Source organism: Aquila chrysaetos, chromosome 14, assembly GCF_900496995.4.
Source record: "Aquila chrysaetos chrysaetos chromosome 14, bAquChr1.4, whole genome shotgun sequence".
NCBI lineage: Eukaryota > Metazoa > Chordata > Aves > Accipitriformes > Accipitridae > Aquila > Aquila chrysaetos.
Window position 1 is genome coordinate 17,414,894 of NC_044017.1, and position 288,358 is coordinate 17,703,251.

The 288,358-nt window shown below is 40.4% G+C and overlaps 2 protein-coding genes and 1 long non-coding RNA gene across 10 annotated transcripts; 2 read left to right on the forward strand and 1 right to left on the reverse strand.

The window, feature by feature from the left end:
* Positions 1 to 2,184: 2,184 nt before the first annotated feature.
* COMMD6 (COMM domain containing 6) lies at positions 2,185 to 10,502 on the forward strand. Of its 4 annotated transcripts, XR_005933926.1 has the most exons (8): positions 2,185 to 2,295; positions 2,981 to 3,039; positions 3,629 to 3,694; positions 3,867 to 3,943; positions 5,244 to 5,412; positions 6,541 to 6,693; positions 7,712 to 7,857; positions 9,838 to 10,502. XR_005933926.1 is itself a non-coding variant. In XM_030036381.2 (7 exons), the coding sequence occupies exons 1-7, from the start codon at positions 2,247 to 2,249 to the stop codon at positions 7,760 to 7,762; spliced, it is 624 nt and encodes a 207-aa protein (XP_029892241.1). In that variant the 5' UTR covers positions 2,185 to 2,246; the 3' UTR covers positions 7,763 to 10,502. The 4 variants fall into 4 exon arrangements, 3 of the variants coding, with proteins under 3 accessions (XP_029892241.1, XP_029892242.1, XP_029892243.1); XM_030036381.2 differs by having other exon boundaries at positions 7,712 to 10,502; XM_030036382.2 differs by having other exon boundaries at positions 3,629 to 3,690; positions 3,863 to 3,943; positions 7,712 to 10,502.
* Positions 10,503 to 12,744: 2,242 nt separating this feature from the next.
* LOC115350600 lies at positions 12,745 to 20,810 on the reverse strand. Its single transcript, XR_003926521.1, has 3 exons — positions 20,725 to 20,810; positions 15,070 to 15,174; positions 12,745 to 14,184 (listed from the first exon to the last, which is right to left on the reverse strand). It is a non-coding gene; the product is annotated as an uncharacterized LOC115350600 (long non-coding RNA).
* On the forward strand, positions 20,105 to 132,653 carry TBC1D4 (TBC1 domain family member 4). 5 transcript variants are annotated; one of them, XM_030036377.2, is made up of 21 exons: positions 20,105 to 20,799; positions 85,070 to 85,672; positions 87,036 to 87,125; positions 90,772 to 90,876; positions 93,423 to 93,555; positions 95,426 to 95,517; positions 96,294 to 96,404; positions 97,038 to 97,157; positions 100,773 to 100,847; positions 101,846 to 102,072; positions 103,919 to 104,068; positions 112,901 to 113,061; positions 113,989 to 114,198; positions 116,116 to 116,118; positions 117,864 to 118,022; positions 119,637 to 119,795; positions 120,252 to 120,496; positions 123,406 to 123,565; positions 125,859 to 126,028; positions 128,581 to 128,757; positions 130,379 to 132,653. In XM_030036377.2, exons 1-21 carry the CDS (start codon positions 20,287 to 20,289, stop codon positions 130,595 to 130,597), a joined length of 3,882 nt encoding a protein of 1,293 aa, XP_029892237.1. In that variant the 5' UTR covers positions 20,105 to 20,286; the 3' UTR covers positions 130,598 to 132,653. The 5 variants fall into 5 exon arrangements, with proteins under 5 accessions (XP_029892237.1, XP_029892238.1, XP_029892239.1 ...); XM_041128648.1 differs by having other exon boundaries at positions 20,311 to 20,384; XM_030036378.2 differs by lacking the exon at positions 116,116 to 116,118 and having other exon boundaries at positions 20,106 to 20,799.
* Positions 132,654 to 288,358: the final 155,705 nt, after the last annotated feature.

A 288,358-nucleotide genomic window follows, 5' to 3' on the forward strand; every position in this document is an offset into this window, starting at 1 on the left:
TCCAGAAAGACCTGGGGCAGCGGGAAGGAGGTGGTCGAGCATGCACATATGTCTAGGGTGAGCAGAAAGGGCACAGGAAAGATAGAAACTGTGCCAGTTTACAGGGAAATCAGAGTCCCGTGAGAGAAGGAAGGAGAATAATATGAACAAACAGTGTTTCTAGGTACTGTAGAGACGGGAGTACCAAAGAGACAGGCGGCCAGAAAGGCAGGGTGTTGGGGACACCATACAGTTGAGGGCCCAGGCACTGGAGAAACCCAGGTAGCAGATACACTTTCTCCTGTCTGCCTGAAGAGCCTTGCTGAATAACTTGGTGTAGCTTTTTAGAGAGCGTTGATGGAAATCACACCCCATTCTGTAAATGTTAAGTTTACGAAATGGAGTAAACTACCTAATGATGTTTTTATTTTACCCCCCCGTAATCACTTAGCAGGACTACGGTGATGCTACATGCCTGTGCTTGAAGCTTCTGTATTGACCTATCAACAGTACTGTAGCGTATCTCTTCAGCAATCCAGTCTACTCATAGCTCATGAGATTGGTCTTCTAGTTTCTATACCAAGTGTCTCCTCATATTAAGTTCTTGGTCCTTATCTAGCTAAAAGATGGGCCTGTACTGTCAGATCACTGTCAGTCTGCATCTACCTTCCTCTGCCACTAAAAGCTTCAGAGAACACACTTAGAGAAGGCAGAATTTTCTAAAGGTACAGTTTAATTCTGTGGATGGGCAGACAAGCCGAGATCGTTCCATACATCACCACCTTCTGTTCCAAATTCAAAGAACTAAATGCATGTTTACATGTTGATGAAAAGAACCCTGAAATAACTCTAAAATTTCAGCAAATGATTCTGTAATTATCAAACCACCAAGATATTCAACTTCACATCTACCTCCCTATCTTGGAGGAAGAATCAAAAGTAACAGAACTAACATTAGTCATAGAGCTAAAGCCACTACTAAGAGACTTGATGAAATTATAATATAAAAGAATATGTGAAGTTCTCTAGATAGCGAAGTATGTAATAGTTAGCTAAGAACAAACAGATTAAGTCAAGACCTTGCTATCAGAGACAGATCTTACCAGTATGTACGTTGCTAGTGTTTTGATAATCGTGAGGTCATAAAAACACATACTACTCAGAAACATTCGCAGACTTAATTAGATACTTTAAAAGGGAGAGGCCAAGATCAGACAGGCCATAAATGTATAAAGCTCATAAACACACACCGTGTTCCCTAATAATTACCCCTTTCCTGAAATATATTCTGAATTCTTTCATAAACATTTACTGAAAATACGTAATTTTAAACTAGCCAGCACTATGACATGACAAGTTATGTATTACTGCTCTGTCACAGTCTTACAATAGATCTACTTAGATTGTAACATCATTAAAAAAAAAGCTAAAAGCAAATGTAAAACTGATTACTAGAGAAACCTAAGAATATTTTCTATTTTTAAAAGGTGAAACTGGTGAAGGATCAGTATCGTTTGAGGGCTCCAACCACACCCCAACCTTAATTCAGTTCAGTATGAAAAGCTTATTGAACATGGTTCTAGCCGTAGCTTTACAAAAACCGGCTATTTTCCCATAAAACCAAAGACAGCAGCTTATCTACGCGGACCCTTCATGAACTGCACAGTTCATTTGCAGGTGTACAGGCCGACTCCACAGTCCACCTGCACAAAGTACGGTCGCTCGGTGCATCCGTGCGAAGCTCTGTGCGCGGCAGGCACACCTGAGTGCGGCAACCCTGACGCCAGTTCACAAACCAAACTCGGTCAACCACTCGTTGCGCAAACCAGGTGTGACTTGAACGAGAGGCCTTTCCCCAAGCCTCCCCGCGGACTCCCACGCCAGCGCCATTTCCCAAGCCCCCCCCCGGGGCCTGCAGCGGGACGGAAAGCGCGGGCAAGCCCTCAGCCACCGCCCGCCAGTGGCCTTTTTCCACCCGACGACTGCAGACCCGATACTCTCCTAAAAAGCAGTCCCCGTTTTACTTGCGTCTATTTAAGAAACGATTTATTTCGAAAAAGACAAAAAACCCAAAACCCTCCCGGCGGGGCCCACAGCGCGGGCGGGCAGGCTCCGCCCTCCCCCCAGGGAAGAAAAGCGCATGCTCCCTGCCCGGCAGCCAATAAGGGCGCGGCCGCTGGCCCTGCCTCGCTCTGGTAACGCCCGAAGCCAATCAGGGCGGCGAGCCTTGTGTGGCGGAAGTCGGGCCTCGGCGCGTGCGCGGCGCCATGGCCGCCGGTTCTGCGGCGGTGCTGGCGCGGGCGCTGGAGGCGCTGGGTGAGGAGGAGGAGGAGGAGGAGGAGGAGGAGGGGGGGGGACGACGACGACGACGCCCCGGTGTGGGGACGGGGGGGGAGCTGAGGGGGAGCTGGGCGGGAGCTGGGCCCACCCGCGCCCGCAGGGTGGGGTGTGGAGGGGAGCGGGGCCGGCCGCCCCCCCCCCCCCCCGGAGCCACCTCACCCAGGCGCCGGGGTGAGCCGTTCCCGGTGGGACCGGGAGAAGGCTTGTGGTAGGCCAGCGGGGGTCTTCCCGGCTGTCCGCTGGCCGCCTGGGGTCTTCGCCGGGGGCAGGCGGCCTGGGTGTAGCAGCGTAGCCCTGGGGAGAGCAGCGGTCCTGTGCTGCCGGTGGCAGCCCTGGGCATGCCCGCCCGGCTTCCCGGTAAGCTGAGGGACTTAGTGCGGATACCGCTCCGCAGAGGTGGGGGAGTTACTCAGGGCTGTCGAACTGCAGTTGCACAGACTCGGTCTGGGGCTCTGAGGCCTTCTGGAGTCACTCCTGTTAGGCTTACTTGGGTGCTGAGCAGGTTATGTTAATGCCATTCAGGACAAACTCCCTTAAAGAAAGCTTTGCTTTTAAGGTAAATGTATGCCTCGTGACCTAGGAGCTCTTCAGAGAGGGATTAGATTTATTACCGTAACAGTTTAAGGATTTGCTTCTGGTCACTACTGCTTGTGTTTTTCAGATGTTGGTGGTGCAGCAGATAAGATTACTTTAATACCTCAAGACTTTTTTGCAGAACTGGTAAGTGGAGCAATAAATGGCATATGGAAGGGTTTCTGGCACCCTTTGATTCTAGGAAACCTTGTTTTTTTAAGCTCTGCTGGTTTTTATCTATTGCAAAGGGAATCTTATGTATCTGGTAGCTTAGATTCACGTGACTTATAAAATGGACCAGTCCTGCTAAGAGTAATGGGATTGCTTTAAATTTATGTTTTCATCACAGAAGATTTTTAAAAATGTGTTTTGCCTTGCATCTAAATGAAATATCAAGCTAGCTTGTCTAGAAAACATTCAGCTTGTTTACTGTAGTGTGCGCTTGAACAGAATAACTGTTCAATTACTATGAAAATGGTGTGTTAAGTAGGAATAGCTAGTGAGCTAGCAACTAAAAGTCTTGCCTGAGTTTATTTCCTTTTCTTGGATTTGTTGTAATTTTAAAATCAGCCATTTCAATGACTTTATTTTTCACTCTGCATTTAAAGCATCCTCCTGTTGTCCGTTTTTGCATTAACCAGTTTTCTTTTTTGTTTAATAATCTCCAAGTATTCAAGCTAGCTTTGTCTTGTATACTAAAATATGCATTAAGAATGTTTTCAAACTTTCTTTACAGTGTGAACAAATAATTCAACATCTGAACCATAAGATCCCAGGTGTGAATACAGCTGAACTGTGTGAGGTAAGTTTGGATACTGGCACTTACAAGCAGGTATATTAGCTGTATATGCTGTAAAGGATAGATTTCCCAAGTCAATTTTTGTGTGTGTGTATATATATATACACACACAAAGAGGTTTTTATTAATGCATAACTTACTATTATTTGTAATTGTTTGAACATTCTGTTTCCAGAGAATTCAAACATCTGGGATTGAGATTAATGTTGGTGACCTGGCAAAAATAGCTAACATTGTTTCCTTTCTATTTAGGTAAGCACAAAATAATTTACTTTCCCTCGTGTCTTTTTTCCCTCCACCACAACTTAACAGTGGTATTAAAAAGTAACATCAGATGTGTGTATAAAATGAACTGATTTGGGAAAAGGGCAAAAGTTTGTAACTCTCAGTACACAAAAAAGAACTTCTGGGCTTAGTTTATGTTCTTAAAAAATGTGTAGTTACTTAATATATTGTCTTACTTTTTGTAATAGAAAAACTAAAGAGAGGAAATTGTTCCAAGATCCTGTCTGCAAGCTTTAGAACTACTGGCAAAATAAAAGAGGAAGTTAAGCTCACCTCTAAAGCTAAGTCAGCTAGGCCTTTGCCTGGAAGAAACGTGGTCTAAAAAACTTCTTGTTTCTTAAAGATTAGAAACCAGCATTTGTGCCTGTTTGAAGGGCACACAGTTTTATAATGTTGAACTCTGCTGTGATAGAGATTTTAGGTAGTATTTTCAGCTGTTGTTTTGCTGTAAGTTTTTCTCTTTTCAGAAAGATAAAATTTTCAAGATCTTGCTTGTTCTTTTAATATCTAGTATCTGAACATTTTATGTAACATTAATATGACTGAAGAAAATATACCAGTAGAAATTTAACACACTAATTTTTCAGCTATGAAATATAAAACATTAAATTATATTAGACCATGCTACTTGGAGGACCAACTCTTTTTCTCTTTTATTAATGTCTCTTTAAGAGGAGTGGATCTGCATGAACAAACCTAGCGTGGGAATTTTTTTTTTTCACCTGTTCTGTAGAGGAAATCAAAGGGCAATTTTCCTCTAGACTTGCTGCCTTTTTAGCTGAGGGTTTATTGCATCATTTGACTCTGCTTAGTACCAATTATACCATTACCTAGAGTCCTTACTTGCCTTTTGGTGGTACTTAAATTACCTCTCCTAAATGTTTAAACTGCCTTGTTTCTAAAGTAATAATATTGTTTAACTGCCCTATGCACACATCTTTCACTGAATTATACCTTTTTTCAGTTGCAACAGCACTTGGAGGCTGTGATTATTTTTATTTTAATGTTGTGTGTTGTGCAAGCCCAGTGAAGCTTGCTCTCTGCATATTAAGACACACTAGAAGTCAGGTCGTGTTGCTTTTTGCATGTGGATACAAAAGATTAGTAAAACATTCTGGGGAAAAAAAATCACAGGCTGCCTAATTATTGTAAAGTGCATAGACACATAAAGCAAAAATTTAAAAATGCCTATTTGGGGTGTAGTGAAAAATTTTATTAAAATTGTGGAGAATGGAACTGATGCAGTGTTCTTTGGATATACCTATAGTACAGCAGCCAGAAGCAATCTCTCTACAGAGGAACTCGTCACCGCCTTGGGCAATACAGTCAGCGTGCTGCCAAAACATGCCGTTCAAGTTATTCGTCATGTATGGAATGAACAGGGCAAATCCATTAGTGTGTCAGAAGATGCAAGAAATACAGCCACAGTGGGGCAGGTAACTAAATGACAAAGTGCAGTTGAGCTAACTATTAACTTTTCATAAATGTCAGTGCTTCATTGTATGTTGTATTGTCAAGCACACAGTGTTATCTTGACTGATGAAAGCTTTCATATATATATATATATATATGTAAATATATGTGTGTGTGTGTGTTGCCAAATGTCCACCCAGATAAAGAAGCATATACAATAAAGGTTGTATAAATGCTGAACAGTTTTCTGATATTGTTTGGATGATGAAGTCACATTTCATACCTCTTTAAAAATTAGTGCTTCATAGTACTATTAGGCAAGGTGAGTGGCAGTCAGTGTGGCAGACAATTGTATTAGCTGTTTATGTAAATCTGTTTTAAATGTAATTTGAATTGTTCTATAGAGTTGATAACACTAGCACTTGATTGTTTTATTCATTGTCTCCCTTAAGTTTAAACTTTTTAAAAGATACATTCTGTCAGTTTCCAGCATTCCTTTTTTGTCCTTTTTGAAAAAATAACACAGTGTATTTGCATTTTAAGATCTTTTTTTTTTCTAACAAGAGTTTTAAAAGAGTACGGAATTAGGAAAAAAAAAATCTTTCTCTGAGGCTTGATAGTAAGCTTCTAAAGGTTCTCTTCACTTCTTTATTCAACAGTTCTGCCTATCATAAAAGGCTAAAAATGATAACTTACCTGTCTGAAACGTATTTATGGTGTACTTTGATTTATCTAAAATAGTTATGAAATGTCTTGTTTTTTTCCATTATTGCTATTATAAAATTTTTGTGCACGGAGGTTTTTCTCATGTTTCCACTTGATTTAGAAAATTAAAAAAAAAGTCAAAAGCATGAATGATATATAAGCCAGGTGAACTCTGTGGCTCAAGCTCCTCTTACTGGAACTTTAAATAGACTGTACTATTGACAGTACTTGAATAAGGAAGACAGATTAACATTGCCAATTTTTTCACTATTGAAGGACAGATGATTTTGTATTCGCAATAATATCTGAATGTGTATGTTTGTTTCCCATTTGGATATGAGCTCTAGATGTCCTATATTGTCTGTAAAATACCCATCCAATAGAATATCAATGGTAGGTTAGATCTCTTTCTTTAACACTGTTTCCAATGTTTTTCTTCTTTGTAGTTTGTAGACATTAAATGGAAACTGGGAGTTGCGATGAGCTCTGACACCTGCAGGTCTCTGAAGTATCCTTATGTTACAGTGACACTAAAGGTGGCAGACCCTTCTGGACAAATAACAGACAAGTCTTTTGAAATGACAGTCCCACAGTTCAAGGTCTGTAATCAGTGTTACTTGATTCAGTCTCTTAAAAATGGTGATGTTGTGAAGGAGCAACTGTATACCTTGATGAATATGTCTGTGTTGCTTACTTACTAATACAGTCATTCAAAGACGAAGCATGAAATAATTATTTAAAATACTGAAGCTAAATACTTACTTCATAGCATTCAGTTCTACATCACTTATCCAGAAATGTTAATTTAGCAGTAATTAATCTGTTCTCTTACAAATAAGCTAACAACTGAAGATGTAAAGACTTTTGGATCTGTCTTGTCAGCTGTCACTCTGCCTTATTAAAAACGCATGGAATGTTTTAAATCTATAGAACTGTTCCCCAGCCTCAAAATCTAAAACTTGGGTTAAGCAATGGAGGTCAGTCTGCGTTGTCACCATTGGCTCTTAATTGCTATGTTTTCATCTATGAACTTATGTAACTTTGTTTAATTTTGCATAGATGTGACACTTCTGTTGTCATTCCTGTTTAAAGGGCGAATAGATACATCACTTAGAATATCATACAAGCTTACAAAGAAATAAATCCTTGGAGTTGGATGGCAGGAATTTGAGAAGGATATTCTGAATCCTTAGGTGTGATATGTTGTATTAATTCTGGCTGAAACCTATTTAATAATTTGTTGTTCAAGTACTGTAAGAAATGGATGCTATACTTGAGAAGCCTGGGTTATTTCAGCTGGGAATAGAAACATTTGTGTGAGAAGGTTTTTTTTGTTGTTGTGGTGTGAGAGCTACTTTGTATTTTTCTTTCATAGCATCTTCTCCTATTAATAGGCAAACCCATGCAAATAAGGCATCAGCTGTGTAGATTTCATAGTGAGTGTGCTCAAATGCCAAACAGCCCACAAAAGGAAAAGCAGAAACTTTCAGTTCAAGCTGCAAATGTAGCTGGAGGAAAGAGGGCATGTGAGAAACATGGATTGTGATTTTTGTCTAACATGCTCAGTTTGAGCTTTTCTTCAAGCAACTGAAATTTATATTAATTCTTGCTTTTTAGAACTTCTTCAGACAGTTCAAGGAAATGGCAGCTGTTCTTGAAACAGTTTGAAGAGAACTCTTTTATTTACACTGACATTTTGGACAGACTTAGATCAAGTAAACTTTTCATTCTGCACAGGGAATAAAGTGCCATTGTTCAGCAAGGTATGTATCCCTGTCTTTTTGACAGGTATTTGTCAGCATCGTCCTTGCATTGCTGTGAAGATTCCTTTGCTTTTGAATACTTGAAGCAAATTCTGCAGTGCTTGTGAAAATGTGTTCAGCTTTATTCATCTTGATATGCAAAAGATCAGGGTGTGTACAGAGAAGCACCACTGTAGACTTTCTAATATCCAAGAGTAAGAAACTGTATGTAAGAAACTACACATTTAAGTCTGGAAAAACACCTGAAAACATTGACTGGGAAGATACTGAGAGAAGTGTAAATGCCATGGTAACACTTTTGTCTGTAAAATTGAGATGTGCTTGGACTCAACAATAATATTAAGTATAAGGAGTATATGAAGTTACACATAACAAGCATACAGTTATTCTTGAAGAATAGCAATGTCAAGTAGTTAGTTGCAGGTATTTGTGGACCTGGCTTCCAGTCTTCTTTTAATAACTGCAGAATGTACTTGTCCTAACAGCTTGTTTATTTCAAATACTTATTTCCCACCACCTAGGCTTATAAAAACTGAGTTAATGCATTAAGCTTTTGTGGAGACCCAAAATTTATTCTCTGAAATGAAGCCCAGAGGATAATTTTAAATAAAGGTAGAAAGGTGAATTTAATTCAAAAGCATTTTAATATATTTTTGCTTTTGCATTTAATCCAACTCTAATCTGTGGCACTCTGCTTGATGTTTTGATCAGCAGTCTGCTTTCTAATTAAATTAGAATATCGATGCAGTTGCCTCACTTCAAGCTCTGAACTAGAAAAGTCAAGAGGAAACTTGAAAATTGAGGCTGGAGTGTTAGCTGAGCACATCAGAGAAAGGACCACACTAAAAGTCAGCAAGATTTTTGTTGTATTGTGTGGCAGGAGTCCACTGGACTGTGTTGTGCACGCTTGCACTTAGAGAATGTCCTAACCAGCAAAATTTTGACTTTGATTCTGAAGAATGGGTGCATTTCCAAAGGGAAGTGATAAATCCAGTGTGCTTGCATGCTCTCTTTTTTGTTGTTGTTTTTTTTCTTGAGTTTTCCATAAACCAAACACAAACTGCAAATACAGTGGGATGTAATAAAAACAATACTGTTGCATTTCAAGATGTGCTGGTGGTGTAGTAGAGCAAGTAAATGTGAAGAGAGGTGATTCATACTGATAAGCAGACTGAAGTTTATGCTGCAACTTCAGAATAGTAGACACTGAGAAACAGTTTTGCTGGGACAGATCCTCATGTGATTTCAGGCCCCTTTAAGTGAGAACATCTACCTTTCTAACCCACTTACATTTTTTTAATTAACTTTCTTAGAAGCTGGCCGAAAGTCATTGATACAGGTTATGCCTGCCTTTTTGCATCATGAAAATAAACTGCAGCCCACTGTGCGGGCTGCATACTGCATTCCTTTTAATAAGGAGAGATACACGCCCCCTATTTGGGCATTATGCATGGTGGATAAGAACAGTGCTTGGAATTGCTTAGAAGCCCAAGAAAGTGAAACAGTGTTGGCTTTAACAAAAGATAGTAAAAATTTTGGGCTGTGGCCCTTGATCGGGGTGATACTTCCTTTGTGCTGCTGAAGTCTGAGGTGTTTGCTTTGTGGCTGGGGAGAGCAGATTGCTCTTTTCTGGGACCTTCTCAATGGAATGTCACAATGGTCTCAGCAACAGACTTCTCGTTTGCCTTTTCCCTTGTCTGTCTACAAGGGCTCAGGGCTGAACGTAGTGGAAAAAAACCCCTCTCTGTGTGTGGAAAAGTGATGTAAGCAGCTGATTTTTAATTTTTTTTTTTTAATTTGCAAAAGTTGGAGTGTAAGGCTGTTACAACTGGAAAAGACTGTCATGCTTTGGCCTAGTGAACTAATTGGTTTACATCAATGCTAGAGTTCCAGAAAAAGAATACTACTTTTTTTTTTAGTAAAGCTGGAGCCTTACAAATACTTCCCATTTGTTCTAATGCACTTAAGTTCTTCATATAGGTGGAAACATTTGTGCCTTCATTGGAACTGGATGGAAAAGAAGATTTAATTTTGTCTTAACTTCTAGAAACAGCAATTCAGTAAATGTTGGAAGGTATTGAGGAAATGTTCAGTTACCATTTTTGCTTGGTCTGTCACCAAGAGGAGAAAGTTGGCAGCCTTTGAAAAATCTAACTTATATTTTGTCAAGTCAAATATTCTAGAAATATTAACGAATATCTTTGAAATGTCCCTGAACTCCAGCACGTTGTAACTCTGGCTGGAAGATGCCTGGACATGTGTGCTATACCAGTTTACTGTCTGAGAATTTTTGGACATGTTCATGGACATCTAGGAGACATGATTAAAAGTTGGCTATGTACTCAAACTTCTGGGATTTGTCCTGATTGCTATCAATAGGAATTCCTATACTGAGTAATGGAAGAATTAAGTACTTTATTAAAAAAACCAAACTAAAAACCTAACAGTTTGCAGGGTAGCAATATTAACATGTTCAAACAAGCTGTTGAATTGTTTGTCTCTATGTGCAGAAATGAGATCTTTTCAAAGAGAATCGGGAGTCCTTGTGTGTTTCTAATTCTACTTGTTGATTGATATTAAATTGTATAACGAATATTTTTGTAAGTCCACAAACAGTCATTAAACATATAGGTAACAAAGATAAAGATGGTCTGTATTTTGTTTTAAGCTTATTGCATGAAAGTCTGTCTCATAAATACTAGAATGGGTGAAGTTCAGGACTAGACTATGACTAAACTTCTCGCCTTATTAAATTAGCATGAAGTTCAGACATATGCAGTCTTTCTCTGTGATGGGGTACCAAGGAGCTGAGGGATAACTGCAGGCTGCAAGGAATATTTGTATCAATTACTTACAGCTAGACAAAGTGTTGTATTGAACAAGTAAAAGACAGAGGATCTATGAGATTAATGAAATTTTGCAGGAAATTGAATTCAAGAAGTTTTCTTTCCTTAACTGTATTTAGGAGACAAGTAAACAATTTTTCTTTTCAACATTTGCCTGGAACAGAGCAAGAGGAAGGAAGGGGTGGGGGGAAAGGGTCTTGCGCAGTAAACAAACCCAAGGGAGGGAATGATGAAGGAACCTCCTGGCAATGATTGTCTGTTGTCTTCATCACATCACCTTTTGCAGGGGGTGTGTGTGTTAGTTTCAAACACACCAGCCCACTTGCAGAAAGCTGTTTTTTAGAAAAATGGAGAAAGACCCACAGAAGGAGTGCACAAGTGGCTGTAGTCATGTCTGTGCACTAGTTTTATATATTTAGCTTCTGCACACTTTGGTCTAGTTGTGGCAGAAGTAAAAGCATGTCTCTGTTCCTGCTTCCACAAAATTGTACTGCCTTTCTTTAACCACATTTTAAAGATATGTAACCTTGTTGTTCACTGTGAGCCAATCCCCCTCTATTTTTTACCTTCCCCTTTTCAAGCCTTTGCACTGTATTTGAACACCTGAAAATACATTAGCTTGGACCCATTAAAAACAAAGGTAGAGAGATGATAAATTGGGGGAGAGGAAGAATGTTGTTTATTCTTCCTGCTTGCCCTGTTCCCTATTGTATTTGAATGTTTTATTGTCCTCTTAACTGTGGATATAACGAGAGGGTAATTTCCCCTCCTTTGCAGAGGCATGCAGGGTTTTTCTGTTTAGCCCTTGCGGGTACTAGAATAACGCATAAAAGTGCCTGAGTCATTTAATCTACCTGCAGCAAAAAATGCTCCATCTCTCAAGAACCTTTGCAACAGGGGCAGGGACTTAAAATTCAGCAGCCTCTATCCTACCCAGTACCCTGTGGTTGATCATGGTAGTGCTCATTTCCCAGAGAGATTTTTAGTAAAATGTTATATGACTTCTGGTTGGGCTGCTAGCTTACTGGGCATTCACTCAATTAGGAAGTTGGATCTGTGCAGGTCAGTACATGACATAATGAGTGCTTTGACCGGGGTTGAGCTTGCATGGTATGCTGCTACAGTCCTCGCTTCCTGACGCTCGGTCACCTCATAAACAACTGCGTTTGCTTGTCACTGTGCACTTTTGGCCAAATGTTTCCTTTAGTTTTGCTTCTACCATGCAGCACTGTCCCTACATGCTTTACCCAGTTTCACTCTTGGTGCTTGAGTTGCTTGAGTGCATGAGGAAGCACGCATGTTAAAGGGATGATGCTCAGCACTCCTCATACCCAGTCCTGGATCCTTTGAAAGACTTCTGACTCTTGTTTCTGAGGCTTTTCTGAAGGAAGGTGGAGAAATGACCTGCCATTTGAACTGAGTTACTGGGACATGTCTGTTAATTATTTATGACTTTGTCATTGAGAAAGTAAGGAATCTGAGATTGCTGATCTTTTCCATGAAGGCTAATTTTAATGCTTTGGGGTTTCTTCTTCCTTGTACTGCATTTTCCTCTTATGGCTAATTACGGTCTGGCTGCCCTAACTTGAGTACCATTTCTGTTCAATATGCATAGGTGCCATAGTTTCCAAGTACTCTTTTAGTGTTGACATTACAAATATTATATTTATAAATTGGAAATTTCAGTGTCAGTTTTGTACTTCACATACTGAACTTTGGAACAGTAACCTTTAATATGCGCATTAAAAAAGAAGGAAAATTCTCTTATATCACAGAAATTTCTGTGCTATGTAGTATTTTAAGAGGAATTTGTCATAGCATCGGTCACCAGGTGGCACTGCTACATACAGTCTTGATACACTGTAATCCTCTGAGAGCACGTCTGACAATGGGATAAGGACTTCTGGTTTTCTCCAGTGCAGCTTATATCTGGAACTGTACACATCCATGTCGCCATAATTCTCATCCTACTTCTTACATTGTAGGGAAATACTCTAACATCTGGGTTAATTGTTAAAAAGATGAGCGTAAAGATTTCCAGTGACATAACCAACATTCAGCATTTTAATGATAACAGAATATATACCATACATTGTATATTTGCAGTAGCTTAAAACAGTAATTTAATTATACTAACATTTCTGCATTATTACTTGCTCTTTAAATAGTATCATGTTACATTTCTATTGGGGCCTATTCTTTTTTTACATTATTTTTCCTGTTTATACATCTCTCAAATAGATTTTTCTAGATCTGTATCTTGTTCATAGAATAAGCATTTGCATTTCTCTATCCAAGGTTTTCATGCAGTTTAACCACTCTAAAATCCTTCTGTTGCCCCCCAAGTGGGGTTTGGTACCTGGTGTGCAATGAGCCAGTCTTACACACAGAGCCAAGATATTTGTTTATTTCATGTCTGCGCAGAGATGGGTGCCAGAGGGTGACTCCACAAAGCTGGCACACCCTGCATTTAAACAGGCAAGCAATTTATACAGTTTCAGGTTGATCCGCTTAGTTACTGAAGCCCTTCCCAAAATCATTATTGGTAGTCGCTACGTGCCACCATTTCTATTGGGCTAAGGTTTTCTCTGCTTCAAATTAAAAGTACGGTGTTCTTTTATTCTACAGCGCATGCTCAAGAAGTGTGGGGGGGTAAGTCTTTTAGGTCTTTGAGTTGGTGGTTGTGATCTCCCCCTGCCGCCTTTACTTTTCCCCTAGTTCATGCTTCTTTGGCAATCATCCGGCCTTTGGTGCCTTCTGGAGCAGGATGTTTCCTTTTTATCAGTCTTTAGTTCCTTCTTCAAAGGTATAGTTGCTGGTAAAGCCTGCATCGTTTATACAGAGTAACCAGGCCTACATAGTGAAACTATTGAGTAATGGTTCTCCTTAAAGGATAATGCATCATGTTTAACCCTAAATTGAGTAGTATCACCACGGTTAGGTGGTAATTCAAACATATGACTACACTTCTTCTGTATTTTGTTATGCAGCCCAGTGTTCAGTGTCTTTATGCCACACTTAGGAATATACTTCTCTGCCACTGACAGTGGCCCTGTTGCTTAATTCCCCTGTGAATTACCTCTGAATCTGAAAAATAATGTTCCGATGTTCTTGGTACTACTGAAACTGCAAAGAATTTTTCTGTTCCCCATTAGTGGGGCCAGAATGTCATCACTGCTGTGTCTTAGGTAGGTTACAGGTGTTTTTTAAAAAAAAAATTCATCTGAAAGCTTGGCCGAATTAAAGCAAGGCAGGCTTCTTTCCCAGTGATGCTTCTGAACTGGCAAGTACTGGATGCTGCAACCATGCAGGAAGCTTGAGAGGGGTGTTAAAAGTTTACATTTAAAATGAGTAGAGGAATGTAAGTGCATGTCTTGCATGAATCACCGGTGTGCTGTGCGATGCTGCTTCTCACAGTTGGGAATGGGGGACGAAAGATGCTCACCGGTCAACAGAGTCAAGACAACAGATGTCGATTTACCTAGGAGAGAGTTAGGAACGATGAGAAACAGAATTAAGGGGTTCCCATCTGGGTTGGTTGGTTTGGGTTTGGTTGGGGTTTTTTTTGGCAGCTACGCTGGCACCATTCTCAGAATTGTGTTGGGACTACGCGTGCCCTGTTGTTCCTGGTAAGCTGTACCTTCTCTTACCAGACATACAGTACTGAGTTGTGAAGTTGCAGTAACATTTTAATAGTGATACACTGTTGAAGTCTAAACTGTATTTGCATTTTCCTCTTGAACAGATACAATTTGTGACCTTTGAATTTGGAAGTACTCTTGCCTTCCGAAGCACCTCTCTTCTGTATCATTTCTGCACTCTACTACAGATCTGCTAACCTTTCTAGCCTGTGGTTCAAGCTTTGTAATAATATATTTGTGGAATAATATCAAGATTTTCCTTTTAGCTTTGTGATGACAAGAAATTCTGTCTTAGTTTCCACTGCTGGACAGTTGAAGGGGACCAGAATGCCTTCCAAACCACAAAATGAGGTAGAGGTAGTGGGCACTGTCAGGGAGAGAAGTAGACTCCAGCAGCTGTGGTACTCTTCTTCCTCTTTTTTTTTTCTCTTTTTTTGTATGTTACTGCAGTGGTTGGGGAATAGTAATCATCTCCTTTATATAAAAGCAGCAATAATTGGGAACGTGGAAGTTCTTGTTGCAGAAGTTCCTTTATCTCCTGCAATAACTAGCTTTGCAACTGGCTTGAGCGGCTAACAGCCACCAAACTCTATTATTTCAACAACAAGGGTTTTAGTAAGCTGATCTGATACCCTTTTTGGGGGGAGAAACCTTACAAAAAAACCCCCAAAACAAAAACCCCAACAAATTGCAAATGTTCCTGCCTGGAAGGATGCGATACTCACAGGTAAGCACACAGGACTCGAGATTAAAACTTCATTTTAAACAAAGAGCATTGTTGTTCTTCACTGGATTCAAAGTCTGCTGTGCCAGAAAGTTTCATGGGATGACTGTTACATAAAAAAAGACAAAAATAAGAATCTTTCCACAATCAAATACTTCTTTGAAGGGAAAGATAATAATTCAATGCATTGTCTCTCTTAATCAGTGCTACATTGAATAACGATACACTGAACACAGACATAAAATGTGGTGGCTCGCCTTAAGTTCTACAGATGTTTATGAAATTTCTAGCTAGGGATTATTCTGTTCTGAACTTTTCTCATTCCAGTTCCCCTAAATCTGTTTTGGAGTGGTTCTTATTGGCAGAGCAAATTATAATCTGTCATTATGATCAAAAAAGATTAGTGCCATTTGAGAAGAAAAACAAAAAACAAACCACCCAACCCCCATCAGATTAATTTTTTATCACTTTTATTGTGTACAAATTGCAGTGAGTGTCTCCTGCTATTGACATGTCTCTACAAGACTGATATGTATTACTCAAACCTTTGGCATTACCTTTTAAACTATAATAACCTCCATACATCCTGCAAAATACACAGTTTTCACTATTTCTAGCTATGGTTTTACAAACTTAATAGAGGAAGCACAACGGTTTGTCCAGCAGCTAAATTTTAAAGCCTTGGTAATATGTCCAGTCTACTGAACTTACTTTCTAATACTTCAATTATATTTCCAAAAGTTAATTCATTAGAGTCTTCAAATAAGACTGAGTAGTTTAATAAAGTTTTCTACAGTAAAAATGTGTACATCTGAGATCTTACTAAAAGGTGATCTGAGCATAAAATAAGATTTGACTAGTTAAAAATAATGCAAATACAGTAGTAGACCTTGAAATCCCAGAGACTTAAGTGACAGCATTCTTAGAAAAGCAATAGGATGAGAAGCAATTCCAGCTACAGGGCATATTACTGAAATAAAGTACTCTAGTCCAAGGTGATTGAAGTTACGCATAAATTAAAGGATTGTAAAGTGAAGTCTACAGCTCCTCTAATAACTTAATATTTTTTTCTCCAATTAAAATTGTGGCTAGAAAGCTTAAGGGGATGGATAATTACTAGCAATTAACAGTCTGATCATGTGAGATGTTGAGGTCTCTCCGCTCCTTAAGAAATTACTGAGAACTGTGGTTGCTTACCATTTTGCAGGTTTAAATCCTTTAACACTGAACATGAACTGATGATCCAGATATGATATATGAAACAGCTGCTGTGGTGTCATGTGCAGAAACAGTATACATCATCAAGATATTGTCTTAATGAACAAAACATGCTTCCTTTCATAAACAGAAGGAAAATATACTTACCCATTTTATTTGGAAAAATAATCTTTACATGTAGTACTCCATTGACCAAGCATATTGAATCCACAATGTTCAGAGGCATTTACTTACATTTAGTTAACTGTATCCGTGTTTGGTCACTCAATAATATACCTTGTTTTAAGAGATATTGCATCTAATGTCTATTTAGTCAACAGAAATCAATGGCAGGTTATCAACAATTCAGAAAAATCTGACTGGGTATGTGGTCAGTTTTATTTGACCAGCTGAGCATGTATTTGCAGCACATGCTGTGGCGATTATTGAGCACAGGACTTTATGTACTTTAGATCTTCCAATATAGTTTTCACTTTGAATTTTACAATTTGTTTCAAGAAGCTTGGCCAATAATAATAATACTAAAAAAAAGGAATTTAAAAAAAATTGTGGCTTCTCATCAGAGGCTTTGTCTGTTTTGTCTCTGCATGGGTGCTGCATTTACACTTCTTTCCATTTGGGATGACCTGGAGAGGAACTGCTCTTTAATGAAGAGCAGACATGTATTTTCAAAGCTCTGTGGATAAGGGCTATGGAAAGTTGCTTTCTTCTCTATCCCAAAGTTTCTGATTCCCATTAACTGAGCTATAAGGATTACATAGTTTAGGCTAATTCCTAACTATATTGTGCAAAGAATTAGAGGATGATGCTTTTGTTACCATTGTAGTTTTAAACACTAGGGGAGAAACCACATGAGGAGCATGTCAGAGGTCACAGGCGAAGGAATACTGTGCTCCATATGAGAGAAACTAGGAAGTTTCAACTTAAAGGTGCAGGAATACTTGCAGCTGAAAAGAAACGAGAAAAGGGGACCAACTTCAAGAAGAAAAATTATATAACTAAAGGACTGAGTTTCTAATGAAACACTATTAATGAGATGGGGTGATAAAAAGTGGTAGGCAGATTAAAGGATAAGAAAGAAATGATGAAGTAAGTGGATAAAGGTAATGGGCAGTTAAGAGGGATTACTATGAAGAACCAATTCAGAGAGACATAAAAGCTGAAGCGAGAAGAAAGCATGAAAACTTTGGATTAACATCTGAGAATTTTATTTTGAAGGTAGTTAAAATATTAGTGGTAGAGTTTATATAGATTAATTTCGTCTTATAAGGGATTTGTATAAAGAATTCAATAATAAAAATAAATTAGGTCAAAATAACCAGATCTCATACCATATGAAGCAAACCACCCAACTGAAGGAGAAACCAAACAGCTTTACATAACTGACACAATGGTGATAATTTAAGAATTTCAGATTCATTTTCCACATTTTGTTCCTCGCAGTTCTACCTGATAAAATAATTTGCAAAAATTGAAGTGTGTCCTTAGGAGCTGAAAACCCAGCTCTGTAGCATCTTCAAGGGAAGGCTTCTTGTTCCGTTTGAACAATGTGAGAACATCAATGGATCTGTGATTGCTTAAAAGAATTTCATCCTCTTTTTGCCTTTTTTTTTAATGTATTCACATGATTGTCTTCACGTTTCCAGATTATTATTAATTATTTGTATCGCCACAGCACCTAAAAGCCTAGGTGGTTGTCCGCAACCTTACAAACATAATACAAAGGGATCTAATAGTCTCGGAGATGGTGTTTGTAAGCAGCTGCAGCAATTCAGTATGTTGCAGCCTCCCCCTTAGGCTGCTTTGCTGAAGCCATTTCATGATTACCCCATCTAAAATCATTGCAGCAGAACGTATGAGGGGGTTTTGCTGCTGCTTTAGTGCAAGCCCAGTGTTCAGTTCACTTCCCTGGTAGTTTAAATCGGTCTTTGCGCTCAAGTGACTGAATTGCAGCTTCACGCTCTGGATCAATCATCTAACCAACCGTTCCCAAAAGAAGCGAGTAGTCTCGCTGCCCTCTTCACCCCCCCGAGCAGCTATTCCCGCTTCCTCTGTGCCAACAGCGGTATCTGTATGAGCGCTGTCACTTAAATTAGAGGCGGCTCACAGAACTGAACTGGCAGAAAACGAGCAGTTCACCGCAGTGTTAAACCAGTGCCAGCCAGCGCTGCTGCCAGGAAGCAAATGGGTCTTCTCCCAGGTGCGCTGTTAGAGGATCCCAGCGGCCCCCAAACTGTCATCCCGTAGTGCCGGAGCACAAAATCTCAAGTAACCTCAGATAAAGGGTTAATGCTAACTGTGCAGACTGAGAGACAAGAAATTTTTTAGGTTTGTGGTCTGAAGAATTTGGCCATTCTTATTCCAACTGCCCCAGTTGTAACAGCGCAGTTCAGGTGTTAAAGTGTGTGAAAATAGTCAGCTTGGGAAAGCAATTCCATTCTGGCTTTAACTTGTACCATTGTAGCAAATATTAAAGCTGGCATCCAGCCTACATTAAGACTTTTGGCGTTAGCTGCCCTGTTGTAAGGAGAGCTCATTTTAGGATGCTCTGGGAGGAGGTATATTTGAGGTCTTTCCAAGTCAGAACGTTAAAACTGAAAATTACAACTGATAAACCAAAATGCATAAACCAGATGATTAAACTGGTAAAAAGAAGAGCAAAATACCTTGCTCAGGAAATGAGCGTAGTTGCTTGTAACGCTATTAAGATCCTGCTAACGCGACAGTTTTTCTGTCAGTTCAGGCTGTCGTGGGTTGTGCACTGCTGTGCTACACGACCCTTCTCTGCCCAAATAATCTGGCACGCAGCCTCAAATTACACGGAGTAGGTCTTCAGCTCAAGCTACAGATTATTTTTTCTAGACAGGGTTAAAACGGCTGCCGTAATAGCATGTTACTGGGAGTTATCGCCGCTGTTGTTACAGGTGTAAACACAAGGTCGGTCACTAAAATTGACGATTACAAAACGGATATGGTTGCTGTGTGACTGGAAAAGCTTTGTCCAGCTACTTTCTCAGGTAGAGGAGACTAGTTACTAACATTTACAGTAGGTGGCGGATTTTTCGTTGACGAAAGAGATGTTATCGCGATAGCGAGGGGAGAAAAACCCCCACAACTAGAAGCTCAAGCAGGAAAAAGAAACCTAGGGGGGGGGGGGGGGGGAAGTAGTTTGACATCAGTCTTAATTATACTCTGACTTGACAGTGACTCGGCAGGGAGACGCTGCTGCAATCCCGCCGTGGAAGCACCTCCGCACGTCTGCGACAAGGCTGTTTTTCCCTGGGGGAGGCGGGGGGAAGCAGAGCGGCTGCGGTGCCCCGGGCCCCCACTGCCTCCGGGGAGGCTTCTCCCAGCGCCCCTCCGGCTCGCCGAAAGCAAAACCAACTCGGGAAAAGCTTGGGAGCTCTTGCAAACGGGGCGGGGGGGCAGCCCCCCCCCCCGCCTCCTTCCCTCCGCCGCTCGGGGACCTTCCTCTCCTTGCGGACCTCCTCCTCCTCCTCCTCCCTCCGCGGCCCGTCACGCTGCGGGGCCGCAGGGAGGGACCAGCACCCGCCCCGCCGGGGGGAACCGCGGGGCCGGCGGCACCCGGCGAAGCGGGAGGCGGCGCGCAGCCCACGTTGTGTTTTTGTTTGGAGCCCGGGGCGGCGCGGCGCCGTCCCGCCCCTCGGCCGGGGGCGGCCGGGCCGCGGAGCCCTCTCGGGGCGTAGCCTCGCCGCTCCTCCCCGGGGCGGGGAGGAGGAGGAGGAGGAGGAGGAGGGTGGTGGTGGTGGTGGTGGTGGTGGTGGTGGTGGAGGAGGGTGACGGAGGAGGAGGGTGACTCGGCCGCTTCCCCTCCCCGCGGGCCGACCCCGCGCGGGTAGGCGGGGAGGCGGCTCCGGGGACGTGCCCGGCGGGATGCGCGCTTAAGCGGCGGCCCCGGCCGAGCGCAGGCCCCGCCGGCTGCACCTGGCGCCGGGGGTAGCGGCCGCGGAGCGCCGCGCTCTCCGCCCGCCGACCCGCCATGGAGAAGCGAGGGGAGGGCGAGCCGCTCTCCCACCCGCTGGAGCCCGAGCCCGAGCCGCAGCCGGCGCCGCCGGGGGAGAAGCGCTTCAGGCTGTGGTACGTGGGCTCGTCGTGCCTGGACAGGCGGACCACGCTGCCCATGCTGCCCTGGCTGATGGCTGAGATCCGCCGCCGCGGGCAGCGCCAGGAGCCCGGCGGCGCCCTGGGCGGCGCGGTGCCGGCCCGCGAGGTGCTGCTGCTGCTGGGCTCGCCCACGCTGCGCTGCGTGCCCGCCGGCCCCGCCAGCCCCGGCCGCCCCGCCGGCCCCGGCCCCGGCCCCGCCGCCGGCCCCGGCCGCCCCGCCAGCCCCGCGCCCGCCGTCTTCATCTTCGAGCACAAGGCGCAGCACATCGCCCGCTTCATCCACAACAGCCACGACCTCACCTACTTCGCCTACCTGATCAAGGCGCAGCCCGACAACCCCGACTCCCCCATGGCCTGCCACGTCTTCCGGGCCACCGACCCCAACCAGGCGAGTGGCGGCGGGGGCGGAGGGAGGGGGCGCTGCCCGGGATCCCCCCGCTTTGCTTCTCTCCCCCCCCCCCCGCCCCTCGCCTGACGGGACCCCAGGCGCTGCCCTCCCCAACCGCGGAGGGGGTCCGTGTGCTCGGACGGGGCGGGGCGGCGCTTGCGGGCCGCTGCGGGACCGTAACCTCCCAGACACCCACCCGCGGAGCGGGGGGAGCCGGCCCGGGGCCGGCCGTGCCCGCCGGGCTGTCCCCGCCGCAGCCGTCCCGGGGCTGCACCTGCGCTGCACGGCGCCGAGCCGCTGGCGTCCGCGGGAAGGGGGCGCACGCAGTCCCGCGTGGCCGTGGGGGGCTGTGCCACCCCCTGCCCCGAGCGGAGGGCGCACCCGCCTCTGCGAAACCGGGGTGCGCGGGGAGACCGACCCCCTTTCTTTCTCCCCGGTCCCCCTTCCGTGGGGAGGCCTCGCATCCTGCAGCAGCTCAGCGGCGAGCGCGGGATTCGCTCGGGGAGCAAGGCGCAGGATTTAGCGTTAAGCCGTCCTTACGGTGGAGTAAGCGTTGGAAGGGAACCGAGTAGCGAGGACTGCGCTTTCAGGCGGACCCCCGGTGGCGCGGGAGCCCTCGTGGGTGAGCCGTGGGCCCCCTCGTGGGTGAGCCGTGGGCCCTGTTCTGCTCACGGGTCACCCTGAGGACACCTGGCCGTGCTCAGGCACACTCGGCGGTGCTACAGACAACCCTAGGTTTGGGTGGAGACGTTGTTGATAAAGTGCCAACTGGAAAAAAAGACCTAACAGACTGTATTTTCCTGACTCTCTAGCAGGCTTTGGCTCGCCTATCAAATGTGCAGCGGTCTTCTTTCTCCTCCCTGTTTAGAGTATGTGAGCGATGGCGGTTTGACAAGTAGGTTCGATCCTTGATTTAGCATGGTGACAGCAAGAAAAAGGCCTTTCAGTAACGATCCTTTGATTAAGTTACGACACCTTCCCCTCACTCAGACGTGTGTGGAGGAAAAACGTGTGCAATTAGAAATGCTGGATTTCACTGAAACCAGACTTACTAGATCTACTAAACAGTTGCTTGGGTTTCTTTGGTGTGTGTCTTTTTTTTTAAGTGAAGAGGGTAGGAAGTATTAAGAAAAGAATTGAAAGTTCTCGGTATGTTAATTTTTATTTGAGCCAACATACTGCCACAGTGTATAACATGGGAGGGATTTAGATTGCATACATAGCAGTGGCTTGAGCCGTCATCAAAGATAGGACAGGCGGTATCCCAAGTGGAGGTAACTATGCTTAACTTGTTGGCAACTGCTGCCACCATTGTGATCTGCCAGGAGAGAGCATGCAGAAAGAGTATGATATGGAGGAGATCGTGTCTGGCAAGGGAGGAGCTGAAATGTCCCTTTGGGAGTCTGACCATATGGACTGAAGGGAACCAAGGTTCCTGCTGTTGGCAGAATCAAATTTATTTCTGCAGTAGGTCTGCTCTCATACCATGGCGTTGTAAGACAACCTCATTCTGTAAGTGGATCTCTATTACTCTTGTGAACATGCAAAATACTATGTACATTTACATCTGGGAGGCTGTTTCTGACTAACCTTTTATCCATATATCTTGCCTTCTTTCCTCGTGGAGGAAAATGTGCGTGGAATTAAATCAAATTGGTACTATAGGTAAAGCCTTCCTATTGAAGGAAGTTATTACTGTGAACGTGTTCCCTTTTATAAACTTCTGTCTTGTTCTGGCAATGTAGTCTAAATTTTATCTGGCAAGACTTTTTTTAGCCTTGTTATCATTAATGAAGAGTAAGTCCCTTGCAGGAGAGTTACTCAGAACATGATTTCCAGACAAAGAACTACAGTAAGGGTAGTAGATGCACAGCCAGCGATGTGATTCACAAGTGTCTGACTAACAGGGTTTTTCAAGGTATCAAAAGGAAAAGAGAGTGGGATATTTTTTTCCCCGTCCGAGTTTTGTCATTGAGGGTTGGTTGGCTAAGTCTGTGCAGGTCTCTAGCTGTTGATCTGTGCTTAAGCCTAGTCCTGAGCGGATGAAATCAGGCTGCAGGTTGCTAGCTCTGAAAATCTTCTTTTGAAGCTCTTAATTGTTTGTTATAAAATAGGTGCTGTTCTTGCACGCTTTCAAGATTTTTTTTAGTACGTGCTTCTCTTTCATATTGGTTATGTGAGCTTCGTTGTGCATATTAGCTTAGAAAGTATTTTTCACAGCTGTTATTTTAAGATGACCTTATTTTCCATCTTGGGCCACAGCCGCTTCCAGCCAGCGTAAGCTGGCACGGCTACTGAGGGGAGTGATCCTGTCCCCTTCAAGCCTCGACCCCTCATTCCTTTCTCTTGGCTTTGTCCTCATGGCAGCACAACTGTTTGCAGCCACACAGCAAACAGGATCAGGGAATTGACTGGTGTTAAAACTTGCTTTTCCCCTACCTGTGCTGGATTGGTTCCAAACAGCTTCTCTTGTTTGCTTTACTATGCAACCCTAATACCGTTTATGTCAAGACAGGTAGGTTGGAGGTGCGAAGTAGCCGTGAACGGCCCAGGAGGGGCAGGGTCGGTAGCCTTTCCAGAAGTTATACTGGCTTCTGAGGAGCCGAAGAGGACTGCAAAGCCATGGTGTTATCTGTCTTGGCAGTGTTAAGTTCAGCAGCACGCTATGTCACTCTGGAATGAAGGAAGAGTGCAGGAGATGTCGTGTGGTCTTTGAGTTAGAAGACGGCTAGCTGTAATTTTCAATGGTGGATGTAAATCGTGAAAGTGAGAGGATAATGACTGACTTCCAAGAGACTAGTGCTAGCACGGTAATTCAAAAAACAATGTAGGTGAGAATGAAAATTTTGGCTTCAAGCCTGTTGCTTTGTCCACCAGCTGTATTGCAGTGTCTTGGATACACGTGCATTCACTGTGACGGTGAAAGGGGCTGTTACTCGCAGAAAAAAGCAATACTTTTTGCCAGTCCCTATAGATTTCTTTAGCAGATGACCAATAAAAAGCCAATGCAATACATGCTTTGATAACATCACGTGGGAAGATAACATCTTTTAATGTTATTTGCCATGACTGAATTAAAATGAGAGTGAGGCTGTATGAAACACCTTCGCATTTTATTTGAAAGCCTGCAAATTGTAGGCAGAGCTGAAAAGTGGGAGCCTAGTGGGTCAACTCCTGCTCTGGAGTAGTACTTTAGCACAGCGTCAAACCCAGAGCTCAGCTGTCGGTATGGGGGTGGATGCTAAGATGTTAGATGCTAAGATATTGGGGGGGGGGGTCTCTTGCTCTTTAATTACAAGGGGAGAGAAAACTTCTGGAGCTATCTGACTGGTGAGCATGGGAACGGAAGTTTTTTGACTTTTTTTTCCCCTCAGAATTATTACAGAGTTTGCTGCTCCTTATAACTTTTCAAAGCAGCAGCCAGCTGAAGTGGATGAATGTAGTTGTCTGTTTAGTGCTGGCTAGTAGCTTCTGAATAGCAGCCAGATATTTGTTAGTTTTGTATTGCTGTCATATGAGAATTATCTAGGATGCATGGAGTCTTGTCTGTAGACATCAGATGACAGCGTTATTTCATTTTATATTTGGCAGATTTTTGTCACAACCTCAGGAACAGATTTTTTTTTTAAACCAAAAGTTACAGTTTATAAATATAGGAGGCATACCCTTCTCCCAGCCACCAAGAAAAGCCATTTTGATTAGGGTTTTCAAGCTCAACTTGAAGACAATTTTACCATGAAATATTGATTTTGTTCTATAAACCAGATTTTAATTGTGTGAAATGAATCAATGCTGTTTGACAATTGCCTTGAGTTCCCTGTTCTCTGGGGGAGATGCTTATGGTCTGATCTCTTTCTGCACTTTTTTTTTCTGTAATTATTATGCTGGTCTAGACTGTGCATTTTCTTCTTGAAACATGAATAAGCCTGTTTTGGGGGAATTCTTTTTTAACCTGATCTGGCATCCTAAATCTAATTATACTATAATTGATTCTTACTAGTGAAGATAGTTGTCTCCTCCAGTTAAGCAAGAACTTACTTGATGCATTTTGTATTTCTTTTAGAGACCTTATAAGCAACGATCCAAATATATTGTTATGGGGTTTCAAAACCAATCCAAGCTGGCCATGAAAGAACAGCGTTCTGGTGCACAGACCTCAGCAGGGTTTAGCTGTTGTGTGTCTAATCTGTAGCTGCGGCGTTCTGCTACAACCACGTGTTAGGGGGACTAGGCTGTCTCAAGGCGAGGCAGAAATAATGGAGCATTTTGCTGACAAAGTAAAGCTGTGATAAGAACTGGAGAGGTAGAGGGCCAGAGACAAGAGCCGGAGGCAGCCTGCTTGTGACCCAGATCCCTGCTCTGTCATCACTGCATGGGCTAAAAGTCAAAAATGTTTGTCTATTCCAAGAGTGTGTTAATTGTTAGATAATGTATTTCAGTAAAGCAAGGCTGTAAGACAGTTTATTCGGGAAAACAAGGCATCAGTACAAAGTCTTTCATTTTAGCTATTCAAAGGAGGCTTTTATGCTGTAGTAACATCACGTTCTGTAAGGCTTCTTACTGAAGAATGTTAGAAGTTTAGAAATGTTTAAAGAGTAAAGTTCCTGAACTTTACATTCATATTTCTTTCGTGCTTTGATTTTTACGTGACATAGGAGCATGAGCTGAATGGCAGCAAGCCTTGGCATATTAAGTACGTATGTACAGCTTTGTTGCAATTCATATTAAAATATTGCACGGGTTGAGTGAATCTGATAAGCTGTGTTTTGAATAGGTGTAACAGCCATGATAAAAAAAGAGGGGCTCTGGGTTTTGAAGGATTCTGCAGGAAATGGGAGAGATGCACAGTTTGGTTGCTAGATAGACTTGAGTGCGCTTTGATTGCAGAGGAAAGAGGTAACACTGTTTTCCATGAGAAGGATAGGTTGTCCCAGTTTTATCAAGAAAACAAGTCTTGGAGAGACCAAAAGAAAATTTTCTCTAAGTTTGTGTGAGTCTGAATTTCATTCATGGGGTGAGAAACTGAAAAGCGATGGCTCAAAACAAAGCATGGATGCTAAAGGCTTGCAATGAATGCAGAATTGTTCGGTGAGCAGCCTCATTATCTCCAACCTACATGGGCTATACAGCCTCGGATGAAAAGTCTTGCACTCCCTTTTTCTGTTGTTTTTGTTTGTTTGTTTGTTTCGTTTGAACAGTGTCTGACTTAAGATTTGGGAAGTGGAACTGAAAGTTGAGAGCTTAAGGTTTCATTTTTGTTTTCCTTAATGATAGATTCAGCACTTTTTTCTGAAAATGAGAGCGCTTGTCATTTGAGGCTTGTAAAGCTATCTTTAAGTTCCAGTTTTGAACATCTTGTCCATAATAATTTTCTCCCCCATCCTAAACAGAAGAAATAGTAAAAACATTAAAATTGTTAACTGTTTCTAAATGGTGATATGTGGCCTTTTTATCCCTGATTAATATTTAAGAGAGGAAAGGGAATGGTTTTAAATACTCTTACCTGCTGTGTTTGTAGAAAGGATTCGTTCATTTTTCCTTTTGCAGTTCCTGAAAACCACCCCATTATTTGGGGAGTAGAAGCAATGTTATGGAGGATTGTATTTTCAGAAAGGCAAAATAAAATTTGGAATGAGAAATATATTAAATGATGTAAGCTCACTGAGAGTGGCTGTAGGTAATACAGTGACTAGATAATAAGGCTATTTTATTGGAAGAAAGGACCTTGTATGCATCTGTGCACACCTAATCAAGGCTCCTCTTCTAAGTATCTGTTTCTACATTTTTTTGGTCCTGTTTTTCAAATGTAGAGGCAGTTCCTTTTAAAAATAATTAAATAGAAAACTGACTTCCAAAAGGTTTGGCTAGCTTATGTATATCTTGGCAACAGGGAGAGTCTGATTTTTAGGGATGGTAAAAATCTTGGACCAAAATGCTTGAAGGTGGTGTTTATGAAAGTGAATGCTAAAAAGGATTCAATTTCTAAACCGTCATTGCAGAATAGTAGTGTGACTGGCTCCTGCCAATCTCTACTCTTTGCTAGAGTTTGGTATAGCATTTGATGTGCACAGTTCACCCTTCCTTGTATCTCTTCCATCCGTCTTCCCCATTTGCTTGGAACTCCCTGAGCATCTTGAGTTTCTCTGAGGTAAGGTGGTGAACACTGCGATGAAATTTCAGAGATGGCTATCTAGGCTGTAGGTCATGCAGAATTTTCAGCAGCGTTGGCACGGTCCCCTCATGGCACCAGCTGTCCTCTGCCACCTGGTTTTGTTTCCTTTGTGGATGCAGATACTATTTCAAGTTCAGAGACAAGGAAAAAAAAGAAGAGTTTATTTCCATGTGGCTTTTATCATTTGTCCCATATGTGAATGGTGGCGTCATCTACCTTCACGTTCTGCACTGTTCTGAGGCACCTTTAGAGACCACAAGGAGATGACTGGCTAAAAAGACAAGACCTACTGGAAGTCTTGTATAGGTCATTAAATAATGTGGTGTTTGAGGGCAGCTGGAAAGCAAACTTAAGGCAACAAAGTGAAGTGATCTAATTAATAAACAGGATCTGTGCTTTTCTGTTCTGTATAGACTGTAATATAATATCTATCACCTTGTGTTCTGCCACAAGTAGGTACCTCAAGACCACATGCAATAACATGGGTTCCAAAATAAAGTAGAGCATCCCTAATGCAAGATACTGTATGATCAGGGCAGGTACAGTTGTTTGTGACATGAAGAGGTCTTCAAAGTGTAAAAAGACAATATCAAATGTCAGAGGGTGGGCTGAAAGCACAAAGTGTGGAAGTGGTTACCCCAGGGATGCATGAACTATGTGACTTCCCGTTCTGTGATCTGTTTTGGGTACCAGAGAACACGGATCAGTTTTGGATATGCATGTTTTCATCTGTGACCATCTTTTGGTTTTTTTTCCCTTTCCAGGTGTATTAATTAGGTGACAACTGGTAGATTAGTGAGGTGGGCAAATAAACATGCTTGGCAGTCCTGTAGATCTGAAAGTACTCCAGTAATACAGTCTTCCTCTTGGCATTGGTCAGAGGTAAGCCTGTTTGGGCCGTAGAGGATTAGTTCTAGTAGTACATTTAGGACTGCAGGGAAAAGGCCATAAAAAAACGAGCGAGCAAAAACGTGCATTTGTCCCAAAGGGCTCATTTTGTATTTTTATAAAACTATGTTTCCTGAAAAATCCAGTTAATCTTCATTCTGAACACAGTTGTGCTTTACCAGCACAAACCCTGCCATAGTCTGAAGCTGCACTCCCTTGCCTCTGCCTCTCGCAGCAGCCGTACCGCTTGAAATGAACAGCACCGTGCCCTGCTGTTTGAAGTGAAGCCTGCTTAAAGCCATCCATCTCTTAAGTGAAATTGGCTGCTTGGTCCTCCCCTCCCTGCTGCCGGGAATTAGAACTTCCAATGAGAAGTTAATTACTCGATCCTCTTCTGGTGAGGATGGTGCTGTTGGGATTTCTGCTGCTCCCCAAGCAGACCCTCTCTGGGCTAAAAAGGAAAAACCATGGCAGCAGCGGGGCCTCAAGGTATCATTTCACATTCCTGAACTGAAATTTTGTATGTTGGTTTCAGCTGCAGTGCTTAAACGTGGCTTTTCTGTCCTTCCATGTGGTTTAAGTTACTTCAGTCAACTGAACAAAAACCTGCAATGTACTTCAAAGGCTGTCATACCATGAAGACTGTTCGGACAGGGTAGATGGCATATAGTAAGTATGTGTATAACATGTCTTAAATTTTATTTTTCTGTTTAGTGCTGTTTAGTGACATCTGAAAGATGTCATGAACTAATAAGCAGTTACCTAGATGCATTATAATTCCCTTCAGTTTGGATCATTTTTAAGAGAGCCAAAACATTTCAGTTGAACCACTGCAAAAAAGAAAAATATTTTTTTTCTAAATGGGCTCCCAATGCTATTTAGAAACTGCTTAGTGCTTTGGAGGAATTGTATCTACTAAACCACATTTCCTGACTTTATAAGTTACTTGTAATAGTGAGTTGTCTTTGTCTCTGCTCAAATCTGGTTGTTTTCTGATGGAATCCATAATTTCCTTTGTTATCATTTTATCTCTTCAGAATTAGGTAGGCTTTTACAAATTATCTTTTCTGGAAATTTGGAAGGGCAGTGTTGTAAGGTTTTTCTTGTTCTGCATCTCTGGAACCACTGAAGATAGGTAGGATTCTACAGTTCTGGGCACATGGCACTTTTCTGAAGGATTAAATTAATTTAAAATGCAAACACGAGAGACATCCTTGTTCAAAGCCTGTGTGAAAGACTTGTAGAAGTTATTATAAGATAAAAACAATACTGTAGAAGCGTGGCGCTTTCCCAACTCCACCATCCATGGCTCTGTGGTTTTCCCCCTCCCTTTACAGCTGACTTAAAAGTATATTTCCATCATGAAGTTCATTTTTGCATGTTGATAAAACTTAACAACCAGCTTGCTCTGTTAAAGTGACTGGGGTTATGTTTTATTTCATTGCGCTTCTTGGCAAGAATGTTTAGATCTGCACAGTGCTGTTTAGAGATCCTTGATGCATTGAAAAACATGTTGTGGGAAGTCAGAATATTATCCTCTGGGGCATAGCAAGGACTGCCTTCCAGACTGTTCACAATTTTGTTTTTCCTAGCAAGATTAGTAAATATTTATTTTTTAGGATGCTGATGTTAAATATATTTTGTGTACTCTGTGATGCCGATATGGGTTTCCTGTTATGTTCATTAAAAAAGAAAAAAAAAAAAGAAAAAAAGAAAAAAAGAGCAATGTCCCAAGAACTTTGGGAGTAGTCGGTGGTCTGTGGGTTCTTGAGTATTTCTGAACTAGAGTAAATACTCAGTAACAAAGCAATGAAAGACTGGGACACGCAATGCTAACTCATTGAAACGTATTTTTATATGCCTTCTCATAGTTTGTTTCTTGCTTTGGCTTTATTATTCCTAACAACTTGGTCTCAAGTTACGGTAGGATTTCTAAATAAAAATAGAAGTAGGGTAGTACATATTTAACAGAGCCGTATTTACCGGAGAGGAACCAGTTGCTTTCTTTAGGACTGCTCGGCTGGAAGGGTAGGAACAAAGCAGCACATAAACCCCAGCTAAACCCTGTGCTGAAAGCTGATGTGTGACCTTCAGGTCCATGTCCACGGTGGACTGCAGTACACATGCAAGGCTCTGCGATTTCTGCCTGCCCCAGCTCTGTCATAGCGTGCAAAATTATGGCTTCCGTAATCTAAGGTGAAAAAATTCATTCCTGCTAGTGTGCAGATTAGAAAGAGAAGGGATTGTGTGTACGGCCTGCTGCCATACTTGGCGATGGAAATAAATACCAAACTGCCCTCAGTGTCATGGTACTTTTGTGGCAATCTAAGCAGCTTAGGATACCCATTGCCAAAGAAGTTATTGTAACTATACTTTAAAAAACAAAACAAAACAAGAACATAATTTAAGATGCTGAAATGTTGGTCTAATGTGCAAATCCCATAGCATCTGATAGGAAAGCTTTCTGTGGAAAATACTGCTCTTCCTGTAACGTTTGGTTTAGGCTTGTGTACAAGACTTTGTTTTTTATGAAGAAATACTTTAAACAAGTATCCCTTTTGTAGAAAATACTTCTGGCCTGACTTTGTGGTCATACTCAATGAGAGTCCCTTAATTTTCTGTGCAGCAGGACTGCAAGCTTTAGCAGTACAAAACAGTTTGTACAGAGGATTCACTTTTTTGGTAAACCAACTACATTATAAATAGGGGCAAGATGTTGGCTGCTCTTCAGCAGGACTTTTTTGGGCGAACCTTGCCAAAAGAGAAAATCAAGTGGGCCTTTCAGTAGGAGCAGCACATCATACTTTTATCTGAATTATTCATGAAGAAACACACCCAGATTATCCATGGCATATGTGTGCACGTATTCAGATTTAGCTTTGAGGAAATTTGCTGACCTAAGCATGGGAGCAGAGTGGGAGCAAGGCAACATGATTAAAACCAGCTCAGAAGGAGTGGGTTTGCATCCTGGCACTGTGCCTTGGATTCCCTGTCTGCTTAGTGCTAGGGAGAACTAAAAATAATATCTGCAGTTTAGTGGGGTGGCGTGAAGTTTACAAAATTAATACGTTTCCTCCATAGTGACCTTCTCTCTGCAAAATCACTACAGAAGAAGGTGATTTAAAAAAATTACATGGAGGACATCAGTCGATCTGTATGAATGCTAGTTGTTTTTTTTCTTTGTTCAATGTGCAGGTTGTCCTTAAAATACACAGCATCACAGTTGCGAGTGTGAGACCAGCCCAGACTGCTAGATTAATGAGCTTGGTGTTTCTTTATGTAACCAAATACTTTGTTTCTGTACATTCACCCACTGTTCTGTGCTTCATCTGTTTTACTTAAAATGGTACACTTGCTAGTTATATGGGAATTTGAAAGGGAACTTCCTGTGTTTAATGAAAATTCTTGGTTACAACTTCAGCAGTCCTTATTAATGATACCATCAATAGTAAGCTGAACAGAAGCTTAGCCGTAGTGCTATTTAATTTCTTATCTGAGTCTAAATTTTTCCGATTTGCCAATTTATTTGATATGCTTCTGCTCTGAGTTCTCACATGACCACCATAAAAAGGTCAGATTTTGAGACGATGATTTACTTGGATTTCTGTAGCACAACAGAGTGGATGCTTCAGCTGAATTCTGTTACTTCTGGAAGTGTCAACCTCGGGCAAGCCAGGGATGTATATGTATATGCTGCTGTTTATTACCTATCAAGTAATAAATCTTCAAGAATCAGATTATAAACTGGAATATCATAAGCTTTCCTATTATGCTAAGCTTGAAGTTGAAGAAGAGTATCAGAATGAAACATGACAGTGCTAATTCATTGTTTGCCAACCCAGCCTATAATATTGGAGGATTTTTAGCTATTTAGTCCTGCTGTTATGCTTCGCAATTGTACTATTAGATTTTATACGCATAGTATACCACCACCTGAAAAATTCCTGCAGAGTTCCACTGGCTTTGATGCTCATTTTGCTGATTTTAGTTCTTTGGGAAGCTCAAAATACTCTGTGGAGTCCCACGGATTGTTGCCATCCTTGTAGAAACACAGCACCCTGCTCGTGCATGCCTACATAGCCATGTACATAAGAGTTAACACCTAATAAGATAAAACACACTGGTAAAATGCTCAACTCTGCTATGTATTTTAGCCTTTTACATAATGATTTGAAGTGTGCTCGCATCTATATCATGCTTTTGAGTGGGATTACTGATTTCAAGTAATAACAGGTAGGGTGTAAGGTTTAAACTTACGATCGCCTGAGTTTGTTTATAGAAGATGCAAGCTTTATTTTTGTGTGATACTCTTCTTTCCGTCAGTTATAAAGTATTTAAGTCTGTTACCTATGGCACGTGTAGAAAATACTTCCTTTCAACCCTGTGCTGGGCCAGTTTGTTGGAAATAAAAAGTAGGCTTCATGGTGTCCTGTTACAGAGGTCAATTATTTCACTTGAGCATGCTGCTGCCGCGTGGGCTCCCCAGCCATGTTACCGGCAGCACCGTGCATAAATTGTAATGGATCACTGCTCCTGGAAGGGCTGCTGTTATGTACCCACAAGAGCCCTGCATGAAACTATGCAGGGTCTGCTTCATGCTTTCATCCTGGGCTTAATTGCTTTGGGTTGGTTTCAGGGGACTATTCAGTCAACAGCTTAAGACTCTGTCCAGAGAGCCCTGCTCTTAAATAGGAACCAAGTCACGCAAGTTGTTCTGCCCAAATTGCACAGTGTTTTCCTACAGGATCGCCAGCTGCTAGAAGATAGTACTGCTTTACTGGTCTGTAGCACATTTTGGTTTTTATACTGCTTTAAGTATCATCCTACCATCAAATATAGCAGTCTTTTGCTATTACTACGTCATAAAAATAGTAGTCTTGAGGCTTCTTGTTTCTGCTAGTACTGTTCATATTAAAATGTCAAAATATCTTTCAGCTCAGTTGAATAAGCAGGTGGATAAGGATGTGACAGGTTTCGAATTCAGATTCAGTACGTGGTGCTACTGTCATTTGGACTCCTGCAGAGACCTAAGAAAACATAACAATTTTTATTGGCATGCAGATTTGCTGGCTTTGGTTGTTGTACGCGCTGGGAGCGTTCATCTAGGGCACCACATTTCTTAAAGGGATGTTTTCTCTAGCTGATGCCTAGAATGACCATGATAGGTTAGGCACCGTGATGTGAAGATTATGGGGAATCTTGTACAGAAATCAGAGCTGCCCACAAAACAGTAAAGAACACAGGTCACTACAAGATCCCTTTGTGCTTGTCAACAGATGCATTAGTTTCCAAATTTGCAGGCTTTTCCAATCTCTTTACCATTTATACAAGGCTACTGCTTATTATTTTCTCATGTCATGTCTCTTGCTCTTCTGTTTTTCTCAGATCCTTGAAATTGTCCCAATCTAGGATTATAATTTTTTTTTTGCAGGAGTTGTTAACTTTATTCCTGTTCATATTGCTAATTCCAAGTTTCACATTTTAGAAATACCACCAAGACTAGCTCCTCTCGCTTCTCTTCCCTCCCCAACCCCCCCCCCCCCCAACCTTTTTTTTTTTTTTTTTTTTTTAAATTACGTTCTGGTAACAGCTGTTTATTGAATTAAAAACTTGAACAGAAAATTTTATGTAAAAATAAGCATGCATGATGATAATTTCAATTTTAATAGAGCTATTCTAATGTATTTACTTGCTCAAAGTTCCTTTGCATTTAAAGTTTGTTTTCACCTTCACGCCCTTTTTCAAAACACATGACCTGGCACATGTTTATTTTTAAGTCAAGGCTGCATATGGCCGATGAGAAGTGAAAGTTAGCTTCCTTGGTGATCAAGGCAGTTGCGTCATGTTTCAGAAAGAAGGTACGAGTAACAAAAAGCCTCCAAACAAACCAAAAAACCCCAACCCCTACTGTGGAGGGAAAGGATGCTGTGCTGTATGGTAAAAGGCTGTAATATTAGCAAAGTAACTCCTGGAGCATGACATGAACAGCTGAGTCATTTATAGCTGGTACTGAGACAAATTGCTGCTGAAGGATGCTGCTTGTTGCATGGCTGCTGCTACAGCTGGTAGATTGCCAGCTTAAGAGCAAAGTAAACCTGAGTCCGGTAGGGACTGCTGTGAAAAAGTACACTCCAGATAAGCGTACTTTAATCTCTGGAACATTTAATTGGTTCAGCAGCATTTTCTAGTGCCTGAAGTTCTCAAATGTGCAAACATATTCGTGACATTGACGTAATTACCAATTTCTAATTTATTCTTCTCTACGAATCCGCTAGTCATAGTAGCAGAGGATGCTTTCTTTTTTACTGTTAATACAGTTATGGTTCATATATCAAATTATAAAGTTGATATCTGTCCTTGAAAGTCTCCTTACTATTACTTCTCTGCATCTTAATGTAGTACAAGTCTTCTGTTGTAGGTCACTATGCTGATCTTGTATCTATCTAATGAGGTTTGAATGTGTTTAATATGAGCCTCGGAGTATGGTTCCCATGCAACTGTATAAAATTAATCCTTTCAAAAATTTGTATTGTTTGTGGTCTTTGAACATCATCTCCATTGGAAGATTGTTTCGCCAGATTAGTTGTAGATAATTATTTTTTTAAAGCATAAATGTGGTAACTATCAAATATTTTCATATATAAGATACTGTTTGAAATTTGATCTGAAGACGAAGAGGGCTACTACTTTCCTTAATAATGCCTTTGCCTCCCAGCTCCCAAATGTTTTTTTTCCAAGCAAGCAGACTCAAAACTGAGCATCAAGAATAACTTGCAAGCCCCTGCCCCGGTGCACTGTGGCAGAGTGAGCAGGTACAGTTTTTAACAAGCCCTTGGTTCTTTCGGTGGTCTTGAAGCTGGCAAGTTCACGGGACTTGAAACAGTGTATAACAAAATTTCAGAGTGCCATTTCCAAGATGATACGGCAGCATAGGTTAAAGTTAGGGGGGAAAAGAGGGAGCAATTCCCTTTCTCCATGAGGGAATTGTAATGTTTCCGTGGGAGTGCTTGCAGTCTGCTGGAGAAACAATTAGTGGCAGCTTTTGGAGGAAAGGGAAGCTTCTAGTGTCCTGCATGATGATCAGGCTCCTGAGTAATTAACCAGTGACTCTGACAAATATACTCCTTCCATTTCTTTAATCACATTATTTCTGACACCAAACATGGTTAGTTGCCAGTTTGCTTACAGATGTGGCACTACAACTTTACAGAGTAAAAGCACAAATACAGGCCAGGCAGAGAACGGATTGAGAGCAGCCCTGAGGAGAAGGACTTGGGGGTGTTGGTTGACAAGAAGCTCGACATGACCCAGCAATATGCATTTGCAGCCCAGAAAGCCAACCGTATCCTGGGCTGCATCAAAAGCAGCGTGGCCAGCGGGTCGAGAGAGGTGGATCTCCCCATATACTCCGCTCTTGTGAGACCCCCACCTGGAGTACTGCATTCAGCTCTGGGGCCCCCAACATAAGAAGGACATGGACCTGTTGGAGTGAGTCCACAGGAGGGACACAAAGATGATCAGGGGGTTGGAGCACCTCTCCTACGAAGACAGGCTGAGAGAGTTGGGGTTGTTCAGCCTGGAGAAGAGAAGGCTCCGGGGAGACCTTGCATCAGCCTTCCAGTACCTAAAGTGGACCTACAAGAAAGCTGGAGAGGGACTTTTTACAAGGGCATGTAGCAATAGGACAAGGGGTAGTGGCTTTAAACTGAAGGAGGGTAGATTCAGATTAGACGTAAGGAAGAAGCTCTTCACTGTGAGGGTGGTGAGGCGCTGGAACAGGTTGCCCAGAGAAGCTGTGGCTGCCCCATCCCTGGCAGTGTTCAAGGCCAGGTTGGATGGGGCTTTGAGCAACCTGGTCTAGTGGAAGGTGTCCCTGCCCATGGCAGGGGGGTTGGAACTAGATGACCTTTAAAGGTCCCTTCCCACCCAAGCCATTCTATGATTCTATGAAATAACTAAATACCTTTTTGGGTCTTCTACTTCCCATAGCCATGTAACCTCTTGTCTTTTTTCCTTTTGGTGCTATTTTTCCTCTTGGGTCTATTTTTTTAATCCATCTTGGATGGTAATTGATCAGAAGGGTTTAACATCATGGTTATTCATTTGTTTTTCTGCTTTATGGAAATCTGTATATTTTGAAAATAGTGACGTGAAGGAAAAACCCCTGAAACACAGTAGTAATTAATTCAAGTAAATTACTTCTAGGCCCTCACAGATTCAAGTACCATAGAGAGCCAGACCCTTGCCCATGTCTTTTGACCAGGGAGCTCAGAGTGCTGCGATAGGTCTTCATCACTCATTTCATCCAGTTGCTACTTTCTGTCAACCTGGACAGTCTCAGTCTGTAGCAGCAGCATATATGACAGTATACGTTAGTGCATACCTCTTGCTCCAGCCCATGGAGTATAAACTAACAGATGGCATCAGCTAAGAAAAGAGAAGATACTAACTACATCAAAAAATCGCATATTTTAAAGGGTGCTCTTGCATGAAAATTTTTTTTAATAGCTCAAGTGCGGAAATTCCATTCATAAAAGTTTTTGGGTTTTTTTTGTTTGTTTGTTTGTTTTTTTGCCACTTTGGGGGCTTTTTTGTAGGTTGGAAATAAATTTATCTAATTAGACTAGATATAATCTTTTAGGGATGAGTAAACTTAAAGTACTGATTGTGTGGGGCAATCTGATTTTGACTTTATGTGCAGGCTTATTAGGACTATAAAAAAATCAGATATTTTCAGGAATAGATTGAGTCACTAACAATGTTTTATAGTCCAGATTAACAAAAATGCTTCTTTCAAGTCTTTGGGGAGCTCTAATGCTTGTGTTTTTCTCCAGCTTTTCTGTGAAGGATGATTTTGTCTCAGTAAAATTTCCCTGCAGGTTCTACCATTATTTTATTTTCTCAAACATAAGTGACTTTCACTTTTCTACTTCATATTCTGAATATCTAAAGTTTATATGCGAGAATTGCATCTTTCACTGTGCACCCCAAGAATTCCCCAACACAAGAATATAAAGCAGAAACATCCATGCCTCGCAAAAAACTATACGCGGGAACATCTAGATCTTGTAAAGCAGTTTGGATGTGATCACGCATAACTGAATTTTTCTAGCTGGTTCTGCAGTTTCACATAAAGGAATCTGCAGATATGGTACTGATGGCTGCTTTGAACATTGTGAGTCCTGTTCCAACAAATATCAAGCTCCTGTTTGTGGGACTGCTCCTCTTAAAATGTCCAGCTTTCTATATTTATGTAAATAAGTTCCTTTCCTATAAGCCTTTCCTTCTAGATCCCTTGCTGAGAACATGCAGCAGGGATCATATATATCTTTTCTAATAAAAGTACCTTACTTCAGGTTATTTCCCAGCTTGCAAACAACCTTTCTCCATGACCTTGCAGTCATGCTGCCTTCTTGTGAGCTGCAGTTCCTGGTTGATCTCAGGACACAATTGCCCAGTGTTACAGCTGGGCTGGCACGAAAATGCCAGTTGCTGCACAGAACTACATTATTCTGCTAGTATCTATATGCTGAAATACTTAGAAGTGATGATTCTTTCCAAGCTTATTTCTAAAGGTGCAGGCCTTTCAGGTGTTCTTGGACAAGTCTAGCTGACTTCAGGGAGTTGGCTCACATGTATGAATTTTCCAGAAATTGGCTGGAAGCCTAGAATTTGACTGGGAGCATTAATCTGAAGAGCACCGTAGTTAGGTCTTGTTTCCACGTGAAAGCTTTTTGTAAATTTTTATTTTTACCAAGACCTTTACAAATGTTCTTTTACTTATTTGTTAGCTGATTTGAAATGTGCTTTAATAGGAAAGTATCTAGGAGGTCACCTGTCCTCTTCCAGCAGGCATACTTCGCTTTACTATGGAGTATTAACTTTAAATAATTGCAGAATATTCTAAAAAGAAACTGTTACTTGTTTTGCCACAAATTCAGGTATTCAAGAACCTGCTATTGGATCTTTCTTCCAAATACTTTTTTTTTTTTTAGTAGATTGCAGTTTTATGTGACCTTCTGATAACTTTGGGGTCTGTTGGAAAAAGCAGGTTTATTACAGGTATGCCATAGATGTTAATGGTGAGGGCGTCACTCTTTCACAAAGTCCCTTTTGGTTGCAGGAGCCCCTGTAGCTGGGAGAAGGTACAAAAAGTCTGTAGAAAAAAACCTGGTGACAGTTTCTTGTGTACTTACTATTTTTACCAAATGTTGCAAATATTTTGTGTTATATATTGATGTCCTTATTAACTGCTTCAAAGGGTTTTCTGAGCTACTTGTTACTATAGGATCTGAATGTTTTACAAAAGCATTATTAAATTTATTTTCACATTTGTGGGTGAAGGGAAGAAGTGTCTTCATTTGGAAAAAAAAAAGAAACAAAATTTAGAATCCTAGGAAGGGATTTTTAACTGGATAGAAATAGAAAATACCTATTACTTGAATGCTCAATTTAGGGTGTTGAGGAACTGTCTTGTCAAAATAGTTGATATATTCAGACCTCATACCGGCTTTTGTTCCAACTGTAACTTCCCAGCCTTCCAGCTCATCAGAGTCCAGGACTTCAGTCGGTCACTGGGACACCTGAGAAGCACACAAAGCGTTGGACACTTTCAAGCACTTTGCCTAGCACCACAGGAGATCACCGTGGTAGAATAGTGACAATCTCCTTTGTTACACTTTATCTTCTGTAACTACAAAGACATCCTCCTTTTCTGACTTCTGTTCCTCGGGCCATGTATGACAAACACTCTTATAAATGGAGCAGGCGGACTGTCTTCTGCTGTAGTTCTGGTTCGTTCTCAAGTCACATCCTTTTTTGATGTGAACGAGCCACGGGTCTTGTGGAGAAAAAAGATTCAGTTTTTAACCACAAATATTGTCAAGAACCTCACTATATGCACTGCAAATCTCTGTCCCTTTTGAGCTAATTGGATAACTGATGGCAACAGAAGACTCATCCTCCAGTGCTAATGAAAAGAAAAAAACCCAAAAACCCACATTAATTTTTCCCAGACATTTACTGAGAGGAAACATTTTGTATGCTGGGGTGAGAATTATAGTGGGTACTAAATTCTGCATTCTGCTTCCAGCTCATCTTTGCCTAATCCTGTTCCTTTGCCATCGCAGCTCCTTCCCAGTTTGCAGGCTGCTGCCACCATGCTTGTTTGCACTCAGCGTGATTAACTTCTCAGGTCTTTTTCTGATCTCTGTGTTTTTGTCAGTCTTTTTGTATTGGCAGTCTGTGGTCTGACACAGGACCTCATTGATCTCTTTTGCTTGCTTTTGCCTCTTTCCTTCTGTCATGTGTTTGGCTGCAGTCCCTGTTACGCTTTCAGCTCCTCCTGCAGTTCTCTTTCTTCTCTCAATCCTCTCCGGTCCCCGTCTTTCCTTCTTTCCCCTCCCTAGCTTGTTATCCGAACTCAGTCTTTCCTTCCCGCTCCTGAATTTGTGGACTCGAGCATATTGGAAATTCACTGTGAGCTGTATTTGCAGGCAGAAGTTGCTGAAGGTTGGATGAAAGTACTTTCAGGGTCTGGTTAGCATCCAGGAATCTGACCGCTTACATATATTTATTACCGAACACCTGTTAGCCAACATTTTGCAGAGATTTATAGTTTGGATAGATTTTGGTGGAGACAAGAATTGCAAATCATACACAAAGACTAAACTGAAGAGTTTGCATGTCCAAATGCCTTGGAAGAATTGCTTGCGGTGGTGGGGGTTTTTTTTGGTTTGGGTTTTTTTTTTTTTTTTTAACAGGAGCCAAAACCCAAGGAAAAGTGTATTTGTTTCTTAGCAGTGGCTGGACTATTTTGAAGATGTCAGTGCAGAAAGCCTGGCAAAGTAGTCATCTAAAACCAGAGCCTTGTAGCATGAACTATTGGCTCACCTGAGCAGCCTTTCATTCCAGGAGACATATGTAATTTTTATTTCAAAACTGTTGGTTGGGGAAAAACAATCCAAGGTGATGCTCTTCCATAGAGGAATGGGCATTATTTTAAATTGTCGAATATGTCATCGAGTTTTTCTATACATATTTTCTGGGCTAGTGGTGTGAAGGGGTGTCTCTTTCTCTAAGATGTTTTCAGCTCAGAAGTGATGAGAATTTTACCAAAAATGTGGTAAAAAAAGGAACGAAGCTGAATGTGTTATGAATTAATTTAGTCTCAGACATGGGTATGTGGAAATGAGCAATTATGTATGTTAAAAACACATTCAGATTTAACATAGTGAATGTTTCCATTTTATGCTTGAGGTTATTAATAGAAGAGACAACATTTTGAAAGGGATTAGGAGAAATTAAAGCCCTACTAGTTCCTGTTATTACTTTGAACTTTAGACAAAGATTTCCACCTCTAACACCAAACTTGTGCTAATACTCATTAGTAAAGGGACCCATCTTTCCCTGGCTGGTGCTTACAAGTCTATATTATAGAATGATAAATCAGTATTTGAAATTCTGCTGATCAGTAAAATGAATTGAAAGCTTGATTCCTTCATAGAAGACCATCCGTCTCACGGATGCAGGTTAAATAGGGTCAGAATTTCAGCTCGTTCTAAAATACAAATGCTAAATGTGAGGTGGATTGTCAGAAAGAGTTGAAGACATGAGAAGATGGGTAACTTCCCTTTTTGGCATCTCACTGGAGCCCAGGTTTCTGATGCTGATTCTCTGAGAGAGAAGTACAGCGGCAGTTTACCCTAATCCAAGCCAAGACGAGATGTATTTTCTCAGATGTGGGAAAGAGGCATGTGCTCACACCTTATTGACTGTTGCTAGATAGGGCATGGTTACTCCCTGTGTGTGAAAACAAGGAAGGTGGGAAAATCTATTGCCCTGGGTTTTTTTTCCACTTAAAAGACAATTTTTTAATACTGAAAGCCATAGATGCCTCTTGTATTTTGAATATACAAAACATACAAATTATTCTCAAATGCAGTGGAGAGAGGGCGTTTTCCTTTGAACTCTCCAGCACATTGGACCTTCATGAGCTAACAGCTGCAGATTTGGTGGGCAGCTGGTTTTGCTCTGGGAGTGTTACTGCCCGACTTCTCAAACATTCAGCTTTCTGCAAGCAGTACAGTTCTGCTGCTGCTGAAATTTTTCTGTTCAGTAGCGTTGTTTCCATTCATGTTTTCAACAAGAATGTTGTGTTTTCTGATGTATTTTTTGATCACCAGAGCACTGCAGTTTCCCTCCAGATGGACTGACAGACCAGCAAGAGGAACTAGAGAGGAATCCCAGCCTTTGGGGGTAGGAGAGGCTCTAAAAATAGAGAGATTTCTTTTTGAGATCATCTTCAGGAAGGACAGAAGATGGAGATGCAGTTAGCTGATCCTTTGCCCACCGTCTCCTATTCTTACTTCTGAACGAACGCCAGGGGATGCATCTTCCTGGCCCAGCAGTATTAGGGTTATGAAGAAGTGAAACTCATCAGACCTGTTGGTCATCTCTTGTACCTTGAGAGCAGAGAGTAAAGACAGAATACTCAGGCTATATATTGTATTGCAGTCTGGAGAGCTGGTGAAACCTATGTGTGAGGTCCTGTGCTGAGCCTGCTTCTGAAACAAGAGGGCCCTAAAGAGATGCTTTTCAAGGTCAGAGTAAAACTAGAAGGTAATTGCACGGCTTAGCCATAAGCATCTCGAGCCAGGACTGTGATACAAGTTCCCCTGATGTTATGGAAAATGTAGATGAAAATCCAGTCGATTTCCATAATATTTCAAAACAGCAAAACTGGTAAATGCTAGGAAGTACTGGAGTTAATGAATCTCCTATGCAGTTCAGTAAAAGTAATTTCATTTTAAAGAGAAAGGGCTTCCAATAACATTAAAAGTAATTTCACAGCTTAAATTAATTCAGTCATACCTCTGTAGTAGAGAGTGCATTACCCTTTCTACTACCATCTGTGAAAACTGCTCTTAGCTACATTTGAATTTGAGACACGATGGTTAGACTGGTCTGTGCATAGTTGAAAGCAACTGATCTCATTTTTGAGAAGGTATTTCCTAATAAATACATCTGTTCATCAAATAGAGTTTCAGAAGGGAAATGACTACTCATTTACTGAATTTAAATATAGAGGGCAGCTTTTTATAGCCTAACTTTTAGTAATTGCTCTAAATATACAGCAGCTACTTTTTAGAATATGTTAACATGTATTAAGGGCAGATATAACTCTCTTTGAGAGGAAAAGTCTGTCAGCTCTTAAAAGATCTCCATTTATCTAAAACTGAATGTAGAATTCCCTGATATCCCTTTGAGACAGATATTGAATATTTTGAAACATTTTTTTATCATTTCTTCAGATCTCCTCACGTTTTCAATGATTGTAATACCTGGATTACTTGTAAAGACAGGGGTAATCTGTCTGCACATACTTCGGTTTCCCTTTGAAGTTTCCAGCTCTAATTATTGGTAATGGCTGCTCGGTCTCTTTTCATTCTCATCATAGAGTAGACAAACTGTAATGGTTTTTAATCGCTATCAGGTATTTCTGAATTTGAAACAGTTTGGAGAGGCTGAATTTGAGGCAGAAGCAAATGTGGTGCCCTGTATCCATTCAGTATTACAAATTTGTTTAATAGGTTTAAAATAAACAGATTTTATTTTTAAATATGAACTAAGATGCAAAGGTCAGAATTCTTTGCCTACTGTGGGCTGAGGCAAATGGGCCGAACACAGATAGCGGTCTGTTAAAATACATAACACTTTAAATGGACAATACTGTGGACCACATACTTTATTTTAGAAACAGCTGACTTGACTTGATGTCTGTTGTTAAGATGTCTTTTCTGTCAGGTGGAGTTTATCATGTGCCTTTACAGGTCCAGCTGAATTGCACTTGAAAATTATTTAAAAAATCTAACCTAACTAGATGCAAACATTAAAAATTCAGAAATAAGCTGAAATGTAACTCTTTCACAGAGAGAGCATCATGGAGTCTGACTTTTCTTTGACAAAATGCTGCAAAGAGTGAGCACTGTATAAAAAAAAAATAAAAAACCAAAACCAAAAAAAACCCCAAAACAAACCAAAAAACAAAACCCGCAACAAAATACAACCTTGATGGAGGACGGTCCTTCAGTCTTCCTAACTTTTGAAGAAAGTTGGAATTGTGCTGTGGAGCATCTCCCTTTATGTCAAGATGAAATGGCAGATTCAGTCCTGCATCCAACCAGCATCCAAAGCACCATATCCTCACCCTTTCAGCAAGAATCTTGCCATTGACTGGGAACAAAAATTGTCATCAGTCTCCTTTCTGGATTTTTATATATATGTATACATGCCCCAACCGTGGTATATAAAGAGAGGATACATTTCATTCATTAAGACTCTTTCACAATGTTTTCTGGTTGTTTTTTTTTTTTTTTTTTTTAAGGCTGTTAATGAGCCGATGAGGTTTAGAAATCTTTGGAACAGACTACGTGATGGGGGCATTTGAGTGTTCAACAGTTATTTAGGAGCACATTGTTTGAATTAGGATTGCAGCAGGAAGGAAGTTTCCATGGGAGATTGCCTCATGTACCCAGCAGAATACCAGTCTATTTTAGTTGCTCAGTGCAAGTTTTATATAGCTTTAATGTAAGTAAGTTGAGCAAAATTGCTCTGTTTTGCACAAATAAGCTGCACAAATTGCGCTATTCTAGTTTTCAAATCAAAGGTGGGTGACAGATTTATCATTACAAGGAGAAATCTATAGGGATTGTTTCTTGAAGTCAGAAAATAAACCAGGTTCATAGTTGGTACTTTTAATATGGGAGAGACCAGGGAAGTTTTTCAGCTCATGGTTCTGCTTTACTCTGTCCATGGCACAAGGTCTGGGTTCACACCACCTCCTACATCCTTTTTTTCTGCATCAGGCAGAGACCCCAGAGCAGGAGGAGAGAGATGCTGCACCCCAGAAGACACCTCGGTCTGAAGACCAAGCCTGCCTCGTTCAGAGGGCATCATGGAACGAACCCACCTCGCAGAGTTAACGCTGCCCGAACAGAGCCGTGTGTCATGTGTTACAGAAAACGGTCAGAATCTGTCTTTGGAAACCAGGCATACCAAAATAAATCCCTTTTGCTCAGAAATTGGAATTGCTTTCTTATCAGAAGATTGTTTCTTCTGCTTTCTGCCTGTTTTTGAAAGCAGATGTTTGGCAACTGACCACTCCCAGATTCCCAGCGTGTAAAGATCCAAGCTACATCCCAGATCTGTTGGTTAGCTGGAGCTCGTCCCCCAAGCACTGGTCCTGTCCTCTGAGCAATGAGTCAGAATATGAGAATTCCTGACGTGCATTTCCTTAGGCCGTCACTCATGTTACAATTGATTTTTAAAAAAAGTTACATATATTCTCACTTTACAGTGGTTCAAGGTCAACCGTGTAGCACCTTCTGGTTTAGGGTTCCTAATCTGAATACAGTACTTTAAGCCTTTATTGGAAACGCCAAAATACTTTTGTGGAACATAACCTCCAGGCACCATGGACAAGTATTGTGTTATGCAAGAGCTATTCCTAACGTATTAAGGATTAACATCTATGTAGAAAGTTAATCAGGAATAAACATCCTGTGCCAATAAAGTAAAAATCACTCTCCATTTAATAATCACTCCTGTTTTTAAGAGTTCCCAAATTAGATCTAAAGCTTGGGTTTTTTTAGCCAGACCATGGTCCGTGGAGTAGTCAGTCAGGAATATAATTTTTTTTTAAGAAATATTGTTTACTGTAACTGACCTTTTTTTCTTTGAATTTTCATCTTCATTATTAAATAAAAAAGGTAAATCTGTTCCTTCACTTTTCTGTTGTTGCAATTCTAGTTGTAAGTACAGGTAACTTCAGGCTGATGAAAGTATTGATTAATCTCAAAAATATTAAGTTAATTGAACTTGCAAATATTTATTAAAGGAAGCATAAATTTGCCTCAGATCTATTTGTTAAAAAACACTGTTACTGATGCTTATAGTTTTGAAGTCAATGCTTTAAAGTATGAGCTGTGCGCTCTTGGGTTTTTTTAGTGCATCTAGCATACTTTATTTTGGGTTAAACATTTATTTTAAGCTAAAGCATGGGTTTAGGTAGTAAGTTTCAGTACAGACACAGGTAACTCGCTATGATAATAGTTGTAGTACTAAACGTCTAAAAAAAAAAAAAAAACCATGAAATTACATATACAGAATAGTTTTGTTCTGCCAGCAACAAGTCAAAAAAGATAGCATTGCTGCTTGGACTGTGAAAATTTCAAAAACATTTTTTCAAAAATTAAAAACGATTAAATGGGGAAGAATTAGACTAAGAAAAAAAACCAGTATATTCCTAGGGGTGAATTGAGACACCCAGTTATTAGGGAGAAAAGAACCCAAAATCTAAGGAAGCACGACTGTAATAGACATTCTTTGACATCTGTAGCATGTGTATGGGCTGAGAAACAAAGTCATTGTTCATTTTGGAATATTAATTTGCATTTTGTCCTTCCCATGTATTTGGCTTCCGAATCTAAGTTTACATTTGACATAAAATCCCATAAAAGCACATAAACAAATAAGGAAATGATGAGCAGTAAGAATGCCAGTGATGCATTCTGAAGGGTTTTCTCTAAACTCAACTTGAAAGCATGATCATAAGATTTCCAGATACTTTTCAGTATTTTTGCAAGTGTCAAAGCTCAGAGATTCCACATGGTTTGTAACCAAAAGAAGAAGATCACATATAGTTGGGGAAAGCATGGTGCAAGACAACTTGAGTCTGCTGAACCTTTCTCTGGCTGTCCCCAACATCTGACAGTACAGCAGTCACAGGTGTGCTTGTTTCTGCAGTTTGCTCAAGCTGTCAGCATCTCTGCTTTATGATTAGCTATTACAAGTTCTGTCATAGTCAAAATAAGCTTCTGACTCTCAGAAGTGGAATAGGAGATTGTCATTTGTACTCCTGAGGTTCCTTGGAAGAGATTAATGTAACTCTGCTCCTTAGCATACATTAGAGGGGCTTTAGCGTTGGCCCGGAATGGTAGGACTTGCTTTCTCTCACGTGCAGCCTCTCTTAAGTGCCAGAAAGTTTTGATTGCCTTTGTGATTTTTTCATCCTCCTGGACACACAAGTCAGGCACTTCCAGGGCCACCTTTTCCCTCACCGTTTAGATGTAAAAGAACACAACAAAAACTAGTTTGCGAAGCAAATGGAAGTGGTAGGTACTTGGAAGCAGTGGCCCCGGGGGGCATTTTCCCTGTCCAGTACCAGCAGGAGAGAAAACCACAGCAAGCCTGTGTTACGTTGCTTACTGCCCCTACCTGCGTTTAAATCTTTTCCTGTCACAAGCCATATGCTGCTTCTCCTTTGGAGGAGTGTGAAGTATTGGTAAGGATGTTACAAGAAAAATACCTTTGGAGAGGCAGTACGTCTTCACCTGGGGACGGAGGATGCAAATACAGCATCGCCGGACGTGCTCCCCTTCAGGCTCTCTTCCAGTGCAAAGGCAGTCTGCAAGGCTTACCTTCCGTTTTGAAATTCCTGATATTTCTAGCGGTCTGCAGGCTGTTGGCCAGGGTGTCTCAGTTTGTGTAGACTTTAAGCTGTCGTATTTTAATTGAAGGGGAAGGATGTCAGTTGTTTGAGGCTTCCTCCAAAGGTTTTCAGAAATTAAACCTGCTTTAACAGTGATGTTAATTGCACCAATAAAACATTTGCATCTCAGCAAAAGCCTTAGCTAACTGTTTTGGATATGTTTCTTGGACTATTTCTCTCAGTTGCTTAACTAATTTTACTTCTTCAAGGGCTGTCAGAAAGGTTCCCAAACTGGCTGAAGATGTCACATCAGCTAGATACATTGGAAGGTGGCTTGAAATTTTTAAAACCAAAATCCTATAAAATGCAGATAAATGGTGAAGATGTTTCTGCTATAGTCATTCAGTTGAAGTTATTTATACTTCATCTGCTTTCATATTTAATTATGTTGCAACTTAAGTTCCAGTTGGAATACAGCTACAAGATGACATATGATGCTTTTAAGCAATACCATTGTGCTGTTCTTTCCTGGAAAAAAATTAGTATATCGGGTAAATTATGCCATAGTTGCAGGATTAATTTTGACGGTAAGCTTTAAAGCAATGTGGTTGGAAAAAAATTTAGCAGATGTGCATATTTGCTGAAGAATCTGGATTTGCAGATTATTACATGTGTTATGAATTGCAAATTAAGACTACTTGAAAGCTTCTCCACCTTCTGTGCCTACAACTGTGTTCTTAGTCTCCATGGTCTGAAAAGCTTTTCTCCTACTAGATCAGAAAATGCTAAAAGAGTAACTCAGCTTGGTTAGCTAGTTGTTTTGTAATGCGGTTCAATAGCCATAATTGAGTAACAGCGAACTACAAAAGCAAGTATTTTGCCAGTTACCATTAAAAAAAGGCAAGAAAACATTTATTTGAGAAATACAGAAAATAGTTAAGTTTTTCTGATGTCTGTTACAATGCTTTTATTTTAAAATAAATTTGCATGTTTCTTAGGGGGAGACTGAACTGTAGGGAGAAGAAGCACGTGCTGCAGAAGAGCTGGGCGAACAGCACCAGGAACTGCCAGAAACAACTTGGGAACAGCTAAAGAGGGGAAAACAGTTCAAGGGCTGTTCACATCTAAGTTTGGGTATCCAGTGACTGATTCACTGTGGCTCACCACAAGAAAGCTACAGACTAAGAGAAATCCAGGCCTTTATTTACAAGAGATGCTGACATTCCCTAACTTTAACCATAAGCTTGTAGGGTGCTTTATAATTTGCTGTATTTTACCACATTATTTCGCATGTTCTTTTATTTCTGTAGGACATATCCTGTACATATTTTTTAAAAAACTGCTAAATGGTTAAGCACCTTCCATCCAAGCTTATTTTTCTGAATGGGACATCATCTTAACAGGTCTGTAGTCTTTTCTTTGTATTGTAACTACAGCAGTGCTTTATCTCACCCTAAATTGAAAAGATCTTATCAGACAGGTCTTGAATAGCAGGTGCAAAAGCAAAATAAGCAAACAGTGTAATTTAAATTAACTAAGGGCTTCAACTCACAGTTGCTGAATATTTGAAAAGGCTGATTAGCATTTTCATTAGATAATGGAAACTTTGGCATAGGTTTTTCCTTGGGAGGCAATGACTGAGAAAATTAACACCTTTATCAGCTGCCCTGTTCCTCCTGCATGGTCAAAGCCCTTGTATGTTTTGCCATTAACCAGGCGTGTTCACATGTTTCTAATTGAGTTGTCAGTGCAGAGCAGGTGGCCCGTGGACATGTTCCGCCTCCCAGTTCAGCAAGGTTAGCTGTATTCAACCTGCAGGCTCTGCCCTCAAGAAGCAGCTAATCGAATTAGAAACAAGCATTTTAAGCAGTCACAGTATTTTTAGTTGTGTGTCCAAATCTGAAGTTTGTTTTCTAGAAAAGCAGGATAGATCAAAAGTTACTTTTGTTAAACGTTATTTTAAGGGAATGACATCTGCACTGTCTCTCATCTGAGAGAGCTCAGATGAGCTCTCTCATCAGAGCTGTTTGACTTTTTATCACATCAGTACAGAAAGTTAATTTTTTCAGTGTAAATTTCTTTTCCCCCAACTCTCCCAGTTACTTGTCCTCAATTTTAAGTCTTTCTACACGAAGCTTTAGATAGCAAGACTTCGATCATCCTCAATCTCCTGCTTAACAGTGTTAGAATTAGCCTAAGAAAACAATTATTTTTATTGGATTGTGGGCGTTTTTTGCTCTTGTAACCCATACATTTGTCATGGTTGATAAATTTCAGAAGTTGACACTAGTTTGGGGGTTTTCTTTATAGAAAATCATAGAATCATCCTTTGTTAATCCATACCTAGCAAACAAAAATATACTCGCTGTATTTTAAAATTAATCGTCTTTTCCAAGCTGGAGTTTTCTGTACACTGTATCTGTGAAATACTGAACAAGTATGTAGTAGCTCAGCCTTAAATGTTTCTCTAGGTCTGCTGTACCAAAATTGGGATACTATAGTGTCTATCCGATAGTAGCACAGATCAGTGGTCAAAAAGTTGAAAAACAAAGAACGAGACAAGAGGCTATCAATACAAGATTGTATACTGCTTAGTAGGAAAACTTTAAGCACCCATGTAAGAGCTGACAAGAGTTAGATTTTGTGAAGTAGACAGAAATTAAGTTTTCCTAATAAGTGTGGCTCAGCAACTTTTGCTGGTAAGTAAATAGAAATATTCTAGTTTGATCGGCAGATTTTTAGAAAGCATTGAGATTTGGTCATTGTAATTCATGAGGTTTTGTAGCACATTAGCTACATGTGTCAAACAAGGCTGTAGGAGTAGCAGCAAGATTTTTTTTTTTTAAGTAAATGAACACTAGGAGTACCTCTAGGAGGAAGTTCTTCAGACTTCTTCAAGTATAAGTAAATTCATATCTTACTGTTTAGAAGCACTTAGAAGCTCAAAAGACCAACTAAAGTAAAGGAGAGCTTGGTAATACACAAACATGGCATATAATATTCTAAGAATATAAGAAGACCAGTTAAGCAAACTTATCACCCTGGAAGAAAATTAAGGTCCATTAGCATCACTGAACAACCAAGGCACAATAGTTCTTACATCTTTACTGTACTAGCAAGACACAGATGGAAATGATAGTATAGAGTAAGACAAGAAGACCCATGAGATTATAGCGTAAAAAATAGTATTTAAAAGCATGCAAAGTATTATTCAGATTTAAATTCTTATTCTTAAACTAGAAAGTGGTAGTATATTTAATTTCATGATGACTTAAACCAGATTCTGGTTATTATGTTAAATTTATTCCTGCTTTAATTTAGGAGTGTAACAGTACATCTTACAGACAAACTTCAGGAGTTTCTGGCTAGTTTATAACCACCAAACATTGAAAGTAATTTCACTTATAAAAATGAATACTTATATTTTGTATAGCTTCTAGATCAATGAACTAAAACATCATATGTTTTCAAAATTAATCGTGGTGCCTAAAAAGATAAATAAAAATTCTCTATTTAAGAGGAAAATAGTAAAATAACTTCTTGAAGTACTACCTTAAGCAAACATCACTTGTAGTAAATATTTTATATAAGCCTTTGAATGTGGTATCAGGTGTTTTCTATGTAAAATCTTGGCCCCACCTCCTTAGTGCTCGGTTGCCAGCATTCTTGGGGGGAATTAGAGTATGTAGCATGAGTATACTTCTAGGAAAAGGAACTCATCTATGTTAACTTCTTACGTGTGTTTCAATGGAAATTCATGGTATCCTTCGGTATTTTAATAGACACAAAAGAACAGCTTTTGTAAAAGTAAGTTTTTTGTATTTGGTTTTTCTTTGTGTTGTAGTTAAGCATAGGGTTTATAAAGCTGTGAAAGATAATGAAGGTGTTCAAAGAAACTACTTGGTTTTAGTAACTGTTTTGATTGTGTAAGTGTCCTGTTTTAAGGTTTCTAATAGTTTATTAGAATGTCTCCAGAGCTGACTTTTATGATGCCTTGTTTCATTCTCTTGCCCTGCTCCCCCCAAAAAAGTTCTTTTATCATTGATAATGTGTCCGTGTCATATGTCTCCCTGTTATTCCTTCCATCTATATAGTGTTTTCTTTTATACAAACCGTTTTTTTCCTTGTAAGTAGCTAAATCCTGATTTTTCATTGTTGTTAATTGCAAAAACTCTTGTGTAGAATAAATCCACAAGTATTAGTGCTCTTGTGCTTAGGATTTATGTATAAATAGTTACTGTTGCAGTAAGGGACTGAAGCTACAAAAAGCGCCTGTCCTAAAGCCATGGAGATGATTTGTATCTGCTGCATTGGAGCTCCTGTTTTCCCATGCAAAGTCTGTACTCTAGCCATAGGTTTATCATTCCTTGTTTTTCTCTACTTGCTGTTGGTTTTCTACTTGCGCCTCTATGAGGCTTCTGTGGGGTTGCCTTGATAGTAAAACTGTTTAGGATAACGATGGCAGGATAGGCTCTTCAGAACAGCTCGCTATGTGGGTTGTACTTACAATGTATTCTGGAATAGTCCCTTTGAAGAGCAATTCTAAAATAGCTTATCCTTCAATAGGAAACTCTGACTGGAATAGCTCCATTGTTGGGACATCCATTATTTTTGGTTGGATTTTGTACTGAATAAACGCTTGGGTGAGGGTGAGCAAAGACCAAAGGAGGAGTGCAAAAGTCATAGCATATGTATCTTTATAGACTTACAGGTTGCTTAAATACGGAGGTTGCTAGGTGCTTGCGCAGGGTATAGTGTTTCTATATCTGGCAGACCTGCGGCAACAGTGCTGTGGAACTAGTGCTTCAGAGGTCTGTGAAGATCGGGGAGATAAGGGAAAGGAGGATTGCTTTGGGCAGTGGGGTCTATTCCCCAAATATTTGGGGCTAAGGTGGAGTCTAATTTTGCTGTTCTGTTAGTCATGGGAGAAGACAAAAGCTGAAGCTAGGTAAAAAGTTCCACTGAGACATAGGCTTTAGTGCACCAAGTTATGCATCAGGCTGTTACCTTCTTTTCTCCAAAGAGCAGCTACTTGGTACCTTCACTCATTATAGCTGGGGTTTCAAATTGAGGCATATGTGGGAGATAATGGTGAAAATCCTATGACTGTGCGTTGTATTTCACAAAACCCTACCTCTTTGAAATGACACCTCCATCAGTGATACAGGGTGCATTTGTTCACCAAAACAGCATTTCGGTGTTCAGATAGGAGCAGGGCTTAGATCTGCTACGAACCCGCTCCCATTAAACTCAGTGTGTTACGGTGGAGTCCTGTCAGTCTTGGAGAACAAGACTGCCAAAACAGTAAGCGTTAAACATACTGATACCGAGAAGCATATGAAGGCATCATTAGTTGTAACATTCTTGAAGGATAATGACATCGTGAACAGCGTGTGCCTTGATGGATGTTGTGGTGTTTTGTGTGAAGTATGGTTTTGAGTGGCAGATTTAATCTAATTACCGTGAAGCTGATAGCATTAACAGTTGTGGTCTCTCTTGCGCACAGCTGAACAGCTAGAGTCAGCGCTGCATTGCAGTGGGAGCTGTGCAAGCATAAAGACGCGATCTTGTCCTTGAAGAGCTTCCCAACTGAATTGACATACATCCTGCTAAAGGCATCTGCTCTGGGAAGTGGTTCTTGACTCCAGCACTGAACAGATGGGAGTCTTATGTTCGAGCTTGCCCAGCTAGCTCCCTCCAGAGGGTACTGGCTGTGTCCACACTGCCCGGCATCTGCTGGGGGTTTTATCCAGGTCTCTTGTGGAGTGGTCACCGGGCCTGGGAGGATCGCTGGGTGCTTTGCGTTGTTCAGAGTGCCTGAAACATGAGGTTGGAGCTGGCAGGTACAGGAGTGACATGATGGCATGGTATTGAAGTGGTTGTATCGTGTCCTGGGAGTTGGCTGAAGGGAGGGTTGGGGGTGACTGAGAGTGGAAAGCAGCATTTGAGGATTAGTGTTGGAGGTACAAGGGGTGAAAGGGTCAAATTTGATGCAGTTTCACTGTTTGCCCTTAATGTTAAGGGTGCCCTGCAGAAGGTAATACTTGGCTTAATGCTTCATGTTTGAGCACCAGTGAAAATACTTGGCCAGCTACTTATCCACAGTGAACAAGAGAAAGCTGCTAAATGACTTGATATGAAGAAGTAAACTGCTGAGGACTTTTTCTTAAAGGAAAGTAGATGTGAGGAAACCTTTTTGACTGACTGCTGTATTTCTCTAGAGGAACTTAAAGGCAGTTGTAGCCACTCAAACTGCTAGCATGGGAAGCAGATGATTGAATTAATCACAGAAAAGTTTCTGGATGCATGGGGAGAGCTTCAGGTGAAGTTAGTTGTTGGGAAGCTGGTCACATCTAACAGGTCTACTTCCCTATGTAAATGCAGTAGTCTTACTGATGAAGAGACAGTTTCCTTCTCGATGAAGAGGGAGCTCTTGCAGAGAACAAATGGGTGATGCTGGACCATCTTCCTCAGTCTGATGAATGTGGGAGTTTCAGCATCCGTTTTTATGGCTCATTTCCTTTCTGTTTACGCACGAAGTAAGACATTAAAAAATTGTTCATTTTATTGATGCAAAATAGAACATTTGTGAATCATTGTTATATTTAGCAGAATGCATCCTTTAAGTAAAATGAATTGGCTATTCCTAAAGAAAATTTATGTATCCATTTATAAAGTTATAACTTATTTCCAGCGTTATGCAGGAGTATGACAAAAGTTATGTGCTGTAATTTACTTGGATTATTCTTTGTGTCAAATAAGGAGTTTGCCAATGCTTCTCTTAATTCACGATTGAACGCTTATATGACACTTGGATTTCACTGCCTTTGTATTTAATTAATGAGAAAAACCTAGACTCTGAATTTCAGAGCCAGAAGTATTTCCCTAATAGTATCAGGAAATGTTTCCACAATAGGGTTGTCAAATTGCCTGCTGATTAAAAGCTTCATGATGAAAAAACCACGGTAATCCTTTCCGCCAGGATCTGTGAAATTTCACATTGCGGTTTAATATTGCTAATGAATTCACTTCTATGCCAGACTAAAAAGAATATGCTATATAAACTATAGAGTCACAACCTATGCTTGGGTATGATTATGGGATTTAGTTGCTGACAGTGCTGATGTTCTCCTATTCTGTATGGTTGCTGAGTGAGTATGTAGCAAAGCTTTTTTGTTGTTGTTTTAAGTATTGGAATCTGACTTGGAAAAAAGGTCACTGTCCAACAGTAGCAAACATAGGCATGCGCTGTGGTTCTGCCAGGCACTTGTCACCTGGGTTCTCTGATGCATGTTTCTCATAGCCTGCAAGAAGGAATGCATGTATCACTGATCATGAAATTACAGCAAATGCAAAATACTGATTTGAGATCTTCAGATCTTTAGAACTAAATTGTTCTCTAATAATTGTAGAACCCAGTTGGTACTTACAATGTTTTTAAGGGATTTTCTGCTGTGTTGTCTTGATACTATGACTTCGCTGGCTTATCAAAGCACGTAGGTAAGTGAGGCTCAGTGTGCTACAGAAGTAACAAGGTCAAGTATTGAAACCAAGCTGCGGCTTAAGAATCTGTTATGAAAATAGTGATGTAAACTGCACTTGGTTACGACCCTACTGGCCTGGATCAAGAACACGGAGTAGTAATGGGAATGGGGGGAAGAATCAGATAAAACTTGCATTATTTCTTACAACATTTACATCTATCTTTGTCTCCTTTGCTTTGTTATAGTTTATAAATTACATGTCTTGCCCTGCGGCTTATTCCTCCGCTTGATTGCACTAAACAGCAAAGGTGGTTCATGCCACTTCGGTGGTTAAGAGCGCACATAACGTTTGCACGAACACAAACTTCCTGGACACATGCTTCTGCTGTCCATAGTCTGGTACACCACAATTACAGCCACCAGCTTCCTAAGGAGTGTGTATTTTAACCTAAGCTGTATCTGTTTCATTGACCTCAATGATGAACTCCTTTCACTCTTCCAGCAATTTCCATTTAAAGAAATGTAAATAGAAGTATTTCATTCACAAGCTTAGGGTTTAAGAGGTCCAGCAGCGAAACTCATGATAAGGTGCTTGCACTACATGCACTAGAACAATGGTAGAGGAGGTAACGGGGACAGAAGGATTGTTATTGCAGGAAGAGTTGAAATAGTCTGCGGAAAAAAATCTGCATCAGTATGTTTAAAGGATGATCTTCACATTCTTCTATGTCATTTCTGCAGTCTTGAAGCTATGTTATAAAACTTTACCAAAAAAACAAGTCTTATTCCCTCCTTATAATCCTGTATCAATTCATTGTGTTTTTCAGTTGACTTGGCGAGGATTGTATCTCCAGTGAGGCAGATAGAGCTTTTTTTAATTTTATGTCTGTTACTTTGTAATGTTCAGAGTGCCTTAAGCAATGTGCCTATGAAATGGATGCCAAACTTCGACATGTTGCCCTTTTTTAAAGTTTAGCACTAAAAAGCACTAAAATCATGTGTAGTCATATACAAATAAATGCTTTAGATTTAACTTGGCTACTGTAACACATTTTACAGAATAGTAAAAACTGAAGGGTTTCAGCCCCCAATTACGCTGTTTCATTTATCAAAAATGATAAAACCTTAGTTGAAACGCATTCTGCACTTGTGCACCTCACACTCTGTATCCACTTTTGAGGAGCTGCCTATATTTAGTATTTCACTACTCAAGTGCTTGCACTTATCATTAATGCAATAAACAGTTACATAGTTATACATCACTTACTTAGAAAAACGTTAGTTCTTTCCTGCCTTCCCCCCTCTCCCACCTCGTTCCTGAGCACTGTCCTAAAGCAGAGCTCTCATCCTGTGTCCTCTCCTGCTGCAACATCCTCGTGCCACCACTCCTCTGAAGTCCTGTCCGCCCCGTCTGTCCGTGTCTGGAGCTGGATGTGCGAGGCCTGGGCTCACAAGACGCTTCCCATGTACGAAAGAGGCGCCTGAAGTGGCTGCTCGCAGGGGTGAGCTGTGCCTGGGTATGTGCTTGTGTAGCTGCTTTCAAAAAGCGAAGCTTTGAAGTGCTTCAAAGAACCCAGTGGTATGTGTACCTTTTGATAAAAAGGATGTTCGATACAAATAGGAGAATATACTGAAATAGTAAGATAAGCAAATTTTGTGGTCATGAACAATGATTCCTAGGGGAGAGCTGGTGGTGACCAAAGTGTACCTAAGCAAAACGTACTTTCACCCAGTTCATAATGGCTGAATAAACAAACAACCTTGATTAAAGAGAAAGTGGACCGAAACACAGTAGTGACTGGTGGTGTTACTGCCCTCTACTAGAAGAGACAAGTTATGGGTAAAGCTAAGGTCTTCGTGCTACTGGATTTTTCTAAACGTTGGGTCAAATTTGTCTGGGTTTAGTTTTATAGATTTTACTGCCAATACCTAACAAATAATGGGACTAGCCATATCTTTTAAGTGGATAACCTTCCTAAAAATGTTTTTACTTATTTTGAGGGTTTTTTTTTTTTCCCTCTGGAAAAATGAGGTTAGGGTTTTGGCAGAGGGGAGCTGTCTGTAACCGTAACAGAACTTAGTTCATCTCATGCCAAACACCAGCGCTTGAGGTCAATAATCTTCAACTCAAATATTGCTCTTGGGTACATTTATCATTCCCATTGTTCCATAACACAGCGGGAAAAAAAGTCTTTAACAATTCCTAGCAGAGAAATCTGCACACAGTGGGAGCTGAAACAGTTCTTGGACTTGTGTAACCAAACCCCAAAATGTTGGCAACGCACTGGACCTGGATGGGGATTTTTGTTGGTGAATGCTAGCAGTGCTTTCAGGCTGGTGTGCATGGTTCTTTCCACTCTGTGTGTGGTATTGAGTTACACTAGACATGCAAAATGTAATCCTTAAAGGATGTGTTTTTTCTCTTCCCCAGCCCAAAGGGAGTAACTTGTAGGGAACATAGGACTGGTAAATTCTAACAGTGTGAATTTGAAGTTCCCTACTGAATGACTGGCACTGGGTGATACATTTGAACTGTGTAGGCAGATCAGGCTTTTCTAGTGTTCAGTGGTGCTAGCCTCTGCTTTGGAGCATGTGTACGTTTTAAGGGAAAATAAGACGCAGGATATTTCCCTTCAGTTTCTTCCTAGTAAGAGTGATTAAAGCACAGAATATTTTCTTCCCTCCTGTACCCCTCTCCCCATTGTTTTAACCACAAAGCATGCTTAGAAACAGCAACATCTCTTCCTAAGACAAATAGTTTTAATTAAACTTCGGATGAAGATCCTGCTGACTTTCAAGGATGAAGAAGATCATTTGAGAAACTAATATTTCTGAGGAAAGCACAGGATGATGTCTCCCCTGCTCCCAGTTAAAGCAACCTAGTCCTTTACTTTTGGGAAGGTAAATTGAAGCTCTTTTAGGCTTAGGTATGTTGTTGTCTTGATGCTGTATGAAAAGTGGAAGATGATGAGACTTCCGTATCTTTAGGAAGATATGAAAGTGCACTTCCCTTATTTCCCCTGCTGTGCATCCTCTGTCTTCCCAGGCCTCCATGGAGGAGACCCGTCGGGTGGCAGCCGTATTGCTGGCTGTGCATAGGTGAATGCCTAGGATCCTCAGACCTAGTAAATTGGTTCAACACCGCCTTTGAGTACATTTCTGTTAAACCCAAGCTCTCGTCCATTAGACTGCGGCACTGGTGTGGAAAGCCTTCAGACCAGCCCCAAGACTGTTAGAGGTGCAGGTCAGAGCATGAGACGCATTCTAGCTCTTGTCCAGACCTGTCTGCTTTGCAGCAAAGTTGCAGGGGAAATTGCTCAAGTGCTGGCAGCTCCACAGTAGCTTTGCCATAGCTGTGCTTTACTCAGAGTAGTAATACAGCAGGCACAGAGCACCTCCCTCCCACCCTCAGCTAGGAGAAAGCGTGTCAGCACAGCCAGCCATGGGAGATGCCATACAGAGAGCGTGTAAGCACATTGTGGAGCTTTGCTTGGGTAGATTGATGTGGTTGCTTATCAGCTGCAAAGATGGCTGTTGCCTGATAACTGTGCAGTGAAGATGCATACCGTGACTTCTGACTGAACATTGAGACGCTTAAAATTTTTAAGTCTCCCTTCCATTAAGATTCTGAGCCTCTTTGGTAATACAGTTTGATCCAAAGGGGCAGGAGTCAGGGTAAGAGAGGGATGTCTTTATTAGGAATTGATCCATAATAAAACTTCTCACCCAGTACATCCATAAGCTTTCTAATGTGATCTCTTGTGTGTCTCAAGCATTTATTTCAAGTTAGTCGTTTATTACAGAAATTATGTCCCTTCTAGAGCGTTTGCATGCTTCCTTTCAGGTAGTGGGGTAATTTCAAAGGATTTTAAAAGGATCCAGTGGATGGTGACATATTGTTCTGACTTTATGGTTCCAAATACTAGAATTTGGGTAAGTTGTTACCCTGAGTCTTATGCTTGAGAATAAATGCTCCACCCACGCAAATAAACTTGCCTGGTCTCAGTCCATCTGAAAACACTTTTTATTCTGGGTGTATTCAGCTATTTTGCATTTTGTAATGGGAGCAACTGTGTTAAATACCTTTATCGGCATGTCTACTTAGTGCACAAGACCTCTTCTGTTTATGTTGATGGTTTTGGAGAGGCTGCCAGACTGAATCACTGATGTAGCAATAATATTTTATAATACTGCAAGATAGTTGTTCCCTTGACTCATTACCGTGTTCAAGAACAAAGTTTAGGTAGGGAGTTATGTGCTGCCAGGTAGTGTCTGCCTACATATCAGAAGCAGCAATGCTGTTCTAGCAGAGCTATCATTTGGGAAAAAATCATGACATCTTTTGGAATATTTCATGGCATGATAGTTGGCACTTGTGACTAAAATAAAGAGATTTTCTGTTGTAGGAGGTATGGTTGACTGCGTATATTCTTAGTCTGTTTTATTGGTCCTTTCAGGTAGGAGTTGTAAAGAGCAACTTCTGCCCACTTAGTGTCAGAATAGGCTCTCAGTAAAGAACAGGTCTTACTACTGCTTGCGCAGCTTTCCCCAAAGAACTGGAAAAATGCTAGCTGCTGCTCTTCTTCCTTCTGTCACTGGGAACAAAGTCTCTTACTAATTTTTGCAAGCTTCCTAAAAGTGTCTTTTGACTCCTGCCATAATATTTAATGAAACGCTGTCATGTGAAAGATCTAAATCTGTGTAAGATTTAACCCCAACAGCATTCTTCATATTTAAAGCTAAAGTTAGTTCTTCACTGTTATCCAACTGTTTCTCCTTTGCAACTGAGCTGTCTCCGTAGCTATAGTAATTTCTTCGATAATATCTTTCAGTTAATAGATGGGGGGCAGGAGAAAAAAAAGTGGTGGAGGAAAACAAAGTTAGTACAGGTGGTGTTACACTTGATGAAACACTTCGATAATGGCACTTATGGGCAAAGAATCAACTGTGATACCGTGTAGCTTGGTTTCGTGGGACTCTAACAATACCTTATTTCCCTGATGATGGCATTGGAAGGTGTTCAGGTTGCCTTCGCAATGCCATGCAAGATCCAGCAAACGGGTTCTTCCCTACGGGTTACTACCTCATTGTCATCATTTGCAGATGACCCTCTCTGACTTCATTTGCATCATTTCTCCCACACACACTTAATTTTTCTGTTGTCAGAAGTCAAATTGCCAAAGATGATCTCTCCTACAAGCTAACTAAAACTAAGCCCTTTGTATGATTTGAACCTAGACAGAGATTTTTTTTTTTTTTCTCCTCCAAGTTTAGATAAAAAAAACCAACTTTCCTTAATCCAGTAGTTCAGACAGAATCAGCTGGAAGAGAGGTTAAATGCAATTGGCAAAGGTTTATCTTTTGCAGAACTCGAGTCTCAGTATATGGGTTTCTCTTTTCAGATCTGGTACCCTTTGCTTTGTCTAAAATAAGAAAAAACCCCAAACCCACAACCCAGAAGTGCTGAAATAATAGAATTAAGATTCTTTGTATGTCTTCCTCAAGTGGGGGTACTATATTGGAGAAACTGACTTTGGAGTGCAAAAATGGCTTCTTTGTAGGCATAACTTCATCATCACTATTAATTGAACAGAAAAATTGACTCTCTTTCTACACAATCGTGGGATGGTAGAAGGGTAAAGGAGGATTTACTTGTACAACCGACAGCCTTGTAGACAGATTTTTATTTTTTTTTCTCCCAACTTGCAAGCTAATTACTTGTGTAGTAAGTAGACTGTATTGTTTTCTGAAAGTTCATATGCTTTCGTAGAAAACTGTCGATGCAAGGCAGAGGTTTGGTGAAGCTGGTCCACTAATTAGGATCTGTCATAAAGAACCTTTGGCAGACTCCTTAAATTTCTTTTTTCTTAATCAGTATTGTTGCCCAAAGTTAACCATTTGGACATAGCAGGACCACCTTCCACGCAAAAGGGAGCCTGTATCTCAGACTGATTTTAAAATATGTTTAGTTGCTTTCTGTGAGCAAGGGTCATCAAGAAAACATTGATTAATGTCTAAAACTTGAGCAAGGATTTTTCTGGAAGCTAGAGACTCCCTGCTATGAGGAAGGGGCTGGAAGGTCTTTCTGCAGCTCCCACAGCTGTCAAAGCGTGATAAATTTTCCAGTAAATGCACATGAGCTGATAGTGTAGCGACTTGCTAGAGCTTTGTGGTGGGAGTCCCTGAGGATCCCAGGCTTGCTGGACACAATTCAGCTCAAGCCTCCTTAGGATGTCTCCTGCTAACCATAAACTCTGATTGGAAAGGATCCAGAGCTGGTAGCAGGGAGACTGCTCCCTCTGAAATCAATGCCTCTTTTCAGGCTTACACATTTAGAAGGAAATTAGCTCTTAATGACCACATGAGGGTGTGGTAGAGGTGGTAGGGCAGAAAGTTGTTATGTTTACTGTGGTATAAATGTGTGATCTTCTTTCTGTTAGAGTGTACTTATTACTAGAGACTGAAGTGGAAGCCTTTGAAATGCATCTGTCAGGTAATGCTGAATGTGATAGGAGATGTCCTACCTTCCTGGATGTTTGTGCTTTGGACGATAACAAGTAGTACCACTGGTAAATAAGCAGCTCAGATGGCAGTTGCTCATTTAGCCATGCTAGAGGTTTAAAGAACCCTTTGGATAATAGTGCAATATAAAGGGAAGATGTGAAGGCTTTTTTTCTTTTTCTTTTTCTTTTTCTTTTTCTTTTTCTTTTTCTTTTTCTTTTTCTTTTTCTTTTTCTTTTTCTTTTTCTTTTTCTTTTTCTTTTTCTTTTTCTTTTTCTTTTTCCAAACTATTGTCTTCCCTGGAGAAGAATGTTAAATTCTGGATAGGAGAGGAGCCAAAATTGAAGTACTTAAGTTCACATAATTAAGTAGTTGGATATTAGGAAAGGCCCCTCTTGCCTTAATCCACTTTTTAAAATGGTGTAACTGAGGAGCTTTGGAAGGATTTGCTTTAGGAGGAATAAGTTTCTTAAAAGTAGGAATTAATTTTTGACTTACAAGGCAGCGAGAGAAAGGTAATAGGAAATAACTAGGAAGAGAGTGGTAAGTAAATAACCAAGATAAAGTAAAAAAAGCTTTAATCTGTTCAATATCATTTGAAATAACAGATTGGGTTCAGTAAACTTTGTTCTGGTGTGGTGCTCATTAAAAATTAGTCTTTCTAATAACTTCAGTGGAAGCCAGACTGGATTTATTTTTTTTTTATTGTTAGATGCTTAAATAAACTGGAAAATGGAAGGCAAGAGAAGAAGATAAGCTGTGTTTATTTGTCTTCAAAGGGACTCTTGCCTAGTTTGGGATGCTTAGATAGTAACCTTGGGGTTGGTGTATGGAGAGATGATAAAAAATTCAGCTCCATGTTAGTGGATTCTCACTCTGTTGCTGTTTCACAGTGTTGAGTTTGTCCACCCATAGGCACCTACACCTGGGCTTAACAGAGATGTTCAAATTGCCATTATAGTTGGTGATGGTCTAGTAAATTTGGTCTGTGGAGTCTGGAATGCTGGTGCCTGACCAGATGTCAGCGAGATGAAAGGCACTCTGTGATCCAACTGTGTTTCTGCTGTGGGAATACAAATTCTTCAGTCAGACTCACTTCAGGGGGGAAAAATGGAAAACTGGGGATGGGACAGGGCAGGATGGGATTCAGCTACAGGTTGAAGTTCCATCTCCTACATCAGATGGCTACTGTACTTCATTTACGTGTAGTCATAAAATTCCTCTCCATCTTCTATTCAGCACCCACTAAATTATTAATCCAGTCTGTTTACTCATAATAAATAGTCTTGTCTAAAGCATGAGAAAGTTGTGTTTTGATCAACAGTCACAGAAATACTGTATGCATGAATTGCTCTAGCTCATTTTGTCAAAAATAATCAGTGTAAGACCCAGGCTAAGTATATAAATATTACATGCTATCTAGGATTTGAAGATCCCTGACTAGCCAAACACAGTACTTCTACATCAGCATCTTATGTGCTATTTGGAGTCCATCTTTCTGTTGAAAACAAGTATGCCAAAAAGTCAACTCTACTGATTTTTTTAACATTGAACTTGATTGTAGCTTAAGTAGCTGTGGCATTGCCTTACAGGATAGCAAAATCCTTGCTGTCTCTGCCAGGCTTCAAGAATTGTTTCTATGCATGAGGGTTGTGTAACACTCGTTGGATTCAACCAATTAATCATTTCAGTCCTTGAAGATACACAACAGATATTCCAGGTTGGTAGTATAACACCCTTGAAAATACTCTGTGGAAGGAGGTGAGGGATAATTCTTATGTGTGTGGAAAATGTGAAGTCTTTACATCTAGAGGCTGTGGATGTGCAGCGAGACAAGCTAACGGAGCTGTGCTAGGCTCACTGCTGTCCTGCTGGGGATACGGCTCCATCTTGTTGCTGTTGCAAAGTCCAGCTGTTAAGTCTCTGATTTGGCTTTGGAGGTAGTATCTAAACTAGGGAAATGTTGTCCAATGATTTCAGTATTCTTGACTAGCGGATGGTGTTGAATGACATCCTACAAAGTGTAAATATGAACAGGTCAAGCTTGAATGCACTAAATTGGTATAACATTGGTGATAATTAATAATGTAGCCTTTGTGTGATCTTACCAGCTGTTTGAATCATTTGGCTTAATGCTTAATACATAGAGAGCTATGACTGCAGCCAATGAAATACTGCAGTGTGTGTGTGGCTAAGAGGGAGTAGGAAAGTGGTATTGAACTTGTGAAGCAAAGTGATCTTCACCGTGTCTGAAATTACTAACACTGTGTTAGTGTTCATGTCAAACTGTAATACAGTTTCTCATTCAGTAATGGGAAAAGTCCAGATTGCTGCAGAACAAACACTTCTGCCATTTCATGAGTTACAGACTTTCTCATTTTGATCCACTTCCTTCTGTTTAGAAGAGATAAGAAGGTATGGTAATCTGCTGGATAGCTCAGAAGATTCTGCTAGGCCTTCAGCATTTCCTGCAAAAGGAACGTGAAATTGTCTGGTGAGATGAAGCAGAAATAAGAGGGAAGGGAAAACACACAAATAAAATGCACAATAAGAATTTCTTTCACATAAAGCAATTTATCAAGTTCATTTTTTTAAAACAGTCTTTTAGTTTTCCCACTTATCCTATGTTCTCAGCTAGTTGCTGGGCAAGAAGCAGTGTGTTATGCCAGCCGCAGCTGATGTTTGCTGTGCACACACTGATGTATGTATTGGCCAGCTGAGCAGAACAGATGTCTTCAGTACATGCTTGACAGTTCTCTGCATGGGCATCTCTGCTTTACACAGCCACTTGCTCACTTTCTCTTCTCCACTCCCCCCTTGCCCTTCCCCAAAAAAGGTTGCTCTTAAGCTGGTGAGATAGCAGTCAAATTATGGGGAAGACATGAGCCCCAGATGCTTATGAAAATGGGGAAGACAAGAAGGAGCTGAAATTTCAGCAACCTTTTTTTTAGCCAGGAAACAAAGCTTGCACGGTGCCTGTAGATGGTCCTTGATGTTTCACACGGAACCTGTGATTATTCCTTCCAGCCCCATGACCTGGTCATGCAACCTTCCATTGTGAGAAGCCTGCCAGCACACTATGATCCCTTACGAAGGCAGGTGGGGCACCTCCAAATTAGCTGTGGAGATCCCAGTAAGGTCTTTCACTCTGTTTTCCAAATAAGTAGGTGTTTCCTTCCAAACATTCTTTCCTTTTGCTGTCTAGGAACTGGGGAGCTCTATTTTCCTCCAAGAGGATCAAATCTCTGAAGCGAGGAATGATGTTTAAGTGCTGCACGTTGGGTAGCTTCTAGCAAAAGAAGGTCACTGAATGTGTGTTCTCTTTATCTGTGCTTGAGGATGTCATTTCTCAGTGTTATCCTTCCATTCCTCATGATGCTGGGGATGGGACACAACTGCTCCAATGTGAGCAGCATTCTGTATATTCCTGGCTGTCTCCCAGAAAATGACTTCAGATGCTACCTGCTAGCAGTAACTGAGACAAACGCTTACCTCTTTGAGTGACAGGGCTTGTCTAAGACCAGAACGAAGTCAGGCAACATGGAATTCCAATCTGAGTTCTGTTTCTGAACACTAGTTTTATGCAAAAAGGAAAAAAATCAGCATTGTTATATTCTGTTATACTGCACTTTTATTTTAATAGTTTCATTCTGTGAAATGATAAATGATAATGCCTTGTAAACAGAAATCAGCCTTGCTTCCTGCCCTGGAATTTAGTAGGAACCTAAGGGTTTATGAAAAATAAACGTATCAAGTCCTGGTTGTTGCTGCAAGCACTTGTTTACCAGAACGTAAGCAGTAGGAACACTACTGTGAATGGTTAAGTTGGCTATGCTTTCAGCAAAAGTTAAGATGCACAGATGCAGCCTACTGTGTTGCCTGGTTTCTAAATCCTCAAAACAAGCTTTTGGGAACAACTGAATCTCTTCTCAACCATAGTTAGGCAAATAACTTCCTTCCTAACAGATGAAGCTTTAAGTTCCTCAAAAGCCTGTTATTAAACAGGAGCTATGGAGAATTTATTTTGGCTTTGCAAAAGCATTGGAGAAAGGCTTTGTCTTGGCTTTTTGCAAGATGAGATGAAATGAGCAGGCTTTCTTGGCATTCTGCTCTGTATTTATGAGCCCATTCCATGAAGTGTGACATATATAAACGGGCTGATGTCCTGTCTGTCATTTGTCAGCCACCACAGATCAGATTGCACTCTTCATGCTACTTATGTGCTATGTAATATAAATAGACTTTACTAGGGAATGAAGTATCTGAACTCACATTTTTTGAAGTATGAAGAAACAGACCTTGATGCCTAAAAGTAAACTTGGATATAAATTGAGTCTAACTTCAGAAAATTGGCACTTTTAATTTTTTTATGCGATTCTTACTGAATTTTTGATAGTGCTTGCCATTGCTTTTAAGTGTTTCCAGGCAGAATTCACCCTAAAGCACCTGTATGTCTTATCTCTCCAAGTTCACCTTCAAGTTGCATGGTTGCAATGTTTTCAATTGCTTGGTGCATAAAGACTCAGTACTGTACTTTTTTTTTTTTTTTTTTTAAAGTATTTGATGGTGGCTTTTCCCTGTTGCTGAAATTTGAGCATCTTCCAAACAATACCAGATTCCTTGAATGTGTAGGAAAATGATGCTAGTATGAGCAACTTCAGAAAGACTAACAGAGATACTAAGTGGAAGCTGCTGGTTCACCTTGTGTGAACTGTTGTAGGTTCACTAGAACCTGGCTGCTTTAAGAAATGTCAGCATGCAGTTGAATGTATGAATGACACAGGTGAAATGGAGGGAAGGCTTTATCTTCTGTCATCTTCCTCTTGGGAAAGATGGACTTTGTTATTTATGTTTTGGGAAGAGAGAGTTTCCCTTCCTCCTCTCTGGAGGAAGAGAGGGGAAAAATGTGCAGATTTAACTTATTCATTATAGGCTATAAGACATAATAAAGGTCTAATAAAGATTTGGCCTTTGTTTTGTTTTGGTTTTTGTTTTTTGTTTTTTTTTTTTTTTAAAGTCAGATGGAAGTAGAGAAGCTTTTAAACTTAGACTATAACAAACTCCAAAATACTTGCACTCTGTTTTTCTGTCACATTATAGCAAAGATTTTTTTGTTTGTTTAAATGATAAACTAGTGGGAGAGTCCAGCATTTGAACGAACTGGTTTCTGTTTGCTCCTCCCCTCCACTGCTACCAAGTAAAATTAAGAGCATTTCCTCTCTAGCTTCCTAGTCAAACATGTAGGGCAGAAGGACCAAAAAAAAAGTAATCTTTCCAAGGAACAATGAGCTACTTCAGCTGTCAGGGGTTAGGTGAGAAAAAATAACCAATTTAAAAGCAGAAAACAAACCAACGCACTTCCCCCCCAAAAAACCCCAACAAACCCTTTTGACCTTATAGCTAAGCTGCTGTTATTTAAACATTCTGATACAGAAAAAAATTTTACACAAGTGGTACTAATTCTCATGCAAAAATTTTCTTTTTCTACTGCACAGCCTTTGCAATTACTTTATAGAAATCTTACCACATACATCAGATCAGATGAACTTATGTAGGCATTTAAAACTCTGATCTTGCAGGTGGATTTGAGAGGAGGACCCTCTATCCTTTCATAGAGACCTGCTGACTAGACATGGTTGATCAGTCTATCTGGACTCCTCTGGACATGGCTTTGAAAGGAGAGAGATTAAAGCCTGCATCTTTACAGTAATGGAGAAACACTGCTGGGGCAGGGGAGAGTTTACTGCCAGAAAAAGCAGAGGTCTCAATTTTTCATCTCATTCTTGAGTGTCTCAGAAAATCAAGTTCTTCTTTTCCCCCCAAGCAGTTAGACTCCAACAAATTCAATATTGTAACCTTGACCTTTTTCTGGCAAACTTACTTGAGAGATCTGCCAAAGAAATGAAATTGCACTTATAAATATAATGAACACTGTAGTAAACAAATTCTTTTCTTTTTTTTTTCCCTTCAGAATAAAATGAAGAATACTTTAGTAGCTTCTCCTTTTAAAATACAAAGCACTTGCAGAGGGTCCTCACTGAACCTTGAGAATATAGCAAAACAGTAGGAATGAGGATGGGTATTGTAGCCTCTTGGCCCCACCCCTGTTCCTTTGCCAAGTGCTCTAAAGCCCACTGTGCGTGTTGCAAGGTTTATTTGCTGAACTTCTACATGTGGGTGTTTCTTGGCCCCTTCCTTCATGACTTCAGGACCTCATTTAAAATAAAAAAAAAAGCCTCGCTGTCTGGTTTCTGGCTGTCTAAATGGGAAACTTTTAGCCAAGACACTCAGCTGAATGTGGCTGTTGATGTAAGAATGTAGAGGTTAAGATGCAAAAATCTCAAGTTAGAATAAAAATAAACCGGTGGCGTGAACCTCGAGGCCTGGAACTGAAACGCTGCTCTAAGCAGCAGGTGTGGAGGCAGCATTAGTGGTTGCCAAGTGTTAATTTTCCGCATTGATGTTTGAAGTCTGCCCCCTCGGTGTGTCTGTCAGCTGGCTACCGGTAGCAAAGGCAAATGGTATGGCCTGTATTGGCTTTGCAGTTCAGTGACTTATTGCATTGGTCATCCATGCTATGCTGTATAACAGTCTGAAAAATCCAGGTGTGAAAACAGGTTGTGTCTGAAGAAAAAAAAGTTTATTTAGCAGCATGTGGATAGTAATGAAAATCGTAAGCGTCTCTGGTTTTTAGCTGTCTGTGCTAGGTTAACCTTGGCCAGCAGCCAGACACCCACCCAGCTGCTCACTCTCACCTCCACCCCAACCAAATGGAAGGGAAAATAGGATGGGAGATTGTAGATTGAGATTGTAGATTGTAGATTGAGGCAAAGACAGGGAGATTGCTTATCAGTTACCATCATGGGCAAAACAGACTTAACTTGGGGAAGTTTAATCTATTACCAATTAAAATACACTTGGGCGTGGAGAAACAAAGACAAAAAATAAAACACCTTCCCTCTACGCACCCCTTTTTTCCCAGGCTCAACTTCCCTCCTTCGTTCCCAGCTCCTCTCCCTCTCCCCCCCAGAGCAGCGCAGGCGGGTGGGGAATGGGGGTGGGGGTCCGTCCCTAACAGCTCCTCCCTGCCGCTCCTTCCTCCTCACGCTGTTCCCCTGCTCCGGCGTGGGTCCCCCCCGAGCTGCAGCTCCCCTCGGGAGAGCCCGATCCGCTGCGGTCTCTCCGTGGGCTGCAGGGGAATCTCTGCTCCACCGCGGAGCACCTCCTCCCCTCCTCCTCCTCTCCCTCGGTGCCTGCAGGGCTGTTTCTCACACGTTCTCCCTCTCTCTGCCCGTGTGACTTTTTTCGGCCCGTTTTTAAACCTGTTCTCCCCGGGGCACCCCGGCCTTGTCTGTGGGGCTGAGCGGTGCCCTGGGGTGGGCGGGTTGGAGCCGGCTGGAACCGGCCGGAACCGGCTGTGTCCGGCACGGGGCAGCCCCGGCCGCTCCTCGCAGGAGCTGCCCTGCTACCAAAACCTTGCCACCTACACCCAGTACACCATCCAATTTTTAGGTAGCTGAGAGGGGCTTGCAGGCTCCTAAACCTCAGTGTGGCTTTTTGGAGAGGGAAGAGTAGTTAGAAGTATCTACTTCGAAAGGTAATCTTGAAGTCTCAATTATTTTGATGTGTCCCTTTTCCCTGTATGCAGGATTTCTTTCAGCCCTATAGACTAATTTTGTAGGTCCTCTGATAACTCTAGTTAACTGCAGCTGGCACGAGGTTGCGATAGTGGAAAGTATTAAAGTTGAGGTAATTTAACTCTTCAGGGGAAAACATGAAGGGTTTGCATTCATTCTGCAATTTTAATTCAGAAAAGGGGGAAAAAAAACCTCAAACAAACCTCAACCAAGCATTGGATCCCTCATTTCTTCTCAGGCTGTCTCTTCCATCGTTATGTCTGTTTTGTTCTCCCTTGTCATCTCAGGCTATCAGAGTAAATGCAGGACATAAACACAGTAGATAATTTGATTAATTTTGTATTAATACGCTATGCAAGCAGCAAACGTCTAAAAACGTTTGGCTCCTCAGCTAGCGTTCTTTCAGACTTGTGGGTGTGCGGAGGCTTTACTGAGTGGCTGCTGATTAAATCCAAGCTGAGTACATAAACCTGAAATCGGCTGTTCCTGTGGTGCTTGTAATGGGACATGTTCACATCCTGTTGGAAGGGTAAGGCTGCCTTAGCACGGGGTGTTTTATCGTGAAAGCCTGTGAGTTTTGGTAGGTAGCGCTGGGTGGTGTTCGGATAAGCGGTGAAATAATATAAATACAGCTTTGTTCTTGATGTGATGAAGGGACCTGTTGTATTATAAAGAGCAGCTCCCCCCCCTCTTCAGTCTATTAGACGTTTTTAAATTATCTAGGGGCTTAACAGCTCTGAAGCTCCATTTTAGCCAGTTTATGAGCAGCAGCTGCTGGGTAGAGTCTCATAACTGCAGTTCTTAGGCTGTATTCAGGGAAAGCCTGCTCACAAAGCCTGTGAAAGCGCTGGGTAAAGCTAGGGTGGAAAAACTTGATGATTTTTGTAAATGAGTATGTGGAAATACATTCTTATCTTCTCTGGGTGTGAGCATCCCACCAAGCCTTGTAGAAACATAATGATGTCAGCAATCATATTTGTATGCAGCTATAACGATAAATAATTAGGAGTAAACATTTTTGGTGTGATATCTTGAGAAAATACTGGGGAGGTGGTGGTGGGGAAGCTCTTCAGCATCTCAACTGCCAGGTGCATCTCTTCCTTCCCAGCTGCATGTAGGAACCCTTCTAAGGACCAACTGTGTGTGTGTTGGGGGGGGGGGGGGGTGTCCCCTTCTTGTAGGAGTTTCATCTGTCCTCTTGTCACCACTTGAGTAATTCTTGTAAATTTGAAGCTTTCTAATGGTGCTGCATATAATGATGGGATAAGAAAGACTTAGCTGTTTTGTCCACTGCAGTTTTGATAGGTGCTTGGGAGTTTCGGGGTTGACAGCAAGTGTGAGTGTGCTTTTAGCAGCTGGAGTTGCTTGCTCTTTCATCTCTTCCCCAAACTAATCTCACGCCTTAAAATACCAGGCCTTGCTCTGAAGGCAAAACTCTGCTTGGTTTGCGAGGACCGCTACTGTATCAGTAACTATGTGCTTTTCCTGCTTACACCTATATTGCTGAGCTGTTAGCCGCGTGAACCATGATTTCAGCTTCCAAGTAGGTTCCTTCTGAGAACTGCAGAATCCAAAGTGCTGTATTCTTCCACATTTTAACATCATAAGTGATTTGTAAAAGCTTAACTAGCATATACTCTGTTCTTACCAGAATGTCAGGTCTCAGGATTTTACAGGTATTATAGCTGCAGGTCCTTTCTTTCCCCCCTGAAAAGCATAGTAAATAAAACCCCGAAAAAACAAACCTCAGAAGAACATGAATAAAAAGTAGTGGGTTATTGCTTCCTCCATCAAGTATCTTCTTCTGTTGGCCACAGCTTTTTTGATGCAAAGAATCTTCTAAGTTCTGAAGCAGAGCATCATAACTATAAAGCAAATAAAGGTGCTCTTTTAAATCCTTCTATAGTACATAAATATTCTTCCAACTATCTGTATGACTTTTTTGCAGATGAAACTGTAGGGTATTCCATAAACTGGCTAAAATTATGCAAGTATATTTTTTTCTTAGAAGAATAAATGACAGCTCTTTTACTGTAAATTTCTAGACTATGAAATAAGACATAATTTAAAGTTTGGGGGGGAACCCTAATTTCTGAGTGGCAGATGTGCGTCCCTCAGGTTTTGTTGAGGTGGGACTATTTGTGGAGCTTGTGCATCATGAACAGTTCTTAACTGCTTGGAAATCAGTTAGGTATATATTAACAATGCAGGACTCTTGGAAAACTTGCCTGCAAAGATGACTGCTTTGGTTTTTTCTGGTAAAATACTTATTGCAGTCAACGTATATTATAGCAGCATGACCTCAATTTGATCTTAACTTCCTGCCTATATTGATAGATACAGAAAAACTTCACAATGCGCAGTGCCACTATTCTATTCTTTGCCAGTATTTGAATCTTACAGTATTCAGATACTTGCCATTGGAAATAAGGTTCGTATGTCTTAAATTCTGTATTTCACCTTCATGTCACTTAAGAACACTCGGTATAATACCAGGATGTTGTTACATGACCTGTATCTGTTATTACCTAATGTGTCTCTTTGAAGTGCTGCCTTAAAATTAGCCTCCTACTTAGCTATTTATCCACTTAAACCGGTGACTGATTTCCAGAAGTGATGAGCACTCAGCTTTGGATAATATATATTTTTTTTTTTTTAAACTTGAAAGACTATCATTCTTTGGTTGTACCTAAAAATTTCAGACCTGTCAATGCAGCAACTTATAAGGGTCTTTGTTCTGTGTCCTCAAAATTAACTGAATTTGTAGGTAACAGGTTTTTTTCTTTTTGTTTTGGTTAGCTGTTATTTCAGTATGTCCTTAACATGGATTGATTTCTAACGGGTGCTTGAATTGCTTTCCTCTTGTGTTCTTGATACAAAAAGAGGGCACAAGTTTTAAATTTGCTGTTCAGTAGCATTTTTTACCATATGTATAAAAAATGCTGTTGAGCCTTACAATTTCCTTGCAGCAACTCTGTGTCCTTCTAGAATCCCTGTCCACTATGGTCAGCCTCAGAGCAGGCATCATCTAAATAAATTAGGCTAGTAATCATCATGAAGCTACTATTAATGGAAAGTAATACAGTTTATCAGATGTCACATGCTGGTGAGCAATTCCAAATAGTTTAATTCCAAGACTGGTGTTTATATGCTGTGCATCTTTGAAGCAGTCAGGCAGGCTGAACAAGGATTGTGATAAGTATAAGGATCTTGGCATAAAATGGGTCCTGTCAGAATTCCTTGCTGCTTGGGGAGATGAAGCATGTTGAAAAAATAAGATCACAGATCAAATTCAGAAAAATGAAAATCTCCCCTCTGCACAGTGTGAAACACAGGTTAGCTGTCTTATGTAGTGGAGTCAGTAGAAGTTCCTTTTACATCACCTTGTAGACTCTTCAGAAGTGCAGTACTTTCAGTGTGATACTAAGTTGAACATCGAAGTCTGAGCTAGTCATTCCCAGTGTTCCCATGAAAGGAAATAGGATGTAAAAATCTCTTTACGGGATGTAGGTTCAAGCATCTGTGGAGAGCAGCCTCAGCTAGGCAGGTTGCAACACTGCAGAAAGCTGCTCTCATATGCCACTTTGAAATTATTTACATACCAAGTACTGGATTTGGGAGCAAACATGTCTGTTCTTATGTTTTTCTACTACTTTCGCTTACAATTTTGTCATTGCATTGCTCCAGTGCATCGTAACCCTCTTACAGTGGTCCTCCCCCTACTTAAAAAAACAAACGAAACTCCAAACAAAAAAAGATTTCTACTTGGGTGAACTTCTGGCTTCTGTTAATCTAAAAATATGGAGATATTAATATATTCAGTTTTACTCACTTCTGTTCATGTAAATCCCTATGAACTAAACTCCATCTTGGTCTCTGAGTTTAATTGGGCTTCTCAAATGAATTGTGTGCTTTTCAGGTTTTACTGCTAGCTGACTGTCCATATTAATCTCTGAACTTTTATAGTTCTAATAAAATTCTCCTGATAAACTATGAATCTGTTACACCCGCTTCATTGTATCATAACTGTTTTGAAGTTACCTGATTTATGTAAGATGTTAAGTTTTTCTGAGAGCAAAAATACAGAAATGAACCAACTTGTATCCTGTGCTAGCTTCAGCTCCCTGAGAGGTCAGGAACAAACAGGAACTACAGCACCTGGGATTATGCCAAATGGTTTAAAAACCCCTTAGAGAATAATAAATCTAACTAGCGTTGTATATTTCTGTCATGTTTGGGATAACCCTTGAAGTTGAGATTTCTATTGTTCCTCATTGAAGTATACCAGTATCTACCATATAGAAATGTATGGAATTGTTTTGGAAGCCCTTGCGGGTGTCACAGCTGAAATTGGAAGGCATGGCTGAGAATCCCACCACGCAAAAGACAGGCTTGGTGACTAAGACATATCTTGCCTTCCTAGATAGGATGCTGGGAAGCATAGAACAGCTATATTGTGAAATGTGCTTGCTCTTATTGATAAAACTGACGCGTTTCCTCGCTGGCTTTGCAAAACAAATTTCAGCCTTGACTTCAGTGAGAACAGGACATCCAGACATGACCAAGAATAAATTCCTAATGTAGATAATTCCCAGATAGGCTAAGCTCCCCCAGGGGAGGGAAAGTTGATGGCCGGGAGGAATGAAGCTCCTCAGGGGAGCTTATTTTCCGATTTCCGTTAATAGTTACATGTTCACTGTTAACTCTCATCAGCAAACTGACTTTCAGTTGCAGAGAGAAATATTTCATAATCTGGGCTATTTTAAGTAAAAAAAATAGCTTCAGCTGTAGAACGATGAAATTATGGATAAACTGAGTTTTAAGTTCATCAGTCCAGAGAAGACTGTCGTCTTTTATGAAAGAAGAACTCACATACTTATTTCTGAAACTTTAAGTTACTTGAAGCTGTATCTTGCTTTGTTTGCAGCTGAGTGTGACAATAATACCTTAGCTGAAATGATTTAAGAAACTCCTGTGGTAATCTGAAGTGAATGGGATTTATATTATCCTTCAAAATAACTTATTTAAATGTCATGAGAATACTGTTGTGTCGGTGGCAAAACCACTCTTCCCTTCTCATCCCTCCTCATTCCTTCCTCCCCATCAGCCCAGAAATGGAAATTTAGTTTCCAGGCCAGACAGGAGCCACATGACGGGATTGCTGTGTTATATCCAAGCCCTAGACATTGGGGCTGTGCTGCCCTTCTCCTCTACATGCAGGGAACATACCTTAATATAGAGGTACCCAAGTAACATGTGCTAATACTACTAGTAAGATGAAGATGCTGCCACAGAAGGTGAAGTACTGTGGGCTTTGATGTGCTTTAATAATGAACTTAAATTCCAGAAATCCTGGGTCTATTTGTGATTGTATTTCTAGGACAGGATAAAGCCTATGCCATTTCTCCTATGAATGTTGTTAGCAATGTTAGCTCTAGTTAGTTAATGCAACCTACCTATTCTGCTTGCCTGTGTAGACTCAAGCCAATTCTATAATCTAGTTCCTTAAATCTTATAGTTTATGCTGTCAGGCAGTGCTGTGCAACTGCTGGCTCAGAAATATCAATCATGTAGCAGACATACTAAATTGAGAAAATAAAGGTTAGCAGTACTGAAACAAGTAGTATCTACGAGTAGCAATTAGTGAAGCACTGCAAAAGCTACTTTACCCAAAGTATATGAAAATGTTGCCTAAAAAACAAATGGAAACTCCCTATATACCCTCAAACAACTCCGTCCCATCTGTCTTGATTCTCTGTATTCATCACCTATTGTGTTTTCTTCCTTACACAGTAACTGCTTTTATGCTCCCTTTTCCCCTATAGTTTTATAGAACCCAGATTCATAACCAAAACAAACTCTCACAAGCTTTTTGGGAATATATGCAAATGGTCTCATGGGTCTGTATCAAACCCTTAGATTATTCATCATGTATATCACTATTGTGCAAGTCTTGCCTTTGGAAGCTGTTCCTCTGGAAGGACCTTAACTGTCTCTTTACTTTATTGACTCATTTGTCTCAAAGCTTTCTGGGAAAGTGTTTCCTTTTCTGTTGCCCCTGGGTCTTCCGGGTTGGGGTTTTTATTATTATTAATAGTAACTCTGTAGCTCTTCTGGAATTCCTCTGCTTGAAAAAGTGAAACAACCATGCACTTAATTATTTTCAGCTATTAAATCGGAAATACTTACCCGTTCAACTGTGTCTGTACAGATTTACTTTTGAACACTGTAACTATCTAACTGTATTTAATTGTTTTCACAGCTAAGGTAAGCTGGTGAAATCTTAGTATTTTTAACAGTTAGTGATTGACAAGATTAGACTATTGTGACTCCCAGTGAGAACAGCGCTTGGTGTTTTGTGGTGTGCTAGCTCTGCCTTCAGGTATGGTATGCATTGTTCCTCTGTCTCTGTCAGGCAAAGCTGTGATTCAAGATTTCGCTGCTGGAAGAAGTCTAGTTAGGTGGAAGCTCCCTGCTCTGCCTGGCACCTGGTTTCGAAGTGGTTGGGAATTCACCATCTGGATCAATATGGCTTTGAAATCCTCTTTCACTGTGTTTATGCTAGGGTTGTTTGCTGGTTGTTATCTGGGAAAAGTTAATTGTACTACTGATTGCTTAGGCATTTGATACTGTCTCAAGATAATGCAGTTGCTCTTGTGAACTGAGATTACTGGACAAGCTAGAACTTGTACAGGTGTGTATTTCCAAAGTACTAGAAAACTAATGAATGTTACTTGACAGGGGTGGAGAAGCTGTTGAAAGGCTATTAGGTTGCAATCCATTTTTTTTCTACTTGGTGCACACTGCCTGATAAATCATGTCCATTTGTCTTTCACAGTTTCTTAGTGAATGTCCTTTTGAGAAAAGGAGTCTTGAACCCAGTAGTGGCTTTTTTTGTGTCTCTGCCACAGTGTCACCTGCTGCTTGACACTGTTTTTGGTGACCACCTTTCTGTAAGCAGAGCCTTTTTTAAAGAAAGTTTGTAGTCTGAAACTTCTCAATACTGCAGTCAAGAATTTCTGGGAAAACAAATAGGATAAGACTTGACTCCTTGGTTTCAGGTCATTGGGGAACTTCTAGCCTCATTAAGGGGGCTAGAAGTTATTGCAGTGCCTGACTTGTTCTGGACACCTGCTAGATCTCTTAGACTGAATAGAGTCTGTAATTTTTCCCATCCCCCGGAGTGAGTGCTGAATTACTAACCACTTAACATCTACTTCAGTGATAGAAGAAGAAGGTGGTTGTTGTAGCAAATAAGTTACAGAGGTGGTGGCATCCATGGAAATCAGATGCAGGTGGTCTTCAACCAAATCTGGGCCAATATTCACTTTAGGAGTCATCATGGTCTGCCATGCAGGAGTCCTGAAACCTTGATCTCTTGACTAGGGAAAAACAGATTTTCCAAGGTGTGTCTGTTTCATAGTGAGTCAACATGTTAATTCATCTTTTTAAATTAAAATCTTGAGAGCTTCTGTCTAAAACTACTGGATTAAAAAACTGCCGCTTTCTTAAACATGGTGCATGGAGCACTTCTTTCAGTCTTAGCACTTGCACTTTAAATCTGCTAAAATGAAGTTCACTATCTTCTGATCTGTATTTGAGAAGTGGATAGTGACCATAAATGGGCAAAATACTTCAATGAGCTCTCCAACTGTAGCTTTTTTTTTTTTTTTTTCCCCAAAAGGAAATGAATGCAGAGAATGTATTAATTGTTTGGGACTGTCCACGTGACAGCCTTATCCAGCCTTATCTTCTCAGGCAAGCCCTTTTAAAAATAGGGTATGTGTTAAATATGATGGAGTTCTTAAAAACAACATCTTTATTAAACCTCTTACTAGAAAATGAAGTGCCAAATTAAGTTAAAAATGTAGAGTTTTCAGGAGAAAATTCCTGGTTAATATCTGAATTTGTGCTTTCATAGTTTGGAAGAACTTGGGTTAAAGCAGTTGGAAAGTTTAAGACAAAGTGATGTTACAAGCAAGCTGTACTTTGCTAAATCTTTCACTGGGAACTATGTCCCAAACTTGGAAACAAACTTGAGAGTACTTGCATATGCTCAAAGTGGGTAGGTGAATTGAGACTTGCTATTCTACATAGTCAAAGAACATAAGGATTGTCATGAGAGCTCTGTACTGACACTTTTATCCGTTGCAAAGTATTCAAGCAGAGTGAGTGTGAGCTGTATCTGAAAGGTGGAAAAGCATCAGTCTGACTGGCCTAAATGTAGGAGTGAAATACTGAATGCAAGAACCTTCCTTATTTAAAGCAATGTTCCTGTTGGGCTATGCTGTCACTACCATCATTGAAGTTCTTTGATATGCTACTGTAGAGTGCTTGCATGCAAGTATAAAAAAAGGCATCTGTTGTCTGCTCAGGCATCCAAACAATCTTGTAACTCTTACACATTCTTTCCTGTTAAGTAATTTGATCCACCTTCTATCATTATACTGCTTATTTAAATTTGGATACTTGGCAAAGCAGCAACTTGTTTGCGTGTGTAGCACCCAGAACGTGCTAGGTGATCCACAAGTTTCCAGTAGCAAATAAGGTAATGTGGTGAGTTCTCTTAAGTGTAAGCAGTGCAACTGTAGTAGACTTTTTTCTGCTTGTTGTGCTGTTTAGTTTTGAAACAGTTAAGTAATTCCTGGGTTGATCTCAAGTAAGAACTATTTTGAGAACTAAATTTTATTTTACCTATTTAAAAAAAAATCTCTTTCTCTTTAGGCTGGTTTAGTGGTAGTCTTCAGCTTTGCCTTCAGCAGGAGTATGGCATGAAGTTGAATGTCAGAGTAGAATAAGTACATTGCTTTGTAGTAGTTCTTTAGAAGCAGACCCAGTTGGGTCCTGAGCAGTCACCTGGAAAAAAAAATACAGGCCAGTCAAATAGGAGGAAGGCTCTGTCTCCTGAAAGCAAAACTTTACTGTGTGCAATTCTTTAATGTGTTTTTGGCTTCTTCCTCGTGTGTTTTCTGTTGCTGTAAGCTTTGGCTACACTCATGAACCTGTAGAGAACAGCAGAAACGTGAAAACACTAGCTGCCAGGGGTGACAGTCAGCTTGAAGCTCAAAAAGCTGCTTTCACTGGGTCTTTCTTTGCCAGCCCCTGTGTTCCAGCTTTCCTGCTACTGGGCTTGTGTTGTGTTAGCCCAGACTTGCAGCGGAAGGAATCGGAGTTGATGGCAGATGCTTATTACTGCCTGCTGAGAACCTGACTTTCTGTTTTCTAAACTGTATTTCTAAACTGCACAGAAGTGCAGGTGGGTTATAGAAATGCTTAGCAATTTGACTGTTACTCTTTCCCCTTTGTGATAGCATTTCTCCTGGCTACAGATCCTCTTCATTTCTGTAAAACCAAAGACAGTCAGCATTCCTTCGGCACTAAGTCAGCTGATGAAACAAATTCTTCTGTTCTAGTTTCTGAATACCTCTAGCATAAACAAAGTCAACAAATTGCTTGTGTGACTGCCTAAATTGAATCACTCTGAGCTGGTCTTTTATCTCTTTATTGGAAAGATGCATTTTTAATGGTGAAAACTGTTAAGAGGAGCACTGTCACCAACATGTAAAGCAGCAGACTGCTGTAGATTTGGAAGTATAAAAGGTCTGGATGATCAGTGCTGTACTAACTGGAAGGCAGTAAAAACATTTATAGCAGTTAAAAGAAAACAATTTTTTTCCCCTCTCCCACCCTTCTCTCTGGTTGAGAATAGTTATTGATATCTGCACTTTGGCTGGCATTTGGGTGTGTTTTTGTGTAAGATAAGAACTTTGCCTTGGTGTCGAATGCCTGACGTGTAGCAGGATGTGATATGTGGCTTTTTGTCTCTGTTCATGTTTCACTGCTGAGGCTGGGTTCTACTATCTTGTGGATATGCAACTTAACAGTAACTGAGAGTCATGTCCAACTGGTCCTAATTTTTTCTTGCATTGCGCTGGTTTCTAATCAATAGATGTCAAACTCTTTCAGTAATTGGCAAAGCATGGGGTGTTGATTTCTGGATGGTATCCTGTTTCTCCTTTGTTCATTTTTAAGTATAAATAGCTGGATCATGAGTGGGACTCATTATTCAAATCCGAGGCAGCGCGGGTGCTTCCAGCCCGGAGTCAGGAAATACTTGGCTTTTGAAGTGTAACGGTTGCTGCGCGGAGCTCTGGCTGTGCCATGATATCGTGAACCCAGCCTGAGGAAATGCTGCAACAGCACTGCCAGCCCTTTGTGAGAGGGGGATCTTTCCGCACTCACTTATCCCAGGAATCTGTTCCTGAGTCCTCTTGTTCATGACACTAAAGTTTGGTGGCCGTTTTGCTTGGACATGCCTGTGTTTCTAAACTGGAGCCCACACCAGAAGGTACTGACTGCTCCTAAAGTGCGTGCATGAAGTTCATTCATCTCGTGTCTCTTTGTATGGTGGAAGGGATCTAACACTGCACCTTGTGTGGTGATGGAGTGAGAGGGGCCAAGCTTCTTTCTTCCTTTGAAAATAATCACCTTGCTAGAACTGCTGTCATTAAGTAGCCAGATTTGTTACGCATGTTTGTTAGAGCAGTACTTCACAGTCATGCTAACATTTATAAGCCTTATGGTATGAAGAAGGGCTTTGCTTTGTTAATAAATTCCAGACTGAAATTTTCCATGTGGAAGCTAGAAACAAACTAGCAAGAGCTGCAGCTTCTCTGCACAGTGAAATTCTATCCAGCTGTGAAAATAATGACATACAGCAAGTGAATTTTGTTCTTCTTTGCAATATCCATAGTGTTCAAGTTCTAAGTTTGGGTTAAAATTGAAAGCACTGTTTGGTAATTACTGCAGGATGCATTTGAACGTTATTGCTCCAGCAAAAAGGGGAGTTCCACCTTTGTTCACTGGAGGCTGTTGTAAATTCAAAGGCAGTACATATATATTTTTTTTTTTTTTAATTTTTTTTTAATGCTTCAACTTCTGTCACTGCTATTCAAGAAAGCGTGTAGTATCACCATGGAGATACTCTGCCTATTCTAGAGTTGTGACAAACTGTTCTAGTGTTATGCTGCAGCATGCATGATTTAGTAGGCTTGATAACCTTTCTGTTTTGCAACTTCAAGGTGCTGGTAATAAATACCTCATAACTGAAGTTCTTTTGCGGGGTTTTAAGACAGGGTTGATAAAGTTGGAATTAATTTTAACAGAAACCTAGTTGCATGGCATGAGAAGACATGTGTTAATTATTTTCCTGTAGTCCTCTCTGGTTTTAATCCTCACTTTGGTTTTAATCAAGTCAGATGAAAGAACTTGCATTAGCTACATCCGTTAAACTGATGTTTCCAACATGAAAATATGTTTCTGCGTTGAACACAGTGAAGTTTCTTGATGTATAGTAGAATAGTTCTTGGCAGTACTATCCACATGCACTTACAACAGTGTACTACTTATGCGTGAGGAAGGTGTTTGCTCTCCATTATGTATTGAGCCTGTTGTAGGTCTAGTCACAAAGGACAGAGCTGGATGGAGCCTGTGAACGGCAGAGCTGGAATTAGCAGATCTAGGGTATTAATGTATCTGTCTTCTAGCCAGGGCTAATTGCTGCAGCCTTGTTGTACACTAGCTGGCCAAATGGATGAGGTACTACAGTAGCTCTTAAGGTCTGTAACCAAGGTCATGGGGGAGGTGGGCGAAGGGCGTGTGAGGTGCAGATGGAATAGATTGGGGGACTGTTTGGCTAAAATTGATGCTGTCATTAGTTTCAGCTTACCAAAACTCTAATGTCTGTAGTAAACAGAGTTTGTGGCAGTATAACAGCTATCACGCTTTACTTCTTACATTGTATATTCAGAGCTGAATCTTATTGTAGGTGATGCAGAACTCAACCAGTGCCATCTGTTCTGATTTGAATACAGCTTTACTTACTGAATTGCCATGTATTGAATCAGATCTAATTGGGGGAAGAGTGATTCATATGATCTCAGGCTACTCAAATATGAATAATAACAAATTTAATTTGGATTCCCAAGTGTTGTTTTTTTCTTTAATTAGACTTATTAGATTGATCATGTTTCCCTGGAGGGAAATATTGCCTCTTTAATGTCTTTATGGATCTCTTCCTTCTTAATTGCCTCTTAACTCGCAGTCCTGTTTGGTTGGGTTTGGTAGGGGTTTTTTTTGTTGTTGTTGTTCTCTTTCTCCTCAACCAGGTTTTGGAGTGTTCCTCACACTGAGGAGCTGATCTAGTATCACAGGTCTAGTCTTGTACTTATGGTACCCACTGTCCATCCTTGTCTTTTTGGCCTCTTGCATTTGGGGCGGTTGGGTACAGGCCCTGAAGAAGGATCTCTGCTCTTCTGAGTTCTCTTGGCTCTGTTCAGAGGTTTAGGAGTTACTGTGAGCACTGTTTGAAGGGCCTTAAAGTTCACATGCCACTGTTGTCTCCCGACAGGCCTGTACAGTTCTTGACATACTGGAGGGGAAGAAGGCTCATTTGAAGCTCTCATATCGATTTTGTTTGGTATCAATTTATTAATACCTGACAGCATTCAGTGCGCCTGTCACTGTTTAAGCATGACGTCACTGTTGTATTAGAGAAAGCTTTGTGTGCTGTTCCAACATATTTGAGTAAGAGTGTTGTTTAGTCCCTTCATCTAGATAATATACCATATCTTATCTGGTTCTTCGTGAAGCTTGTTAGGACTTTTGTTTGTTTTTCTGACAGTTTTTCCGGTTTTTCCCTGGTGATGCATGTGCTCCTGGGTTTTAGCTCTTAAAAGACCTTGCAGGTTCTGTTTTGGGAGCTCATCCTCTTCTCTTAAGCATTGAAAGTGAGAAGTTAATAGACTTTACATTTTGTGGTCAATAAATACAATATATTGGACAACTAACATTTAGAATGTGAGTGTAAGATGCTGATAATGTTAATTTGTATAGACCGGGAATATGTATCTCTCTAACAGGCTTGTATTGTCCTGTCACTGTACTACTTTCTAAAATTTTGTTCGTTTGTTGTTGTTTGTAACTGCCTTGTTCTGCTTCATGTAATATTCTGCTACTCCTCAACAGTTTAGGGAAACTTCATCAATAATACCTATAGACATGGCCTACATTATGCTTCTGCTTTCTGCTTCTGGTTTGAGAACTGCTGTCCTGGCACGGCAGCATTGGCTCCTACTTTTCTGCCTGAGAAGCCCTCTGCAACTCCCTTTGGGACATAGTCGTCTTCTCTTTCTCTGCCCAGCAGTATTTGGAAAAAGATGATAGGCCCCTAGATCGTGGGACCTGGGGAGAGGCAAGGCATGGGAGAATTAAGTCGTCTTGCATTGTCCCAGCACTAGTGACACTGGGTTTGTTCGGGCTGGAATTGTGCCTCTCATCCTGCAAATGCACTGCCTGTCCCCCTCTACTCCAGTCTTCCTCTTCGACGTAACTATCTTCAAGGCTTGATGACAAAAATTCTGAGTATGTTAAATAGATTAATTGTTTAAATATTTTAAGAATTTCTTTTCTTTATGTACACGTGAATGCTGAAAAACTATGTGATAACTCATTTAACCTTTTTGTTTTGCTCTACTGTAATAGCTGGTAGTATATATCCAGGAAGATCTGCAATGGCCCTGTGGGTTTCAGGAATAAGAATCCCATTTCTCCCCTTTGACTGCTTAATTTCATGAGACTGCTGCAGGGAAATACTAGAACTTGGAAACACATTAATAAGTTTTGAATGTTTCAGGAGTGTCTTCTTAATAAACTGATTTTTAAAAGTAGTTAAGCAGTTTCATCCTGTTAATTCAGTATTTTGAAATCTCCATTCTGCTTACTATCTTGTCTAACTTTGCCCTGCAGTTTCAACATTAACAGGTAATAAGCTAATATCCAAATCCAAAAAAGTTACACAACTTTGATGGCAAAACTTTTGTGACTGGGGCTTCTTGATATACAGAGGAGCAAAATGTCAAAACCCAATGATATATGTGGTAAGAAACCACATTGGGATGGTTGCTATGCATGATACTTGTGCAACTTTTCCTGCATCTTGCATTTCAGGAAAATATAGATGCAAATTCTTGCATAGACTCCACTTGATCCCAGTTACGGTTTTTGCCCAAAGTCAAAACATTAAATGAAAATATTGTAATCTGATCAGATATGTCTCAGATGGCAGTGGTGCTTGGTTCTTGATAAGTTAATATCACTGTGGAAGTGAAGAGGGTCAGGTCTAACAGTGCAGGTTATTCATGTACACTAAAATTGAATAAAATCCATATGTATGACTAATTGCCTAGCAATGTTAGTATATGTCTTGCATCTAATACTTGAAGCTGTTTTTCACACCATACTGTCTAGAGAATCCATGAAACAACCAGCAGCATCTGGAACTGGTTCTGGACTGTCTGACAGATATTTCTTATCCATTGTGATATGCCTGTATTACATTGTTTTCCTCTTCATCTGTATATAAGAAAAGTATTCATAACTATGGAGATTAAATGGGACTCAATTTTTCACCTTGATTTATCACTTTAATTCTGTGGGTAGGTAGAAAAATAGGAAAAATTGAATACTGACGAGTGTGCACTTTAAAAAATAACATAATCTGTAAGAAAGGTTATCTAAACAAAGCAGGGAATAAGGCTTGGTTGGGTAGTATGAGCTGAAACCTGCGCTCTAATGCTAGGAACCCTCTATGCTGAAGTGAAAATAGTGTAGCAATTTATGTGGTAGGTAGAAGCAAAAGCTATACAGGGAGCAGGGATTGTGAACTAGTAATTGTGACTCAAATACTAGTATCTGAAGAGTATGTACGATCTGGAAAAGATGGAAATAAAACCAAGTGATAAATAGCAGGATGGTAAGGTGTTTTTTTTTAAATAAAATTGCAGTTACTTAAAACTCTGCGTGTATGTTTGTGGGGGAGACCTCTGAGAGAAGAGGGGAATCCTATTGTGGTAGAGTCAGTAGTGTCTTATGCCCACCCTATTTGGACATTCTCTGGCAGGGGAGTGGGGGGATAGGATGTGTTAGGAGGCTATTGGGTATTATAAGAAAGACTTAAGAACTTCTCCTCCAGTCTTTTATGTTAGAAGTGATGAGCAAGTGCCAGAACCCAGTTATTGGAGTGGAAGCGATGGTACACATTTTTTTAAAAATCCAAATTGCCGATTAAGCAGCTGATGTTGTTTATTCTAGTCAATTGCGTGTAGAATTTGTGCATTTTGAATAGCATTATCATTTGTCACTGTACTTCAAATAGAAATATAAGTGAATTGTCCTGTAACAGGTTCTGGATTCTAAAAAGGGAAATGTTAATTAAAAGACAGCTAGCTTGTGAATTTTTCTAAAATAGAGAGCTAAGGGATATAAACTCTAGAGCTTCTTTAAGCACAGACCATAGAAGGAATAAGAGGACTGATCAGTGGAAAAAGAGCTGCATCTTGGAAAATGAACCCGCATGTATAAAGTGAGAATGTCCGTGTCCAGCTGAGCTGGTGTGGCTGGGAGGAAGTGCACCTTGGGTGATGGTAAAGCAGCCTGGTAGTGAGAATGAGTAAAGATTAAATACACTCTAGTATCTGTGTCATATCGAGACTAACTTTTAGCTTCACTGAAAACTGAGATGATGATGACATCTATAGGGATGAAAGCCAAACAGTCAGAAGGTCTTAGGGTAATTGAACTGAATTTTGCAATAAATGAACTGGAAGGAGATTTGAGTTGAATGCCCAATGGATGAGGAGTGTGTAATGGGAGACGGGGATTAAGACGAGGTAATTTCCCACTGTGACTTGCAAAAGTATTGGCATACAAGATTACTGCCTCATTAGCAAGTTTCAACTGGTATCGTGTGACTGAAAGAAGGAGATGCTGTAGGGAGCATGGATTATTTACTAAGGTTTATTTACTAACTTCAGAGTTATCTCTTTTTTAACAGAAAAAGTACTTTAAAACAAATTATCAAATATTATAGATATGGTGGGAAGCTGTATGAAATACAAAAGCTGTTGATTGATTGCATTGGATTAGGTGAATGTTGTGAACTGACTTCTCTTGCAAAGAAAATCAGATAGATATTCTCTTTTGATCTCATTGTCACTAGTAACTTCCCCAATGCACGTAATGTGATGCCATTCATTATCCTTCCAGAGAAGATGAGACCTGGTGAGAAAGAGGTTTGATCAAGCGGAGCTAGGTACTGTCAAAAGAGCAATCACTCTGATCTGAGCTCAGTAGAGTTGGACAAGTCCACGTTTTCTTTAGTGAAGGCACAATGAAAAAGGAGCTTGCATATTAAATATGTTGATACTGAAGGCAGACATCCTCCCAAGGTGATTGGGATAAAATGGCGGAAAAACCAAGTAGCCTTAAAAGACTGGGTGATACACCGCTGAAACTAAGAGTTTCTACTGGCGATGTGCAGTTTGGCCTTACAGGGTATAGTAGGAATCTGTAGGTAAGAATGATAGAGGAGAAGAGAGATTTGGGTGTGCTTCTTAATTGCATAATGACTGAAACAGCAGAGAGGTGTGACCTTAAAGTAAGCTATGTCATAGGATGGACGGGGTGAGGTTTTTGCAGTAAATAATAAATGAGAGCTAATGCAATTGTACATGGTACTTTGGTAAAATTCCCATACACTTGCTGCCTGTATTCCAAAACTGTCAGTTGAAACTGATGGGGATTGCTGGTCACTTCTTCACAAAACTGTTTCCACAACTGTCCTAAGAATGGAATATCTGGCTCTGCAAAATAAAAACAAAGGATCAGTGATGGCCCTATGCAAAATATATCAGCAAGAGACACTGATGTGGAAGAGGGCTACAGAAAAGAGAAGGCAGTCTTAGTAAAACAAAAAAAAAAAAAGTGAACATTTGTCAGTAGGCCTTCTGGTAATTTAAAACCTTATGTTCTGAAACAGGTTCCAGTAAAAAAATTAGAAATTATTTGCTTTGTTTCCACTGTATAAATTGTCTATAGAGAATTTAGAATTTACTATTTTTATGTTGTCAGCCAAGAAGCTAGTGGCACTCTACTGAAGAATTAACTTGCGTAAATACTTACATTAACAAATGTTTGATGTATCACTGTCTATGCTATCTCATTTGTGGCTACTAAACAGACCTTTCACACTGTCCCTTAGGTTCCTGATGTCATCAGCAGCATAAGACAAGTCTCCAAAGCAGCGCTGAAAGAAGATGCCAAACCAAGTAAGGACAGTGAAGATGCCTTCTATGACTCTCAAAAATTTGAGGTCTTGTACTGTGGAAAGGTGACGGTGGCTCACAAGAAAGCTCCCTCCACACTAATTGATGATTGCATTGAGAAATTCAGCCTTCATGAGCGCCAGCGCCTGAAACTATTAAACGAGCAGCGGAATAATGAGTCAAATTTGGACTTACCCCTGTGTGAAGGAAATGTGCCAGCTTCTCCATCGGATAGCCCATTTGAGGAGCTGGACAGCCCAAATAATGCTGCAGGGCATGCTGCGATGTTTACAATCGGCAGCCAGACCAACTTGACCAACCTGGCCAGCACTCGTGGCTCCTTTCCAGAGCGAATTTTAGAGGACTCTGGCTTTGATGAGCAGCAAGAGTTTCGCTCCCGGTGCAGCAGCGTCACTGCAGTTATGCAAAGAAGGGTTCATGACACAAACCTGAAAATACAGCCACGCAGAAGACATGCAAGCGCACCCAGTCATGTTCAGCCCTCTGACTCTGAGAAGAACAGGACAATGTTGTTCCAGGTGTGTACTAGGATAAGCAGTTTCATGTTGGTTTTGCACTGTATCTTCCCCTGTGCAGTTTGAAGCTGAGACAAGTTTAGCAAGATAAGTAGTATGGATCCAGTATGGTTTCATGATGTGTCATAAATATTTATGTATCTGTTCATAAATTATTGGAACACAAGTAGCTGAACTTTCTTAAGGAAGTCACCTTAACTCATGGGCTCAGGTAAATTTTAAGAAAAAGGAATTACTTACGGAGTAATAACAGGAGCAGAGTTTCTAGGGAAATAATTATTCTATATGCAGTTCGGGTTTGTCTGTATTGGTAAGATCTAGGACCTAGCTGAAAAAAGTGAGTATTCTTTCAGAAAAAGAATCGATGAAGACTTCCATGTGAACAAATACTCTTTTTTGTGCAATTAAAAAGAAGCTCACAACTTCACATAAGGGTTTCACAGCTTTTTGTTTGAGCCAGGCCCTTTATGATAATTTGTATTAACGTTCAGCTGGTCTTTCCCAGATGAGTACTCAAACATCTCTGCACTGAAGGCTTCTTCCTTCAGACCTCACAGTTATGTCTTCTCTTGCCTGAAGTGCATTTGACATCTTCAAAGCTTGTATTGAGAAAACAAAAGGACACTTAAAGGAGGTGACCCATAAAAGGAAAGATCTTTGGACCTTAAAATAACAGGGGGCTAAATGCCTGGGTTTTGTCTTTCCATTTTCTTTAAAGATCATTCTTGCCTTTTATTCTCTTGGGGAAATGCTAACTGAAGTGAGAATGCATTGCCCTTTAGAAAACCACAGCTATCACCAGTAATGAAAAGAATTTAGCTGAAAAACTCCCTGAGGTCTATGGAATAAGTTCCATACACCTGAGAACCAGTTTGGGAAAGCTGAAATACAGCTTGCTGGAGAGCCTACTCTTTCTCATCCAGAATTACTGCAAAAACAAAAAGTATCGCCTTAAGGTCAACATAGTTTCTCAGCTGATTTATGGTATAGTGTAAAAAAAATAAAATCCTCAAGTTCTGTTTTTTACTGGAGCTTTTAATTTAGCCACATTGTTTACTAAAGGTTTTAGTATTGCCTGTCAAACATGTGATCTTTGGACCAAAATAACTCGAAAAGAAAAGGGGGGAGGGAAGCTGTCTTCTTTCCAAGTCTTTTTCCTATTCAACCGAGTGTATTGTTCTCACTGAAATATTCTTACTCAACTTATTATGGCACCCTTGTTCCTGCTGAGTAAGCTGTTATGCTGAAGGTACTCTATGTGAACAAGAAAGGGCTAGATTGTGACATTTTTGTTGCTGTTAATGTTGTGTCTCCAAGACAGTTGTAAACTAGACTTATTTCCTTCCCCCTGCCCCACTCCCCTCAGGTTGGAAGGTTTGAAGTTAACCTCATCAGTCCGGACACCAAATCTGTTGTGCTTGAAAAGAATTTTAAAGATATCTCCTCATGTTCTCAGGTAAGCATTAATAAGAAGCAACAGGTAGATCATCAGGAGAAAAGGAATTTCTTTGTTCTTCAGCTGGGTTGCCTTGCTGATCTATAGGCAGCAGAAAAAAAGGAAATGTAAAATTCTTTTTCAGCATTCTGTGCCGTTTTCCTTTATTCAGTCTCAAAGGCCAGTTTATCCTGGCTCAAAGGCCATTTAAACAGTTTGTCCTATTGAATTACCCTGAATGAAAGTAAAGTGCTGTTTTACCCCATTGGCTCCTTAATTTAAAAAAGAAAAAAAGAAGAGGGAAGGAGGGATTTTGAGCGATTGTGACTAATGTGTATACAAATCCTGCATGAAGTTTGATGCATCAGCTTCTTGCAATTGCTTTATGAACACTTGCAGAAGACTTGAAGTACTGATTTGCCTTTACAAGAGCAAGAGCTGTTATTCAAATCTGGGCTTTCACTCATCTAGTAGCTGTTTCAAGTAGATACTACACAAAAATAATGCAGTGTCATTCCCAAAGAGCTTAAGTACAGAAAAGACGAGCGCGAGATAACCAGTCTGAGCTGTGGTAGTGGCAACTTTGATCATTGGTCAGAAAACAAACTATAAACTGTTCTGCTTTGGAAGAGCATTGGATATAATTTGGGAAGTAGCTTAATCTTCATTTAGGATGCTCTGAGTGTGCGGTTTCTGAGCAGCTAAGCTCCTGAAAGCCTCTGGAATGAAAGGAGGAGAGCATCAGATCAGCCCTCCAGTAAAACAGCAGTTTACCTGCATCATTTTTTCTGGAGGATGTGGCAATAGGTGAACCTAGCTATGTGCAGTAATAAATAAACAAGTCTTATAAAGTTAAATGCCAGAGCTGAGGGATTCACCTTTCTATCTTGCTGTTGTTCAGCACCTGTTACTTCTGGCACTTTCTGTTTTGAGGTCTTATTTTATTATCTTCTTTCATTTGCCATGCACATGCATCACTTCAGGCCTCCTGAAACACCATTATTCTAGTTTAAAGTACGCTTCCTGGCATGCTCTAAACCTGTATTTCACCCCCAAGTGCTTTCATTTTAATGCTAATAACAAATCTGCTCTTGCATGACTGTGCTACCAATGCTAATAAATATTAAGAAGTGGTCAGCACTTGTAACTCAAGTGGATTCTTGAGCTACCAAGGTCCAGGTCCTTAAGTCGACTCTGCTGTTTAACTACAATTTGTATTGCTCTTGGTAGAGAAAAAAGGCAAGTGCAAATATAGAGTGGGACAGTATAATCAAACAATGATCTATTAATAGCTTTATAATAAGTATAGGTCAAAGAAATTCTTAAAGCAGTGGTATGGAAAGCAAAATTTGCAGACAGCTTGAGTCTTCTCCCGCTTTGTGGGTGTACTGAGCTGAATGAAAGTTGACACTTCAACTTTACGTAGTGGGCTCCTGGGTTGCATATACATACTGATAATAGTCAAACAAAACAGTCGTAAGCGGGGACAACCTTTGTTCTTCTGACTTTAAAGCTTGGTGGAGACAGCAAGACCATGGCAGACCTTCAAGGCCTAGCTTTCCTTCAGTAAAATAACTGCGTACAGTAAATAGTGTTAGGTAATGCTGTGTGTTGGGCTTTGGAGGTGGAGTATTTCACTCCCTCTTCACTTTCATTTGGAGCAAAGCTTTTGTTATTTTGCATGCTTGAGTAACTCAAACAGGCATTAACAATACTGTGGGGTTTGGGGCTTTGTTGTTTTTTGGGTTGGTTTTTTTTGTTTAATGCAAAACAGCTACTTCAGAGAAGTCGGGGTTTTTTTCTATGTTCAATAGAAATGAAACATTAATTTGTTCAAGACTAAGGATTTGGTGGCATAAGCCTCACCAGTACTTCTTTTAAGAACTCGGTGCTAGCCACAGGGCTTCTGTGTTGCGGATTTATGGGGCAGTGATTTACTGCATATTGTGAGACTGTAGCTTAGGAATGTTTGTTCTTCTAAGCTTTACAAACGATGGAAAGGATATGTTCTCTTCAGCTTGCATTCTGGATTCTTTTAGTCTGGTCCAATAAAGGTATTTTTATTCTATAGCTTAAGTGTGGTTGATCTCTTGCATTCAATTCATTATCTGCACTCCATATAATTGTCAAAGCAGCAAATATAATTGATGAAAAACCCCTCTGTGTGTTTTCAAAGCTCAGGTGTCAGACAGCTGTAGAAGTTTTCTTGTTGCAGCCTTTCTGACCTTGAGGGAACCCAGAACAACAAACAACTTTGCCCCTTTGGCATGACAAGTCTGGCCACCTTCTTAAAGAAATGTGATGGAGGTACTGTTAATTGAGGAATGTACTGTGCTATTTATGCTTCAGTGGTGCAAGTGTCACATCCATCTCCCCCACAAATGTTCTCCTGTGGAGACTGAGAAATCAGACAGCAGTAGACTTGTTCAGGCACTGTCAGCAGGAGGGAACTGGCATCTTACTGAACCACCTGAAGTAAATATGGTTTCCTTGCAAAACAGAGGGCAACGCTTCACTGTTACATAGATCAACGTATGTGTATACATCTGTTCTTTTTCATTTTATGCTTTTGAAAACTTCACATGTCACAGGAAAACTAGTTCAATTAAGTCAGGATTAGTGTGGACTATGGTAAACTAATGCCATTTGTGCCATCTGAGACACCCTCTGCAACTTTGTTAAGTTTTGTTTAAGTAGCCCAAATGTAACTTGGAATTTTGTTTTTAAAAACTACAGTGTGTAGCGGCAATATGTTCAGTCTGTCACGTACTGCATTACCAATTTTGTCTAGAGTGTTTTCTGTAGTGACAAGCAAGTTGTTTTGCCTCTTCCCCTCTTTTACGATACAGGTGTTTTCTTTGGAGATGGATCCAAGCAACTGAGTTCTGCTTTCTGTTGTATTTGAACTTGAGGGATTAGGCTTTCTTTTGGAGAAAATCTATTACCATACTCAGATGATAAAAACATTGGCAAAAGCATTAACAATAGTGAGTCATGTTCCATGAATTGAGACTGGGAATATAGTGTTTCTTAGGAAGCAGCTCTCTTTGATCTTCTCAGTGCTGTTTTTAGCAAGGCAACATTCCCTGTCAAGCAGTTAGACTAGGATCTTGAAAGAAAACATCAGTAGTAATGTGTAGTAAGTCTTGAAACTTCTGGTATGTAACTTGGTTTCAAAGAATTTATTTAAGAATTTGTTTGGAATTCTGCATGTCACCACTCATTCCCCGCTCTTTTTGGTGTAGTCCTAACTTGTATTACAGGAAAGCAAAGATATGTTGCTACTTTGATGCTACTCCAGTCCCATGTTTTAGCGTGGGTTCATTTACATCAAGTTTTCACTTTATAGGCAATTCCAAATACAACCTAGGACTCTTTAGTCCGCTTCCATGAAAATCCAGTTTTCCCAACGGAAGAAATTCAGGTCCAGGTCCATTACTGTATAACTTTTGATTGTATGAAGAGCTTTATGTAACTTTTAAATGCAAAAAGCAATTTAAAAGATGACTGTTGTAGCTGTAAAATAGATCATTAGTAGTATGCATTTATAGTTTCTCAAATTTTTGTATTGGCAAGTGTTGGAGTCCAGCAACTATTTTTAGGATCACTTCGGAAACTAAACCTTTTTATAAAATAGTCCACTAATGCTGTTTTTAAACTCTCTTAGGGTATAAAACACGTTGATCACTTTGGTTTCATTTGCCGGGAATCTTTTGAACCTGGGTTAAGCCAGTATGTTTGCTATGTGTTCCAGTGTGCAAGTGAGTCTCTGGTGAGTATTTATTAATGATCCTAACCTTTCCATCGGAGGATGTCTGAGGCATTTCCTAAGTCATGGGAGTCTCTGTTATTCTGCTGTGTCAGCTGAGCCTCAGTGGTCACGTCTTCTCAGGTGTGGGACCTCATTTGTGAATACGAAAATATGCAATAGGAAATGCATACATTCTGTTCATATATAGCCATATCTTGCTACTCTGCTGATGCTTATATCAATAACACATAGAAAAAATCCAGATGGATGAGTTCACACATGCAGACTGTGAGCATATTTGGGCTCTGTATTTGATTGTAACTCTTGCATTTCTAATTCTTGAGACACTTGGCTCCCCATTAAACATGTAATTACATGTATTGAATCAGTAACAATGTTGATGATAAAATTCAAACATACTTTTCAGGATAAGGTTTAAACTACTGGCTGATCCTGCATATGGCTTTAGCGTTTTCCCTGTAGTCTGTTCTGTTCCTCAGGAGACGAAAATAGCAGCACCTGATCATAGAAGAAAACCATATATGTGTGGATGTGTGTAACTATGAAAAAGTCCCTTGGACATTTGATAAAGTATGTATCAATCAATTGAAGTTCCAGGTGCCGGTGATTTAACTGATACAGGTAGCTTAATAATGTGAGGCATACAGGAATTCATTTTGGCTACTACATTTTTATTTTAAAGCTCTGATACTTTAAAAGAAGTTTGTTTCTGTTCTGAAACATGTTTGTTCTTGATCGCTGTGTTAACAGCTGCTAACTCTTTTTCAGCTAAACTTAAAAATCACTCTTCTAGCTTGCTGAAAATGTAATTTGTTAATCCATTGACTAGCTTAAGAGTGAATAGATTTATGTCAATAAAACTTCAAACAGCTAACAGCCCTAGATGTACAATGGTAGCTGAGGCTGTACGTTTTATAAAAATGGGAGCTTGTTATGAAATCAGCTCTAGCTTTGTGCTAACAGAAAATGTTACAACTGACCAATTGATAAATCTGACCATGTATAAATCAAAGACTTAAAATGTGGTATATAAAGAAACCACATATTTATGAATCTCTTTACATATTCTAGTACTGATATGTGTGGGTATGCCCACATGTAATATGAAATGAACATTCCTTAGCTACTTTCAGATGCAATCGCTTGGACTCCGGTGGCAGTTTGACTGTGGCAGGGCAGAGCTGTAAAACCTAATGCTTTCCAGATTCTGTGCTGCCAGGCAGGCTGTGTTGGTACGCTCGTGTAAATTTGCTCTAAACCTAGCTGCAGTCTGTGCTACAGTTGTGATTTTAGTGTAGTCATAATCCATATGCTTAGCACTGTTCTGTGGATCTTCCATTTGAGAGGCATTGTTGCCAACTAAAAAATTATCAGTCTGTATTGCAAGATGGATATTCACTGTTCAATGCCCTGCTTTATTGCTAAGAAGAGAGAGCACCCAGAAATTACTGGTAGTGCTTAAAACTGTGGGTTTAAAAAGACAAATAATAGAGAAGACCTAAACAGATTGGGACACAAACTAATTCAAATTTCCACGTTCAGGTGCCATTTTTTAATTTTTTTTTTTTTTTCTGCCAAGTGACAAACCCTCAAAAAAGTCTGTATCTTTTCAATGTTAGACTGCATGATTTTGGTCTCAAATATTTCAGCTCTCTTCTTCCTGCTTATAAAAAAAGCAACAGGTAAGAGCGAGGACCTGATTCTGAAGTAGAATACTGATTGCTTTCCTAAGATTGTCATCAAGCTGTTGTCTCCTTCTTTCCATGCTAATGCAAAGACTCAAGTAAACAGCTTTTAATAAGCATTGTATTCCCCTAAAATACAGACAGGGCAACTCTAAGCACTTTGTATTTAAGGTCTGGGAGCATATTTGAATGAGTGTGGAGAAACACTGTCACCTCAACCTTTCTTACACAAAAGCTGAGCTTTTCCAGTGCCGGTGTGTTGGAACACAGCACTGCTGTATTTGTGGTAGTGGCAGAGGAAAGATCGTGGCAGACTGCAAGGCAGGTTGGCAGTACTTAAAGATAAGTTAGTGATTGTAATGAAGCTGGTAGCCAGTCTAGTAGCCTGGAGAAAAGAACTGCTGTGGGAAGCTCCTGTCTGCCAGCAGGATGGGTCTCTGGGGTTTTGTGCTAAAATGGTGAAGTGGTGGGAGGAAAACCATTGAGAGGGAGCATGTGCAGTTTACAGGAGAAACTTGAAGCTAAAGAAAAAGAAAGAAATGTAGTTTATTTAGCCAGCATATATTCAAGCCAAGAATTCCCACTTGCAGCTTCTTAAAACAGCGGCTGCCTGCCCAGTAAGCTTGAGTAGCTGCAGTTAGATACTCAAAATTACACTGTCTGGCTGAACTTGAAGATGGTGAGCATCCACAGAAAAGGCAGAAAACTGGGAATACAACCTTGATCTCTTTAGAAGACAGCAAACGGGGGCGGGGGGGTTGATTGTAAAGCACCTGTCTATGATGTGATTTATAAATCTAATTTAATGTATATGACATGCATTTTTGCTTATGTACTGTCTTTTCCCTCCTTCCCCTATAGGTTGATGAGGTAATGCTTACCCTGAAACAAGCCTTTAGCACTGCTGCAGCTCTGCAAAATGCCAAGACACAGATTAAACTGTGCGAGGCCTGCCCTATGCATTCATTGCACAAACTTTGTGAAAGAATTGAAGGTAGCAGCTGAGTTTATTTTCTAATTGTGTTTTTCTGATTATTCTAGAAGAATTTTAATTATGTTAACCATCCACTTTCAACTTAAACCATGTAAGAACAGAGGGAAAAGTATCCCAATAAGGAATTCTTACCATCACTTTGCACTGTCTGTAATCAAGTGGAGGTCATAGCAGTAATGATATTGCAACTGAATATAGTATCGCTTCTGTTAGAAATACATACTCTTTCATCGTCATACCTCTCTTAAATGTTAAGCAGAGCAGAAAACCCCACCAGTTCACCTTCTGTTTATTTTTTTTTCTGAAGATGTGTGCTTTCAAAATGGGTCATAAAAAGACAGTTGTGATCAAAAAGGGTCTTGCTTTCTTGCGTGTTCATTCTTTCCTGTGTGGGGTTATTTCTTCCTCCTTTGTGTTTATTCTCTTACACACTTCAAAATCTATTTCTATTATGGGGAAATAAATGATAAAGTTAGGAGATTAATAAAGTTAAGGCAACTACCTGGCTTTAAATATGAATAGACAAACCTTTGTAGTTTCTCTGAAGCAAGGTATGCCAGAACACATACAAAAATCTTACAAGATAGAATTTAAAAACAACCCCAACATAGTTAGTAGCAGGATCCTATTTTTATACTTATTCCGCTGTGTCTCCTTGCAAAGTGTTGCATGCAAAAAAAGCAAGTATGTTACAGTAGTCTTGTATCTTCTGGTCTGGTGATGATGGTGCTGGTAATTGTCAGTTGTCCCGTTCATTAAAAGTCACTGTTGCTACTTCCCTCCCTCTGGTGGATGAAAAGCAAAGTGTAAAATCTTAGTGGAGTGAAATTCTGTTAGGTTGTGACTGGCATTTTCCATGTTTAACAACAGATATTCAGAAGTGATAAAGCTTAACTGGGAAAGTCTTCTGTAAATTAAAAACTAGAGGCTGCTGTATAAGGCAGTGTAAGTGTCTTGAACACAGGTACTTATAAGCCTGGGATAAGTGTCCAGTATCAAAATAAAATCACTTCTAGGGCAACAACTTGAGTACCACAATAGTAGTTTCATAAACTTTGTACTTAGTGACTGAAAGACTTATTTTAGTGTCCCTTTGTTTTTATCCGTCTGCTTTGTTTAGAGTCTAGAAGTTTATCATAATCAAACCTAGAGCTTCGTGACTTTGGAAAAGTCTTTATCTGTTCTGATTGCAATTTTCTATGAATGAGATCCACCTTGGATGGAAAAACCATATGTCTTAATCTGATTCAGGGCGTTTTGTTTTCCCCCATGGTTTTTGTAGCTTCCTAGAACAAGCTCTGTGAGCAAGTTTGCATTTTATTGAACATCAGAAATTCTTTCCTTTTTCTTACAGCTTTTATGCTGTTCTTGCTTTTAAAAGTGTCTTCAGTTCTCTGGTATGACCTGTACCCTACCCTTTCCTTGTATAGAAATGTATCTAACATTTTCAGTTAAAAGCATCTGAAAACTTCTGAGTATCCTGTGCATTGAGTATCTCTCCAGTTACATCCCTGATCTGTTCCTCTCTTCCTCCTCTCCCATACAGTTGTCAGGCTTCGAGCTGTCAGTGATCTCTTGGTACTAGGACAGAAGACATCAGTGGGGTAGGGAGCACAACCTTTTACACAGGAGCCAGCCGCTTAGCTGCTGCTAGTACCATTTTTACTGCTAAAGAAAGGATACAAAACCATGTGGTTTAGCAAAACCTGAAGTATTTTGTATCATGTTTACTGCAGATATACAACTGTCATAAGTTAAATTTGTATAAACTCAAATGCAGGCTTATATCTTCTACTATCATTTTTTTTCAACAGTTTTTTCAGAGATCATTTGAGAATCTAGAAGCTTTAATGTTCCTTTCTTTTCTCAGGACTCTATCCACCAAGAGCCAAACTTGTAATTCAGAGACATTTGTCGTCACTAACTGATAATGAGCAAGCAGACATTTTTGAACGTGTTCAGGTAATACGTTAGAAGCTGTTCTTTTTCAAATTTAAGAAAGACCATGATAAAATGGACTAGACATTTTTGCTTTTGATTATGATTGTTTTGTTATGTAGTTGATCTAGAATTTACTGGTTTTCCACCAAACATCATACTGAAATAGCATGCTCCAACCTAACCTCATGTGATACACTGCTATTGGAAAAGTTTTGATTCCCAAGTCTGCTGAGATACTCTGTCTTCATAGCCAGAGTACTTTTTTTTTTTCTTTTCCCTGAGTTAAGTTCTTCATCTGTAAACAAGTTTCCCTACTTGAAAGTGATGTGGGAATGAACGTGTCTGGCATTTTCAGAAGTTGTCTTTTGACTTATTCTGAGGCAAGATTCTGGTGTGAGGAAGTGTACTCAAGTGGATGAAGTATACATTATTTAGGCTTCCAACAGCTATGCTCCTCTCTAGCTGCCTGAAGAAGGGAGTGGCTTTTTGGTTTTCCTGGGTTTCTTATTCCATTTATAAGGCTATACAATGGCAGACAACCTTAGAAAACAAAATGTGTGGGTGTAAAGCTCCCTCTTCTCCACAACCTGTAACATTTTCCATATGGAAAGTTTTGGTCTGTTTTGCTCAGGAGTACGAAGGCACACAAACATTTTGCAATTTGACGTACTAATAGTGCACTCTGGCATCTGGCGTATTGGTATATTAATTTCAAAGTATACATACATATGGAAGGGAAAATAAGCAAATCATGACTTGAAAGACAACTTTTTTCTTTTCTTTGCTGTTACTGACAGAAAATGAAGCCTGACAATGACCAGGAAGAAAATGAACTTGTGATCTTACATCTACGCCAACTCTGTGAAACTAAGCAGAAAACGCACGTTCACATTGGTGAAGCACCATTGGTAAAGCTAATTTTTGTATTATTCCTCTCCCACCCTATTAAAATGTAACTTTGAATACTACCAGGGTCACTGCTAGAGTTCATCAGGGATAGCTGAAGCTGGATATTGTAATTAAGAGAGGACTATGAAAGAGAAGTAATTTGATTTGATTTATAGTGGCATGCTTGTTTTTTTAAGTTTGGGGGGCAGGAAGGGAGGGAAGAAAGGCAACCAATTATTTTTAGGTCTAGATTTCCTTACAGTGTGAGGATACCTCTTCTGTCCTTTTCCTTCCTTCCTGATCCCCACTCCCAAACAGTTACTTCTAGGGAGAATAGGGATGAAGAGGGCTTTGGTTTCAGTTTAAACTATGAACTTACCTAGCAAAGAAAATGGGTAACAGTATTGTTAAATTGATAGGCTTTTACAAGATAGACTTTAGCTATGGAATGTGCATTTAACTGTGTTTTTTTGTGAGTTTATTTTTGGGGGGGTGTGAGGGGTTTTGGTTTTGTTTTTTGTTTGTGGTGTTTTTTTAATAAAGCGCAAAGGTATGTTCTTTATTACGTAAGTTGGTTCATCTCTAGTCTTTGGAGGTCTGCAATTGCAAAAAGAATTGCTAAAGCTGAACTGTGTCCTTGCTCATTCCAACAGACCGTTTCTAACAGTGCGATTCCAGAAAGCACCACCGGTGGTGGCAGGTTTAAACTTGACATTCTGAAAAACAAGGCCAAGAAATCCTTGACTAGCTCTCTGGAAAATATCTTCTCAAGGGTAAGACTAGCAACTCATTGTCAGCGTCTCTCCCAGATATCCTTGACAGTAAAGACCTATCAGATTTTTTTTGTTCTTTGGCCTCGGTCTGATAAATACTTAATGAAGTGATATCCCTATTGTGAAATCTGAGGGTTACAGCTGGGTTGATTTTGACTTAACTGTGCTAGAAAATTTATGGTAAGGCCACACATACAGAGAGGAAAAAGGCAACTTTCTGAATAATGAATGTTCATTGTAGGTGGCAAGTGAGTTGGCTGAACATTATCAGATGTGTTGCTTCAGAATAAAAAAATTAATCAGGATGGTTGCATGATCCCATAAAGAGACGTTATCTTATTTTGAAAGTGTGAATAAATGTGCCTACATAAGCTGGAAATCTTTCTGTTCTGAGAAGTAATGCCTTACCTCTCATAGCTAAAATTGCTTATGTTGGTCGCTAAGAATCTTTAGAAAGTAGTAACAAAGTTGTGCTTTTTCAGGGAAAAAAAAAAAAGCTATAGACTTAAACTGAATTGTTCTTCAGTTCAGTGTTGCTAGCCAGATATGATGTGGAATTGCAGATAATTACTGGAACTCTCTTACATTAAATAGCCTTTTAAAGAAGAAGCCTGAATTGCAAGTTTTGCTTAGTGTCTCCGGCTCAGTAGGAAGAGTCCCAAAAGCAGAGAAGAGGCATATAGAGGAGTAACTGAAGAAGGCTTGGTGCCTGGGATTCAGTATGTTGTTACAGAGGAAGTGTGATGAGCTGTGAATACTGGACGGTGAGGTCTAACTATAATTTGGAGCAGTGAAATTAAGTTCCTTCTGCTAGTAATTTTAAAAGTACCATGCTAAATCAAGGCCTAAGTTGCACTTGTCCTGCAGCTTATATGGGCATGTCATAAAGTAACCTACAAATGTAGGATGCCACAGATGTTCCCTATAAAGGAGACAAAATATTATTTGCCACAGAGAATCCTTAGAACTTAAGGTTAGGCATGAGTTTGATCTAGGACTGAAGCTAGCATTAAAACCCTCTTGGTCAAATCTGACCTACGTTGTGTAGCAGGTTTTACGTACTAGGGACTTGGTCTGAATATGGAGAGAGCAAGCGTGCGCACGCAAAAGAGAGCAGTGACGGTCAGAAGATCTGGATAATTTCAGCACTCTGGAATATCATCAAAAGGTGACAGCTACAATCATGCCTGTGCTGAGTCTGATTCTTTTCCACATCTAAAGAACATGTGACTGGAAAGTGATCTAGTTCTGATGGTGGGTCACTAACCCTGCGGTGGTTGTGAAACAGGCATACATCACTGGGAATAACCCAGTAAAGCAGCCCTGCCATATACAGACATACTAGCACTCCAGTCATGTCAAGGAAGAATCATTTAGACAAAATGTGCTGCTTAAGTTGCAGAGCCTCTGAAGGGAAATTGCTTATATATTGTTGGTTTTGGTATAGTATGTTCCTCTCGCCAGGGCCACTGTGACATGCTGCATGTTATAGTATGAGGATCTACACAGTCCATGATTGAGTTCAAGAGAAGTGGACACCCAAATCTGGATTAGGGCCATTTTAAGTTTGCTATTTATGAAGCAGACTTGCTGTTGTGAGGAAGGTTGTCTCATCTTTAACTTGAAACTGCAATAGATCAGGAACAGCAGTATGTTGTAGTGAATCGTGATACACATAGGAGTTCATCCTTGCAGAGCCATTTAAAGGTTGCACAATGCAAGACTGAGAAAAATAATTTACAGTGCAGCTCGACCACTAATTATTTAGTTAAAGCAGGTGTATACGGCGAGTATCTCTGTGCGTGTATACTGTGTGTTATGTGCATACATGTGGTATACAATGACTGTTTTGATGGTTCTTAGTCTTCATCAGGCTATTACAAGAAGTCTAATGGAGTGTGGCTAATTCCTAAAGGTATTTAAGCACCAAATACCTATTGGCGTGGTGGGTTTTCCCCTCCTTAAGCCAGCTGCAAATCACATGGTATTGATGTAATGGGATGCTAATTATTTATGACTTATCATTTTTATTTTAAAGTACATTTAATAACAAAGAGACCAGGAAAGAACTTCAGTTGGGGTTTTTTTGGGTTTTTGTTGGTTTTTTTTTTTTTAAAGTTGGCATTTAGTATCTTTTTGTAGATAAAAAGTGTTAACTAAAAAGTAGAAGTCCGTATATGTGGGGGAGAGACTTACGCAGCCTCAATCTTAGCAAAATCAGAAATAAGTATGTAGTAAACAGATATCTAGGAACACTTTAAGTGGATGGCTTCTTAGCTAGATAAATAGCATCAAGTGACATTTTAAGCTACTTGAAGGAGTAGCTGCTCATTACTCACCATAGGGAAACATGCTGGGTTCTGTGCTCTGGCTTCACTTAGTCCCAGAGGAATGTCACTTTTTCACTTGTTTGTTTTGCTAGACTGATCTTATTTTTGTCAGGTTTGAACCGAAAACAGGCTGTGGCTTCCTAATGAGGTACCTCAGAAAAATAAATATAACCTCTGCTTGACCTCATGAACAGATTTCTTCCAGTCCATGCTGCACTAACCTCTTCTGTTGTTGTTTTTTCTGAATCAAAAAGCCCTCCTTACAGTGCCAAAAGTGCGTGTTTTTAAAGCTAGTGAGAAACTTCCAAGTTATCCTTTGCTCTTGTTTTATTACGAGGGTCAGTGAAGAAATGCTTCAGGCAGAGTATTCATTGGTAATGAGCTTAAATGGGAAGATGTACTTAAAGGGCACTCAAAGTCTTGAAAATAAACCTTACCAGGAAAAAGTAGGCTAAATAAATACTGCTGATGTTGACAAAACTTCCCCTGGAGTTGCAAGCATACCAAGAGGAGCTCTATCTACAGTTTTCCTAAAACCTAGACTATTTTCCCCCTGATAAAGTACTGAAAGCAATTTACTTCAGCAGTTGGAAATGTTCAACAGCATACTTTACCAACGTTTCGTGGGAGTTAAAGTTAGGACTGGAAGGTAGTCAAAAGTATTGCGGCCCTATCAGCTCTTCCTGTGAAACCAGATGACTGTTAACAAGTTCAGCAAAGATCTGCTAACGCTAATTTCTAGCAAATTTCCCTCAGGGTTACCTGCATTATAATTGAAAAGTCGTCTTTGTATTTGGCACTGTTTGGCTGAGTTTGCAACCAGAGAGCATTTTTTCCCAGTTTTAGTGCTTTCACTACTTTTGCCCAGGTGGACTTAATTTGTCTGAAATGTCTAGATATGGAGTAAACTCTCTGTTGAGATTGTAGTATGTCAGTTAGCTGCAGTGCATGCACAGTACTGAAGTCTGGAGCTTTTTGAACTCGGCTGTTTAAGCCAACTCAGCTATTTTGCCTCTAATGGATCAGGAAATACTCAGTTACTTCAGACAACAGAGCTGCAGGTTTAAAACTCCTGGGAGCAAGGAGGGAGAAGATACAGTTTTGTCAGCTAAAGATGTCACTGCTTGTAAAATCCAGTGCTTGTCCCATGATCTGTGGTCTTATGTTAAACATGTCACATGCCTGAACTGTCCTGTGTTCACCTGTGCAGCTGTTGCCATCTTTGCTTAACCCTCAGAAAAAGAAGAAAAAGACCAGATTAAATTACTCAGTTCTTTTCTTGCAGGGAGCCAACAGAATGCGGGGCCGCCTGGGGAGCGTGGACAGCTTTGAGCGCTGCAACAGCCTTGCTTCTGACAAAGTATGTAAGGAGCTTAGTTACAATTGGCACATTTTCCTATGCAGGTGTTAATGAAGTGTAAATATGGCACTCTGCTTCCACTTGAAGGAAGTAGCACAATTTACAAAACTCAAATAAGAGTTTCCACTGGGAGGCAGAGGGTGTAAGAAAGCTGGCATAGATGTTGACTTGAAGCTTCAGCTTTAATCTGTTCTCTGAATGCCACTTCTTTTTTTCTACACTTCCTTTGCTTTTACAAAAAGCAGGGAATTTCTGGTCAGCTTCTGCCTTGTTTCACTGAAGTAATTAAAAAAGGTCATATCTCAACAAAAGGAAATGCTCTGAAGGTGAAGAATCCTTTCTGTAAGTAACAGTTGCTTTAGGGAAGTGAGAATTTTTGACCTAAAACCAGCTGTTGGGGATGCTGTATGGGGGCGAGTGGGCGGAACTCTGTTCACTTTCTTTTTATTTCCTGTTTTTAATGTTTTACCTCACGTGAGGATTGGTTGCTGGTTTTCCCATGAGGTGAAGATTCTGTTATGGTTTTCCTGCTACAGTTACTCATAAACCGGCTGTGTAGTAACAGTCTCTCTTCCAGGATATGGCTGTGACGGTACAGGAAGTATGCTCGCGATATGTCGAGGAAACTAGCTAGAAGCGTTTCCCTAGTCTTTTCAATTCCTGCGTTTTCCTGAAAGAGTGAGGAGTCCTGTCGCTGGAATGCCGATCCCTGTGAGAGGATGCCTAGAGTAATTAGTGTGTTGTTTGCATTGTATATATATATTTTTATTCCTCCCTCCTCCTTTTTTTTTTTTTTTTTTGTTAAAGAAGGACGCTGCTGGTTCGGAGTAAATTATCAAAGGATGTCTGGTTTTGGTGATAATTAGCATACAATAGGCCACGACGGAGAAGGGGGAGAGGCTTTGGTGCCCCGATGCGGCGCATGGCCCGTGGGGTTAGGTGAGAGCTCCGGCAGGGTGCGGAGCGACAGGCCTCACCCCGCCAGCACTTCCTTTCAGGACGCTTCGCCGGGCGATTCCCCGCCAGCTACTCCTCCAGCGTCCCCCGTGTCCTCGGCCTGGCAGCCGTTTCCCGAGGAAGACTCGGACTCCCCCCAGTTCAGGAGGCGTGCGCACACCTTCAGCCACCCCCCGTCCAGCGCCAAGCGGAGGATAACCTTCCAGAACGGGAGGTCGCAGAGCGTCCGCTCCCCGCTGCTGCGGCAGAGCTGCATCGAGACCGCAAGGTGAGTCGGGGCGTGCCGCGCCGCCCGCCTGCTCTCTCCTGCGGTTTTGGCGCACGAGCGTCACCCGCGTTCCTTCTTACGGAGGCTGTTTTGCGCTGCTCTGGGTTTTATTTACTTATTTGCGGCCTGTCTTCTCTGCCTCCGAGCAGTTTGGTGCTCTGCAGTAACTCACTAATCCCTGAATTAGCGATTCAGGGGAAGCGTCAGTCCAGCAAATTGATCGTCAGGCTGGATGCTGGCGCCGACCTATTTATTTATTTATTTGCCACTTCTGAGCTGAGCCTTTTTGTCAGTGTTGGTAGTCAGGCCCTTTGGAGGAGAGGTCCTCACCACTTTTAACTGCAGAGATGGTAGCCTGACGATTCTATGAAATGGAAAAGGCACTGACAGCTTTAAGTGTCTGTCACTGTGTTAGGCAAAGCTCCCGGAGAGTGTGTCCGGCATTAAAACTGGTGAGGAGTCTCACAAAAGAACTTAAGGATTAAACACCTCCACTGAACTGTCAGGCATGGGATTTCCCTGTTTGCCTTTCTCTGGAGCTTCCCTCTGTAACTTCTTTCCCCTTCCTTTCGGGAGACTGTCCAGCTATTAACATGTGGAACAGTGTTCCTTCAAGAGTTCCTTCACTCAGTCAGAAGAGGTCCCCACAGTTTATTGTGGGCCTCTTTGGTTGTACTTTCTTTCTCTGCCTCCATCCTGGCTATTTGCAGTTAAGTGACCGTGCAAACTCCAAAACCTTTACAAGATTCAGGCCCAGATGAGCTGAATTTTTTCTGTTGGAGGAGCACTTTCTCCAAACTACTTGTCTGTTTCAGTGCGTGGCTGCAATTATGCTTTCTGTGGCCTCTTTCTGAAAATGGCCTTAAATGGTAATTTCTCACCTGTTATTGATGTCTAGATTAAAATATCAGTGTGAATGCTGCACCAGCTTGTAGAGAATGGCAAAAAAGTTTATTCTGTTTAAGAGAATGGAACGGGGTGAAGGGTAAGAAACTAGCCTTGAAGTAGCTTTGTTACATTGTGTTTCTGAAGAGATAAATAATGTGTTTTTTACTGAGATAAACTTTGGTTATTGTTTTTTTCCACTGACTGTGTTGTATGCAAACAGGAAACCCTGACAGTTCAAACTGAAGGACTTGCTGACTTCACTTCTTTGTAATAACTTTTAAGAAGTCACTGATTTAAGTGGCATCATCAGCAGATTTTCAGTCAAAACAATTTGTAAGAACTTTGTTCTAGGCTGGGATTTTTTCTTCTCTCCTTTCCTACTGAGGATTAATCAAAAATGTTAAGTAAAAGAAACTGAATTAATTTTTATGTCCCCCCAACACTTGTTACTATTATTATGTAATGTTTAACCGTGTAGTAGGATTAGCTTTCTTGATTTAAACACTTCACAAAAATTTATCGGAAAACATTGCATTTAAATAATCTCTACTTTCTAATGTGTTCTAGCAATACACGTTATTTACAAAAGCAAGAGAAAACTGAAGGGAAGAAATAAGGTGGTTCAAGTTATTGGAAGCAGGTTTCTAAGGATATTTTCTGAATGTTTCAGAGATTCTTTTTCTGAATTTGCTTTGAGAATAAATAAGGCTGAAGAAATAAGGTGGTCTGCCTGTTCTGCAATGTCATTAAAATGTTTCTTAAAAGAAATCATCTGTAACAGCAAAATCGGTATCACCAAGGAAACTACCCAGTAGTGCACTTGGTACATTCTATCTTCTGGGAAACAGAGTTACTATAAACCAAGATGAGGTACTTGGCCAGTATCTTTAATCTGGATGTTTTGTTGTGTCCGAACCCATGCTGACCCATCTGCTATGTTCTCTTGTTGCCTGCACAGTCCTACTGTCGGGGTTCGGCGCGCTTTCAGTGAGAGCGAGTCTGCGTCACCTGGTCTCTCCTCCTCTGTCTCTGCCCCTTCTTTCCTGAAAACCTTTTACCAGGGCTCAGGAAGGTTGCTCCAGCACTCAGAAAGTGACCTCTCCAAGAGGTGAGAGCATTGTCTCCTGCCTAGTTCTTCAGTGCCACCAATTTAACAACAGGATTCCCAGTGCAAATGCAGCACATGGGATCTCTCCCACTCTGCCTTGTGCTCCTGCATTTCTAACAGACTTCCTAGGTACTTGACACAAATGGGCGAACAAGCTTTTAGCCAAAAAAGCCTGTCAAAAATAGAGGTTTGTCTGCTGACATCTAGTAGCTGTGACCTGTTTCTCTTGCAGTGTTGCAAATCTGCTGCATTGGTTTGTCACTTGAAATGCAAAGGTTTTTAGGACTGTCACGCCAATTTAATGCTTTCTGTGCTGAATGCAAACCAGCATGTGTTGCTGTGATCATTGGCATGTGAAATTAAGAAAACAGCAATGTGAAGAGTGTACAGTACTAACGTGGGATGCCTGTGCATGAGGACGGGGAAATGCCAAGTTAGCTGGGTGATGCTAGCTGTGAGATGTTTAGAGAGAATCAGCAAATAACTTCCAATTGAAGAGGAGTGGGGAAGAAGCGAAGATACAAGAAGGGCTTTCTGACATCAGTGTGAAAGCTGAGTATCTGAATGGAAGTCACGCTTCTTTTTACTGTAAGAATAGGCCCTTCTTCAGGAGGGTGCTTGAGGAAACTGCATATGGGTTATTTTTCTGAAGTAGGCCTGTAGTGAATAAGGTGGAGCCATAGTTTTGAACTTCATGATGGTTTTTTGCCAGTTGCTGGCCTTTTTGTCTCTCTTCTGCCAATGACAACTCCTTTTTCCTTCATCAGTCTGTCCTTGTTCGCTGAACTATACTTGTGTTTCTGGTACTCTTCATCTCTGGATGTGGCCCTCCCCTAATAGTTCCCAACAGAAAACTGTGGAGTTGTAGAAGTTGCTTTTGTGAGTGTTTCTCCCTGGAAAAATAACAGTAGATTGCATTCTTACTGAAAACAAGTGTTGATGATATCTGGATTCTGGGTGTGTTAGGACTCTAAGGCATGGGGATTTCGGTTGTATGAGATGGGTGTGGAAGTTTTTAGGAGTGCCTAAAGAAATTTTTTCACCTTGTGGAGTACAGTTTCATTAAACATAGATTAGTTTGTCATTTCCGTTTTAGGGTAGGTGTAAGAAATTAAGTAAGTATACAAACTAATGTGAGAGGCGTTTGACCTAAAGGTGGCTTTAAGGTACAGTTTGGGTTAGTCATCTCTAATAATATATAGGTTAGAATAAATACAAAGTATGTATCGTCTCTTTAAGCACACTGTATCCTACCTTGATTCCACTGACATTTAAAGCATCTCTTTCTGGCCTCTAATCTGTAATTGGTATATAGCATGCAGCCCAAAACTGTAATGTAGACACAATTACAAAACACCTAGTGGGAAATTCCTACAGTTTAGGTTCTTCCAGCAGAATAAACTTGTGTATAAGTGGAATAAGGTGAGACATTCATCCAAGAAGATGACTGCATCATAGCTGTAGTGGCAGGACCACTGCTGGCCGTGACCCTCATTCCGCGCCCCCCCCCCCCCCCCCCTCGCCCAAATCCCACGGCTTTTAAGAAGTAAATGGTAAATTATCTAGATTGACTTTCTAACAGAGGGCTAATGTAAACTAATAATTCCTTAATTTTTGGAGGTCTTTGCAAAACCAGTCCTAGAAATATTTCACCGTTCTGAAAAGAGTGTCGCTTTGAAGTGACCCCACCTTTTTACCCAAGCACAAATGAATAAGGAATAAGCAGTGTATGTTTTTGAAATTTGAGAGGAGAAATGGACATCTTGTCCAGTGTAGAAGTAGGCTTTTAATATTGCCTGTTCTAAACCTTGTGTCCAGTAATAGTTACTATATAAGTGAATTGGATGCCTAGACTTTCCATTCCCTACTATACTGCAGTAACACTAGACAAAGTAGCAGGTGAATTATTAAAGTTGAAATTCAGGAAACTGATGATTACACACCAGGATGTGCAGAGGAATGGCAAAAAAATTATCTGTCTCTTGCAGACTACCTCTTATTTGGGTTCCACTCCAACTTTGTTTCTGTGTTCGCTTCAGTTAGCAGACTCGGTCCGAGCTGAACCAATGCGCAGGTCAGTTCGTACAGGCAGCTGGATCCCATTAAACCTAGCTTTCTGGATTTGGGGAATGTAGGTATTCAGTATTGTACTAAACCTGTACTTTAATGCCAGCTAATTCCAAGCTGAAATTTCTGAGATATTACTCTTTCTGGAATTGGTTATGCACATTATTCAAGATACTGCTTTTCATTATAATGGAGTTTTGAAATGTAAGGTGGGGAGATCTTCAAATTAGCAGTAATTCCCAGAAGACAACCTTGTTTCTACTTAGGTTTTGTAGTATACAGGTTTCTGATACCATTTAGTCTTGAATTTGTGTGAAAACTCTCTTGAAGATGGGATCTCATTAGCTATAGGTCTTGCTGGGAGCAACTGAGCCGGAACTGTCATGGTAAGGAAACTGCAGTAGCAAGACTGTAGCGTTGGCGTCTAGTTGGGTTCATGATGTGAATACAACAAATACAATCAGAAGTGCTGCATGAATAATGCTGATGTGATAAGAGTGACTGAGGTAATCCAGCTGTCACTTGAACTTGCTAATGGAGAATGAAATATGTTGTCCAACTGATGATGGCTGAAACTCTAAACTTTTCCTGCTTTAGCTTGCAAGTGTGTGTTGTGCCATCAAATCATCAAATTTGTGAATGAGAGGAAGTTCAAATTTTTTACAGTGTGCTTTTTCTTGTGGCTTGGTTTGTTGTTTGTTTCTTTTTTTTCCTTTGGCTATTTTTCCACAGAGAGGACCATATTCTATCCCAATAGGCTCAATGTGAGGTGTTCTTACCGTTCTTGTGTGAGTGTATGTTGGCTGGAATTGAGCGTGGTGTGGCAGTCCCTTACAATCTGAAGACTATAAGCTGTTTAACTGTTAGGAACCCTAATTAAATCTTCAGTGCATTTTCCTCTCTAAGAATAACCATGGTTACTATGCGTTCATGAAGTGTATCCTAGCCACATTGCACTGAAGAAAAATTGTTATAGTCTGACTTCTCATATCATGTAGCTTTGAAATTACACATGATGCAGCAGGCAGCTTTTCTTGGTGTTCTGGTGATCTTCGATGTGCAGAAGTGGAGCCAGTTTTAGTCGGAATTCATTTTAGAAAGATGTTTGATTTGTAGCAGTTAGATGGGCCTATGCAAGTAACACCAAGCCAGGGTCAGCTGGGGAGCTGGGTGTTACATATAAAAAGCAACTCTGCATATTATCTATGTGTCTTTATGTATTGGCTGCTGTATAGAAGATGATTCTGATCCATGCTTACGTGACATTTGGCATATGGTCACAAACTCAGAAACTGATACTAGGGTGTTGGAGATGCTGGGTACAGTGGTTCTCACCTGATTGTAGGTATCTTCATCTCATCTAATCAATGGAAAGAAGTTGGTGTTTCTGCAGCACAGTTGCTCTCATCCTAATGTGATTGTCTCTAATATTCTGACATTTACAGAACTGATCCTGCCTATTTATCTGCCTTCCTTCATGAACACTAATACAGCCAGTTGTGCCTGTCACTGGGAACATCTTCATTTAGAAAGCATGAATCATGCCTTAAAATTTTGTGTCTTGACCTCCGTTAAAAAGGGAGTCTCAGTTGACTTGCTAGGATTTAATTGGCTGTGTTGGAGATAACCTAAAGCCAGGAGAAAAAAAAAATTATTCTCCAGATAAGTTCACTATGGTGAAAGATATATCTTTTTTTTCTTGACGTTTGTGGGGAGGCTGAGCTTTTTGGGTTGAGTTCTAATGATTACTACTGTGATGCTTTATGTGGAAGAGAGAAAACAGTGATACGTTTTTTGCTTTAAGGAATGAACAGTATAGTGAAATTGGGCATCAACACAGTATTAATAGGTGCCTTCAGAATGTTTTTACTGCATTGTCGATTCATTTGTCTAGAGAGAAGTCTGAGGTGGAAGTGGTCCACATAATCTTGACTTTTGACAAGTGTGTTGTGCAGCATTTAATATTGAACACAAGCACATAAAAGGATTAAAAAAAATAACCCTGCCAACATAGAGGTAAACAAACAGGAATTTGAGAGCATAATCTGCTCTTAAACTTTCATTTCTGTAACTTCTGGAATTTCTGGCTTTTATTCAACAGCTGCTCCTGAAAGCTAGGCTATTGGAAGAATCTGTTTGGTTTTTTTAATATAAAAAGAAAAGCAGCACTTTAAAAAATGGGACAACCTTCAGCATAGGTTTGATTAGCCCACACTGCCCCTGTTCATTTCAGTGTTATGCAAGGATAATTTAAGGTGCTTTACCGCCACTTGAATTTGAACAGATTGCTTTTTTAAAACAGCTTCATTTCTCATGAAGAAAGTAAAATACTTGAGAATGTTCTTTAAACAAAATGGCAGAAACTAATTATTCAGAATAAAAATATATGACAGGAGTGAGAACCAAGAGAGAGGTGTAAACTGATCAGAACTAGTTTTTCTTCCTCCCAGAGGGGAGGAATAAAATACTTCATGTATTAGGCTTACATATAGGCTTCTGCCAGCTTAAGTCCTGGGAGCTGAAATATTAGTTGTCTGTCTGTACGTGACCTGGGGGATTTTGTACCATTTCAGCCTCCAAATTGCAGAGCAGGTCGAGTTGATGCAATTGCTGCTTGGAGCAATCAAGAGAAGTTGAAATAAAGCAAACTGGGGAAAAATGCAAACCTTGGCATGAGCAGCGACAGTATTCGTTCTCGAGTCAGTTGGCTTGCATGGACTCAAGTGCAAAATAACTCAGATAAGCATTGTGTAAAGAGTTCACAAGAAATGGGGTAGCTTTGTGGTTTTTTGAATATCAGTCTTTGGGGGCATTTTAAAGAACAGTTTTTGGCAAGAGATTTAGGTAATTGAAACAAAACAATAAGCATGTTTGTAATCTGAACAAGTTTTTTGAGTTTCTACTTCTTTTTTCTTTTTTTCTTTTTTTTTTTCCCTAAACTAGCTGTCTCATCTTCATACTATGCATTATCTGATAGAATAGTGAATGTGATGATGCTTGGGTGAAACTGAGTTGCAGTTACGTGAGATAAAAAGCTTAGATGATGGGTACTCTGTACTCTTGAGTACTTGGGTTATCACTTGTAACAGCTTAAGGGTGAAAGTACAGACTGAAATATTTGAGGCATTATATTGAATTTATAGCTTTTCACTTTTTATTGCATACAAGCTGATGAATGCATTTTGGTTTCTGTGTTGTGTCAGGAGCATAAGCTAAATAGCCTTATGGAGAGCCATTATTCTTCAAACTGAAATGTAGTGCATTTGTCTTAAATATAGAGTATTACATTGTTATCGTTTTCCAGAGCTGCATGGGAGGTATGTTAAGTGATTAAAACAGGAACAGTACATAAAATAAATTGCAAATACTCCATTTTGTGGAATTTCTCTATTGAACTGTTTGGCTTTGCCCTTTCATATGTCTGTTTTACCAAGCTGAAATACTCTGATGTAGAAGCTGTACTGTAATCTAGTTGACATTTTCTTAAAATAAATAAATAAGAGTAAAGTTAAAAAAAAAAAAAAAAATTAATTCTTGCAATCATGTCCTAGTTTGCAGTTCAGTTCTTAAATAGCTCTTCTGTACTTCATTAAGATTTTATATACTGCCATCTCTTAATTTGCAGCACATTGACTCTGGTGCATTTCATCTTGCTCAGTTGAGTATTTTTCCTGTGAGTGTTTGAGGTTTGATATCAGTGCTCTGACAGGAAAGTTGTGAAAGTCTCTGTTTCCCCAGGTTGGGAGGTTGTGAAAACTCTGCCTAGCTTTTCAGTAGTAATGACTGAACTCCATTGAAGTTGTTGTTTTGGAGTTGCTTTTGGTCTTAGTCTTTCCACTCACATTAATAAACCTCTTCAGTTTGCAGGGAGCTGATAGCTAATGGTCAGATATACTTTTTTTCTTTATGGTCACCCTGTTTGGAGGAACTGTATGAGGCGTTGCTGGCCTGTCTGAGCAGAGCACCTACCTGCCTGGCTGTTAAAATCCATGGCTACCTTAAAACCTGAAGTAATCATGCAAATATGACCAAGAGTGAAGCCAGCCAGTTAAGTTTAGGTATGAGAAATCGTACAGTCTAGGGAATAAGTATTGTGTAACTCCTGTTTAAAGGTGGGGAATATGTAATTGAGTTAACTCATCTGGTTTTTGCACCAGCCTTCTGAACCGTTTCATCACAGGATAGGAGACGCTACCATTTTACTCCAACTTCTTCCTGCTTTTACTCTGTAGAGTATTGTTTCACATCTTCAGATCTGATGTTAAGCTAGGACTTGTCTGTCTGTCTTGAAACAAGGAAACTTTCTTTGCTCCTTTTCCTAAATCTTGGTGTTTTCACAGGTGCCCTTGCCTTCCATTGAATATGGCAAGGTGTACGCACAAGACTTTCAAAAGTTTTTCTCTAATCACTCAGCAGACAGCTCTTTGAAAGATGAGGTGATTAATGTTAGTTGCTTAAAATGCCAGGGGAATTTTGGAAGGGAGTGTTTAACAATAGAAATACAGGTCCTCAGAACTGTATGATTTGCACACTTCACGAGGTTGCACATGTGACTAATCCATCCCACTGTAGACTCTGTGACTCAGATGATATAAATGGCTTTGTTTCATACCCTAAAATAGCCGCCACCTTATTCTGACTTTCCTGTAAATTTTACTACTCTAAAAGGAACACTATTCCTAGTGCTGTCTGCACGGTTAGGGACACGGTAGCTGAATGTAGATTTTTGTACATAGCAGTAGAAAGGAAGTTTTCATTCCCTTGTTATGTAGCTTCTATTTAGTAAGACCTGGAATGACTCAGTTTTTGTGTTCTAACATGTGATATGTAAGACCTGAAATAGGAAGAAGTAGTTTCGTTACAGTTATTTATAGGAGCATGAGTTATAATGATTAATATATCCAAACTCAATACCATATTTCAAGAGTTGTTGGACTGAAATACCTTTGGAAGACAGCACCTCTAGATTCAAAATTGGTTTTGTAGTCTATGTTTAGCTAGCACAAGCAGTAGTTACCCCATCACTAAAGGCTGTGTAAGAGTTAGCCAGAGATTGTCGTCACAGGGTGTTCTGTTGCTGTTTTGGTTAGTGCAACATGAGGCTCTACTGAGACCGCCTACTCACAGTATGATGCATAGGGAACTGAGGCACTGCAGAAACTGAATTGGAAGTAGAGAATAATTCAGACTATCTGTTATCCAGGGCTCCCAGCCCATAGCACTGTTCTTAGAGGAGGGCAGGGGTGGTTCCTAATGCTGCGTAGGTGAACTTGAAGACATGATTATTTCTCTGCCAGGATGTGGAAACAGGGTCTGATACCTGTTCATGATAGTGAGTCCAGTTTGCTCACTGAGGCTTAGAGATGTCAGGGAGCTGTTGTAGATCATTAGCATAGGGACAGCTTTGGTCACCAAAAAGGCCAATTCTAGCTCTGTGGGTTATCATTCAGCACAGAGTATTTGATATGAAAAGTGCTGATTGAGATAGTGTAGCTGGTAGACTGGTGTAGCTGAAACTTCATAGTCTGCGTCCCTTGCGGGTCTCTCCTTTTGTGCAAGCCAAATGTGGGGTGAACACTTAATGTGCTGGGCTTTCCTTTCATCTAACTCGTTTTAGGGACTTTGCTCTGTAGCATGGAAATTCTTCACAAGACAAAGGTTTCTGACTGTAGCTACCGCTGTGTTGATACAGCAGTTTTCCCTGTGATTAAGATGAAGCTGCAGACACAGCTCCTCGTATTTGAAGCTGTTGTCCCAAGAAGCCTGTAGTTGTGTGTCATGCTGTTGGCATTGCATGGAAGGATTTGTGGCAGATAATCAATGTATCCATTGCTGTATGAGATCTGTGCACTTACTTTACTACCACAAATGCAAAATGCTGAAATATTTCTGAAAGTGGCTCAAGTACTTACAAAAGCTAAATGTCCTTTCCTCTGACAGTAGTCAGTAGAGAGGTGTGCTTGGTGTCCCCTTTTAAAATAACCTCCCAGCAAAGCTTCCCTGTATCCTCTCCTTGCCTCTTCCAGCAACATAAGCTACTATTAAAATTACTGTGTAAATATATTTCTGCATGGCAACTGGGGAGGAGATCAGCTCCTTTCAGGTCACTGTGGTAAGAGCTGAGCCTGCCCTCCCTTTGCAAAGGCTCTGTTCCTTCAGCTGGAGATGCTAATGAAACATGAGGACATTTGGCCCCATTTGTGCAAGTGAAGCGTCCACTTCTTGAAGCATAGGAAGGAGGTTGCATGAGAAGGCCAGAACATTGCCTCCAATGAAATATTCACCTGTGAGCTCATCATGCCATTTAGAATGGCACTAAACGGAGTGTTGTGGTCTGCTAAAGCAACACCTGTGCTTTTAGGGGTATTGCATCAGATCGCCCCTGTAAGACTAAGGTATGGCAAAACAAAACCCATTGCTGTCTATTTTAGAGGCTAAATATTACCACGTTTTTTTCTCTTAGCTTTTCAGAGAGTTTGGCTTTTATTCTGAGCTTCCAGCTGAGCACTGTATGAATGCTATGAATTCTTCCTGGTGGTATATAGTGCAAACTTCACAGCACTGTGTTACAAGAAAACAATTGGGCACTTCTATTCAAGGTGAAGCTCACACACAGCACGCTTTCCCTTCTAAAGCTTCCCAGCAAATGCTCCTGCAGGTTTGGCTGTACATTAGACAGACTTAATAAAAGTGTGGGGTTTGGGTTTTTTTTCCTCCAAAGATGACTGACTTTGATCACCCCATCTGCTTTTTTCTTTCCTTCAGTGATGGGGAGGGAAAGAAAAGAACATCAACTGTCTGCAGCAGTGAATCTCTAAATGCTGTGGGGGCCACGCTCACACCTCGCCGCATCTCCTGGCGGCGAAGAATATTCCTGCAGGTAGCTTCACCTATGAATAAATCTCCTTCCAAGATGCAGCATCCAGGTCTGTGTGTGCTTTTAAAGAAAATAAACAAGCAGTTGTTACTGAATAGTTATTACTATAGTGAACTGCAACATGTGAAAATATGAAAGGGAGGAGGGAGTCAGCTTGATACAATATTCTTGCTAGAACCTTGCTAGACATCAGTTGTGCTCAGTTGCCTTTAGGTCTTTGTTGCTTTGAACAGAGGATTCTGTCACCAAAATCAAATAAATTGCAATCTGCCGTGGCTGCACTGGTAGCAAGGAAATGAAGAACTGCCTCTTGCTGACAAAGATAACCCCTTTAACAATTAGCAAATTTTTACCCTAGCCTGCTTACGTAATAGCAGTGTTTGCAGAAAATCGTAAATTTTCTGCCTTGTCCTTGTACTGCACATAGCACCTGTTGAGTGTGTTAATAATTCTTACGGCTTTAGGTCATTTAAGGTAGAAATCTCTGAAATATCTGAAATCCTGCTATGTTGATAAAGTCCCATTGGTGGAATTCACAGCCATAGGTAAATGACAAACTCTATATTTAGTGACCATAAAGTGCTGTAGCACTGCCTATAGTGCAGCTTAGCAGATGGAAAAAGTTGCTTTTAGTATAGAGCCTGTGGTAAATCACAGCAGTGAACAATCTCAGCTGTAAAGGAGACTTTATGGATAAATGTCTCTTTGTAAATCTAGAAGGAGCTAGCAGGGGAAAGGGTTGAAATACTGGGTGACCCTTTATTTAGCTTTATTTCATTTCAATATAACTTTAATTTAAATAAAACACTTTATTTAAAAATAATTCTCTACTGTTGAACTGCATTTTCTTTGTCTTTGGAATCAGCACCTCACTGTCAAATGTGGAAGACAGCTATTTTTGTTCTGCTGTGACTTAGATTTTTGTAATATGTCAAACAATCTGAGTTTCCCGTAATAGCTTTCTGATTCTTTGCAGATGGTCATGATGGAAGTGAATTGTTACCGTTATCCCCTCTTGCTCCACCCCTGGAGGAGGACCCTTTTGTTCTAGTATTGCAAAATGAGGATGGTCCAGATAAAACTGGAGAGAGGAAAAACTCAGAAGAACTACAAAGTCTGTGGAGAAAAGCCATCCATCAACAAATTCTGTTACTTCGAATGGAAAAAGAAAACCAGAAGCTGGAAGGTTAGCTATTTAGAAAATACCCCTAAAAACTATTACAAATTCTGTTGCCCTAATCTGAAAACTGTACTGGTGTTGGGCACCTCAGAGATGTGGTTCTGTAACTTTTTGGTTAACAGTGCTAGAAAAAAAAGTGTTCACTCAGTCCTATCTCACAGTCTACCAGGTTCTCCGTCTACCTGCCAACTCTTAATGAGTCACTTTATTTAAAGAAGAAAGTGATAACTTTTTCCTTTTTTAGTGCATGTTAGACAAGGGTTGCTACAGTCTGTGTTCTAGCTGATGTAAGTCTAGGAATTCTAATGGGAAGTGGAGTCAGGAGAACTAGATGCCATGTGAACACTTAGGTACAGTAAAGCTTACCCTCTATATTTCGTTTCAGTCCTTTGCAGTGTGTGGCATTTCTGTCCAGGCTTTCTGTCCTTCATTAACCACATCACAGTGGTAATTTATAAATATTTAAATCCAAATATGGTTTTTGAGTAACTGGCTCTTGAGGTATGTCAGAAAGTTCTTTTTTTGGTAGATGAGCACTGTACATTGAAAATTGAGTGCTGTTACTGAGAGATCTGCAGTTGGCCATGCTGACTTAGCTGCCTGAGCTTCTGGCTAAGATACTTTATTATGACTGATAAAGAGTTACACAAATGAAAGATAGGATGCAATGTCTATCCTAGCATATAGAAGTTCTTCAGTATAATAGACTAATAGCTTTCGGTGCAAGTTGAAGATTTTAAATGTCCTCTCTGCAATTGCTGCCCTCATCTTCTCCTGTATGGCATATAACCTCATTATATGGTACTGTGATTCTTCAAACACAACATAATGATCTTGTTAAGGTCAGTTAACTCTTTTCCCTCCTTTAGTGGTGCTTACTGAGAAGGCAGGGAGAGGAAAGAAAAACAGCAGGACAGAAGTCTTCCCATGTCCCTACAAGTGTACATCCTTGAATATATTTCCTACACATGTAGTGTATTTCTCTGTGCATTTTCTCTACCGTTCATCTCCCTGTTGACACACACTTCTGTGGAAACCCCTAGATTCATAGGAAACATCTACAGAGAAGTCCGTTTTAACTTCAGCCAAAATCTTTCTTTATTGTTTTAGCAAACAGTCTACTGTTGTGCGGTGGAGAAGCTGGATGTCTTCTGTAGTGACTAACTTCATGTTGTTCCCTCTGGTAGTATGAGCTGCTGAGGGACAAACTCTTTTCTGTACCCACCCTGCATGGGTGGACGTACTGAAAACTGTTAAATCAGTCCAGTTCCTTAAGACCTAGTTATAAGTTATTTCCATTGTGTCACGGATATGTAGAAAATAAGTTCTGCCTGCTTGATCATTTGTGGTGAAAACAGGAGTGCCAGTAGTGGAGACTCCAAGCTGGTCGTCATCTGCCAGCCCACATCTCACTTTGTGCTCCAAGCAGCATATCTCCATTCTTATGTGCAGGTTCATAAGTACTGCTAGTGACACTGGTGCTCTGGCTAGCTAGAATTCATCTTCTTATTTTCAAAGCGTGAAAAATAAACTGTCTTAATGCCTATCTTTAGGCTTCCTTCCTGTGGGCTGCTGTAACATGGGCCATTTTACGGACAGGACATATGCAGAACTGATACATTCCAAACAAGTGCTGGTTCGGGCAGTGATTGGCATCCTAGCCTACAATTAAATGTAGATCTCGGGAATGGGAAATGTAATAACAGAAATGCAGCCATTTCTGTACTTTGAAGCCAGGTTCCTAGCTGTGAATTTATTCAGCTGTATATGACTGGTTGAAGACTGGAATTGCTGTGGAGTTGTTTTTAGTGGTTTTCTGATAATGTTTTCTTGATTTTTATTTACAAAATATTAATAGAACCTCTTTTCCTATTCCTTTTGCTGTCGAGGAGACTTGAATACTGTTAGCTCTTTGTTTTATAGAAGGTAAGTTCTGTGAATTGCACAAACTTGCTTATTTTTTTTTTCTGAGAAGCTAAAAGGTGCTTTTTCCAGTAGATCACCGAGAAATACAACTACGAAAAGTAGTAGGCCACCTAGCGATGATTAGGAAAAATGTTACCAAGGATGGTTGCAAGCAACCACAGGTGGCATAGTAGGTAGGACAAATATGATCAACAAGCAAGCTTGCTGACTTTCACTAGGGTTAACTGCAGAGCCAAAGTACGGTTCAGTGAATGATAACCTGTGCACTCAATCCTGGAGTTCATTGTCACACTGAAATATGTTACTGTTGTCTTGAATCTGTCGCATACCGCTTACAAGAGTGAGCATTCTCAGATGCATTCCATGCAGCAATAGGGTAACATTTAAAATTGCCCCAGTTGGACTGCAAATTCTTGTGATGAGATCACATTCTCATTTTTATGGAAGTGTACTGCACCTTGCATAATAGTTGTTTTTACAAGCCCCCCCTGTAGTCTTGAATAGATATGGTCTCAGAGGTGTGACATACAGCTTTTGGAAATAATTTATCACCTAAATTTTTTGAGTGGACTAGGCAATGATCATACAGATTCATCCAATATTGGCTGTATCCAAAGTGAGATGATTAGGCGAAGGAACTGATTGTCTTGTTTTGCAGGTTGTATAAAAACGTGATTGAGAGTTTGCTTTCACCTAGAGATGATGGTGGGGTGGGGGGTACAGCTGTAAGAGGAAGGAGCAAGTACTGCACACGGTGCAAGTACTGCACACAGATCAAGTCAAATTTGGAATAAACGCAGTTGCAGCTTTCAGAGGTCGTGTTGTGAAATGTACAATTCGGTCCAATGATAATGAAACCTATCTCTGTAAATTAAGACACATTCAGGTCTTGATTCCAGTTTTTTACACCAGTAGTATGAGGAATTGGAGTGTTTTTCTGCATGCATATCATGTTTAATAAAATAACTATAGTTAATGTCTCAGTAATGGAAATGAAAGGTGCTCCTCCATGAAATTCCAGAGTAACAATGCAGCTTTACTTCAGAAATAGTGAGTCCTCTGGAATAAATATTTTGTGCCAGGTGGTCCTATGCAGCAAACCTTCTAAGTCTTCAGCAATGTGAGTTCTGTGCTTCAGCACAGATGTACCTTTCTGGATATGGTTCATGTTGGTTCATTATGTTTACTTGTAGTCAGCCTGATGATGCCAGGTAGCAGTGCCAAGAGCTCTTATCACTCTCTTAAGGGACATGTAAAAACTGGAACCAGTGTGACCAACTTCAGTTTAGAAGACTTGCCTAGCTTGCTTGCCTAAATCTCTGATATAAACATTCATATGTTTGGGACTTTCCACACTAAAACAATTGTAAGGTTCAATATAAACAAGAGAAAAATGATCAAAGGTGTTTTTGCAGTTGAAAGCAGCAGCAGATGTGGTGAAGTTGACTGTGTTGAGTGGGTTTTTCTTCTTGCCCCAAGCCTTAAAAAATGTTTTCATGTACTTCATGAATTGCTAATGTTCATGGCCCAGTAATAGAAGTTAAAATGTTACCTGCAGCATCTTATAACAAAAGACTGGCCCCATCTCAGCTATTAACTGATGAATTGTAGAAGGTGCGTTTATGCCTAGTCAGATTATCATATAGATATATCGAACTTGAATGAGTTTTGCGTATTTGATGTCTCTTGTCATTTTCTGATGTTCTGGTTTTCTGTGTGCTCTTCCTTTCTGTTCTGTGCTCTAGCAAGCAGAGATGAGCTTCAATCAAGAAAAGTAAAACTGGACTATGATGAAGTTGGTACATGTCAGAAAGATGTCATAAATGTTTGGGATAAGAAGTTACTAAACTGCAGAGCCAAAATCCGATGTGACATGGAAGATATTCATTCCACTTTGAAAGAAGGTATTTATGGTGGATGGCTTTTAACTATGAAATCTGAAGATTTTTTTTGTTGTTGTTCCCTTTTGATACAGAAGGAAATCTGCCAGCAATATACTTTTTCCAGTAGCACAAAATCATGAAAAAATTGCCTTCTTTTTGCAAATGCACCCACCTCCTGCTGCCAAAGAGAAAATAGGTTCTGTTGTGTCTGCAGCTTACAATGTCAGCAATGCAGAAACATGTATAGTCACACTCCTGAAAGTAGTGTTTCATGCCCTTGTATTATTACATCAAAGATTGACTTGGAGCTTCTGCAGCTAACATTGACCTTCTGATTTCTGGTCTTTGGCTCCTATCCAATTGACTCTGAGTTTCAGATGCTCTGATTTTACTGAGAAGGCAGGACTGTAATGTCTAATGCAGACTGTGCCTAAAACCTAGGGGAATCACAACCAAGCTTCAGAGAGTCAGAACAACCACATCTTGTAGTCTGGAATATGGTCTTTTAGTATTTTGTTTCCTCGAGTGAAAGGCTGGGGATTTTGTCTTAAAGTAGATCTTCCTGTGGCCTAGCCATAGGCTGGAAGGGGAACCAGAGGGCCTTGTTAGTATAATGTGAATGTAAAGTCTGATTGCACCTCTGTGTCCTCCTTCATAGAATCTCATGTCTGTGTTACAGATGCTAAAAAATAACATTTCAGTGTAATCTGGCTGTGGTACAGGAGGGAAATTTAAATTGCCACCGAAGGAAATTGTGGTAGAAATAAGGCAGTTCCTGTTAAGTGACCTGCAGAAGACTGCCAACAAATGACTTACCTTGTTGCCCTATCTTCTGCTGCTGTACTGTTGTTCAGAGTTGGGAACAAGGATATGCTTTTTCTAACTTGTATTCTTGTTAAATAATTATTTGCTTGGAAAGTATTAGCAGAGTTGACAATTTATTTTGACTTTCAAAGGTTGTTTTACAGAGTCAGATATCAAAGGGGGATGTACGTGAAAGTTCAAAAGTACTATTTTAATTTAATTTATGCTTTCACAGGGGCTTGGCTGACGTGAGAGAAATGATGTCTTTCAGTATGAGTGGTTCTGTGTCCTTCCTTTGCACTTTAATGCAGCATTAATGCTTTTTTAGGTTTTAACTGAGCCTTTTATTTTCTGTACATCTTTATCCAAGTCTATGGACTGACATGAGCAGCCCTTTAGGAAGGGGAAGAGGAGGTGGACTTCCCCATATTTTACACCTGTGAATTTAGTTCATCCTTTCTAAACAGTCTGGACTGCATTCTGTGTGTAGTTGTGCATCTTTTCCTGCTGGAGGCTAACAGCTCAGAAGTGGCAAATCAAGTGATGTCTATAGGTCAGTCGCCCAATGATGTCTATAGGTCAGTCGCCCAATGTAGTGCTCAGTGCAATTACCATAAATTTGTAGTCAATGTTTAGTTAGTGTAACTGAACTGTGCCTGCTGAGTGAATACACTTCAGAGTGGACAACTTCTGAAGCTGGCTGTAAGGGATCCTCCAGAGTGGTTCGGCCAAGATGATAATGGGGCAAGATTATGACGAAGCAAATTCTTGTGTTATAGCACTAAAAGTATGCCCCTGCTTATGCCTCTTGTTTTTTTGACTGACCTGCAGGCGTACCAAAAAGTCGTCGGGGAGAAATTTGGCAGTTTTTGGCTGTGCAACATCGAGTCAGACACAGACTGCCAAACAAGCAGCAGCCTCCTGATGTCTCTTACAAAGAACTTCTAAAACAACTGACTGCTCAACAGCATGCCATCCTTGTAGATCTAGGTATGTCTGTTTGTAGCTGAGAGATTTTTCTGATTTGTTTTGTGGATCTTTGAGTGAAAACACACCAGTCTTAGTGGAAGCTGTTGCTGGAGATAGATGCTGCTGTATCAGCACTGCTTGCTATGTTGTCAGGATACATTCTGTTTATGCCACTTAGTGTCTCTAAGCAGATGATTTCTTAGGTTATGCTCTTTGTATTTATGCTCCTCTACATCTGTCTGAAAAAAGAAATCAAGCAGTCACTTCTGCAAGTTCTATGCAGATGAGAATATTAAATGAGCTCAATGGCTACAGTCTAAAATCAGTGGTAAAATACAGATTGATCTGACTAAAGTCAACCTGCATGTGAAAGCAAAGAGAAGTGGTCTATGGGAAGAGAGAAGTGCTGGTTGTCAGATGGATATGGGTTTTTTTGAGAAGAATTGAATATCAACTACTCCCCTCTCTTTATGTCAGGACGGACATTCCCTACGCATCCTTACTTTTCTGCCCACCTGGGAGCAGGACAGCTATCACTCTTTAATCTCCTGAAAGCATACTCTTTGCTGGACAAAGAAGTGGGTTATTGTCAAGGTATCAGCTTTGTAGCTGGAGTGCTGCTTCTACACATGAGTGAAGAACAGGCCTTTGAAATGCTGAAATTCCTCATGTATGACCTTGGGTTCCGTAAACAGTACAGGCCAGACATGATGTCGCTACAGGTAAGTCAGTCCTTCTCCTAAAGCAAACCAGAGTTTTAAATGAGTTTTGAGCTCTCAGAGGTTGCTCATGTTCTCCAGGGCCTTATGAAGCTTCTTATGCTGTTTCAGAGTTTGTGAGGTGCATGCAAATGTTATTATCGAACCCCTCTCCGCCTCTCAACTTGCAAACAGAGAAGTTCAGAACTTGCAGACTTTTCCTGTCACACGTCCCCATCATCTCCTGTTTGGAAACTGCTTTCTCTGCTTTCTTGATCTTCCTTTTCTTTTCCTCACTTCTGTCTCTTCCTTATGCCAAAAAATCTGATATACTTGCATCTGTATAGATGGAGTTTAAAAATAAATTTGGTTTTCTTCAGTCCATTAAGCACTTAGATGTAGATTTTTGTCTTCTAACTCCAAGTCAAATCAATAGTGACACTCAGTGGCCAGTCAATGTACTCCACAGCCATTTGTACTTCGGGCTGCTTTGTCTTGCTTCATCATTTGCACCTCTTTTCTCTCACCGTCCTCTATCCCACCACCCTCAACACAGAGAAAACATACGATTTTTTGATCATTTAGTTTGCTTATGAAACAATGCATGCTCTGCAATATTAGTCTTTTGACAGCTAGCTGTAGATACTCAAGGCTGCTTAGGAAGAAGATAGAAAATCTTTCAGATCTGTATAAACTTCAGGGTTTAAAGTTTGAGAAATCTTTCACCTTGAGATGCAACTGTCCACTGAATTAAGTAACTGTATGCTACAAGTCCCTAATATTATAAAGGGATATACCACTGCTGAGTTAAAGCTTGTAATCCACAGTGGAGAAAGAGAAAACTAAGAGGCAGATACAAAAGTCTTTTTTTTTTTTTTTCATGCTCCCTGCATAACACTTATAACTAAGCAAAAACTTAAGGGAAAGTTTCAGTCCACTTTTCATGACCAGTCACTTTAAGTGCTTGTTTGGCAAATGTCCAGAACAATAGAATAGGTTGTAGTTAAAGAAATTGTATGTCCTTATTCTAAAAATGATAGAGGAGTGTTTTACTGTGGATGTAAGTATGCTATAATAAGTTTGTTATGATGAATTAAGGGTGAACAGTCATAAAGAGCATTGTTGTGCCTCTTCCCTGTCCCATTTCCCCCCCCACCTTCCCCAAATATGTCTTGAACCTGTGGGGGTCAAACTGTGATAAATGCATGGTTGTGGGATTTTTTTTTCCCCCTAGAAGATGCTCTCTTAGTGTTTGTATGTTATACTGCAGCTGTAGACTTTCAATAACATCTGATGGTTTGAGAGCATTCAGATGTCCAGAATTTCACCGTTTGTTTTAAATGAGACTGAAACTTTCATTGTCAGAAGCTCTTAGGAAGAACGCTTTTTAAGTTTAAGAACGTTTACTGCTTGTAGTACTGTTTGCCCTTTAAATGAAATGACCTCTCTTTCCCCACAGTTTGCTTCTAGGCAGTTATCCTCTTCTATACAAAAGTACAAGTTTTTTCTGCTCAAGACAAACTAGACTATTGAAGATGACTTAGAGGACATCACTAAAGCCTAACCCTTTGTTTTGTTTTTTAACGGGAGTAGACCACTTGCAAATTCTTTTGCATTATTAGTACTGAAACATAAGTAAGCTTATACACAGAATTACCTTGTCCTGTAGAAGAATAATGTTGGATGTTTCTTCAGGATAATGAAAACTTATTTGACTTGTATTTTTAACTGTTGTCTGGAAAAAGTAGTAATCGAGATCCTTAGTTCATAATGAACTCATCCAATTGGTTTACTGCCTCTGTGATACTATTCTAATTTCACACGTAAATGTGTTTTGTATCGACACTGTCCAAACTGTGCTTAATTACTATCTTTGGCAATTAAAGCACGGACTCAAATGCATGCACAAATTTAGCTAATTTGCCTGAATGAGAAGCGATCTCTCTGCTTCTGGACATTGCTGACTGTAGATAGTTTCAAGTGCAGTCAGTTTTTGGTAGGGAAGAATCATGACCAATAAAAGTAGCAAAGTAACTGGATTTAATAAGTCATTTTCTTATTGAGGAATGGATTCACCTTAAGCATAAGGCACTGTTGAAAGCAAAATTGGACCTGACAGCTAATCAATATATGCCTGCTTCTCATCTTCTGCTTTCTGAGAGAAGTGTTGCTCTGTGCTGTGAGCGACTTACTGTGGAATATCAACTATCAAAATGGAAAGGAAATAATTTGCCACAGAGTGATATTCTTAGCAATTAATAGCAACTTTTAACCACTTTGCTTTGCAACCTTATACAGGTTGTATAGCAGCACTTTCTGCATCAGTATCTTGAATTTCTCTGGACCACTGGCATGTGGGAGGTATGCTGGGAAATATGTATGCAATACACCTCTATTGACCCACCGTATCTAAAGTAGTCTGTGGATACAGAAGCTGTCTAAAGTAATGATTGTAGCATAGGAGTTTTAAATGCAGCAAAAATATGGCTGAGATTCAAAGGATGAAAGCTGAAGTGTGTAAATTTAGCCAGAAATAGTTCAACTCTGTAGTGGAGAGTTTTGGCATCTTGGAAGAGGTACTTCTACTTTCATTGCTGCAAAACTGAAAAGTTGTGGTTTGTTGATAAAGTTAGATCAAAATATTCTCTTCTTACCTTAAGCCTGCAAATCTGCAATGATACTTCATTAATAATCAGGTTCAAACTGTTCTTTGTTATTGATTACTGTGTTGGTTTTAATTCATTAGGGGTGGGTTGTTTATATGTGAGTAGATATCACTTGAGGCCCTAGGCAACAATTAAGCTTCATTTTACAGTGCCATCTGTACTGGAGTTAATTTCCCTCGAGTGAAAAGTGAATGGTTTGGAAAACTGAGTAAAGCTGAACTTTTCTTTCTCTACTTCCTTCTCCCCCAACCCCTTCATGCACTGTAGATTCAGATGTATCAGCTCTCAAGGCTTCTTCATGATTATCACAGAGACCTGTATAATCATCTTGAAGAAAATGAAATCAGTCCCAGTCTTTATGCTGCACCGTGGTTTCTTACACTGTTCGCATCTCAGTTTCCATTAGGATTTGTAGCCAGAGTATTTGGTAAGAAAGTTTATTTTATTGCAGTAATAAACAGAACAATGTCGTCCATCATGTTTTGAAACTCTCAGGGAGTAGTTTTCTACATACTAGGGACATCTGGGGTGACTATAGTGGGTGGCAAGTAGCAACACTCTTCATGGTGGGATGTCAGCTCCTTTTCAAAGGAGAAAACCAAAATGTATTCTTTGAAACATCAGATTTGAGCAATTAAGTATGACTGCTGTTATTAGCCAAGAGACTTCTGAAGTGTGAACAGCAGGAATTTTTTTGTTGCAAATGTATTTTATGCATCAAACATTCAGTTGATATCTATAGAAAAGTTCATCTTGTTGAACTTGCAAACTGAAAAAAGAGAATGCATTGGTTTTCAAGAAAGTGTTTCTGTATAACTGATTCTAAAGTGCTTTCTAATAAAAAATCAAGTAAACCTGAACTTAAAAGCTGTTTCAGGTATTCATGTATATACTGAACAGTTTTCTAGTCTTAGTATGCCTCTTATTCCATAGGTTTTTTTATGATATGCTCCTCTTCAGATAATGTCTAGTACAGAAGCTTAAATATTGATTGTGCCTTGTAGTGTTTACAGTATCAGCATGTCAAGTACTTGGTTTTGTATTCTTTCATTGTCAATAAGAACTGCCAGCTTAATCAAATCTCTAGCAATGCAGCTTTTTTAAAAAAATTTTTTATTTATTAATGTAAAACTCACTGCACTCAGATATGCACCAAGAAGCTAGGTGCATATGTCATGTACTTCCTCCTAAATCAGACTTTTTTCCATTTGATTTTTCTGTTTTCATATGGCACCTTTTGTCTTTTCTTAAGAAATTCAACCTGACTTTTGTCTCATGTTTTATTACTGGAGTGTGTTAGGTTTTTAATTTTTTTTGTGTGGTGGTTTGGGGAGAAAGAGGGGTTTGCTTGGTTTTGGTTTTCTTTTTTTTTTACTTAGTGATTTCTCCATTACAGAGGTTTTTTCCTTTTACAGCAAGCTTTTTCTGACTGATCTTTGGGTGAACAAATGATTGGTGTATCTGTTTTTCAGTGGTATTCACATGATTGGTACATGTCTCTCCCAGCGGGATTACTGAATTCTGGGACACTCAAGCATTTTGGTTTTTTTTCTTTTGACTTGTTTTTCAAGGCTAAAGTGTTCTTTACTTTTTTTTTTTTTTTTTTTTTTTGGCCTCAGTAGGCTTTGAATTTGGAAAACGAGTATTTTAAGGGTGGGGAAGGTCAGTGCTCATTTCTCTGTAAATGGGCTGAGCAAGGCATGTTCCCATTTTAAAACTCAAACGTCACTATGTTGTTTTACTTCTTAATGCTTTGGATTCCTGCATCTTCAGTGTTTTATGGGCCATTGTCACATACCAGGAACAGACGGTTAATGTCTACCCATCACAAATTATATACTTATATTTATGCTGCTTGAATGTGCATCATAGACTTGAGAAGGGAGACTTTTAGCAACTCTGCATGAGTGAGGTGGCTGCCTCACCAGTGTCCTGGTGCTACCCTGGATTAGGGCCAAGGATGACCTTTCAGTATCAGGATCACAAATTGAGTTTGTTCAGTTGTGTAGCCCTGCTTTTGGTGGTGTGACAGAGCCAACAGCACAGGAGGCTTAATTTGAACTGCTCATGTGCTGCATTCACCTTGGTAACTGCAAGTCCACCGCTGCTACCAAGACTGAGTTTCTAGTTACTGTGATCAAGTTTCCAGTTTCTGTGCAGTCTATATCTACTGACTTCTGCAGAGCCTGGACTTTCCCCTCAAATCCGCTTAATTATATCTCAAAGTAAAGATTTGGGGCTTAAATTATAGCCAATGTGATAACTACTATGGATTTTGAAAATAATATGATTGGGTATGGAATCTACATGATCATTTTTTAAGGACTAGCTTCTGCCTGTAGAAAACTGTAAAACGTTAGTACTTTGTGTTGTGATCTGCTTCCCAAATGCTTTTCAGTTACAGATGCACTTAAAAACAGTTAGCAGTTAGTTAACAGTCTATAGTCTACAGAAGACAGTAATGAAATGCTTATTGCAGATAACTGTTACAGACATAACAAGCATGCGATATTTTCTTTAATGTTCTCTCACATCTGTAAGATGGCAGAAAATGCTTTTATATGCTTTAACCTCATGTTGAAATAAGACAGATTGCACTTCTGAACTGAAGAAATTTGCAGTATGATTGATTAAAAAGAAAAACATGCCAGCAAATATACGTATTTACCCAATGACTTAAGCTCTCATTTTCAAGATATGTTAATAATTTTCTTTTTTAGATATTATTTTTCTGCAAGGAACGGAAGTCATATTTAAAGTAGCACTGAGCCTACTTAGCAGTCAAGAAACATCAATAATGGGATGTGAGAGTTTTGAGAACATTGTTGATTTTCTTAAAACCGCTATTCCAGATATGACTCAGCCTCAAATGGAAAAAATTATTACTCAGGTAAGGTTGTTCCTGTCTTTACTTTCTGCCCAGCCCCCCACTTTAGTTTACTTTAAAAGAATCATGCCTAAGGAATATGTGAAAGTCTTCTCAGTATGTTCCTTTTGGTTTGAAATGCAAAGGAATCATCTTCCCATTAACTTGTACAGAAATTGGATATGAGCTAATTTCAGTGGGTTTTGGACTGCAATTTTAGCAAGGCTTTAGCTGCTACCTCAAGGTTTAGTACAAAGGTTCTTTTGTGCCCCAGCTATTGGGTAAACATGACTTTGCTTATAAATTTCATGTCACCATCAGAAGGGTAAAAGTAGCCTATTTTCCAAACCTAAACCCAGCTGTTGCTCCCTGCTAGTTGGTGAGCAGTCCTACAGTTTGTGACGGGAAGCACAACTTGCCATGGTGGGAAGAGGTAGCATCACAGCGACTTCTCCTCCTGATCCTTCGAAATTCTGGCTGTACAGGGCTGGGTACCCCCATAGGAAATTTTCTGATACCTCCAACTTAAAATCCTACAAGTTAGGAGATTGGTGAGGCCCGGTTTTCATGATCTGTACTAAAATGAAGGTCAAGCAAACTTTTGCTGTTCTGTTGCGGGGGTGGTTTCTATCCTCCTGGGTATCACTTCTAGGGTGCCCTCATGCGACTTCCCCTTCTCACCTCAACACCGTCCTTGGAGGGATCACATTTGGCAGGTGCTTGGTGCCAGAGGTAAAAGCCCCTCAGGATTGATGCCTGCCTTTCTTGGGTATGAGGAAGGAGGATTGGAGTATTGTTATTTCATCAGTATCATTGCAGCTTCGTGGTAAAGGGCGAGAATAGAAGAGAAACACAGAATTACTGATGCTGATACAGGAAAACCTTCCTGTGAAATACTGTCAGTGGCTGGGATCTTCATCTCTCTATATCATCTTCCTCTGCATTGAAGCTGCAAATTGAAAATGAGCCTCAGTCTAGTACCTTAACTGTGAACCTGTGAGCAGTTTTCCCCCTTCAGGTGGCAGTTTGGAGATAACAGAAGAGCTCTAGAAAACCATCTCCATATGCAGGAGTGCAGTTCACACTAATGCATTCCTATGGCTTGGTTAACGCTTGAATGTTTCAGGTGCTGTCAGTTAAGAATTCATTTTTAGATGACATGTAAATCTTCATTTCCTCATTGCACTGATTGCGATTGCCATGCTAAACCTGTGTCAGGCACTTTAGTGTCTATCTTCACAACTCACTGATTCTGGCAGTGATAGAGATGGTAGTTCAATATTTTTGATATTATTAGAAATTGTCTCTGTCCTGTGGTCTGTGTGGGTTGCAGAGCAACTGCGCTGTGGTGAGGATGGTAGAACTGCGAAGCCAGGTCTGACTGAGTAAAGAATGGGTTATGTTGCCTGAGGGGAAGTGGATGTGGTTATACGCAGGTCAGCTCAGCTCTGAGAGGAAGGTCGCCTGGTTGCCTGTGGTGTGGTCTCATGCTGAGCAGCCTTCTGGATCTGCATTCATGTGTAGACTGCCTATATCATGTTGCTTCTACCTAGACTGGCTGCAAGTGGAGTCGTTTGGCTGTCTCAATGTTGTAATTCCTGGGACTGTCCTCTTACAGCAGATAATGAAAGAAAAATGTTATGCAGGACTATAATACACAGATGAAGAATTGACCGGGTAGCTACATAGAGGAAAATGGCATTTGTCCAGCTTAAACACCACATGTAATTTAAAGTTTTACCTCATTTGATTTACCTGAAGAACAATGAACATAATGCAGAACTGGGTTTGTTGGGGGATCTGCATGTATATTCTGTTGGTGTAATGTTTGTGGCCTCTAGAACAAGGGACAGAGTTAATGTCACTGTAGACATCCTTCCCTTCCTAGTCTAACTTATTTGGTAACTTCTAGAAGCTGAGAGGCTGTGACTAGATGTATAAACAGATAAGGGTCATATGGTCCCATCACTGTTCGATGCTCAGTTCCATAGTCTTCACAATGCTTTGTCACCAAAGCATCCCAATAAGAAAATAGTGTATCTTCATGCAGAGACAGAGCACAGGGAAACTGTAAGCGTGAAGAGTGTTTTTATAAAAGTCTATAAATGGGTACTTGAAGTCAAGAGATCCAGTTTTGAGGGTGGAGATCTGATGATTCCTGGATTTTTCTTCCTCATTGTGTGATCCTGCTCCCATCACAAGCTGGTGAGACTTGAATTGAAAATTTCTTCTTGAACTTCTTAATATTTCTGAGCAAGAGATGATAAGATGTGGTCATATTACAAAATTCTGGGATTAAATAAGACTTTCCTGCTGATACATCTCATAGTAAGATGGTATTTAGTAATTGTAAAGGTGATGATCCAATTTATTCTAAAGTCTATGATTTATTATGGCTACAATAAGAACTCTAGATATTAAAATGCTCTTACTGTAGACTTTTCCTTAAAATACTTTTTTTGAGAGGAACAGGAAAAAACATTAAGTTAATCAAGCAGAGTTGCCTCCTAGCCAAACATTCATTTGGAGTAAGCGCTCTTTATTGTAGTTAAAAATTGTTTTTTCTTTCATGGTAGGTGTTTGAGATGGATATTTCAAAACAGCTCCATGCCTATGAAGTAGAGTACCATGTTCTTCAGGATGAACTGCAGGAAAACGTGAATCCCTGTGATGAAGGTGAACCCCTGGAGAAGCTGGAGAGGGCAAACAGTCATCTGAAGAGACAAAACATGGATTTGTTGGAGAAGCTACAGGTAAATGACTTAAGACTACAAATTCATGGAGAGGTCATTTCTGCAATTCAGCCAATAGAGGAGTAAGTCTCTTTTTTAAATGTACATGAGAAGTCTCCTAACTGCAAGACTTTATGCAGTTGAGCAGTTCTCTCAGTTACAGGGATTTACTTCTGTTAGACACGTTTTTAACTCCTTTGTCATTCCTTGGACTTTTCCTTCTTGATTTAGGTTTCTTTCTCTCAAAGTATCTCTACCCTTCTCTCCCATAAAATCTGTTGGCAAAATCTGTGTATCTTGCTGAAAAATAAGTTCTCTGTCCCTTCATCTCTTTGCTTCCCTACTGGAAAGTTTTAAGAAATAATCCATAGTGCAGTAGGCTTGCTTTCTCTAGACCTTTGTAGGCAGTATCATTCTGTTTTCTTCTGTTGAAGCTCATAGTCCTGCTTTTGAAAGGTGGTCTCTCCTAGCAGACTTGGATACAGCTGAGTGCCCACCAGACTGATGAAGTCATGCTTTAAAAAAGTCTCCTCTTCCTCCTTCACTATTCACCCTTTCTCCCATAGCCTGGCCAAGACTTGTTTCAGGTTTCGATATGTATTGTCTTCCATTTTCCTGAAAGACAAGCTCTTCTTTTTGCATCACCAGGCCATTTCTTATTATACTTGTTAATTTGAACAAGTATTGGAAAAATCTCAGAGAGCACCTTCAGCTTCTGAAACCTGAAAATAGAAGCAGGGAAAGAAGGAAAGATCAAGGCCTCATTATTTTTGTGTTTATGTGCTAAGGGTGCTGTGCTGTGTTCTTTTGATATTAAAAACAAGGATCACTTGCCTTTTTTACTGTTATTATTTTTGCTTTATTTCATTTATTTATTTATCTATTTACTACTACCTGGGCTTTTACCTCTCTTCTGAAAATGCATCAAGGGCCTATAATAATCATGAGTGACTGATTTGAAAGGGTCTGTCGAAGCTCCTCTGTTCTTCCAGAGCGCCATACTGTAATGCATCTTCCTCAGTTCCTTAACGCCTTCTTCATTCCTCTGCTTGGGCCCTTTCCTAGGAATGGTCAGAATTCCCCGACTCTGCAGAGAGACACGTTTGCTACTGCTGATGTCCAGGCTTTCTCATTACCAGTCAGTGTTTTGGGTTTTTTTTCCCCAGAGGAAGGTGTAGGTCTTTTAGTAGAGAATAGGGAACACTGTCTGCTTCTAGACTTAGCGTTGAGGTTCTCTTTCCCTCTAACCTCTCAATCCTGCTAATTTATTTTTTTACATAGGGTTCCCATTGCTCCATCACTGTCAGACAAGTAGTCTCTTCCAGTGCTACTCCAGCTGCTAATTTCCTTTTTCTCCCTGCAGCTCCAGTTCCTTGTTACTCTCAACTGTCCCTTGCTTGCTGCAACTTGTATGTCTCCTTCCCTCTGTAAAGCTTTCAGAAATCCTTCAGAGTGATATGGTCGCTATAAGGAGATTCTGTGTATGATACACAGAAGGCATTCCTTGTATTATCTGCATACACAGGTGTCTTTTAGAAACATCTATGTAATTAAGTTCTTTCCTTAACATATAGCATATCATAATATAAAAAAGTTATTCAGAACGTCTCAATTTATTATAAGATAATGTTATTGTTTACAGGTTGCTCATGCTAAAATTCAGAGTCTGGAATCCAGCCTGGAGACTATTTTGACTCGAGAAAACAAAATGAAAACTGTAATTCAGTCCCTGGAACAGGAGAAGATAACATATCAAAAGACTCTTGAGCAGATAATGAAGTATTTGCCAGCAGAAGCATTGTCTGACTGTGAACTGCTCCTGAAGGAAGTAAACTACAATCCAAATAATAAAATAAAATAAGGAGTAAGCCATAAAACAGGGTTTTCTAAGCAGCATCTTTTCAAAAAAAGGGAAAGAAAAGATAAGGATGCTGCTTTCAAAGGACTTAGCAATAGGCAACGGTATTATCCAAAACTAGTGCTGGGACACTCATAGCTACAGATGGGCCTTCAAATGTCAGTATGCAAATTCAGGCTATTAATTTTTTTATGATTATGTAAATAAATCACAAGGGGGAAATAAAGGATTCTCACATGTAATTATGATTAGTAGATGTATATTTAGAGCTGACTTAAAGGAAAAGAGAAATTTCAGTAGTCAAAGCCAAGATAATGGTGATCTACAAATTCACTCTGGATGTGCTTGTCTTGTAGTGAAATGAGAATAGCGTGTCTTTATATATATGTATGTTGAATAATACTTGAAGAAAAAAAAAAAAAGAATGTAATTTTCCCTCCAAAGAGCAGCATGTTTCACATCTTCTGTGGAAAATCTGTGTGAACTCATGCGTGCCTCTCTTTTTAATTCTACTGACATTGTGTGCACAGACCAATAAGCAGAATAAGTATCATGACTTGGTTCGTACAGAAAGAGCTCTAGTGCCATCCGCTGCCTGGGCTGTGTCAGTCAGCAGTGTAATTCCACATGCATGTTGGAACTGGAAAAAAAAAAGCACCATGTCATAGCTCCACCTCTGTAACTCAGAGCTAAGAAATAGGTATCTATACACACTTGCAGAACTTGTAAAGGCAAGAGCTAATGGTGACTGCTACTTCTTTCCTGGCCTGTTTGCTTCCACCTGTCCTGGGGTTGGTCGTGATGACAGGAGGAGGGAAGCAAGGCTGTGGGATGGTATTTATTCTGATGTTAATTTTCTGCAGAAGACTTGCTGTCATAAGAGTTAGGCATGTAAGGGGTTCTCAATTAACCAAAGAAATACTGCAAGAAGCCTTGTCTTATCGTAGTGGGAGCCAGAAAGCTGTTCTTAAATTTTATTTGAAGAGAAAATTGAGGCAGGTTGCAGGAAGTTGAGCATAAGTGCATGAGAGAGGACCAAGCAAGTTTCAAATATCATGTACCTTTCAGTTTTCACATACACAGTGAATATGCATTTGAAAGGGGATTCTGAAGTACAGGTGCAGTTTTAATAATGCTTTCCAGGTTATTCCTGTTTTAATACTGCTTTGTGGTCTTCTTTTTAAAACAAAAGTCATGAATTTTTGTGTTCTAGGCAGAAGGTGAGGTAAGCTCTGATCATTTCAAGGGAGAAAATATGTTTATAAAGGTATAAAAAGATGCATATAGTTTTGAAAATGTTTTTGAGTGGAATTTTTGAGAAGGCTTAGACAAATGTGTAATAGACACGTATTTTGGAGTGCATGTCTGAACCGTTAATTGAGTGTTACAGTGGCTCATATTATCTCTTACCATTTATACTGTATTTCAGGAAACACTTATTCTTTTTAGTAAGAAAAACAATTAAGCAAAGTGCCAAATCCAGCAGTGTCTTTATGCATAAGATTGTCCAATTTAGAAAGCAAGGACTGAATTTCACTGCTTTCTAAGTATTACACTTTATGTTAATATAAAAGTGAGGAACAACAATGCTGATTTGCTGCGCGCTGCTGTTTAACTTGGGGGCTTGGGGTCTCCTGGATTTGTTTTTTTTTGTTGTTGTTTTTTACTTCCGTGGTGTTTTATTCAATTAAAGATATTGATTTACTTAATAGTCTTTCTTTTTACAGTTGGGGTGAAAGGTCTTAACACTGTGTATAAAATTATGTGGAATCTGTCTAGATATTTCAAGAATATTGTATTGTACTAGATGGGAAATTGCCAAGTGAAAAGGCAGTTCTTCGCAGTTTTGTTCAGAGTAAGTTTTAGGCGATGTGTACATACAAAACCAATCCCAGGAACTGCAGTAGCGTGTATTACAAAGAATCAAGATTATTCAGATACTTTTTTTTTTTTTTTTTTTTTTTTTTTTAAGGTGCACTGAATGTGCTTTATCCTCGGTTTCACTTATAAAATTTTTCATGTAATGCCTGGAGAAATTCCAATAAATGTCATTGCTGCATTTCCCATGGCCTCTGGCTAGTTTTATTTTTCTACACTTCAGGTACCGATCTCATTTTCAATAGTACTGTTTACAGGAAAGATGAAAAGGATCAGTTTTTAGCTTCTAATTGTGGGGAAAAAAACCTACAGGATTTGTAGAAGGGCATGAGGAGGGTAGAAATTCGTATCAGGGGAAATAGTCTTGCATTGTTCTTAACTGAAGATGAAATGATTAAAAGGTATTTTTCTTCTGTAGCAGTTCATTTAATATGTATGCATGTTGAGAATAGTAATTTCATGAACTCTACACTGTGCATCTAGCTTGGGAGGAGGAGGAGGACACCATATCAGCAAGTAGGAATAAACTACAGAAGTAAAACCACAGTGAGGTAAGTGCCTCATGACATTAGGACATTTGTGATAGCATTTGTATTCTGAACACAAGTGTGCCTTGTAACTGGGTATCTCTAGTATGTCTAGCTTGAAGTCTGCACTGAAGCAGGCATCCTCCAGACCATCTTCAGATGAATAACCAGCAAGATTATCTAGAGGTCTGTGAACGGCATGTGTGTTTGTGTGCATCTGTTTGTGTCTCCCTGTCTGTTGGATAAATAGCTTTACAGCTGTTCTGGTTGCAGTTGTGCAACTGTGAAGAGGGAAGTCTAAGGTGCAGTGGGCCAGAGAAAGCAGCAAGGATAGTTGCTTGGGAGAAGGGAGGGTTCCTGGGTTCGGACAAATTGCTCTTTTATTCCTATGTTTTGTTTTTCTGTCTGAGCAAAGCACACCAACGCTCAGTTTTTGCAGTCAACTTGCGGAGAACTTAGGAGGAAAAAGTAGCTGCTGTTTTCAGGAACAGCTAACTTAGACTGGTTTCTGCTGGCAGAGGGCTTTTTGAAAAGGCTGGGAAGACATCCATCCTTTTAGCTAGCAAACTAGCCTGTAAATGAAGAGTACTGCGTGCCAGGAATACAGTTGAAATAGGTCAGTCTGGTAAGAAGGGCTAACATAGGGAACTCTAGTATTTGCATCTTTTATGGATGGAAAACTTGGACAGAAAGTTTTGGGTTTGTTTGGGGGTTTTTTTTGGTTTTCTCTCCTAAAAAGGAGAGTATTTTTTTTCTCTCCTAAAAAGAGGTATATTTATTTAAGGTGCCTGTAATTTGCATTTTGTTCGCTTTTCTCTAAAAAATCATTAGATTTTACTGAAAAAAATGAGTCTTCTGATAAATGGTATGTTTCAGTTGAAGACCTGACTTGAAATCACATATCTGGCTAATCTTAAGTGGTTTGATTATGCGCTCTTCAACATGACACTGCTTTGCTTAATATCACAACAAGAAAGCTGAACAATTTGTAACACAGGAAAGAATTTCAGCAGTTTGGTCCAAGAATTTGATATTACTAGTATGATCCAGAAGGTCTACATTTGGACACTTAATCTAAACCTAAAACCACATAGGTATTAGTGTGAATAGCTTTTTGTGTGTTGAGGTGAATAACCCCATGCACTGTTAATACTGATTATCCACTCAGTCTTTGTAGTCATAGATGGGTGCTGACAGGCATGTGCAGGCCGTAACATGTCAAGCTTTATGCCAGGCTACACCATCCATTTGAAGAATTGTAATTGATTCTGTATTTCTGTAGTTCAGCTTTTACTGTCAGTGTTAGCTATTGAATGCATTTAACGTATGTTTTGCCGCCTCTGTCTTTCTAGTGACTAGAAAGAACAAAATTTAACTTTCTTTTCCAAAAAGGCATATTGAATGCTTAGCCATATCCTTCTTCCAGACATCTGGTATGCAAGGGATAGAGTTTATACGCTTAAAGTTTAATAGGTTAGCTCACTCTGTCTGAAAGCATATTAAACTCAGCAGTGACAGTAAAAAGCTGGGGAGTAAAGCAGAGATTACTGTGTGCCTTGAGCAGTTAATGGGTTGTGTGCTGACTGGCTTGCAATGAAGTGGGATGTGGACGGATTGGTACTTTGTGTGTTGTTTGGTTTTATTTTAATATTGACCTTAATTCTGGACCAAGGGAAGGAGCCTGTGCTGTTCCTTTACCAAAATATTGTGTTGGAGTTTCCTTTGAGTTGAGAAGGTTTTCCACTCCTTTACTATTCTCTTCAGAACTCTTGGTCAGCTGCCAGTTTTTAACAAGGGAATTGGGAATTGTTGTTCATAGTCTTACCATCAGAAAAACTTCTCTTGGAGCTTATCCAAACTGTTCCTGTACTCAGATTACAATTTATTCAAGTTTTCACTCTGATAAAAGGAAGTTAGAAGGTTTTAATATATTGGTTTTATTTTTGGTTAGAGCATGTGCCGAAAGATGGCATAAATGGCATACGTTGTGTCCTGCCAAAACGTACATGGGAGAAGTACTGAGTGAGCTTGTGCTTCTAAAACACTAGTGTGGGAAATAGGTCTATATCTGACTTCAAAATACAGACTTAGTTGCACTGGCTGTATGTATTCTATGCTGTTATCTGTCGGAACAATTACTTCAGTTGCCTGCACACACTTAGTATTTGGAGTTGCAAATATTTAGATGTGTATGGCCATTTTTGTCTAAAAAGTTTAAACTGCTTGTACCATCCAATTTTGAGCGTGAATGAAGCAGGAATTAAGCCTTCTGCATAGTGTAAGCATTCTCTTCATGTCCAGAGTAGCCGTCCAGCTGAAAACCTTGTTTCAGAATAGAAGAAACACACAGTGAAGAAAGAGCTGGTTTGAGTCTATAGTTGCTTTTCCCTTGCCTGGGCAAGTGGGCTACCCTAAATAGAATCATAGAATATCTTGAGTTGGAAGGGACTCATAAGGATCGAGTCCAACTCCCTGCTCCTCGCAGGACCACCTAACATTAAACCATATGACTAAGAGCATTGTCCAGATGCTCCTTGAACTCTGACAGGCTTGGTGCTGTGACCACTTCCCTGGGGAGCCTGTGCCAGTGACCCACCACCCTCTCAGTGAAGAACCTTCTCCTAATGTCCAGTCTGGGTTTCCCCTGATGCAGCTTCATTCCATTTCCATGTGTCCTATCACTGGTCACCAGAGAGAGGAGATCAGGACCTCCCCCACTGCCCCCATGAGGAAGCTGTAGACTGGGATGAGCTCACCCCTCAGCCTTCTCTCCTCCAAGCTGAACAAGCCAAGTGACCTCAGCCGCTCCTCGTAAGTCTTGCCCTCGAGGCCTTTCGCCATCTCGGTCGCCCTCCTCTGGACACACTCTAATAGTTCAATGTCCTTCTTGTACTGAGACACCCCAAACTGCACACAGTGCTCGAGGTGGGGCCGCAGCAGTGCAGTGTAGAGTGGGACAATCACCTCCCTCCACCGGCTAGCGATGCTCTGCTTCATGCGCCCCAGGGCACGGTTGGCCCTTTTTGCTGCCAGGGCACACTGTTGACTCATATTCAACTGGCCATCAACCCAAACCCCCAGATCTCTTTCCACGGGCCTGCTCTCCAGCCTCTCATCCCCCAATTTGTACGTGTAACCAGGATAGGCCTGTCCCAGCTGGAGAATCCGGCGCTTGCTCTTGTTAAATTTCATATGGTTGGTGATTGCCCAGCTCTTTAGTCTATCCAGGTCTCTCTCTACCCTTGAGGGAGTCCACTGGAGCTCTTCCTAATTTATTATCATCAGCAGTCCTGGGGGGTAGAGATACTCAGGCGCACAGTGTGAAGTGAAGAGTAAATCCAGGCTAGCCGGAGCCTGGAAGCAGCCGCAATAATACCATGCAAAGCCTGGCTTGCTAAACCTCCAGGAAAGCAGTCTGTGCGTGGCTCTGCGAGGGCTGGATGTTCCCTCTGTGTTGCATCTCGGGGCTCCTCACTTCAGACGAGGTCAAGTCTGGTCCCACAGACTGAGCTGAGCGCCCGTTTGTCCCTTGCAGTTTGTGCTCCTGAAAGATGTCTTCCAGTTTAGTTTTATGTGCTGAGACAGCGCTATGATGCAAACCAAATCGGAGTAAGCAGGGATGAGTGGGAGATTTCCTTCGAAGTGTACACCTGATGCTATCTAAGACCCTGCTGTAAGCCCCCAATGCCAGTCAGCATCCCATCAGTACTTCAGGAAGATACAAGACTACTTTTGTATGAAGCTGCTGGGCTGTCTGCACGATCCTCTCCAGCACTCAGTAAAGGGTGATTTTTTATTTTTTTTTCAGTGCTACAAAAAACATGCGCCTTAATTTTTTAGTGATCAGTCTGCTAAAGTCGATGCTTCAGAAATCCTAGTAAATTTGTACGTGAATATTTAATATTGCCCACGAGGTGTCACTGTTGCTTTTGTAGGTGCTGCTCGCGTGTGTGACGGTGTAGTGGTTGCACTGCTCCTGTGCTGGGCGCAGTGTGCGAGCAGCACATTGAGGCTCTTATTTTAGAAAGGAGAATTAACTTATTCTCCTGCCTGATGAAGCATGATGCTCTATTTGCACACTCTTTGTAATAAAATGTGATGTTCGTGGTCAAAGAATGTATTGTAATGAGAGGACTTACTAAATGACAGATGCGTCCTTCTCAGAAACAGCTGCCTCAGTTGCAGTGTTTAGCCTCTGCTCTTGTGTGAGAGAACTATGGAAGCACTTTTACACCCTACAACAGGCATATTGTCCCCAGCAATCTGATCCTGGGTGTCTCCTTTTGTACTGTTATGGTAGAGCAGGATTTATTTTTATGTCTCTTGAAACCAGCATTGAGCTGATCTGGTCTAACTGCAGTCTGATTCTGCACTTACTCCATTTTTTTTTTATATAAGATTTCCTTGCAATAAGCTTCCCTGTACCCACTAAGTCTTAAAGAACCAGTCCTTCTTCCCAAGTTTTCTTTTAATTAATCTTACTGAGTTTTCAGTGATCAGAACAGAGATGAAGAACTTGTTCCTATTTTTCCCAGAGCTACAAAGAAAACGTGATTTGCAACTTCCATTTTCCAGTTAACACTTTTCCCCTCCAACAGCATTGCTTTCAGATGTCACGCTTGCTCTGAAATGCAGAGGACACATTCAAGATAACATGCTGTTCCAACCACCAAGACAGACACGGTTGTTCTCAAATACGTCTGGACAACAAGCACAAGGCATGTTTACCTCCCTACCAGAGCCTAATGTTCAAACCATACTCAGGTAATGATGGCATCAGCATTTCCCTGGGGACTTCTGGGCATAAACAAAGAGACCACATCTCTTCTACAATGCGTTTGCATTTCGAAAAGCACCAAATTATAGATGGGCCTAATGGGTTGAAGGTGCTTAAAGCAGGGCCAGTGCACTTCATGTGCAATACACCATCATTTGAAAAGCTATCACGTTGTGGAAACATCATTCAAGTGCTAATTTAAATAATACTAACATCTGAAAGGAAGGCATGCTCTGACATTTATAGGTTTAATGTCTATTTCTGCACTCAACCAAAATAGATGGGCTGTGGGTGGATCTGTGATTATTGCTGTGCATTAGCAAGACAAAAATTGTGTAGGCAGCTGGTATTATGCCTGGGTAAATATAGATGAGGGAGAATCTACAGAGTAATTTTTTGGTGTCATATGTTTATTTAAGAAACAATTAGAAACAACGTTAACTTCAGCAGTGCTTAAGGCTTTGGAGAGGGAGAGAGGATCTTAAAAATTTGGTGACCGGGTATGTCTCCATCCTGCGTAGCTTCTGGTCCCAGTAGCACAGTCCTGGGAGCAGTGATTCCCTGCCATCCTTTGCCTGCTGAGCAATCACAGCTGTTGAGGCTGGATGCATTGCCAAGCCATCATCCTGACCAAAATTTGTGATGTGTTTGTCCTCTGCCCTTGTGGTAATCCTGAAAACTTCAGAGGGCCTTGATGGGCTGAAATGGCTATTTTTTCGCTGACTCCTGGTATTGCATATTGCGGAAGGAGCAAAGGATGCAGTCTTTTTGGAAGAACATAATTTTATCACCTTCCTACTCCAAACAGACCAGTGAAAGGAAGCGAGGTATGCCGAACCACTAAATTGCTCACAGTGGCATAGCAGCTTTTAGTAACATATACCTGTGCGTAACTATAATAATATGTCAGTTGGAAGATAACTTCTAACAGTTTTCTAATGGAGACTGATAAGTAAAGTTCTCCACAAAGCTTTTGGTTCCTCTTTTCTGTGTAAGAATAAACTTGACATAGTGCTGCAGTAAACTTCTGCTTTGTAGGAGAAGTTTGGGTGATTTGCTTATGTCAATGGGTGGGGGGAAACATAAGAGTGCAGTGGAGGGTAGCCCAGCTCTGATACTTGATACCAACTCTTTTTACAGCCTGACCTAGGCAGGTCCCCATTGACTTTCTCCTCAGAATGAAAGGTGCAAACTAGTATTAAATTGGGTGTGTGTGTTTCTTTTCCTCATATTTTTCCAACTTTATATCCTCTGCAGGAGGACATATCTTGTTTTCCCTTCAGGCCAGCTGGTCCCCATGTGTGTAGTTTTTCCCCTCCCGTTTGCATTCTTCACAAAAGGTGAGACCACTGACCGTTTCCTCAGCTTGTGGGCAATGTTCTCACCAACCTCAGCCTGCTGGAGAAACGTAGCATCAAAGCCTTGTGTTTTTCTAAGAAATGCATTTCCATCAGCCCAATGGGCAGTGGCATTGCTGCCCATCTCTTGTGAAAAGGCAGAGCGTCTTGTCTGGCAGTGCCTTGGGGTTTGCATGCTCCTGCAGAGGCTGTGCACAAGCAATGCAAGAGGATGCTTCATATGCCTGCCACAGCTGGCTCCTTGTTAAAGATCCAGGGTTTGGATGACTAACACCCCTAGTACACTAAGACGTTGGGGTTTTTTTAACTGTCTCTCAGTGGAAGTAAGCCTGATGCTTCCCTGGAGGAAACTTTAGTTCAGTTTAGTTGGGGGGGCTAGGAATGCGTAAAGTGGTTGTGTGTGGGAGGGCAGGAAGAAATGGAATTATGGCAGGAAATCATAAAGTCGATGTGACAAACACTTCTGCTCTTACAGCAGCTTATAGCAAAGCACATGATAACATGCCAATTTTTGAGGATTTCTGGCTTCTTGACATTTGTCCTACTTACTCCTTACAAAAAGTATGTATTTTTCCTAGCACCACCTGAAATTATCATAGTCTCCTAGAGAGCCAAAGCACTTAATGATGGAAAGTTGCTACGTGGAGAACCCTGCATTTTTGGAAATAATATTTGTGATATAATGGGGCCTAGAGAGATGCTAGAACATAAATGTGGTAAGACAGCAAAAGATATACCAAGAAATTTACCATTAAATCAAGGTCTTCTCCAACCTAAATGATTCTATGATTCTAGGTGGGAAGAAGGATGCGAGTGAGTTGGTAAGAAGAGCAGCTTGGGCCCAGGGCAATTACGATCACTTTAGGCAGACGTACAACTGTATTTAGATACCTGTTTTTAGAAGTGGGAAGGTTTGATTTAGTCTTCATTAAGCTTTCTGGCTCAGCACTGACTTTATAAAGACACCTCCAAAGAATAAGTCTCATTCATCTAATTTTGATATCCACCTTTCTCTGGCTGAGGTGGGTCCTAAGACATTTGCCCATTCCTTTCTTCTCTCCCATGCACTCCAAATACCAGTAAGAAGAGAAGAGGTGTGGTCCCTCTTTTCTTTCCCTCTATATAATAACCTAATGGTTAGCACAATTGTTAAGGAAGCAGAAAGCCTGACTTCTGGTCAGAAATGCATCCTGGAAAAAATGCAAGTGGAAATACGTAACACGGGCAGCCTCCATAGCCTGTTTGTTTATTCTTATACTTAGAGATTCAAATAATGAGCATGATTACACCCTCAAAGGCTCTCAATTACTGACTCTCTTTCCCATTTATGGCATGCTTTGAGGGAAATTATAATGAATGTGCTATTAAACAAAACATGAACCCTCAGGCTATCTGGGCTGTGGCAGATCCTCTGCTCCTTGGAGTGTGCATGAGTCTCTCTCCCTGCTCCCCTGTGTGAGCTGGGATCCTGACAGGACTTTCTGACCCTTCCTTGCTCCTGGACCCCAGCATCAGGTCTCTAGTCACCATGTCAGGGAGGGCAGGAAAGGGAGAAGAGGGGAGTGTGATGCTTTCATGGTCCCTCCACGCATGCTGAGACCTGAGATGCTGCTGTTCTCCAACTGCGGTGTCATCCAAGCTACTAGTCTTTTTTTTTTTTTCCTTTTTCTTCCTTTTCTTTCCCTTCATCCCAGGGGAGTCGGAGTCTGAAGAGAGTCTCAGTGTAAACCTCTGAACACAGAAATAAACTGTAGTCCATCTTGTGTGAGATAGGGAAATGACTAGCAAAGAAAACTTTTCCTGGAGCTGCAAGGAAAGGTGGAGAAGAAGGATTTGCTGCTGCAGATGCCTTAAGTAGATAGAGTGTGCTGGAGTTTAGGGCTTGGTTCAATACATCTCTCATAAAATAAATGTGCGCTCTACCACCATCTGTAGAGTGTGCACAGCAGCAAATCATTCCAGACACAGCTAAAAGTGTAATGGCCCAGAGGCAGAGAAGGAAAAGGAGAAACAGAAGGGAAGGGGGGAACATGGACTGGGGTTGCACTGGGCATGTGAGGAGAAACCCATGCCACTTTTCTTTGCATGCTGGAGGTGCCTGTCACCATGAGGTCTAGAGTCACAAATCAGGTTGGTGATCTCTCTCTTGGGCTCTGCCAGCAACCCTCTCTAACCTGTACACATTTCAAGATATAATGGTTACCTCTCTTTCACTACGACAAAGTAGGGAGGAGAAAGCACCTACAACCAAATCGTTGGTAGCCCCCAAAACACCCTGATGGCCCCCAAAATCACTGCTTCCCACAAACAAGGTTCCACTTCCCACATGAAACAAGCCACGTGCTAGGTTTTGCCACAAAACCAAAGGTGCTTCAGCACTGAAGTGGGTAAAACTTTTCCCCCTTCCCAAAAAGCAAGTTTGGCACCATTTAAACTTCTGAAATCCAGGAAAGGAAGAGGTGAGCTTTTGAGTGAAGATCCAGTGCACAAAACCCCTGCCTCTATTGGGCTTGGCCTCTGAACTGCGGGTGAAGAGGAACTTTTGTTTTCAGAAAAATCCAGATACCAAGCCAGGCAGTTAGAGCACGCGACCTCCTTGGTGTTAGCTTTTTGTAACCCTCCAAATGCAACAGCATCCATCTGGTCTGTTTGTTGCCTTTTTTTTTTTTTTTTTTTAATGTTAAAGTATACAGTGCTCTGTGCATGTAAATGATAAATACAATTTCAGTATAGAGGGCTCAAGGGTGTGTAGCATATTTCTTTGATTTTGCAGGGCCAATAAAACTTGTGTACCGAGAGTGGCTTCCTTTGGGCATCCTTTTACAGAAGCTTTTAATATTTCCTTTCCCTCCACATGAAAAGCCACACACAGTCATGGCCATTATACCATGTAGGATTAACTTAAAGTACAGCACTGAGCTTGCAAAGGTTTGGGGTGTTGAGCTTTCTGCAAAGTCTGCTACCTAAGTATTTAAGCACTCTTCTTATTTACATAATCTAATTGTTACATTCGTTAACAGTTATTCTTTCTTCCAAATCCTCCATCTGATCTCCACTAGGCAAATGTTGTCAGAGCAATTCAATAGAAATGCATTAGATGTAGACAGGAGGAAAAAGAAAGCAAAAAGATGATCACCAGTTTCTCAGCAGGGTTTGCAGCCCTTTAACCACAGTGCAGAGCTTGATGCGGTTGCTGGTTCTACCTCCTTATTCAATTTTGTTCCTAATAGCCATGGAAACAAAGAAATGTCAGTAAAAGTAACCGTTTCATTCTGTTTCTTTCTGACCACAGCCTGCACTAAAAGCTTTGTTATTTGCTCTCTGCTCCGCATGCTGGAGGGAAAGGAGGGAGAAAGCAAGGTAGCTCACAGAGGGCAAGGATCGCTGCTGATGTGGCAGGGAGGGATAGAGCAGCAGGGTGCCAGGCTGAGATAGTGATGACCAGGGCAACTGAGAAGTGATGTAATCTTCAGAGAAAACAAGACCGTTTCAGTGTGCCCTCCCTATCCGTCTCCTACCCCTGCTCCTTACGCGTCAGCCCAGAAACCTAAAGTGAGGGGGCAGGTGCAGGTGGTGGTGGAGCAGCAGCAGAGAGAGTTCCAAAGGCCAGGTGGACTCCTTAGGGGTTGAGGAGCGGTCCCCAGCTTCCCTCTGCTCTTCCACCAGCCTCTCTGCAACCCCCCGGTAAAGGCTGAGATAAGGCCGGGAAGCAGGAGCGGGTGGCTCTAAGCAAAAGGAACATTAGGGGCTATGAGGGCTGAGGGAGGAGAAGACTTGGGGAGGGCACTTGTCATCAGTGTGGGAAATAGGCAGGAGGCAGTTGGGGACATTAAGCTGTGAGAAAGGAGAAGAACTTTTTTTTAAGAAAATGGGTGGAGGAAGCAAAAAACAGAATTGGGGAGGTGTACGTGTGGGTTGTGGAGGTGTCAAACAGGACATTGGTGTTTCCCAGATGAGGGCTGTGCCATGCCTTAGCTGGAGTGTGAGGTTCAGCAGGCTGTGCTAATAATAAAAATAAAAATAATTAAAAAAAAAAAGAAAGAAAAAGATGGTCATATCTGATAACCATCAGTAGTGTCACTCTGTGAATAGGAGTACTTGAAGGTGGTGATTAAAACGTCTCCTGCTCTTTTTGCAAAAACCTTGACTGTGAGGGAACTTGGTAGAAAACAGTCAAAACTGTTAGTCACTCTCTATTTTGCTTCTATCACCCAAATAGAAAAATAGCACCAAAAAAGTTAAATCCACGGAATTTTATTCATTCCACTAACAAAGAGAGTTACGGGTGCTTGCTGCTAGGTTTTGGGAGACCGAAAAGACTACTGAATCTGAAACTCAGGCTTTGTGTAAATTCACAAAATATACACAATCATAAACTTTTATAGAACTTTTCTCTTAATCTGTGAAGATTAGTTTAACCACACTGCTGTTGGCTGCAGTGTCTAATTGTTATCATCTTGATTGCCAGATAGATTCTTTCCAGAGACTCCCACTGAACAGAGATACCCACACAAACCTGGGTTTGCCCTGCATAGTCATGAGCTGTCACCTCAATAGTGCCACTGAAGTTATTCCGTAGAAACTGATGACAGCGAGCTAACGTTAATGAGGATTATTTTAGAGTATTGAGCCATGAGTCAACTTTCTTAAATCCAAAGGAGATTGGGTATATGTGAAGAATGATTGCTGCTAGAAGCAGGATTGAAAGGGAAGTACTGTATTAAATATATACTTAAATGCTTCACAAAATACTTAATAGAATATGTACTTATACTTACTAAGATATGTACTGGAAGAGGATAGTCTCACCTGGAATAGTTAGGTGGGGCTAGAAATCTTATCTGTGTGTTGGATGTCCTTCAAACCACTGTAAAAGAGAAAGTCTCATCTCAAAGCAAAGGAAAGGTGGTGGGTTAGAGGACAGTTATTGTCCCACAGAGGGGCCTTATCCCACAATGATTCAAGTGTTTCTATGCACTCTCTGCAGGAGGGGAGGAGTGGGAGACCTCCAAAGGATAATCCAGACTTTATGCTAACTTTCAAGTAAGTTAGTCTGTCTAAGACTGGAATTACTCTCTGGAGGGACCTCTCTTGTTTCACTGGCGTTTGAGGAAGTGTTAAATTAATTGGGTATGCCTAACTTAGTTGGGTAAACCTAGGCCTAAACTGTGGCATTTCTCTTTTGTTGAAAGGGTGGTATCGTTGCATGCTGTGTCATGGCTGGTGAACGACTCTCATGTCACGTAGCACCCCAAAGGGTGAAGAGTCTACCTGTAACTCACCTTGCACCTGCTAGCAGAGCACAAGCACTTGGCGGAGGTGTTAGGCCAGGGATATCCTGCTGTTCAGAGCAGACCTTGAACATGGAGGAACTTGAATGTTCAAGGGACCGTTGCTAAAATGGCCCGGCACGGAGGACCCAGTTGCAGCCAGCCCAGCACTAGCATTGCAGGTTGGTTTGGTGTGGACTCCTACCGCAGACATAAAGGTCCAACCCCAGCCAGGACTGGCGCTGGTAATGTGGCTGCACTGGGAAACGGTGATGAAACACCTCCATGCTCTTGCCACGTGTCAGCAGCAGGTGACAGCAACAGAGATCTGATCGACTGTAACTGCTCAGCGGTGATTACCTTGACGTAGATTTTGTGTACGTATGGATGCCACCGGGTCAAATTTGGTGACGGCTTTACAAGTCCCTCTCATAACCTTGGCTGTGCATGACACCTCTGTGTTGAAAGCCTTCTGGAGCTCTTGGCTCTCCTCGGTTCTCCTTGCTGATGGTGGGTTTTGGTTCTGAGTGGTTTTACCCCAGGGGAAATTAACAGTTCTCACCAAAATTGTCCTTAGGTTTCTAAATGAAAGGGTATGAATGCGAGAAGTTCTAGCAAAATCCCAGTCACCAGAGTTACATCTCTGCTTCTGTCACAGAATTTCTGTTGGCTCTGTATAGCGGCACTTACCTGTGCAGCTGGAGACAACAGGGTAAATATTGCAAAAAGGTTGGATGCCAATATGTTAAACGTGTATTTTTAAAGATATCTGCTGTATTACTGTAGGTTATTTAAACAAGATTTTCTTGCTCTGGAGCCTGAAAACAGCACAGCAAAATGTTAATGCCTTTTTTTTTTTTTTTTTTTTTTTTTTTAACTTTAATCATCTTTCTGTATTTCAGGGCTGGAATGTAATCATAAAAGTTAACACGGCTCTTCAGATTGTTCTTCTTTCTGTAAGCATGGCTTCATAATGGAGATTTAGTGGGCTGTAAACAGGATGTCGTATGGTGCTCTCTGTCAAAAATTAATGATGGCAATGAAGATTAAATTATTCTTCCGTGAAAATACAGCACATACGCAGGGAGATGTTTGCAAGCAGGCTTAAAATAGGCCATTCCCTGAGGACAGCCTGGGGAGTTTACTGGCTGCCCCCAGTTCCTGGTGAGAGTCTGGGTCTGCCACAAAGGGGAGCTGTGTTTAATTTCTGCAAAATCCTGGGACACAAAGGGAGGCTTTTGTTTCTCTCCCTTCCAGGTGGAAGCTGTAGGCTGTGGTGCCTGGATAATCTGATATTCGGCTACCTGCGGTGTACTCCCATTGCTCCAATTTGCAGTGCTGGCCTCCTTTCGCTGCCCTTCGTTGTCAGAGCTCGGAGCGTTTCAGTCTGTGGGGATTCATTGTGAATTCGACTATGCATGTTGGAGGGGGGTGGAGGGAGAGGGAGAAGGGATTTTCCACAAATGGAAACTGAAAACCTGCAGCATATCTATATGGAAAAGGCTTCCACTCCATCATCTGCTTCTGATTTTTTTTCCCCTAGATGCAGCACGAACATGTCAGTGGGAGAAAAAAATATTATGTTTCCTGAGACAGGTTTGTCCTGATGCTGGCTAGTATGGATTGCCTGGTGTGCCAAGAAAAGCTGTTTCATGTGAGGCATGGTTTTCTGTAATGCAGCTCTCAGGAAGCCTGTGTGGCTGCTTTCTATTTCATTTTTTGGCAGTAGGTGGCTGTCTGCCTCTGCAGAGGCTCAGCCCAGGCCAGAGTATTCCCCAAGCTGCCTGCTTCTACATTCCCCAAACCTGTTTTCCATATTACCGCTCGGTAAAGATGTAAATATTAAGCAGAAGATTTCACGCCTTCCACAAGGGCACGGCTTTCTCGGTGAATTCAGTCCTGGTACCGGGGAGAAAATTAGGAAACTACATCTTGGAGGGAAGACGTCATTGTGACCTTTTATTCCCCTGTGGAAGAGCTACTACCAATATTCCAGCTCAATGATCTTTGTCTTCTCACAGCTTCAGTGGTTACAGGTTAGGATCCTGAAAAGCATCAGGTTTGGGGATTTTTACATTTTTGAATGCCTTCTTTTTTCTTAGTCTCATAAGCTGCCTTGATCTTTATTGTTCTTTTTTTTTTTTTATTCACCCAATCATATCCTGTGTGTCTTCTCATGTGAATCCCCTTGTGGGTAGATCTTTGTAGCTGTATAATCCTTTGAGCCATCTAGCCCTGGGAGAACACATCTTTCCCCCTTGTTTTTGAAGCCTGTTGTCTAAGAAGACAACGCATTTGTGTATGCTTAGAATATATGAGCTGATAGAACCAGAAGGGGAAAAAGAGGTGACTACAGTACTGACTCCATCCCCTTGCACAGGGAACATGGCCCTTTGTGGCAGAAAGCGGCTCATTTCAAACAGGTACTGCACTGGACCTTTGGCACATGTGGATGTATAAACTGAATCACACCTGACATTTTAACTCTCCTTTGAAGTTCTGACACGATAGTGAAGCTAAAATGTATCTGATATGTAAAAAACAACTGTTCCTGTCCCTTCGCAAAGATCTCTGCTCCTTCAATTACTAGCGTATTTCATGGGGAAAATTACTACCCTGATAGAGTTAGTCTTTCAGTGAGCAGTGAATATTGTTGTTGTTGGTCAGGAATTAGCTGAATAACATAAATTACGCTGGTAAAGTTAACCCAACCAGCGTGCAAGCATGTCTTTCTGTTTTGCTAATTAGCTGGAGATTACCAGCTCCTGCTTTGGGGCAGAGATGACCTTTTCTGCCGTAGGCAAGGGAACCTGGCAGGGCTTCTCAGGTTTGCCTTTCAAATATGCACTCTATACCTGGGTAGATGCGAGGCATTTTTGATATTGCTGTTCTTTGATATGGGGAATGGTGACTTTAATGAGATTTTTCTTTTTCTTTTCTTTTTTTTTTTTTTTTCCAGAAAAGGAGATTTTACTTTAAATGCTAAGACAAGATCCCTGGCTTTTCCAGTTGTACTGGGGAGAACTGGTAACTGGAAAGCAGCCACCTAGCATGGACTGTCTAGAAGACAGAGTGAGGACAAAATAACCCCCTGTGCCTCTGTGAGCATTGCCCAGTACACTGCGTACTGCTGTGCTATGTGATGCGCAGCTGCCTGCACCAATTTTCATCCTCTACCACACGCACACTTTCACATTTTCCTATTCTGGTTGCTATATTGAGATCTCTGCCATGGCTCCAAAGTATGCATTTTGCTTCTCTGGATTCACCACAGTGGGTCTGATAAGTCCTGTAAGCTGTGTAGCCATCTCTGTCTCTATGAATGCAGGTAAGTCTAAAACACCTTCACGATAAAGTCCCCTCAGCCCTGGCACAGATCAGGGATTTGCCACCTGCTCTGTATATCCAAGCAATTTGCAGCTGCTTTCGCAGCCCAGGGATGAGTATCTGTGGGCCTGGGACAGAGACCAGACTTGTGGGCAGCCTGTGGAGAGAGGACAGCAATGTGCTCCAAATGGCAGAGTGAGGTGGAGAAGTCTGCTGCAGGTTTCTGCAAGGCTGCCTCCGAATGTTGCTTCGGTCTGGTGTGGGAAAGGAAAAGAGATGATCAAAGCTGTCATTTGTGGATCACACCTACTATCCAGGCCCTGTTTCCAGCTGTGGTATATCTTATTTAAAAAGAAAAACTTCGGTAGAGGGATGTCTGTGGGGCTGTGGGAGCACCTTTTGGTTTAAATCCCATCCAATGGTAAGTGACTGTCCAAGCATCCCGTTACCCTAGCTGCCTACTTCTGAGTAGGATGGGCTGTTTGAGTAATGTATTGGCACTTTTTGTGATGTCTGTCTCTCATATTAAGTGCAGATAGTGACAGCAATAGATAGGGAACACTTCTGCATTTTCTCATAACTCATCTATGTTTCTTCACCCATGTGCTGAATTGAATTGAGTTGGGGAGTCTTGCCACTGAATCCTCAAGAATGGTCTTTAAACCTCAAAGTACAAGACCAGATGAGGTTTTATAAATACTGCCTAGTTTTTCTCTACCTGCACAACTAACTGTTCAAGAAACACAATTTAAGGGATAGTATAGCTACTGCTCACACTGGCCTCAGGGTGCGGGTATTTACATTGCCTCCTGGATTTTCCAGATCATCAATAGAGAAGTCATCTCTGAAACATGATTAAATCAAATAACATTTTATTTAACAAGTCATCTTCCTTCTGGCATGAGTCAATTAAGTGGTCTTGTCTAGACTTGTAATGAAATCCCTCCGGAGTTTGGCCAAGGAAAGGTATTAGCCATACTAAAAGGCAAAGACCTTGCACCTAAACAATGTGCAGCTCAGCTGAATCTACAAACACAGAGTTGTGGACTCCTTAACTGAACAACTAAAGGTATTGTTTTCAAATAAACCATGTTCTTTTCATTTCTTGGACATGGCTGTCAGTGAAATAGAATCCTAACTACTGCTTCAAACCTGACCCACCCTGAAGTTTGAGTAGCAGAAAATATGAGATTAGTTGCTAGTAACAAAACAACTGTGATTACAACAGAAGCAGCTCTGGAAAGACTGCTGTCCTTCACCTACCGTGTGGTAAAACAGAGGTGAAAACAGTCAGGAATGAATGGCTTTCATTAAATTTCTGTTAAAAAAAAAATTAAAGTGCTCTGTAATGGTAGCAATGAGTATAAATAAGGAATAAGGATGTCTCACTGTAGAGAGTCTGCCCAGACATGACAACAAGAATGAGTCTTGAAATTATTGGGGGAGGTGTTGTGTATATTTCAGGAATTTTTCATATATTATCCTATGTATTTCAAATAAGCCAGAAAAAATATGGATGGTTATTTGAATAAATCGTCCAACTTTTGTCTTCTATTCATCACTAATATTTGATTTTTCTAGCCATGTGATGCTGAACTTCAGGTAAGCTAGTCAACATCAGAGGCTATCTCAAGCCTAAGAAAAAGCAGTCTCTTTCTCCACTGATTGTTATCTCAGAGGAAAAGACCATGGATAATTTTACAAGCTTCTACTACATTGGACTGCAAAGACGTATACAGTGGAAAACATCTTCTTGCTGCTCTATATTTTCAAAGATTTTTTTTAAAGTTCCTAATTGATTAAAAGCCAAAATCTCTGTTACTTTAATCCAATCTCTTTCCCCAGTTCAGTGAAGGAATCTTCTTCTGGGTTCATGTGTTCAGTAATGTAAATCCAGACAATAAATTCAACTCCATGTGTTCAGCTGCACTATAGAAAGGCTAATACAGCTGGGACATCACTCTTAATAACCTCTACTCTTTGTATCTGTGGTGGTCTTAGAGCAGTACAAAGGGAGATAAATATATCTCTTCTCATCAGTACAGGCTATATTTGGAAGATCTCATGTGATGTAAATTTCCATTGTTAAATCACTGCAGGAAAAAAAACCACAACAAAAAACACCAAAAAACTTTCTGAGTTCTTAATCCTTGCAACACTGATGGAAAATCACGGTGTCCCACAGTGGTCTGTGGGTCAATATGTCCTTTACGAAATTATAGGTACCTTTGTGCAGCATTTGCAACATTACTGTGAAACTAAATGAGGGCTCTCTCTCACATTTGAGTTGGTCTTGATCCTCAATGAACCTGACATAATAAGCAGGTCTACGTATAGGGCAGCACAGGCTGTCAAACGAACTAGCAAATACGTGCTGCAGTAACAGAAAATGTGTAACAGAAAATGTCAAAGGGAAACGGACCATAAGAATGGTGCCTCGAACATAACTGCCTAGTTTTGCTTGGTCCATTTCTCAGGTTTTAGCACAGAAATGAAAGCTGTGAGCTTTTTTTTTAATAAAGCTTGCTCATAAATGGGGCATCTCCTTGTAGTGGGAACTCTCTAAAATCTCCTTCTCTTTATTCTGCAGCTGACAGGCAGTACAGGCAGGTGTATCTGTGTATTTGTTCTTTCTTCTAAATGCTGCAGTTTCATTCACCCTCTCTTCCCCTGGAAAGACCTAGATAAAGTGTGATTGATTACCTGCTCGGATCCACAGCAAATTGCCTCATTCAAAATGTTAATTTGGACCAATTCATGCTCAGGTGAGAGACTACAATTTAAAAGGCTTTAAAAAGCCTCTTTCAGCTCCTAAGTTCATTATGAGCATTGAGGGACTTTATTAAACTCGTGGGTTTTCCACAAGCGTCATATTGTCCCACCCTGTCAGGTCTGTAAGATCCATCACGGGTGCTGTGACAAGGACAGTCATCTGAAAGACATGTTCATATTTGTATAAGGCCTGGTGTAGACATGACACTGTAGTTCACCATAGACTTGATCCAAAGTCCACAGAACTCCCTGTCACTATTAGTCTGGAATTTGAATTTCTGTTGAAGTTCAACTCAGAGAAGAAAAGCAAAGTGACAAAAACCATCTCACTGGAGAAACAGGCATCACCTTAAGATCTGTACGGATGGCTTTGCTTTGTTGAGGAGTCACAAGTAAGACTTCTATTTATTACTAAGTCATTGATATTCGGAAAATAGGCCTGGACAAGCTGGGTCCATTATGTATTTCTTTGAGGGACCAGAGTGTTTCACTTCATAGGTTAAGATTTCAATTCCTGAGCATTCAACAGGTCCTTCAAAAGGTGATTCTAAATGTAGTTCATTTTCAGGACTGTGTTTATGTTTGGTGATTGGATCAAGTCCCGTAAATATTGTGCACAAACACAAAAGAGAACACTAACTTCTGAACTGACTATAAGAATGATCTTGGGGGTGGTATGAAAGAGTTAAAAATATTTTAAACATCTGAATTTGAACAAATTAACCCCACCCTCGTGATGTGATTGCCAATCATTATAATAACATCCAGATTTTTGTGGACTGGGAAGCTCTTTATAGAGGAGGTCGGTATTGTTAGCCCTGTTTAAGCTGAGGAAACTGGGGTATAGCAAAAGAACTGGCCCAGCATCACTCAGCTGGTGATGGAAGTGACAAAAACAGAATCCAGATCCCCTTCGTCCCAACCCAGTGAACTTTACATAGGTCACTAAACATCACTATCTTCATTTTGTGAGGGGCAAAACCTGACCCTAAGCAGAATGGAGAGGCATGGGACCCGTGTCCTAGCTGGCATCCCAAACCTGAGTCTCTCACCTGGGGCATCACCACCCCAGTGCGGAGACTCTGGGGACTCTTCCATTCCTCGTATTGTTATTCCTCCTGATTTCTACATTGTCTGTTCTGGCATTTATGAAAAAAAAAGAGAAGAAAAAAAACCCCATTTGGTTTTCTTTTCTGAATTCCAACCAGACCATTATGCTGAGCTGAGCATTTCTGAATTGAAGCAAATCCAACTGCAGTGGCCTTGCCATAGGCACACCCTGATTAACAGCAAAAAATTCCATATGTTCCACCCTTCACGCAGGCATGACTGTTCTGTGACCTAAATGCTCTGATATGTCTCATGCAGGAGAGTTTTCACACTGGGGGCAACTTTGACTTGTGTCACTGCCTACATCTGGTTATGTTTCAGGTGGTTTATCTTCTTTTTCCCTCGATCCTCTGCGGCTACTTTCAAAGGCATTTGTTTACTTCACTAGGTATTTTTAACCCCACAGCCTGTTTTCTCTTTCTTCATCTCACAATAAAGTTATAATGCTGAATTTATGACACAGCAATTATTTTCATGGCAACAGACTGTGGCATCATAAAACAGGATTATGATGACTTCACTGAATAATCAAGTAGAAGCAGCCAGGTTCTGGGTAGGGAAAGATCTTTTCTAACAAAACAGGTATATCTTCAAAAACAATAGGAGGAAAACTGTTGTTAAAGTCAAATTGCTAGTTGCATAAACAAGCTTTGTTATCTTTCTCCCGGTGAGCAAAGCCTTCCAGCGATGCACAGTAAATCTTTGAGGAACATTCAAATCCTGGAAACTCTTTTAGTACTTATTTGTAGTTTACTCTGATGTATTTGGACTTCTTTTTTTTAACTGAGTAGGGATGGGTCTTCAAGTCTCCAAAGAGCAAACTTTCATAAGAGCTTTCCGTTGCTGCTATTCTAACTATCGGTATTCGACTGCATATATGGGGCAAGAGGTGTACGTGGTATTTTACAGATGAATAAAATGACAAGTCTTTGCCTCCAGCTGCCCTGAACCATCTAAACAAAGGAGAAAGGGAAGCTTGGGTTAGGCTGGAAATAAACTCTCCTGTGGTAGTTCTGTGCTTTGAACTTCTAAATGTGGGCAGTTAATGATTTTTACTATTTGCTCCGGGGTTTTAGCCAGTTTCTCAAAACACTCGTGCTCTTTTTTAAGGCTTGTCAAATTTCAGGACACTCATGATGTGAATCCTACTCTTACCAGAATTGATTATTTCATCTCTTCTGCATTTCTTCCCTTCAGAAGTCATCTCTAGGCAGTTATTACGGCTTCATCAGGGCAATCAATGCACTCAGACAGGTTGAGCCTGGTGCTTCAGAGCACTGGAGCTAAGACCGCAAGCACAGGCGGGAGCGAGCAGTGAACCAGTGCAGGCAGTGGGGAGCCAAAACAGAGCTGAAGCAAAGTCATCAGGCTAAATGGGGAGAGGGGGTGAAATATGGTAAGGCATTTCGATTCAGTAGAAACCTTCTTTTGACCGAAGCAGCACGTGCCTTACTCTAGTGTGGGAACAGGCTGGGGCAGGTGTGGTGGGATCTTGGCAAAAGTCCTTCGCCCCCTTTTTTTCATGCAGGAATTGTACATTGCGGCAGCCTCTGAGATGCCCAGACTTCTTACAAGATGCGACATGTACGATATCATAAATTAATAACCAACAGGAAAGAATAAGGCCTGATAATGTTGTTTTTGTGAACATATGAACATGCAGCGAACAAATCACACAAAAGTGGAGGATCCTTGTAACTGGACTTGTAGTGCAGAAATTCATCACTTCTATAGCCCTTGTATTGCTGACCAATAATGGCTGTTCCTGTGTAGGGGAAAATTGCTTACGATATCTTTATCTCCCCTTCCAGGTTCTAGTGATAGCTGTGTCTTATGTACTTGAGGTGGTATTAGTGTATGCTGACACTTCATTGTATCCTTTTGGAGTCAGTTGGAAATGCTGTGGACATCCAAGCCAGACTGCTCTTTTTTAACGGGGCTATTTTTTCTGTACAAAGGATCTACTTTAGCTGTGGAGCCATCGGGGTTTAATGGGGTGTTTCATGGGACTCAAGCTAGCCCTCTGCAACAGGAATGAATTTCACTCTGATCCCATTTTTGTTAAACCCTATGCAAATATGGCATTCAACATTTCCCTTCTCCCGGCTCAGTACCACCTATCTTTATTTTTTGCTAACTCCCCAAAGCCCTAATTTGCAGTGCTAGTATGAAAAATCTGACAGGAACATATGGCAGCTCTGGCCAATCTCTCCCCTTAGATGTAAGTAAGACAGTTAATAACCTTTTTAGAAGGATGAGGCAGAAAGCCTGTATATATCATCTCTCTGTATTAATAGGCTACATATGTGGCCCATCCACTGCATCTGTCTGGGGAAAACACAGGTTTCTGATGTTGCTATAGGTTGCTATTTTCACAGCGCAGCTGAAGAAGATGTTGGTGCCATCTTAGCCATTTATGTCAATCAGTCACCTGAAGCACTTCCACCACCCTCACCATTCAGCAGTCCCAGATAACAGGAGGTCACCTGCTACAATCGTCAGAATCTGGTTTTTAAAAAGGGGTATAAAGAGGTTCTTCAGATTGCAGATCTTAATTGTCTGTGTATTTGGGGGGTGGGGCGGGCAGACAAGTTTTAATATGTAAAATAGTAATGAATGGGGGTTTTTTTCTTAAAACTTGCATTTACCACAGATGTTTCATAGGTACATTCTAAGGCATTTTAATGGACTATGTATTCGGTGACCAATCCTGAAAGACCTTTGTAAGACTGCAGAGCTGTACAGGGTTTTGTATGCACTGGCCAAAGGAAAGGCAGATTCTTGGGAATGTAGCTCCAGAGGCATTTGACACTGGTCTCTCCACGGAAAAAATAAGGTATGATGCCTGTCTCAGCCTCCCTTTAGGGTAACACAGCAGTCAGAGGCAACCTGGATGCAGCACAGAGGTTCAGCATCAGCCTCTGAACTGCTGCAGCCTCAGTGAGGCAGGACTATGTGCGGGTGCTATGCTCCCATCAAACTCCACTGTCGTCCTTCCTTCCAAGGATCTGGCAAGAAGCACCCCGGAGTGAAACAAGAAGTGTTTCATTCAAGGAACGTGAAGCCAAACTGCAACTCAGATTTAACTGGATATCCAAAACCATTAGCCCACAAGTGAGGATGGAAACACTGCCCGAACAGACTTCAAAATTCTTTGGCAGCCTAGATTGGTCTGGGGCTGCTGATACCGCAAATTAACAGAAATCGGTGCAAAGGCTTGTATCTGCATGTCTGTGGACCGAGAGTCCACAGCCGACAGGTTTGCTGCAAATTCGCCGAGGGCTCAGCTGCCGTGCCACGGGGCCACGGCGTGCAAATCAGCTGCTGGGGCTCCGCTGGCAAAGAGAGAGGAAGCGATGTTCAATCTGTTACCCTGTCTAAATATCTGTGACATCAACAACTGCTTTATAATGATTACAGTTATTTGATCCCCCAATTTAATTGTGTTATAAGAATCTATTTATTATGCGGCCGCCTGGTTTCTGAGGGCGGCGCAACAAAAGCCTTGGCACGGCCAGAGCCTCTGTGTTTGTCAGTAATTTACGAGGCTCGCCTACCGAGCGCTAATTTCGGTAGGGTGCGAGAGGACCGCCGGCGGACAGCATCTTTGTTAAGCGAGCAACGTCAGCAGCGCGAGGGTGTCCGCGGCGAGCGTGACGGTGATGGCTCGAAAGAAGGGAACAAAGGGAAGCAGAAATGCACATCCCAACCCGAGGGAGCCAGGGAAACCTCTCGCCTGCCCGTTTGCCGCACGCAGTGGAGGCAGGAGCAGAAGGGAGACTTTCAATCCGGCTCGGCTGCCTCCTCCCGGGGCTGGAGGCCGGTTGCCATGGATATCTGCTGATGGGAGGGCACCGCAGCGGCCGGGGGGTGTCTGGGGTGAGGGATGGAGCGCAGGATGGATGCCTGCGGGTGGGGTGGGCAGCAGCGGGGATGCTTCCAGCAGCAGAGAAGCCAAAGGGGTTTTGGGGCTGGATGAGGCCTTCCCGAGAGCGGGGCATCCTCCCCACGGCGGTGCTGGTGGGGTGACCCTCGCAGCACCGAGCTTTGGGATGAATTAGCTGTGTCCCAAGAGCTATTTCTGAGCCATACCTTTGACATTTCTCTGGGGGGGGGGGTGTGTGTGCGCGCGCGTGCACGCAAAATTCAGCTGGGTTGTGCTTTGAAGCCTCTGGTTCCGTTCTCCAGCCGTGAGGGAGATGCAGAGCTGGCACTGGCAATAAAATGGGCATTGCAGGAGTGTGTGCCTGCATGTGTGTGCGTGCAGTGCCATGCAGGAGGTTGTGGTGTGGGGGCTTTTTTCTCTCGTAAACAAAGAACCCGGTTCTACAACTTTAATTTTGAGACCCTGGCTGCTGATTTCAACAGTGTATTTGGGTAGATACAAGCATTTCTTTTACGAGTGAAAACATTGTGATTGTCTGAACCTGTGTATTTCTTGCTCCGCTGCTCACGTGCTGCAGTCCCAGTCCTCTCCTGTTTTGCAGTTGCTCAGAAATGGTAAATGCCTGTGTGAAGAATAATAAACTGCAGTTATTCTTCTCTTTTGCTGAATTAGCAGGAATGAACTCTAGGTAAGCTCTTCTGCAACAATATTTAATAATGATACGTGACTAATGTTTTTTACAGCCTTGATCCTTCCAAGCCCTGTACTCATTGGGTCATCCACTGCCACAGTAGTTTAATTCAAACCTCTCTGTTTGAGGTCCATCCCACCATGACCCTACAAAAATAGGATGTAATTTACCCGAAATAGATAAAAAACATAGATTTGAGTTTGTAATCATGTTCACCACTAAGTAAGTCCTGATGAGGTGCTGTTAAAGGCTGTATTTTCTGTGGGTAGAAACCAGCATGGGATATAGAGGTGAGGTCTGAGGAGGCAGGACTGGCCTTAGCTGACTTGTGACTCATTTAGCTGTGAGGTACTGGTGATAAACTAGTCTCGCTGAGGACACAGGATGGATTTATTTTCATTAAATAAAAGAAATACATACATCATTGATTCTTTATACACTGTGCATGGAAGCACATCAATGAAAATTTACTCCCAGAGGCATACTCATCTCTAGGCAGTGTTCCTGCTTTGAGATGCTTAGGAGCTAAGGAGTGATCCAGTGGACATGAATATGCTTAACCTTAGAAACATGAGTAATAGCCACATTCAAGTGTCATCGAAGTCAAGCATTTGCAGGATCAGGGCTTTAAAGGGTGCAGTCTTGTATAAACACTCCACACACTCTTCTTTGATGAACAGAAGTATTTGCAAATGGCAATATTTTATGACTAAGGACGTTTTATGATATCAAACACTAGTGCAGCTAATATGTAAAATACTGAAGGTAGCAACTGTCCAGAGTATATTTTTTTTATGATTGTTTTCTACAGAAGTCATAATGGGTACTGGTGGATTTTCACTGAAAGACTTTCAGCTAATCACAGATATGATTGTCAGGTTACATTAATGGGTACCCAAATATACCCTTGGTAAGTGCAACATGTGTCCTAAATGTCACAAGGCAAATTAATCCCTGGTGTAATATTGTTAATTGGGAGGGTTGTATGAACGATTAGTCCATTATGAATCACTATAAATCCATTCTAGCAATTGGACAGATTTTCTTGTTTGTAGGAATAAAAGGAAGCAGCAATCATGTTTCCAATCTGCTTTCATGGTCTAAGTAATAAGGTTAGTACTGAATCCTGCTTTTCTGTATTTAATGGGAAAGGATTCTATACAAAGGCCAAGAATAATCCATCTAATATGCTAATTTCCTAAAACTAAGGACACCAAAGCTACCATTAAAATAATTCAAACCCAGAAGTAACTACAAACAGATTCAACTGTATGTTAAGAGTGGGAAACACGTATTTTGAAAGAGTGACATATTTATATTGACGTAACTGAACAGAATTTAGGTTATTAAATGTAATGTCCCTACTGAAGAGAAAATTCTATTAAAAGGGGAATGAATACACAGCTAGTCTACTTACTTAAAAAAAAAAAAAAGTTGCAGCTATTAGAAAGTAAGGAATTCTGGGTAACGTAAAATTAAGGGGTTTTAAAGGTAAAATGTGAGTCCTTGGCAGGCACCATCGCAATATACCTTGTCAGGATGGGAAGTGGCCCAGCTTTGAAAAGAAGGGGAGGTCCACAGCTAAGATCCGCTGAACATTGGAACTCACCTCATATGTGGAGTTTCTTTCATGTGTTAGTGTGCTACCTGTCATTGCACATAGAAAAGCAGATAACGGTTATGGGAAAACTGACTATCTTACACCATAATTCACTAAAATAAACTTATCAGTGTTTTGGGAAGTGTCCTTAATCTGGTCCTTAGACACTTCTCTGTTGGAAAATTACATATTCGTAATGACTTTTTACCTCCCTGTAACTTACTTCCCAAATTGGTCCACAGCCTCTTGTCCTGCTGCTTTGCTCATCATTGTGTCATTATCCTGCTTATCTTTGCCATATTCTAGATCTTTGTTCTGCCTGTCTGCTATTTGCAGTATTATATCTTACTGCCCACAGGCGAGCATACCGAAACAGTTCTGCAGTGATTTAAGCATTTTATATAATTCTTAATCTGCAAGGAAGTTTCATATGAAGTGTGGACAAAATGGAGATGAGGCCATGCTAATCTCTTTGGCATTCTTCATCAGCTGAACTGGACATTTAACTCATAAGCAGTACTGTCCTTTCTCAACAGCAAGGACAAGCTAATGAGCCAAACAAGCAAATCATTTAGGTCTTCTTTGCAGAAGCATAGTTTAAGTAGCATAACATTCCTTGTCCAAGAGAATACTTATCTAATACGGAAATCAAAGGAGACAGTGCTAGCTGACAAGTAATCCGCCAATCTACAAAAGATATAGGAGAATCAAAACACTGAAATCACGTAGGTGCTTCTTTATATTTGGACCAGATAGTGTTGAAAGATGGGGAGAACAATTGGACAGAATGACTCAATCTCTCCTCACGGTACCTACAGAACAGACTCTGGCAGTGTTAGCTCTATGCACTGTCCTGCCATATCCGTAGAGCCAACTTCTGGAGTAAAGGGAGTATTCAATCAATAGCTGTGTGCTGAAACCACCAGGAGTGTCATCTGGGATGATTTTTGATATGGAGGCCAGTTCAATTTGGTCTGGACTCAGAGTGCTGGGTCATTGCACTGGAGAATTAATTCCTCTTGAGCTTGATGAAGGGGAACATTTTTCCTCTATCCTAGTGTCATAGCATAAGTGTGACACTGAAGGCAACAAAGCTGCAGACAAAGAACAGTAGCTGTGCGATGGTTGGAAGTGCACCTAAGGGCTCTTTCCTCTGTTCTGGTCTCCTTGATGAGGCTAATTTTGAGAAGGCAAGTCCTGTGCTTTGTTGGGGAAATGCGGCTGCTACAAATTTTACAGTAGGCAATGCCAGCTTGGCATAATAACAGTATTTTCCTATTTTCTTGTCGCATTTCATGGTGGCATGCTGTTGCACACTATGATGTGAATGTTGTGCAGGTAGCTGCAAAGTCACGCAGGGATGTGTCTCACAAGACAACTACATGGGAGTCATTGCCTTACTAGAGACTTGCACATGAAAGGTATAATTTTGATAAACTGAACACTCACATGCATAATTAAGCAGCTACATGGTGTTGTGTGTCATACCAATTTGATGATCAAGATGAAGTGCAATAATTTTCAAAAGTAATAAGGGAAATATAAACAGCAATAATATAACTACATACGGCAGGAACAAGACAGAACTGGCATTAGTCTTTGTTAGAACAAGGGAATGTCTTTGCAGATCCACAAACAATATGATCTCAATAATTCCTGAACTTGGAAACAGATGTACAGTATATTCCCTCCAGCAGTACAATTTTGATTTTCAGCTCATCTGCCAGAGAAATTACAAACAATGAGAAAGTGGGTGGGAGGGGAAGGAAACGCAGAAATCCCCATATCTCCAAGTGTCTTGCTGTGGCAGTACTTTTTCAAAAGCCACATTAGCTGAGTCACTCAGTACTCTGAGACATTCCCTATTAAAACAGAACAAAAATTTAGCATAACTGCTTTAATACCACAAGCTACATAGAACATATAAGAAATTTAAGCAGAAGGAGGAATTGGGAACCTATTATATGTCCAGCTTTAGGGAATCCTTTGTCATAAGCAATAAAACAGAGCTCTACTTGCCAAGACAAACTTGCAAGTCATTACGGGGTAGCTTTTCAGGACTTACTATCACTACTGAGCACTGTTAAATATCTGGCCTGTGGTAGGAATGGCCCATGGTAGACTTTAAACTGGTGAAGAATGACATGCCGAGTGCATGGGGAGTGTAGCCTAGTGTATTGCGTGTGTCACTGAAGTAGCAGAAGAGACAGAGAAAGACATGCCGGTAGGTTGGGCTCCTGCATCTCCTGAAACCTGAAAGAAAAAAAAGCTGTAGGAAATTCATCTGGAAATATCTTGCACACATACAGGCACAGATGGTGCAGTTCAAAGGCAAAACATCCTCTTTTCAGAAAGACAGAGAGGCCTTCTTTATAACAACGGTTCACTACCAACAGGAATGAGGGACCGTCCCTGAGACAGGGAATTTATACTCCTCTTGTATTTAGGCTTAATCCTCGTGGCAGGCATGCATATGCCACAAAGTGTAGCTACTCACAATGAAATCTGTCGTGCAGATGGCAGGGTCTCAGGAAAGCGAGTGGAGTGCGTGTGATGCTCTGTGTTGCAAACCCTGGTCCTTTCCCCACAGAAACAACTGGCCAAGGCAGGAGTGGTGCAGAGAATGGCCAGTATGTCTTTATTTCAGTCACCTGAAGTAAGTCCAAAGTTAGCTTGCTGAATACTGTTCAGACTTACGTTTCTATATGGCTCTTGCTGGTGGGTTGCGCATGTTTCCTCCTAAACCAGAACAAACTGTGTTTATATGTTATAAAATGCAGGTAAAGACTAGAAGACCACACCACTGTCAAAATACATTGAAATGTGTTGAAGTATGAAATACCTTTCATGTTTCCAGGCACCTGACAGAGCAGGGCCACATCATGAAGCTCTTGTAGCCACTCTCAGCTGGCCAGCATCTCTGCTTTGACTTGGCCCATTTCTCTCCCAGCGTTGGAGCACCAGCATCGGCCGTAAGCCAGTCCAGACCCTTCAGACAGAGAGGACATACATCAGGAGGTGTGTGCTGATACGAAAGGATTTCAGATTATTGTCTGCTGAATGCCTGCAGTGTATCTTACCACAGGTGAAGCTGTTCCCCACGTGGGCACCGAAAGAGTTTTCCTGCAGGTGAGACTGGCAGGGACCACTGGAGGGTGTTTTTGACCATAGCATGGGAGCTTGGACAATGTTTTAAGAACTTCTGTAAGTTTTCTTTTTAACACAAGCCCTTTTATTGTAGGAATCTAGACCACTTCCGATGTTCTTGAGCTTTCTTTCTTTTGTCCATGGCTCATTATAGCTGTGTTTTCAGTCTTTTACTGTAGACTTAAAGCTTGGTACCAGATATTAAAGATATTTGTGATCTGAGGGGAATTTGGAGAAGACTTGCTATGAACTCTTATGGATTCAGCTGCCCTAAGCTGGGCATCTAGCATAGCGCCAAATTCCTGCACTAGTCCCCCCAAAGCTCCTTTAACAAAAAGGAGTAGGAACCCTCAGAGGATGAGTGACCTCAGTAATGCAGCTGCCTAGCTAGGTTAGGTGTAATGCCTGCTCTCTCTGCTATCTATAAAATGACCTTATGGGACCTGGGCAAGCTGAGATGGCCAGTGAATCCTACCCTGAATGTCTATAACCCGATTTTCTATGAGTGTGGCTGTGTCAGCTGTTTCCACCTGTATATTCCACTTTTAAGCAGTTGCCAGGTTATCCAAAGTGAAGAGGTTTTAGTGGACATTTGGCTGTGGCTGTTTTGTGCACTGCTTGTACCGCAGGCAGCAGGGGAAGGAAAAGAGGGCAGTGGCAGCTCGGTGAGGACACAGGATCCAGCTACAACCAAAGGGGAGAGTCTCCTTTTCACTAATTTGTTACACTGAGCAGTGAAAATGGATGAGAAGGTCTACCTCATGAAGAGCTAAAATGCCAGGAGATACTCAGACTGAGTGAAGGAAGGTGTAGATCTTATTTTTTCCTCCTGTTGCATAGTGAAGATTTATCCTGTGCCTTGCAACTGCACCTTCCTTTTCAATACTTTGCATTATCAAGAAGGACAAAAGAAATTAATTTTACTGAGATTGAAACACTGTTTTATTTGGGTTTTCCAAATACTGTAGCTATTGTTTTTGACCAACAGTGCTCAGGAACAGGAATGAATGAAATGAGGAAATTTTACCCACTCACAAATCCTAATTTTTACTTATTCAGAAGTTTGTGGGAAGAGGCAAGTGAAGGTGTGCTTTAGTTTGCGAGGAGGTCATTAACAAACAGCACAGGCATTCACCTTTCTGGGTCTGAAAATTCATATCCTGTGGGTTAGCATCAACTTTCTTGTGGTTCATGATGTTGCTGCATTCCCAATTCTGTTCTCTGCCTGCAAATGCAGCACGTCAAGTGCTGACAGTGAGCTGTACCAATGCTGATATTCAGTGGATAAACCCTGAAAGGTGGCCAGAAGTGCTTCAGCCATGTGTGCCTCCCTTTCCATAGTTTCTTTCTGAATAGTATGTTAAAGCAGTTCTGGGTCTGATCGGGAGAGATGTCCACCCATGTGCCCGCATGACTTAGGCTATTAGTGTTTATTAGCACTCTCTAACACAAGTCTAGCCTATCAAACATGCTTTTCCTATTTAAAAAAATAATTACTATGACATGCCAATCATAATTCAGTACTTGATGGGCTAGTCTAAGGCTACACTTCATGTTTAGCAAGCTTTTTTCTTCTGTCTCTTGTTTGGGTTTTGTTTTTTTGTTTTGGTTTGGTTTTAATATCAGTCAGGGAATGTAGGGCAACTGAAAAGCACTTGGAGCTTTATGATCTTGTCCAGCACTTGTCTTTAAATAATGCAGTCTTGTGTCCAAGGAATGGAGAGATGTGTAGAGCCATAAAAGTGAAAAACCTGATTACATAGTATTTACAGCCTTTCGCTCCTTTATATAATAGCTCCTTAAGCTTTCTTCCATTGTGTGTGCCTGTGCCCCTGACAGGCACTCCGGCAAATCTTTAATTTGCCTCAACTTCCCAGTCTTCAGCTACTACAAAAAGGAACATTTTCCTTCACTCCACCACCTTGGAGGTGATGCCCATGTAAGGCACTGTAAAATAATTTACGTCAGAGATAAAAAAAATACCTCTTACCTTATCTGGTCTGTCATACTAGCTAAGTATTTTTCCAATGAAGTTCCAGTCTGATTTTAAGCAGTAGGAAATTCAAATATGGTTTGAAATACCCCACTGATTTCTCAAACAACTAGCCCCAACTATATGGAAATAATTCTCTACCTACTTTTGATGGTGATCAGCTTTTATATAAACGGCCCCTTCCTCATGAGCACAAGGAATAGCAAGTATTGCTGTCTTGCCAGGAGACCTGTACCTGCAAAGGTAGTTCTCAGCCATGTTTAAGACATATGGAGAGTGCAGTAATAACTAAGTAAGGATTTTCTTCTATGAACTCCAAGCTAGCATCAGGGATCATACTTCAGAGTCATGTTATTACAGCAGTAGATGATCTATTGCCAACTACCTAACTACGAAGAAAACTTGCCGCAGCTAGGAAGTGCCCACCAGAGACCAACGCTTCCCTGCAGCACTTCATCTTTTTTAAACAAGGGATAAATACATTTCTTTAAGTTCTTGCTCACGGATTTTCCTTTTCATAATTCTCCCAGTGGGGGGTGGCTCCTGCTAAAAAAATTGTCTGGGGATTCAGGTCGCAGAATACTTGTATTCTCCGAGATGCGGTGAAGGTTGTAGGCAACCTTGCAGGGGCTCTGGTGCTTCCAAACTGTAGCTCGTGCTCCTTCTGCTCCCTTCACTGGTGGTTGCTTCCAGCATAGCCCACCCTGGCACAGGGGGTCACAGTACAAGGAGACACCAGCTATTGCTAATGTTGCTTCGGAGCCAGGGATGCATAGGAAGCAATTTTCATGTCTGGAAGAGAATCTGTGAGGCTTTTCCTAGCCTTAATCAGGATGAAAGATGAAAACCTGGGGGGGAGAGGGATCAACTTGAAAGAAAAAAAAAACAACAAAGATTGGACCAGGCTTTTTGGAAATTTTTGTTCCAGATTTTTAGGCTTTGTTACTATAAATGAACTACTTAAAAGAACAGTTATTTTGATTGCCAAAAAGCAGCTATGTCTCCTATAAAAGAAAAGTACAAACCAGCACATATTAATAATTAAACCCTCATCATTTCATATTATAGAGAACAGTCCAGTGCTCAGCAATCTAACACTTTCCAAGAAAAAAAAAATAATCAGAGAAAAATTCTCAACTAGAAATACTCAGTAGTGCTGCGCTTCTGAGTGATTTCTGAGCCCATTGCTTCACAAACATGTCTGCTGGTGTAACTAAGAGAGCCCCCGGGAGAAGCAGCCCCTCTCTCCCGTCCCCACCTGCTCACTCCTGCACCGCACCCCCCCTTTCCACTGGGGCCGTGTGGTGTAGGCGAGGAGAAGGATGCTGCACAGTAAGGTTAAGGATCGTGTGTGGTGGCTGGGCGTGGGGTGCAATTTTTAGCGTGCTGATGAACTCCATCACCAGCTGCTGCCGCAGGGAGAGATCTTGCTTTTTCCCAGCTTCCCATCCCACTGCTCCCTTGCACCAGCACAGAAAGCTTTGCTGATCTTGTGGCGTGCCGGTTCAGGGAGTTCATCTGGCAGCAAAGTAACTACTAAAATAACAAGAGGAATATTTTCCTGCTAGTCTAGGTCCCTTCGCCTAGAGACATGCCAGCCCAGCAAAAGAGGATGGACTGTGTGCCTCGGACAAGGAGAGTCAGGAATAGCCGTGCAGCAGCCGCTTGGGTCAGCTCAGCCGTATCCCAAAATCACACTTTGAATTTGGTCTGGATCAGTTCCCCCCCCCCCCGCCATCTGATTCATTGTTTGGCCACACGGATGTTTGTGCTGGGCTCAGGGAAGCCAGCGTGGCTGTGGGAATTAGAGGCTCAGGACACGGAGAGGAGGATGGAGGGGGACAGGGTGAGTCCCCCAGCGATGCTGGTGTACGCAGCCTGTGAAACTGCAACCAGCTCAGCCGCTGGAGAAACACTGAGCTCACAGGGGCACCAGAGCTTTACCTTGCTTATTGAAACCATCACGAGGGCTCAAATGAGTTGACAAGAGCTCGCGCAGCTTTGGCTACATCAAAATGTTGCCCCCGCCGGCACATCCCACCACTCGGCACCAGCAGTGTCACTGCTGAGAACTTCCAGCTTGGGACTCAGAAGCAGCACTACGGTGGGAATAGGTAGAGGGTGTAATCCTTTGATGGATGTAGGCAGGGAGCTGAGGAGATTGCTTGGAGAACCATAAGTAAATATGTGCCACAGGGAGATGGTGGTGGCGAAGAGTTTCAGCTCATTGGGAGTGGGTCTTTTAGGGGCAGTAGAAATAAGGGGACAGAGACATTCCTTCCGGAAAAGAGAGAAATGGGAAGAGCCCCCGCTTAAGCCTGCTTCACGCTCTTCCTCCCACCACCAGGACCCCCCAGCTCTCAGGTCCCGAGGCGATGGGGTGTGCGTCCCCGCTGGGAGCCCCGCACCCTCCGGCAGAAGCCCATCCCGGCTGTGTGGGGAGGCTGGGTCCTGGTCCCGCACCAGCACTGACCCACCTGCTCTGCCCCGGCCGGCTCCAGGTTTGCACCTTCAATGTTCCATGGAGAGAGGCAGGAATGAACCCCTGGAGAACTGTTTGTGAGAGGTTGGAGAGGAAGGAGCAGCCTAAAGCTGAGCACCTGTGTCAGCTGGATGGAGTCTGTAGGATGAAAGTGCAAAGGTTTTCTTAAAGTCTTCGTTGCCTAAGGTCGAGCTAGCAATGTATTTTCATTCACCGTCGTAGAAGTGAGAAATCAGAGCTGATGTTAAATATAGGTGAAACAAAGGACACAGTGGAGAACAACAGTACTTTTTTTAGCTTCTGGGACTAAGATGTGTGATAGCATCTTGTACCACTCTGTGTATTCATATAATATTTGGGGGTTTCCTGCCTATTATAACATGAGGTAGGTATAATTTGTCATGTCCTATGGCCCAAAATATGCTTTTACTGTGAGAAACAGTACTATGAATAGCACGAGAGCAATCCCTGGGTTTGTCTCATTAGTTTTCAAGGCAAATGTGTGTGTTTGGGTTTCCCAGCTGTGAAAATTACAATCTCAGCCTGAGATTTGAAAGATAGACTGTACTCTTTTTTATCTGCATATCGGCACTGATCTTTTTTCTTTAAGTGTATGGCAAGCAAATTTTTCCACCAGTGACATTTGTCCAACCTGGTTGTCTTCAGTGGAATCTCACAGCAAAGACAAAATGGAGGTATTTCATCAATACATTTTCAAACACTTTACAAATTAGGCTACTGGGTAAACTAAGGAATGAAGAGATGATATGACTTGTTTCACAGGCACACAGCAGAGGAGTAGAAGAGGTCTCTCTTGTGTCCTACCTTGGTACTGCCTCAGCTAAACAATACTACCCAATGTTATTTTTTGGAAGACAATAATTTTTTTGATAGCCAATAAAAAGCAGGTTAGGCTATTTTTCCCTCTGATAAATTCACTACAGAAGGAAAAAAAAAAAAAAAAAGGTAGTTATCACCAGAATGAAAAAACTGTTTCTACGGAGTCAGCAGATTTACTAACATTGTGCCTTCTTTACTATAACACCTTTGCAAAATGGAGCCCAACTTCATCAAAGCAAAAATAAAATAAAAAATGAACCATCAGAAGATGCACTTAGCAGCTCTTGCTCACTTCATGTTCTAGTTGGTTTTGTATCTGTCTGCCTTAATTTGTCTAATTAAAAAAAAAAAAAACCTAAGACTGTTCATATAAGAGTTGACCCTAGTTTATATGGATTTAGAAACAGTTTAGTTTAAATGATACAATCCTGAACTGCTGAACAACCTGAGAAATAATCCCTTTCACTGTTTCTTGGAAGGAAAAGAATGACCCAACTTCTTTCATTTTTTCGTGTCCTCTTTGTTCCCCTCCCTTCTGTTAAACATGCAGCATGAAAAAAACATCTTTGGCAAGAATTTTAATAGCTCTTGTTAGCGGTTCTGGCACTAGTAATTTCAAAGGCTTCTCTGCTTCCCTGTCGGTGGCTGAGCAAGGAGTGGAAGCAGCTGCCTCCTCCTGCAGCCCCACCGGAGAGACACGATATCGCAGTCCTGGGCTCTGTCTGCATGGGCGAGAGCAGACGGATACCAGCTTGTTCTGTCCAAAGTGAAGCACAACCCCGGCTCCAGTCCAGCAGGTATATGTCCCACGGTGTAAACCGCTATGCTATACGCTCCCATATGCAGTACTGAGCAATCTGTAGCGCTTTGGGATCGCAGGCAGTACTTTCTGCATGTTGATGCTGCATTGCAACAGTATAGCTATGCTATTCAATTTATTAGGGCAGCGGGGAAAAGGAGATACTGAGACTGGCCGTACCTACGCTGCTTCCCTAAAAGCCAGGGCCGGGCAGTGAGCTAAAGCCTGACATAATCCCTGACTCTTGCGTGCCTCCACGCTCCGCCACTCAGCAGCTCCTGGTGCCTCCGTGTCAGGCAATGCAGGTCCCCTTCTGGAAGGAGACCCACGAGGATGTGACCTTGCTGCCCGGCACGTGGCTGTCTGACGAGAGATGCTACGCTCAGCCCATTGACCGTGCGAGTAGCTCCGTGTTCGAGCCAGTGCAAAGGTGTAGCCCAAGTCTGAGTTTTCTCATGTGAGCACAGGATTTGAAGGGAGATCTGAACCTGAGGCTGGTCTTGGACCTTTGCTTTAAATACACTGCAGATGTACCTACTGAGACAAAAAGAGTCAATCAGTGCGACCAAAACCCAACTCCCCACAGGAAAATTGGCAAAAATGGTTACTGGAAAGTTGTGCCAAAGAGTGTAAACTATGCTAAACATTGGATACCTCCTTATTTGTAGATCAATTGTTGTATAGAAGGGGATAAAATAAGATTATTTGTCTGTCAAAAGGCATAACCTACTAGGAAGAATTCCATGAATAAAAAATTTAATTTTCTGCCTTAATATGGATTCAAGCTTAAACCAGACATGATGGAGCACTATCCCTTGTGGAGACATATTCCAGGTTTGACACATTTGCGACAATCGTTTTGCTCTGTAGGATCCTGTGATCAACTGTTTGTGGCTTTAACATCACTCAGGGCAGCAGGAAGAAAATGACACCGTAGCCTTTTGTTTTGAGACTCCAGGAAACAAAGCCTTAGGAAAGTAGACTCCTTACAATGCTAATGCTAAGCATTAGTTTACTTCAGCTGAAAATCTATTGTACAAGTAATACTTGAGTTAAATTAAATTGGCCTTCTTTCCCTCCCCCATTCCTACAGTTTTTCCAACATTAGGCTTTCAGTTATCTTATTACACCACACTTAAAACTTTATCAACCATACTGTGTAAGCTAAAGAGCTAACCAGCTATGCCTGCATGGAGAGAACGAATAGAATCATATGAAACAAAGTTTTCTGTGCAAAACATTTAAAATGCAGACCTTTTTATTATTTGAAGCTAGTTTGGATCAAAAGAAGTCATCAGACCGTATTTTTATGCATATAATGTGCATGCATATATGATATATATGAATTTGTTAAATGAGATGTAAATTTGCCTCTTCCCTGTATTCTCTGTTCTTTGTGAAGTTTTGTGTAATAATATTAAGCCTAGTGTCCCAAAACTGAAAAAAGAGAGGTATGTATTTAGGCACACAGACTTATATACAACTTGAGAACCTAAAGATACCTATATTGTACCGCCCTTCCCTGCTTCACCTCACTTTAGACAGGGTCAATACATTTGTCTTCAGTATTTATGGACTGACTAGTGCTATGTGTCACTCAGGTAGAGGTGGTAGATACTTACAGGTTTACCAGTCTCAGCTATATACCATCCATGAACTCCCCACCATTGGCTTTTCCTCTAAACTTCTGAGTAGCTTCAGACCGTAATCTGCTGTCACAACTAAAACAAAATAAATGGATCTACTGCAAGTACGTTTCATTCATCCATCTAAATATAGACATATATTGTCTCAGGGTGTAGGCTGGGCAAAAGTCAGCTTTTGATCAGCAGCTGATTTCTATTTGCAGTCTCAATAAACCTAAAATAGGAGCTTTATCCCACTGGAAAGGGTAATGACTCAGCCCTCCTGTGGACTTCAGGAAGCTACAGAAGTGCTGCATAAAAGAAAGCTCTATGAATATAGAATTGTTGCACATAAAACTAAACAGTAAAATTTCACTGAAATTATTTAAATTACTTAAGTCAAGAACCTGAAAGTTAGGAAATGCCAATCATCTTGTTTATATTTATTTATTCTCCATTACAAAGTCATCTGCAGGACAAGTAGAGGCTATTCATATAAGGTGGGTTACATCCTTAGGTGTACTTCAGTATTTATGGGTTCTCTCAGCTCACTCCAGACTTGGGGCTGACTGTTATCAAATGGACAGGAATTATGACCGTGATTGGGGTTCAGCGTGAGCTCAAGCCAATGTGACAGGTGAGGCATTGTATAACAAACTATTTATCTGAGACGGTTCCTGAACCAGTGATTCATCAATATCTCCGTCACATGTTCCAGCCATTGGATTAGCCGTTACATAAACCATTAATCTATATTTCATTAGTCCTACAAGTGGAAATACCAACATGCTTAACAGAAAGGCAAATCTTAAGTATTTTGATGCTAAGTGAAGGTCTTCTAAACCATAAGGTAGAGAACCTTTGACTGCGTACCAACACCTTGGCCCTAGCTCAGTCTGATTCAGCTTGTTATATATTGATATAAATCGGAAGAAACTTTACTAGTGCTAAAAAAAACCTGTGCTAGCATAAACTGGTCTGAGATCAGACCTGGACCTCATGGGACTGGTATGGTGGTGAGTGCTTTTGACAGACTATTCAATAGGTTGCCCAGATCATCTCTGAGATATATACGGACAATTGAATCTGGACGTGAGAAGAAAACTTCACAGTTTTCAGCTTTGTTTGCGTGGGTTGAAAGCGATTCTCCAGGGTGCATCCACTGCTTATAACTGCTCAGCTGTAAATCTGAATGAAGGCTGGAGAAACAAAAAGCTGCCTATGTAGACAAACCACTTGGCTCGATGCCCTCTTCAGTGTTTACCCAGGCTGCAGACTGTTTTAGCAAAAGAAATCAAAGAATAAATATGCTCTAAGGTCTAAAGATTCTCTCAACTATGTAAAATCCAAAATAGGGGCTGGGAAGGGCAGCTGCTCATTTGCATTCCTGGCATCCGGTGCTAACGACTGGAAGAAACTGTAAGAAATGCTGGTTTTGAGATGCATTAATGTTTAAAGGAAAACCACACCTAACAGAACAGCATCCTTTTTTTTTTTTTTTGCATTTTTGCACTTTCTGTGCTCTTTAGACACATAGTTGAGATGCCCTCATACCAGACATTCTTTATACAGCATGTGTGTTTGTTTTTGTTACTATGCTGAGCTCTCCAGAGACTCTTTTCTAGGCTGAGCTCTGCTCTCCCACTCGTCCCACCGCAGCTTCCTTCAGACATCTCTCCTGAAGGGCTGGCTTTTCCTTTGGCCCAGGGTTTTCCTCGCTCAGGTGCAGGTGACGTGCCCTGGGTGTTGCCCTCTCATTTTATTTCCCAGTTTATGATGACTATTCTTCTCCTTTCTTTCTTAAAATCAGAGAAAATGTAATTTACATAGGTTTCCTTGCAGTAAAACATACCTGTTGAACTTCCTACCCCAGCAATTTTCCTTTTCAGATTTGCAAAGCTTCTGAACGAATCTGGGCTGTAAATGCCGATACTTGGAGACCATTCATGCTTACTAGTGGAAGCTTGGTTTGGGGAACTGAGCTCAGAACTGAAAGTATGAGTTCCTAAGCTTTCCTCATCTCTGCCTGTGATGATTTCTGAGCATATTTTGCCCTAACAAGACTTGCTAATGTTTATAATATCTTGCTAATGTTTATAATCTCTTCCAGCATTCAGATGGGTAGAAGACAGTGGTACGCAGATCATTTTTTGGACTGGTCCCCAGTTAGGTCACTGAAAAACATGGAAAGCTGAACAGCCTTTTGCCTGTATTGGCAAAAGAAAGCCAGTACCACATTTACACAAACGGCTTTGCTCTAACAGCTGGTCCACATCACAAAGTACAATCCTTCCTGTATGCCTCAGTCGGACAACGAGACGGAAATTCCCGTTCTCTGCTACTTCAGCAGAAAGTGAGAGGCTCTGGTCTTGTATTAAGAAATCATTACTCTTGTTTTCTACACTGAGGTGCTATTGAGATATAATGAAAAATTCAGAGCAAAACTGTGCTTTTATTTTCCCTGCCACTTGTGCAGGGTTGTTGTCAGCGCCTGAACCTGTATAGACTAGGTGTTTGAGTTACCACCTGATGCAGCTCTGCTTACGTATAGTTCCTTTCCTGTATAGTTTTTGTGGTGGCCTTTCTCCAGCCCTATTTCCTCCAGCAAGCCTCTTGTCTCCAGTAGGAAGACCAAGAAGATAAAATCCCAGCCCACTTGAAGTTAATGGCAAAACAATCATTGACTTTAACAGGGCCATAACTTCCGCGCCTAACACCATAAAGCAGCCTTCGGTACAATTGATTTCCTGAATGCATTCACTGAATATATGGTTTATTCTAAGGGTTTCCGAATGTTGTTTGTTCAGAAAGTACCGACAGCGGCTTCTGACTTCTCTTTTCTTTCCTCTGTAACAACAAATTTCATTATTATAATTTAACAAATAATATATTTAAGGGTTTACCTGAATAAAGGATGGGATAATAATCTGTCTTACCTCACAATGGCACAAAATCACCAGTACTAAGGTCCCATAGGATTCTCAACACATTAGAAGCTGAAATTTCACAATCAAAAAAAAACCCCACCCCATGCCCCAAAAGCAGGGCACAGAACTGTCTTCCTCAGTAGAAGTGAGTTTCAGACTCGAGGAGTCGAGTCAAAACCAAGCTAAAAAACCTTGCCAACTGCTTCAGGCATCGGGACTGAACCTGAGCCTTTATTTTGAAGTTTCATTGAACTTGAACTGGAATTGAATCAGGACCTCAGTCTCAGCTGGCCCCAAATCTGAACTCAGAAGCAAGTTTTGCTGGTGTGATTTCCTCCATGAAAATTGGATTGATGCATCTCAAGTTATTTTATCAGCAACACCTCAAGCTGGAGATGCTGTGCTTTAGTGTGAAGACAGGAAGCTGATTTATGGTTAGAGGGAGGGTAGAGAAATTTAGGACTTCTTTACAGTAGGAGTAGATGGGACCATTTTTGCATGTAGTGAGTGGGAAGGATGGCACAGGGACATGAGCAACATGAGGCAGAGATGGCCTGACAGCGGTGCCAGGAGCATGTACTACGTGACTAGGACTAAGCTGCACCTAAATGGATTTCCAAACTACAGCTGTGACCCTCCAGATCCACCAGATCCTGCCCCTTACCCAAGAACTGAGAACACTTTATCCAATAACACTGGCTTTTTTGGCAGTCTCACAATGGTATATATTTGGCACATTATTGCATAATTACATATCACAACATGTAATTACATATTGCAATCTGTAATACTACATATTACATAGGATCAGTTATCCTGTGTAGTGTATAATCCATCTAAGTATCAAGAGAATGTGGTTAAGAGCCTATAGTTTCTAGGCGGAATGTAAACTCATCTAATATGAATCAGTAGTAAAATCAGCATGACATATATTCAAAGGAAAATGGGTTTGACAAACAAGGTCAATGAAATTTTTATCTGTAAATCAACCAGAGTAGAACAAATATTGTTGTTTGGGTCTGTACATTCAAAGAAGGAATCAGAAAATGAACGGAGTAACCACTGAAAATCAATTAACATCTTGTCTGAAAGCACTGATAAACACAGATTTTTTTTTCTGAGTCATAAAAACAAGCAAAAGAGAAACATCTCACCTAGTGTCCACAAAGCTGTCTAGAATTGAAATGTAATGTCGCTGTTAGTAAATGCATATACCCCTTAATCAAACTACTGCAGGTAGAAACCCACAATTTTGTAAGAAAACATCAGATAAAATTACAGCGTGGTTTATCAACAGGCGTTCTCTGTGTATCTTTGGTTATATTTATTGCAGGCTTATTCCGCTGAGCTGAATCCCACTATTAGTATTAGGGGAAATATTTATTTGCTTGATTTGTGATAGTAGTCATTTTTATTTGAGTTCCAGCTTCTCAATTGCAGCTGAAGCTTTATTCAATGAAACCCAATAAAAGCACAGAAAGAGATCTCTTCCCTGCCTGACAGCACGTTGTAGCTTTGTCTCACCCACATGGTGATGTACAGCACAGGTATGTACAGACAGGGTGGAGTGTGCCGATTGATTTGGTGGCTTATGTGTATTAGAGACAAGGTTTTGTAATCCTGTGCTTTCAATTCCAGACCAGCTTTCTAGAAAGCAGATTGGAAGTAAACAGTGCTCTAAGCCAAGCTACACAAGGTTTCACGTGAACAGGTTAGGAGCCTGTGCCAGATCTAAAGCTGCTAGCCGATTTATCCACCTGGTTGGTAGGCTATCAGAAGACAACACCTGGCTGAGCTAAACACAGTAGTTTCTGGAAGATAAGAGGCGGTTGTTCTTGAAAGAACCAAATGAAATGTAACTAGCTGAACTGCCATTAATTTGGTCTTACTTCATAGCACGTCAAACAAGGTAAAAAAGAAGAGGCAGCTGCAGAGAGCTCGTGACCCACCCTCAGCTCTGGCAATCAGTCAGGCCAGTGTTTCCTGAAGCTTTAATGAAGCACACCTGTTGCTAAGGTGGCGTTTAGATGGAGAATCCGTGCAGCCGTTAAAACCATCCCCGGAGCTGTACTTCTTCCCGCCTAGCCTTGACAGCAGCCCACCCTTGGCGTGAGGGCATGGGGCTCTGCCGACCTGGTGGCTGCCCTGAGCAGAGGTGGCACATCCAGCTCTGAATTGGCCCTGGTGCAGGCTGCTGAAGTGCACGATGTTTATAGTCTGGGGAAGCTTTATGATGACGTGCCTGTAATTTATGAGGATTTTTTTCTTTTTTTTTTTTTTTTCCCCCACTGGCTACATTTTAAATCATTGGTGTGATTCTCAGTCATTCTTGTGCCAGGATATAAATCACTCACCTCCCAACAGCTATTCATGTGTCTGTAGCAAAGTGCTTTCTGTGTGGTAATTTGAAAGGCAATAAGGGAAAACTGGTACAGATCAATAATGTAGGATTTTTGGGGTGTTTAGCGCAGAAAATGGAATGAAGGATATTCTTTGAGGATAAAACATCTGTTACAGCCCATTACAAATAGGAGAGCTGGGATTTAATGGTAAGTCTGGCACATGGCACTGTTATTGTCCTAACCAAATAAAGAATATGTGTTTACAAGGAATACATTAATGCTTGATGAGGCATGGATAGCACCATAAAATATCAGTTGCTTCATGTATTTATGAGGTGAACACTGACTATTACTGATTTTGTAGAAAAGTCTATCTTGCATTAAAAGGCTTGTGATGAGGAATTTTATAGCCACAAACACCAGTGACATTAAAGAAGACAGAGCGAGATGCTGCAGAGCGCATAAGGAAATATGTTGTCTGAAAAAATGCTCTTATTGCTGTGCTGTGCTTTGAACTTTTCATTTTCCCTCTGTGGGGCTGAGGTGAGCAGGCATAAATTTGGCCTTCCCAGGAGAGCCGAGCAGAGCAGCAGCGCTCTCTCCTTTGCCGCAGTCGTGACCCTTTCTATCTCTGAACCCTGCGATCTGTCCCCTCGCAACCTGAGCGTGGTACCCCTACTGCCACCGCCCTGGTTAAAACCAACCAAAATCTTCCCGACTCCCTTCTGCAAAAGGTGGCCCCTGAGATGCCTCCGTGGAACACTGCAGGAAAAGGTAGTGTTGTTTATGGGATGCTTGTAGAAGAAATAACCCACATTCAGAACGTCTATGTAAAGGTCGTTTCCACTTGTAGAGTGTGGTGTTATTTAGTCTTTAAAAAATACTAAGGAGAAAGCTTTCTTACTTATGACAACATTTCTTAAAGGGACTATCAGGGAACATCAGAGTGCATCTCCACCTGACCTGCAAAGAGGACCCCTTTATGCAATTACATTTATTTTTACTGGGTTTTGGAGGGGCAGGGGTATGGAGGTGTTAGCAGTAGAAGATGGATTTTGAAAAGAATAATTTTGGCAGTTTTGCGCTGTGCAGCCTCTCAGCTTTCTGCTTCTACAACAGTCTAACAGCAGAGTGCCCTGCGTTTGCTTTTTTTTGGGTGGAAGTACGGTGTATTATTGTAACCCTTTTCTCGCTCTAAGAAACGGGTCCCCTAAGCTGACATGGCTTGTAGTTTCTCAAATACTGTTGAATAAGGGATACAAAATATTTTACTTGACACTTCATATTGCTCCTGATTGCCAGCTTGAATATTACAACAGTAGTGACAAAAGCTGAAAGACCCGTTCTGCTGGCCTGATTCATAGGAAAACAATATATTTTTGTGCAAGCTGTCACAGCGAAATCCCCCTGAAACGTTATTCAACATGACTGGATTGCAGAGTCAGGTCCTCTTTGAATAAAAGTCTTTAACTTTCAGAAGAACTGAAGGAGTATGGTTTCATCATTATAGCAAAAATAGATGCCAATGAAGAAAAGATTAATTTTCCCGTCTCTTGCTGAATCCTTGAAGACTTTTATATGATTCAGTGTGCTTTATGAGCTGCGTTTCCAGGAATGCTGGCAGAAAACAGGGTAATAGCTATTTCACCGTCATGTCAGCTTTATTTTAACTGGCCTCCACTGGCTTTTGGAAAAATGAGGAGCAATAGGAGCCATCAACCAGCTCTGTTTGTGTATACCTCTGTCTGGTTACCCGACCTCGCCAGCCCGCCTGCTTTATTGACTTTACGGCACACGCGGGCCCCGTGAAATTACTCCGGGAGGGAGGAGCAGGGCAAAGCGTGGAACGACTTAGTCCTCTGAGCACAGGAGGCGGGAGCCCTCCCAGCAGCCTGGCCAGCAAAACGAGCCCTTCCCAAATCGGCAGCTCGCTGTGTTTTCTGGCAAGCTGTTGTGCAGCATCGCCGCTACGGTGTTCTCGCAAAGGCGGCTGTCTGGACTGTCAGCGGGAAGTGAGACCCTGCCCCTTCGTCTCCCTCCCCTCCTGCACCTGCCCCCTTTTATATGTTTTCATAGCACGGTGAGATAAAATATATGATCATTTTTTTAGGCTGGCCAAACCAGAATCTGCTGTCCAGCTCATCCCAAAGGAGTGCTGCATGCGTGTACTCTGTGCATACGTGTCCCGTGTTCTCTGGGAGTGATGCAGGTGCACAAATATAAATCTCCAGTGCTCTCTTAAATGCCTTATACAGCCAAGCTGTCCCCGGGGGGTTGGCAGAAAGGACCAAGAGCTTAAAAGAGGTCTCTGCCCTCCAGAGCAGTTGCTGGGTTATTCTTCCCTCTGTGTTCTGACACTTTACAGCAAAATAATTTCACCAGTGTTCAAGAGAATATACATTCTGAGTCTTAAATGCTGCTGTTTGGGTCAGTCTAGAAATGTCTCCTGCTGTCTCTAATCATGACCCGTGGCGGATGCAGAGGAAAAGGGTGACAGGAAAAGGATGTGAACAGAGTGACCTTGAGTTTGCTATATTCCTCAGCTCACAGAAATCAGCTGATTTGGGGCTTTGGAGATGAGAGTTGCATGCAGATGATCATACAGAGGTGCCACCTACCCGATATTCACTCAGTCAATGCTTTCTAAACCCTTTTGCCTGTGGGTGACTCTCACCACAGGCTGTCAGTGAATACCACGATACTACTCTGTGCCATATAAAAAAAGGACTTCTTTCTGCTTGCTTTTAAAATTGCCCTGGATAAATTCGCTGGGAAGTCTTTAGTTCTTATATTATGAGAAATAATAAGAATCATGACCCATTTCATCTGCTCCACAGCACAGGATTTTGCAGACCTTTGTCACATCTTCCTGGATATGCTTCTCTCCAGGATAAAGAGTCATAGTCTACGGGGGTGACCCTTAATATGGGAGCTACTTCATCCTTCTGATGATCCCTATTGCCCTTTTCCCTACCTTTCACAGCTCTGTTAGACTGATCTGGAAACGGGGTGACTATGAAATTACACAGTAGCATAACGATGTTTTTCTGCGCTCTTCTCTTTTTGACCACCGCCGAATGTTGCAATGCAGACTATGTATCTGAGCAGACTTGCCTAGTACCAGGTATCCAGCCAAACAGGTTTCAATGACTTTAGCTTTCTAGTAACTATTTAAATGATGCTGGTTTTTCCATACAGAGTAGAACCTGATTTTTTATATTCTTTAGCTTATACCTAAAATATAGCACTGGGAAGAGAAAGAAAAAAAAAGGCTTAGGTCCTTTCTAATTGTGATTCCTGGTTTTCTGGTGGGACGGAGCTTGCATTTGCAGCCTGAATGAGTTGTACTGTGTTGGATTTTATACCTGCAACTGTTCCAGAACTAAATATTACTCATCCCAGACCTCAGGAAAGTGTAATTATATGGAATAAAGCCCACATTTGAAGGGGCAGCTGGAAATCTTATTCTCAAACCATTTGTTGAAAGCTGGGTAGAGTTTGAAACATTAAGAGGTAATCCCAGGGAAGATGGATTAGTGACCAGAATTCAAGAAAAGCAGTCAGATGTGAATAATAAATTGCATTTGTTACAAGAGTCTGTGGTTTCTCACATGGGCACTTACATGGTACATATAAAACTATACATATGAGGTATAGTTTCCAGACCTTTTTTTCTTTACTTTTTGTAACTCTATTTTATAAGCAGAATTAATGTCATGTGTTTTGTCCACCTGAGCCCATCTATATATTGCAGCACAGCTCCAGATGTCATGGACAATTTATATTGTAATATTTATAGCCAATATGCAAAACATTAATGCAATGGCCATCGACCCCAACTGGGCGCATGGGCAGCAATGCTGAGCAAGTAACCACACTGCTAGTGACATTATACTTTGCTCTGCCTGTCAGTCTGGGCAGTAGCACTGCAGATCAATGTTTTACTTTTTAAATTGTTCGTTGCCAGGAGCAACGTCACAGGGCATTGCTGCCTGCAGGCTGGCGTGGGGACCATAAGTGAGGGAGCTGTAATCTTTGTGCTTATGAATAACAAGGTGTGTGCCTGCACACTGATAAAGATCACATTCACAAAATATGTTTTTCTTTACTTTTCCATGCCACCAAGGACTAAAGGAATACATTGCAGTGGTCCCAGGAATGAAGTCTTGCAGACTATATATAATCCAGCTGTTTCAGGTGGCTGGATTCTGGGGTCTTGCTGCTTAGGAAGAGTATTAGGCAGCAGGTCTGCCCCTGGGATGTGTACTGTTGGGATCCAGAGATAAGACACCAGTCCCAAACCTAGAGAGTCTGAAAATATACAGGATTTGAAAACTGGATGCAAAGCAACAGCATTTCAAACAAATCCACTTGCAATTCTTTGTTCTGTGAAAATTATAGGCACTTTCAGTAGACAGTTGTTATTGGATAAAACTTTAATGAAAAATGTATACTTCCCATGGAAAACATTGATATTTTATTTAAAAAAACAACAGCTCTGCCTGAAAATCTTGAGGGTTTGGGGGAAGAGAAAGGTATTTTTAAACAGTTTTTCAAAGAGAGATAAAAACAATCCAACAATGGTCCAGTTTTCTGACCAGCACTAATCCATGCATTTGGATGGCACTTGGTGGGCTCTTTGAGAACACCCCATGTATTTTCTCCTGTTTTCTCTGTTGCTCCTATGTAGGATTAGGACTATTTTGCTTGGTGCTAAGTGAACTCTCCCCATGTAGTAGGTGACGTTTCTTTATGTATCCTTGAAATGAATTGAGGCAGAGACCATTTTTAATGAAAATGTGCTTGCAGATATGGTCTTGCTAGAAAAACAGTCATTATTTAATAGGTTTTGTGCACATTGGATCAACATGCTAAAATCTACTTTCTTCAAACTCTACATTTCCAGTGTTTTAGGAAGTGAAGGACATGCTTCAGAGTTTCCATTCCCATCCCATATATACTTCTTTTGAAAGGCTGTCACAGACTCTTGGCCTCATTGCAGATCTGGAGGACCATGGCTACAGTAATGTAGAAATACATGGATAAAAAATGTTTCTGGGTTGACTTTTATATGGATTGAGAAATCTTGCAGATTAAGCTGAAGTTATTTTAATTATCTGAAGTGAAAAAATTGAATACATAATCTGGAAGAACTGGGTAGAAAAATAGTGCAAAAATACACCTGTTGCTTTGAAAACAAGACATAATATAAAAATCTTTACTATAAAAATGGCCCAAAGCTAGGGCTTCTCTGTTCCGCTATAAAACCAGAATCAGGTGCATGAAAGAGGGAAGAGAGGCAAAATGGTGAGAGCAGGTCTATGAAAAGAGATCCTGTTTTCAAATTCATGAAACTGAAACCCCATGAGGGAGACAGGTTGCTGCGGGACAGAAGAAATCATTGCACAACTTAGCCATGTTCCTGTCATATAGTCATCGCTACTGCTACAGAGTCTCAAGCTAGTTGACTGCAAATTGAATACAGGAAAACGCCATTAGTAATTATACTGCAGTGTATAAGACTACCAAGTGTGGTTTGTATACTGGTTGTATACTGCCAGTTGTGCTGTTCAGGCTCAGAGATTTGAACATCTTCCAGATTTGTGGCTAACTTCAATGAATACATTTCTTCTTAGCAATATAAATCATAAACCAGATTAGCTAGGAACAACATCTGCCAACCAATGAGCCAGGCCCTCAGGTGAAGGTGGCCTTGCCTTTTAGTCCAGGCATACACAAATCATATTCTGATAGGAAATTTGAGGGATTACAGGATAGATCTCTATGGTTTCATTAATCAGTACGGATAGCAATTCTTGGTTAATTTCGGCTGTTCTAACACAAGGATTGATAGAAAATTCTGCAGATTATATTTATCTTTTGTTCCTGGGGATATTTCTGTTCACCTTGGTTGAAGATAGACCACTGCGATTTCTGGGGCTGTGTCGCTATAGAGCTCATCACTGAATACACCATTGCTTTTTGTAAAGACTTCAGTGTTTTGCATAAAGTATCCTCATACACTGGCCATTCTGTTTCTCTCTGTTTCCATTCCCTCTGGACAGGACTAAAGTATGCCAGATAAAAAGTTGTAAAGGCAACACTAAAGGATTAAGTACTGATAAAGAGAGAAAATGGGTTTTGTCTTTCAAGTTTCCTTACTTAAACAATATCTACGTCTCTCTTCCTGAGTGCCATGAAATGTTAATAATGCCAAAAGTCTTGCTGTGATAACTTGATTTGAAAACTCTCTATATTTTGGCCCTGGCTGTGATCAGAAGCGCTGAACTCTTTAGATTAGTAAAATCCAGAGGTGGAGTGCCTGTGGAGATAACACCTGTTTGCAGCCGATGTCGTCTTTTAAAGGGTAATCTCTTATGCATGAAGCTGAGTCGGGCTGTATTTCACTGCATCTCTTGCTGTGATTGCTGATCATGTAGACATACCTCAAGCTAACTTTAAATGTCTCATTTGGGTAGGGCTACTAGCAAAGCAGAAGACACTTGGTGTTCAGCACAGGCTGAACCACCTGGATGTTTTTCTCGGTTGCTGGGTGGATTTTGCTACCAGACAGAGCTAGTTTAAAATAAGGTTGAACATGTCTGTATGTGTTTCAGTTATGGCTTTGATCACTGCAAATATGGATCCTGACTAGCACAAAAGTGAATTAAAAAACTCTGTAAATAGAAAAGTTGTCTTTACGTTTGCTCTTACTGAAATGCTATATTACTGTGTTGATGTCCAAAATACCACTTTTACTGTCTGTCTCCTAGCAGTACATTAAAAAGACCTGATTCTTCATTCCTTTATACTGCTTAGTAGAGTTGCTCATTATTTTCTTTTGTGTACAGCAGGTAAGAACCAGGCATCAGCCCTTTTGGTGTGTGGCTGCATAGGGTGCCCCCAGGATGCCATCCTTTTCTAAATGATCTTTTCCAACTGACCTTTTTCTTGAAGGCAAACAGTCCCAAGCCTTGTAGTTTCTCCTCGTGCGCCACGTGCTCCATCCCCCAGCCAGGCTGGTTGCCTCCTCCCAACACCACATACCCCAGGCCCGTACTCTCCCACCATACATACACAAACAATTTCTCTCCTACCGCAGGTGAATTAGGGCATCCTCACTTTCCCCCAGAGATAACTCCTAGCTTTACAGCCTTAATCTCTTCTTTGCTGCCCCTGGTTTAGCTTATGGTCCATCTCATGTTTTCCAGTATAGATGCACGTGATATCTTTCTAATGTTAGCCAAAACAAGCCAATTTCCTTCCAGAAGAACTGGCACAGTACTTCTCTTGGAACCTAGCATCCATTTGATGGAAACACTCAAGGAAATAATAATTAAAGTAGATCTGCAGCCGGATAGGAGGGAACAGTAACCGTTGGTTGGTGGGGACGGGAAGAGGAAATAATAGGCTGGAAAACAGAGGAAGTGGGTTCGGGGGTAGTAACCTCTTTGGTTGGCAAAACTGTAGAAGGGTCTGTGGGTCTTTGCCTACAGCCCCATTAGTTCTGTGTTTGCATTACAGCTCTGAGGCAAATAAGAAGCATCCCTCTGGTTCCATCACTCCCCCAGTGCCTACTGTCCTGCTTCCATTCAGCAAAAATGACCTTCTCTGTCCTCATGTGTTGCGCTTCCAACTTTTTCAGCTCTTTGGCCACAGCAAGCGCTAAATGAAATTAAAAGTAATACAGAAGCATAAGCTAAACTGCACCCTGTTGTATTACAACCACGTGTCCTATAACCACAATAAAATACTACTGTGATAAATCTTTAAGTAGGGGTCAATAAAGCAATAATACTGTACAGAGGAAACTGATCATTTAACATAATGACTGATTTATTACACCATTAACTTGTCCTTAGCTTTGTCTTAGGGCAGTTTACTAAGTGAGTGCTTGTTAACTACTGTAATAAACTGTTTCTTGGGGGAAATACTCAAATAAGAGTCTGCAAGTTATTGACAGGTGTAAGATGGGTCCTTCAGTGTACCAGAACAACAAAGTCTGTAGTGCAAAAGAAAACCATGTATAATTTGATCATTTTCAGTCATTATGGTATCAAAGACAACATGCAAATGTATGAAAGTAAATACAATGAGTAAATAATAGGCCATAGTAACTGATGTTAAAAAATTTAGCCTTTGGGAGACAGATTATTTTTGTTTACCTGAGGCAAGTAGGAACTTAGTATGAGTGGCAAAATCCTGGCAGACAATGCCTTTGGCCAGTGGAGACCTGTCATGGTACTGCTTCTTCTGATTGTGTCACTACAGAGATCTTGCAGGAGGGTACAGGATGGCCATGTCAAGAGCGAGAAGAACTTGAAAGCTTTATGAAAGGAGGTCATATGACTGTGGTAGCAGAGCACAGGACTCAGAGACCCAGTAGCTGCTGACCCAGGGTCCCCTACTTTCCTCTGGACGGTCAGGAGGAGCCAGACCCTGACTCTTGCCCCCCCCAGCTGGAGAGCGTCCCTTCACTCGTGCCGATCCTGTCTTTGTCACTGACAATGGAGCGCTTCAAAATGTTCTTTGGCTGAAGAGGTGAGGTCTAGCCCATACTCAGGACTGGACCTAGACCTCAGGGTGGATTATCCTGCATTGAGATGTGCTTACCAAGACAACTATTTTTTGCTCCAGAGTGGAGTGGTGAGCTAACATATGTGCAATGGAGATAGGACCTTCGTGTGGAACAGTGGGCTGACTGTAGGGATGCAGCTTTAAGAACATATATGCAAGGGAATCAAATGTGTTTGTGACAGTTTTCTGACACAGAGGCCAGCTGGCATGGCATGGCCTTTGACCATGCAATTAAACCTTTTAACTTCCAAACCAGGTGTTAGCACTCAAACTCAGCATGGTCCCTGACTTGTGCTCAGGAGAGAACTATTTTGGTAGAGTGCTATTTTGTGTTGAAACCATGCCAGGGTTTGCTCCAACAGTAATGGGAGATGATTGAATTCTATTGCCCTAAAACATTTCCTGACACAAACTGATTTATTTTATGTATGTAGTTTTAGAGCTTTAGAGGGCTGAGGCAAGTTATCTGGGATGTGTACAACCATCATGATATTTTTATTTATAGCTAGTGTAGCTCCACTGACTTCAGTGAGGTTACTCTAGATTCACCCTGGTGTGATCAAGATAAAAATTTGTCTCACATGATTTTGGAATAAAAATGTCCACTTTCTCCTGCTTGTAACAGTCCTCTAAAATTTAATGCATGGGTAAAGCCCAGCTTGCTAATAAGCAGGTTAAATGATTAACATATCCCTACATAGGAAAATTATTTATAACTTGGACATCAGCAGAAATGGGCTTGTTACAGAGAAAGTTTGTTAGTAGTGATGTAAAAATTGGCAAAGTTGAGTATAAGAGAGGAAACATCAGAAGGAGCAAGAGAATAAATATCTTGTAGAGGAAGATACGTGTGGAGAAATAGGAAAGAGCAGAAATGTGTGGAACAGGAAATGGTGATACTGGAGGTAAAAATACATATGGAAAGAGTCAAGACTGAGCAGAAATAAAGCAAAGGTCAAGACAGCATAGGCATTATAATAGGTGACAGATAGGAGACCTGGAAATACAAAAATGTTAATGGACAGGGAGATAAAGTAACTGAGCCTGTAAGGTAGTGATGGGAGAAGCTGGGGTGCTAGGCAAAGGAATGAGACCTGTGCTCAGTTTGAAGCAGGCACTCGAGGCTTGGGCGTAGGGAGACAAGGAAGAAATCTGGGTCCAGTGAGGAGAATGGAGAGGCTGAGATGCAGGGCTCAGGTGGGGAACTGGAGGAGTTGGAGTGCTTGGGAAACATGAAGGAAAGAGAAGACCTTGACGCTGGAGAAAAGGTTGACAGAATAAGCCCTGGCATGAGGATAATGGAGCATTGATGGAAACTCTGGCATATTGTCGTGATTTAAGCGCAGCCAGCAAATGAGTTGGCCATGTTGGGGGGGGAGAGGAAGGTGAATCATCTGCCATTGCAGTGTGTGAGAGGGTGCTCTGAAATAGCGAGAGAGGGGAAGGCAGCAGGTAGGCTCTGCTCGAGGGGAGAAGGAGAGGAAACTTGGACAGAGTCGCTGTCGGATGCAATGAAGTGTGTGACACATTAGGCTTTAAAACGCTTATAAATCAGTGTCAGGAACAAGTCTGCCAGCAAATACAGGATGAGCAAAATAGAAACTGAAAACCTCACTACCATCCTGGGAAAAAACACATTTTTAAATGCTGCCTGCCTCCTACATGAAGCTGAACACATCTGAAAATATCCCCTAATTTGCATACAAATAGCTACATAAATTGGACTTGATCTCGTTTTTGGTTGTAAACAGAGGCATGGGAACAGGAGGCAGCACAGCGCAGTAACTGCTGTGCTGGACTCATTTTGCAGCTCTGCTCCAGCCTCGCTTCCTGACCTTGGGTGGGAGGCCCCTTGGACAAAAAATAGCAAAAGGAATCTTGTATGTTCAAGAAGAGTGTAAGAGTAGCTAACGGGGACAGGGAGAACATATCCTGCAGAGCTGAGTCTTTCTGGGATATTTAGAGTAGGACTGTCTTCCTTAATTTTGGATATTGAAAAGTTATGCACCTGAGTCTGAGACAATTACCTTAGGCTTGATTGATACTGAATGGAGGAAAATAGGTGGGGAGCCATGCTTCTGGCCTATTATAAATGCCTGTCTTAGCATAAGAGGAATTGCCCATGGGAGGTGGGATCTATTAAAAGTCATAAAAGGAACAGAGTATAAGTACATTGGATTCAAATGTCCAAATGGTAGGCGTGTGAATTACAGCAGATGACTCCAACCTAAATTCTCTTTCTTTCAGGAATTTGTCTGAAAATACTTAGTGGCAGTACTTAACATTCCCTGTAAATGTTTTTGAGAGCTTGAAATGTGACACGTAAACATACATATTATTATTAGTAAATATATCCCGAAATGTCACATTTTTAACACTTGAAAGATCAGATTTTGTGACAACTAATACATTGAAATCTCAACATTTCAAAGTGTTTTTCTCACTCCTTTTCCCCTCCAACTTTAATAATTGAAAACAAAAATATTTATATGTAACTTCTATGCAGGCCAAGTCACACTGCATGCAGATGATGAAGTTTTCTTCTAGGAATATTAAGACTATTATTATTAAGTAGCTTCCTTGGCACAGTTATTCAAAATCTCAAATAGAAATAAAATCTCTTTATAAATATAAGGTCTCACATATACTGGAAATGAACATTTTTTGGACTAAGTTATTTCCCAGCCACCCTCGGAAATGGTTTTACTGAAAGATCACATCATATGTGAGATCCATGTCAGGTTTTTTTTAGCCATTTCTTGGCTAAATCTAAACCATTTGGTTCCCTCTATAGCTGATAGAGAGGTGTCTCTGAAAAGGCAACTCATTCCATGCTAGAATGGGCATGCAAAGCAGATGAGATAAATCATTTTTTGTAGGTGCATCTTTTCCCTACTGACTACTGAGAGAGCACAGTTTAGAGTAAGAGGATATTTTACATGTCTACAGGGAAGACAAATGTCTCCTGCAGCATGCTCTACTTGGAAAATCATTGCCATTGATTTCAAAATACCCCAGGATCACCAGCGTTACTCCTGCCGCCACAGCATCTTCTCCAGGGATTTGGAAGCAGTGAGACTGCCGGCATCCCTGAATCCGCTCCTGCATCATAAGCAGTAATGACAAAAATCATGTCTTCAGACCCCTTCTTAAATGCAGCCAGGCTCTGTAACTCCTCATTCCTGCAGCATACTCCTCCTTTTGGGAGGCTGGTCTATAGCACCAGTTTTATTTGGTTTTAATTTTGCCAGTATTGCTTGTTCCAGCATGAAGAATGATCAGTAGATCTCTGCTGTTCCTTCTCTGGTCCTTTCCTGCTCGAGGCCCACATTGCATACCTGTCCTCTTGACAGATGGCACAGTCTTCTGTGCTCTGGATGTGCTCGGCTGACAAACCTGATGGATCTCCTTAGTAAGAGCCTACAACCATGTTCAGGCTCCTTTTTTTCTGATACTGATATGCACGTGTTGTCCTTTCTCTTCCTCTCTGCCTTTTGGCTGTACATCTCCCTGTCTTCTGTTCTGATGGTGCATTTCAGTTCATATTCTTCTCCAGTTTCTGGTTCTCAAATATCTCAATTATTTCCCATTGTTCTACCACAGGGCTAGTTTCTCTCATACTCATTGTCACCTCACCTCCTTTTTTTTTTTGCCTATTTAACCTTTGTGTTCTCCAGTATAGCGAACCTGTGCCTCAGCACTATCTCTCTGTATAGCACGCTGCTTTTTCTGGTTTGTTATCATGCTCATGCTCCCATTTGTGGGTAACCATCTTCATGTAAATCACACCTGTGTCTTTGTGTCCTCCTGTACTTTTCCTGCTTCTCAAACACAGATACCTACCCTAAAACATGTCTAAACCCCTCATTCCCTGGACAAATATCTGAATAACCTGTCAGTGCAGTATTTGTAAGGAGCTCTCTGATGTCTGAGTAGAACAGTTCCGTAAAATACTGTAAGGGTTGCTTAAGTTATCTCCATTGAGGGGTGGTTGTTACACCTATCAATTTCCAGGAGGTCCAGCCCTACCCATAACAATAAGTAATTCCCTTGCCAGAACTCATACGTTGTTATTCCTTTGTTAGAGCTGAGGTGTGTCAGAGCCACAGGAAGTCAAAGCCTTTTAACCGTGCTCAACATTAAGCAGTTGCAGGTGGTTAAATGTTTTGCCCAGACAGTGTTACAGACTTGGAATCAGCTAGCACAAATACATCCCCGTCGTCAGCTGTAGACACAGAGATCAAGGCCACTTCCATGCTTTTGATGTTCACATAATAATGCACATAGATATTCATGCCATGGGTCAAAAACCAGGAACAAACCAGGAAGCGCACAGGAAAGCCCATGGTGAAAAAATCGGGGAGAAGTACTGAAAAGAGTTGGGCAGAAATCACTCCTGCTCTGTTGATTTGAGAGGGTTGGGTCTTTCCTACAGGACCTCTCTGGTGGGCTGGATGTTGTGCTGCCCCATTCCCTGGCAGCAGACCCTGACCTGAGTATTGCCTCGGCTGTGTGGAGATTTCTTCTGGCATTACAGAGCCTGCAGGGCTGTGGCAGCAGAGCAACCTTCTTTCCTCACTTCATGAGACAGATTCAGGCTGAGAGTTAAGGGAGTTTGTACACAAGGGGCTCAAGAATAGATGTGCAAGCTTTTACAGAACTTCATGGGAAACTTGCCAAAAGGTTAGCAGCTTTAGATAAGATTAATTTTCCTTAACCTCCCACTGTGAGATAAAATCAAGTTTCTGATAGTGGCAGCCACTGAAAGATGACATAGATCTGTAGCTCTATCAGAGTAGGAGATTGGTATAAAGAGTAAAGGAGCAGAGGGTGTTTGGGCTGAGAGGCAGAGGTATTCCGAGACCAGTGCTGACTGCGGCTAGCCACTTTCTGTTTCTAGCAAGCGATTTATGACTAGAAAAACTTCAAAATTCAACTTGAAACCAGTGGCAAATTTAGGTCAGATTGAAAGAACAGCTCTGACTGAAGAGAAGCAAGCACAGAAACAAAAAACAAGAAAGTGTTGGCAACGTCAAAAAGATTAGTTTCAGCATTCTCCAAACACAATGTTTCAATTTTGGGGGGGCTGGATTCAAAAAGAGCATCTGCTGAAGGAATTCCAGCTCTCATAATCCTGGTGATTAGGGCACTAGCCCAACATGCTGAAGATCCCAAAGCCCATCCCTATCTGATTCTGAAAAGGAGTTTGGATATCTGCTTTCTCCTTCTAAGGAGAATTTTCCCACTGAGCAATCAAGTATTGCATCTTTAGTTATTCTTTCTCTCTGTTGGACCTGTTCCACTTTGAAGTCAAATTGTTATAAACAAATATTCGGTGGGAAGGAGAGAGACTCCATAGTCTGGGAGTCTAGAGGAGGGAAACCTGAGCTCAACTCTCCTCCAAGTTGCATGGCAGGAGGGAGTTAGGCCCAGACAAGTGCTTTAATCAGCTTACTCTGGAGAGAGGCAACAAATGCTGCCGCATCCTTTTCGTAGTTTTTTGAATAGCTCCAGAGACTAGCTTTTCATGTACGCTATCTTTTTTTCTTTTCTTTACTTTTTTTTTTTTTTTTTAAATGCTGCAATATCTAGAAATTAAAAGAAACCTATCGTTTCCAACTGAGTGAAATTCTTCGTGTTTTATTCTATCCAAACACTGGTTTATTCATTTTGTGACACCTTTTTTCCTCCAAATTTTCATTTTGCTTCCTCAAGTTTTCAGTTCGCATACTGAACCAAATAATAAGTCATTCTTGTGGCACATATTCAGCTTCCTACTGGACTTCCAATCCAGTGGAAATTTATAAATGAGAAACATATATTTTACATTTTCTTTTCTCCATAGGAGTGGGTGACTGAATCTTCCTGTTATTTAGGTCCTTGTTTAATACCACTCCACTGATTTTGTAAAATCATCATTTCTACATCAGAAATAATGACCTCATGGTCTGGCCCATTAAAAATAACTCATGAAAGGCATAAACCCCACAGATTATATTACTCTCCCATTATTCCATTTTTCTGTGAACTTTTTCTTTCTGTCATGCTTTATTGTATAAGACAGAGAATAAAATAGTTTTGCAATCATTTCTAGGCTGTTTTGGATAGTGTGCTGTGCGTCATTTTTTAATGTTTCAAATCCTTTAATCCTTCAAGTAAGAAACATATCCTAACTTTACAGCATTGGCCTTCCAGGAACTTGTGGGAATGAAGGATTTAGAAAGTCTGTGGTAAAGGGATTACTACACATTACTATCACTTAATGAGTATTACGATGTGCAAAATCAGATGCCAGTGTGAAATCAACACTTTCAGCAAGTAGTAGGGGAGATATAATAGAAAGCAAAAATTAGGGTCAGTAAATTCTTTAACTAGGAGCCAGGCTATTTGCAGGAGGATATAATTCCTTTTATTAACATGTGGCAACTCAGCTCTCAGGCATGTTGAATCTTCTGGATGCACTGAACTGTTTGTTGACTCTCAAGGGATGGAAAGAGCACCTTGGGTACTTTGTTGGCTAAATATGGACCATGTTGCCTGTTACCTGTTATTTGCATGCTTGACGTGGAGAAGAACTCCAGCGGAAAAGGCTGGGCGTGCCCTACTGCTCATCTAGGGCCTTCCTTATTGCCATGGTGGTTCTCACCAGTGGACTAAGATGCAGGAGCTCAGTGAGTGAGGTAAAGTTCTCCATGGAGCTGTGCACACTGTCTCTAGCTACTGGGCAGCCGACAATTGTGATGCAGAACCACGGCTCGAAATAGAGGAATAATGATGGAGATGAGCAAGAGGGGCTCTTGAGCTACGGCTTGCTGCACGCTCTCACTTTCCTGTGTTTCACATTTTCTCATCTATTGAAAAAAAGATGATGGTAATTAACTGCCAAGCTTGCATAGGTGGTGTGAAGTTTAATTAGCACAGGTACTCTTCAGTTGCAAGATAGCTTAGTGCTGTATTGCTGTAGTGCCACTTTTTAATCTTGTGTGAGGAACAAGACACATTACTCAGGAGCTGCTTGTATCTGAAAAGTGGGAGAGGCAGAGGAAGGTGAAGTAAGGGAGCTCTTGCTGGCATGGCTTTCAGTGTGTTGATAGTAATGGTTTGGAATGCAAAGGCTAATCAGTAAAACCATCCTTGTTAAATCTGTCCATTAGGGATAAAATAATTTTGCACCATTACCAAATGTACACAGATATACTTGCATGTCTAGTGACCTACTGGATGTAATACAGTAAGACTACCTCAATAGCAATAATATTTTTGACAAGAAATGTAACTCTAAAATCTTCTGCTCTTGGTGTAAACAGTGCATTTATAGTCTGCTTGGCAGTGAAGGTAATTATCTCCTAATGAACAGAGAATTGTGGTTACGGAAAAATCATGATGGGGGAATAGAAATAACTAATTTTTTAAATGGAATTATACATGTTTTGCTCTTATTATCATAATTAGCTTTTCTCCTGTTACGCTTTTTTTTTCTATATTCCAGTAGACTATTAAATCAATAACAGTCTCTACAGTGTCTGAAAAAAAGTTCAAGACAAATGAACTTTCCCATATGGATGTAATTTTTGCAGCCATAAATAAATTCTTAAGGTTTTTGTCAGGCTTTTCACACACCCACAGATTCTGCTATCAGCCAGTAAATCTTTGTTTAAGACACTGTGAGATCAGATTTCCCTGGATGAAGTGTTGGCCAAAGCAGGGAGAAAATAACGTTGCAGAGAGACTAGTATTTCCAAGTTCTGCCTTCCCTTCCACCCCAAGCAGAGTATTCTCTTCCCCTCTGCTTTTCTTCAGGATTTCCTGCTATGGTGTCTACTAGAGTTGGGAAGGAGAAGCAGATAGTGTCCTTGGTGTGCATTTTTTCTAACAGCAGAGAGGATCTTACTGTTGGACAAATGGGATTTGAAAAGTCAGAAGTGCAGCAAGTCATCTTGAATCATTGCTGTCTTTTCCTCCTCTAGCAGGACATCTGTTCAGCTAGCTCAGTTTCGTAGCTCAGTCCCTGTGCAATAGCACAAAAAACCCCTCCATGATTTCTCCAGCGGTGTTTGAGAGTATCTCTTGGGATTCCTCTGCAGTATACACAGGGGTCCTATGAATGCTTTCAAAAAAGTTTTGCTTGCAGCTATTCACATAATACTTCATATAATACTGTACTTTCCTACTGACTGTTGCTCTTCACCTCTAAAAACTCTCCCTGGGAGTCAGATATGCAGATACCAAAGCAGTGCGGTTGCAGAGAATACTATGGTTTCATCAGTGACTCTGTTAGACAAAATAAAACAGGACCCTTTTTATCAAAGAGAGGAAGAATATGAAGTATAGAACCTCATCATCTTCCTGGAAGTCAGAACAATGCTCTGCATGGTGTTTAATACTGAATAACCCATTTATTTTTGCATCTAGGGATATTAGTAATTTCCTATTTTGGGGGATTTGCTTCTTTTCCACAAAATACTTCCTTAAGATTTCTTTCCTTTTGAAGCCATGGCAAATGTACCCAAGGCATTTACCACCTATAAGAATTATTAATGCTCCACAGTTGAGCTGGCTTTAGTAATTAACAGATGAAAGGCAATGGCTCAATAACAATAATACCTCTAATCAGCAGGGTGTATCTTATATGTGTGCTGGACTTCTGTACACAAGAACAATCTGATGATGTCAGCTATAGATTAGTTCCTCCAATCATGGAAAAATAAATACCACTGAGGGACTCTGTAAAGTCCCTACTCATCCTCCTGCCCTGAAGCGGGATAAGTTACAGGACTAGTTATCACTTTGCTGACATCCTGACTGAATTTTGCACAACCTGTTCTTACAGTATTTCCGTGATGGAGATTCTCCCACCTATCTAGGCAGGTTTGACAGTCTCGTTCCAGTGCTCTGTTATCCTCACTGTTTACCCTTTTCATCTGATGTTCAACTGGAGTCCCACTGGAGTTCACACCCCTTACTTCTTGTCCTGTCCAACACAGACATGGAGAACAGCTTTGATAGCCTTTCCTTAAGGCAGTCTTCTATGAAATTAAATGCTGTTCTGCAAAAGCAGCAAAAATGAGAGGCACATGCCTGCAAACCATCTTGCATATGAATGGTTTATTAGCTTCAATGAGCCAACTTATGTGATTCAAGGTCTTGCTCACAAGTAGAGTTTAGCAGCATGACTAGCACGGCTAGTTAAATCTATAGCTGGTGGTTTCTGTGGGCCCTGTATGCAGCTAATTGCAGTAACTTGTGGTGGAATTAAGAAACAGCAAGTGGTACACAGGATACAACTCCTACACCAAACACTGATGGGACTTTTACCTTACCTGAACAAACATAAATCATGGTAGGCCTATTTCCAGATGAAATCTTATATGGACTATTTTTCATAATAGACTAAGACCTTTAATAAGTCTTCTAGTGCATCTTTGGCAGCAGTTCATAGCACTTAGGAATTGGGGCGTTACTGAAATTTACCTTTGAAATTTACTTTAATTGAATAAAATATCCCAGTAAGTCTGGAAAGAGATGGTATAAATATATTTACTGAATGCCCTTCTTCTCACCTGTTGATCATCTTGCTCAGTCTTGATAGAATCACACTCAGTGAATCACTCACAGTGGCAGGAAGGACTTTTACCTCTCTGACCTTTCATGTGATGCTGAGTAAATTGTTAATAAAGAAATTCCTTTGCCCACCCCCAAATGTGTTTGCTTTTGAATTCTCAAAAATTAAACCCAATCAGGTTGAATTTAAATAATTGCTAAACAAATTTACATACAAGGTATTTGTGTGAGTTTGTGAATAGCCCCAAAAGACTGACAAATCACACATAAAAGCTCAGAAAAAGGAATTCAGATTCAGGAGATGTAGGATTTCCACCAGAAGCATGTAATCCCCCAAAATTCACTGGCTCACATTCAAGTTCACATTCAAGTACTTTTAGTTGTAATACTTAGGTGGGATTCATCATTTTGCTCAGGAATAAAACTGAGTATCTTGACGTTTAAGCAATGTATACATGGGTATGCATCAAGTTCCTTTCAGAACTAGGATTCAAGACACCAGGCCTGTACGTTCAACACAGGGCAAATTAATAATTGTCTCAGATACGGTTTTATACATGTGAGCTTATCACCTAACCCCCCTAACTCCTTGTTCTGTGTTTATACACTAGACAGGAGGGCCTAAATCCTGTCCCTCCTTTACCAGTTACATAAAATTCAGGACTTGACGCTTTCCAAGGTAGCAATGGCTGGAGACATCTGGCATCCCTGTTTATGTTCAGATCTTGCCTATGAAAAGCGTCATGACAGATTTGAAAACAGAGGCAGTATAACTGGGCATTACCTAGATAATGTGCCAGATGTGCAATTAAGTTTGATGCAATATTAAACTCCCTATTCGTTAATTAACAAATTTGGATATCTCAGCTATATCCTGCTGAAGAATTAGCCAATCAATGCCCCAAAGTGCAGTGCATGTTTTGAAACTGTCTATTAGCAAAAGCCATTAACAGATAGACATACATTAAGAGATCTGTCATGGGACTGAGCACCCGAATACCTCTCGTAGCCCTATCACAGTATGGATAAGGCTGTATCTACACAGCAGAATTAAGACAGGATTATAGCCTGAGCTGGAGTACCCGTGCTAATGTAATTTCAACAATTTCAGTAACAGGCAAGGCAAATGACAATGTTGTCAAGTTTGTACTATGTTGTAGCCATAAAAGCCTGTAATGATGCATCTTGCTACTGTTTTTTATCTGTTCTAGCAAAATCAAGGTAGGACAGATGTGCCAGCTTCTGCTGCAAACACACATCCATTTGACTGTGAGGCATGCACTGAAACATTGATTTCAATGCTCAGAAAAAGCTGTGGGCTGGAGTGAGCTGTGTAATCCAGGAAGAGAGTTGGTAACTAATTTCCTGCTGCCTCTATTACTCTAAAAACTAAATCAATTTCCGTGTCTGGATGGTGTTGCTGAAAAGCACAACCTTTTTAAAAGCTACTTTTCTCCCCCCTTTAAACTCCTGAATCTAAACAAGTTCCACATACTTGTCTCTGGAAGCACAGCTTTAGAAAAACAAACGGATTGAAGTAGCCCAAGCCAGCATAAGAGTAAGAATTTCCATTTGGTCAATACCACTCAGATAAAAATAACTTGTTTAATGGGGAAAAAAGTAGGAAGAAAATGATTCCTTAACAGGAAAATAGCCCATATTCTTTATTTCTCATTAATGGTGGAGTTTTTTAAGCAGAGCAGTACATTATGTCTCTGCATTCTCTCTCTCTGTAAGACATGGAACCATGAAATAAATTATGTGTATTTGCCTCCTCAAACATCCTTCTCAGTTGCACTTTGTCCACTAATCTCTGCTGGAATTAATTCTAATATTCCAAACCTCTGTTGAGATGTCAAACAGCCTTTTCTTCTCCCGGTAGAAAAGAAAGAACTACCACAAAAATGTTTTCTTCTTTTCCTCCAAAACCACATTTTTTGCATATGGGGTTTGGAAATGACAGTTCACTCTGGGGTTTATCTTTGACGTGAATGGGTTCTAGATTTACAGTATTTTTAAGATCCAGTAATTTGGGAAACAAAAGAACTAATTGAAATTTGTGCCTTGTTAAGATACGGATCTCTCAGTGTCTTAAGCTGGGGATGTGGAATTGATTTTTTTTTAGCTGGAGAAAAAAAGCCTGTGCCTGTATAATTTTTACAGCAGGTTTTTTTTCTGTGTTTTTGCCAAACGGTACTGGTGGCATGGAAAAAAACCTCTGTGTGTGCGCGTCTGTTGAGGAAAAGCAGAGTGGTTCTGTCATTACATCCATCAGTATTCCCACCGGAGATTCCTACAGCAGATTCCTGTGGGAATAGTGACCGGTCAGGCCATGAGAAACCCTAGCGGGCTCTTTTAAAGGAAGTGCCAGACTGTCAAGGAGAATTCCCTTGGCCACATGTAAATATGACATGGTGCAAATTATTTCTGTACCTAGTCACTGCAACAGGCATGTGAATATGAGGTATGGCGTCCCAGGAAAACCACGTGCACAAAGTCCTCCCACAGCATGGTGTTTCCTTTGCAGGCACCTTGCCTTCCATCTCTTCTTTCTGTTAGCAGCATCAGGCCTCCTAGAAACAGCCCAAAGAAATGCTGCCTGTCACGTCACCCTGCTGCAAAAGCTGGTGGGATGGCTGATGGTGCCTGGCCCAAGTGCAATGAGTTAAACAAAGCCGCGTTCTCCTCCGGGGAAGCGAAGCCAGCCGGGCTGGCTCAGAGCTACCTGCAGCCTCTTGTGCAGGGCGAAGTGGTGTGTCTGAGTTACGCGCATGGTGGCTCTTCCATCAACAGGGCAGATGCGTCTGAAGGGTCTAACTTTTCAGAAAATTTAACTATCACCAAAACCCGACGCAAAACAAACACACAAAACCCAGAAACAAACCCAGAAAAACAAAAAGCTCAACGATAGGAGGAATACTTTAATAGAGATCAGTAAGCTGGAGACTAGCTGAGGCATGCAAATTGTGGCAGCTTTTGAGAGAGGAAAACAAAGAAACCACAGAAGGAGTAACATTTTCTGTCGAGGATACTAGACAGACCTGAGGAATAAGATGAGAGTAAATTCAAGGGCTCTGAGTCATTCAGAATAATGCAAAGATAACACTGTACCATCCCAATTGGTGTAAAGAAAAGCCTTTTACTGTAACTGTGTGAAAATGGTGGTTTAGATAAGACTACCCATGGAAGTATGCTGGTTTGTTGCTTTAATACACCTCTTTCACCTCTTATGTCTAAATGCTTTCTTATAAATATGAAGTAAACCACACCTAGGTTTTGCAATACCATTGGTCATAGTATCTCTGGTTGCAGAGCCTCAAAATGAAGAAATAAAGGCACTTGACACCTCTTGGATTTAGCTGGTAAAACAAAGGAGGGATACTCTGCATACACCAGCCAGATCGCATTCCCAGAGTAGTGTAAAGGCTTTGTTAAGGCTGTCACAAAGAGACCAGAAGGAAGAAGGAAGTATTGGAGATCTGTAAATGTGGCACAAACATGCTCCCATTCAGAAATAGCTAAGATACCTCACCCATTTTAAAGTACCATAGATTGAATGCCTTTTTTAACTTCTTCAGGCTTAAAGAGATTTACTGAAGACAGTGTAAAACAGCCTTGCAAAATCCCCATGGATGAAGGCGAGAAGCTTTTTTTGATGAGTACCATATTGGGATGAGCATGTGAATTATCTGTCAGGTTTTTTTTCATTGTCCCCAGGCCTCACAGAAAGAGCTGAATGAGTGAAATTTGCATAAGAATTTTGAAATGTTGCCCTATTGTTTTCTTAGAGGCTCAGTCTGATGTAGAAAACATCTGCCTGCCTTTGAGTGCTCTGTGGATCATTTGGTTGTTTGAGAAATCCCATTTCACTTCTTCCTCCATTGCCTGGCTGGGAAGTGCTTGCTCTTGGTACCTGTCAGCCAAGAGGAGGAAGCAACTGGGAAAAAAAAAGAAAGAAAGAAAAAAAGCTATTTATTTTATGCACTTATCAACATACTTTTTTCTCCTGGGAATGGGAGTAACCAGAACTTGGCACAGTCTGCGTCAGAGCAGTCCTAAGCACTCACGACAGTATTCAAAGCCAAATGTAACAGAGATAATAATAGATACTAATTAGAGTCTTCAGAAAAACTATTTTGATTTCAATGGCGCTATTAATAATATAAATAGTAGCATAGATTCCTGGACCGGCTAGGCCTCATATTAAGGATTGCGTCCCTGGTTTGAACACTGTGGTTTGGAGCAAGGCTCTTCCTCCTCAGAATTTTCTTCCCCTCTGAGGAATTCATTCCTCTTTCTGTCTTCCAGTACTTAAGTCTAACAGCTCTTTAGGGCTTACAGAATATGCACTAGTTTTGTTTAACATTTGCTTAGCAGCTTTTGCATCATTACTTTTCTGTAATTAGAACACCTAGTGGGTATGATGATAGACACTATACAAATTAGTGATATAGACAACTGATTTCCTTTTCACACTCCTAAAAGGACAATATCTTTGCTTTGCTATTTTATGTTGGCTGTCTTACAGTGAATCTGAACATACTTTTCTCCATGCCTTGTTTTTTTTAAAAAAAGAGGATAATTTTTCTGTATTCTATTACTTGGCTTTTTGTTATTCCCCAAAGGGTACACCTGAAATCAAGCTATTCTGCTTTCTAGGGTGATGTTTTCTATATCTTCCACAAAGTTGTATAAGAAAAACATTACTACGCCTTTCTAGTTTTGTCTGACATATTGCTAACTCAGACAAAATTTATTAAAAAAAAAATTCCCAAACTTGTAGAACCACTGAGGAAAAACCTTATAAGCAGCAGAAGAACACTGATCTTTATTTGATTGTGTGGCAGAAGCTACACTTTCCTTCCAGAATTTTTCACAGGACAAGGATGCATTAGCAACTTTTCTCCAGGATAAAAGGATGGGATTCAGTTACTTTGGTATCTAATGCTTTAAAATATTCAAGGGAGTCCTGCCTACCCAGACAGCTGCAGGTCTTCTGGGATTCCTGTGTCATGTCTTAGATAACCAACAGGATTTGAAATTGCATGACACATCTAAGTTTAGGTACCTGGATCACATCCCAATAGTCTAGATCTGTGACTCATCCTATTAATTTTCTATTATTACATAATTTAGATCTCATGATAAGAGACACAATAATCACCTAAAGATAGGCATCTATTACCATCTGGTGCACCATGGGGTGTCTGAGGCACCTGTATAGGTAGGTAGGCATGACCCAGGATCTACAAGACACTGTGCCCTCTAGGGCTGGCAGCTGAAGACAAAGTGAGAGATCATACAGTATTTAGAACCACAATATGTACCGATATTTAGGCACTGTGTCTCACCCTTGGTGTCTGTTTTGCTTCTTTATGGTCTGTAATAAAACCTGAAACTCTGTGGACGTGCTATGTGGCTGGAGGGGCTTTGTAATATTTTTCCTACTTGATCTGTTAACTTTAGATTGTCATATTTCTTGCAATGCCTTTTTTCTCTCTCTCGGGTTTCCCCCCCCCTGCACCCCTCTCAGCCCAGTAATTGCAAAGCATTTTATGCTCATGAGGGATTCCCCAAAGGGGAAAGGTATTGAATTTTTGACATAGACTTTTTTCATCTGTGTTTATTAGGCATTGAAATTAAATATGTGTTAATAAAGAATAAGTGTTTGTTTAGAGTTTTATAACTTTAAAATATTTTTCTTTCTCTGTCAGCACTCTCTGCTTATTTCATGCTGTAATTCTAAGCTTTTTTACAATCACAGATGCACTTTTATGATAAGTATGTCTTTCTTTTAATCTACCACATGTGCTGTATTTTATACAACATGAAGAAAAGCAGTGAAAAGGGGACTGTTACAGTGACACAGCCCGACCGAGCTACTTGATGTCTCCCACCGGGTCCGTGTGAGGCTCCCTGGGCTTTTGCTCTCCCCTGTTTACTAGCTAATAAGCAAATACAGCATTGAGGTTGAAGTACAGGGCTTTAACTCATCCTAAAAGATCTGAGTGCTGAGTGTTAAGAGATCTGCCGTTAAGGCTGTGAAGAGTGCTGCTTTCTTCTCTGCCATCAGCTTCCCGTGTGACCTTGGGAAAGTCACTCACTTTGAATTTCAGAAAAGGCTGTAGGAACTCAAGGTTCAGCTGAAAGCGGAAGGCGGCGAAGCCCTTGCTGCACTGCCAGCAGCAAATGAGTCCCTGAGATCCCAGATGCAGAAAGGGTCATTGACATTGCCAAATCTTCAGGTGGCCTTGTGTACCCAGGGTAGGACAAAATAAGGTGAAGGAAATAATACATTTTAAGAGTGTCCTGTCTCCTCATGTTTGCTTGGGGCACTAGAGCCATTGGGACCATGTCTGTGGTAGGGTAGCACAAGAAATGGTATTTTGGCTTCCCAGGCTTGAATTAGTCTTCACGGTGTGGTCCTACATGCCTAATGTCATCTATATAAAAAAAAAAAAAAAAAAAAAAAAAAAGGAACTGTTGGCAAAGTGTCATTAATGAATATTGTGCATTTTAGACCACTAAATTCTCAGAAGACACTCAAGCATAGTAAAGAGTTATCTAAATATGGCCAGGATTATGTGGCATGATGTGGAAGGTAGTATTACACTTCTGGTTTCTGTTGTAAAGCACTACCTATATTTTTATTCTTACAAATATTCACATTTGTTATATTACCCTAAACATGTACTTTTTATTGTTGTTTTCTGGAAGCTTGGCTAACACACAGTCCTGAACAGTAAAATATGACTGTCACTTCACCCAGAAAATAGCTTCCCCGGCTTGCAACTCAGGAGAAAATTCTTACCCACTTATTTTTTTAGTAAATTCTGGTTGGTGTCCTGTTTAGGTTTGCTGCCCCATGTATGAGCAACAAGAGCATGGCCTGTTACCAAATTGGTCAAACTATATACAGCACAGAGAGAGACAGAATTTAATATGTTAGAAGGAGAAAGAGCGCTCTTTTCTACCTTCAGGCTGAAAAGTTTGGGGTTGTGCTCTCGCATTTTAACAAACCACAAAAAGAACATCTAGTCAATGTTTTTATGTGGCCTTGACAGTCTTCAGAAATGTGCTGGTGGCCTGGGTCCTGAGGGAGAAGAGCGGCATCCTTCAGAAGACACAGGGGGTTGGATGCCCAAAGGGACTGAAACACTCTGCCATAAAAGAAAGTTGATGGCACATGTCAACGAGCAGAACATCTTTTTTACATGTATATTTGTCAATATCTTGGAAGTTGTGGGGTTTTTTTGTTAAAAGCTGTAGGAACTGTGGATGTTATTGTGTGACATATTTGGGCCGTGAGGCTTGGCCGCAGGTAGCAGCTCACCCCAAACCAACTGATCTACCTGGCTGCCCTGGAGGCAGACAACTGGGATGAAGAGGCACCTGAGAGCTCTAGGAAAAGAAGGAAAGATGTCTCCTTTTTGGCACCCTTCTCATCTTCAGAGGTTTTATAAAGGCCCTGCACATGCCAGGGTGAGACCTGCAGCCCAGCTGCTAGACCAGAGCAGTGAAGGTGGCCCAGGAGGCTGCACGCTTTGCTAATGCTGCCGGGCATCTGCCTCCTGCGAATGATGGGTGACAGCATTGCAGAGGAGCAGGGTGACCATCAAGACCAGCAGCAGTTGTACTGAAACCTCTTTATACGGCAGCCTAACCGTAGCATAGTCTGTTGACTCCCAGAATCTTGACAGACCCTATAGGGACAACAAACTGTGAATGAGGTGCAAATGAAGAGGAAAAGAGTGACAAGCTGTGCCAGCAGTCACTGGCAGTTAATAGGAGGAGGATTTGATTTAAACAATAGATTTGGAGCCAACTCGTAACATGTATTGTATTTTCCTTTCCTCTCCCTCCCTTCCTGCACCCCCAGCAGTTCCTTTTGGTTAAACAATTTGTTTAACTCACAGCTTGTAAGCTAGGAAGTATTGCTTATGGTTCAATTGAGTTTCACAGATTTCAAACAGTGTCGGTGGGCTTTTTGGTAAGTACTGTTCATGACTGAAACTAGGCTTGTTGCCTGGCAAACAGGGTAGAGGCATTTTTAGCAAGATAGGAATTAATAGGGTGAATGATCCTGCTTCTTCTGGGATCTGGGCATTTTCTATACTGATTGAAATGAGAACTGTGAGCCTCAGTTGTAAAATGCATTGCTTTTACTGCGAAATGTAGTAACCTAATCTACACCCTGCTCGGTGTGTATTCCAATATATACTTTGGTGTTCATGCTTTTCTGTACCTGACATGGGACACTGGTGAGCTTGTTAGGGATGATGCATTTGCATGACATTCCCTGGATTCACCTATCTATCCGCTTGCCTTTCTAAACTCATTTACCTGCTACTATAATTATTATTCCTTCAGCCAGGCAATTAGTGAATTTTTCTGTGTATTTTCCAGTAGAACAAACATATAAAAAGAGCCAGTTTTGAATTTTAAACCTTTATTTTTCTTCACAGAATGAACTTCCATCTACATTAGCAACTTTGTGCTTCTGCTGGAGATGTTACTGGGGGACGATCCAGTGTGCTACCTAAATCATACCTTCACTTCAGGTGCTTGGTTAACCAGTCCACCTCAAATAAGATCCTTACAAAGCCAGTTGAGGAAGACAAGTGTCTTTTAATGCCTCCAGGGAAAAATCCTGTCTGCATAACTTAAGTGCCTAAACTAGGTGGATGGCATTTCTGGAACACTGCAGGACTTTTGAAGGCACTAGGAGTAGGATTTATTTGGCTAAATGTCAAATGTATAAGAACTAAATGTATATTGTATGCATCAGAGAGAGGTTCTCACATTTCCTATGTAGTGAATGGAGAGAATTAAACATTCCTATAGCACAATTCTCCTGAAGGTATTTTAATATTATCTGATCTGTGTTACAGAGGTAACTGTTTCTTTTCATTTACTAGGGTAGGGGAACTAGTTTGTATTAGCTGTTCTGGACCCTGCCCATATTATGGGCATTATGGATTTTTTGATCTGATTTCTAACAAATGAAAAATAATTTGAAATGTTAAAATAAGGAGAGGAGAGGAAAGAGAACATACGATCTCTGGACAATTTAAAGCACTTTTATCAATGTAGGCAGGTTTTTTTTCCCCATATTTCTGTCATTTTATCTTTTCTTTAACCTCTCCTTAAAAATCTAAATAAATGTTGAAAGTAAAATGTTTTGGAATAAAAAATCTTGGCAGTCAGGGAACTAACTATCCTGCCAAAAATAGGGTTGTTCAGTGATTTTGGTGTCTGCAGAGTTGGGGATTGCTGGAGAGTAGCCAGTTTCCAAATTGCTAGGCATATCACTGGATTTTCCATGCTGAAATCCTAATTTAGGCAAACTGGTTTTTGCTTTCAGTTCTCAGTGTTGGATTTTTCCAAACTTTGAATTTTCTTGGTTTCTACTTTCATCGGCTTTTTTTACAATTTCCCCTACCTTCTTACTCACTGAAAGAAGATTAAGACAAAAGGACAGAAAATACCAACCCCCCCCCCCCTCTTATCTCTTCTTCATGCTCTTATTTGTTTCAGTATAAAATACTCGAAAAAGATCAAAAGTCAAAGCACGTGGTAGCGGGGGGAAAGGTACACAGATCTTTCAGTTCTTCACAGTTGAAAAAGTAAGAAAAGTAGAAAAAAATTAAAAAGAAACAGAAATTAGACCTGTTGGTTCAAAGCTGCTTATTGAATCTTTTCCCTGGGAATGAATGTCCACTGAAAAGAGAGAAGTTTTAAAGTGTGTCTATTGCTAGTCCAACAAGAAACTAGATTTTTTTAACCAATATTTACAAAAAGAGAAAAGGTCTAGAATCAATGCATGTATCATCCTCTGCAAGTAGCTTAACTGACTTTGCTTGCCCAGTGCTATGCTTGACTGGTGGCTGTTGTCTCACCTTAGGTAGCTCTGTACTTACATTGCTATACAGTTAAGTTACTGCACTAGTTTTTGAACATATTAATTTACATTAGTATGATGTTTTAGTCACTTTAAAGTTGAGAGTGGGGTCTCCATATTTTATATTCCTGGCTCTTCCTGGGGTAAAATCTACACCTTGTTAGCACAATTTGTCAGCTTTAATGCCATCTCTCTATACAATAACACCACTGCTTTTCAGCTTAAGTGTTATTTCAGACTGTGGTGACTCTTACTGAGCTGGACTTACCTGAGTATAGATAACCTGAGTTAACTCTGTTGTAAACACAGTGCAAGGTACAACAGACACACTGCAAAATTAACTCAAGGTTTCATGTGTAGTCAGAGGCCATACTTTCCTCAGAAAGCCAAAAATGAGGAGTTCAGGGAATGATTTTCAGGGACCAAAGGGCATTATTCTCAATGGGAGTGGCAAGAGGAAACTGGGCCATGGAGTGTGCCCTGGTCATCGGAACAGTGCTTGGATTTGACGGTGCCAGGAGTGACTCCTTGAGCAGATCTAGGGGCACCCCCAAGCTGCAGCCCACCTCCAGGAGTGGATGTGTCATTAAAACATGGCAGCAAGTGAGCTTCAGCCCTGTGTCTCTGCCCACACAGCTTCAGTTACCAGCCCATTTTTAGTCTTGTCTCTTGGGCTAGTCCAACCAGGCCTCTCTAAGACAAGCTGCTGTAGTCCTTGGCAGTAGGGGCATTAGTCAGACAGTGACACTTGGACTCAAGGAACATGGAATACTGGACTCAAGGATCATGGAACGGATCCTCCTAGAAGCTATGCTAAGGCACATGGAGGACAGGGAGGTGGTTCGAGACAGCCAGCATGGCTTCACCAAGGGCAAGTCTTGCCTGACCAACCTAGTGGCCTTCTATGATGGAGTGACTACATCAGTGGACAAGGGAAGAGGTACAGATGTCGCCTATCTGGACTTCTGTAAGGCCGTTGGCACGGTCCCCCCATAACATCCTTCTCTCTAAATTGGAGAGGTATGGATTGGATGAGTGGACTGTTTGGTGGATGAGGAATTGGTTGGATGGTCTCATCCAGAGGGTAATGGTCAACAGCTCAAGGTCCAAATGGAGATCAGCGACAAGTGGTGTCCCTCAGGGGTCCATATTGGGACCAGTACTATTTAATATCTTCATCAATGACATAGTGGGATCGAGTGCAACCTCAGCAAGTCTGCAGATGACACCAAGCTGAGTGGTGTGGTTGACATGCCTGAGGGACAGGATGACATCCAGAGGGACCTGGACAAGCTCCAGAAGTGGGCCCATGTGAACCTCATGAGGGTCAACAAGTCCAAATGCAAGGTCCTGCACCTGGGTTGGGGCAACCCCTGGTATCAATATAGGCTGGGGAATGACGGGATTGAGAGCAGCCCTGTGGAGAAGGACTTGGGGGTACTGGTGGATGAAAAGCTGGACATGAGGTGGCAATGTGCACTCCCAGCCCAGAAAGCCAACTGTATCCTGGGCTGCATCAAAAGAAGCGTGGCCAGCAGGTTGAGGGAGGGGATTCTGCCCCTCTACTCTGCTCTGGTGAGACCCCACCTGCAGTGCTGCGTCCAGCTCTGGGGTCCTCAGCACAGGAAAGACATGGACCTGGTGGAACGGGTCCAGAGGTGGGGCACAAAAATGATCAGAGGGATAGAACACCTGTCCTATGAGGAGAGGCTGAGAGAGTTGGGGTTGTTCAGCCTGGCGAAAAGAAGGCTCCAGGGAGACCTTATTGTGGCCTTTCAGTATTTAAAGGGGGCTTATAAGAAAGATGGGGACAAACTTTTTAGTAGGGCCTGTTGCGATAGGACAAGAGGTAATGGTTTTAAACTAAAAGAGGGTAGACTTAGGCTAGATATAAGGAAGAAATTTTTTATGATGAGGGTGGCGAAACACTGGCACAGGTTGCCCAGAGAGGTGGTAGACGGCCCATCCCTTGAAACATTCACAGTCAGGCTGGACAGGGCTCTGAGCAACTTGATCTAGTAGAAGATGTCCCTGCTCGCTGCAGGGGACTTGGACTAGATGATCTTTAAAGGTCCCTTCCAACCCAAACTATTCTATGATTCTATGATAAGGCCAAGATTGGTTCCTGGCCTTTTTTGATTAGCATGAGAGACATAGGATGGGCTGTGCTAGCCACATTCCTCACTTGGACAATCAAGAGATCAGGACTGTAGAAATCTAGCTACAATTAAGAAGACCTAATGACGTCTGAATTTTCTTCTTGCTAGTTCAGTTTCTCCCACAGTCAAAGACTCAGTCAACCCAGTGAGGCTCCATGTCACAACAGGTTTCACCCTGGTTACTAACATATGCTAACTCAGCTAAATTGCTTGTTTATGGCTCAAGGACTGTAGATTACCTGCTCTTCTTGTTGGCAAGCAGGAAATAAAAAAAATCATGACCAAAAAAATTAAAGAAGCAGTGTTATAAGACCAGACTCCACTGTGTTATGGCATGGCCAGGCAGTCAAATAAGGTCATGGAAACCTAGTGTCATTCTACCTAATTTTAGACATCTAAGGGAAACGTTTAATTTAGGAAAGTCCTTGCTCTCCTTGTTTTTTATAGATAATGCAGACAATAGGCAGAAAACTGTTGGTGAATTTCATGTGCTTTATTACTCACTGGAAGTACCTTTCTTTCACCAATGATCTTACATAGACCCTAAAGGCAAAGCACCGTTGATGGCCTCCTACAGCTTGGTGGGGTGTATTTAAGTTGCATACTGTAAGAGTCAGAAGGATTGCAGCCCTGTGCTCTAGACACATCTGGGTTTCTCCTTCCATTTCTTGGAAGGCAGGCTGCAGCGTCAGAGCCAGAATGAGAGAGAGGCCAGGTGTGCCTCTTACCTTCCAGGTTACCCAGCTAATGCGTCAGGCTAAACCCCTGTGGTGGGAAAAAAACATGGTTTAGGATTCACAAGCAGAGAGCTGTGGACCAGCACTGCTCTGTATCAACACTCATTGTTGTCTTTTCTTAAATAGTACAATCAAAATCTTGTCTAGTTCACATTCAGGGAGGAAAGTAGTGTAATAGGGAGTTTTGAAGATAAAGAATAAAGAAGACATGAAAGCCTTAGGTGCAAGGGCCGAAAGCCCCAGATAAACATGGCTCAGATTCCCTCTGTCTGGGCAGTTCTCCCCGGGGAGAGCTGAACCACTTGTAAGTGGATCCTTCTTTTACACCAGTGACTCTTATGTGGGTTGGGCTGCTGGCTTTGTAAGAAACAACTTTAATTGTTTCTTAAAATAGACATCTCTTCAGTGCTTTAAAATGAACCAGAAAGACCCCATTTAATTCCGCTAGGCTTTTTGTGTCATGACCCTTGGGCAGTGCTCGAGTTATACAGTAGGGAAAAGGTGTACCATTCTTCCATTACAGATTCATGAATTTTTAAACTCTCAGTATGGGGCAGCTGCTGCCAAGTAACAATGGGAAACTGGTATTCTGTCCAGCGGTGCATAAGTCCCAGGAGAGCAGACAGGAAGCAGTAGGACCTGAAATGAACAGTGCATCTCTGATGCTACCAAAAAAAGCAGGAGACAGACTTCCCTCTTTCCTATCCTTCCCTATTTCTTGTCTCACCACTTTTACCTCATGGTCTTTGTGTATCTAAAAGTTGTTTGTGTCCAACGGAAGTGACAAGAAGCACTTATGTTAATTAACAAAGAACAAATTAGCATCAATGTCAATCTGTCAACTAATATGCCTCCAGCAGGGGAACGAGAAAGTGTTGAAATATAGAATCACAAAAGCTGGGAGCTCTGTTGCATCTTCAACAACAAACTTTAAAAAAATATCTGCCGGAGTTAATTTCTTATGCTAGTTATAATACTGGTTATAAGCAAACAAAAATGTCTACAGTCACAAAAGTCTGGTAAGCACACGTGTGTCTATAACAGTATTTCTCTTTTTCTTTTTAAGTGAGAAGAGCAAAAAATCTGGACACTTCCCCTTGTAATTGCAGAACTTCCTTTTGTACAACTTAATTGTGGGCTGGCATATGCATGAGGTATTTCCAGCACTAGGTGAACACTGCCACCTTTCCTGCTTCTAACAGAGGCTTCATCTTGCTAAACCAAGGTACGAGCATCATCGTGAAGGACCAGTGTGAAGCTGATGAAAAATCTCTTAACACCAGAATACCTCTGTTGAGTCCAGTTATCCCATGGGAGTTGCAGTTAATTTCCCATTGCCTTTTTGAGATCAAGCTGGGGATCACTGTGTCTAAATACGCTTTGTTAGATTGATTACTGAAGGCAGTAATCTCTCTAGGGCTATAGAATTAAGCAGAAAATTTTGACAGTTAATGAAATACATTAATGTTATGAACCTTTCTTATCTTTCAGTGATTTGTAATCCTGTGAGCTGTTATGCCCTAATCATAAAAGGAAAGGATTCTAGAAAGAAAGTTGCCCATTCAAAGGACCATGATATTAATTAAGCTAGTAAAAAAGAACTTGCTAGTGTCAGTTTTTTACAGCAATTAATAAAATTAATGTTTAGATTTTAGCTAAATTTTGAAAAAGACTTTTTTTTTTAGTTTCCTGATATAAAACAAAGACAAGAACCTGAAAAATATTTAGTTTTCTTTTTAAAAATATTTTACATAAAATGTTCAATTTGCTGTTTTTTCTCAGCAGAGTCCTTTTTCTGTTAGAAATCAGTAGCCTGAAAATATGTGCTTGATAATGTTTTTTTCCTGTACAGTGAATATGCAGTAGACTATACGGAAAGAAGAGAGCTGAGGGGAAAAGTTTGTTTGCTAATGACTACAGGTAAACCCAAGTGAAAGTGAAGTCCTGATCCATTTGTTTATTACTTAAAGGCTTTCAGCTTTCTCTGTATTAAGATCACAGCATCTCTTTATCCTTTCATATCACATTCCCCCTTTAATATTCTGGCACGGTGTAAACTAACATAAAATACTAGTGGTTTTTAAGTGTTTCCAACAACTTAAAAGAAAGATTGGGCATCACTGTGGACAACTGGTAAAGAAAGAGAAGATGTTATTCTGTTTGGTGCGCATCTGGAGGGTAGCATCTTCTAATAACATTGGAAGGAAAATAAAATCATGTTAACTTCTTTTAAAGTTTTAGGGAACTGGCACACATATTTGTTGCTTCCACTTTGCCCTCAAAGACACAACACTAGGAAAATCAACTACCTACCTCTGAAGAGGGTTTGTCCTTATCAGTATAATTAGAAAAAGGCAATGAATATATATATATCTAACAGTGAATGTGTACACACAGGATAAGCATTACTTTCAGTGGATTGCATCCTTCTCAGTTTCGCTTTTCCCTTTTAAGGAGCTTTCACATCAACTCCTCTTATCATTCACAAATAAGATAACTGATGTTCTGGACACTTTCTTCCAACAGTCTTTTTTTTTTTTTTTTTTTTTTTTTTTTGACCCCAGGGAAATTTTCTAACAAATACAGTTAATTATGATCTTGCCATTTTTTCCCACACCATTCCTGGACTTCTTACTTCAATTGATGAAACCATGGTGAAAACAGGGTAAGAAACTAGTAACGGCACCACAACAAAATGCTTCTAGGAAAGAGATTACAGGTAAAGGAAAAGATGGGACAAGAACAAAAGCTGTGTCTGTTTTCTGGCTGAATTTTCATACTGCTGCAATGACTTACTCTGAAAAGGAACCAGTACTTCTAGAAGTGTTACTAGGTCTTTTTACTTAGACTGAGTAAGATTTCTGTTAATCACTAATACTGTTGAGGTGATTTAACTGTTCTACAGTATTTGCTGTGTGTGGATGGACTTGCAGTTAGTGAACAAAGGATTTTGGGTGTATTTCTTTAATGCTCACGTTTGAAATTTTAACATAAGTTTATTACATGGGAAATAAAAGAAATGAAGTTGGATAATGCTGATTTATCCTAGATTCATCCAGTCAATATTTCAGTAGGAGACCACTTCAGCTTTTTGAATCTCAGTGTTCTACTCTATTGACTCTTGAGTGGCTCTTTAAATTTATATGCCTTAATAACATAGCTAAGCTGAAGAAGTTGGAGCTTGTACCAAGTGCCCTTCTGAAAAGAATTGTCAGGATTTACCTAATGATTTCAGTTCTTTGTAGACTTGAAAGGAAATGTTCTGCCATTTTTGAAAGACAAGCCTATTAAAAGTAACTAGTTCTCCAGGTAAACCTAAGCATTACATAGAGTTTTCTAGCTTTCTTTAGCCATGCCCAAAAGAAGGTACCAGACACTGTCAAGCTTAAACTTAAATTATGGAGGGGGAATGACAGAGATGGGATAGCTGGGATATTGTATGGGGATTTCTGCTGCTGCCAAACAGGGGTTCTGGTAACTCACAGTTTACCATAGTTATTATACAAGAATCCTCTCCCACAAAATATGCATATGAGCATAGAGAGGACAAACCTTGCCCAATTATAGCTATAGGCTGCATCATATCATATTATTGCCCCAAATTAGAGTGTTCTTATTAAATGCCTAGAGCTCCCACATTATTGTTGCCTTAAGATGCTAGTGATCTGAATGAAGGTTTGCCCTTTAGACACATTTTGCAGTCCTGTTTGGTTATAGTAACCTGCTTGGAGGTTTATTTTTGAAGATTATTTGCAGTGATTACTTGTACCTTTTTAAAAGTTGTGGTTCGGGAAAGAATTATTCATCTAATCCATATGAAGTTGTTAATTCTGATCCACCGTTGTGTTTTCCAAGTCCCATGCAAAATGTGTTTATGCAGCCAAATGCAGAGGGAGGGATGAGCTTACTGAGGTGTAACAGCCATGGAGAATGTGGGAAGAGGGGATAAATGAGTTGCTGATCTGCTTCCCCTTATGAAGGGAGAACAGGGCTGCTTGGAGGGAGGATGACTCTTGGCTGACGGAAGGGGAATTGACAAGGTGTATGTCTTGGGCACAGGATACCTTGAAATCTCTGGAGTGTGCAGGAAAGTTGACTTGTGAGATGTTTGGGATCATGCTGTTTGGATGTAATCTGAAACGTCTCCAGTATTTACATGAGGAAAGATATAAAATAAACAACCAGGAGTTGTTTCAGATCACAAAGCGTGCCATATAAGATACGGGTGAGTGCGGCACCAGTCTTGCCGCAGCTTCAGAGCTACAGGACCACAGGCGAACCAAAGAGACACGATCCTGCACAGACCACCAAGGGCCACTGAGGAAGGCTGGTGTTCTCTTAACTTTCCATGGAAAATCTATGCTTGCTAGAGATCTTCTCAAGGCGTAACTAACAATCACGCTGCCTTAGTGTGAATAAATCATAAATAGAAAAGGTCTGACCTTGAAGGCAGTGGGGAAAGAAATAACAATTCTGAAAAAGTCTTAAATGCGATTAACTGATTAACTTTCATTCTGGGATTAATCTTGTTTATGGGTCTGATCCATCATCCAATGAGGCCAATGAAAACACATTTACTTCTATGGATCTTCAATCAGCTAATCTATTCGTGAAGTGTACTCTTTATTGGGCTTCTGTCATCCCAAGATAGGCAAACCACTTATATACAGGAATATCCCAGCTGTTGTAATGCAATGAACCAAGTGTATAATATAAATGCGTTAAAAGTCAGAAACTGTAGAATAGCGGGATTCTTTAAAACAGGGTTCTTTTGATCATCTTGTATATGGCATCCAAAATCAGAGCTTCCCCTGTAACCTCTCCTTTTTGCAATTGCGGGCAATATCCTCCAGATAATATGCTATCTTTTTCTTGTTGTCCTCCGAGCTCAACACATTTTGAATGGTACAACGATATGTAGCAAACATTTGCCCCAGTGCACTAAATATTTGCTGGGGAAGTTTCAAAACTCTCCTACTCCTCTTTGTTTGAAATGTGCCTGGTACAGTGCTGCCTTGTGAGTGGGATGTGCATAGTCGCATAAAGCTTACCTGACAAATATCTGAAGATAAACCTGATAAGAATGCATACTCATTTACATGTATAAGAAGTCACAGCAGCTGCTGGTGTTCAGACACAATTATTTTTCATGAAAATGTTTGCAAACAGGTTTCTTTTTTTTAGTGTAATCAGCCCAAGATATTGCATCTGGGAAAGATTTGTTGCTATCAAATGTAGGCACAAAAAGGGGCATAAGAAATACAGTTCTCTAAGTGGAAATCAGTTGCGTTATGATGACTCTACCTACAGGTGAATGGATGCTGCCTCCTCTGGTCCATCATGCTGAGAGGGTAGCTGCTATATATGAATCTGGGAGGTATTTGTTTTCTATATATATATATATATCTCATCTTGTCTCCCTAGGGACATCTGTGGAATTAAATGGTTGGATCTAGGTTTAATTCTACATTCTAGTTAGTGTTGCTCTCAGAGTAGATCTGGGAAAAAATTCAAACTGTGCATCATGCTGGTTCATAGAAGAATTTACTATTCCACCTAACTTCAATAAAAGATTTGCTGAAAACCCCTGAAGGGATAGGAAAATCTTCAGAACTCTCACTCATCCTCAGTCAATTATAGTAAAGGATCTGACTATTGAAACACACTGCTCAGCCTTAGCATTGTAGGCTGGCACAGTCTCAGAGGCATTCACTCAGTTCAATGTTAGTTAAAGGTAAGTATTGTTAAGTTTCTATTAGCAGATAAAAGACATTCAAACCAAATCCAACACTACTGAAATCTTTGCAAATACTAAACATAAGGCTTTGGTCTTTACAGTTTCTATCTTGATTTAAGCCTAAATGTACATGTAATATACCCACATTGACGAAAGAATTTTTATAGCAGTAGAGAGCATTGCCTGGTCTGCTGAAAAGCTTGATCGCCTACCTGCTTACACTAGTTTCACCATGAAATACAGCATTTCTAAAATGATATGTGTGATTAGAGACATGCTGTCAGGTTTGGAATTGATACCAGGCTGCAGTAGGGAGTGTGGAAGAACTCCAGCTTACAGCTTTAAGCTTAAACTGAGCTTTTCATTCTGGGCAAAAGCAAAAAATCCTAATGTAAAGATGACATTCATTTCACCTTCATCAGAGCTGAAGTGTGCTCAAGGTAGGGAAGATGCACACAGACTGCAGATGCAGATTAGACGCTCTCAGCACATGGGACCATGAAGAGAAGTCACAGCACAGTCCCTTGTCTGCCTTTTCTATGCATTACTGCTTTAGCTCTAGTGCTGGTTCCACCAGCGCCTTTTTGCCAAGTGTGTGATGTGTCACGGCCAAGAATATGTGTGTGTAATATCCGTGCAGCCTATCCTCTTGTCCTCCTTTGGCTTGCCTCCACTTTCCTTTCCCACCCCGTCACCTGCAGAGCTCCTTCCGATTTGGCAGGGCATCCTTTGGTCTCTCACTGCTCCAGCCGCAGCAGATCCTAAGTGTTACAGTTGGAGAGAGATTTTAGTTGGCCTTCAGCTCTACAGCTATATTTCTGAGGATGCGGTTACAAAAAGAAAGCACCCTGGAAAATATGAAAAGACAAACCTGACAGCGTGCTTGGGTATACCACCATCTGTAGCGTATGTTAGACAGGAGCAGCATGCAGTAAATTCTGTCACCTTGCTCTCCACCCCTTTTCAAGATCACTTTTGAATATGTAGAAGTCTTATTCATGAGCACATGAACTGGGAGTGCTCAATGAGGCAGTGTTACGTGTTGCGAAACTAATACCAATTTCTGCGTTTTCAGTTTTTATTTCCATGTCTCAGACTGACCCCTACTTTGTTTGCAATTCTTTCCTGCAAAATCCGGAGGGAAAAAAAAAGAAGAAAATAGAATCCAATACTTAATGTATTTGAGGAAAAGAGACTTAAGATTTTTTTAAGGAATAATTACTCATTTCACTTTGTACCTAAAACATTTTGATGTATTGGACTGGTCTAGTGATATAAATAGAAATGTGCTTAAGTTCATAAAACCTTCTTATTCTTACTCTCTCTCTGTTGCTTCATAGAGCACACCATAATTTACAGATGTAGTTTTCTTTCTACTGGGGCTGAAAAGTCACATAACCATCCTCTCTGACTTGGCTCAATGTTCTTCAGCGTTATAGTAGTCCAAGTACTAGAAAACCTGATTTGGAACATCTTGGAGACTTCATAAGATAATCGCTTGTAGGAGCTTTGTTTTCAGACATTGTCGTCTAAAGGACTGATATTTAACAAGCAATTAAAACAGAACTGAGAGGGTTTTGTTTTTTACCACAGCACCATGGGGATAATTTCATGTCTTCAGTCAAATAATTCAGATTCATGGTTTGAGGCAGAAAATGATAGCAGCTTGTTAGAAGCAGAGCATTATTTATCCTTCTAATAATCTGTGAAGCTTTAGTTTCTGGGGTTTTTTAATACAATGCAGATTCTTTTCTTATGGCGGTGTTGATACAACAAATACAAGCAACTCATTCACACACAATCCATGTCTTGTTCATTCTTAGCCTATGTTTTGCAAGTGTCATAACTATTTATGCTCATGAGAACAACATGGGTTTGGAAGTTCACCTAGTATTCAGCAGTTTTCAAATGTTGGCCCCAAATTCATTCTTATGGGAAAAATACTTTTTTTTAAAAGACTTATTCATTTACTTACTTGTTTTTCATCAGGAATGGTTACTCATCTCATGATGCAAACCTCTTGGGAAACCTATCTTGTTCCAGAAATATTTCTGCTGTCATTAGAGATGCTGATGGAATCTGTGTAAGTCATAAAATGTTTAGTTACTGCTCTGTAAAATGAAAATCTGTATTTTATTACAGCAGCCTCATTTTTTTTTTAAAAAAGTATTTATCTTGAAGAGAAGCCATGCAAACGGTACTTGGTTCAGTTCATCAAACTTCCAGTTTCTCTGAACAATACCAGTTATAACAGCACAGTCCCAGCTTTGATCCATTAGCTGTTAGAGGCGTTCTTATTTCTGCTTGCAGGACAAACTGTGTTATTTATATTCCTGAAACGTTGGCTGTGGTGAACAAAAGCAAGGGATTTTTATGATGATCTAAGTAGCTAAGGCCAAACTTTTTCTTAACTGGCACAGATTAGCATTGTGTAGAAAAACAGCTGATGTTGCAGAAGACGTGATAAATGAAACTTTGGAGCATTCCACTGTGTACACAAACAGTCCTGAAGAATTTCAAGCTGGGACCCCTACCTGTGTCACACTTCAGTTGATTGGGCTCCTGTTTAGCCCCTTTCTGATTTTTCATTTTTAAGTCATTACAGTACACAATTTACTCAGACCACACCAGCATACTCTAACAGTTATTAAAGCTTAGCCAGTGGTTTTGTATTAGAAATGCTCTATTTTTAGAAGTTTCTAACTAGACTATAAAAATAACTTTGGACAGACTTGGAGTTAGAAAGCTTCTGCATAGGCATTGTGTTAAAAAATGTAATTAAAAATAGCAGGCTGTGTTTGGAAACAAATAAATGCAACTAATTTATGTAACAGTATTCTAGTCACCCTCTGTGTACTGTGACTTCCCTATCAAAGCAGTATCTCAAGATTTTGCTCATACAGTTATTACTCTTACCAGCTTTACGCATGGTTCTATATATCTGCTGTATTCCTAGCTTTTATGTTTGTTTTTTTTTTAAAAATTTATCTTCCCATGTACCTTGATCCAAATACAGCCCTCTTTACCATGAAAGAACTGTATTGTTAAAGATGTGGAGGTTAGGTGAGTGGTGGGTGATGCACACACAACCATGGAAGCTGGTAGCTTAGTCTTTCCAGCAGATAGTTGGAGGGGTTTTCCATTCCTCTGTACCTTACCAGTTGCATTCAGGAGAGGCTGCAGAAGGTGTGAAGAAGCTGTGAGGAACTGTTGTGAAGGCCCTTTACCATCCCTTTCTTCTGCCACAGGGATGTTGGCAGAAGGGATGGGGCTTGAGTGGAGCTGTGCCAGCACTCAGATGGGAGCACCATTAACCTTTACTAAGCCAATAAAATATCTACAGAGTGTGGCGAGGAAAAAAGAGAAGAAAGGTGCCACGTGACCTAATTTTTCCATGTCTAATGAATCTAAGCGAGTTGTACTTGTGGGGCTTTTTATTTTTTCAGAAGGAGGCCATGGAGAGTAGGGGATGACTTGTGAGTGTTGTGTCTGTGGTGTTAGAAAGCTGCCAGCTCTGGTTTGGTTAGGTCTTTTTTATCCTTTCTGCTGTTTTTGCTTGCATGTTGGCCTGATTCTTCACATCACGGCGGCACAGACAGCAGAGGAATGGATGTGATTCCTGGATCACTGAAGCATAATTGCTTTAAGCAATGAGCTAGCTCCTGTTACTTACATTTGGTACAATAGGCGGCAGGTCGTTTAAGCAACAGTCACCTACCTAGGGTCTGTTTTTTCCAGATCAGCATACAAAAGATGTCACCTGGCAGAGGAACCAGAAGGTTATAAAAATGGATAACAGACCATTTTTAGCAGCTCAGGCTGAAGAAGAGATATCTGCTCCAGGAGCTCAGCGGGGTGGAAGGGAAACTGAATAAAAACAGACCTGGAGGGAAGAACGAGATAGAACGAAGGGCACAGTTTTCAGGTATTAGGGTTGGATTCAACCCACCTGACTTAGGTGCTTAACTTTGTGATGTGTGTTGAAGCAGCTCTAATGGAGATGCTTTGCATCTCTCCCAGTCACTGGGGGAGGCAGCTGCTTGTGGAGATTTCCAGAGACAGATCATGTCTGTGTGAGATGCTGCACGCTGGGTGGGTGGGATCCTACCCTTGGCAGATTAATAACCTTCAGTAACAACTTATAATTTGTCCTTTAAGTAAAAGGAGCTGTGTTTCAATTCCTTGCAAAGCTTCTGTATACATGCATACAAGTCTACTAAAGGGCTAACGTGCAAGGATGGAAGGCTCCTGTTTCTGGCATGTGAGAGGAATCTGTGAAGTTGGTACTTTGCCCTGGGACGTGCAACTGCATTTTGAGTTTTTGGTCTCCGGAGATTTGCAAGACAGAGGATGTGCTCTTTGGGAATATACCACAGGGATTTAGGGACTTCTAGACACAGCTTAGGCTCCAGAGGCTTGCAAGTGCTACATATGCAAAGTTTGGGTTCCCAGTAGACCATCTGAGCTTTCAATAGAGGGTGTGTGATTAGGTTTTTTCCCATGGGATAGTGAGAGTCTCCATTTCCTCCATGCATATTCAATGATTATGTTCTTTTAGGCTTGATTTAGGCTGTTCTCTTTTTATATGGGGAAGAGAAATACACAGTCCTTGTTATTAACTTGAGTTTGAGAGTCTGAGAGTCTCTGGAATCTGGCTTTAAAATACGTATTTTTCTAGGTTCTTTAAAATATTATTCTGTAGCATGTAAGGGTGTAGTTACATGAATATTTTCTTCAGCAGCAAAGCAAGTTTAAACTATACCCTCAGGCAAATAAAACATCTGTAATGACACTGCTGGAAATTTCATAAGCAATTTCAATTGCATATTTACAAGGAATATACTCCTATTAAGATGAAGGAGAGGTTAGTACTGAGTTATGTGTGGAAGTATGTATTAATCAAAACAGCGATAGATGATCTCAAAACAAAATACTTTTTCAAACTTGCCAAAGAAAGCCTGGCAGACAAAACCAGCAGATATGTTTGAACATTTATGTTTCAGCGTTTCAGGCTGTTAAGCACTTTGTCCCATTCTGAATTGAATGCTCTTTTAGATGAGAAGGCAGCAGAAGTCACCAATGTTTAAGACTAGGAAGGCTTATTTCCAAGGTGTACTAGGAATATAATTCAGCTACATCCTAACGAAATGCCTGCATTTTCTTCATTCATAGAATTAAGTCTGCACTAACTGCGTTCAAGAATCTCTTCCCTTTAAAAAACTAATAGGCTTCTGCTTCTAACACTTGTGGACAGCTTTTAAAAATATAACCCAAATGTAAGCTCATACAATGTTGTTTTCCTGAGTTAGCTGGCAGCCTGAAATTATAAGGCTTGGCCCATTCCTTTAATAAAGGCCTTGATTGAGAAACCCTGGAAACTGCTGAAATACCAACACGTTGACTCTTGCTGCAGAAATACATAGTTAATGTATGCCTCCTAGAATCCAAATCTATATCTGTGCCTTGTGAGTTTCCAGCAAACCTCAGCTTGAATGTATTCAGCTGCCAAGATCTTCATCTTCTCGTTCCCCACCCTGTCCCACATTCTGCAGGCACAGGAGAATGGCAGGTTAGGTAAGAGCTGAAAATGTCTTCTTCTCCATCCCAGTAATGATCATGGAAAAATGTACCTGGACGATGTCTGGTAGCAGGCTGTCTGACCTTTTTTTAAAAGACCTCTACTGCAGAGGATGAGTAATTTCCAGTGTAACCGCCCCAAAACTGCTTAAAAATAAAAAATCTTCTATATCAGTGTGGGAACCTACTGTCCTTACTGTAGCATTTAGCTGTGCTTATTAAGGACAAAATAGGGATGGGATTATGGTAATTCAGGTTTAACCCTTTAGTCTGCTCAGATAAAGCTGTAGCCTGACTCAGAATGGCAGTTCCTATGCTCCTTTATTGTTAACATTTTAGTTTTATACTGCAACGAGTGCATTCACTAATACTATGTGACCACAGCAGGATTAATCACATGAATAAAGACAAGAGGCTTGGGTAAAATTAGAAACTAAGCAATGGAATATATTTTATTGTACTACAAAAAGCCGTGTAGTACACTCTAAAGTGCCACTGGAACTATAAAATTTGGGTTTAAGTTTGTTGTGGAAAACTCCAATTTCCTGTTTCTCTGTGAAACCAAACCACATAATATTTTTGTCTGGGGGGGGGGAAGAGGGAAGAAAATAAAGAAAAAGACCCAGCCTGTCCAGATAATTTCTAAATTATAGTTTGCAAGTGGGCTTAAACAAATTCAAGACTTTCAGCGCCGCTGCCGCTCGAGCTCTCAGCACCTCGGCTGTCCCTCAGCCGGCCAGGCAGGATGCTGCAGACCCGGAGTGCGAACCCGGCGGCGATGGGGCTGGCAGGTACCCCCGGCCCCTCGCCAGCCCTGCCAGAGACTGCAGAAAGGGAGCGTCTCTCTGGAGGCGGCCCGCGGGCAATTTCTGATCACGTCCAGTAATTAGTCCTGTGAGTTTGGCAGCAAAGAGGTGAAAAAGTAATTGTACCATCTCAAAGTCATTTTCTGTTGGTAATGGTCCGGTTTTGTCACACGTGTAATGGGACTAGGTAGCAGCGTAGCTTTCTTATTAATTCACATCTTGACCACTTATTTTTTCCTTAGAGTTGAACCTTATTCAACTTTATCCTTTTCCACCAGTTCCCTGAACATTTATTGTGAATAAACTTTAAGTGTTTTAGTACTTAGCACCTTATTTCTACCCGGGTGCACAACGCTAATGAGGTTTTTTCTGTAATTTTTTTTAATTGAATCCTTCTCTTTTCAGCAAAACCCACAGCTGGCTAAGAACTGTATCATCTTTTTTTTTTTTTTCTATTATGTAGTTTCAGAGTTGACAGCTCCATCATAAAGTTAATTGGAAGGTGGTTGATACCTATTTCTGGACAAACAAGGTCTCTGCATGGGAAGGGTTTCTTCCCCCCTCTGCCCCCAAGGCAGTTAGAAGTTAAACAAGTTTACATAAAGATCAAATTATTTTTAAAAAGCATTAAGTCATGCAAAGAATATTACTGTTGGCTGATGCCTCCACAACTCAAACCTCTCACTTATGTAGAACCAGGATGTGACTTAGACCATCCAATGAAAAAGAAATGTAAAATTCAGCACTTGGAAAGGAGCACTGTAAAAATAGCATAAGTCTATAAAGCTTATTGTCTTTGTTTCTAGATCATTATGCTTATGCTGTAATACAGCGTATATCCTTTGTTTCCATCTAGTTTACTAGGAGATTCAGGTTGCTCTGTGATTCTGACCCTTCCTCTTCATTGTTTCTCAGCCCACCAATCTTTGTGTCATCTGCAAATTCAATCAGCAATGATTTTTTGTTGTTTTCTTTTTTTTTTTTTTCCTGCCAGGTTCCTGCAAGGTCCAAAATGCAATCTGTTCAGGACTCCATCAGCAACACTCCAATATAGTAGTGAGCGCCTGTTTACAATTACATTTTGAAACCTATCAGTTAGCCAGCTCTTAATTAATTTAATGTTGTGTCTGCTATATTGATATTACATCATTTGAGTTACCTGATCAAAATACTATGTGGTACTAAGTCAAATGCCTTACAGAAATCTAAGTATATTACATTATCACTATTGCTTCTATGAATCAGATTTGTAACCTCATTGAAAAAGATAGGAAATATTCTCTGACAAAGCCTATTTTCCATAAATCCAGGGCAATTGGCATTAATTGCATTATTCTCCTTTAATGCTGTATTAATCAAGTTCTCTCTCTTTTCCTGTTTCATTTTACCATGGACTGCAGTCCTGCTGACAGCCTTATTGTGGACTAAGGTCTCATTAATCCTTTTAAGATATTGCCACAGCATAATTTTTCCTTTCAGCCGTCTGGAACTTTCCCAATATTCCAAGAATTACTAAAAATTAGCTTTAGCATACAAATAGATGTGGGGAAAATGATGCATAAAACACTATTCTTATTCCTTTCTTTCTTGGAAGACATACCAGGATGATTGCCATTTCCCTAAATCCACTGTGTCCAGCATGAAATCACAGCACAAGAGATGATGCAAGGAGCCCTTCTTTTTTGCAGAAGAAATCACTTTTCTGGCAGCCTGCCCACTTCTGGCCAGTGGGTTGAAAAGCCAGATGAAATCAAATATCTGTCTTTGCAGCACTGTCTGCAGTACCCATGCCCAAGGATCACAGTTGTTACTGGGATCGCCTGGGAAGAATATATTTCTTAGACCAGGAGTAGGAGGTTTGCATTAGAAATCACAAAATAGCAGAATATGCACACACTTAATCCCATTTTTCAGGTTGCTTTGTAGGATTTTTTGATTCAAGCTGAGCAGGTTGATTAAATAATATATTGACTTAAATAAAATGAAGTGGCTGAAAGGAATGTCACTGTACCAGTGGACATGACGTGGGCTATGACATCTTTTGGAGAAAAAGAATCAGATAGATAATTATCTGTGCAGAGGCAGAAAAGAAAGCAAGTAGTCCTGAAGCACTTCGATTTTGTAAATCTTTGAGCTGAAAATTCCTTTTTGCTAGCTGAAATGTTGTTTCTGGCACTCCTTCCTGCAAGGAAGTGGAGTGAGTGGGAGCCACAGAACCTCGGAGCATTACACAGGCTGCTTGTTGAACAGCAGCCTTAGTTACCGACATGTGAACGAGAGGCTGATGGGCAGCCAAAGGCTCCATAGCCCCTGATGTGGACAGAGCATTTGCTACCTTTCACGGGACTTGGGCTTTTCTAGATGAAAAATTTCTGGACGAGGCAGGAAAACGGGTTACGTTGAAGTGCTGGGAAGCAAATGACAACCATCCTGATGCACTGCTCAAGGGTCTGTATGGAAGAACTGGACAGCTGAAGTGACATTAATATGGGAGATGTTGTGCAGATGAGTGAACTTAATGGAGTGTTTCCCATTTCCCCAGATTTTGCTTCATACATTGAGATCCCCCATCCCCACCCTGTGTTTTCTGAGTGCATCCTCCTAGAGCTTAGAAGAGCTCTGCAGAAGACACCCCAAATTGGATTTACATGCCGTTTTTTTAGGCAAAGGCAAGCAAATTCTGGCCATGCTCTGGAAGAGAGAAGTATAAATCACCTCTGAACTCGAAGCCATGAAACACCAGTTAGAGTGGTGCAGAGCCTGAATCAATAAACTTTACAGAGAGGCAGTTTTGTCTCACTCTTGGATCTCTACCACTGACAATTGAGTGGTTTATAAGGTGCATTTACCTTAAAAGCTATTGCAGCTATTATAAAGAATCTAGCCAAAGACTCTCTGGAGTGTTTTAATCAGATGAATTTGAAATGGCTAACTTTTTAATGAAGAAATGTAGCTTTCAAAATGCTAGACTATTCCATTTTGTTAGTTTAAAGGGTGAAAATGAAAAAAATTCTTTTGATTTAGCATAGTTTTACAGAGAAAGGTTTGATCATGAAAAAATTGCAGTTTATTGAAAAAAACCCAATGTCAACAGCAAATTTCAAATGCTCCAAAATGATTTTCTGTGCAAGCTTTCATAAGGCTGCTTTTTAATGTTTCAAAGTGAAATTTTTTGCCAGATCCACAAAATTTGTTCCGATTTTCTGATCAGTCAGGTTGAAATATACTCTTACTGACATGTAATTTCTATGATCTAAGCAATAGTAGACTTTTTGGGTGGAGAACAAAAACTAGCCAGGCAAAAAGGTATGTCTCTGAAAGAAATGGGTAGAGTGTGATGCCAAAATGCATGCATTACCCATTTTTCAAGGCTTACTTTGAAATTCACAAATACTATGAGGTTCCAACCCATGCTGAGTCTAAAAAAGTTAGAGAAAATTGTGAATGCTTCACATATCTTCGATCAAGATGCAAGACTGTAATGTGAGAGACAATTCACACCGACACTAAGGCCTTCCCATGGATTTCTTGGTATGTGGTCTTTACCATTTGGCGAAAAACCTAAGGTGAAAGCAAGCTGCATAACATTCTTGCTGTGCAGTCCCTGAATACAGACAATCAGTCATCACAGCAAAGTTTGTGTAGAGAAATAATGCTTAAACAGCAGTCCTAGAAATTCAGCTTTTGAAATTGCTACACGTTTAGAGAAAACTGACCAGTGTGTTCTCATGAATGAAACAAAAAGCTTTGCAAACTGCTGGCTATGATTTTACACTGCTTGTGTAGTCGTACTGAAGGAAAATCTAAGAAATGCCTCCACTGTCAATAGTGTAACTGTTCCTTACCTCTTGTTACAATGTAGAGGAGTTAGGGTCAAATTCTAAACTTTTCATCTTGTTATTTTAACAGAAATGTTTTTAGCTACTATTATTTCATAGCCAGGCTGGTTGGACTGAATGGATATCTAAAACTGCAAAGATAATGCAAAGGCCTGAGGTCTTTGGACACTGCCAATATCTACAAGGATTTTTTTCTGGACTGTGCCTCAGGTATTAGAAGGGACAGAGCTGAGGCATCCAGCAGCATGTATCCATTAGTCACTTCTCCCACAGAAATGATAGAAAATGAAGTTGAAAATGAAGCCTGAGATTCAAGTCAGTGCTCTGCTGCTTGGTGCATGTATTCCTGCTCCTAGTCTCCAAAGACCTGCCTATTATGCAGTTTATTTGGTTAGTAGGCAAAAGAAGAGACTTAGAAGGGGTGTGTGTGAAAATTTTTTTTATTATTATTATTAGTAAGCAGATGCCATCACTTGAAAGACTCTTGCTGTTTCTGATTTTTCTTTACTTTCTTCCCAAAAGATACTCCATGCTTTATTACCCAAACTCTGATTACAGACCTGTAGGAAGTAGACCTGTGCATGAGTCAACTCCTCCCCCCAATCTGAACAGTGTTCCATGTTTGAAAAACCTGTAGTTAGCAATGTATTTGTGAGGACACTCATGGATTCACTAAGTCGATAGCTGAAAGCTCATTTATGTCTAATTCAAATAACAGGAGCTTTGATAACACATTTCTCCATTTTTTATGATAGCATATCATTTAGCCTTATTCAGAGAGGAAAAAGCAACCTGCTTGAAGGCATACAGAGTTCTGAGATAAATAATTAAATAGATTCTGATCTTGAAATATTTTTTCATACCATGCTGTCTTCCTTTTGACAATGTGGTGTGAAATTCCACCATTCAAATGAGGTAGTAGTTTGCATTTACTTCACATGGAATAAAATCACTCCTCAAGGTGCAATGCCAGAGTCAGGCTGCAAAACTAGGAGAAACAGTGGTCAAGATCCACCGTTAGTAGATCCAGTGTTAGCTGCTTCAGATGACATAAGCCAACATGGCTGTTTGTCTTTCTGGTTAGTATCTTCTAGCGTGGAGGGAAACTTTTGCATAAAATACTAGGACAATGGTTGAATCTCTTGAGAAAGCCATATAAGTTCATTAAAAGTCATCATGCATCTACCAATCTCCTTCATTTTTATTTAAAAAAATGCAGAACTTATAAACCCAAGTTAATTTTCTTCTCTTTCTATTTTGCAACTTCCCCTCTCCCCCTGCCTTCTTTTACCTTGTCCTGTCACAAGCCTAAGAAGAATGGAAATTCTTACTGAGATCAGTCCATTATAAGAAGATTGCATATAGATTAAGAAACAGAGGATTTATGGAGGACTCAAATTTGTAGAAGATTGAGGACTCATTTAAGGGCATTTGGAAGCCTTTTATGGATTATATATACAAAACAGATGTCACATCTTAGAAAAATTTGTAATTCATTGTTATTTCCTACTTGACTATGGGGTGGGAGAAAGACTACATTTTATAGTATTGTGAACTAAGACAATTTTTTTTTTTCACACAATAGAGTTGCTTTGCTTCCTTTCCTTTTCCCTGTTGGGGTGTGTGTTCTCAATTACAGAGTATAGCACCTCTTATGACAAATAATTATTTTTTCACAAAGAGAACAATTTCAAAAGCCACTAAGAACAATAAAGAACAGGAGTAGGAACACAATGCCTTGGTTCTAAAAAAGAAACTTCTTATTTAAGTAGAAACCACAGAAATATTGATAGGAACCATGTTAACTCTCCTTTGGGAATAATCCATCATTTGGCTGATATGAAACAGGACTGAGGTTTGTGCTTTCTCTTTATTGGACTTATCAGAGATCTTGCTAGGTCTTCACTTAAGTCAGCTGAAAAATGACCTGTTTGTCAGAATAACACTTGTGAACCTTAATCTTTTTGAGGATGCCCTCAGCGTGGTTACTCTATATGGCGTCTGGGTGTGCTGTCTCCAGAGATTCCTCTATCCATAACAATTCTCTTCTGATCTGCTTTGTGAGCTTTTCTCTGAGATTACACACAGGGTCTGTAGGGCCATGGGTGGGACATCCCTTTGGGTTCCCACATTAAGTCCAGACCCATCATGGGAAAAACTTTTAATTGCAACGACCATTTCTCCTTCAAAGGCCTTGCTACCCCTCCACTTTCCTTAAGGCAATTTGTATATCCCAGGGAGTTGGCAGAAATCCTCAGACCCTTTGGAGGCCAAAGACTGTCTTGGGATGGTAGAATTAAAGCAAAGTTAATTTGCTGCTCAGATGCAGTGCATTGAAGGGAAGTGGTTCTTGAAATTTTTGTTTTCTGTCTTTATACTTGCATTTCCTGCCACTAGGTTTGCTTCAGGAGTCTCTTTTTCATGTATGCTTTTTAACCTAGCTATGATTGTTATTTGGCAGCTTGCCTTTTTTGGAGTGCTGCCATTTATTCCTTATATTTGCTGATCTCTGTTTAAGTATGTTGAACATTTAATTTGGAGGACCTGATTTTTATCTATGACTTTTACCAGGTGATTGCTTGTTGGTGGTGCATAGTGGTTAGCTATGTCAGTACCTAATTCCTGTGGTCCTAACACTTTTTGGTACAGAAATAATGGTCTTAAAAGAAACATATTATGTGCAAGTTTTCCATTCCTTTTTTAAAGGAGGACTTCTCTGATATTTTTCTCAAGGTTAAATTCAGTCATAGTATATGCTAATAATAGTATGTGTTTTCTTTCCATGACTTCAAGTATTGTAAAATTTGAAGGGGGAAAGATGAAAAAGTGGTCTTGGAATTAGGACAAAGTGGTCTTGGAATTAGGACAGAAGAAGGAGAATTGAAAAACTCACATTCAGTTTCTTTATCTAGCATTGAATAGGTGTTTAAACAGTCCAAGACCCAAACCTCTCCACCTTTGCCCTTAGATTTGTAAATGAGACTACTTTTTAGTTTTTATTATGTATTTTGGGTGTGTGTGTGTGTATTTCTTCTGTGAGATTATTATTGCTTAGTAAACATATATCTAGCACAAAAGAACATTTAGAACATTTAGGTATGACTGTGCAGTGTATTATTTATTACATATTGAGACTTATGGATTTCCAAAACAACTGAGCCACTGCACTCCAGGCATCCTTGGCATAGTTAAATATGTTTCTAAACATGACACTCTGCTCCTGTTAATGGCTGTTCTTTCCATAATGTTTATGGGAAAGGAGCCCTCCCTTATGGCTGAAAAAGCTTAGGCTCTTTCAGAAGAAAGAAGGTAATTTCGTTGGACTCACAGAACTCATTAGGGGTTTCACTAGGGTTTTTTTTGTTGTTGTTGCTCGCTTGTGGCCATTGTAAATAGCTGTGGTAGTTTATTTGCCTGAGTTGGAGAGTAGCCTGGATGTGGTAAAGAAAATTTTGGGATGCTTGATGGAGATATATCAGGACTGTAGGTCTGATAAAATGTTTGGGGAGGGGAAAGAGAACAGCAAAACCAGCCAGAAAATACTATGCCAATTAACTGCTCCTGCTGCACAGTAATTCTAGCTGAAAAGAAGAAATACCCACAGCAATTCCTGCTCTGATGGATGGCCTGTTAGGACAGAGGGTTGCAGGCAGGCAGGGTGGTTCCCTTAGCGAAAGAGAAGCCTTCACTAAAACTGGGGCTGAAGAGATGCAGAAGCCTTCTTGAGTGTTTGTTTGAGGTTTCCATGTTCTACTGGATGAGTGGATCATTAAAATAGCTCTTTACCTCACTAGCAAATCCTGTGCAATATGTTACACATGATTCATAAAGACATCAGAAGAATTAAGATAGTCTTGAAACTATTATTCAAGACTAATCAAGCATGACTGATTTTAATCATAACAGCTTTTTGGCCAGTATCTGAGGCAAATATTGTTTTTCTAAATTAGCACTCTCAGCCTGTGTAGAAGTTATTGAGAACTGCCTGCAGAAACTTACTCCCAAATCCTTTTTATTTTCACTGGGGTATTCAAGTGCTGCTGTAAGTTTCTTCAGTAACACTTGTGATGAAATACATACCCTACCTGAACGGGATCCCAAATCCAGACAGTGTATTTGATTTTGTAGTGATTTACAGGGCTAAGTATGACATCAATTTGACATATAACCTGGCTCACCAGACTGACAAAATACTGGAGGAGGGTGGAAAAAGTAGAATATATAACCACCTTTGATGTGTCAAAGCTGTGCTGTCAGATTACCCCAGTCCCGCGGTCCTAGGAGCTGACAGACTGGCCTGTTCTATGGTCTGTATTGGCTGGAGAATTGACTCTTTGGGCTTCCTGTAAGTCCATCATTCTCAAAAGCAGGAATGAGCTAAGGCTGATCTCTTCTTGAAATATTTGCTGAGCTTGAAGAACAATTATTCTTCTCAGCTGATGCTTCAAGACTGTTTATCCCCTTTCCTTTTTTTTTGATCTGTCTCTACACCACCTCCTCATACTTTGAACAGCTTCAGCACGACTGACATCATTATCGAAACATTATTTATTATGGTTCAGCCCAACTTCAGCCACAGTGAACCAGCAAGCTGACAGGTTTAGGGATCTATTGCAAAACACATCAGATTCATTTCAGGTAAGCAAATGAAAATAGCTTAATATTGTGATACCACCTCAACTCAAGGAAAATCTGTGCAGTGGCAATGGCTCTTAAACTTGCTGAGGTAGAGGACTTTTGCTGACCCTCCCATTACATACCCAGCTGGGTATGACAAGACCAAAATTTAAAGTATATCTTTGAGGGAAGAGATGTTCCCATTCTCTGACAGAGCAAGAATTCAATATCCACCATTTAAAAAGCGAGCAACCCTTCTCTGTATTAGCAAATTCTTACTGTTGACTCGTGTAGGTTTGGAGTGATCATAGCCACCTTAAGCGTGTTTGTTGGGTAGCAAAACACTTCAGAGCAGGCAAAGGTAAGCTGGCTGTGCAGACATATTGCATGCATATTTTTTAATGCTTTAATTCTTGAAAATGCAGACTTTACCAAAGAATTTTTCACACAGGTGAAACTTCTTTTCAAAGGAGGTGAGTTTGAGGATGAAAGTTACTCTTGTCTGAGCCAAGAGCTTCTTCCAGAAGAGCACAGTGAAATATTAAAAGAGCGCCTCATTGTCACCTGGGAAGTTGAAACTCTCAAGTAGCATCTGCTGGGGATTGCTCTGCTTATTCTGACTTGTACTGCCATGATAAAAATGACTTCAGTGCTGTATTTATAGCCTATCACTGCTCCTAGACTACACAAGTAATTGCTGCCTTATCTCATGAAATCACAAGACTTATGGCTGTTGAAGAGTCTTTTCTTTCATGAAGAGGTGAACATTGATGAAGAGAATGGAGGAGTTTTACAATACTATACAAAGATCTACAAAAGCAGCTGCCTTTGCACTGTTTGCTTAAAAAATCGTTAAGGTGCTGGGGATCAGCTAAAATTATTCCCAGCTGAAAGATGTAAGTAGCCCCTTAGCTGCACTCTGGTTTTCCCAGAGAAGTCTAATGTGTGAAATAAGACTTACAAGGACTTACAGGAGCAGCAGGTTTTGCTCTTTCCTGGCTCAGCCAAGGGTTAATGGTATTTTTTTTACTTGAAAATAAAGTCAATTTAAAGGACTGCCTGTCGAACAGGCTGTTGGCAGTTTATTCATTTGGGCTGGTGAACATGGAGCCCATGAGGTCCTAAACTAATTTATGGCTCTGTTAGTCAAAATCAACAACTTAAACTTTACCTGCAAGCTCACAAACAAGTAGTATATCTTGTGGAGTGCTGGGTTAGTATTTACAGTGGGGTATTTGTCACAGCTTCGTATGGTCTGAGCCAGATTCAGTTTCTATGTGGATTCAAGCTGTAAATCTCTGAGCACTTGTTTTCGGAGCATCACAATGACACAACTATGCCTGCCTCTGAAAGAACTGTCACAATGCCCTGCCTATGCCTTGATAACCCAGCAGGGATACTTGTTCCTTCTTATTCAACAGTGCATGGTCACAGGTTCCCTTTTTCTGCACTTGTACTATTATGACCATTTATAAAATCAGTGCTGCTGAAAAAGCATAAATTCTGAACACTTAGTTCTTTTAGAATTCACAGTATGATCTCTGGGGTTCTTTGTAGTTGTGATTGAACTATCAGGGTAACAGTATTCTTCATCTCTTCCTTAAATTTAAAATTACCACTTGTAAAAAGTAGTAACTTAGCTTCCTCTCACCCCAGTTCTCTTTCGCATATGAGTTTTGCTTGAATGGATGATGCCAATAGCAAGCCTTTTTGGTGGGGTATGTAACTTGGGCATTTAGCATTTGAGTTCTACATGTTTGAGTAATCAATCTCTTTTAGCTTTACACACTTCCATGCTACTACTTATTGTAAAGGAAAACCATAATATTCTAATAAATCTGTGAAACTAGTTTTTAACTTCAATTAGGTCCTACTAGAAGCCGAGATCAGAAGAATAACCTTATTTTATTTGAGAACTTTACAGGTAAGATTCAGATTGTTTAAATGTAGCTGTATAGAGGTTTCTTCTATAGCTGATGGACTTGGCCAGAAGGTGGTTCATTTCCCTCTAAGGTAAGGGCCCAGCTGCATTAGATATTTGTCTGTCTCCACTGTTTAAAGAGGGAGTTCAGATTATGATGTCAAGAAACATACATATGATCAAATAACTTAATTTTGCTCCTGGGTCTGGTCCTTGATTGCCTGCATAATGAGTCACAGATCACAAAGTATGACCAGTTTTGAAAAACCTGCCAGAAACACACATGAGTATAGATTTCTGCATTAAGTACTGGCTTTTAAAATCTTGTCATAGTGATGTTAACTTGAAAAATGAATGGCTGGAATCAATCAATTTTGTTTGATGTAAAATTCAGTGTTTATAATACTGATTCAAGTTTTGCATCTGGCAAGTATCTTTTATTTAGTGACTATAAAATTTGGATGAAAGGTTAGCTGAAATATTTCATTCTCCTACCTGATAAGAATGAAAAAATACTTTCAGATTACATTGTAATAAACATGGTAAAATAATAAGGAAATGGAAATTTGCTGTTCCAGGGCTCTTGTTCTTAGACTGCCTCAAAGCGTACACCTGTTGTTGACAATATTTTTCTATTATTTCTCTATAAAAATTGTTAAAAATAATTTTTCTAACTGTCATTACTTTTTGAATTTAGAAACCTATCTTACAAACTTTTTTTTTTTTTAATTTAGAAAGGGGAATGTAATTACTCAGGTGGACTTCTGCCATTTCTCTTGGTAAGATCACTTTATATTTACTCAGTACTTCAGGCAACATTTGTAGTGCATTTATAGCAACTGAATAATGGAGATCAGTACACATCCTTGCTGAAAAGTGTTAAGATTTTTTCCACTGGAATATACCATCCCAGGTGGTTTTGGCATTGACAGCACAGGCAGCTTTATTAATATCTGTGACAGCATCTTGTTAACTGCACCTCACTGTTTATTGTAAAGAATTGATAGTAAGGCTAAGGTGATTTCAAGAGAACAAATGAATGTGAACTCAAGAGTTTCAGAAACTTTTACTGAAACCTAAAAAGGTGTTCTGTTCATAGCCCAGTAGAACATTAAATGTAGTAAACCCCAATGGCTTTGTGCACTTACTATGGGTTAAATATCTCAACTATTTTAGGAAAAAACAGTCAGTTAATTTTTCTTTCTTTTTTTTTTTTTTTTTTTTTAATTGAATGCACCTTGGTTCAGTTTCTGGGTGACTGCACCAGAAGCAATGATGATTCAGGAATTCAAGATATCTGTGCCAGTCTGCAATAGAGATACAGAATTATCCTTTCACTGCTAGCTATATTTAAAAGCCAAATGAGAGCAAGAGATGAATATCACTTCTTCAGTCAAGGCAAAGTAACAAGTCAGGCCTTGAGGCTGTCTAGGACCATCCAGTAAGGAGCAGCAGAAGGCAAGACTGGAGACTGGCCTACCTACAACGTAGCTCAAGGCAGGTCTGGATGCCCAGGCATGAACTTACATGGAACTTCTGGGCCACAGGCAGGGGGAGAGGATGGTCAGGGCCAGAGTTTAACCCTTGGACCAGGTTAAGATGGTCAGGGCCATTAAGACCTATTAGTGTACTCAGGGCCCTGACAGATAGTACTTTCACAAAACTCTTTTTCACCCAGATTACAGAAGCAATGCTCCATTTCATTCCTAACCCTCGTTTATACTTGATGCAGTCCAGACAAGAAATATTCTTTCAAATTTTTTCCTCCACTATTTCTTCCTCGGTTTGTACCCCTGGATGGCTTCCAGGGATCAAACTGTTTCTTGAGCAATTCTATTCCTTTGTGGGCTTTCCTGAACCCTCAACTTTTGGTGAGTGTTTCTCAGGGGTTTCTTGTTGGTTTGCCCACCTTCCTCTTACCTTCAAGCAGCAGAATCCACAAGCTCACACTCAGCTTCTCTTTCAACCTTGATAGTTCACAGATCTTATCTTATTCAGGCTGCTTTTCCCTGTCTCATCTCAAACTCCAGCTTGTCTTTCTCACGTCTTGTGAATGTCTATCTGTCAGTCAGCTCAAGCTCAACACAGTGAAAAAGGCCTTCCAGTCCCTTAGTAAGGGGATGTCACTGCTGAAATAGCAGCATAGCAGAGAAACACCACTGCCTAGCCTGCCACTACCTCCACAAAACCCAAGTATGGAGGAAATTTGCAGATTATTTCTCCATAATATTTCTAAAAAGTCTTTTCCTCTCCATCCACACAGCTAATATTAAAATCCAGATTTACTTTGATTCTTGTCAGTGTAATGATACTTTTCCCAGCGCTCTCAAATACAAACTTTCTAGAATGTAACTGATAAGATAATTTTCCTAGCCCAACACTTTGGCAAAATTACTCCCCTTTGTGATATCTCCCTTCTTTTCTTAAGGTGACTGACTCAACTGAAACCCTGAAGTCCTCAAGAGCACCTACATAGTGGATTTAGGCAATACTTAGGCATTATTTTAGCAGCACTGGTCCTCACTGCAAGCCCAGGAACTTCAAAATTAAATATATCTTCACTTAAGCTAAAGAGACTCTGAGCCGATATGGCTATGACTTTATTACTAAAGAAGAAGTCCAAGGGATAACGTCAGGCTTTGTGTCCAGGTGCCACGGTCTAGCCCACACCATACCGCTGAGCACTACTCTCCTCTGTAAGAGATTTGTATTGTAGGGAGAATAATAAAAAACAAATTAAAGAGTGACCTGGCAGTTAGGTAGCATTGACAAGCAGAGGCCAGCTGGCCCCCTTTTATTCAGCAATAATAGTTTGCACGGTGGGTTGATATCACATTAGATGACATTAACATTACCCTAACTGAACAAATTATGTTATAAGGTACGTGGCAAATGAATTGGAAATTGGAAAAGAAATGCAGCTCAGTGGAGGTTAAACATTCTCACTGAGGAGAGGAACAGAAGGGGGGAGAATTGTTGTGGTTTAACCCCAGCCAGCAACTAAGCACCACGCAGCCGCTCACTCACTCCCCCCCACCCAGTGGGATGGGGGAGAAAATCGGGAAAAGAAGTAAAACCCATGGGTTGAGATAAGAACACTTTAATAGAACAGAAAAGAAGAAATGAATAATGATAATGATAACACTAATAAAATGACAACAGCAATAATGAAAGGATTGGAATGTACAAAGGATGCGCAGTGCAATTGCTCACCACCCGCCGACCGGCACCCAGCTAGTCCCCGAGCCGCGATTCCCCGCCCCCACTTCCCAGTTCCTATACTGGATGGGACGTCACATGGTATGGAATACCCCTTTGGCCAGTTTGGGTCAGCTGCCCTGGCTGTGTCCCCTCCCAACTTCTTGTGCCCCTCCAGCTTTCTCGCTGGCTGGGCATGAGAAGCTGAAAAATCCTTGACTTTAGACTAAACACTACTAGCAACAACTGAAAACATCAGTGTTATCAACATTCTTCACATACTGAACTCAAAACATAGCACTGCACCAGCTACTAGGAAGACAGTTAACTCTATCCCAGCTGAAACCAGGACAGGAATATACTAAAAATACCATGCAAGAGTGTCTTGTTTAACTAAACTGAATAAAAGCTTATCAGCTGTATTTCCCCTTTCATTTGGATGGGTAGTTAGCAAGCTAGGTAAATATACACCTACACCTCTAGCCTGTTTTCGATTACACTGATATGCCACCGAAATTGTTTGCTGTGTTGCTAATAGTAACAGTGATGAGAATTTGAAGACAACTTGATTCAGGTTGCTGAAGCTATTTGCCTTAGAGGCAGTTTCTGTAGTTAGGGTTTTTGGTTAATATTCACATAAGAAATCAGTTTTGTACACTCAAAGTGCTTGTCCTACTAAATATAAATTCATGTTTTCATACTAGGAGGGCCACTAGTATTATGAACAATATTTTATTCAGAAAGGTAAATCTCAAAAAAGGAGCACTCATTTCCTCTTCTAGTAATTGTGTAGAGGAGGCTTGTATTATCACAAAATCCATTTGGCAAAGCAGACATAAAAGCTAGTGGTCATTGCTGTGCCATACCAGCTGATGTTATCAGAAAGCTCTTTTGTACAGAGCTTGAGTAAATGCTTTTTTCTTTCAAATCCTCAAAACAGTATTGTTTCTGAGTTTTGAGGTTTTTTTCTTGGTTTTTTTTTTTTTTTTTTCCCCACAAATTCAGTTCAAAATTATTAACTGTTAGAGGTTATAACTAGTGGGGTTTTGTGCAACTTTTGTGTGAGCAATAAATATCACAAAGATGGGAATGAGTGAAGCTGATACTTTGTTTCAATAATAACATAACCACATTAAAATAAATTAGCTATTGTGGCCCCTTCCGAACAAAACCGTGAAGAATTCTCTACGCAAGCTACTTCCTTTCCCTGTGCAGCCCTGGTTTTGCTCTTAAATCTTTACATGTGAAAAGTAAATGGTTCTTTTAATGCATTGTACAGAAATGTCTGGGCAGCATCATTCCTTTTTTTGTGTGGCTGGAAAACTGTAGACAACGTGTGACTCCTATTGAATATGATTTAGGTGGCGCATCTGGCCACCAGCCTGGAGCTTGACTTTGAGGAGGCACCTCTGATGCAGAGTTGATGTCTGTGAGGCAAACCCAGCATATGTGCACACACACAGAGGAAAAAAAAAAAAGAGGCTGCCACTCTTGGGTAAACACACTGAGAACTGGGTGCTTTGTTAGGAACTGAGCAGGGTGATATCTACACAAAGGTTTGCTGGTACTTTTGTTTTTGCTCTGATGATATGAACAGATGGCATATAAGATTGCCCAGGAAAAAGGATACTGAGGTTTAGCTGTTACTAGTTCTACTCCTAGGGGAAATCATACCAGTCTAGACAGCACAAACACTGTTGACTCCCAGAGACAACACCCGTTTTTCTCTTGAAAAGTCACTATTGGGGTGAAACTCCAATGGTAACTCCTTAGTAGCTCAGTACACAGGGAATTCTAGTGTAGGCAGTGTGTGTACATCCCTAGGGCAATGGAAATGCCCTTTGTAGTCCTAAGACTATAAAATATAAACTCTGAAGAACGCAAAAGATAAATGAGATGGCCATTTTCTGATGACTTAGAATGGAACCTTTTTTTATGATGTTACAATAAAATTAAGGCTCCTCTATTTTTGAATGTTAATTTAAGAGTCAGAAACTACATTATTGCTTTGAAAGAAGTCAGGAGACTACCATAAAAAAACCTGATGAACTTGAAACCCTCATGCTGATGTTTTCATCAATGCAAGTCATGTGAACAAGTGGAACAACATGAATGGATTTTCATCCTTGCTTCTACAGACCAAATGTGGTGTGATCTGGTACAGTTGTATATGTTCATGCTGTTGGGGTAATAGTAATTATCAGCCAGGTTTTGTACAGGTAACACTCCTGCAGCACAATTTGTATCCATCACTATGAGAAAATATTACTGTAGAAGCAGTGAGGTCCAGAAAAAAACCACCACAGTAGCACTTAATTGAAAGAAGTCATTTGGGACAAAGAAATTATGCCATAAAATACCTGACAGAGGTAGCTAGTATTGTAAATGCCCAATAAAGCTTAGCACATTCTGAACAATTATATTTTAAAGATGTTCATACAACTTCAACAACCTGCTTACCTGATCATTGTGCTGCTAGGTATTTCCATTTTGAAAAGACTATTACTGGAATTCAAATTGAAAGTCCAGCCAAGACTGGTCAATGTATAAAATATTATCTACTAAATAAAACTATGTTCTAATACTAGACATGGCAAGCAAGCAGAGTCTTTTAATAAGGTAGCTGGGTTCAAGATTTGTTACTGTATGTCTTGTATTTGCAGGTCTCGTGTGTGTGAATAGATGGTTTTATTAAATGTGCAGATCCCCACTGGATGCTCTGATGTACATTTTGAACATGAGTTCTCAGAAGAATTAACCTAGCACTTAACTCCAATCTACAATTCAAATTTCAACTTGCCTTTTGGGCAGTAGATCTCACGTTTTGGAATTATTCCATATTCTGTACAGATGGCACTAGGTAAAGCAGAGAAAATGCTCAACTTGGAAGGTGGAAGGCAGAATGCTGCCCTTTAATATTACAGTTCTTGTCTACACTTGAGTTGTCTGGTTTTGTTCACTGACATGTCTAAATATTTCCTTCAGAAGTTTGGCTGACATGGTGAGGTCTTCTTCAAGCTTCAGAGTCCTTTGGCATGCTTTTTTTTTGTTAGGAGATACTTCACTGTAATATATGCTATTTGTAATATAGCCTGTATATAATCTCTGTTTTAATCTAAGCTCTTTTTAAGTGAAACATGACATTCTAAGAAGCAATTGGCTGGCATTCCTCTGTGTTTACAGCTGTAGGACAACTAGAAAAGGAACTTTGTTGTAGTCATTGCTTTTATATTAGGCAAGTACATAAAATAATAATGGCATAAACTTCTTTTTGTGTTAAAAAATGATACTGTGTCTGTGACCTTAGCCACAGAATACCTAAGGGAGTATCATCTGTTTGTTAATGAACTGCCTTTATTTCTCCTCCTCTGGATATGCCATACTCCTGGCAACAGTGCTGGATGGTGAGAAGTATACAGGTTGTGACCGCACATCACTGAATCTGCAGTGGCTTTCTGTGTTGATTCTTCAGCCAAACTGATGTTGGCGGAGAGGATGCTGACATTTGTACGTCCTGTTAGGTCCTCTGGGTCACCCTGAAGTTATTTGTTACTAGTGGCCAGTGGGAGAATTCCTTGTCACTGTGAATCTCAGAATCAAAGAATCATAGAATCATAGAATGGTTTGCGTTGGAAGGGACCTTAAAGATCACCTAGTTCCAACCCCCCTGCCATGGGCAGGGACACCTTCCACTAGACCAGGTTGCTCAAAGCCCCGTCCAGCCTGGCCTTGAACACTGCCAGGGATGGGGCATCCACAGCCTCTGGGCAACCTGTTCCAGTGCCTCACCACCATCATGGTAAAGAATTTCTTCCTTACACCTAATCTAAATCTACCCTCTTTCAGTTTAAAGCCATTAACCCTTGTCCTATCGCTACATGCCCTTGTAAAAAGTCTCTTTCTGGCTTTCTTGTAGGCCTCCTTTAGGTACTGGAAGGCTGCAATAAGGTGTCCCTGGAGCTGTCTCTTCTGCAGGCTGAACAACCCCAACTCTCTCAGCCTGTCTTCACAAGAGAGGTGCTCCAGCCCCCAATCATCCTCATGGCCCTTCTCTGGACCCGCTCTAGCAGGTCCATGTCCTTCTTACTTTGGGGGCCCCAGAACTGAATGCAGTACTCAGGTGGGTCTCACAAGAGCAGAGTAGAGGGGGACAACCTCATCCCTTGACCTGCTGGTTACTCTTCTTTTGATGCAGCCCAGGAGACGGTTGGCCTTCTGGGCTGCAAATGCCCATTGCCAGCTCATGTTGAGCTTCTCATCACCCAACACCCCCAAGTCCTTCTCCTCAGGGCTGCTCTCAATCCACTCATCACCAAGCCTGTATTTGTGCTTGGGATTGCCCCCACCCATGTGCAGGACCTTGCACTTGGCCTTGCTGAACTTCATGAGGTTTGGATGGGCCCACCTCTCTAGCCTGTCAAGGTCCCTCTGGATGACATCCCTTCCCTTCAGCGTGTCGACTGCACCACACAGCTTGGTGTCACCAGCAAACTTGCTGAGGGTGCACTCAATCCCACTGTCCCTGTCACCGACAAATTTGTTAAACAACGCCGGTCCCAATACAGACCCGTGAGGAACACCACTTGTCACTGACTTCCACTTGGACATTAATCCATTGACTGCCACTCTTTGAGTGTGACCATCCAGCCAATTCTTTATCCACTGAGTGGTCCATCCATCAAATCCATGTCTCTCCAACTTAGAGACAAGGATGTTGTGTGGAACAGTGTCAAATGCATTGCACAAGTCCAGGTAGATGACATCAGTTGCTCTTCCCTTGTCCACTGATGCTGTAACCCTATTGTAGAAGCCCACCAAATTTGTCAGGCACAATTTGCCCTCAGTGAAGCCATGTTGGCTGCCACCAATCACGTCCTTATTTTCCATGTGCCTTAGCATAGTTTCCAGGAGGATCTGCTCCATGATCTTGCTGGTCACAGAGATGAGACTGACTGGCCTGTAGTTCCCCAGGTCTTCCTTTTTTCCCTTTTTAAAAATGAGGCTTATGTTTCCCCTTTTCCAGGGGGGAAAGAAGGGAAGAACAAAATCTCTTATCTCTTTTTCTTCTTAGTGTGGTTGTGTGTACCTGAAAAAGCCCCCAGAATTATTTCAGAAGAAAGGTCCTGTGTAGGCGTGTCAGCCCTGATTCCAACCTCTTTCTGTTTCCCTGATATGGAAGTAGATCTCTGAACTGATCCAATCAGTGAAAAATGTTATTTGAACTTTAGTCATAATACAATCAAGCAATGGATGAGTTGGTATCAAATCTCCTTTGTTCTTGCCATACTCATTTATCACTTTTACAAACTGCTATATGAGGTAAAAACTATTAATTTGAACTTTTTTTTAAAGTATGTGCAACTCATGAATCAGTCTGATTTTCTTTAAATTTATATTGGCATCCAGAGCACATGACATTTTTGTGTTTTGTTTCAGTAGTTATTTTATCAAATAATTAGACACCACTGTATTTGATTTAAACCTGTTCCGCTGCTCCCATGACATGCTACAAGTCATCTACAATTGCAGTTCTCCCACCAGTAAGGTATGCTCTTGGTGCTACCAGAATCTATTTCTGTCAGCAAGGAAGACCCTCACATCTCTGGGATGACATTAATGATCAGCGATCTCATTCACATGGGCTCCTACCAGCTGACCCGCATAGGTGCATTCCTGCCTGCTTGGATGATGAACATCCTGTGGTTCACAGGCTTAAGCAGTGAGATCAAATTTCCAGAATCTGTCTGGCAGCTCTAAGGTTCAGCCTCCAAACCCTAAGGACAAAAATATGTAGCGTCACATCAGCGTGACCTATCTTTTGGAAGGCTAGGCTTTCACATTGAATAAATGTGAAGACAGTTGGGTATTACTTCATTTTAAGGGAACATTAATATTAACCAACAATGGAATCCCAACGGGAATGTGTGGCTGCTGTTTGAATACCAAATCAAACTGTTATGACTGGTGTTGAACATTAAAATACAAAATAAAGCTGGTTACAACCTGGTGAATGTATTAGACTGAGAATTTATGATAAGGGCACAAAATTGTTGCTTTGAGTACATGTCTGAAACTAAGCCACCAAAGGAATAATTTTTTTCAGTCTGAAGGAATATGTTTGAAATGAATATGAGGATTAAAATAGCTATGTATAATCATAATATACCCATTTACACAAGTGTTTCAATGCATGATCTTGCAGTACAAGACAGTTGAGTCTTGTTATTTATTTCATTAAAATATTTCATTCTCAAAATCAGTACTGCATCATAACTATAGCATTTCAGGAATGTTTCTTACATTGTTTTATATTCAAAGTCTCTCTTCCTTTTTCGGCAGTTTGTATTAATTCTTTTTTAATGCTTCTGTGATACAGAAGTGAAGAGTATACCTATCTCCTTGTTAGATGGACTACTTAATCCTGCTAGCCTTGCCAAATTATAAAGTACAAGGTAAAATGTATATCAGTGTGAAATGATTGGATATCACAGCTGAGCAAATAGTGAAAAATACTTCCTATGAAAATTAATTAAATTAGGATACAAACATAACCAACACCATTTTATGAAAACTTGCTGTGATAATTTAAGGCTTAGAATTTACTATCAAGAACACTCCAAAAAGTGTATTCTTAGCTGAAATGCTTGGATTGTCTGTGGAAGCGAATTTTGTTTACAGCTTGATTGTAGAAGATGTGCTTTACAATTTGCACTGGCCTACATAATATGAATTGTAAATACTGTAAACAGCTACAATACAAATCTGCTCTGAGGGACTGAATCCACCCAAAGGGTGGTCTATTTCCAGCTTACTAGCTAGTTCACACTTAGTCTCCATGTGTACATCCTATGTCAGCTGACTAACACTACTTCAGAGATGAGGTAAGATATTTCTATTCCAGCGTATTCTAGTCCATGTTTTTTTTTTAATGTTATGGCACTTTTAAAGTGGGTTAAGCAACGCCATTTTTACTGGTCACCAATGGAATCCACACAGGGAAATAATTTTAGAGGGTTTTCACATTCACAGCTTCCTTGGCAATAATCATCCTCATTTATTTGTGTTTGAGGAATTGCATTTGCCTGTTGTCCTCTGTGTGAAGTTATACTAGCGGTGTTGTATAGTGCACAGTGGAAAGAAATGTTTGGGCTCTCCACTTCATTGCTTATCCTTCTATTCACCAGAGAGCTTCATGAAAGGAATGGTATACACAGGAACGGATAAAGGGATGGAAAGAGCTGATAGAGCCTTATAGATGGCATAACTTTCCAAGGCAGGGTCATAACCTTGGACTAGTAGGCTTTAGACATGAGAAACTGCTCTCAACAGCCAACTCTCAACTAGAATTTTTCATACTGAGTCACCTTCTGTTTTCTCCCTTGCTCCGAGTATTTTGTTTCCAAAAATAGTTGCTTACAAATACCCAGAATAGGTTTTCGGTGAAGGCTGCCATAGAAATGCAAAACTACCACAACCCAACTCCCGACATGGCAGATTATTTTTTACATTATTGCTCTCTGTTTAAGAATGAAGCAAAGTTCTCATTTACAATGTTCATTTACAGATAAGTTTTTATTTTCTCAGGTACAAGAAAAAGAACACTTTCCTTTTGGGGCTTCCTTCTCAGAATGTTTTATGCCCTATATCTTCTGGTTATGATCTAAAGGGGACACTTTTATTGCTAAGTAAGTGGACAAGGCAGTGATTTCAAGCAATGGGCCTGAGATCATGCACAGCTTGTTCCCTCATTCTGTTTTCTACCACTCAATTTAGCTTTCACTAAGACAAATGTGCTTTAAGGGTGGTGGATGCAAATCAGCTGATGCCATTGGCCCAGGTATTGGTCTCTGGCCTTCTTGTATTAATCGGTAAAGATATGGTCAGTGCTGCTTTCCCAGTAGCCCAGACTTCTACACACCATTATTATCTACTCTACTCCCTGTTATGTTCATTCTTGGTACTTTTTAGCAATATCTGGTCTCATAATCTTAACTCACCTGTTTTGAGTCTTCCTCTTTTGGTGTGTTTGCATGAGGACTGTCTCATTCATAAAAAACAACAGGCTGACTATGGAGTCATCAGCTGTTGTTTCATGTCTAATTACAAGTTTTTCTTCCCCAAGTCCCATATGGAAAATAAAATCTGTTCACAGTAACAAGAAGCTTCTCATGCCTCACTGTACCTAACTGAAACATATGCAAAATCTTTCCATGTCTATTCAGTAAAAAATATCAAAAGCTGGTATTCAAAGCCTCTGAAGTCCAAAAAAAATTAATGAGTAATTTTGAATGACAATAAACCCGAGGCTTGTTATGCAATCTATTCTCCAACACCAAGAAAAAAAGGGGAAATGTTTCAACCAAATTTTTCACTGTGAATCACTCACCTTTTGCTGTATTATTATGCAGTGATATCTCATTTTGAAAATAGTTTCTTCATTCCTTTTTCGAAAGGAGCAGGAAAGTACTCTCCAAGCTGCTTGTGTGGAAATCATATCACATATAAGTGTCCAAAGAACAAGTAAAAACACTTTTAAAATATTCTAAATGGAGCAATGTGAGTTCTTAAGAAAATGGAACACAAAATTGTTTATAAATGCTCCATTTAGGTTATGTACAGTAATGTGAAAGCACATTTATTTTTGCAACAGACTGTCTGCCTCACAGGCTCCTAATTTCTCTGTGTTCTTTCTTTAATTTCTCCATCTGCTACTTACTTTCTTGATCTAATAGGAGACCAAGGTCTAGATTTCAACATAATTTGGACTCGATGCAGACATGGTGATGTTACTAAGACTGCTGGAACTGGCTTGCAGATATTTCCAATCTTAGTTGTAGGAAAGTAAGCAGGACCCCTCCCAAATCTTCAGGATCTGCCATCTAATACCATTTCACTTATGTTAAATCTATTAAATTTCACTCCTTAGTCACCTCTTTGTCAACTTTACATTTTCCTAGCATTGTCCTTTAAGCCTGAAACTTCCCTCCCTTATGAGGACTCTTAAAAAGTGTCTTGCCCTTGCTTCCTACAAACTGCTATGGGTAATAAATACCTTCTGATACTCCACTCTTTTGTTCCAGTTTCATTCTTGCTAAATCATATCTCCTGAAAGAAGGTCCTAAAATTGCATTATTTAATTGTTCCCTGAAAATAGATAACCACCAAAGTTAACTCAGCCTAAGTCTGTTTTTCTTGATGTCAGTGCTTATCACGGGGACTTTCTCCTATTTGCGTTAGACTGACATATACAGGATGCCACTGAGATGTGAACTTCCCAATTACAAATGTTCTCCTCACACAAAAGTGGGAGATAGCAACACCTCTACCCAGACTTTTCTGCATCTTGGGATATTTTCAATCAGTATTACAGTGCTTTTGGCTCATCCTCTTGTGAAATTGCACCCCTTTGGTTTGTCAATGATGATAAAAGGTCAAAACCTGCATCAGCTTGGAGTACAGATTTTGCCCCAGCTTTGCTGTGACCCTGCTTATTGACGCCTTTTAATAGAGTGAATGAACTGAAAAGAGATTGAATATTTTTTCTGAGATCATGCAAGAGATCTCTGTCAAAGCTAGTAGTCAAACTGATGATATTGAAGCCACAGTCTAGTGGAAATATCTTCTTATGTTAATTTCTCATGAAGCTCTTTAGACTCCTGTTATAAGCCAGTGGAATGTCCCCAACAGGACAAAACATCATTCTAAGCAGGGAGCCATGTGAAATAGCTAATAAGAAACTCTGAAGAATAGCCTGTGAACTCTGGACTGAAGGAAATCATCAGTCTTTACTCACTGTGCTAAATATTTAATTATTTCCTTGCTTTAAAAGTCAAGATGGTCTTTTCCAAAAGGAAATGTAGAATCCATGTCCTTGGAGTTTGGAGACTTGACTTCAGATCCCTATTTTTCCTTTTTATATTTGGACCATGAGTTTAAAGGCTGCTGTCCTGTGTCCTAGGTGGATGTCCTAACTTTGGTCTACAGGCACTATTGGATGGGATTATCTTCAGCTCCTCCTGTTCGATGTTTCCACTACATAAAATTTATATGGTACTTGGTACAGGAATTAGAGCATGACACCCCAGGTGAGTGTCCTACCAAGCTGCATACAAACTACTTTCCCTTTTCTTCAGTAAAGAATCAGGGCTCTTTAGTCTGATTTTGAGAATCCTCCTAAAGCCAAAGTGTGAACCGAGGATGTAAGGTTGCTGAGCTAGGTGTTTTTGTAAATGTCCACCAGCATAAGATGGGGACTTACCAGGTGAGATAATATTTCAGTGCTGGATTTGAAGATCTCTGTAGTGTTTGAGTATGGGAGTTAGGCACTCAAAGGGCAGCTGAGCACCTAATTAGGCTCATTGTTAGGTCATCATCACCCTGCCCAGCTCCTCAGCTTAGCTCTCAGAGTCAGGCTCCTTCCATGGAGCCTCAGATGTTTGCCCCAAGACCAATGCCAACCACCACTGAGTTTCACTGATAGCTCATGCATATCTTTGGGCCTTACTGGTTTACGCTGAGAACTAAGCAGAAGGAAAAGCACCAGGAAAACCCAGGAAATTAAAATCTTTAAATGTTTAATGAATGCAAAGGCTCCAAATATACAGATATTTGGAAACTGCAGACTCTACTTCCATGCTATCAGTGAAAGCCTTTCAGATCTTACTGAAATACAAAGGACCTTGAGGTGTACAGGCTGCCTGCTGCTTTGCCTCCTGCTAAATCTTCCAGGTATTAAACAAAATGTAAGAGACCATCTCTTCATAAAAACCAGTTCCTAATACTCTGAACACCTCAATTTTTTTCTCTCCAACCTCTGCCAGGGTTTAGGCAGAAGGCTATTAACATTTGATGGGGCTACCAGTCTCTCCTGTTTTAGCAGGACAAGGTTATTCAAATGTTAATGGTCTTGTTCAGTCTCTCTGGCACTGGCTGCTTTTGCCCATAAAATGGAAGATTTAATCCACACTGAAGGTTTTGGTCAGAGGTAAAGTTCAGAAAATCAAGCAGAATTCATAAGTATACAGAGACAGATGCCCTGGGCTGTCTCAGCCACTTCAGCTGCTGTGGCCTTATCTTGCAACATAACCCAGATGCATTTGTGAACTATCCCTCAAACATTGTCATCCCTTAATCAGTCTTAATGATACAATTTCTGTTGTAATTCAAGCTCAGGTAGTTCTATTTCAGCAGAAGTCGAGCTGATGAAAGCTGTAGTGTGTAGATTTTTTACAACCACCTTGCCCTGGGAGAAAATAAGGGAGCTGACCTACAATGTTTCGTTTCTTCCAAGGCTGTGATAACTGAGCAATTTCAAAATTATGTATAAAACATTTCTTTACTTATTTGCAAACAAAAGGATGTCAGTCTGCCATGAAGCAAGAACCTGCAATGTCAACATGTTATAGGGATATATGAATAGCTGATAAAAACAGGTGTGCAGGAAGGAAGTGTGATATATTTTTCTCTAACAAAGTCATGACAGTATCTTTATCATTCATTTGCACAGGCAAGCACACACATGCATACACACACACATGTTTTTCTCCTACTGTTTTTAGAGATAGCTTGCCCATTGAAAATGTGCATCTGAAAGACTTAGGGATTTAATTTTTGAAATATTAATGATATTAATTCAGATCTGCATCTCTAAATGTGATTTTTATGAAGGACTTGAAATGGCTTTTTCCCCTGAATGTAAGATGTGTTTATGGGCTTAGGAAGATGCGTTACATTTTAAACACTAAATACTGTCTCAATGTTAAGTACCTTAATTTGAATCTGCTGATGACTGAATGGCATTTCTTTCAAATGTCACTACTCTTGCTTGTGAGCAATTTGTTGAAGTGTCTAGCAGGTATATAGATAAAGCATTAAGAATCTGTGACAGGTGAGACTTAGTATGAGTAAATTATATTTGATACTGAGAAGAAATGGTCAGAATAGCATGACTGGAGCAGAAGGTGGGGGGGGGGAATGTACGTTTCTAACAACTGCTATTTTTGTTACCTTCTGGGGAATGAAAATGCCATCTCCAAACCTCAAAGCAGAAGTCTCTATAGTGGGTGCTGAAGGGACAAGAACCCTCCCTCTGAAGTCGGGATAATGTACTTCAGTATAAAGAAAGCTTGTCTGAATAATTTTGGTCTTATACTAGCTAAGTCAGGAGAAGTCAGACAGGTGTGATGATTGTGTAGTTTGAAATATCTTCCATAGTGCCCTTCAAGATCTGTCCCTTGGTGGAGTCTCAGAAAGCAAAGAAATAAAGTGTTTTATGGAGGAATAATAATGGGAAGAGGCAAAGCACATATAACAAGAAAAATGTGAAGCATGTCCCAAGGGAAAACCTACAAGAATATGTGGAGAGAAGTGGCTTGTCATCCTCGGTTTAAACAACCCTTTCACAAGTTTACCATATGTGGTATCACATTTATGATGTTTTCCTCTTCCCCCCAGCAAAACTCTGATGAATGGAAGTTTCTCTTTCACTGGTAGAGATACGTTATCCTTATTAAAGTCACTCAAAGGAATAGAATGGGATTGGAATAATCTAAAAAATTATCCAATGTTACTGTTGCAGTTAAATAAAGTGGAAATCATCTATTACTGTCAAAGAGAGTTATTTTACAAGTAATTGTTTCAGTGGGGTAAGGAGGATAAATGTCTTTTTGTCATTGGCTTGGCAGATATTTAAACTTTCCACACCCCTGCGGTAGCATTTTCTTGGGATTACATATGTGAAACACACAATTTACTGATCCATGGCTATGGTGACACTGGGTATGCTGCACTAGAGAGAGCTCAGATATGCTCTGGCTATCTCCCAAGTCACAGCAGGCAATCCACTTTGTATAGTGTGTGTCCGCATGAGTGACTGATAACTGTGGCTCAGTTTCTGAGAGCATTTGTTACGTGCAAACAGTGACTAGCAATTTAGTTTTTACTCCACCATTTAATACATGATTTCAACATGTCTGACAAGATGCCAAAATGTTTCACTTTCCCCTGTGTCAGGAAAAGACCATGTAGTCATAACGGATGGAAGGCAAATGGCATGGCATCTATGGAAACATCTACTAGCGTTAATGAAACAAGCAGACAAGCTTTGACTTTGGCCAGTGCTGCAGAGACAACCTGGAGCTCACTGCATTAGCTCACAGATCTTGCTGTGCTTCGATCACACAGGAGCAGTATCGAAAAAAGGAGAAGCAGTGACCAGAAAATACAGATTTTGGAGAACTTATGGCTCCTTGAGACCAGCTTTTCCTATTTCCTGCCAAAGGACTTGGGAATCTTTGATTTCAGAAAAAGCAGCTGGCTCATTCCAAGATGCAAGATGGTGCGTTTTGCAAATATTGTGCACTCTTCCTGCCAATTTCACTGTCACTGGGTGTGCAGCCTCTAGGATAGCTATGCACATTAGCAGTGGGCAATGGGAAAGATACTGCCAAGAGCTTTGCTGCTTGTGAAAAATGCCAGCATTGCTAGCAAATATAGAGGATTTGGAAAACCTGTCTAACGTGATAGCTAGTAAGCAGCATGAAATTTCCATGCAATTAGAGAGTGAAATAAAATGTCAGACAGTCAAGAAAGCTGTTATCATTTATCCTTTCCAGAGCCAAGGCCTTGTCTTCAAGGGACACAGAGACTCCTGGTGCACCGCAATAATAACCCAGAGAAAAGTGACAGCAAAGTCCATGCTGTTCTCAGCTTATGTGGCAAGACTGATGTAATATTGAAGGAAAAGTTGAAGGTAAATGGCAGAAACAGAAGAAATAGTTCTATGTCTAAAATCAAACAAATTAAATAAGGAACTGCCCAATCATCTTGATTTCCGTGAAGAAGATCAGCACAAGAAGTTGCTATTTTCTGTTCCCAGGTAGGAGTATAGAGGCTGTGAGCTTACAGCACTTGGCTTTGCTCATTGCATGCCCTGGGATTGACACATTGCCTGAGTGTCCTTGTGCGACATGGCAGGGGAAGGTACAGCAGCTCTCCAACTGGACAGAAGTAAGATGTAGTGACAGCTCTGATGAGACTGCAGCAGCAAATGGCCACTTTAATTTCCTAGAAGCCCAGATCAGGAGAACAACTCTGAAGATCTGCTGCATCACACATAGTCTAAACTTAGTCATGTCGAACCAACATGACATGACACTCATAAGGAATTCTTTAGCAACCAGGGGTGATATGCATAAGGTTTTCAAAGCAGCAAACCATGTTGTCCATGTCCAGGAAAGAGATTGCTTCCAGTGCAAAGCATGCATCTCTGCTTCATGTGCTGGCTGAAGATTAATGGTTTTGAAGCCACTTTGCTTGAGCTTCCTGAGCCTTTTAAGAATCTCACAGAGTGAGAAGATGGAGTATCATTCTTCCAAGCTAAAAGCTCATTTCAAGTGAACATGCTGTGATGGAAGAATATTTCATCATGTCCATGCTGACCATAAAATAGGTGATTGGCTGCAGTGTTCAACTGTGCAGGTCCTTGCAGCAAATCTAGAGGAAAACAGTCTTACAGAAGACACTGCTGATGGGATAAAAGCCCTAAAACCTCTGGTACTGAATTGTATGGTATTTTCCCCAACATTTCCAAACACACTTAACAGCCTGGATTTTCCATCAGCTCCTTGTGACTTTCATTGAGAGACACACAATGTTGTAATAAGGCCTTAAGGTTATAAGAGTAACACTATCAAATAGCAATTTTGTCCCATTTTTAGAGCTATTTATGATTCCTCTTCAGGCAAGATTTACTGGTAAAAAGTCAGTTTTTAAAAGGCTTTTGGTGTCTGTCACCCTGTGAGCCCCTCCTCACATTAGTTGATGATTAGTGACTTGGGCAGTCTAGCACACCTGACAGGCAGAGATCACAAGAACCTGGAGCTAATCTGAAGCTTTCATATAGGACATTTAATGAGGTGATAAGAAGGAGCGTGTAAGAGGGCACACAGAGGTTATACCAGCTTGTCACAACGGAATTCTTCCTAGTGCCTTAAAATTACTGAATATAGGGACTAGTTTGTTAGAGGAAAATGTATCATGCAGGATTCGACAGCTCAAGAGAGGCAAGGCTGCTGCTGCTCCATGTCCCTGAGTCCAACCAGTAGTGAGGCAGAGGATGTATTCCCAGCAGGCACATGCACACAGAGCACACACATACACACCACATATATACATATATGCTTCGCCAGCCACACAGAGCACCCATACAAACACAGGCAGCACCAATGTCCTCGTCTGCTCTACTCTCCAGCTAGACAGGATGGAGGTTCACTAGTGAGAATATATATATGTGCAAGTGGATACCTCCAGCAGCTGTGTCCAGACATTCAGACTGTCTAGTAGCTGCCCTCTGGATCCCAGTCTCCCCAGTTGCTGGCAACCCCCCTTAGTCCAAAAGGTGAACTGGACAGCTGCTCCCGATGACTCACAAAGATGGGCTCCACGCTTGGACCAGGGGGCTGAAGGCTTTCCTGGGACAGCCCTGGGAAGGGCTAGGACAATGCATTCCTTCCTTGGGAGTCCTTGATTTGGGTTCCCACCTGCCACTGTGCCCTTGTGCTCCTCTGGGCTTGTGGGAATGCACCTTTGGTAGGCTGATGCCCCTGTGATAGCCTGGAAGGGTACTATTTGGGGATCCCTCCTACCATTGTCTCTCCAGGCTCCTTTTGTGTATGTGCAGACGAGCTTTATCACATAACCTAACACAGCCGTGCCAATAAGCAACTCAAAACTTAATTGTGCACTTCAGCTTAAGAAACTGGTACGAATGGAGAGTTATTTCTGAATGTGCACTGAGAAATGACAGATTGTAAAGAAATCACGAGTTGAACCTGTGCCAGTGCAACAAAAGGTAAAGTACAAACAATCAGTTTATATGTCTATCAATTTTTTTTTTTTTTTTTTTTTTTTTTTTTTTTTTTTACTGATGTGGCTAATTACCCATTTTGTTCTATTTAAAGAGGCTTATGCCACTCTTAACATTCCTGTCATCTTTAGACGACACCACCTAATTCCAAATGTGCAAGACCACACTGAACTAAAGCTAGTAAGTTCTGGATAGCCTCAAGATGATTCTGTGTGGTCCATCTTTCCACTGTGATTCATAGTCAGGTATGCAATACCATTGAAATGTCCTGAGGTATCTGGGATACCTGCATAGGGCTGGTAGGTATGACATAGGACCTGCAGAATATTCATGACCCTCTGGAAGGGTGGCTAGAGACTATGGCATCCCAAACAGCACTAGATATCTGCACCTAAATATTTGAATGAAGAAGTCCCTGCTTCTCAAAATAGTCAAAGAAGTATAGAGTGCTATGAGGTTAACTACAGATGGCTGCTTTAGGATAAGGTGAATAGCTCCTTGGATGCCACTGGGCTTGAGTGACATTAAGGTATAGCTTTCTGGTACCATTCAAGACTCCCTAGGATTTGAGAGACACCCCAACAGGACTGGCAGATATTGCATGAGATCTACAGTAGTCCTACGCTCTCCTGGAGTAGTGACCAGAGGCTGGAGAGGTTACTTAGGCCATTTCAAATAGTACTAGACTAGATATTCTGGTGACTGAACTGCCTTTCACTTCCTAAATCTCATTTAGCCCACCTAAATTGTAGACATTTAGTTAATTACTCCTGATCTAAGAGATTAAGAAGAATGGGAGAGGTGGAGCTATTTAAATAGGTTTTACCAAGTGCACAACAGCAAGGTCTCTTCCTGAAAAAAAAAAAAAAAAAAAAAAACCATGAGAGGTTTAGCAATAGTCTGTTCCTGGCTATATACAAAGCTCTTCAATGACATTCAAAAAGGAATCACCAAAAAAGTGAAATATGATATAGTACTAAGTATAAAAAATAGCACAAGAAAGTGGGCAGAAAAACAGAGTACAAAATAGTAAAAATACAACATTAGTTCAGTGAAGTAGGAACATACAAGATGATAAGGAAACTTTTATAAACATAAAATTAGGACACAAAGGCAAGGAAAGGGTTTATTGCAAAACAGGGAAGGAGAGTGAATTACAGGAGGAGCAGAAACATTCAGTGCCTCCTTTACCTTATTCGTACTCAAAGCCTGAAGTGTGATTTGGTAATTAACAAAGCATGTTTTAATAGAGAGGTAGGTAAGCACAGCAGAACAAAGAAAGAATAGCTTAAAGAGTGTTTAGGTCAGTCAGATTATCCATTCAGAAGCACCTGAAAACTTGTCCTTGATGGTTAGAGATCCAGCTGAAATCATCTCTGAACCACTTGAAACATGCGTGTTCAAGGGTCACTGTGTTATACAGACTAGAAAGCATGAGTCAACACGAGATTCCATAGCAGAAAAACATATCTTGAGCTGTGTTAGAGGAGCATTAATGCATGGCAAGGGAAATAATAATTATCTTGTAGTTAGCATTAGGAGGGCCTCGGGTGGAGCATCATGTCTGGGTTTGGTCATTTTACTTTATGAGGTATGTAGGCACATTGGAGACAGTCCAGAGGAAAGCACACAGAATGATAAAAGGCTGAGAAATCTAGTAACTTCCTTTGATGGATTGATTCCCTGTAGAAGGACAAAAAGAAATCCCTTAAGTTTTCAAACAAGATGGTTTGGGTAAGATTCGAGAGGGAAAAAACCTGCTGTAAGGACAGGAGACATGAACCACTGAAACAGGTGCATCAAAGGAATGCTGACGAGGCTCCTTCACTCCAGCTTTTAAACAGGGGCTATACAATAATCTGTTGGGAATGCTGTAGTTAAAGTGCCCGGTTTAACTAGAGCCACAGCTGGCCTCGTGGATCACGGCATGTTCCCTCCAGCCCTCTGCTCCCTGACTCTGCACGGTCCTTGGTCGCCTTGCTGCCGCTAACAATAAGGGAGCCAATTAATGCTAATTGGGATGCAGCCACCTTCCCACTAGGAATCGGATGAAGACTAAGAAAGCATTTCATACAGGCCACTAAACAGCTGTCAGATGGTAACAGTGTTCAGTTGCTACTGACCTAGGCTGCATTTATATTTTAGTGACTTGCCGTGAAAAGCTCTGTATGCCATTATCAATCCCCTGGGCAATACAGCCCCTGTTTTAGAGTTGCTTGACAAATGAGATTTAGTTTCCAGAGAAATGTTGCTAGGTAGCGCCTTTTTATTCCTAGATATTAACTTATCACACCTCCCACTGTCTCTCTTTTCTCCCTGACAAAGTCAAATAGATATTAAGCAACAGAAAAAGGAGACAGAGGGGAAGTTATTTTGCTGCAATATGGGTTTATGTTGTTATCATAGAAGATTTGAATTGGCCCATTCAAACAAAGAGGGAAATATATACAAAGCTCTGGTGTTGTAAAATTACCAGGAGTATTTAATTTTCATGGAAAGAAATGTCCTTTAAAAAATACCATTAGAAGTCTGTGTAAGTATGGTTTGAGATTCTCAAGCTTTCTGCTGGGAGTCCTTCTGTTTTACTGTTTTGTAGAAGGTTTATATTACCACTCTGTCTACTTATTGCTGATACTAAACATGCCAAACAAAAGACATTACTCCTTTTCTCCCTTCCCCCACCAAAAAAAGAGGAGAAAACAAAAGAGAAGTTGTTGACAGATTTTTGACAGCAAATAATTAACTAAAAAATGAGTTGTGTTCATTTCTGAGCCAGACAAAAGTTCTAGGTGTGATATAAAAAGAAGATGATTTAACAAAAACAGTGAAATCAAGTTGTTATGGTAACTGGATTTTGAAAGGATGTAGGTTAAAAAAAAAGAAAAGGGAAGAAAAGATTTATGCTCCATCTGGTCTAATCACTGTGGTAAAACACAATTGTTAAAGAAAAACACCTAATAAGGATAATTTCACATCTGGCATCAAGCCTGTACGATATTTCACATCAACAAGACTCCCAGATGTGAATCAAATCTTGCTCAAATATCTTCCAGGTTATAGTAAAAGGGGTATATGACTGCAGATCATGCTGAATTACTAATTGAATTTAATAATTTTGAACTACAGTGCTGTGAAAATTAAATTCAAATGTTTGCATTTGATCATTTGTGCTACATGCATTGTACTTATTGATTTTGATTAACTTCTATTAGTGCATGCAAATTATCTGATATAACTTAGTCTACATTGCTTCTGGTTTTGTGTTAGCGTGCAACACTGGGAAATGAGATGCTTCATCTCACTTGGTGCTGTAGCCTATTAAATAAAATCTCCACTGGCAACTAGAACAGAGAATGTCTGAAATTGTCGGAGAAATGTATGTTTGTACAAGGTGTTGTAGTCCATGTCATTCAACTCAAGTAAGAAGCACTTCACGTGAAAACCACCAGCACTTCTCCCCTTAGAAAATGCATGGCGGGGGGAAACGTGCTGTGGAGATCACACATCATGCTTTTGTTGCATCTCTGTTCATTAATAAGTCTGCAGCTACACAAAATCACCAGAAGGAAACAAACTTTTGGTGGCATACTCCAACAAGTTTCTAATGGCTTCATTTTGCCATTTCTCCCTCTTCTCATCTGCACTTGCTGACTTCCCATGCTCCTGACACAAGTTACATTTTCAGTGCCAGATGTTCAAGTTTCTTCTGGAGAAACACTTTCTTCTTTATTAACAGTCATGTTTTCAGATAAGACCAGTATTCTGGTGATTTAAGTTTATTCTGGTAATTTAAGTTTGACCATATTTCATCTGTTCTTCTCTCAACTCTCTCTCCCTGTTTTTTGCCATCTATCAATAATTCAAGCTTCATACCTTGAATATGCTTTTATAACTGATTGAAATTTAACTAATACGTTAAATCATCCCGTCAGAGACCATTTCTCTCCTTTTTCACTTCACAGCCTACTGAACATAGTTCTTAGAGTTGCGCCGTGCTGTTCCTGTCCTCCTGTCAGCCACCAGGGCAAGCCCAACAGGGCTAACATCTGCTTTCCTCCCAAACTGTTGGTGACTGGGACTACCAGAGATCTCCTAGGCTGTGTGAAACATCTTACAGGGCTGTCTGACATAACACTGACCCTATGGGAGATGGCATCCAGAGTGGCAGCTGGAGGGTGGCTGAAATATAAGAAGATATCCCATAAAGTCACTAGACCTGTGTGTGTCAATTAAACAAGCCCTAATCTGGAGAACTGTAAACCCTAAAGAGGACACCCCTTAATCAGAGGAATAGCAGTTATGCTCTCCGTTGACTGTATTGACATAAGCCAGGGGTGCACTGTTGTCGTGATGGACTACTGCGCAGTGGGCTGTGAGAGTCTGGGCAGAAGACTGGGGAAGTGATTACTTGCCTCTGTTCAGCACTTGGCTTTTAAAGTCATCACAGTCTTGTTCCATCTCACTGCTCTTCTCCCCAGAAAGCTGCTGCTGTATCGGACTTGCCACTGATCAAACACCACTGCTGCCTTCTAACACTTTTAAATGAGCTCCTCCATGCTTTCTGTCATGCCTCCTCTGAGGCTGGAAAGAATTTCATTCTCTTTTTCTTTTTGTGTTGTGAGGCTTGACAACAATTCAATCCTAGTTGCACCAAAGCTACTGTCAATTAGAGAGTCCAGTATTACCCTTGTGGTTCCCTTCTATTTCCCCAAATATTTGCCCGTGCTCACATGTGATGCCTGTTTTGACACTTACACTGTAAGAGTTTGTCTTTCTACGTCTGGGCAGGGCATAACATGGGCAGCCCCTCACCATGACAGGCACACATAGGAGCATGGGGTGCTGTCACTTCCCTTTGCATCTCTGCCCACGATCAGCTACTGCCTTCTAAGCATGTCGGTCTCTCACAGATGCGCGTGCACATGGTGTCTGCAATATTCCTCTCAGAGACATCATTCACATTCAAAACCTAGAACAGCTTCTGGTAATAACTCAAAACTGTCATCCCATCCCATTTCCTAGCAAGGGAGAATTATTCCATTTTAAACACCTAAAGAGCGTCCCTGTGCTTCAGCCAATTGGTCTTCAGTCTCAAAATACTTCTCCTGGAAAGCATAGAAATAGTGCATGTTTCTTAATGGGGCTGCATAATAAGCGGTGGTATTAATAACCTTGTGGAAGGAAATCTCTATACTTTGAATGTCATTTGCCCAGTAGGAATCACACCTGAATCACATGCCACTTTATGAACAACTCTATTGGTTTATTTAATTACAGGGAAGACAGCATTTATTCCTAAGTTCAGCATGGAAGAGGGACTTGGGAGTGAAAATTACCTCACTGCAAATCCTTTAATAATCTTCTTAAATTCATATTCCAAAAATCTGAAGTGAGGAAAATGAGGTATTTTTAAACTTTTCACATTCTTTCAGTGTCAGCATAAGGACTGTCAAGTCTCCTACCCAGTTGCCTTAGACACTTCTCTCCTTAAGCTTTCTTTGGTTTAGGTAATATTGTGCCTTGTCTACCAACACTCCCCACGCCATCACTGACTCCTCCATGTACTGCTAGGTTTTATGTGGCTGCAGTTGATTTTTTCCTCTGCAGTAAAGTTCACCTTAGGCAGGTGAACTGCATTTACGGAACGACAAAGTATGGCATTGCTGCAAAGAATCTATCACTCTAACCTCTAGTAAAACCAAGGTCAGAACACAATTACAGGGTTCAAGTGTTTGGTAAGTTATTTGCTTGCACAGACTGCTGATTGATTGTTCTAAAATTGTTATTAGGTAACTGCTAGCACCAGTGAGCAAAAGAAAAGTAAAATGAAACAGGAAGCAGTAAGCAAGGAAAACTTCCATAGACTAGGGCTTGTGCATAAATAAGGGTAATGTCAAGGAAAACAAGAAAACACTGGAAAGCAGATTACTTCAAGTGAGATCTGCTAGGCAGTGGCAGATAAGCCTAAAATCCAGTATTCTGCATAACTCTATTTCTGTGCTGAATAAGAGGTTTTCTGAAAGCTTTGCCTCTGATTTAAAAAAAAATAAAAATACAGCTGTTCACAACATTTAAAAGAAATTATTCTTGAACTGTGCAAAACCTCATGTAATTAGATTTACCTAAATAACTGGTTGCATGGGATTGGATCGAGGCTTTAGTAAGGATCACAGAGAACTGTTCCTTTGATGATGTTTCATCCAAGCTTCTCCAGCAAAGGCAGAAGGAAAAAGATGAATCCCAGGCTCTGCAGGCTGCTTATGGCCCTTGCTAAGTCTTGTTCTGTCCATGGCCAAGGACAGTCTACCCAAAGCCCACGTCCTCCCTCTGACATTTGCCTGTATCAGTTCAGGGTCAAGAAGAGTCATCAGTCCCATTACCTGTGTAATCCTCAGAAAACCTTCAGAGTAATTTTGATCAGGGTAGCAGAGCTCGCATGCATTCCGGCTGTTATTTTCTGTGAATCTTTATAGGTTGCTACAAATTGAATATTTAGCCCTTTTGTCATTGCATGCTGCTGTGGATCTAGTCCTGGCCAGTAAGCTTAGTGATGAGGGTAACAGAGCTTAGGAAACAGTTTACTTTGATTTTGCATGGGCATGATCACAGTCTGTTTTATGCTGCATTGCAGTTGACTGTGATTTTTTACACAGTATGTCACTATGTTTTACCCATGTGGAGAATTTCTTATAACATGCTAACTTGATCATCTGCAACATCTGACCATACCAACAGAGACAGCCCAAAGCAGCAATGTTTCAAGGTAGATCAGATCTTGAATTTCTTCAAAAGTCAGATGTACTAGACTTTGGGGACTTGGATTTGTACCTAATAATGGTAAAAAATTACAGAAGTTGTAATTTAGCCTCCAGCAAAGGTACACTACTTAGCAGCATACAAAATGTTTGTAAGTGTCAAAAATGTTTGTAAGGAAAAATAAAGAAGTTTAAGGATCTATTCAAGCTGAAGGCAATCTTGTAAAGGGAAAAAAATATCTCATCTGAAAATTGAGACTGGAGAACAATTTTTGATATAAACGATTACCTCTCTATCAACACCTATATAGACTTATATCTTATTTTGTCAGGAAATCATATAAGTCATTTTTACTGTATCCTCTTGAGTACTGGAGACTGCAGAATTATGATTTTGATGTGGATAATTTCTTTTCTTCCTGCTGTCCAGGAACGGCGAGGAGGGAATGGATCTTTAATTCATTACTCTCAAGAGGCTGTTTATGACTGGATGACATTCAGGATCACAAGATAACATGGGCTAGCACTTAGCTAAAAGCACCTCTCAGATAAGCAAGACCATAACTACATCTGCCCAGCTTTGACTAGATTAATTCAGGTTAAGGTGGAAAAACCAAGGAAGCAGTAGGTGAAACTTGTTATGCAATTCTGTCTAACTTCACCCTTTTGTGCTGCACTTGAGGCAGGAGATCAGAGGGTGATGGAAACCCTGGTGACAACTGCTAAATGGCCTGAGGTGCAGAGGAAGTGAAGTGACCTGGGGCTGTGCAACTAGCAAGGCCCTTGGTGGCTTTTGGCAACCATCTAATACAGAAAGTTTTAAATAATAAAAACTCTATCCCTTTGGGTGGAAGGGGGACACAACCAGGATGGCCGGCACTATGCAGATGGCTGAGCTGGAGGCTGGGATCTGCCCAGGATTCAGGCTAGTCTCAACTGTCCCAGGGGCTGGAGCCTCAGATGGTTCGAGTCATGGGATGGAAACCTTGGAACAGAAATCGGTACCCACTCACCCTCCTGCTGGGAGCAGGGGCAGATCCCAAGACCCTCTGTGGAGGGTTTAGGATCAGCTCAGATCTTTACTGGACCTCTAGTCTTCCATAGCTGTATCCTTCTCCTCTGAGGCTCCTCAGTACACCTAAACTATTCTCTTTCCCCCAAATCCTTGGCTTTTAAATATCTTCACTGGTGCACTGGAGAAGCTGTTAACATATACTGAGGAAACTCTTTGAAAATTTTTTCAAGAAAACAGAAACAAAATTTAGTAAACTACTGCTTTTTCTCACATCATTCACTTTCAATATAAACTTAAGTGTCCAAGTTAAAATTTTAAGCTTCCTTATAATTTATCCTTTGAAAAGAGGCAGCCCTCAGAAGAGGAACCTAATTAAGATACTTAAGGAATATGTTCTTGAGCTCCAGGGCTGGGTGAATATGTGACTGGGTCAGTTTTCTCTGCTTTTGTTGGAAGGTAGCCAGCATAGCCAGAAGGAGGGGCCAACCTAGGAGAAGGAAGAGACTAGAGTGTCCCTGGAGAAACTGAGTATGAAATACAACATAATTTTGCCTGCTATAGTGTGTGGAGTCATGGGCATCTGATACTTATGTAAAACAGAAGATCTAGTTGATAAAATCCAGATGTTCCAGAGTTATGTCTTTCCTGAAGGCTCGTAAGACCCCGCCCAACATGGTTCATTTAAAAATGTTGGGATTCTGAGCTCATTTGTTTCTTCAGAAGTACTTGATCTACTCAAGTGCTGGGCAGAATGGCCTTAGTCCTTTACGTAAGGAGATGTATGCATCTGGCTGAATGTAGGCATCTACAGAACAGTCATCTAATAATCTGAAATGGTCACTGTAAATCGCTTGTAATCACTGACAAGAAGTAGACATTTCAAAGGCAAGACTGAAAACAGCAAGCATTGCTGACCCAAGACAAAAAAATCACAGCTTGAAAATGCTCTTTTTCTCTTCATTGGCAGTAAAGAGAATTTAGAGTAGCCAGACCAGATGTAGATAATTTAATAGTAAGTGTCTACATAGGCAAGACAAACCTTCCTCGAATGTTTAATGGAAAGACTGGATCAGCCAATCTAAGAAAAAAGCTGGTTTTTACATTCTTATAATACTTGCGTAACTAAATCCCATCAGCAGCTATCCTGAGTAGAACCACAGCAAGACAAGCTACTTTGCTTGTATTGAGAAAAAAGATAACAAGGACAGGTCAGGACATCAATATGTAGCTGCCTGGTGGCAAAGCAGCAGAATATATCTCCAGTACCATTTTACTGTAGATAGTGAGCATGGTAGTTATCTGAGATAACAGCACATTTTCCCTCCTTTCCCTTTCCCTTTCCCTTTCCTCTTCCCCTTCCCATTGTCTCTTCCTTTTCTATGCAGTGGTAGACTATTTATTTCTGGAAGAACTATAAAAAGAAGTTGCAAAGTTCAGGCTATCCTAAAAATCTTTAGCATCTCGCTACACATGCTGTGAATGTTAGTGGTATATGTGTTGCTGACAGTACAAAATTTTTGTGAGAACAGGGAAATAAAAAAGCATCCAGTTTGTTAGAACTGCGTGACACTAATAGCATGTGAAAAACTAGCAGTTTGCTACCCACAACATGTTAACATTTCCTAAAGGTTGCTTTTGGCAGAGGTTGTCAGAAATGGAAAAGACAATAAGAAAAAAACCACTAAGATTCCTCAGTTCCTAGAACTGTGGAGGTGTTTGACCATTCCAGGTTATGCACAAGTTTTGCAGTGCAAAATGAGGAAGGAAGCAGGAAATATGAAATAAAAAAAAGCCTCAGCAACTTCCAATGTAATTTGGAAAACTGAATGAAAAAATGAGACGCTACTGCCCATACCTCATAAATGGGTAAACTATGTTCCTTTTCAGTCATTAATGTTTATGTGTATACATTTACAAAGGGCCATTCCTGGAGAAGGAGTGACCAGTGTAACCTAATGGCTTTTGGCTACGTCTCATCCCGTCAACACATCCTTCTGACCATTAATCCCCAGGAAATGTCCTGTGCTTTGCTGGCTTCTATTTTAAAGAAAGAGGGGATAGGCTCAGGTTATGTGAACTGCATCCATTTATTGCAGGTCTCCTACACTGCCCTTCTGTCATTTCTCTTGTTGACGTTTCTTATGTGATATGGTGTCTCGTGATACAGGAGATTGAAACTCAGGGAAAAGTGATGTAATTTAATATACTGGATATAAGTCCACCAAGACTTTTTTTCAGACCCCTTGACAGAGAGCAACAGTTGACCCAAATTTAACAGTGAGTAATGGACTTCGACCTTTACACGGTTGTAAACTCCCCACCTGTGGGTCAGTTCTATCTGGAATAAGAGACTTGATGTCTGACCACTACTTTATTTTGCTAAGGTCTCTTGGCAACTCTGCTACTACCTACATTCAAAATTGCTACCTGTTTTATTGTAGTACAAACCAAAGAATTTTCCACCGCCTTTTCCTGCATAAGGCATGCTCAGAAAGTTTGGATGACTTCAGAGATTCTGCTTTTTACAACTTTCTTCAAAGCACATCATAGCTGAAGGAACACATAATGCTTATAAACACTGAAATCTAAATTGGACAAAAATGAAAATCACTTGATCATCATAGATATCTCTCTTATAGTATGTGTTTTTATTGTCACAGAAATCTAAACATCGTTTGGTTAAATTCACCACTTAAATGGCAAATCTTCACCTAAAACAACGCCCTCTAAGATTCACATACACATGAAAAATAACATTCTTCTGATAGAAATGAAATGAATTAAACTTTAAAGAACTACATGTAAGAACCATGTGTCAATCAGTACCATGTGCATTCACCCTACTCATTATAGGAGAGGCACAGCACACAAACCACAAGAGGGCTAATCAAGAACATCTTCCATAGTACAATGAGGAAACATTGTATGGTTTATAAGACCTTCAGCTCACTAGTTGGCCTCAGTAATTACTGAAACATACTCTCCTTATTAAGCAAGTTCTTAAATAATTGATCTTTTATTTGCCCCTGCTCACTAAGGAAATACTGTACATAAACAGAATTTTTATATGTGTGGTATCTAATTTGCAAATTTTGCTATTGAGAAATGTATGATTAGGCTGTGTATCTGGAGACCAGGGTTCTAGTCCCAGCTCTGCAGCCGATGCACTCTATGACCTTGGGAAAGTCGTTCACTGCTGTGCCTTTCTTTTGTCTAAGCTCTGTTGTCTGTCTTGCATTTCATCTGCTTTAAATTGCCTTAATATCTTTGACTTTCCTGTAGACACCTCCTGCAAAATGTCTATATTTTCCAATACATCTGTGACCAGAGTGCTCCTCAATTTTCAATTTAAATAATAATAGAAAAAGAAGCCAAATAAAGAAAAAAACCGTTTGAGATTAGTGAGAAAAGTAGCTTACTGGATTTTTTTCTTTTATTTTAGTAAGCTGATTTGGATTTCATTATTCCACCAGGTTCTGTAGTTGGCACAGGCATGGCTCAGTTTGTGAAACTTTCTGGAAGATGCTTCTTGAGAAAAAATCTTTCTCAGGATGTGTTTCTGTTCATGCTGCTGATGAGGACATGTTGCTGTTCTTTCTTATTTCATAGCAAATGGGTAAAAGCTAATACAGCTTCCCTTCATACAGCATTGGTACCTAGTTTTTATCACCTCATTCTTTGAGTGCCGGAAGGGTGGTGTGCCAGTGAGAAGGCAACTGTCCACCATGATAAAGCTTAAGCATGTCAGTCTGGGGAACAGATGGGACATTGGCTGTGCTAGAGGGAAAGTGGAGGACTTTGAACACTCTCTCATCTTTCATCCAGTTCAGATGTACAAGTGAACGATAATGTATATGGTTTCACAAAGAAAAATTCAAATCAAAAGTAAAGCTTTGTGCTTTTGCACAAAGAGATTTTAAGTAATGTTCAAAACCCTTTGCAAATGGCTTTGAGCAAATAAATGTACATCATAAACACACTCCAGTCTATGAATCCCACAAACGCTACTTTGAAACTACTTCTCATACTTTGCTCCTAACGGTAACGTGGATTGTGTAAAAATTATAATGAAGAGACCTGAGGATGTAATACATTTTTAATCTGAAGTATTACAAATAGTGTAATAACCCTTAAGACTAATGGTTCTAGGGATGTGTCTGCTAGCTAAGCAGGGAGCTGGATAGAAAGACAAAGCATTTTACATTAATATATTTTAATTAATTAAATATTAGGCATATATATATTGTTAGCATATTTACTGAGGAAAAGGCCTATGTTTTCTATACAATATGATTTAGAGTATCCAGAAGCCTTTGAAATTCTCCACATGTATATATTTCAGCACTTGATAGATGTTTAAAGGATATAATAAAGGTATAGTTTAATGCTAGATTGTGAAACTGGAGAATCTGGAGTGGCACACAGTTAAATCACATTAAGATGTAAATTCATGCTTTGCCCTAGACTTATGGTAGAGGCTTCTCTCGTGTCTGAACTACAAAGGTGGTCAAACTGGAGAATGAATGGTTGGGTATGGTACTTCCGAGTGTAGGTTAATGCTGAGAGGTGTGCTGAACAAAATACAGAGCTTTAAAGACCTGCAACCCAAGGGTTGCAGCCAGTCTTTAGGGCTTTGATCACAGAAGGTAAGCAAGCTGTTGGAGAGATAGTATTTGATGTTTCTAAATATTATAAATCATATCTTGGGAACCTGTGAACTGAGGCACCGCAGAACGTGACTGTGGTGCTTCACTACATGCTGCTTTTCATCTCTTGAGTTATTTTCCTCACGTAAGTGATAGGGAACACTGCTGTGCTTGACAACTGTGGTTTTGCTGTCCTTGTTGGCTTCTAATTGTTATGGCTATTTTCAGCCCACTTACAGAGTTTTCTTCTTGCAGTTTCAAAGAGATTCTTTATGACTCTTTGTAAATAGCTGCATAGTGATGCATTGTACAAGTCTCAACCCAAGGCCCTATACACTGATACATAGGTAGCAGTGAATGCTGGCAATAGTCCACACTGAAGAGTGAAGAAAGGAAGATTGTCAGTCAAAATGCTGATTACCTGCCAAGTATTAAAATAAACAGTTGATGATGCTCTGTGCATTAAATTTAAGAAGTCCAACATGATGAACATATTTCAGCAATTATTTTAATGCAGAAACTGTGCAGTAAGAAGAATCTAAACTATCACAAGTTGCTGTGTATCCACCCTGTTGCCTAAATCTTAATATTTAGTCCACAGGATCTGCAGTATAGAATGTTGAAATAATAATAGAATTAATTTATTAATGCCTTTTGCATCAGTGCTTCAAAGTGCTTTGCAGCAACACAAGAATATTAAAAAGCATTTGTTACCTTGGATATATCTAAGTAAATATACAAACAAAAAGTGAGCTGAACACTGTTTTCAAACCATACCACACTTACTACAGAATCAACAATTGGGATAATGCATCACAAACATCACCAAAAAATACACCTCATCCTATGTATGTCAGGACCCTTCATCTGCCTGAGTATTAGAAGCAAATTAAGAATACCTTGTCTTTCTTCTTACCAGTGTTATAGATGAGTGAAGAAAATGGTTTGCCAAAGCATGTCCTAGTCTTGCTCAGAAATTTTTGGTGGACAATCTAAGTAGCAATTCCACTTTTCTTCTGTCTGCTTGGACACCTGATAGCTATTCTTAAACCCATGTACAATTGATATAATTCAGAAAGAATAATTTTGAAGATCCTGTGGGATCGATGCATGACTTTTTAATATGTCAGTGGTGTCTTCTCAACAGTTATCAAAGACACAGACCCCCTTTTTATAAGAATTTTTCTTCATACTGAGAATATTTTCTTGCACTTCTGTTTGGTGAAGAAGAAAACCTCAGCAGAATGACTGATGCCTTTCTTACTCAAAGGCAAATTCAGTGCTGTCTATCCAAGAATTCTTATACTGCTTCCCCAGGGAACATTGCATTTGCTCCAAGATAGTGATCTCCTGGCACTTGCCCAAGATTTCTAAAAAGTCATTTCTTGTCAGGAGATCATAACATCCCTCCACAGCTAAGTTCTGCAGGCAGGATGAGACTGTCAGCTGCAAGGTTCAACTTGCTAAAGCAAGGGACAGAAAAACAAGGCTATGAAATTCCTTCCCAGAGAATGCAAAAATTCCTTCTGAGATTTCATCTCTTACTCTTTCACCAAAAATGCAAACATCAAGAAAAAAAATTTGGGACAATCAACTGGGAGGTTACCCAATTCAAGCTATTATGGATTAAGTAGTAGGTGGAGTATGCAAAGCATTCCTGAATTGATACACCAGGCCTTTACATAGCTAGAACCTCATTCTTAAACCAAGGACCTCCATTGTTTTCCTTCTATAGTAGTATGATCTGCCAAGAGATTCAGTCTTTCAGACAGGTATGTCCTTAGCTATGCCTAAGAAAGTCCTTGGGGATACCATCTAACTTGAATATTTAGGGAAAAAATACAACTTCAGCTGAGAAATGATCAAATGTATTGAATGATGGAAAATTTGGATCATCTGAAGAGAGAAATAGCTCTGTTTCTTAATCTTGATTCAAAATGTGAATTGGCTGAACAAAGGAAAGATTAATGCTATTTTCTCAGTATTGCAATAAATGGGAAACAACTACCTACTTCACAGGGGGAAAAGAATGGATGTATTTGTAGAATGTCAGTTTAAAATAGGCTGCATCCATTTCTGTTGCACATCAGTGCCCCCTGCAATGCCCGCTCTGGCATGAATGTCTGTAGATGCTGTGGGAGATTTATGTCAGAGAATGTCAATGAAGCTGCTGTCAGAATGTCCTATCTTGGCCGTATCCTGACTCCGTGCACAGAACCACTTTTTTCCACCTCTAAGTGAGCACATTTTACCACGTTAGGCTTTCTCCAGGTTTTGCCAGCTGAATTTCCCCAGGCTCTTTCAGGCTGGAATACTGGCAGTCTCATTTCCCAGCACAATTCTGCCTGCATTCCCTGTCTTGTAATTCATCTTTGCTGTTTATCTGATTATCACTATATTCTCAACCAGTTTAATGTAGAGACAACTTGACCAAATTCACTGCTTTATTAAATAATTTATTAATAAACTCAGGAGACTGTTCAGATGACTCAAATGAACTTTATTAGCATAGTGTGAATAATTCAGCACTTTCTACAAAAAGAAAAGGCCTTAGGAAATAAAAAATAAGGACGTTATCTTGCCAACTTTCCCAGCTAGACTTTTCCTGGGGTCAAAGGGCACTGGTCTGCTGCCAAAGTCTGTCCCCATGAGGAGGCTTTCAGGCTTAACTTTTCATAGGAGAGAATATTTCCAGATACAAAACCTAAAAGTTTTTCAAAATGATTAGGAAATCCAATAATATTGGTATCTCAGAGAAGATTCCTTCATACGAGTAATAACTGGTTGAGACTACCCAACTTTAGGTGTTTCCAAAATACCAATCAAGTCAATATTATAATTAATTTCCTAGTCTGAACAGTAAATTAACTTAAGTTTATGCATTTGTGACTAAAACTTAAGTAAAGTTTTGACTCTGAACTCTGAAAGGTGGGTGTGTTGAGGAGGGGCCTCTTGAAGAATCTTGTTTATATATTGAATCTTGTTTATAATCTTGACAAGATTATACAATTATAACTCAAGAATGCTGTATATACAGTGTGATTTTGCACAGAGGACTTCTATGTTATGGTATGTTTTCACAACAAAAAAAGGAAGCAAAGATCTTTCAGGGATCTGCCCAGCACAGGAGAAATTCTTCTTTAATGGGGATACCTACTGTTCTTGGGGATTTTATCCTCTGCCTGCTTTTCTGAGAAATGTCTCTTCCAGCTGCAGTATGCATGTATCAGCAGGAGGTATTACTCATATGTTCTCACAGGAGAGAAAAGATAGGGGAGGAAAATGGCATGCTATTATGTTTAACTTTGTGGATATCCTAAGATACTGCAGTACTTTGCAACCTTTGACGTGATTGTGATCCTTTTGAAGTCGGTGGCACAGAACTGCCTCAGGCTCCAGTGGACATCAGGGAGTCTATTAACAGGTGTCTGCACTCTGGCTGTGGAAGACAACCCTGATTCAAACCCCCTGGAGTCCAGATTCTCCCTTCTTTCATTGTATTATCCCACACAAGCAGGCCTACCAGGCTGGACGAATAAGTACATTTTGGCAAAAGGGCATAGAGAAAGGCGGTCTGGTTGTCCAAGATATGAAACTGTCAACTCTTAGATTGCTTCCATGCTGAGTCGCTTCCTTTTCTGCCTCAGCTTTTCGCTCTTTAAACTGTGAATAAAATGTCATACCTGCTCCCAGTTACCTCTCAAGATTAATAAGGATTAATCAGCTCATGTTTGTACACTGCTCTGAATGTGTAATGAGCACAATTGTTTGTTTTTACAATTAAAGTCTTCTGGATGTGAAGATTATGGCCCTGTATATACTGAATTCTGTGATTCCTCTTTTTACAGTTGTAAGTTGCTATTAAAACTATGCATAACTTATTACAGCTCCTTTCATCAAGGAAATGGTGACAAGCTGTTGTACAGGTAATAAGGCAACATACACCTCTCTTTTGCTAGTCACTCATCTCTTCTTTGCTCCCCTGCCAAAGGCTTTTTTTGCAATGCCTGGGAAAAGGCAAGCACCATTGGCCTGATTCCCTTTGTCTCATTCTTTCTCTGCTAGGAAGGCCACAAGTTCACATTTTAAGAGAAATCCTCTGAGATTCATGTGTGTGGTAATTTCTATAAAGCAGCTGGAAGTACATTTTTTTATGACAATATCTGATTTTGTTTACAAAGGCCAAACCCAATTCTATTGTAAATCTCTAGGGGAAATGCTTTTAACTTTTATTCAGTTAATTCAAAATATTGAGGCAGTAAAACCATCTTGCTTAGATGTCCATTGTAAAAGCAGTGATTTATAGTGTCAGTTACTCTAATGATAGCTTTATAGGATTAAATTATTTATTGCTAGGAATTCAAGAAAACTAAGACTAAATGCAAACCCAATAATGCTGCTATTTATGTTTCTTTGGAAAAGAGGATCATTACTTTTTCTTGTCCCTTCTTCATTGTTTCTCACTGTATAACTAACTTTTGGTAATTGAAATACATGTCAGTGTTGGAAAATTGTAAGTTGCAACCCAGATCCTTCTGGAAGAATGTACAAATAAACCAACTCTTTCCTATACATTAGTATTTTGTTTCTTCGAAGTGTGCAAAAACAGTCTTGAAAAGGCCTTCTTTCATCTTCCCCAAAATTATCCAGGCTGAAAACTTCACCTTGTTACTTCTTAAGTTAGTGACAGAAGTACAATGCCTAGCACAGTGAGGTCCAAATCTTGACCATTGGCCACTTCTGCTGAAAACCCAACATTTTCAAATCACAGTCTTACATGTTGAACACACATATTTTTCAGGACAAATTCAGCTTGAGTATGTCTTGCATTCTGGGCTTATATGGGGTGTTATCCTCACTGTAAATAAAAATACAGTTTTGTTCAGTGAGTAGTTCCTGTAATCTCCACTACAAGTATTTACCCTCCATTAAGCATTGACAGGAGATGGGAAAATCAGGGAAAACCTCTCACTCCATCAAGGTCCATGTCAATATCTTTGTTACAGAGAGAAACCCACTCATCTCAGGGAACTTACTGTATGAGCTGGCAAAGACAAGAATGGATGGAGGAAAGGAGAAGAAAAAAGATCTGGGGGTGCCTGATGTTTAAAAAAGTCACAGGAGCAACCAGCAACAAAAGCTAGATCTCTGACTCTCACTATGAAGCTCTGCAGATGCTGGAAGAGGTTGTCTCAAGAATACAAACAGCATACAAAACAAGATATAGAAAAGAAAAGAACATGCCTTTGAAGGAAAAGAAGGTGTAATCTGTATGACAGATATTTAAGATAGATTCTTGGGTTTTATACTGAGACATGAATAATAATGTTAAATGAAATTGTGCATAAAAGGCATGAGACTGACTATGAAAAATTTTGGGGGATCACAGATCAGACATTCATTATCTGCCAGTGCATCCATTTGCAAATTCCAGAAGTTTTGTTCACTTTAGCAGGTTGTTATTATTTGCTTAGAATGTAACATCAGAAATGAATTACCATTATAGGCTAGTTTAAAACTTCAGCCATCCACTTGTGGAGTTAAGCGTATCACATGACTGGAAACTACTCACATACCAGGAATACTGAGAAAGGAGAAGAAACAAATTATGGTCAAAAACGTCTTTTCAGAAACTGTTGGTTGAGCAGTTATGTATAATGAAGCCATTCTTAAAACAGTGTTACTTGAGAGCTATTAGGTAAACAAAGAAAGAAGGAGCTATAAAAATGAATATTATTTGTAATAGAAGACCTGGCTAGTTTTGGTAACAGCTTAAATGTTAGTTTCAATTTGAAACAGATTGCCATGAAACTGTTGATCAATGTGTTACTTCCCATACACTCTACATATGAGACTCTGAAGGTACTGTTCAGAATAAGACTGTCAGAAAGCAAGCAGGCAAACATTTAAAAATACAGCTTTAAGATACTGACTCCTTCCCATGAAAAGCCCTTCATACATGAAAAGGCTACAGAATTTTGGAAGCAGGAGTTATCAACTCATCTGATAATCCTCCAATTTCTAAGAGTTCTGTAATGAATTAGACATTAAATAACCCCATCTAGATCAAATTAAATGGGTCAAATAGACAGAATTTGCAAAGCTTCCAGTTTGTTATTCCTGGAAACCTCCAAAAGAGCTTGGCAAAGAATGACAGAATGATGTTTTCTGCAGAAATGGAGGAAAACAGACAATGCAGTCCCAGACTTGAAAGGATATGGCATCTATACTCCATCCAACCCGAGCCAAAATTAGAAGATAAGTCAACTGTGGCACTACAGCTGAAAGGTAAGGCACTTTCACTATTGACAAAGGCTTAGCATTTGAAAATGAGGGTACTTGAAAATGATTCTTTTTGTTTATTTAACTGCACCTAGTATACCAAAAAAAAAAAAAAAAAAAAAAAAAAGAAACAAACAAACAAAAAATTAAACAAGCCAGGGCTGTGCAATAACTCCTCAATTGCTACTGATGGGTCTTTGCAAAGACAGCTCTCAGGCACCTTTTTCCTGTAATGAATTAAACTGGTGAACTCACCCTCAGGATGCAATCGAACTTTGCACAAGATGAAAAGGCAAAGAGGTAAGGTTGAGGAATAAAAATCCTTATGGTACCATTTGCCATGGAGATAACATTTCTGGCTCATGAAGGACCGATGTCCATATACTTCTGGAGTCTGGGGGAACATATCAGGGAAAGATCACTATGTAGTTGCCTGATTTAACCTCTGCCATCAACCACTGTTGGTGACAGAGTATTGGGTCAGAAGGACCTTTGATTATGGCCATTCTTATGCTCTTGAGGATGTCATTATTTAGTTCAGAACAAGCACTGTACTTGCAAATACAAACTATTCGTAGATAGTCATCTGCCTACATAAAGAGAAAAAGAGGAAATGCTATTTGAAATCTTTGACGGACTTACTTTCCAGTAATGAAATAACATTTGTCAGGCCACTAGGCAAACAAGTAAAAGCAATTTCCAGCAAACTGAGTAAGCATCAGAAATGAACTAGGTTGTCAAACAGGAAACACAAAATAAAAGAACTTTGGCTTTTCTTCCACATGTGGGGAAGAAAATGTGGGGGTTTTGTCAGAAAGGAATGAGAGAAAATCTGCCTGTCTACCTGGGAAAAGAACATTTATATTTGGCATCTTCAGACTCTAGAAAAGAAGATCCTTTGTTAGCAAAAATACATCTGTTACTTAAAAAACCATCGGATATACAGCAAATCTACTGGGTTTTATGTAAACTTAGGTTGTTTTATTTTAGAGGAGTCTGTATGTGTTTCTGAAGACATAACTAAAGAATTCTTTTCATTCACAAAGGGTACATTTGAAATTTTTGGAAAAGAAAAATAATTATCATTTTAGGTAATTGTAGGAAGAACACCCCTTTTTTTGAGGAGAGAAGGAAACTGAGATATACAATTTAAATAATCTAATTTAAATCAGTGGACATTGTACAAATCATTGCACACATACTTACAATGTAAATACTATGTACAACAAACTAATAGAGAAAAGATGGCTAACAAAAAAATTGAAATTAATCCCAAGCAAATTATCCAAAACAATGTTTCACAGAAAGCTGAAAAATGTCAGTCAAATAGAAGCCAATATAATTTTCATTAAATGGGAGAGACAATCATGTTCACCACGCTTGGAGTTAATAATAAGCAATATGAGGAGACATTATTGTAGTTAGTGATGGTTATACAAGAAAAGAATGACAGTGAAAAAGAAATAATTGAAGAAATTAGTTTCCTGACATCGATAAGAAAGAATTACTTCCAATAAAGTAAAATATGCAGTCAATCAACTCAAGGAAGGACGTTCTCATGGGAAAGATGAAAAGACCACAGCAGGAGTTACACACTAGTTAATGACCTAGAGCAAAGTGTAGGTCACAGGGTAAATATTTAAACAAACTTTATGAGAGCTCAGCATCTACTGGTGAAGGAGCAATGGTTCAAAAGAAAAAAGTGCCATTGGTTAGGACATGCCATTCTGGCCTTGCAAATGGCATGATGGAGCATGGGTGGAGGAGCCATGCCATCCTTAAAGTTTTCTTTAAAAAAAAAATCATGCCTGAGTGCATAAATGTAAGTCTTGAGTAGTGATTTTACAGGGAGGTTTTATAGCAGTTGAAGATCAGGCTGACTAGCTTCAAGTTAATTTTATTTTAGCGGGGAGGGATACATAGATTGATGCAGTCTCTCTTTTTTTATTATTGTCTTGAAGTTATTTTATCCCATCATAAAATAGGCTAAATTAAAATGATATAAGGAATGTCTGTAGCTTGCCACAAAAAATTTAATAGCCAAAACCCTCATGCAGTTTTGAAATTTTCTCTTAACCCCTAAATCCACTGCTTTTTTTTAAAGAACAGAAAGGTTGGAGGTTCTCCCCTCAATGAAATGGGGTTATTCTGGACAATAATTTACAGATAAGATGGACAAGAATGGTCCATGTTATGGAGGTTGTAATTGCAACCTTCACCTCATCTCTGATATTGACACCAGGTAAAAGCACCCAGAGCAGAAACGAGAGCCTCCAGCGACCCCTCAGTGGGTGCAGAGCGCGCCTGGTCCCCGCCATGAGAACAGCAGCCCTCCTGCACACCCCGCTGCAACACCGTGCCCCTGCCCTTAGGATTTCTAGCACCAGGCTGATTAGGTGGCCAACATGACTGAGGTGATTCATGTATTTATATATGATGTGTCATGTTTCCACCCATATTTATTCAATACCACAGACATATAAACTGGCAGAAATTTCAGGCAGTTCTTACTGAAAGAAGAATAATCAAAAAGTAGCAGTGTCTTCATGGGCTGTTACTTCAAAGCAACCGATACCCATCAAAAATCCCTGTATCTTTTGCTTGCTGTCCTTGTAGCCCATGTGAGAGTCCGTGTCACCGGATGATTAGCCCACTATCCTGCTTAGATGGATATTGTGCAAACTGTGATTTTTTTTCCCCTCTACCTCAAACGTCCTTCAAGATTCATCCTGTTTAGGCAATTGGTAGCATTAAGCAACTGCTGTTATACAGTCCACATTCTTCTGCTTTCCAGTGAAGTTTGTAATGTTAATAATTCCTATAATGTGAAATGTTTGGGGATCATAAGGATGCGAGATGATACAGGTAAGAGAAAGTGGTGATTGTAATGATGGTGGAATTACTTTTCCAGATTTTGCATTCTAGCCACCTTAAACGTTTCTTCCTTTCCTGGTTCTTCGCAGAACATTTACACAAAAGAAGAAGCACAAAATACTATGACCACTGAGACAGAAACTAAAGAAATCGTTCACATATCAGAGACCAACACAATGGCAAAAGAACTGATGGAAAAATATTTACACAGGTAAAGAAGATATTGACACACAGTTGATAGAACAGTATTGAGATAGGCAACATATTAAAGTATTCTATGTATTTTTAGTACATTTGTATGTTTCTCATATATTTGGTATTAATATTATATAAGTCTGAATCTGTATACACACATATAAATGCATTGTCATATATGCTGAATATAATTGCTGACTGAATTCAGCATCAGAAAGCTCTCTTATGCTTCAGGACTTGAAGAAATTTTAGTCCAGATGAAGACCAAGGGTAGTCATAACAAAGTCATAGGATTAAAAGATATTTTATTGGATTGAGTTTTTGCTATTATTGACTGGACCATTTTATGGTTTCTACTAAGAGCTGGGGATTTCAATTTAACCAGTTTGATAAGACATACCAACATAGTAAGAAAATAATAACCAAGGACTCTTCTATCTCTGCTTTTAAGTTTGTTACAAGAAAAGCTTTGATTATACGTGTCCATCCTCTCTTATCACATTATATTTCACAACAAAATTAAGACAGAACCTCACCTGGAGTAATTTCTGCTTAAGCCATATACATGAAGGTATCTATGAATGTCAGCTGAAGGTCTTCATCTCCCTACTTCTCCCCCCTCCCTTTCCAATGTCCATACTTTACTAGAGGTTTGTTATTGATTAATATTTTAAGTATCTGACAAGATCAAACAGTTTTATTACCTTACATTTTTAAAGGCCCTCCAATTTGGTAAAAAGCTCATGCTCTCAGTGGAAACTTAACACAAAGAGAATGAGTTATCTTTGAAAGCAAAGTATTAAAAATGGTTTTTTTCATGTGTGTAGCCTTCAGACCTACTAAATGCATGCTATGTCTTAAAATGAAGCACTGATTATTTGACGTGAACAGACATTACTTGTAGCAGTGGTTTTTTTTGGTTGTTGGTCCAAGTAATCAATGTTGCAACATCATTTCTTTGAAGGTGCAGTAGAGTGCAATGCATAGTTAAAAACATTTAATAGCCAGAGGGTTTTGCCCTTCAAATATATCTCCTGGCTGTATAAAATGACCATATGAGAGAAAGATATGCTTCAACAGTGCATGTGAGTAACTCTGCTTCTTTATAGCTGACTAGTTCTCTGAAATGGTCAGTCTCCAGAGAGAAGGAGAAAAAAAAAGAGCTGAAAACAAATGATTATATCAAGCAGTCTGAGCTGATCATCCATAGGTGAAAACATTTACCTTCCTAAATGCAGCCCTTATGATCCAAATGAGGTACAAGACTTCGAGGAGGCACAGCAGTGCACAAATTATGTCATGAAACACAGAATCACCTCTACATCATGGGAGCTGGGAAAAATTTTTGAATATTAGTAGCTCTTCCATTTGAAAGGATCATTTTATTTTTTGGTTGTCAAAAATGAGTACTAACATGGAAGTTATTAATTACTACTGTATTCTAGCTGTGTAGCAATTTTAATTCCCTTTTTCTTGAAATTCTTGGCAGTTTAAGGACCAGCGGTGGGAACAATATGTAGGTTTCAGTGAGAATGGGTATTTGGATAAAAGGACTTGAGCCTTGTGATCAAAGGAAAAATATTACTGATAACAAAACCCATATTTTTAATTCCACAGCAGGTTTTAAGTGCACTAAATTGCTCACAGAACCGCCGTATTCTTATTTTATCTGCTTAGATGTCAACTGGTAAAAAAATCTCATGAAGTCATCAATGTTACTTCAGTGTAAAATTGTTGAGGAGATAGATCGGGTTCATAATTTCATCTAAATTGTTTTTATTTGTAATGGAACCATGTGACCCACAGAAAAATGTACACTTATCGTGGATCATTTAACACAGCCATCTGTACATTTCTTAAGAATGAAAGTTTCATCATAGTGTGACTTTTGTTCAGGATATCAATCTGGTTATTATGCCTTGACTTAATTCACTCTTACAATAAAATCACACTTGCACTTGGCAGATGAAATAAGGAATAATGAGGTACTTACAGAAATTAGATTTCTACATTATAATATAATCAGATTTTAATGAAACAAGTAATATATACCATTCATACCATTTTGGTTTGTGATAAACCTCACTGGATTAACACAAGATTTGTTTTGGTGGCCAGGAAGAACTGAAATGATTTATTCTTTGAGGTAAAATGTTGCCTTATCTGTGTAAAATCTATTACGGCATTATATACAGCCTTTATTATTTCTCTCCTATTGGATAATTGGAGGTCTACAGTATTATTTAAAGTGATGAAGTAGCAACCATAGCTCATTTTACACTTTTCAATTTCATGCTTGTCTTCTGTAAAATCTTCTCCATAAATTAACGTGCAACGGAACATGGATGCAGCACAAACTATAAAACTTAAATACGTATTGATTAAAATTGTATCCAGAGTCAATGAAACTAGAATTTCTGGTGAATGTGTGTTACCAATCAGTGTAAACTTTGCTTATGAGGCATGTATTCTAACAATAGTGAACTTAATCAAGCCAAGTTAGAAATAGAAATCAGCAATATCAAGATAAGTAGCTGAATGTTTACAACAGTGACTGTGAGTTTAGTTCCCATGATCAAGTCTATGTTACCTACAAAACACCCTTGTCCTACATCCTCTTTTCTTGCACAGAAATACAAGAAAGAAAAGAAGTTAATATGAACACTCAAGTCTCAGTGTGAGTTTTTGCTGAAGAACTTCAGGAATTTAACTGGGTCCTACATTTAAAGGTGAGCCATTGTAGGCTCCCCTGTAATCAATGCTCTGAAATACATCTCCAGAGGGAAAACCAGATCTTAGGTGTGTCCCCTAGAGGTGCCATCTCTCATTAATGATTTCATACAATGAATAAGCCCTTAACTTAGATACTGCAGAAAAATGCATTATATTACCACAATGAAAATGGTCCCAAGTGTCCATAGTTCAAACATTTTCCCAATATAGATGTATATAACGAAGTACAGATTGGGAGCAGAAAAAAGCTTAGAAAGCCTGTATAGAAGCAGGTACTTGTCTCAACAAGGCAGAGAACTGTTAGCAATATAAATGGACAGGCCAATTACTGGGCTTATGAGCAAAAGAATTTTTGGAAGCTGCAAAAATCACTTAACCTTAACATCTGGTGCTCCTCCCAGATTTATAGTCTTCTACTCTCCTTGTCCTTTTTTGTTATTATAGCCTGGTGATTTGAAGGATCCATGTCTCCTTACCTAAGTGGATATTTTTGTTACACTCTTTACAGGAACTGATATTGATTCTAAGTTGTTCAAATTTTTCTTCTCATTGTAACTGATTTAAACAGTACTTCATATTCAGCCAAACTTCTGTTAAACTACTGTCACTGTTCTTTTAGGAATCTTCCCAGTGGAGCTGTTTATTTGCAGCTTGGATGGGATGAAAAAATAATTTTAGAGAGATAACATGTTTTCTTTATATTTCTCATTTTCATATGCTCTGGCAGAGTTATGTGGGAAGATTCTCCATTTGGCTGCTTCTTTTGCATTATAAATATAACTTATTTTCTGGGTGCTTTAGTTTTTCTTTCACACTTACACCTAAAGGTCACTTACAGATTTAAGTCCACGAGATGAGGTTTTGTCATTCTAACATCTGCAAGCCAATATTTTGTAGAAATTCTAGGTGAAGGCTAACTACTGACTCATAAAATCACAGCTAGTAATGATACATTTAAAAAGAGTAGTTTGGGTAAGCATGCAGAAGGATGTGCACTGTCAAATATTTGGAACAAAGATGTTTGAAAAGGATGTGGAAAATTCACAAATGGGACTAGGGGCCCAGTAAAATGCCCTGTCAGGGGATAAGTGGTATACTGTGTATTTTATCACCAAAAAAACCTTTACAGGAGACTTGTTTATGGTGTATAAGTACTATAAAAATTACAACCCCTTCCCCCACACCAAAACCCAGTTACTCTGTGGACCATTAATCTCTCAGAGAAAAAAATAATGAGAGTCAAAGGCTGCAGATCAAAGCCACACAAATCTATAATGGAAACAGATTTTACAGTAAAAATAATTAACCTGTGGAAATCTGAAGGGAAGAAATGGTTTCCACTGGTGACATCAGCAGTGATCAAGTGTGTAAATGTCCATTCATGCCACTTTGCTATATACTGCCTGTCTTTCATAGCTTGGCCCTCTAACTTCCCTATTTAAGCAGAACTAGTGAATACAGGAAGACAATAGTAAGCAAATATTCTGACAGCTGCTTTTAAAATTATTTTATATCAGGTTTGGTTAAACTATGATAGTTTTTTTAATTTGTGCAAATCAATTCTTCAATTACTAACAGAAAAATATCTATGTTTCTTTTTTTTTCTAGCAGCCCACACTGCTGACTTTCTTCTTTTATATAAAAGAAGACTTCTGTGTCTTTTCAGTCTTACCACAAATAATTTCCACATTAACATTTTACTTTGAAGCATTCCCTCCTGGTTTCTTTATTCTGACTATTAAGCTATGTCTATTTGCATTGAACTTTGTCTGCCAGTTATAAATCTAAATTGACAAACCTAAATTATATGACTCTTTTGTAATAATGAGTCCATTTTTTAATATCAAGCTTTAATCTCTGCTTTACTTGAATTTAAATAAATCAAGTCAAACCATGAGATAAGTCATTTCAGAAACAGTCGTGATATGTTTCAATATTTATTGGCAGTGTTGTGATCTCTCTTCTATTCAAAGGATTTTTTTTTTTAAGGTACACTTGCATATCATTAAAGAGGAAAAGGACAGAGAAAGGAAATGGAAGAATAAAAAAAAATGTGTAAGAAATCATATTCAGAGGTGTCCAGTTTAATATCTTCCTTTCTGCCCCATTTCCACATTGAAAGAACAGGAAAAGTAACTGAACATCAGGAAACACTTTTTCACTGTGAGGGTGACGGAGCCCTGGTTGCCCAGAGAGGCTCTTGGAGATATTCAAAAGCCATCTGGACACAGTCCTGGGCAACTGGCCCTAGGTGTTCCTGCTTGAGCAGGGTGGTTGGACCAGATGACACCCAGAGGTCCCTTCCAACTGCAACCATTCTGTGATTCTGTGACTTTATGCCATTGTTTTGCAGCTGAACTGAAGCAACACTGCAATCTGTGGTTTGTCTAAGCGAATACAATGGAGAATGTATACCAAAAAAGAATATTTTGTAAAAGAGACATCTATACTGTTTCTGTCAGACCATCATCAGAGAAGTAAGGGAGTAGGAAAAGTAATTTGAAGACAGCAGAAACTAGGTCAGGAGAAGTAGGTTACAAACAATAGCAATAACTTCCATGCTCCTCTTACACTTAGTGGCTGCTCTTGAAGTCAAATGTAGTATTTAAAGAACTGCATGAGCCAGAGCAGATGAGAAAGGCAGGAAAATATGTGGTCAAGTCAGCACAGTCTGTATTGCAGAAACTTTCTTCACTGACAAAAGAGATCAGTAATGATCCCTGTAGCCCATGTGTCAAATGCAGCATAAGTTAGTGCAGTACGTTTTGCAGCTGTTTACATCGGTTGGGGTTTGGGAGACAGGCTATGTATGCTACTCATTCTAAGGCTTCCAGCAAAAGAGCATCTGAGAAGGTGAATAGCTTCATTCATCTCCCCTGTATTTAGCTTTCGCCAACAAGGACAACCCCTGCAGCTGTGAAACAAGCTCTGATACTGGATAAAATGTGAACAGGTTGTGACAGCAACTATACAAATGCAAGGTATTACTGACATGCATGAATGAGAGATAATAAGTGTGAAATCAAACAGTCAGTGTTACCAAGCAGAATATGTAATGTAGCTACATTTTGACAAGTGGCACAAAGCTGCAGCTAAAGGAACACAACAGTGGAAAGGTAATGATTTGGGTTGATACCACAGGAGATGAAAGTACCCAAGCATACATATTATCAGAAACTACATTGCTACAGCCTCCTTTAAAGACTGCCACAAGATCAGCTTTCTCAGTTCTTAGTCAAGTCACAAATGTTAACTGCTGTTGAAGGATCCGGCTAGGACTGAAGGGTTGGGATAGGAAATTTATGGGTTTTTGTCACAAGTGTTGCTGTAGACACAAACTGAGGATAAGGTTACCTATGAAAGACCTGGCCATGGAATTGAACCAGTCAACTCAGCAGCTAGTCAGTACAATGCTCCATGCATAAGGATTTGGCCTTTGACGTAATTTTAACAACACGATAGGGCAGTGGTATTGCATTTTTTGCCAAACGAGTTCATGGGGATACACCTCCATGAGACACAAGGATGCCCTAAGCTTCCTCATGGTCAGTCTTCGCAGGGTTTATCTTCTAAATTACAGGCTTCTTTGATAGCTACGTAACACTCTAGCTGTTGGTCTTTATAAGGCATATTACAAATTTAAGCTGCTTCAGTGAATTTTTATTTTTGGCATAGCAGTTCACTCATAAGATAAAGCCTACCCTATATTCTGTGCATTTCAGAACTGAGGTTCATAGAGTATACTTAAAAAATTAATGTTATATTAAGAATACTGGCCTGTGATTTGTCAACGACCTTGGTTTTCATTAAATACCAAGTTATATTATACACAGGGCATACACCAGAATGAAGAAATAACAAGACCCAACCAGACCAGAGTACACCAAACTAATGAGCTTTCTATATTCAATATATATTCTATACTTTATATGCCATGTGACTCAGAGTAAAGTACAACAAAAGAGACAGTTGTTGACTAGAAAATTTCTTTCTAACCCTTATAAGTAGAGATTGATTTACATCCTGAAAAGTGGAAATTTAGATTCCTTTCAAAATCTTGCCTTTCTATATATTTTTATTAGTCATACAGTTGTTATTATTAATGTATTTGACACTTTTTATGACAACAATTTGTTTTGGCTATGTTGTCTCTTAAGGGACTAAGTTTCCTGGTCAAACTCTGTGTTCTAAATAGCCCATTTTTCCTTTGGGCTTCATATGAGACTATTTCCCAGCTTTTCATTATTCTTACTCTCATCTTTGAGCCCCATCTCTTTCTCTATTATCCTTTCAGAGCTGAGGTGAAATCTGCTAAATAAAATGTGCCAGTGGAGGGCATGCTCTTGACTTTATATGATCATGTTAAAATATTCTAATATTGTTCTCCACAATCATGCTGTTTGTTTAGTTGACTGGCACATACTGAGCAGAGGTCTTCAATGTGCTGTTCACAATAGAATGCAGTTTTAGTTTCCAGATCCTAGTACCTTTCTGATATCAATTTACTGAAACTGTTATCAAAACAATTTTCTATTATTTCCTCTACATACTTTAGTGTACAGAGCATTATTCAGATGCGTTCTCTTCCATGTCTAAGTTTTCCTGATCTACCTGTTAACAGTTCCAACATTATCTGTGTTTTCTAATTCCTTGTCTATTCCTTGTCTATTATCCCTCTGATTTTGATCCCTGATTTAAGTAAATCTCCACCTCCATTCCTTAAATGAATCCAGAGAGTTTATTTAATGTCTAATGCTATTCTTTTTAGTCCATTGGCTCCAATTTCCCACTATCATGCTTAAGAGGATAAACTGTTTCTTCCTCCTCTGCCTATTGCTTTCTCTCTTCAAGAAACTGTTATTCTTCCTTGGTCCACTAATTATTTTTTTACTTGCTACAGTGCTTGTTTTCTTCAAGCCATTGAATTTTCTACTGTTCACACTCTTTAATTATCATAAATGCTTTGTGTTTACCCTTGCTGCTGTTCTCTTTACATCTTTATTTTAACTGCATTAGTTTCTGCCACTTCTGGATATTAAGATTTAGTAAAGCACTTCTATGAGTAAACAGAAAGTATTTGTATTTTACAGTGAAGTGAATTTTCTGGATTTTGGTGTAGGGAACGGATTAATATTGCCCTTCTGAAGATATAACATGTTGACAGGTACTTACATTACATGGCAGATAAACGATGATGATACCAGTTTTCCACTTTTCTGGCTGTACTATTGATCTTGTTTATCAGCACTACCATAAAATACCTAGCTATTCAGTATGTTATCTCCCCCAATTAGGTGAATCTCATTAATCCCATCTTGTATGTTATCTGCCTCTGAACTTGTAATATTTGAATTCAGTCTTGGAAAATTGTTTACAGCGATTGAACAAGATAGTGGAACAGTAAAAAGAAGCTCGTATTCTCTATTTCAAATTCTTATGTCTTTTTTCTTCCTTTCTCCTAGAGGCAACTTCTGGCTTTGTAGCATTTCTACAACTGTTATCATTGACCATGGCAAGAAACCAAATGAAACTCTACCTTTCTTTCTAAGATTAAGTATGACTAATTTCCTTTTTTTCCTAGCCCAGCAAAACTGTTCTTTCTCTATCAAGATATAAATGAACCTCACTTACCATTTCAGGGAGGGACATGTATTCATATTTTTAATCTGTTCCTCATGAATAATTGAATATTCTCAAGAATGTGATTTCTGAAATAATTAGAACTAAACTGTAATCAGGCAATCTGAGGAAGAGAAACAAGTCTCCCTCCCATTAAACAATGTTTATCAGCACTGAATGCTAGTCTGCTGTGTCTCAAATCCGAGAGACTGTATTTTGCCTGTATCATTCCTCATATTCCTCATGCAAAAAGTCAGTTATCTATGATCAATTTGAGATTGCTAATTATTTCCAAAGAAATTAAATCTCTTCCACTTTAGTTCTTTTTTTTTTTTTTTTTTAATTTATTTTTTTTTATTTATTTTAGTATATAAACCAGTAGTCATGAGTTCTGGATCCTATTTGTGTTTTTGATGTGAACTGGGTGCATGATTTAAAGCTAAACCCTCCCTGTGCCTCAATTTATTCCTCACAAAAAGAGGATTAATGGAGCATAATAAGGAGACTGTACACTGCAATGGGTGCCTGCAACAGATGTTATGGAAGTGCAGGATCTTTGTGGTTACTGAAGAAGAATAAAGACTTGACTCTTGTGTTGCCAACATATGACTCAAAGTTTTGTTTATCTGATTCAACAACGCCTTGAGGGTGCACACCACCAAAATGGTGTGCGAAAACCCCCTTCCCAACAGAGGCTGCTCCCAGGGTGGATTAAATGGACATAAAGTCCTGTCTCCTCCATCATCTTCCCCTGGCAACTGAGGAATATTACTTGTTGTCTTCCATAAGGCAGCCACAGGTTTTCTTGATCCTAACAGGGAATTCCTCAGAAGCACAGGGAGAGCTCAGCCAGTCTGTCTGCTCATGCATCAGATCAAACTGAGCTCCCGACTTCTTATGCAACATGTTGCTTTCCCATGTAAGATACAACATCCTTTACAGTGATATCCTTTCCCCTGTCCTTGATTTTTAATCAAAATTTAAAAGGAAAATAGCCACGTAAAAGTTCATTTTGCACATGGATGGTTTTTCAGTGGACAGAGATGAAGCTTAGCAATTTTAGTTAGTTTCATTAAGGCTTTCATCACAATTAGCATAACTTCTACTTCAAATAAAGTAGGAATTCACTGCGTAGTGAAAAAGTTTTGAATGATGTGACACTATACATGTATTTTTTATCAAAGCATTTAATTGCACATTAAAAATGCATTACATTTGACAGACAAAAAATAAACTCTGGAGAATAAACATACTGATTTGTTTTGTGTATCTTAAATGAATGCAAAGCATGACTCCAAAACATTTGTTTCATCTTGGTAAGAGACAGGGAAAGATACTTTAGTTTCGCAGCTCCCTCTGTAGAATAATTTAGTGACAATTTTGGTGGGTGGGAGGGGATGCATTCAGGCTGCCTCCTCCTGTTGTGCAGATCCTGGATACCTGAGGGTTTAAATCACTCTCTGGCACTTGGAATACTTGTCTGTGAGTGTAAGGCTATGTATGTCTATGTTGTTAACTAAAGCAGGGCGAGGGAACATTTTTCTGTCCTGAGGACAGGGAGCACTGCCTGGCTGCTGTCCAATCTATACAGCGCTTGGCCATAGGTCTCCCCTAGTCCCCATGTGGTGTACATCTGGACCCAGCACATAATTATTTGTTTTTATATATATTTTTCAGTTCAAATAATATAAGAGGCTACAGTAATATAAGGGCTATGTTGTGGCTCATTAGAACAATATTTAAATATCGTGAAATTGAGGACATGTGTTGCATAACCTGGTTTGTGATGTGAAGGTACCAAGGGAGCTTTGAGGATGTACAATATTCTGGAATAGTGTCGTCGTTTAAGCCCAGCTGGTAACAAAGCACCATGAAGTCACTCACTCACTCCTCTGCCCCCAGCACTGGTGGGATGAGGAGGAGAAAATATAAAGGCAGACTCGTGGGTCGAGACAAGGACAGGGAGGGATCACTCACCAATTACGGTCATGGGCAAAAGACAGGCTCAACTTGGGGAAGAAACAAAATCAATTTAATTTGCTACCAATCAAATCAAAACAAGGACGATGAGAAGCAAACCCAACCTCAGCACACCTTCCCCCAGCCCTCCCTCCGTCCCGGCCCAGCCCCACTCCCGGTTCTCTCTCCCTCCTCCCCCGGGAATGGCGGTCGGGGTCCGTCCGTCACACCTTGTCTCTGCCGCTCCTTCCTCCTCAGGGGGAGGAGGACTCCGCACTCCTCCCCTGCTCCGCCGGGGGTCCCTCCCGCGGGAGACGGTCCTCCACGAACCGCTCCAGCGTGAGTCCTTCCCGCGGGCTGCAGTTCCTCACAAACTTCCCTGGTGTGGGTCCTTTCCACGGGCTGATCTTCAGTCCCAGGCTGCTCCAGCGCAGGCTTCCCCAGGGAGCGGCGGCCATCTTGGGGGGCACCCACCCCCTGCTCCCCTCCGTGGGCTGGCGGGGGACAGCCTGCCGCCTGGTCTCCCCACGGGCTGCTCCCCGACCTCGGGATCTGCACAGGGGTTCCTCTCCCAGCCCGATCCCCCGACTCCCGGCAGGTTTCCCCTCTGGAATCTGTTCTCCCAGAGGCGGGTCTGGCTCCCAGCCGGGGAAGCTTCCAGCAGCTTCCAGCAGGAGCCGGACCTGCTGACCCTACCCCGCTACCAAAACCCCGCCACACAGACCCAAACCAAATAGCTTGGGAAAACTGTCTGAGAAGGAGGGAACTAAACCTGGTCCAGTCCTATCTTGACATAGAGAATGGCCCTGGCACGTTGCACTCTTCACAGGTATTGCCTGGAGAAGAGCTTATTCGGTTTGTACCAAAACCATGCCAAGAAGCATGCTAACAATTCAGCTCTGTAGATAGTCAGCAGCACAGTGCTTACTCCGAGGTCCTATTTTAATTAGCAGGCATAAAGAGAGCCAGTTTAATATGGATTTTGGTCATCTTCCCTGAAAAGTTCTTACCTCTGTTATATACACATGCCCATTTGGGTGCAGTAATAGTACTATAAAGCTTCTCCGTATCAGCAGAGATAGTCTTGTATACCGAGGGGAAGAGATAGACTGATCTAACTGTGTCCATATTAGGGGCACTGTACCACTTGAACTGCTTTATCAGTATATTTTGAGAGACATCACAATGTTTCCACTAAGGGTTGTAGCAAGGTAACTTTAACGGCAAAAAAGTCAAATGTTTACTAGAAAATAGTACAACTTTCCTAGTGCTGTGCACACTTGCTGCTTGTGAAGTCCTGCATGCTAAGCTATTCCATGATGCAGCAGCAGACTTTGGCTTATTAAGTCTGGCTTTTTGGTCCGTCAGGCTTCTCTGTGGTGGACAGAATCTTACCTGGAGCTTTGTTATCCACCTGGTTTCCACAGTGGCCTCCTGACAAAGAATAGGTGCTTCACCTTACTTAAGGGGATAGTGGCACAAAATATTTATCTTCAAATTTGCTAAAGCCAAATGTATCTCTCAACTTCACATGGAGAGAAGTCTCTGTTATAGGCCTGTGAATCTCTTCTCCTTGATCTCAGGGCTTCTGCATGTTTTCACCTCAGGAGAAAGCACGTATTCGCAAACTCGAGCAACACAGTGCATTATGCCACTTTCATTTCTGTCCATAGCAAAGGTTGAAGCACATACCAGAATAAGCCTACTTTTCAGACCCAAGCCTACTTTTCAGACCCCTCTCCCTTGCCTTAAAGAAAGTTTTAATGCTCAACATTAATATATGTTTTAAAGACTGTTTTAAAGAACTGTAAATAGACTTCGGTAAGATTTTTTCCATGTGAGAATCTGTGAAAGATTGTACTGATTTTAAAAATATTTTCTGACCTCAGAGGAAACTCCCTCAGGTTATTACAGAGTCTCTTCTCAGTCAGATGCTGGGAGTTAGTTCAGGCTTTAACCGATTTTAAGACACATGTTTCATGCAAACATGCTCTCAAAAGTAAGATTTAATGCTTCTCTTTTTTGTCAACAAAAAACTGCAGATGCCTGAAAGAAATCAGAGCTCTAAACAAGATTTTATCGTGTCAAAAACAGTCACCCCAGATATAAAATGACAAATTTTTATTGCTCCTTATGAAAAGAACCTTTTCTCTGAGACTAGTGGGTGCTCCATGAAGCTGCAGGAGCTTCAAGGGAGAATGACGGGTACTTTGATTTGAACAAGAAAAATGAAAGATCTTAATGACTCCAGACACTGTAGGGTCCTTACCTCATAAATATGTCTCATTCATATTCATTGCTTTCAGCAGGGCTGAATCATTTGAGGCAAAATGATAGCAGGGAAAAAAAATCTGCTTTTTCTCTTGACTGTTGAGTGGCATCGCTCATTCTTGAAATAATTTTTGTGTGAGTAGAAAAATTGTGCAGGAGACCTGTGAAGTTGTGGGCATTGGGCCCCTCACTACAGGAAAGACATTGAGGTGCTGGAGCGTGTTCAGAGAAGGGCAACCAAGTTGGTGAGGGGCCTGGAGCACAAGTCTTGTGAGGAGCGGCTGAGGGAGCTGGGGCTGTTTAGTCTGGAGAAGAGGAGGCTGAGGGGAGACCTTATACCTCTCTACAACTACCTGAAGGGGGGTGGTGGTGTGGTGGGTGCTGGTCTCTTCTGTCAGGTGGCTGGAGATAGGATGAGAGAAAATGGCCTCAAGTTGAGGCAAGGGAGATTTAGGTTAGATATTAGGAAAAATTTCTTTACTGAGAGGGTTGTCACGCACTGGAATAGGCTGCCCAGGGAAGCGGTTGAGTCACCATCTCTGGAGGTATTCAAAAAGTGAGTAGACGGGGTACTTCAGGACATGGTTTAGTGGGCATGGTTGATGGTTGGACTCGATGATCTTGAAGGTCTTTTCCAACTTAAATGATTCTATGATTCTATGATTCTATGATGTTAGGGCTCTGCACACGGACTAAATTGCAGAATTGAGATCTAAGGAGTTTTAGTAAATCCTTAACTTCCACTAACATCATTGAAGGCATGTCACAGGAAGGATTTCTTGGTTCCTATATAAACCCTGCCTACTGGACATTGTTCTGAGATTTTCAGAAGACTTTTTTCCTCTGTCCCTCTCCTCCAGCACCATGGAATCATCCACAATACTTCTTTTAATAGTTATTCTAATGGGTGTTCTTTTCATGTACATCGGATGCACAATCGTGCTTAGTTTGTAAGAAATCAATTTTTTGAGAGGAAAATTTTTATTTCATTCAGAATTTTGTGGCTGACAATTGCATTAAGGATCACATCTTTGATCAGGAAATCCTTAAAACATTTTGTCTCTCTGACAACAATTCTTTTTTTTTTTTCCTTTTATCATTGAATCAGAAAGTCTTGGAAATGCTGTTTTCCAAAAAATATCCAGAATTTGGGGATGCTGAGTTGTTTTAAAATCATTGTATTTAATTGCTTTGTGTGAAGTCCTTATTAAGCAATGCTTCTCTGAATTGGTCTCATCATTTGGACTTTAAAAAGGTCCAAATGGACCCTTTAGGATTGATGAGCCTCCCTCCACTAACAATTCCAAACCATGAGAAGTTAATAGCTATTATAATAAAATCAGTTATCTAGTTCTCTTTGGTGCTAGATCTTTGACATACTCCTTTTTCTTCCTTCATGTTTGGAGATTTTTTAGAGAGATACATATTACTTGAGCAGAAATAAATATTTAATACATATTAAGGTTGCTTTTCTCAAACATTATTGATCCCACAGTAGAATCCATTACAGCTTAAGGCAATAATTCATATATCCACACTTAAAGCTCTGGGCCTGCTTAAAACCCATGTGGCCTTAATGGACTGCATTTTATTCTTAATTATATCCATGCTAAATTAGAGCAAGTCTGCTTCAGTCAGCTGAGAATAGAATCTGGATTTCTATCATCTATATTCAGGAAGTTTCCTCATTAATTTTTGTCCTTTTCCTTAATGTCAGAGTTCCTCCCCCCGCCCCATACGTTTAAGAAATGATCGTTTATCTGTTTCTCAGGATTGTTCATTGGAACCATGTTTGTCAAAGTTTCACTTTGCAACTTGGATTACTATTCATCTGTTGCCAATTCTGTATTTTTTTTATTGTTGGTTGTAACATTTCATAATAATGAAGGAGAATGTTGCTGCCAGCCAGAAATGTAAAGACCCTTCTTTGGCCATAAAGGATCTTTTCCCATTCCATTCAGAAAAGTGATGCAAAGATCATTTTTCCAGGTCACTAATAAGGTCACCTCTTCATTTTCCTGCCTTCATGGCTTCCTGGTTTATACTGCAGCAAAAATAAAGAAATTTCCCTCTGCTTTAAAGAGCAGACATGAGCTAGCTCCACCAACCTTGCTGCTTATGTCTCCTTCACTACTGTGAGATCATCTACACCTGTTAATCAGCCAAGTTTGCTAGACTTCATCATTTGGTTGTTCTCTTTTTCTAAAATACACTAAGAAAACCCTCCATGCTTAGACTGCTATCATGTTAGGAAGGTGGTTGGTAAAACTGCCCAGATTTGTCTCTCTGGTTCCTTAAACCCCCTTTGTATGTTATTGTTTTCTCTTGTCTATGCTTAGATGATAAGCTGTTTGAAACATGGATTTTGCTGAAGGAAAGACTCTGGTCCCTGGCTAGATCCATCAATAAGTAATAATAAATCCAGCAGAAGCAAGAAGTTGAATAACATAGTATAGATAAAATGTAGTAAAAACTACTAATTTCTTTTAAAAATAGGTCCTTTTCCAGTGTATTCTTTTGATTTCTCTATTAACAACCGTAGAGAAAAATAACTGAAGTCTCCGTTTTCCTAAGCAATTTTCTCATACTGACTGGTTACCACTGTGTTTCATGCTGACCATTTATATAATGTATGCTCAAGAACAGTTGCTCACATCACTACATCACTTGTAATTGCTTAGCGTTCCATTTAGTTTTAGCAAAGCTTCCAAGAGACTGCAGAGAAGCGATGCCAAGGAATTTCAGAAGAGCCAGGCTGAAATGCATCAAGATCTGATCTGGCTAATCTGAGCGCCAAACTGAATGGACAAATAAGTTAACAAGGGGTGAAGGATGTCTAGCTCAAGGTGGAATCAGTCCAGTAAGAAATGAAGTCCAGCAGACCCAAACAAAAGATGAAAGACTTCCTAAAGGCAACAAAGCTCAAATGGATCAAGCCAAAACCAATATACAGATCTTAAAATAAGAGATGACGGAGCTACCTCACAAAGTCTGGCAAGGAGGAAACTGTGATTCTTTTGAAGAAGTGAAAAGTGCCCATGATAAGTAGAGCAGAAGAGAAGAGAGTCAGCAGAGGTCCTGTGTTCATAATGAACTACTGTAGCAGTCAGCTGTACTTGAAACTGTGTGGGGACTCATCAACAATGATATTGGGATGAGAAATGTTAATTACAACTGAACAGCCTCCTGGTTTGGCAGAAATCCCAGGACAAAGCGGTGGCACTTGGGCTGCAGATGCAATATTTTATACAATCCCTGCTGTTAAAAATGCTATATTTTCCTCATTTTCATATATTGGTTACAGAGGAAGTGAAAACAGATTTTGTTTCTTTCAGATAGAATCTCATGTTTTTATAGTGATTACAGTAGCAGCAGGCTGATGGTCAAAAGTATGGTTTTTTTCTTCTCTGGATCTTCAAAAATTTAGCTGCTGTACACCAAGTGTACTACCAAGGTGAAAGTCAATTCAGTGATTATCATACTGGGACCATGGTAGATACAAATGACTTCACTAATTTATTGGAGAAAACTCATTACTGTACAGAATTTGTAAGTAGCTTCTAAAGGCAATTATGCCCTGAGCAAGCAAGTTACACACCAGTAGTCCTGAGACACAGACCTATACCTATGCCCGAGGAGTACACTCAGAGTTCCCATGGAGACTTGACGACTTGCAAGGGGGACAGGCTGCCACTATGGTTTCAGTGGCAATTGCATTGCTCCATGACTTATGTCACATTTTGTACAGGACACACTGGAATATTTTCCTTGTTGAATTTGAACATATTTGGCAAAGTGCCTGGAGAAACATCAGCTAGGTGGGAAGTACTTATCCTCTGTGAAGTTCATCAAGCTTTTTTTCAGGTTCCGCATCAGGATATAACAAAACTTTGAGAACTGAGGAGACATGTTTGCTAGAACCGTCAGAGTCCTTGGGAAGTGCATATTCACAATGGTGACTTTGATGAATTTAAACCATGGAAGTTTTTGCTTGATTGTTTTGTGGGGGTTTTTGTTTGGTTTGTTTTTTTTTTAATTTAGATCTGTGTTCCCTGTCTTATCAAGTGGGCATACCCTACCACATTCTCAACCTCTACCTTGTTTTCTCAGTATGTTCTGTTTGTAAAGATGAAAATTCTTTAAGTAGGTTGGTGATGAAATCAAGAACTTGCTTGAGTATTTGATATGGAGCTATCACGGACTGTCGTGGTTTAACCCCAGCCAGCAACTAAGCACCACGCAGCCGCTCACTCACTCCCCGCCCCCCCCAGTGGGATGGGAGAGAGAATCGGAAGGAAAAAGGTAAAACTTGTGGGTTGAGATAACAACAGTTTAATAGAACAGAAGGGAAGAAACTAATAATGATAATAACAATAATAAAATGACAATAATAATAAAAAGATTGGAATATACAAAACAAGTGATGCACAGTGCAATTGCTCACCCCACACCGACTGATGCCCAGTTAGTCCCTGAGCAGCAATCCTCCCAGGCCAACTCCCCCCAGTTGATATACTAGACATGCTGTCACATGGTATGGAATAGCCCTTTGGCCAGTTTGGGTCAGCTGCCCTGGCTGTGTCCCCTCCCAACTTCTTGTGCCCCTCCAGCCTTCTTGCTGGCTGGGCATGAGAAGCTGAAAAATCCTTGACTTGGTCTAAACATTACTTAGCAACAACTGAAAACTTCAGTGTGTTATCAACATTCTTCTCATACTGAATCCAAGACATAACACTATACTAGAAAGAAAATTAACTCTATCCCAGCCGAAACCAGGACAGCAGTTAATAATTAGTGTTAGCAGTTTGGGTCAAGCATAAGTTTCTCGCTCTTCATCCCTTGGAAAGGCTTTCCTTCAGTATTACATTAACCTGCCTCTTTTATCATTAAAATCACATTGTACTTAAAAGCTTGTCTTCAAATTTCTCCTAAATAATCATCAAGGAATGCAACACTGTTAGAGCTATTGCACTCTATATAGAATAAAATTAAACATTCATTAAAGCAGAAGAGAGACTGATGACCTTAAGTGAACGGCTGGGCAATCACCTTGCTGGGGGAGACCAGGTTCAAATGACTTCATAATTTATTAATGTGGGCATCACTCAGTGTATTGGAACAATATAAATTGAAGCACTGAGGTAACTAAAACTCTAAGAACATAATTTTTAGGTCACTACAGCTCTATGCCAAGAGATCTGAGGAGAGACAAATACTTCCAGGATTGGAAAAGGACATCTTAGTTGAACAAGGTTGCCCCATAACTTCATCTCTTCCTAAACCTGTACTAGAATAAATGTAGCAGAATAGTAAGAAAACAGAGGTTTTAAGACAAGCATTGGGAGATAGCAAAAGGAAAGAATGTATGTATGGTAAACCCAAGACTACTCAGTAGCACCCAAACTTGAGTTAGCAATTTATTTTCCCATGCAGTTAATTTAAATTGAATAATGTTATCGGTATTACATCAACTATGGAAATGAGTGTGATATTTTAACTGTCCATATTTATTCTGAATTTTGTATTTTGCAGAATTCTTCATTTACTTTTAGGGAATACTTCCCCACTGTCCAAGTGCAGTTCCCTGACTGGTTCCCTTATGCTTCTCTTTCCTGTCCTTCATATAAACTTTTCTATGCCAACAATCATGATCAGCAAACAACGCCATAGCAAAGGAAAAAACTTTTTTAAGGCAAATACTGCAGAGTCTCTTTTTGGTCTGTGAAACATCATTACAGCCAGTACTCAGATCATTCCCAGCTTACCAGCTGGCTGACTGGCACAGAGAAACCGGGATGGGCTCAGCTGTTGCAGAGCTTGCCAGTAAATTTGTTGCTGTAGGTGGAGGACAATAAAAGGGCAAGAATGATGTGGAGAACAATGAATATCAGCCAGGTGGTTGTAATGGTGCTAGCCAGGAATAACAGTTCATGAACACTGGTTGATACTAGTTATTATGTTGCTGTTGCTCCTATAAATTACTTTACAGTGGATACCTCTCAGTCACGGGCCTTGATTTACAGTGTAAGTGCCTAATGTTGTGAAGTCTGAATAACTGTCCTTGACAATAAGAACCATTGGAGAACCTAAGCAGAAAAGTTTGTCATATTAGGAACCATGAATGAAAGATTGCTGTGAGGATTTGTGTGTACATAATTTTTGTCCTATGTAAACTTTATACAGTTTCTATGGTATTTTTCTACTTAAACATTATGGAGTTACAAAAGTCAGCTTATAAAAGCCAAGAAAGTTTTGTATAAACATATGAACTACATTTGAATGATGTGATCAGAATCATCATGCTGATGCCATTTGCAGCTGGAGCAATTAAGGATTATTTTTAGGGGGTTTAAGAGGGAGTATGGTAGAAGATACTAAAATATTTTTGGTATTGTGGTTGTTTGAGCCTAAGTTTCGTACATTGACTTGGCTAAAAAAACTGTCAGTGCCCTTATGTAGCAAATTAATTGACCCCTGTCAGCATGACCCTTAAACATGCTGATCAGGACAGTTTGCTTCTTGACCCATTCCAGGCCATGGGGAGGGCACACGTAGCCATAGGATCAAATCTAGATTATCTGATTTCACATTATGCCTAATTTTAGGCATTAGTCTTAAGGCCTTCAAAAGCACCAGTCTCTCTTCATTGTTTCTACACAGGGCTCTAGGCACTCACTTGAGGACATCTTATTCACTAAGTCACTCTAAAGTTGGATGAAAACTAGCTAATGAAGTTAGAGGCAGCGCAACCTGTGCCATTCCATATCATACTAGAGATCACATCTAGTACAGATACTTTTCGAATTATATAAAAGCACAACAAAGATGGCATTTAAAACATGAAGATTATATTCTGATTGTTGCCTCAGGTTAAAATGTCAAGCAGATTGGAACTACTTAATTATAAACAAGATTGAGATCATAAAATAAGTGTGATAGAAGTTAAGATGGAACTTTGTAGATGCTGGGACAAGCCTATCATTCACAATAGGTTTAAGATGAGGCATAAAAGGTATATTTCCTTTTACCTGAAACAACAGCATCCCCTACCCAAAACATAGATCAAATGGAAGACTAAAGGGGAAATGGATACTAGAAATTTACTGGGTATCATTTGATGGAAGTGTGTTTCAGGAACATCCAAAAAACTTTCAAAAACAGAAAAAAAACAGCAGCCAAAAGACAACAAGCAGAGGTAAGAATCATACATTTAAGAGGTGGGAGAACTCTGTGAATGAAACTTGAAACTTTGGGCAAAGAAATAGCCTTTTATTGTTTAACTGCAATGGTGTCTAAGAAAATAGAATTCTGTGTGCATTCTTTGTAACTAAACAGGACTGTATCAAAGAAATATCTGACTACATCATCAAATTACTCCTTGGTTTTGAAATGTTTTGAAAGACCCATGTACTGGCTAACTGCAAATGTCAAAAGAAGCTAAAATGTCATGATTGTTCCATCCCACTTGTTATATAGCTCATTAAAAAAAAACCAAAGACAAACTACCAAACAAAACCCGCAAAAATATTAAGATACCTTGGACAATGCTTTACGTTTCCTTCAGACCTT

What these genes read in the sequence shown, in the direction of transcription:
- COMMD6 (XM_030036381.2), top strand. Translation starts at nt 2,247, where the DNA reads ATGGCCGCCGGTTCTGCGGCGGTGCTGGCGCGGGCGCTGGAGGCGCTG. An exon ending in ATACAGCCACAGTGGGGCAG is followed by an intron (nt 5,413 to 6,540) that starts GTAACTAAATGA and finishes TCTTCTTTGTAG; the next exon opens with TTTGTAGACATTAAATGGAA. An exon ending in TGACAGTCCCACAGTTCAAG is followed by an intron (nt 6,694 to 7,711) that starts GTCTGTAATCAG and finishes CTTGCTTTTTAG; the next exon opens with AACTTCTTCAGACAGTTCAA.
- TBC1D4 (XM_030036377.2), top strand. Translation starts at nt 20,287, where the DNA reads ATGGAGAAGCGAGGGGAGGGCGAGCCGCTCTCCCACCCGCTGGAGCCC. An exon ending in ACATTTTTGAACGTGTTCAG is followed by an intron (nt 95,518 to 96,293) that starts GTAATACGTTAG and finishes TGTTACTGACAG; the next exon opens with AAAATGAAGCCTGACAATGA. An exon ending in TTCCAAGATGCAGCATCCAG is followed by an intron (nt 113,062 to 113,988) that starts GTCTGTGTGTGC and finishes GATTCTTTGCAG; the next exon opens with ATGGTCATGATGGAAGTGAA.